Source organism: Saccopteryx leptura, chromosome 7 (genome assembly GCF_036850995.1).
Source record: "Saccopteryx leptura isolate mSacLep1 chromosome 7, mSacLep1_pri_phased_curated, whole genome shotgun sequence".
Classification (NCBI taxonomy): domain Eukaryota; kingdom Metazoa; phylum Chordata; class Mammalia; order Chiroptera; family Emballonuridae; genus Saccopteryx; species Saccopteryx leptura.
The window spans coordinates 59,025,393-59,313,750 of NC_089509.1; the positions used below are offsets into that span (position 1 = coordinate 59,025,393).

Below are 288,358 nucleotides of genomic sequence, written 5' to 3' on the forward strand. Positions count from 1 at the left end.
TGCAACTTCCTCTCACTTTTCCTCCACAGAATTATCCTTCCCATCAACAATTAATTACTTTTCCTTCCCAGTATCTCTTTCCACCGTTTGCTCACACCTGGCATGGATTCTAGTGTCTTTATCTGAACTCGGCTTTGTTGAAGTCACTAACCAGGGCAGCAGATTATGACCCCTCCTCAGAATTCAGAAGGAACCAGTACTGGTTCCACTGAGGCAGCCTTCAGTCCTGACTCCTTGGAAATATCTCTATAGGTCTGTCCCTTTCCTAAACTATGTAGATAATTAAGTCCTGCAGCGCACGCAGCAGCCTCTTGTCTTTGTATTGTTAGTTGATAAGTTCTAAGTTGACGGGTCAGGTGGCGGTCACTTGTGTAAAAAGATGTGAAGGTACAAAGGGGCGCTGAGGTACAGGCCCTCTCTCCCTGGGCCCCACGACAGGGCAGGCGTCCCCCGCGGAGCGCCCCCCGGGCGGCCACCGTTGGGTTCGAGGGCGCTGGGACGGATGGCGCCCCTCGGGGTACAGGCCCGGGCCCGCGCGCTGCCCCGCGCCCCGCTCGCCGGCGCGCCTGAGCTGCGGGGCGCGGGCAGGGAGGCCCAGCCGTTCCGCGCTCGGAGGTAGGTGGTGCTGTTGCCGTGCCTGTCTTCCTCATTGGCGCTGGGCGGAGAGGCGGAATGTTCAACTCCTGACTCCGGCGGAAGCGTGGGAGCCGCTGCGGCAGCAGTTCTCTCGACCCCCGGCCGCAGTCCCTGCCCTCGCCGCGCGCGGGGCCTCGGCGCCCCCGGCTGCTGCTCGCGTCCGGCCCGGGCGCCAGGTAAGGGCCAGGCCGGAGGCCGGGGAGGCCGGGGAGGGCGAGGGGGCGAGGGAGACATCCCCACGTCTCCGGGCTGCGGCCCAGCCGGGGTCGGGCCCGGGAGCCCGTCCGGCCTGCGGGGTTCCCACCGGGCCCCCTGCAGACCCAGCGCCCGCCCGCCCGGGCGGCGGCGGCGGGAGCGAGCGTTGCGGGCGCCCACGGATTGGGCGCCAGACCGCAGCCGCGGCGTGGCCACGAGCGGCTCGGGAAGTTTGGGCCGGTCCCACACAGAAGTTGGCGCCGGGCGCAGCCGGGCGCAGCCGGGAGCGGCTCCGGCTTTCTTGGCGCTGAGCGCGCGGCGCGGGTGTGGGCCGCCTCCCGGGCCGCCGCCTCCCCCACCCATCGGGCAGCGCCGGGGCGCCGGCCTCGCAGGGGCGATCCGGGCGCCTCTCGGGAAGCGAAACTCGAGTTTCCAAAGCAGGGCAGCGTGCAGGCCACTTCCCAGCGGAGGGTCGGGGCGTGCGAGGGGGACGGCGAACTTCTGCTTCTCTGCCGGCGGGGCGCGATGCCTCCCAAACGGCGCGGCCACTTCCTGCCCTACGGTGGGCAGCGTGGAGCTGGCGCCCACCCGCATGCGACAGCGTGCCCTTTCCTTGAGGTGTACCCCTGTAGTGTCCCGGGGTGCATGGGCGCTGAGACCAGCACCAGGCCCGGAAGGGAGTGCGGAGGCTGCCCGCCACGCCTCGCTGTCTCCTGACAGCTTGCAGAAAAACTTTAATACAACACTGGCGAGAAGACATCAAATCGAAAAAAAAAATTTTTTTTAATGGGCAAACATTGTTACAGTGCTGAAAATGAATGTTTCTGATGCGCCCCTAAATCTTGCATAAGCACTGTTTAAGGAGACGTTGATTACTCTTTTTGTTAGTTTCTTTAATAATGAAAACAATACCATTTAGTGGCACATTCCAAATGATATTACAATAAGCAGCTCTCTTCAATAATGGTGTTATTAGAATCAACTTAAAAATTAATTTGAGGATATTCGAGCTAAAGTGATTGTTAAAATGCTATATATTCATATTTTAGCCCTATTTCTGTTTTAGGAGAGCCTTCTTGCTTTTCTGAATTCAATTGAACAGCCAGGATTCAGTGGATTCCAACTTACCAACACATATAAAGACAAAAATAAACAACTTATTCAAGACAGTTAACGCCTTCTTTGTCGTAGGCCCATCTCCACAGTGAAATTTCATGGTTTTGATTTTCAAAAAAATGTGACGGCTGCATTTAGATTATGGGTTTGGTCATTTGTAGAGTCTTTGTTTTAAATTCCTGCTACAATAGCGAGAGATTTGGGAGATTGTAAGTGAAGATGAATTTAGTTTGTTTGGAAAGAGAGAATTAGGATAAAGAATGATAGTCTTTTAGAGCAATGTGTACTGTTTATTTTAATGTTAAACAATTTAATTCCTATGGTAACTTTTTGGGGGAGTTTTTCTTTTTTTTTTTTAAGAAAAACTAGAAAATATTGTTTAAATCAAACATTTTAGTGTAATAATTCCAGAGTAAATGACCATAATGTGACTTTTTTTTTTTTTTTTTTTGTCCAGGGAAACAAATAGGTGATTGACCTCTATTCTTTTACCCTTCTGGGGAAAGTATAAGGATACATTGAAGAGAGGGAGAGAGAAAAGGAGAGAGGGAGGGATGGAGAGGAGAGAGGGAAGGAGAAAGGGAGAGGGGGACAGAGAGAGAGAAATAACCAAATATTAAGCACAAGGACTTGGATCTAAAAATGGATGGTCAAAGATCTTGGGAACTAAGGGGCCTTCTTACCAAATAAGGAAACTTGGCAAGCTGCACTGTGTATTTTAAGTTAGCACACGAGTGAGCGTTATTGGCAATATATTGGCTGAATGCCTATCTGGAATGAGCAGTGAAACTGACTTTGATAGGCCTACAAAATATATAATAAACAGAGTTATGAGATGCATGGAAGAATAATCTGGCCCTCAGAGAAAACACTGGCAAAATTGTAACGATGTTACGTGAAAAGAGATAAGACAGAGAGTGAAGCTGTTAGTGTGGAGTGAAAGAGAAAATGGACAGTTGATTTTAGAAATTGATAGATTTGGAGAAAAGAGAGGAGAGAATCAATGATTTTTATTTAAACCGGAAAAAAGGTATTTGTAGTGATATAGTACTTCTTGGAATAAGATAGCCTTATGTCTATATCCAGAGATGTTGGAAATAAAAATCAATTTGTATCATTTGTTTTCCACTTTATTTTAGCCTAGGATAGATTGATAGGGATGATGTCGTGTACTTCTGCGGGGAAGATTTAGACTATATCTTTTGCGGCTATTAACCTTGCTCTGCTACACACAAATAAGCAGAGTTCCAGCTGTGAACAGAAAACTGCACCTGTTAAGGAAAGAGAGCTATAGAGCTTAGATTGTTTTGACTGATACATGGGTGCTTTTGCGTCAGACCCTCCTACGGACAGCTGAAGCATCGATTATGCCCAAATAGCAGTTAAATAATCCCAGTACAGTAGAAGATTCTGTGAGAACAAAGCTGCCAGCCACACAATTGACACCCTAACCCCAGCATCACAATTGCCAATGGGAAATGAAAGCCTCAGATTGGATTTTAGGTGGATGATGGTAAGCAATCCAGTAATTACTGTAATAAGAAAAGGGTCTGTTTAAAGATTTTTAAAAAAAGGCAAATGAGAAGGAGGAAGAAGAATGATGGAGTGGGGAAAAGATATATGGTATGTTGGGGGAAATGTTGTGACTTTGGAGTCAATGTGAGTTTGAATCCCAGTTGTGCTACTTCTAAATTAAGTGGTCGGCTTGGACAACTTTCATACCCTGGCTACTCAGTTTCCTCACCTGTAAATTGAGCACAATAATACCTACTTTATAAGCATATGAGATAGCACATGGAAATGCTTGAACCAGTGCCTGAAACTTCAGCTGCCATAACTGAATAATAGAGAGGGATGTTTTTCCACACTCTCCAATTAAACACAGAGGAAGAAGCCTGTCTCACCTATCCCCAGGTAAGGCTTGCCTTGGTAGCCTGCCCTGTTCCCAAATCATGCTTACATGTGTGTGGGGGGTAGGAGTTTTCATAGCTACTCTCCTGCTTTTAGTATAAGGACTTCTAAAGCTGTTTTGTGTATCTCTGCCTTTATATAGAGCTTTGTAAATTCTCAGGGAAGAATCTGAAAATATCTATATGAGAAGTTTGAAGAATTTGGGAGTTGTATGAATAGGGGAAGGTTATAACCCAGAGGCCAAAACCAAAACCATTTTTAGAGCTGATTTTGAGCACAGCTTATCTCCTTCTTTCTGGACTTATCTCTGAACCTCCATATAGGAAAACCAAAGAGAGAAGGCAAGAAAGGTCATGGAGTAAATCTTTGCTTATTAAACTTTTCTACCCAAGTGTCCTGTTGTAGGGAAGAATTTATTCCTTCAGGGATTTGTAAATATGTCTACAAATGCCCCCAATGTAAGCAAGCACTTTCTTTAAAATCTTGTATTTGATCATAAACATTTATATGAATTTTACATTCTCTTTGTACTCTTTGACTTTATTGAACAAACCAACACGAACAGATTGCTAAGCATGTTTATTCCCGCAGATCTTAAAGTAAAAGTAAAATCGATGCTGTCGGACATGTGTTGATTCGCGCACCTTCTGCACAGTGCTGGGTACTCCACCTACGAGAATACCCACGTTTGAGGAATATGGGCCTGGTTCTGATCAGTGGTGCTGCACCACTAAGCTTCACAGCCCAGCACAATGAATCGGGTAACGCAGTTCCATTTTGCTGAGAAAAGAATAGGGGTAGATCATCCATCAAAAGAGTTTTCATTTTCTGTGGTTTTCTTGTGGCTTTCAAGGTGAAAAGAGCTTTTTGTCTTGGAATTGGAGGGGAGAGGAGGAGAAAACAGTTGTAGGATAGAAATATGGCATGTGGCTTTCAAGGTGAAAAGAGCTTTTTGTCTTGGAATTGGAGGGGAGAGGAGGAGAAAACAGTTGTAGGATAGAAATCTGGCATGTGGCTTTTACCTTCCCAGCCCATTTGGGAGAAGATACTTAGGAGAATAACACAATCATCTCCATTATTTCTATCACTGATGTTAATTACTGTGCTTTTCTGCCATGTCAGGGGGCTCTTCGTGTCCGGTTCATGACTAGTCCTGAGAAGAGAAGGGAGACCATGCATATATAGTAGGTTAATGAGCCATTGCTTGTCATGACTCATTACAATGAGACTCATTGTAGTGAGTCTTAAAAAACCATTCATTCTGCTCTCTAGGTGATGTGGGAGTCTTCAACTGTACATGTCCACCTTCCCATTAAACACTCTCAGTGCTGGGGAACTCGCTACTAAACAAGGTGGCATGTGTTCTTGTTAGGCAACTCTAATAACCAGAAATTCTTTCTGTAACTTTTGTCTATAGATAGCTTTCCCTCTGGACCAGTGATGCATAATTTAGAGTCTTTTTTTTTTTGGTCTTCTCTAGTTTTAACACCCCCATTTTCTTTCATTTTACATCAAGGTCACTAGGTGTTAACCCTTATATTGACCCTTCTCAGGGAACATTCATTCTAGATAATCAGTCCAAAAATGGTGCCTGTTTGTTAGTAGTAGCCAGGATGGTCAGATGCTTTATGTTTGACGAAAAACTGGGCTCAAGGGTAGAAGCAGAGCTGATTTGGAAATTGTGAGCCTTCTGACTGAAGTAAGTCTTTTCTCAGGAGTAACTGCTTTCTCCCCATCCCCAACCCAGACACCTGTGAATCCCTCCTCTTACCAACCCATAGAAATGTGCCCGGCTAGTACTCCTGTGCTTTATTCAAATTCTGAATTTCTTTTCCGCCTGCCTTTAGTCATTCAACGTAAGAAGGCCCTGCAATAACCCATGTTGTGGACTGAGCCTGTTTCTCGTGTCCTAGTTAGACTTCTGTTTGAGCATAGGCACATTTCCACATGACATTTATGTGACTGAAGTGCACCTGCCCCTTACGTCCCTATTACTCCTATATTTTGCCTTTGAGAACAACATTCCTGACAAAGAAATGTGTCACAGAAGTCGTTTTCATTCATTGAAATAATACAGTACAATTAAGACTGTTTCATTTAACTAGCTCATTTTTAGTTTAACCTTTGCTGTAATTAGTTATGTTACTTATATAGTAAAACAGAGAGGGAAAATTTAAAAAAAAGAAACAATAGCTCTCTTATTTTTAAGATTCTTTTTTTTTAAGATTTTATTTATTCATTATAGAGAGGGGAGAGAGAGAGAGAGAGAAGGGGGGAGGAGCAGAAAGCATCAACTCCCATATGTGCCTTGACCAGGCAAGCCCAGGGTTTTGAACCGGCAACCTCAGCATTTCCAAGTTGACACTTTATCCACTGCGCCACCACAGGTCAGGCTTATTTTTAAGATTCTTAAAGTCAAATTCTCTCAGATATCTGTGATTGAAGACCCTATTCACTGGACCCGACCTGTTCTATACAAGATATGCTGCTTTTCTCCCACGGCAGCCTGGGTAGAAGGAAGGGTTAGCTGTGGTAGACACAATACTGGTTAGTACTAGCCACATACCTAGTCTCCTCTGACTAGTGTAGATTCATCGTTTTTGAGTGATTGAAAAACAGAGACAAAGTAGAACAGAGGTCCTGTTTAGGAATAGAATCTTTACATCTTGGACCTTGGTGTTATGAACTCCAAATCATACCTTTCCTCATGTTTTGAAGATAAGACCTGGAGGGGGAAAAACAACTGCAGAACCACAGTCCAAGTGGTGGTGTTTTATTTTATTTTTTTCTTTTCTTTTTTTTTTTTGTATTTTTCTGAAGTTGGAAATGGGGAGGCAGTCAGACAGACTCCCGCATGAGCCTGACCAGGATCCACCCGGCACGCCCACCAGGGTGTGATGCTCTGCCCATCTGGGGCATCGCTGTGTTGCAACCAGAGCCATTCTAGCACCTGAGGCAGAGGCCAAGGAGCCATCCTCAGAGCCCGGGCCAGCTTTGCTCCAATGGAGCTTTGGCTGTGGGAGGGGAAGAGAGAGACAGAGAGGAAGGAGAGGGGGAGGGGTGGAGAAGCAGATGGGCGCTTCTCCTGTGTGCCCTGGCCGGGAATCGAACCCAGGACTCCTGCATGCCAGGCCGACGCTCTACCACTGAGCTAACTGGCCAGGGCCTTTATTTTATTTTTTAATGTTTATTTTATTGATTTTAGAGAGAAAGAGAGACAGAAACATCAATTTGTTCCTATATGTTGCCCTGACCGGGGATCAAACTCGCAACCTCTGCGCTTTGGGAAGATGCTACCCTGTCAGGGCCAAGTGGTTTTAATACACATGATGATAAAGCACGCTTTAATTAGTTTGCTCACTAATCTATGTTAAGAAGGCTGAAATACTACTAAGTGTTAGGGTGGAGTCTCAAAAAAAAGTATTAGGGCAGCAACCTTGGCAAAAGAATTTGTTGAGGACTAACTATTTTCTAAAGCCTTTTTTTTTTTTTGTCATATTCAGGTCATGATAAAGTTAGTTTTTCTATATTGCATTAAAAATAAACTTGTAACTTTTGTGAAGAAGGAGAAAAAGTGTAAATTAGGGATAGAACAAGACGAAGGATCTAAATACAGAACTATATAAACCTAAAGGATAGAAAAAACCAGAAAAAGTTCATAGACCTATTTTCTAGTAAAGTTAATCCTTTTATAAAGTAGATCTAATTTAAAAAATTCTGATTTGTGGGTGCTTGCATTTTATGTGCAGTAGGTAAGATCTGAAGGAAGACAGTGGCCACCACTGAAAGGAGGTGTAGCTTAGGTCCCTACCAAAACCAGCGCTATAATTGAATAAATATATTCAATTATGTATTATGGTTATGGGAACTTTAGTTTATCTAAAAAAAAAAGTATTATCTTTTAATTACTTAAATATTCTCCTTGCAAAAGAAATGCTTAAAAGAAAATAATTACTAAGAAGGTAGATCAGGCAAAAATGACCAAAAGTTAAAAGGAGCAACAGAGGAGAGAGAAGAACACACACACACACACACACACACACACACACACACACACACACACACACCAGCTAAAAAGGATTTAGGGGTCAGTAGTACATTTATCTATCAATAATTGCTCAGGAAAGCTAATGGAGATATAACACACAACAATTCTGAAAACAAGAGAGGAAAACTGTTGAGGAAAGCATACGTGATTATGAGGCTAAAGAAGCAGATGGCTACATGTGGCAGCAAGACTTATTAAAATAATGTCATTGGCCCTGGCCGGTTGGCTCAGCGGTAGAACGTCGGCCTGGCGTGTGGGGGACTCGGGTTCAATTCCCGGCCAGGGCACATAGGAGAAGCGCCCATTTGCTTCTCCACCCCCCCTCCTTCCTCTCTGTCTCTCTCTTCCCCTCCCGCAGCCAAGGCTCCATTGGAGCAAAGATGGCCTGGGCACTGGGGGTGGCTCCTTGGCCTCTGCCCCAGGCGCTAGAGTGGCTCTGGTCGGGGCAGAGCATCGCCCCCTGGTGGGCAGAGCATCGCCCCTGGTGGGCGTGCCGGGTGGATCCCGGTCGGGCGCATGCGGGAGTCTGTCTGACTGTCTCTCCCCGTTTCCAGCTTCAGAAAAATACAAAAAATAAAAAATAAAATAATGTCACAATTTCCATGTATAGAGTATGTGGCGGACACTGTGCAAGGCTTTTTCACAGCATCTCCCGCTTCCCAGCAGCTCTGCAGAGTGGCTGGTGTCACTGCCAGGGAGAAACCGAGGTCGGAAAGGTGCAGTGCTCGGTTTCAGGTCTCCCGGCTGCTAAGTTCAGATTTGCTACAGATCTCTCCATCTGGAAGATTTAGCAAAGAAGTCGCATCAGACTGTGCACACTTGATACCTTTCAGACTATCAGTTTTGAGACGTTTGATAACAGGATGAAAAAGATTTATAATTTTTTTATTTATTGTTTCTGGAAATATCAGGATCTGAGAAAAAGTGATTGGTTCAAAGTTACTGAGCTATTAGAGTTGAAACTCACATTATTAGCTATTAGAGTTGAAGCTCACATCTAATTCTAAACTTTCTGTTATTTTGGTTGTTGTTATATATTATTTGCTTTTTTATTTAATTTAGGGCAAAAGTCCATTTTTTTTTTCTGGACTAGGAGCCTGAAAACTTTAAAAAATAAAATAATACTTCCTTTAAGGTATTATTTATATGGTTCTACATTCATATGGTTTCACTTTTGATAATTAGCCAGTGATGTTGTATATGTGTGTATGTGTATATATATATGTGTGTGTGTGTGCTATCAATAATTTAGTTAATAGTTAAAATTTTAAATTTTAATTAATTAAATAAAAATATTTTAATTGTCTTACTATGGTACTCAAATGATTGGATTCAACCACCAAGTAAGTGAATTTCAACATTTTCAGAGTTGTGACACCCTTTTAAGCTTTAATTTTGGGTGATATACCTCTAACTTACCTTCAGTGCTGTGTGGTTGGTACTTACTAATATTTAAAACAGCTTTGAGAGTTTATGAAACAAAAGTGAGAATGCTACAGAATCAGGGCTGGGAATTGTTGCATTGAGAATAAATGCTTTTCTTGTGTAAAAGCAATTATTTTAACATGGTAGGATGAAAACATCATATATGGATATACTATGTAAATACAATTATATAAATGACATTTAAATTCTGGTATATTCACTGGAGAATACATTGGAAAAAGAACATAATTTGATCAGGTAGCAGCCTTTTCCAAGATGCTGTAAATATGAATAATAAGCAACTCAGATTTTTCATTCTTCTGGACATAAGTTGATCCTCTTAGAATAATGACTTTAAAATCAAAGGAGAGACAGCTCAAGGGGAAAAATAAATATATGTGGTCTGACACACTCATAGGGATGGCAGTGGGAATCTCAATGAGGCTTTATAGCTGAATCCATGATGCTCACTGTAAACAAAACCTGTACTCATGGCCCTGGCCGGTTGGCTCAGTGGTAGAGCATTGGCCTGGCATGCAGGAGTCCTGGGTTCGATTCCCAGCCAGGGCACACAGGAGAAGCGCCCATCTGCTTCTCCACCCCTCCCCCTCTCCTTCCTCTCTGTCTCTCTCTTCCCCTCCTGCAGCCAAGGCTCCACTGGAACAAAGTTGGCCCAGGCATTGAGAATGGCTCTATGGCCTCTGCCTCAGGCGCTAGAATGGCTCTGGTTGCAACAGAGCAACGCCCCAGATGGGCAGAGCATCGCCCCCTGGTGGGCATGCCGGTGGATCCTGGTCGGGTGCATGCAGGAGTCTGTCTGACTGCCTCCGCGTTTCCAACTTCAGAAAAATACAAAAAATAAAAAATAAAGTGTAAAACAAACAAACAAACAAACAAACAAACAAACAAACCTGTACTCAGCCCTGGCCAGTGACTCAGTGGATAGAGCATCGACTTGGTGTATGGATATCCAGGTTCAATTTGCTGGTCAGGGCACACAGGAGAAGCGACCATCTGCGTCTCCACCCCTACCCCCCATCTCTCCCCCTTTACTCCCTCTTTCCCTCCTGGAGCCAGTGGCTTAATTGGTTCGAGCCTTGCCCTGGGTGCTGAGGATAGCTTGGTTGGTCCAAGTACATCAGCTTCAGGTGCTAAAAAGTACCTCAGTACTCAAGCACTGGCCCCAGACAGGGTTGCCGGGTGAATCCCAGCTGGGGTGTGTGTGGGAGTCTGCCTCACCATCTCTCCTCCTCTCACTTAAAAAGAATAACCTACACCCTAGAATTATTAGTCTGTTTGGTAATCAGATGAGACTTAATTTTGTATGGTCTTAATAAAACATTCCCATAATTACATAGTTCCATTAATACTTAGCCAGTTTCCAAATGACAGGATGTATCACAAAGTGAGTAATAGTGATTCTGGGAAGAACATGACTGGTTGCCTCATCTGAAGAGGTAATGACCATGGAGATCTGTGCTTCTCAAGGGCCAGCCTTCCTCTGGCACCCTTAGGCCAGTTTCAGATGTGACTGATCCTGCCTTCGTGCAAGCATAGTCCCTGGACCTGCTCTGCAGAGGGTTTAGATTTATTCATAGTGACCTAGTCTTGGTTCAGATATCTATGTTTATTTTTAAAAAGGATTTCCCTTCTTCTCCTCTTCTTTTTCCTCTTTCTCCTTTGGACTCAAAGACACCCAATTCTGGAGGTCGCAAACATAGGCTCTCCAGTCTCCCAAGAATCCAAGGCAGCCCTTTCTAAATCAGGATTTCCTTCAGAATCCTCTGGGGAGGCTGGGGGCAGGGGGAGCTTGTAAAAACTATAAGTCTCAGATCGTACTTTTTTTTTTTTTTTGTACTTTTCTGAAGCTGGAAACGGGGAAAGACAGTCAGACAGACTCCCGCATGCGCCCGACCGGGATCCACCCGGCACGCCCACCAGGGGCGACGCTCTGCCCCTCCGGGGCGTCGCTCTGCCGCGACCAGAGACACTCTAGTGCCTGAGGCAGAGGCCAAGGAGCCATCCCCAGCGCCCGGGCCATCTTTGCTCCAATGGAGCCTTGGCTGCGGGAGGGGAAGAGAGAGACAGAGAGGAAGGAGGGGGTGAGGGTGGAGAAGCAAATGGGCGCTTCTCCTATGTGCCCTGGCCGGGAATTGAACCCTGGTCCCCCACACACCAGGCCGACGCTTTACCGCTGAGCCAACCGGCCAGGGCCAGATCGTACTTAATTTGGTTGAAATCCTTACAGTTGCAAAATGTATAATGGAAGAATAGCTAGAAACCATTCATTCATTCATTCAACAAATATTTTTGAATGGAAAAGGTGCAGTGTGCCTGGCTGTGTGTGTACTGGGTACTGAATATCTAGATATGAATAGAAATGATTTTTTGCCTTTAGGGAACTTAACAGTCTGGTGGGGACTCAGTGGGAAAGATGAACGGGTAAAGAAAGGTGTTATGGCACCGAAGAAGGAAAATTTAAGTCTGTTCCTGAGGCTCAAAGGAGCTGGTTGCAGATAGGAGTTTGTTTTAGAAAAACGGGAGTTTTTCTAAGTAAAGATGCAAGCCTGTGCAAAGGTATGGAGTATGAGAGAGATCAGTGTATACTGGGAACTACAAGTGGTTCTTTGTGTGTATGGGGACTGAGAAGACAAGAGGTAAGAGTGGCTGTCAGCCCTAAAGGAGGAGCACAAGGAAATGTCCCAGAGTTAAAGGATGTGAGTTACAGACAGGCCATTGAATGCCTTACCTATGAATGCAGAAGGTTTGCCCCTAAGCATGTGCTATTAATCTCAGGATTCCAAGGGGGAATACAGATCCCAACAGCTTTTAGAAGGAAAGAAAAACTTGTCAGAAAGGCAAAGATATAGAAAAAGGATTAGTAACCAGAATAACATCAGACGACTCAACAGCCACATTGGAAACTAGACTATGGAGTTATACTTCCGAAATTATAAGGAAAATTATTTCCTACCTAGAATTATTTTCTACCCAGCCAGACTACCAATCAAGACATTTTAAGACACATATATTCTCAAAAAAAAAATTACATTCAGTGCACTTTATTTAGGTAGCTAATGGGAGATGTGCACTGTCAAAATACAGAAAGTAAACAGAAAGAGAAGCCTGGACATCCGAGGACAGGGGTGCTCACAGAGGAAAATTTGAAGGAAAGTTTTAGGATTATCGTGAAGGGAAGGAAGTTCCGGTCCAAGTTAGACTTCGAGAGCAACCATGTCAGCCAGACTGAATCAAGATGACGGATATGGGAGGAGTCTCTAAGAAAAAACTAGAATAAAAAAACTACCCGATGTTCTTACTTTATTGGGAGTAGTTTTACAGTTAGTTCTTGGGAGTTGGATGAGGTTAATAAATGGTTGGTATATAAAAAGCTAAGCAGACAACAAAAACAAAAATAGAGCAACTAATACCCTTAGGAGAAACAAAGTTATCCAAGAAAGGAAAAGTTATTGAATCCTACACAGCACTCCTGGGAATGATATTTACTTTGTCAGGCTAGTGTAAACCCTGAATATTGACTTATCTAAAGATTACAATGTAGTTGGTAGCTGGGAGGATTAGGCAAGTCTGACATATTGTATGCAGAGAGGTAAAGGGTGGTATATGAGAACTACCTCCTTATCTTCCACAGGGAGAAGTAACTAATATCGAAAATGGAACAACCAAGAATAGCAATATAAACAAATTTTTTTTAGAAATATGAAGATAAATACCAGAAGAAAATGCTAAAAGAGTTGAATTTGTTCCCTCTGAAGAGAAAATTGGGGAGAGGGTTGAGGCAGGGGAGTTCTAATTTTATTATAAGCTTTGTAGTTCTATTTTATTTTTTGTACTTATTTTTTATACTGAGGGAATCTTACAAATGGTGTTTTGCATTTTGCTGAACAGACGTTTTAGCTTGCCTATTCCGTGTATCTACCTTTGGCACATTCCTACATTTTATCCACATTTTTTTTTCTTTTCTATGATGAACTAAATATTAAGTTGAAGCAAAGTTAGTCAATTTTTGACACAGATATGTGCGCGGACTGTGTGTACCTGGACACTACGGTTTTTCTGCCTGTATTTTTTATTTAGACTCTAACCGATCTTTTCAACTTGCAAAGATAAACAGTCTTCTCTCTTGCCTTCTTCCCAAAGTAGAGCAGAGCTTGACTTCACATAAAAACCGGTGACCTGATGTTCCTAAAATGGGATTGCTGGTCAGTCAGCTGCACGCTAAGATTTCCAAGCCGACTGTTTATATCACTCAGCAAAGCTGTGAGTTGTTTACAAAGGAATTTTGTCCATTTGTATGGATACAACTCCCCCCATTTTTAAACAATCAAATCTCAGAGAAAAATGATAAGAATAGTAAAATGAATGCCCATGAATTATCACCTAGATTTGCCAGTTCTTTACATTTTGCTACATTTGCTTCCTCTCTCTATACCCAGACATTTCCTCTGAGGGTTGGGGAGAGTTGAGTCATTTTAAATTAAGTTGTGGATATTATACTTGAATATATCTGCCAGTATGTATCCTAACAATAAGCCAGGGGTCCCCAAACTTTTTACACAGGGGGCCAGTTCACTGTCCCTCAGACCACTGGAGGGCCGGACTATAAAAAAACTATGAACAAATCCCTGTGCGCACTGCACATATTTTATTTTAAAGTAAAAAAACAAAACGGGAACAATACAATATTTAAAATAAAGAACAAGTAAATTTAAATCAACAAACTGACCAGTATTTCAATGGGAACCATGTTCCTCTCACCGACCACCAATGAAAGAGGTGCCCCTTCCGGAAGTGCGGCGGGGGCCGGATAAATGACCTCAAGGGGCCGCATGCGGCCCGCGGGCCATAGTTTGGGGACCCCTGCAATAAGCACATCCTCATACAAAACCAAAATACTGTTATTTGTCATAGATAATTTAATATTATCTAATATATAGTTGACACTCACATTGCCCTAAAATCCCAAAAAATCCTGTCTGTAGATTTTTTAAAAAATCCGGCTCCAGTGATTATGCAGTGGATTTAGTCATTATAGTTCTTTAAGTCCTCCTCATGTTAGAAGTTTCCCTGCCCCAAACAACCACACACACACCTTTCCTGACGCTGGTAGTTACGAGGAGCCCCGACAGCTGTATTGTAGAAGGTCGTACACATGTGAATTTGTCCTTTTGCTTCCTCACTGTCGGATTCTGGTTTATGATTGTTGACAAGCATATGTATACAAACTTTTTTATCCAACTGCTTTTGTGCAGGTTCAAAATTTTAGTGTTTCTTTTTCTTACGTGTATGTTTTTGTTTTGTGTGTCCTGCTCACGGACGGTTTGGCATGGGGTGTGAAGGATGAACACTCGCCTGGTGAATAGTAAAACACCTTAGCCTGCAGATAATGTCACGAATAATCTCTGGAAGGGGAGCTCTGTTCCCCTGGAAACAAGCATAATATTTTTTTAAAAACATTCTTGGCTGAGGTCTTTGGATGACTTAATATACTGTAATCAAAGGCAAGTTTTCTACTCTTTAATTAAGTTTCTGCTCAGTCTACAGTCCAGTGAGCCTCTTTGGACAACACTTGGCCAGCTTTTCTACCATCCCCAAGCTGTTGAACGTCTTTGTTTTTGGAATCCAAGCACTGGATGTGCGTTCAGGTTGCAGCATTTTGGCCCTCCCCAGGCCAGAATGCTCAGTTGCTTAGGTTATGTGTATTTTGCGTGAAGTGAGCACAATGCGGAGAGATGGCATGCCTCACATGCCAGGAGAGCTGTGCAAGCTCGCTGCTGAAGGCATGCTTCCCCTGTGTCAGGGCTTCGTGATAGGAGACCTGGTGACACAGTAGCCTTTAGGCAGAGCGCTGAGGGATGTGCAGGAAGTGCGGCCACAGGTTTTGTCAGAGGGGAAATCTGAGCTATTATTGCTCTATGGACAGCTGTGTTTCAGAGTCTGGGCAAGTTGCTGTTGGATTTTGTACGGGCTGCCAGGGTAAGTGTTTTCATTTTGATTTGTTTATAGTCCTGGTTTTCCTTCTCCTGAGTCATCAAGGTTCTCTCTGGAAGTTTCACAGGACTTATTATACATGATCTAAAGTGGGATTCAGAGGATTCATCCTGATATATTTGTAATCCAACTTTTCTTTTTTCCTTCTCTCTGCAGAGTCTGTGGAAGTATAATACTTTGTCATTATGCGATGTCGTCTCTCGGAGCCTCCTTTGTGCAGATTAAATTTGATGACTTGCAGTTTTTTGAAAACTGCGGTGGAGGAAGTTTTGGGAGTGTTTATCGAGCCAAATGGATATCACAGGACAAGGAGGTGGCTGTGAAGAAGCTACTCAAAATAGAGAAAGAGGTAAGGTCTTCCTGCTCTCAGAAGGGGTCACAGTGGCACTTATGTAAGTTTTTCAAGCTAGAGTCAGAGGTCACAGGCTGCCAGGGACCTAGCCAGGCCTTTGAGGCTGAGCCACAAGGCCTTTTCCCAATTACTGTCCTAGGAGCCCCATGAATAGAAATTATTGCTGCCTGTGCTTTAGGGCTAAGTTCTACTAGGGGGTCATCCGAACCGAGAAGATTTCTTTCTACTGCACAAAAAGGCTGAATGTTCTCCGAACTGCCCTGGAGGGGAGGTAAGATTTCAGACCCTTTCTCTTCCCTTTCTCAGCCAAGAGGAGTCAGTAAAGAGTAAGGTGTCAAGTTTTCATCTCCTTTCTGTTTTCTGTTTGTGAAATTGTGGTCATCAGGGGATGTCTCTTTAAAAATGAAAAGCATTTTCTACTGAAATATAAGCAATACCAGTTTTGGGGATTTCATCTTTGCTTGAAGCCAGGAGTGATGGACTTTGTTTAAAAAGAATTAACAGGTACCACAGAGCTGCCCAACTTACCCAACCAAGGTCTGGCGTAGTTGCCGGTCCTCATCAAACCCTTTGTCTTCCTCAGGAATGGGCTACAGCATCACCGCAAACTCTGTTTGGTAACTTGGGAGGAAAGCTGGCTGTTGAGCTGATCTGTCTGCTTGGGCTCAGTGGCGTGGCATCGATAACTTTTAATTGCCACCCGCAGGAGCTTATTATTCTGGTGATTTCTATTCTATTTCTGTTAGTCCTGTTTTGAGTAATGGTTATTCTTTCAGTATTTTTTAAAGTGAACTTTTCCATAAATATTTTTTTCATCTCCCTGACTGATTTTATTTTTCACTGCCTGCTGCCAGAGCAGTGCTGCGCGGTTGTGTGGCCGCCAGGAGCGTTTTTAGCTGCGGCAGCCAGGCCAGAGGCCTCGGGTCGGCTGCTGGAGGGCATCTGGGTTGTGGGACGTTGAGGAAGCTCCAGCTTAGGAGGCTGGTGTGTGCACACAAGGGTAGGGCACTGTGGAGAGCTGGTTTCCCTCTTTGCATTTCTTGATCAACACATTTTTAAATAGAAGCCAAATAATAAAACCGTTTCTTACTCTGGACTGAACCCAGTTCTTTTATCTAGTGAAGTCTGAAAGCCTTTATAGGAAGCCTTATTATACCCTTTTTATAGAGTGGGAAATGGAGCTTTGAGAAATGTCTTGAGCCTCCGCCAGGAGGAGCAAGTGAAACCCAGGACATTAGATCCCCTGTTCATTTGTTTAACTCTGAAACCTCTAGTAGACCAGATTAAGAATAGAAAATAAACAAATTGTATCAAATTTTAGTCAAGGAAGTATATAAGTGTTTTAATATTTTTATGCTTTGGGTTATGCAACTTCAGTACAACAGACGTCTCTATATGACTATTGGGTATGAGACTTTATGAAACATGAGGCACATTGTGATAGAAAAACAATAATTGCAACCCGTCCCCTCCACCCCTCACTCATACTTAATACCGTTTTTACTCTCTTTGAGAGAACCAGGAAAATGACCTTGGAGAGCACAGTGGGAAGGCAGGAGTTGGGAACTGCGGGGTCCTGCTCTGGTGTAGGCTTTTCACCTGGGGGAGTATCGTTCTGAAACTGAGCTGATTATAGTAAAATGCAGGAGCGTAACTCATAAACTTTTAAGTAGGGAAAACAAACTCTTTCAACTCTGGGGCTTGGTTTAGTCAGTGATTATCAATGATAAAGAGACTTGAACATTATTGCAGAGCAATATTGCATCCCTACACTTATTGAATCAATCTGAGTTTAAGATGTAGAAAATTTTTGCTAGGGGTTGGCAGTTATTGGAAGGGAAATATGCATTTCTTATGTAAATTTTTGTTATACTTAATGAACTGGGTTTTTGGCTTGCTGGTTAGGTGTTTTCTAAGTGGTAAGATAATTAGCTCTGATTTTTTTTTTTTAATTTATAAATTCAGTCTTGTGTCACTTGGTCATTTTTCCAATGAGTTTTAGTAGCAATGAAATATTTAATAATATGTTCTTCATAGCTCACTCATGTAATTCTTTAAGAATGACCTGATATCTGATTAAATATGTTTTATGAACTTAGTAAAAGACGGAAAAAATATATACCACACTCTCTAACTTTGCTTATGTGAGTGGATAGAGGAAGATTTTATTTTCACTTTATTTGTGGACTTCTAGTTTCATGAACATGTACTACTTTCTTCTTTTTTAGTGAGTATATATTACTTTTCTAATTGAGAAAAAATAAAGAATGACATTGAGTTTAAATCTCAGTAGTTCTTTAAAACTATTTATAAAAAGCTCTTGGCCCTGGCCAGGGGTGCACTGAAAGAGGTAGGGTGGTTAACCCAGTGAAAAACACTGGGTTGATGTGCTGTCCCAATATGCAAAGGTTGATGGTTTGATCCCTGGTCAGGGCACATACAAAAACAGGTGGATGTTTCTAGTTCTCTCTTCTTTCCTCTCTCTAAAATCAATGAATAATTTAATAATTGTATTAAAAAAATTTTTTTTTAAAAGAGCTTTTATACCTAGGGAAAAACAATAAGAATAATACCATGAACTCTAACATATCCTTCCCCCCAAATCACCAGTTATTAACATTATGCAATATTTGCTCTCTCTATATATATTTTTGATTTATATGTATTCATACATATTTTTTTACTGAATCATGAGAGTAAATTGGCAGGTGCTGTGTTCATTTTTACTAAACATTTTAGCATCTTCCTAGAACACAATCATAATCAAATTCAGAAAATTTGACTTTGGTTCAATAATAATACCTATTATACAGTCTATATTCAAATTTTGCCAATAGTCCCAATAACAGCTTCTTCTTTTAAAATTTTTAAAAATTAAATTTAATGGGGTGATATTGATCAATAAGAGCACATAGGTTTCAGGTAAACATTTCTATAGCATTTGAAATAACAGCTTCTTACGGCAATTATTCCCCAACCCAGGGTCCGGCCTAGGGTCACACATTGCATTTAGTTAATGTATTTGTTTAGTTTGCTTTAATCTGTAACAGTTCTTCTGCCTTTCTTTATCTTTTAAACTTTGACATTTTAAAGAGTGCAGAACGGTTTTATAGAATGTTCCTCATTTTAAATTTATCTGATGTTCTCTCGCTCTTGCCTGACTTAAGGTTATGTATCATAGTTTCAGTAGGAATGCTACAGAGGTCACATGTCCTTGGTGTCTCTTAATGAGAGACCATTGATGTCCGTTTGTACCGTTAGTGGTGCTATTAATTTTGAACCCTTGATTCAGGGGGGGCTCACCCAATTTGTCCACAGTAAAAATACCTCTTTTCCCTGAGTGGTTAATAGTAAGCTGTTGGTAAGTTCTTGGGGGCTATGTAAAATATCATCCCTCAACAAACAGTACCCCATGTTATTAGCATCCATTGGGGATTCATGTTTGAATCAAGTATTATTATGACAGTTACTGTGTAGAAAGCAAACATTTCTAGCATAAATGAGTCTTCCTTTCTTCTTTCCATACTGCCTTCACTCACTTGTTTATCCACTCATTCATTTATTTATTGTTCCTTTTCAAACTTAAAATATTACAGTCCATTATACTTTATTTTATTTTTTCAGTTTAATGATTAAATTGTTCTAGATTTAGAAAGTAAGAATCAGGTCAGCTTGGCTCCTGTGTCCTTTTGATGTGTCTTTATCATCACCATCTATTTTTTTTTTTTTTTAGCATTTCCTAACTTTTTGGCACAGAAAGATGTGCCAGGGTCATCTATATAGTTCCTACGCCTTTCCTGGAGTCAGCTATTTCTTTAAGAAGCCCTGATTCAGGGTATATGATTTGGAAGGAGGATATTGAGAAGCCAAGATTTGAATATTAGGTTTGCTTTAAAAAGTTTTCAATGGGAAAACAGTATGATCCGGAAAATATATAGCAAAAGTCAGAGAAAAAGAGAAACAGCCATCGTGTCTTTTGGTAAATTTCAGCTGAGCTGAGATCAAGCTAGACTGCTGAGGCAGAAACTGAAGCAGAGAGTGGAGAGGGCAGAGAAGGTCGTGGCGGATCACGTGTCCTTTTCCCGGCGCCTGCTGACTGAGAGGCCACGCCCCACAGCACACAGCCCGTGTGCTCACCCCTCTCACCCGCGGGCTTTAGAGAGGCTCATCAGGACAGCTTCCTTTAGTCCTGCAGGATATTGATGATATGTAGAACCAGACATGTCTGTACCTGGTATTTTTTTCTGCCTTGAGAGACGGAAACCTGCAAGCATTTGGGTTAACTTGAGATTTCTTGATATTCAACTGATAGGAGGGACCCATACTTAAGTATGAGATGTGAAAGAAATACGATTGCTTTTTATTTCCCCAAAAAGAATGGAAAGGAAGCAGAATCCCAAGAGGTAAAATAGGAGGCTTTCTCACGTGCCTTGCTTTTAGCAAAGCTCCATTCCCTTTATTTAAAAAGGTTTTCCCTTCCAAGTTGGACTGTTGTGGAAATGCTGAAAGCCATTTGATTTAAGTTTCCAAACTATCCCACATTGTAAATATTTATAGATAATAAGAGAAGACCAAAAATGTCAAAACTGTTCATATCAACAGGAGCTATCAATAATGTTTTATATAAAGGGGAAAATATCCATGGGAAAGAGTAAAAGAGCCTTAATGTTGACACAAAACTAGTAAGGAACTAAAAATAAAAGCTTTTATGATACAAACATATGAACATGGCAGCATGCAGTGCCTCATAGAAGCCTAATTGGTGTTGTTATTACTTTATTAGGTTATAGGAAACCCTCTTTTCTCTTCTTTGTAGCTCTGTCGCTGACTTCTTATTGATAAATTACTTGCATTTACTTTAATTGTATGAATGCTGTTTTAATGTTTTCCCCTGTCCCTGAACACAATAAAGAAGATTGATAGTACATTTACTTTCTTTGTAACTCTCCTCAGCATTTAACTGTGTTGATGGGACCTGTACAAACAATAATGACATATCTTAAATTCTGGCATAGTAACTGTGATAATTTGTCCAGAATGGTACTCAAGAATGACCACCTAGTGTGTTTGCGCATCAAGAGAGTGGGCTTAACCCTCCTGGTCCTGACATTTGAAGTTGCTATTTGCAAGTGCCTGTGCTCTCAGTGGCGAACTTGTCTGTTTTAGCATCTCCACATACCCAGTCTCATCCTCTTCGCTCAAGAGTCCCTTCATGAGTTATTTGGGACAACCCCATGTAAAATTTTTCTTGCCCCAGTTAGATTTGACTCATTCTGGATTCTGTTCACTTAGGTCAGTGGTTCTCCAAGTGCGGTTTCTAGACCAGTATCATCAAGTGTCACCTAGGAACTTGTTAGGAATGCAGATTCTTAGGTCAGACCTCATCTGCTAAGTCAGAAACTCTGGTGTGTGGGGCTGGGTAGTCTGTGCTGTAACAAGCTTTCCAGATGTTTCTGATGCCCCCTAGAGTTTGAGAACCACTGCTTGAGGTTGTACGTAGCTAATGATATATTCAGTACAGGTGGTCAGTATGTTAACCTCAGTTTGGAATTTCAGGTACCTTGTCAAACTGGTGGTAGACTTCTGCTGTTAGAAGTTTTATTTATTTATTTATTTATTTATTTACTTATTATTTTTTATTCAGTGAGAGGAGGGAAGGCAGAGAGACAGACTCCTGTACGTGCCCCAACTGGTATCCACCCAGTAAACCCACTAGGAGGCAGTGCTCCGCCCATCTGGGGTGTTGCTCGGTTGCTCAGCAACTGAACTCTTCTTAGCACCTGAGGCAGAAGCCATGAAGCCATCCTCAGTACCCAGGGCCAACGTGCTCCAATTGAGTCATGGCTGCAGGAAGCGGAGAGAGAGCAAGAGCGAGAGGGGGAGGGGTGAAGCAGATGGGCGCTTCTCCTGTGTGCCCTGACTGGGAATAATCGAACCCAAAGCATCCACACACCAGGTCAATGCTCTACCACTGAGCCAACTGGCCAGGCTAGAAGTTTTTTTAGACCTTGAAATTCACCATGTTCCAATGACTACCTGTGCACAGGCCCTGCTTGACAATGTCATTGAGCACGATGAACTAAAGGCTTTCTTAAGAATGGCAAAACATACTTGAAATCTCAGGCAGATGCCTTCAGATTCCAAACCTTCCCCACGCTGGTCCTCACCTGACTTTCCAGCTCTGTCGGTCATTTTCTAACCTGAATTCCCCACTCCTGTTCAGCCACTCTGTCCTGCTTTCCCGTTTTTGTAACCTCATTCACATTCTTTCCTTTATCTCCTCTGCCTGGGCACACCCTGCTCACGCTTCAGCTTTGACTTCTTCTTGCTGAAACACTCGCAGGTCCCACAAGCATAATTTTTCTCCTTTCTTTTTGAAGTCATATGAGTTACCACGCAGACCACTAATCTGACATGTGATTAAATTGTCTTGTGATTCTAGTATTACTCTAAGCTAGTGCCACTTAACTGTCATGTGAATGTGGCATGTCTTCTCATCTGAAAAGTAGGGTTAATCACAGTACCTATGTCATAGGGTTGTTGAGGGGTTTAAGTGAGATAACACATAAAATATCTAGAAAAGTGCTTGACACATAGGGAAACTTGAATAGCTATTAACTAACTGTTGTCTTCACAAAAGTTGTCTCTCTCAAGTCAGGATAGCAGGTTGGTGTCATGATTGTGAAAACTTCAATTTGTTGGTCCCTAGAACCTTATGTTGAGAAGGGGTCAGAAGCCATATTTAGAGTCTGCAGGAAAGAGGCAGGACGAAGTTCAGCGTGAAGGACAAGTGGTGAGCTCTTTGAGAGTGAGGACTGCTGTTGCCTTCGTCACGGATGCTGTCACTTCCCTAGTCACCCTCACTGTACCAAGTACGGCTGCCCCTGTGTGCTGAGCACTTCATTAGAGACTCCATACTGCCCTCCTTTTCCTCACAGTCATGTCACAGATGATTATCTTTGTTTGACAGATCAGAAATGAAGGCTCAGAGAAGTTAAGCAGCCTGGCTAGCAAAAACAGCACTCCCTCACCCTCCTTGCAGCACCCCGTGCTGTCCCTTGCTCCCAATGAATTATCTGCTCCTCTATGCTTGATACCATGTCACATTGGACTTTCCTTTCATTCTCATTCAGGAAAGATATCCTGTATTTCAGTACCTACATTTTCTTCAGTTGCTCTGTTGAGCTGTGAACAGTATAAAACACGCCTGTCCTTACTATATCACTGATTGTGACTTGCATTCAGCTGCTTAGTAACAGAACTCTTGGTTATTACCTTTGTTTTACCTGATGTTTGATTTCTATAAATGCCTTTGCTTTTATACTGCTTAGACTGATGCCATTTCTGTTTATGGAATTTTAACCATTTCCCTGTGCCACGCTTTGACTCTGTGCTACATATATAAATCATCACTTGAACTAGAGAATAAGCAATTTAAAATAATGAATTATTTTATTTGATAATTAATGTCATCCTCCAGTAGTCTGTATTGCACAGCTGTCTATCATTCAGCTCTTTTTTATGAGGTATTTCTGTTACTGGGAGTTTATAATCTAAGATACCCTAATGTGAATTGCTATAAAGAGATATAGCAAATTGGTAGTTACAGAATAGCACTAAGTTGTAAAGTACAGCATAGGGAACATAATCAATAATATTGTAATAACTGTGTGTGGTGCCAGGTGGGTACTAGAATTGTCAGGGGAATCACTTTGTAAATTATATAATTGTTGAACAGTTGTGCTGTACACCTGAAACTAATATAAAATAACATTGAATGTCAACTGTAATTGAAAAACAAAATGTGAAAACTAATAAAAATTTTAAAAATGTAGAGACAATATTGGAAACGTGTTGAACAAATATGTAAATTAAATGAGTAAGCAGGTATGTGTTGCTGATAGTTCTGAAAGGAACACAAACCTCATAGGGGAGGTAACTTTACAGTGAGGAAAAGCCACAGGAATGGTTTCTTCTGGGACCAAGGAGAGGTCAGAAAATTACCTGCATTTTAAATAAAGATCTCATGTATGTGAAGTGCAGTTACATTAAGACAGAATCACACTATATTTTTTAGATCATTGACATGACCATGAAAATGTTCTATTTGCAAGAGAAAGCTTCTATCCTTCTTATTTTTGCTACTTAGTCATTTAAATTTTTAAAAATCCTTTCAAAACTTTGTTAGATTTCTTGTTTACTTGTGTGTGAAAGTTATTTTTGGTTTGTCATATGAGGACTTTTATTGCAACTGTTATTTCAGCTTTTCATTAAAGTAGTATTGATCTCGGTTTATTAAAAAATAAACATTTCAGTTAGCTAATATTTGTTTTCCAGCCATGATCTACATATTGTGCTGAAATCAAATCAATGAATGTATTTCAATAAAAATATTATATCCTGACTCACTGGTGTTATACAAAACCAGGCGCTTGCTGCTAGAAGAAAAATAGTATGAAGCAGGAATTGAATTTCTGAGAACCTCAAAGCCTAATAGGTGATAAATTGGAGGAGAGAAAGAACCACCCATGAATACTTCTGATAGTTTCAAAATAGATATGATTTTCTCTCAGTCTTCAGAATAGAATGACCTCACTTGTATATTAAAAAGGTGCCAAGCATTTTCTTCTCTACTTTTCTAGTGTAGACAGGAAGTCACTGACATGAAATTACCCAAGATAGAGACCATCTTACCAATTTTTTTTTTCATTCATGCTTGACTCCTACTCCTCCTAAGGACACCAAGTTTCTGTTTGAACAGTGCCATTGATTACTTGTGGGATGAAGGCTGTTCAATTTTGTAGCAGTTTCATTCTTAGAAACTTCTTTACAATGTAACTTTTAGCCAGTAACATTGGTCTCTTTCTTCAGGGCCACACAGAATAAATCTTACCCTCTTCCATACCTCAGCATTTTGAGCACAGATCTGTATCCTAATGATCTTTGTCTATACCAGGGGTCCCCAAACTTTTTACACAGGGGTCCAGTTCACCGTCCCTCAGACCGTTGGAGGGCCGGACTATAAAAAAAACTATGAACAAATCCCTATGCACACTGCACATATCTTATTTTAAAGTAAAAAAACAAAACAGGAAGAAATACAATATTTAAAATAACAAACAAGTAAATTTAAATCAACAAACTGACCAGTATTTCAATGGGAACTATGCTCCTCTCACTGACCACCTATGAAAGAGGTGCCCCTTCCGGAAGTGCAGCAGGGGCTGGATAAATGGCCTCAGGGGGCCGCATGTGGCCCTTGGGCTGTAGTTAGGGGACCCCTGGTCTATACTGAACTCTACATAGTACCTGATCCGCCATAAGCAATCAGTAAATGCATAGCGCATAAATAAACAAAATAATTACAGTGGTCACCTTAACCTTCTCTTCCTTTGTAAGATTTGCCTAAGTTTTCTCTTTGGTATCTACAGAAAAGAAAACATCTTGCCATTCCTAGTCCACCTCAGAGCCTTTTCTTCTCTATGTTTGACTGATTATTATTATTATTATTATTATTTAGCTCTTAATAAATTAGTTTGTCTTTGAATGAAAGGTTCTGTTCCATAGCAGCTGGGAAGGATTTTCCTGGACATGTTTCTTAATCTGGTTTGTTTTTTAAACGTGTTTCCAAAAAAGGAATCTAAGATACTTTTTTTCTTAGCTCTGTTAATATCAGATGTTCACTGATTCACGACCTGAGAAAAATTAAGGTGTCCTAAATGAAGGAGACTGCCAGAATTTTAATGACTTGAAAATATGACACTTCTCCCTGGTACTGTTCTTCAGGAAAACAGTGCTTGGTAAAATGAGCTACATTAGAGCAGCTATGCTGACAAGGATGGAAATGTCTGGGCAGTGTGTATGCAGGCCCTGTGAGGGGGAGGGAACTGTGCGGCTGCTCTGCTTTTGGAGAGAGATTGTATTAAGCAATTAATGCACAGAATCAGTTTAACTCACTAAATTTTTAAAGCATGCAGAGCAGTGCTTTAGGGAAAACTGAATTTCTGCTGTTGGAGTGATGGTTGTCACAGTCTGCCTTTAAGAAATATCTATACACTTTTATTTTAATCATTGGATGGATATTTTCATAACTGGATGGGTATTTTAGAAGTTAGTATCTAAACTACCCCAAAACTACATATTTAACTGCTGAGCAAATTTTTTAAGAGCTATGAAAGTAGAGAACATTTTCCCCTTAAAATTTCAGGATAATTTCGCCTGACCAGGCAGTGGCGCAGTGGATAGAGTGTTGGACTGGGATGTAGAGGACCCAGGTTCGAGACCCCGAGGTCGCCAGCTTGAGTGCGGGCTCATCTGGTTTGAGCAAAAAAAGCCCATCAGCTTGAACCCAAGGTCGCTGGCTCCAGCAAGGGGTTACTCGGTCTGCTGAAGGCCCGCGGTCAAGGCACATATGAGAAAGCAATCAATGAACAACTAAGGTGTTGCAACACGCAATGAAAAACTAATGATTGATGCTTCTCATCTCTCTCCGTTCTTGTCTGTCTGTCCCTGTCTATCCCTCTCTCTGACTCACTCTCTGTCTCTGTAAAAAAGAGAAAAAAAAATTTTTCAGGATAATTTCTTAACCACAAAATAAGGCCCCTAAGTGTAACCTACATTTTTTCCTTGGCACAAACTTTATACTCAAAGAAATGAAGAGATTTTTGTAAGAGGTCAAGAAATTAATATTTAACTAGATTTGGGGGTATGGAGTATTGAAATTTTATATTCTGCCTCGTTAAGAAAACAATTTAAGATTTTTAGTAAGTAGAATAAGTATATTTTTGAGGTTCCAAGTAAGACCCTCTGTACTCCCCCCAAATCTCCTGTCACCTGAATGTAGGTAAGGAAATAAAATTAATATTTCTTGTGTTCCAGTTATTTATAGCCACCATTCTAAGCAGTTTACATATATTCTCTATTTAATCATATTGCTGATGCCTAGATTTGAGCATTGTAATTTTATTCTTTAAGATAGTTTCCCCTGAGAAAACTGCAGATATGAAGAAGACACATGCTATGCATCTCTCAGAGTAAATGACACACCTGATTGTTTCCTGAGCACACCCTTTTCTAGGTGGGCCAAAGCATGACCGGCACTATAGGACACATGACCTGAACAGATTACCAGGAAACGTACTTCTCTGTATCCTGTCATCCAACAAATGCTGAGTATCGCATGCTAGCCACTATTCTGGACACTGGAACCACATCGGTAAATAAAATAGACAAAATCCGTGTCCTTGTAGAGCTTACCCACAAATGTGGGAAATAAAAAAAATGGTATGTAAACACATTATAAAGACCTTTACTCCTCTTAAATATGGGCTGAACTCAGTTACTAACTTCCAAAGATTAGAGCAGGGGTCCCCAAACTTTTTACACAGGGGGCCAGTTCACTGTCCCTCAGACCGTTGGAGGGCCGGACTATAAAAAAAACTATGAACAAATCCCTATGCACACTGCACATATCTTATTTTAAAGTAAAAAAAACAAAACAGGAACAAATACAATATTTAAAATAAAGAACAAGTAAATTTAAATCCACAAGCTGACCAGCATTTCAATGGGAACTATGCTCCTCTCACTGACCACCAATGAAAGAGGTGCCCCTTCCGGAAGTGCAGCGGGGGTTGGATAAATGGCCTCAGGGGGCCGCATGCGGCGTGCAGGCTGTAGTTTGGGGACCCCTGGATTAGAGTATAGAAAAGGAAGAATTAGTAACTTTATAATAGATAAACCCGGCAGACACTTGCCTTAACCAAGTGAGCAGGGTTCATATTACTAGTGTTAAGTCATGCTGATGGCATACATCCCCGATACAGTGTGATGAGAAAAGCACTTCCTTTGTAGTCTCTTGCCCCACACCCATAACCCCAGTCTAATCATGATGTCAGAAATCCCAAAGTGATGGACAGTCCTCAAGTCCTGGCCAGTCCTTCTCATGGCTGTTAAGGTTTTGAGAGACACAGAAAGACTGAGAAAGTGACGTAGATCAGAATTGATGAAGGAGGCATGACGACAAAACACAACGTGGTATCCTGAATTAGATTCTAGAACAGGAAAAAGGACATTGTGGAAAAACAGTGAATCCAAATGAAGTCTGAAATTTAGTTAATAGTAAAGTACCAATGATGTTTTCTTAGTTTGTGACCAAACTACCCTAGCGATGCAGCAGGTTAACGTTGGGGGAAACAGGGTAAGAGGAACCATCTGCATGATCTTTTCAACTTTTCTTGAAATCTAAAATTATTGCCAAATAAAAAGTTTGTATAAAAAGTAAGGAAAATCATAGAGCAGAGTAAGGGAGACCAGGTATGCCAGAATGGGGATAGGGTTGCAGATTTAAACAGTTACTGAGAAGACAATATTTGGGGAAAAATGTGAAGTAAGAGAGGGAGTCACATGCATATATGAGGGCTAACGAGATTTGCTCACTGATTGGACTTGCTCTGCGAGGGTAAATAGGGTATGATATTACCTAATGAGGTACCTAGATAGACAAATTCAGACACAGAAAATAGAATGGTGGTTACCAGGAATGTTATTGCAAACAGGGCAAAACATTCCGGGCAGAGAGGACAGGCAGATGCCAGGTGGGAGGGAGCATGTCTGGTGTGTTAGAGGAACAGCAAGGAAGCCATTGTGTCTCAAGTGGAGTGCACGATGGGAAGAGAAGCAGAAAATGGGACCAGAGATGTAACAAGACCAAATGGTGTGGGTCTTGTAGGCAATTAATTGTAAGAGCATCTGATTTAAATTGGGGGGAAGTGGCGAGCAATTGGATGCTTCGGAGGAGAGAAGTGAAATTATTTGACTTATGTTTTAATATGACCATGCTGGATACTCTGTTGAGAAGAGACTCTGTGGGGCAGAGGCAGGGGCAGAAAGGCCAGTTAGGAATATAATCTGAGTGAGAGATATCTGTAACTTGGGGCAGGAAGGTTGCAGTAGAGGCAGAAGGAGTTGGTTGACTTTGGGGTGTATTTTGAAGGTAGAGCTAATGAGATTTGCTCACTGATTGGACTTGCTCTGTGAAAGTAGTCAAGGAACACTCACAAGTTTTGCACCAAGGAGACGGAAGGGCATATTTGCCATCATGGTGATGGGGAAGAACATGGGTGAAACAGGTTTGTGAGAACAATCAAGGATTCATTTTTTATATAAACAATAAACAATTGGAATTAACCATCTGAAGACAATACCGTTTACATTGCAACAAAATATGAAATGGTTGGAAAAAACTCAAATGTCTATCAACAGATGAATGAATAGGCAAAACATGGTATATGCTTATAATGCAGTAACATTCATTTCTCTAAAAGGAATAGATTTCTGGAACATGCTACAACGTGGACAGATCTTGAAAACAGTGTGCTCAGTGACAGAAGCCAAACACAAAGGGTAAATAGGGTATGATATTACCTAATGAGGTACCTAGATAGACAAATTCAGACACAGAAAGTAGAATGGTGGTTACCAGGGACTGAGGGTAGTAGGGAGTTATTAATTAATAGGTACAGAGTTCCTGTTTGCAATGACAAATTCTGGTAATAGTAGTGATGGTTGCACAATTATCTGAGTGTGTTAATGTGTTGTACACTTAAAATGGTTAAAATGATAAGTTTTAGCCTGACTGGTGGTAGCACAATGGATAGAGTGTCGACCTGGGACACTGAGATCCCAGGTTTGAAACCCTGAGGTCACCAGCTTGAGCACAGGATCACCAGTGCAGGGTCACTGGCTTGAGCATGGGATCATCAACATGATCCCATGGTCACTGGCTTTAAGCCCAAGGTCGCTGGCTTGGGCAAGGGGTCACTGGCTCATCTGAAGCCTCCCAGTCAAGGCACGTATGAGAAGCAATCAGTGGACAACTAAAGTGCTGCAACTACAAGTTGATGCTTCTCCTCTCTCTTTCACTGAAAAGAAAAAAAGTTTTATATGTACCATAAGTAAAAATACAAAGTTTTTCTTGTTTAAAAAAGAAATACTAAGGGTTAAATTTAACAGCTTAACTGTGCAAACCCCTTACACTGACATTGCTGAGAGAAATTAAAGAAAGCATTAATAACTGGAGAGATATACTATGTTCATGGATCAGAATATATGCTATTAAAATGTCAGTTCTCCTGAAATTGATTTGTAGATTTAATATAATCCCAATCATTACACCAGCCAATTTTTTGGTAGAAATTGATAAGCAAATTATAAAACAGTTATAGAGATACAAAAAACCCAGAATACCTAAAATAATTTTGAAAAAGAAGAGCAATGTTGGAGGACTTATACTACTGTATTTCATTACTTATTATAAAGCTGCAGTTTTCCAGAGCATGTGGTGTTCAGGTATAGATGTGGTGTTCCTGAGGACAGTGAAGTAAAAGCAGAACCAACGAGCTGAGGATGGATGCAAGGGAAGGATTCTGTGATTTGCCATGGAATTTAAGCTAGGTGAAGAGGAAAGACCTCCGGGAAGAGAAAAGCACTGAGAGGTACAGGACCCGGTGATTGTAGGGTGAGGAATGCCTGTACCAGAAGAAAGGAGCTGCAAACACAGGAGATGGTGGTCAGCAAGGGGGCTGGATGGATTTTGCATTATGGAAGGTGCAGCTGTCGGTAATGCAGGGTCTAGGGCAATGGTTCTCAAAGTGTGCGCCAGGGTGCACTGGTGCACCCTAGAAGATTTCCAGGTGTGCCCTATAGTATTCTAGAGAAATATGTGCCTGTTGGGAACCAAAAAACCAACAAAGTTTTGGGAGTTTAGATTTTTGGGGGACAGGTGTGGGGAATTGGCTATAAGCTGACAGTCTGCCCATCCCCCCACCTCACTTGCCTGATTAGGTTGCAAAAGGCTGTTAAGCTGTGGTGCTGGATTGTTTACACTTCCCCCCATGTTCCCCAGAAGGACTGGAGGCAAGTTTCTTCTATCCTTTGTTTGGTGTAAAGTTAAGATGATAGGAATGGTGGGGGTTTTCTGCACTCAACACAAGAGTAAAAAGAGAGTTTTTCTTTCATATATATGCCCAAACATTGAAGAAATTGCTAGGACACATCAGGCTCATGTTTCTCATGAACACAAGAATGAAAAAATTTAACACACTTGCACGGGGACCTGCTGAATTTACTAAATCTTATTAAGAATGTATCTATATATATATATATAAAGAGATAACTTTTTTGTTGTTTTTTTTACTTTTTAACCCCTCTTTTTTACAAATTCTAAAAAGTATAACTCAAAATGTAACATAAAAATGTTTTTTAATGTCAGAATAAATTTAATTTTGTATTTATTTTGTTAAAAGCACCCTTGGACTTTATATTTTTTTCTTTAATATTTGACTTAATTATTATAACATATTTCTCAGAAATTTGTATATAGTGTGCCTACAATTATTTGTAGGATTTTAAATGCACCCCGACTTCAAAACGTTTGAGAACCACTGGTCTAGGGCGACCAAAGGAATGTGCGACTGAGGTGTGGTGAAGGATTAGACCCTTGCGGGAGAGTTCAGGGACTTGAGAGGGCAGATGTCAGAGGCTCACTGATGTGCATGTAAGCATTTCCACACTCCGATACAGGAGGAGTCACTGACGAAAAGGACGGCTAGGTGCTAATACGACCAAGGAATGAAAGGGGAGGGTGTGGAATCTGTGTGTGTTGGCAGTAATGAAGGTTAATGGGTGAGGCAATCCAATGATATAAGCTTCAGCTTTTTGGGAGGAGGTGGGCAGGGAGCTGTCTGGAGGTGGCAGTGAGGCCACCTCGCTCTCCTCGCCCCCGCCCAAAGGGGCAGGAGCTTAGAGAGAGGCTGGCCGCGTGGGGAGGCCTGCAGAGGAGAGCGCGGCTTCCGTTAGAGATGAGGGGAGATTTCTCGGAGAGGCTAGGGTGATGGGGTTCCGGCTGACGATGGAGTGAGAGGGCATTAGGAGGGTGTCAGGAGTCGGGAGAGTGGGGAGTTGAGTCTAGCTCAGCGGTTCTCAACCTGTGGGTTGTGACCCCGGCGGGGTCACCTAAAGCCAGCGGAAAATACATAATGCATATCAGGTATTTACATTCAGAATCATAACTGTAGCAAAATTACAGTTATGAAGTAGCCATCAAAGTTATTTTTTGGTTTGGGGTCACCACAACATGAGGAACTGTATTGCGGGGTCACGGCATTAGAAAGGTTGAGAACCACTGGTCTAGCTGGATATGTGCAGTCATACAAGGTCAGCATGTGGGGGCTGCGGGAAGGACAGCTGGGGCCCGGGCTCTCTTGGGCTGATAACGTAAATGGGGCTGACGGGCACAGTGAGACGGGTTCTGGAGTTCTTAAGGCAGAAAGTCGCAGCCGTGCTGTGGGGCTAGGAAGGGGGTAGGTGCTGGGTGGGACCCCTCTAGCCTCAGAAGCTGAACAGGAGACACGGGAGGAGCATACTGACTAAAGATCTGTTTAACAACGGAAGAGATTTTCCTTAACTTCAGGTTGTGTGATCTCTGTGATCTGGAATTTGTCAGTGACTCTTAGAGCAGATAACTGACTGAGAACAAGGCCACTCTAGGGAAACTAGGAAACCTAAAACGAGGAAAACTGTCATGTCCTTAAGGAAAACTGCCAGCATGTCCTTAAAGGGGAATCAATCTGCTGGCAAAGATAGCGGTCAAAACATTTCTGATGAATTTTCATTAGCAGGTTTTAAACAAAGTCTTCTGTTGGAAAGGGAGGCATTAATTCCTAGGAAGCAGTATAGCCTAGTGTTTAAGAGCCAGCTCTGTGGAGTCAGAGAGTATAGATTAAAATCCTGGCTCCACAACGCATTAGTTGTATGGGCAAGTTACTTAACCAGGTCTCATTCAGTTTTCTTTTCTATAAAATGTAGGTAATTATAGGGCCTGCTGTATAAGGATGCTGTGAGGTCCAAGTGAGGTAATCCAGGTAAGTGCACTTAACACAATTCCTGGCACCCGGTCAGCTTTCAGGATTCGTTACTGTTGTTATTACGGTTATTTCAGCTGTGGTCAGAACACACCCAATATTTATGCTCTTCTCTGAGGCTGGTTAGCACAGATGTCAGCATAGCTTTCTTTCTTTTTTTTTTTTTTTTTTTTTTTTTCATTTTTCCGAAGCTGGAAACAGGGAGGCAGTCAAACAGACTCCCGCATGCGCCCGACCGGGATCCACCCGGCATGCCCACCAGGGGGCGATGCTCTGCCCCTCTGGGGCGTCGCTCTGTTGCATCCAGAGCCACTCTAGCGCCTGGGGCAGAGGCCACAGAGCCATCCCCAGCACCCAGACCATCTTTGCTCCAGTGGAGCCTTGGCTGCAGGAGGGGAAGAGAGAGACAGAGAGGAAGGAGGGGGAAGGGGTGGAGAAGCAGATGGGCGCTTCTCCTGTGTGCCCTGGCCGGGAATCGAACCTGGGACTCCTGCACATCAGGCCGACGCTCTACCACTGAGCCAACCGGCCAGGGCCAGCTTTCTTTTTTTAAGACTTGCAGAGTTTGCCTGGGGCAATGGGCTCATGATGCATTGTGCAGATGTTGTTGAGTTGTATTCTTGAAATGTGTATGGTTTACATAGGTGGGACACAAAATTGAGACTCATGGACATAGATAAGAGTGCAGTGGTTACCAGGGGGAGAGGTTGGGGGAGGGGAGGGGCATAAAGAAAACCAAATGAAGGGTGACAGAGGACGATTTGACTTTGGGTGATGGGTATACAACATAATCGAATGTCAAAATGACCTGGAGATGTTTTCTCTGAATCTGTGTGCTCTAGTTGACCAATGTCAACTTATTAAAATTAATTGTCTAAATAAAACTATTTTAAAAAAAAAGAAAGAAACGTGTATGGTTTTGTGAACCAATGTCACCCCAATAAATTCAATGAAAAAAGAAAAAATTTAATTTTAAAAAAAGGCATGTAGATAACCAGCTACTTAAATCATTCATATAGGCTATTGTTTCCCAGTCTTTTAAAATCCATGTTTTCTGTGATGTCTTCTCATCTTATTTTTAATTTTTTTTTTCACCAGCCAACAGTCTTTGGTCACAAATTCACTGTATTTTGTGTTACTAAGTAGGATATTTTAACCTTTTTTAACTATACATGGACCTTCCCCTTTCCCTGTCCTCTGGAAATTGGTATCTTCTCCCGACTTGAAACCAGAGGCCTGTGGGACCCTTGTGCTTACATAACAGGACAGTATGGAAACTTTTTCCCACAGGAGAGGTTGGTGGGGGTGAACGGAATGACATTCTGAGTGCTGAGGAGGGGACGGAATAATGGGCACGCAGTCTTCCGGTATCTGGTGGTGACAGTGAAGGGTAATGAACAGTGCGATCTAATGACCGTCACTCAGTACTTACGGAGGGACGGAGAGCTGGGTGCAAGTGGTAATGAGAAACAGGGAGGATGGCTGGTTCTTAACCTCCAGGCCCCGTGGGGCAAGAGTTGAAAAAGACACACCTGCTGCCCCTGAGACGCCTGCAGAGGAGAACCCGGTTTCTGTCAGAGAAGGGGAGGGAAAGTTTAGGGGCGGGGAGATTTTCATTGGAAGTCTACAATGGCATAGACTTCTGGAAGGAGACTGACAAAATTCAAAAGATATGCCGTTTGACCTATCACCCTCACTTTTCTAGAATATTTTCTAAGAAAATAAGTGGAAAAATGAACATTCATGTGTATTAAGAGTTGTGTGTAGCCATGAAAAATTGGAAACAGCGAGCACATGCTACCTTTATAATCAGAAAAAAACAGCAAAGCAAACCAAATGCGTGGAATGCTACTTGGAACGTCTAGATGGGAAAAACCATCTTTATAATTTTTCTGTTTTGTATACAAAAGCAGTTTACCCTCTGTTTAGTTTTGAATCATGCAGAGAAATTTGAAAGTATATTCATATGCTTTTGATATTTTCTGCTTCAGCTCTCCTAGAATATCATTGATGGCCTAGAATTTTAATCTTCATATTTATCTTATTTTTCCCCTTAATTTCTTTGCGATCATGAAGCTCTGCATCATATATGTGGTGTGGAGTTAAACATGAATTCTACTTAACAGTTTCTCCAGGTCTTAGTTGTTAGCTGAAGAAACATTGCCAATGTTTTAAGTTAAATGTAATTTGCATTTATCTGGGCACTGGGCACCTCCTTTTAGTGTTCTTTAGGAATACAAATAGAACATTTGGTTACTAGCCAGTGAGGCCTTAGAGTTTACCTTTATCGCTAGCTTGCTCTAGATTTGGTCATTTAAGGGGAGAAATCTGTACTTGCTCTGTAGGTGAAAACCAATGAAGAGCACCTAACCCAGAACTTGCATGGTAATGGAAATAATGTCTTGTCTTTTGTTTGGTTGGATCCTTTGTTTCTTTTTGTTTTAGCAAACTCATAAAGGTTCTGGAATGTTTACCCACAGCCATTTGTCAGAATGAGTTAGGTAGAAATTTTCCTGTTTAAGGTCTGTATATAAACAGAGAAAAACATTTCACACCTGTTTATCTTAGCAGGGTCTGCAGAGAGGGGGAGGTAGAGCCTCCATCAACTCCCCCATTTAGAGGAGTTTAGATCCGAGAGTATCCTGTAGTCTTGTCAGCTTTGGATAAGGGCACTCAGAGCCAGACGGAAGGGCCCACCATTTGTGTCTGCAGACAAAAACCTTTCCTGAATTTCTCGTTTCTCTTTTTGAGCCTGCCTGCGCAGTTCTTTCAGCGCACTTAGCTGAATTGTCTGTGTTTACAAGCTACTTCTAGGATACATTTTCAGAAACACACTGAAGGGTTTAGAATTTTTTTTTTTTAAAGGAAAAGCACCTTTCAATTTTGGTCCCCATTTGATACAGTAAATGTCTTTCGCATCCTCCTATGTTAGGACATCTAGTTGGAGGGTGGGGTGTTATGTATTTGTCTCCTCCAAAGGAAAGTTCGATGACCTTCCTTTTACGATATTATTAATTCAAAGCACTAAGTTAGATGACTTTAATAAAATTAATACATTTTTTTTACTTTAAAAAGGAAGTCCTTTTTAAAACAACTTCTAATCTAAGTCAAAATAAATGATGTCCTCTGACTGCATCAGTTCATAAGCCATATAAGAAAATTAGTCAGTGTTCTCGTTTTCTACCCCCCCCCCCATCACTGACTTTCTTCCCACACAGCTACTAAACCGTTGGCTGCAGCCTCATTTCTTCATCTTGCAAACATTCCCACCTTCCTTGATTTCAGTGCATGCCTCAGTGGTGGCTCCATCCTGTCTTGACCCATCATCCTGAGGGAATGCAGTGTCTACTTTAAGGACCTCTGAGCTGACTGCCGACTGGTGTCACCGTCACTTCTTTGACTTTCAGCTCTACTTTTCATCAGCCACATCCGGGTAACACCTTCAGTGTCTCATAGCTTAGAACTGTTCTCCCTTCACAATAGCAAGCCTGAGTATCCCTCCTCTGCCCATAATTTACCTCACCCAGTCCTCCGATGGCTCTGCCTTTTTTCATCCTTAGCCTGGTGGCTAGCTTTTATTCTCCAAACTCAGCACTTGCTTTTGCATTGACTTGTCTCCAAGCCTAGGGCTTTTCCAGCATACACTTATTTCAGTGCTCGCTTCTTAGTCCTGTTAAGTCCCTTTGTTGTCTCTGTGATCTCCTGCTAGTCCTTGAAGATAAACATGGTGGCTTTGTGCATCTGTGCACCTCTTGGCATAGTGTTCATTATTTTCTTAATGGGCGAGTGAATGTTAGCATATCTATTCATAGGTTTAGTTTTAGTAATTTTGGCTGTGTCAAAAATTAAACTTACCCTCAGAGGACAAGTGTTTACAACAGTGAGGAACCCAACTAATGGGATTACAGGGCCTGAGGAGAGAAGTCCGCCAGGTATTGCACAAGGGGCAGTGGTGAGAGCTGTGCGGAGGTGGAGCAGGCAGCGTCCACTGGGGGGTGCCAGGGGCTAGGCTGGCACGGTTGTCATTGTTCCAAACATGGGCCAGACTGGTGGCTCGTGCATGTATCTGTCCTGCAGCTATGTTCTCTTTCGTCTACACAGTATTTTAATTTTAAAAAACTTATTATCAACATTTAAACCCTAAATGATTTTGCATAAAAATCCAGATTTCTGGCTTCGTTGAAACAGAAGCACATTGGATCCCTGTCGTTGAGTGGTAACATTGGCAACGTCATTGATGAGGGCAAGACTCATCTGGAAGTAACAGTTTTAAAAGGTTTAGTAAGGATCAGTATTGCAACTTTATAATTAGGTCTCCTCATAATATGCGGTTTTCATTAGTATTTAACAGTGCAATCAATAAAAATCAATTTAAAAATGGGTGTTTTAAAAAATGATCTGTGCCGTAAATCTGAAAGACGAAGGAATATTAAGCTGAATCTCTTAAGAATGCCGAAAGGGTTTCTTTTTATGAAGTAAGGTTATGTTCCTGTAAACTTTTTAAATTCTTCATTCATTTGATAATTTTCCCCCTTTTTATTGAATGTATTGGGGTGACACTGGTTAATAAAATTGTCCAGGTTTCGGGTGCACAGTTCTACAACACATCACCTGTACACTGGATTGTGTGTTCACCACCCCAAGTCAAGTCTCCCTTCCTCACCGTTGATCCCCCTGTACCTTCCCCCACCTTTCCTGTCATTGCCCTCCTCCCAGCGGTCACCGCATTGTTGTCTGTGTTCGTGAGCTTTTTTCTCAATCTTTCCCATCTCCCCTCCCCCCAGACAGCTGTCAGCCTATTCTCTATGAGTCTGTCTCTATTTTGCTTATCAGTTCATTGTGTTCGTTAGATTCTACATGAGTGAAATCATAGGGTACTTGTCTTTCTCTGACTGGCTTGTTTCACTTAGCATAATGCTCTTCAGGTTCATACACACTGATGCAAAGGGTAAGATTTCCTTCTTTTTTACAGCCAAGCAGTATTCCATTCTCTAAAATGTACACATTTTCTTTATCCACTCATCTACTGATGGGCATTTGGGCTGCTTCCAAATTTTAGCTATTGCAAATAGCACTGCAGTGAACATAGGGGTGCATATTTTCTTTCAAATTAATGTTTCAAGTTTCTTTGGATAAATTCCCAGAAGTGGAATTACTGGGTCATAAGACAGTTCTATTTTTAACTTTTTGAAGTAAATCCATACTGTTTTCCACAGTGGCTGCACTGGTCTGCATTCCCACTCGCAGTGCAGGAGGGTTCCCTTTTCTCCACATCCTCACCAGCACTTGTTTGTGGATTTATTGGTGATAGTCATTCTGACAGGTGTAATGTGATATCTCATTGTGGTTTTAAATCGCATTTCTCTGATGATTAGTGACATTGAGCATCTTTTCATATGTCTATTGGCCATCTGTATGTCCTCTTTTGGAGACACGTTTTATCAGGTTTTTTGTTGATTTTTTAATTGGATTGTTTTTTTAGTGTTGAGTTTTACAAGTTTTCTTTATAAATTTTGAAAACCATAAACAAAATGAAAGGACAATCCACTGAATGGGAAAACATATACCATATTTCCCCATGTATGAGACGCACCTTTTTCCTCCGAAAAATTTGGGGTCTAAAAACTGAGTACATCTTATACAGTGATTGTAGAAGTGTGGCATTTCAGATGCCATAGATGGAACTGAGGACGAGGCAATATATGAAGACAGTAATTTGTCATCAGACACAGATGAAGACAAGCTAATGGATGGGAGTTTTGACAGTGATAAGGACTTGTACGAATTTTATGATGAATAAAACAAGTTCAATAATTTTATGTAATACATTTAGTTTCAAATTTCAGGCCTCAAAATTATTATTATTATTATTATTTTTGTATTTTTCTGAGGTTGGAAACGGGGAGGTAGTCAGACAGACTCCTGCATGCGCCCGACCGGGATCCACCCGGCACGCCCACCAGGGGGCGATGCTCTGCCCTTCTGGGGCATCGCTCTGTTGCAACCAGAGTCAGGCCCCAAAATTAAAGTGAATCTTATACATGGGTGCATCTTACATATGGAGAAATACGGTAATATTGTTTAATGAAACATACTGCAGTTTATTCTTGAAATGGACTTTTGGCACAAAAATTTTAAGTAGCAATATAAAAATACAAAACATAAGAATTATGAGCTGTAATATATGTTTACATTAAGCAAGAAGCAAATTTCCAAACTATAAACATCATGTCCATATTTCCTGAATTCTTTCTGACTTGATAGCAGAAATAATTGAGGAAATTATTCTGTACCTCTCTTCATTTTCCCAAACCGCAGACCTGAAGGATTATTTTTATGTGGTACAGTGGTAATGCCATGATGTTTTTGTTTCAGTCTTACCGGGGCACAAAAGGAATGAGACAGAAACCAAGAACAGTGATAATGGAAAGATTATTATCTCTTTTCCATTTTTTTCTTTTTCCACGAGAAGCTCTCTCTTCCGTTCTAAGTTTTCTCTGTGAGGAGCGCTACTCTAAAATAAATCTTGTTCTGAAAATTCTGGAATGATCAGGCTGTGCATATTCCTCTTGCTTTTACTTTTTTAAATTCTCTGATAGCAGAAGAAATAAAACATGTAACATTTAATATATAGTGGAATATTTTATTAGCACACATTTCCATTCCATTTAAAGGTTTCTCCCACCTCTTTGGGGGTTTTTCCAAAAATATAAGCAGTGTTACTTAACATGGGTATATTTAATGTTTATTGTAAATGGAGGTTGGGGTGTTTTTTTGTATTTTTCTTAAGAAGCTAGGACGCAGAGAGATGGACTCCTGCATGCGCCCAACTGGGATCCACCTGGCAAGCCCACTAGGGGGTGATGCTCTGCCTTTCTGCGGCTGTTGTTCTGTTGTAACCAGAGCCCTTTTAGTGTCTGAGGTGAGGCCATGGTACCATCCTCAGCGCCCAGGCCAACTTGCTCCAGTGGAATCTTGGCTGCGGGAGGGGAAGAGAGAAATAGTGAGAAGGGAGAGGGGGAAGGGTGGAGAAGCAGATGGTCGCTTCTCCTGTGTGCCCTGACAGGGAATCAAACCCAGAACATCCAGACAGAGGTTTTTTTGTTTTTTTAAATGATGAAGTTTGTAATAATAAGAAGATAACATTTTATGTGAATTGATTTCCTTGATGATTTACCTATAAATAAAAATAATACTAAGGCTTTTACATACCTCCTCTAGTTTGCTATTTATTTTCTTAACAAAATTTTACTTTTTAGATTGTAGCCTAAATATCCTTAATTGCACAAGAAGAATTGGTTAGTAATTTCCAAGATTACAAAACACAGAATCGAGCAGATGTTCGGGTACTGTAGAGGAGTGCTCATCTAGGAAATGCATCTGAATGAGTCAAAGACACAGAAATAATTTTTGGTTGCAGGAATCTTTGTTAATCTGTTCTGGTACCTAATACCAGAGACACTCTCCTCTTTGCTCCTAAGGTATATGAGAAAAATATATACTTAAGTTATATCAAGGCCTTTCTGCTTGGTTAGAGTGTTGTACCTCCCATTTGTCGAGCTAGGGAGGGTGGGAAGAGAGTCGTGGGTGCTTGGGGGAGTGGTAAGTAGAGAGATGTGACGAGAGTACAGTATCTGAATCTCTGGGATAGCAAGAGACTTAGTCCATGGGGTTTTCTGTTGTTGTTTTTTTGTGTTTTTTTTTTTATAGTTACAACCAGGACAATTTGGACCTGAAAACATTTCATCTGAGGCCAGCTATTTTTTCTCTCATTGTTTTGCAAATGGAGAAATCTAGCCCTTTAGAAGACATTAAAATTATGTTTCATCTCTTTTCTATTTGTAATTTAATTTTCCTCCAATCAGAATAGTTCATAGTTCATCGTGGTATTTACATTTAAGGAAATAAATTAATTCTTTGAATAGATATGCCTGAAAGAATGAGACCTGAAGTCGGTAACATTAACGAGTCTAGTTGGGGGAACAGGAGCTAACACAGTTTTATGGACCTATTAATTTTAAAAAATGTTTCCAGACTCTTTCTTTGTGTTATGGGTTTGTGATGGAGGAACAATATAGAAAGGCAAAAGGTAAAAAAAAATGTAGCATTTTATGTGTCGGTTACTTGGACTGACTGTCTAATTTTGGTCCCTGTGGACATGAATTCCCAGGAACCAGAAGCATATATGCACGTGTATACCACACACTCATATACTTTCCCCCTAAGGTTTTGACAAGACTTTGTCCTGGATGCAGTACTTTCATAGTGTAAAGCAGTGATGGGCAATCTTTTGAGCTTAATGTGTCAAAATTCGCCAAAAAACCGAGTATAACCCGGGTGGTATGTCACTTCAAGAAAAAAAACCATAATTTTGCGATATTTATAGTTTAACAAAAATGTATAATTGTAACATATAACTGTATTTAATAACCCAAAAACTAATTATTTAATTTACCTGCTTAGTGACTTCTTTGCTCATCTGTCAGTTGGTTTCTTTTGTTGGTCTTGATATTATTTAACTTGTGTGGGGTGCCATAAACTAAGATAAGTGAGGGGGAGGGGGAATTTTTTAACTAACCTGCCTATTAGTGACTTTTTTGTTGCTAAATTGCATTGGCTAAATCTTCAGTTGAAGGTTGGTATTTTGTACACTTCAAGCCTAAGCAAGTGCTACTAACTTCATCTGTCAATCTGTTTCTTTTGTTGATTTTGATATTATTTAACGCTGAGAATAAGGTCTCACAAAAGTACGTAGAGGGAAAAATTGCGAGTAAAGCCATTGCTATATTTTTCAGGGTGCTAAAAGTGTCTGGTAATCGGTTCCAGGCACTCCAAATTTCCTGTTCGTAGTGGCACTCCTCTTGATTCTCCAAGTGGCACCTTTCCAGATTCTCAAGCTTTGACCTCAAGTCGACAAACACCTGAGCCCAGATGCTGTCTTGAAATTCTGCAAGTTGCATCTTATGTAAATTAAGATGGCTGCCGCTATTTCTAATGGCGGCAAACAGCACCCATAGCACAGGCCCTCGCCTCTCCCAGCCTCCCTCTCACTTATCTCAGTAATGATGGTCAATTAGAAATCCACGACACCCAGAACAGTAGATCGGATGATGGTTGCTGTGGTTATGTGGTTGCTGGTAATGGCGATCACAGGGCCCCCAGAGATGCGTCCGCCACAGCATTCCACTGCTCCCTGCTCTGCCGGCCAGAAGTGAGGTCAAAGATCCCCTAACAGCCTAACCGGAAGTCCCAGAACTAGACGCTCTGTGCTGGAGGTCTGTTGTTCTGACTTACAGACCTCCGGCACAGAGTGTCTACACTACAGCAAATGTTTTATCCTCAGCTACTGCACCTGGCCATGCAGGAGCCAAGGATGAAACGTCCTTCTCGACATGCGGCCCCATACTTCTCTGGTAGGTGGCTGCGTGTCATCGAAAATGGCTATGCATGTCAGTCCTGACACATGTGTCATAGGTTCGCCATCATGGGTGTAAAGCATGGGACGGAGAATGTATTGGACAAAGAGTCTTACTGGGATCCTGGAAGGTGAGAGTACTTATGGCAAGTTTGACTTAGAAGTTAGTAGTAATTATGTCAGTTCACCATCATTTTTTACATCTATATCATCATGGTTTATATTACTTGATGTCAAACTCTCTTCTTTCATTCAAGAAATTGCAACTTCTTCCTGTAATTTACTTAAAATATTACCAAAATAATGATTTTAGAAGTATCTGTCATTAAGTTTGAAAGGTATACAGTTTGTACAGTTAGTAAGTCCTGTATAGTGGGTAATACCATGGTACATACCAGTGGTTTTCAATTTTTTTACATCTGGGGACTTGCGAAAATAGGAGAATTATTTCAGGGACTGCTGAGGCAGAAATCACCCTGAACATAAGCGAATTTGATTAAGGTCATTAGGTCTGTAACCTTCATATAACATCAGGGTGGTTAACTCTTTTGTGGACCGGAATAAAATTTCTGGCAGACCGGTCCGCAGACCGGTGCTTGAAAAACACTAATAGAAGAGATGCTTCAGTACGAAACAGGTTCTATCAGTAAGGGTCCGTTCAGGAGACAGAAACCATACCAGTAATTTAAACAATGGAAAAAATTTGATATAAAAATTACTAACTAGTCAGAGATCAAATACCATTAACTAGTTAAGAGCCTTTGAAGAGTCTAGGAATAGCAAATGTAGAGGGTATCTCCTATCTCAGGAGTGCAGAGAGAATACCAAAGGAAGGAACAGACTTGGAAGAGCTCCCCACTCTAGCCCCCACGCTGAAATTTAGATCTCCCTGGAGAGCGTGTGACTGCAGCCTGGTAGACGGTGGGTTTGCTGTGGGGTCACAGACTGGAACTGGTCCACAAGAAGTCGTCTTCTGGGGTTCCAGTGACGTTCTCAGGGGTGCCATGGGCTGGTGCTGGTCTGCAGGAAGCCGCGCGCTGAGGTGCTGGCAGACTGACGCTGTGCCACAAGCATCTTCCCACCGAGGTGCCATGAAAACCCTTGAGGGTGAGGGACACTGGGTCTGAAACATGCTGCTGGCAACCGCAGCCATTGGGGGGAAAACCACCCAGGAGACCGAGAGAAGTCTCCCCTTTGCTCTGCTTTGCAGTGTCCCTCTGGTGCCCTTTGTTGTGCCAACTGGCAAAGGAAAAATATTAGTGTCTCGCTCTGGTTCACAAGGGAGGGCAAAACAATAGGCGTGGTGCTAGAAGGCAACAACATGTTGACTGGCACAGTTCACCCTCCCTGTGACTGCTCAGCGTCCGTATACACCTTCTACGTGCATTGGAACTGTCATATCATAATGAAACATCTCTGCGCTTTGACCAGGCAGCACCAGCTGACCCTTGTGCACACAATCTCAACAGTCATTGTGTCTGTTGCTGGCTTTATTAATTTCTCTTCAAATTCTTTCACAGCCCCACTATATTCTGTTACCTACAGACTAAATTATAAAGTTAACATCTAACAACTTGTGTATAAAACATGGGGGAAATAGCCCATTTTTTCTAAAACTAGCCTCATGTATTTTATGGAAGATGTGTGTTGTGTGCTCAATCCACCTTTAAATATGTCTCTTGTCGAATCTCATGTATATTCCCTCCAAAAAGAAAGCACTTTCTCAGTGCAATAAATTCTTGCCCATGTATTTCAGTCTTCAGATCATAAACATATCCGTGCGTCCTGGGACAATAGCTTTTGGGCATGGTGAGAGCAAAGCAGGGATCTCAGATTACCTTTTCAGCAACCTCACTTACTGGTGTTTCTCTGCTTAGAGCCTCTGCCTCATAGTTTGAAAATAGAAAATGAAATTATATTTCAGATTTGGGCTTTGATACCAGAAACTTCCATTATTGGATATAGTACTGCTAGTATTTCTGGTCTAACACTAAAAATGGCAGTCAGCTGGGAAGTGGAAGAGAAGATGCATTTCATTGCCAGAGAGTTCTCAAAGGCTCTTTTTTCTTTGTTCCCTTTTAATTTCCTAAATTGAGGGTTGTATACTTTGTATACTTTCCAATTCTATTTTCCAGTAATCTTTACATTGTAAATGAACAGAAAATGATCCCACTAGAATGATTAAAAACAAATGCTTTGCAGCAATATAATTAAAATTTTTAATGGAACTATAATAAGTTTAATTCAAAGAATGAGACATTGTCTCTCTCTCTCTCTCTTTCTCTGTATGTATAGATACAGATAGAATAGAATGGGTATAGAATTTTGGCTTCTACTATATATTATAGTTGAGGCAGAGAAAAGAATGACTTGCATAGGGCAAGACAGAGATACTGCTACAGTATTCCAGTGCTCAGATGTGGCGAGGGTGGTGTCTCAAGTAACAAAGCATGCTTCTTTACAAAGGGAATATTCATTTCCCAACTTTATTATCAGGCCAGAAAGAAGGGGAGTGAGAACTGCTCAAAATGCAGAAAGCACTTACTGACCATTCTGGGCAGTGAGGTTTGCTTAGAAAAGCAGGCTCAGCATTCAGCGAGGCAGCATCCGCACATTTAACTCTGATGTTGGCCACTGCAGCAAGTAAGGGGTTTGTGTTTGCTGGATCTCAGAAAATGAAAGAGAGCCTGCAAGAATTGTTAACTTGTATGAGAGCCATGTGGTTTTAGAGTGGGCACTTATTTTCTTGCCAAACCATATCCTGTTTGGGTTGGTTTTCTTTGAACATGCAGCAAAGTAGGAACTAGCATTATGACTACTCAGTACACATCAGGATTTTTATCGCAAAATGAGTAGAACGAGGAAGGAGCAAACCAGTTTCCATTGCGGAGGATAGCCCAGTGGTCAGTTCCTTATCATTACCTCAGCGAGTTTGAGAAAGAACGAAAAGATGAATGGATGGCTATACACTGATTATAAAAATCTCTTAAGGTTAGGTTCCCATTGCCACATTCTGTTTCCTGCCTCATTTAAACATTGGTTAATAGTTAAATAGTTTAAATAAGCATTTGCTACTCTCTCACCCCCTTTCCTTAAGGCTTGTTCTGCTATTCACAATGGAGAAAGAGATGAAAAATATTTTAATAAATTATTTATTTAGAAACAGCAATTTTGCTTTTCTGACGATTCTGATTAAAAAGTTAACTGTTAGAAATAGGAGTATCCTTCAAATTTAGGTTCCCAGCTAAACACAAACATGTTTACATTTTGAAGAGTTTCTTGATGGAGAAGAAAGACAATAGGAACTGGCATGAGATATTGGGACAAGGCCAAAATGAACTACACTTTTAGTAAACGAAGCAGATCTTATTTCTTGGAGAAGTGTCTTTAAAAATTGCCTAATTCCTAAATGAGATGGGCATGGGGATGGGAAGGAAGGTGCTAACCTCTGACATGTATGTGTTGGTTTGGAAAATTATGTTAGTAAAACTTATCTTAAATCAGGGCAAAAGGAGATAAAGTCAAAATCCCTATAATTTACACACATCAACTAATAAAAATACCTGCAATCCCTTATGGAACTTCTCCCACATGCTAGTGTTTTGTTTGCATAGGTAACACCAGCGAGTTAGGTATTGTTACCAACACCCAGGTGAAAACCATGGAGAGAAGTTAACTTCCGGTATAAGCCTGAGGACACATAGTAAGTGGTAGACCTGGAGTTTGAGTGCAGACCTTCCTGGCTCCCAGGTACACATTCTTTCTATTGCACCTCTGTTACCTGCAGTATACCCAGTTGAACAACGACTTCCCAATGCCTAGTCATAAATTCCTTTCTGACGCTAACAAGAGAAGTAAAATGAATTAACTCGGAGACCAAACATTTATGAAAATTATTCAAATAAGAAGAGGAAGTATTTTTCCTCCAGTACTGGATTTGTCTCTCACTCCTCCTTGATGCCTCTCTCCAGCATTTCTCAGTGTTGTTTCTAATTACAGTCCCCAGGAAGCTGCGTTGGTTTGGATTTATGTGTCTGCCAAAGGTCCTGTGACACAGCAACTGATGGAAAACGTTATGGTTACACTGACTTTAATTAAAAGTTTCCATGCTGCTCTTTGCATTGTGTCTCCCGTGGCTACATGGAGACTTCGCTTCAGATCATGATTTTAGGATGTCATTGAACTGATTCTTTCCTGCAAGTACAAAATAAGAAATCACTTCCTGTTCCAATAGAATTTGCTTTAAATTCCATTAAATAAGAACCTGTTGTTTCCCCATTGCCAAAATATTTTTATTCCCTTTATTATAGTTATTGTATCATTACTTGCAGTGTGTGTGTCCAAAATGTATACAATAAAACAAAACAAAAGGGAAATTGCCATTTAGTTTTTTAGCTAGTCAGAATTTGATACAGTTCACCTAAAAACTTCCTGTTTTGGTTTGTGTGTGGGGAAGGGGCTCTTTCTTCTTTTCCATACATCTATATCTATCCATCCATCTATCTATCTATCTATCTACCATCTATCTATCATCATCTATCTATTTTTCCATACCTCTCTTATTGGTTCTTAGAACTGTTTCAGAACACAGCAAAGCATTTTCACTGGACACTGTGCATGGGCTTTTCTAGAACTTTGCTGGAGAGAGGGTCTTTCTATATCTCTTTCTTACCTGTTTCATTTCTTTTACCTGTTTTACCTGGGAGCCCATGGGCTTTGCATTTCTTTCTGTTCCTGGCAAACTATCTGGTAAGTAAAATGAGGTTGTTAGTGAGAGAGAGGGAAAGTCAGGCTGAAGGTCGTTACTGCTGCTGGAATATCATCATGTCAGTGCAAAACCACAATTCTAACTGCATCAGGATTTGGAATTGGACAGGTTTTAGAATCTACCAAAATTCTACTGAAACATACGGCTAAGGACTAAAACAAGATGCTTTCAGAAACAGCCTTTGACTTGTTTCTTAGAACCTTTGAAAATAATGTCCATGTGCATTCTTAGGTGTTAAAATTACTTCACACAGTAGTGGCATTTGAGCAGAGGTTTTGTCTGCTTAGGTAAAACTCTTGGCTGTGTCCTCTAATTTGGTGATAATAGCAAACCAGTGGCAACCGGAAGATCTAAATCATTCTAGGCGTGCCCTCATTTTGTTTTTCTATCCTGGTTTTTACCCACTAGAGGGGATAATGCATTATCTTCAGGGGATTCAGAGACTATCCTATGGGCCTGATAGAATATCAAGTAGATTAGTAATACACACACGTCTAAAGTTACACGTATAGTAATTGACATTAGGTGCTCCATTAAACAATGCAATGCCACAGTGTACAAGTTCTTCAAGACATGTTGCCATGGATACCCAGTGTGATGGAGACGGGGAAAGAGTTGCTTAGGAATTCAGCAATTTCATTTTGAGGTGCAGTAGAAAATAAATTGTCCAGAAATAGAAACCATTAAACCAGTCACATATACAAATAGTTGTTTTCAAAATTGTCAATTAAAAGGAAAACATGTTTCAAAGTGAGTGTAATTAGTGGAAGTTATTTTATATCATCTGTTGTTTTGTAAGCCAAAAGGCTGGGCAGAATTCTCCATTTTAGCTAGGAAATTATGTGGCATAAAGATACTAAGAGAAAAATATTTTAATCAAAGGTGAGTGAAAGTCAGAACATCAAGTGTAGAATAGAATGCAGGATGGCAGTAGGATAGAAGGCAAACTCTCTGAGGGTTTGCTCACGTGCCCTGAGAACTGTGAACTCTAAGGTAGCCTTTGGATTAATTACAAAGCAAAGGTTTGGGAAAGGAACAAGTTTTAAGAACTATATGCGGTAGAAGAAGTAGTAAGGACAGAGCTAGTTTGATTTGATTCCTCCTCTGTGTCTAGGAGTAGTTTGCAAGCAGGACTAATTCTAATTCTTCGATTTCCTGGAGATATTCCTGACCTCACCTCCAACCCTCCTCTGTGAAATTCTCACCTCTAATGAAGTGGATTCCAAAACAAGGTCCCTGGAATGGAAGGTTAGGACTCCTAAGGAAATGGGTGTTTGTCTAGCTGGATTCTCAACCATATAAATTTGGTTGGCAATAGAAAGATGTTTCAGAATTGGTACTCTTTATCTCTGTCTCTGCTTCCCCGTAATTCAAGCCATTATTATCTTTCCTTCCAGCCCTTGGCTGTTTCCCCTTTCTGATTCATCTGCCCTGTGAACACCAAGTTGAATAAGAAAAGGGGAAACAGATCAGATCATGTCACTTCTACACCAGAAACTTTTGATGGTTTTTCATTACCTAGAAAGTAACCCCTAACCTCAATCAATATGTTATAGTAGACACTTTAAACAAGTTTACCCCCAACAAAGCTTTCAACGTCTTCCCCTGCTACCTTTTCCTCATAAGAGGACAGAACATTCTCCAAATGGGCAGAACGCCTCCTGCCTCCAGCCAGAATGCATTTCGGCCAGCTCCCACTGGGTTAGAGGCTGTCGTCCTTAAAAATTCTTCTCCTTAAAAGCGCTTCTAAGCCCTCTGTCCTCTCCTGCCTGTCAGAGTTAAATTTCCCCGCTGTGTTTTCCTAGAATTCTGTTTACACCTCTACCCAGTATGTACCCTGAGTAGTTTTTGTGTAGCGTAGTGGCTAGCAGTATACATCTCTGCATAGTGTAGGAAGCATTTAACACAGTGCCCAGCACATCATAAGCCTTAAACAAATGTTAGAAATACGTACTGAGTGTATCCTTTTACCTCTTCCACTCCCTAGTTCCTAGTAGTGAAGGAGTCCCCAAACTTTTTACACAGGGGGCCAGTTCACTGTCCCTCAGACCATTGGAGGGCCGGACTATAAAAAAAACTATGAACAAATCTCTATGCACACTGCACATATCTTATTTTAAAGTAAAAAAACAAAATGGGAACAAATATAACATTTAAAATAAAGAACAAGTAAATTTAAATCAACAAACTGACCAGTATTTCAATGGGAACTATACTCCTCTCACTGACCACCAATGAAAGAGGTGCCCCTTCTGGAAGTGCGGTGGGGGCCGGATAAATGGCCTCAGGGGTCCGCATGTGGCCCACAGGCCGGTAGTTTGGGGACCCCTGTAGTAGTGCTTTCCACATAGTAGGTGCTGAAAAATATTTGCTGATTAAAAACTGGCTCATTTCTATAGTGTCCTCATTAAGTGTTTCTCAACTAAAGTAGCTAATGCAGATATATAAAATTTAGGGAGCGATATTTTTAAGTGCTTTGCCTAAATTTTTGTGTATTTTTAAGAGGGGAAGTATGGTGAAGAAGACATTTTATATGGAACTCCTGAATTTTAGAAGACAGTATAGTAGCAAAGCAACATAAACTTCTAAGAGTTCTTTACCCATAGAGCTGATGTCATTGTTTTTATCCACGGCAATAAAAATGGAGATGATCTGAAAACAGATTGGGTAACACAGAGGGAGATGACGCACAGTTTGGACACTAGCTTCCTGGAAGACGCTCTTTCACAATAACCAGGAGAGGACACAGTGAGAGGGGAGGTGAGGGCAGAGTTCGATGTGGAGAGTGAGAGCCACTCTGGCTATAGCAGCTATAATGTGGGAGAATTTTAAATGTGGCCATGAAATGAAGAGAAAATTCAGAGCATACCTTCATAAAACTATAGAAATTTAAGGTTGAAAAGGACCGACCTCACACGTCCAGTTTGTCCAATTTTGGCTGCTCATCAGAGTAACCTGGTTTGTTAAAATATTATATTTGTTAGCCCTACTTCCAGGGATTCTGATTTAGTAGTTCCAGGATAGGGTCTGGCATGTGTGTGTGCATGCACATATGCACGTGTATTTTTTTTTAATTAAATGAGAGGTGGGAGGCAGGGAGGCAGAGAGACAGACTCCCACATACATCCCACCCAGGATCCACCCAGCAAGCCCACCAGGGGGCGATGTTCTGTCCATGGATCGGAGCTATTTCAGCGCCTGAGGAGAGGCCATGGAGCCATCCTGAGCTCCTTGGGCCAAATTGCTCAAACTATTCAAGCCATGGCTGCAGGAGGGGTCAGAGAGAGAGACAGAGAGAGAAAGAGACAGACAGACAGACAAGGGGGAGAGGTAGGCATGGAGAAGCAGATGGTCATTTCTCCTGTGTGCCCTGACTGGGAATCAAACCCAGGACTTCCACATGCCGGGAGGACGCTCTAGCATGAAGCCAATCAGCCAGGGCCTCATGTATTTTTTTTAACAGTTACCCCTGATGTAGCAGGTCAGCGGACTGGCATTTAGGAACCACTGAGCTACCCTCAGGGATTCTCATATGGGATTCTTTTTTTACATCATCGGGTTATCTGGACACTTTAAATACCTCTGATAATAGAAACCTCATACTAAAGACACTTTTTTTTTTTTTTTGCATTGCTCTCTTTTAAAGGCTTTACTTGGTTTTAGTTAGATTTTGCTGTGCTTTAACTCTGCCATTGATTCTAGTACTGTCCACTGGAGCCACGTACATTAGGCCTGAGACCTCCTCCATCTGGCAGACTTCAGATATTTGGAGACAGCGATGGCACCCTTTAAACTTTCCGTTATTTAGGCTGTAGAGGCTTTTCCACCTTATTGTGCTGTGGTTCCAATTTAATTCAGAAATTATTTATTGAGTAATGTATGCCAGAACTGTACTGGAACTTGGAGGACCCACAAGGATTGTACAGTTCAACTGGGAGAAACAAACTTGTAACAAATACCGTCGGTACAGAGGCAGTGGTTTAAAGTGTGGCTTCTGGAGTTGGACCTGTGTTGGAAGGCCTGGCTCTGCCACCTGACAGGCTTAGGCCTTCGTCAAGCCCTTGGTGCCACAATGTAATCATTTCTAAGATGACGAGACTAATAGGACCTACCTCAGAGTACCTTTGGGGGAATTAAAAGGGTTTGCAGTATAATGCTTGGCATATAGTCAGTGCTCAATACATTTTGGCTAAAAAATATGCCAAGGGTTATAATAGTATTAAGATCAAAGAGGATGGATTACTATTTGAAGTTTATCTGGTACTGATATAAAAATACTAAAATTAAGTTTCCATGTATATTAGGTGAATTTGTGCACACTTTTACAAGTACATAAAGAGCACATAATCTTTGTGGAATTAAATAATTTTATTCATGTCCTATTCAATGTTTCCATTAATAATTTAGGTAACATCTGATTCAGTTGGTATGATAGTGGGAAAAGTAGTTGACATATTAAAAGATGCAGTAAGAATAAGAACCTGAGAAGATTTCAGCAGATTAGAGCGGTGAGCCAATAGATGGAAATGAAAACTCTTAAACTCTGGAAAGCTAAGAGTAAACAGAAGATGAGGAAGACACGGTTTAGCAAAAGGGCAGTTTATGTTTGGCTTATTATGAGTTAATATGTGATATACTTGCCTAGAAAAGCTAATGTGACTTTCAGGCTGTGATAAGAAAAACATAGGATCCTGAACGAGGGGGACCATGTCCTGTTCTCTGTTTCAAGTCCTCCATCTGCTCCTGCTCTGCTCTTTGTTAACGGAGATGTTGGACTAGTCTGCTAATCTCACTGGGACTTGGTTTCTTCTATAAAGTGGGAGTAATTCCTGCCTACTTATATTTCTCTTTTGAAATGTAAAGAGCAAATATAATGAATACAAGTGGTATTATTGTCACTTAAGAGAATTTTGTCATAGCCCTGGCTGTATAGCCGGGTTGGTTAGAGCATTGTCCAGAAGCACAGAGGTTGTTGGTTCAATTCCTGGTCAGGGCATTCCTTTCTCTCTCTCTCTCTCTCTCTCTCTCTCTCTCTCTCTCTCTCTCTCTCTCTCCCTTCCTTTCTCATTGAAATCAATAAATAAACATTAAAAAAGAGATTTTTGTCAAATATTATTCATGTGGTCCAAAACCCTTTTTCCTTGATATGACTGACATCACTAGTTTTTAACCATCCAGAATTTTAATTAACTGAAATTTAAATTAACTAAAATCTGAGAGATTGTAGCATATATATTATTTTTCTTCTTGCCTTATATTCAGTTAAATATGGCCATTAAAGTGGTTGATAATGGTGAATTACTTTGGTTGTATATTCATTTTTAGTTTGCATATTCACTGACAAATCTATGTGCTAAACTGAGCAAGGTGTTTTAGAATAAGTTATAGTGAATACCTCAACAGCATCAGTGCTAGATTAGCTATAGCAAAAGCAGCGTGAACCACCTCATTGAATAAGCCTGCATTCCACTTTTAGGGAAAGAGCATACTCCAGGAATATAGCAAAAGACCAGAGTGGTAGCTTCTTTGACTCTATCCGTTATCAGTGGTTTGTGCTTTTTTGGGAGGGGGGAGAAATCTCCTTTTCCCAGTCCTATTTGTCTGTCTGTCTGTCCATCTGTCTCTTGCTTATTCAACTGCTATAACAACAAAAATGCATAATATAGAGATCAAGAGCCTGCAGATTACAGTTCTTTCTAAATATGTTTTAAACCCAAACATGAAAATTAGAATCATTTTACACACAATATGACAGTTTTCCATCATCCTTAAATTGGCATTCGGATTGTGTTCTCTGTGACTACTGAGGAGCTGCGGTCGAGAAGGAAGGAGACAGGGTGAGAAAGAAAGGAAGATTCTAAATGACAGTCTTTTATATAGCGTAAGTTCAATCCCTAAAACAAAGAGTGAAATCCTTTCTCCCCTAAATAATGTGCTCTCCAGCTTCACCTCTCATCCTGAGAAACATGAAAGGGAAAGTAAAAGAGGTGACCCAAATCACAGAGCGCCTTTGATAGGAGAAATTCAGCTGTTTTGAACACTTACAATCAAAGGAAGTGGTTTCCCTAATTACATGAACTATGTGAAATCTCTCAGAATAGCTCTTCCACCCCAGGATTCCTTGCACTTTAGAAGTTTGCATAAAAGCTCACATGGAGAATCAGATGCAGAGTGTTTGATTCAGATTTTATTAGGCAGAAGAGTGCCCACATCCATCCTGCAGTTTGCCAGTTGCTCAGGTTAGGACCACTATACCTGGTTTTGATGTGGATGTCTTTCAGACCTGCAACATTAAGATCTTTTGTTCTGTCCCTTTCTTGCAAGAAGCACCACTTTTCAGGAGCAGTAGCTGTGAAAATATTCAAATTGGTCTTCCCAGTTTCTCTCGCACCCTAAAAAGGGTCTGTGGCTGTGTTTGTGAACTTTGCATGGGAAAACGTAATTTCCTGTGCTTGTCCATGAGGGTGTTAAAGTGTTAGTTTTTATTAAGCTTCTTCATTATATATTTTTTATATTTTAAGTAAGCTCTTCATTATATTTTTTTAATATTTTAAATATCAATATAATAATGGTTTGCCATAAAATTTATATGCAGATTTCTCCATTTCCTATCAGAATCTAGATTAAGAATCAGCTGAAACAGCTGCCCTAAAGAATAATAGGGACTGTGGCTGTATTAAATCGTTCGTACTCTGATAGTCATCGTGTTATTGAGGCATATAGTGTAGTGCAGGTGTGTGTGGAGAAGAGAATTATAAATATCCTAAGTGCTCTGGGAAGGCAGGCATCAGTGTGAAGGCACAAAAGAAGACAGAAGCATCCATTTTAATTACAATGTCATCTTGAGAAGATTTATTTCAGGACAGGTAATTTTATTTATAAGGCTGGTTGTCTAGTAATCATATACAACAGTAAAAAATAAGTGTGTGTGTTTTCTTTTCTCTTTTTCCCCCCCTTTCAGTAAATACGTATCTTGTTATTATTGTATTTTATATTCCATGGAAAATTTGGGGTCCTTAGAAAGAAATGGGAGTCCATGAGCAGAAGCAGAAGAAGATTTTATTCTGTCTACTGTTTAAAGTACTGACTTAAATTGTAACCCATATAAAATTTCCTAATATCAGGACTGATGGCTCTTGGGCAGCAAGACTTAAATAAAAGAAAATAAAAGTGCTCTTCAACCAAACCAACCTACAAAAATCTATTTAAACAATTACTTAGCAGTTTTTTTCTACTTTAACAATCCTCATTTATTCCTGATAGATTATTTGAAAAGATACATAGATTAATAAATACACTGCTCACAAAAATTAGGGGATCAGGGAATGTGCAGATACTCCAGGACTTTCAGCCTTTTGTACAGTGCATTTTCACCAATGAAATAAAAGTTGGTTTTGCATCTCATTTGCATAATCAAAAAACTTTCTTTGATTTGTTTGCTTTTCTGATGTTCTTGTTTAATAAAAAAATAATCAAATGCTTCTTTTTTATCACTTCATATTCATTTTGAAATATCCCCTAATTTTTGTGAGCAGTATATATGTTCTTTTAGAGAAAATATTTAAAATATGGAAGTGTTTATGATTATGAACTATTCAACTTTTTCTTTTTTGTGTGCTGTGAACTCCTAATTATGGAGGGTCCCAATTTGGCTATTTTGTACATAGTCATATTATAAGAAAAATACCCTGGCTGGGTGTTTCAGTTGGTTGGAGTGTCGTTCCAATGAGCCAGGGTTGCAGGTTTGGTCCCTGGTCGGAGCATGTGCAGAAAGCAACCAATAAGTGCATGAATAAGTGTGGAACAGCAGATTGATGTTTCTCTCTCTCTGTCTCTCATATCAATCAATACATTTTTTAAATCCTAGTTAATTTTTAAAAATATACAGTTAGAAAAGGGTAGGTGATTTGTTTAATGGATAGCTTTGCACATAATTATAAGAAGGTCTGTTATCTTAGAAATCTCATATATATAATACTCAAACTAAAATTTTAATAGCTATTTTAGTCCAAGAATTCCAAACCCCCATTTAAACACTTAGCAATTTGACGTTCAGAAGAGTTACGTCGGTAGCAGTGAGTTCAGCTGTGGGGCCCAGGTCTTTGGCTCTGTCAGTCTGGAGCTCTTAGCAGCACACTGTCAAGTTCCTATTGCATCTGTTATTTTTAAAATGACATTCACTGCCTACCCTATGCTTATTAGAAGAGGGAATGTTAAATATGCTTGAATGATAGGCATTTGATAACATTTTAACATTAATAAAAGATCATTTTGCTTTTCTTCTTCATAGTATTTCTAGCAACTAGGGATAAAATGTCACATAAACCACAATTCAGTTTCTTGATCTTGATCCAGATTATATCTAAATTATCCCCAGGTACTGAGAGTTATATATCTGTTGTTAAAATTCCACAAGCTGTCTGGAAAAACGGTCTCTATAATCCTTACCATTCAGAAGTCTGCTTAATGGCTGGCTTAAATAAATTCTGTTTAGGTTTTAACCCAGTATCCTTTGCATTATTGTCAAATTATGATAAACAATATTCAGATAGTGTTTCCACCATTTAAGAGGTACTGTTACTTATATTATTTTCTTTACAAGGGATGAAACAGACTCAGTATAATTCCTAAAATCATACTAGAGAACCAGAGCTTAGTCTTAGGTTCTCTGGCTCTGAACTCAGTGCTCTTTACCCTTGATAGAATCTCAGTCTGGAAAAGACCTTAGACCAGGGGTAGTCAACCTTTTTATACCTACCGCCCACTTCTGTATCTCTGTTAGCAGTAAAATTTTCTAACCGCAATGGTTCCATAGTAATGGTGATTTATAAAGTAGGGAAGTAACTTTACTTTATAAAATTTATTAAGCAGAGTTACAGCAAGTTAAAGCATATAATAATAATTACTTACCAAGTACTTTATGTCGGATTTTCGCTGTTTGGCAGAATAAATCTTTATAAAACAGCTCACTATGGTTAAATCTATCTTTTTATTTATACGTTGGTTGCTCTGCTACCGCCCACCATGAAAGCTGGAATGCCCACTAGTGGGCGGTAGGGACCAGGTTGACTACCACTGCCCTAGACCGTGTTTCTGTTGCCTGAATTTCCTCTGAAGCATTCCTGCCACACACGGACCATTAGCTTCTGTTTGAATTCTGATTACTAATGATGGAGAACTCACTAACTTCCTGCAGTAGTCCATTTCATCTTTGAAAGACTGATGATATGAAAGGTCTTCTTTAATTACTCTTGAGTCTATACCAAATGCCAAAAGCATATCTTTGGCCAAGCATAAAAGAATGTAATACTATAATGTGACTTTTTTTTTTTTTTTGCAACAGAGTGGGGGGGTGGAGAGAGACAGGCAGATAGGGACAGACAGACAGACAGACAGGAAGGGAGAGATATGAGAAGCATTAGCTGGCAACCTTAGCTGAAGCCAGAGATCTTGAGCTTCAAGCCAGCGACCATGGGGTCATGTCTATGATCCCATGCTCAAGCTGGCAACCTGGTGCTCAAGCTGGATGAGCCTGCGCTCAAACTGGCAACCTTGGGCTGTCAAACCTGGGTCCTCAGTGTCCTAGGCCAACGCTCTATTCACTGCGCCACTGCCTGGTCAGGCTATAATGCAATTTTTAAAAATAACATTAAAATTACATTCCTCAGAAAACTTTTACCAAATGACATTTATTAATGTCTAATTATCCCCTCACTCTTATTTATAAGTAATATGAATCCATTATTATAGCTTTTTGGTTTCTGTGATTTTTTTTTTTTTTTGTATTTTTCTGAAGCTGGAAACCGGGAGGCAGTCAGACAGACTCCCGCATGCACCCAGCCAGGATCCACCCGGCATGCCCACCAGGGGGCGATGCTCTGCCCATGGGGGGGGGCTGCTCTGTCGCGACCAGAGCCACTCTAGCACCTGGGGCAGAGGCTAAGGAGCCATCCCCAACGCCCGGGCCATCTTTTGCTCCAATGGAGCCTTGGCTGCGGGAGAGGAAGAGAGAGACAGAGAGGAAGGAGAGGGGGAGGGGTGGAGAAGCAGATGGGCGCCTCTCCTGTGTGCCCTGGCCGGGAATCGAACCCAGGACTTCTGCACGCTAGGCCAATGCTCTACCATTGAGCCAACCGGCCCGGGCCTCTGTGAATTTTTAAGGTTATTTTTTTTTTGCATTTGGAATATCTTCCTAGTATTAAAAGTAACCCATTCTTGCTGAAGTAAAGGAACCCATCTTACATATAGTATACTAGTAATAGAAAATTAGATGCCTAAATATTCTACTTTATTTTATATACTTAAGTATCATGCTTCTTTTCAAGTTTCTGCTTTTATCCACTTGTTCTCTGTGACCCTGCTATACCTAAAACCAGGTATTTTCATGTTATATTTATTTTCTATTTTTTATTTTTTTATATTATAAAAGTGATACATGTTCATTGTAAAAAACAAACATTATAGCAGTACATAAAGTAAAAAAAGGCAAAAATGTACTCCTCCCTGCAATCCTGTATTCTAAAACTTAACAGTTTCTGAATAACTTTTAAGACTGATCTTTTTTTCTCTGCATTTATAATTTCCCCTGCCCTTGAAAATGAATTATATAAAAAGGATAGCATGAGGGAAATTTATGATAGAATTGTCTGTATCTTGACTGTGGTGGTGATCACTTGAATACACATATGATAAAATTGTGTTGAACTAAATACACACACGGTATGCATGAAACTGGTGAAATCTGAATAAGGTCTGTGAATTGTATCATTGTCCATTTTCTGATTATGATATTACTAGAAAGCCCGGCGGTCATACGAAATGACTGCTGTTCTAGATATTATAAATTGTAATTAAAATGATTTGTGCAAAGGTGTCTGCTAATTCAAACTGAATTACTCAGGGCAGGTGGCGAGGACGCCCCTTTGCTTACTGCCCCACGGGGTTTCCCCCTTCTACTTGCTTAATTGCTTAAAGTAGAGGCAATGAAGGAAACCACTGGCTGTACATTTCTTAAGAGCCACCGCTAGCTCAATAAATAAAGGTGATTTAAATAATAAAATGTTAATTCACATGTCAAAGATCTCTTTGTACACAACATTTCTTGTGTAGATCTTTCCATCATTCAATTATTTTTAATTTTACGTCCGTTCTTTCACGAACTCTTAAACAGGCAACATAAAGTTGAACGTGTCCAAATGCAGGCTCAGGTAAAAAAATGCCAACACGCTTAAGCGTTTGGCCCTGAGACTTATTGATGGTCATAGCAAAGGCAAGTTTTACAGGAAATTGTCTACATCTCAATTGAAATGGCAACCCTGTTTGAGATGGAGCCAAATCAATTCTTGGAATGACATGTATTTCACCTTTAGAGGAGCCAGTCAAAGACTTAGCTATTATGACATTATTTTTCAATTGGAGAACCTCTAGTCTTGTACCATTGCAAAGACCCCCTTCTGGTGTTAAGATTTCTTAACAGCATAATAATTGCTCCAATCTTTAACCTCAATTTGTGAGGTGGCATGCCAGAAGGTGAGACTATTTGAATGCCGTGGCAACTTCACCCCATTGGCTAGTACAGTTACACAAGCAACCAATAAGCTATCGGCGACAAACAGACACTTAAGCCGCATATAATAAAGATACTATAGTTATGCAAGGTGGTAACATTAGTTATTTTTTTTAATGACTTTTATATCTTGTGTTTAAATAGTGTTTATTTGTTTACCCTTACTTTATTATACTAAATTATATTCTGGCCCCATGTATGATAAAAAATTACTAGACATACGAAGAAACAATATGTTTCAGTTGAAACAGTAAGGTGACTAAGATATAATTAGCAGACATAGACTTTAAAGCAGCCTTTTATAAACATGTTAAACAACTTAAATGAAAACATGGCCACAATGAGAGAACAGAATGGGAAATTCAGTCGAGACATGGAAACTAAAAATTCTGAACTTGCAAAATTGCTGTTTCTGAAATGTAAATTATTTTAGATATAGCTTAACAGAAGATTGGGGAAAGCAAAGAGGAAGAGTCAGTATATATGAAGACAGATTAATAAAATATATCAAATTTGAAGAACACAAGGAAAAAAGGCTGAAAAAAGTTGAACACTGAGTAATATGAGGTAAAACCAGTCCATCTAATATACAATTATATGTATAATTGGAGTTCTAGAAAGAAAAAAGAGAGACGGTGTGATGTACAAAATAATCAAAACAAAATTCAAGGTAATGACTTAAAATTCCCCAACTTTGGTAGGAAACATATATTAATGGCTCCAAAAAGCTCAACAAACCCCAAGCAGGATAATTTAAAAACAAAAACACCCAGTCATATCATAGCTACACTGATCAAATTCAGAAGTAAAGGGAAAAATATCAAAAACAGCAAGAAAAAATAACACATTATATAAAGGGGAATAACAATATAATTTTCTAATAACTTATCAGAAAAAATGGAGGCCAGAAGTATATTTAAAGTGCTTGAAGAGAAAAAGAATTCTCAATTTAGAATTCTATATTCAGTAAAAATATTCATTAAAACTAAAAGTGTCTAAATAAAATTTAAAAATTAAAAAAAATTCAAACACTGTAACCAGCAATAAAAATAAAATATAAATACTTAAAAAAACTAAAAGTAAAGTAGAGACATTTTTACATAAATGAAATTTAAGGTGATTGCCAGTAGATCTGAACTATTAAAAGTGATGAAGTAATGGTATGAGGGCAAATATAAAAGACTATCTTTTTATTCTATGATTTGCTTCAAAAGACAATTGTTTTTTTAAAAATTGTAAGTTGTAATGTTATATTATGGATTTTATAATGTATGTACATTAAAATATATAACATAATGGTACAAAGGATGCTTATAAGCAGACATCTTACATTTTATGTATGGCACAAAATTAAGCCTAAGTAGATTGTAATTAAAGGTACATATTGAATTTCTAGACCAACACTGGGAAAGAAAAAAGTGGTATAGCTAAAAAAACAATGGAGAAATGAAACACACACACAACGAGACAGGGAAGGAAAAAAAAGAGAGAACCAAAACACAAATGAACCAAATGGGATAAAATGTTAGTAAATGCAAATCCAATAATATACATAATAAGATTAAGTATGAAAGAATTAAGCACCCAATTAAATAAGACTGACTGTCAGACTAGATAAAAAAGAAAAACCTAACTATTTTCTTTCTGCAAGAGAGATTTATTTTATTTATTTTTTAAAGATTTTATTTACTGATTTTAGAGAGAAGGGAGAGAGAAGTGGGGGAGGAGCAGGAAGCATCAACTCATAGTAGTTGCTCCTCCTATGTGCCATGATTAGGCAAGCCCAGGGTTTCAAACTGACAACCTCAGCATTCCAGGTCAACATTTTATCCACTGTGCCACCATAGATCAGGCAAGAGAGGTATTTTTAAATAGACACTAATCTCTTGAAAGGAAAAAAGAAAAAAATATGGAACTTGAAAGCATAAAGGTGGTGTGATTATGTTAATATTAAAGTATAGACTCTAAAAACCAATAGTATTACCAGAGATAAATGTATTCCTTTAATAATGATTAAAGGATCAAATCCTTAGATGGCTATACCAATCATAAATTAGTCTGTAACAAATAATGGAGCTTCAGATATGTGGGCAAGGATGTCTGACTTTACCCATTCTATTCAGTGTCGTACTGGAGGTTCTAGTCAAAGCAGTAAGACAAGAAAAAGAAACAAAAGGTAAGACCCAACTATTTGTGATCTACACAAGTGGTATTTTAAATATAGACAGGAAACAAGTTGATTATATTTTTATATACTAGTAGCAAACATTTAAAACACAGAATTTAGAAAATAATTTTATTTATAGTAGCACCAAACACAAAAAATATTTAGATATAAGTTTAACAAAAATGAAAATACCTATATGCTGAAAAGTACAAAACATTGCTGAAAGAAATTAAAGATCTAAATAATGAAAAGATATATCATGTCCATGGATTGTAAGACACACTATTGCTGAAGTGTCACACAACCTCATTTATAGGAGAACACAGTTGGAGGATTCATACTATTTGGTGTCAAGATTTATTAAATGGTCCAGTAATTTTGGACAGTATGGTTTTGGCATAAAGATAGAAATACTGATCAATGCCACAGAATTTAAGATTTAGATCCATATATATTACATTCAACTGAATTTAACAAATGTACCAAGGCAATTAAATGCAGAAAGTAGAATGTTTTTAATAAATAGTTTGTAATGGTAAGATATGTGTATAAAAAATTAACCTTGAGCCTGACCTGTGGTGACACAGTAGTAGATGGAATGCTGAGGTCACCAAGTTTGAAACCCAAGGTTTGCCCAGTCAAGGCACATAAGAGAAGCAATCAATGAACAACTAAAATGAAGCAACAACGAGTTGACACTTCTTGCTCCCTCTTCCTCTCCAAACTCCATAAATAAAACCTTTAAAAAAATTAACCTTGACATCTTTTTTACATTATACACAAAAGTTTCTTCAAGCCTGACCAGGCGGTGGTGCAGTGATAGAGCGTCTGACTGGGATGCCGAGGACCCAGGTTTGAGACCCCGAAGTCACCAGCTTGGACCCAAGGTCGCTGGCTCGAGCAAGGGGTCACTCAGTCTGCTGTAGCCCCCCCGTCAAGGCAATATGAGAAAGCAATGAGTGAACAACTAAGGTGCTGCAACGAAGAATTGATGTTTCTCATCTCTCTCCCTTCCTGTCTGTCTGTCCCTATCTGTCCCTCTCTCTGTCTCTCCCACAAGAAAAAAAAAATTTCTTCAAGATTCTTATAAACTTAAATATAGAAGTTAAAACTGTATATAAAGCTTCTATAATAAAACAAAGGGACTATTCTATAACCTTTTGGTTGCCAAGTATTTCTTAGGCACATCACAAAAAGTGCTAATAATAAAAGTTAAAATTATAACTTGAGCATCATCAAATTTAAAATTTCTGCTCATGAAAAGAAATAGTTTAAAAGATAAAGCAGCAGTCCATAGACTGGGAAAAAATATTTATAATATATAGATCTGCCAAGCACTTGTATCCAGAATATTTAAAGAACTCCTATAAATCACTATTAAAAAGATAAAATTTTTAAATACAAAATTTGAACAGTTGTAGCACAAAAGAAGACATAAGCAGATAATCAGTAAGCGTGTGTAAAAGTGCCCAACAGCATTAGTCATTAGGGAAATGCAAATTAAAACCACAGTGAGCAATTAAAAAATTAAATTCTATTAGTAAAATTAAAAAAAAAACCATAGTGAAGTCCATTTTGCACCCACTAGAATGGCTAAAATTTAAAACTCCAACAAATGTTAGTGAGAATGTGGATGAGCACATTCTTACACGTTATTTAGGGAAGTGTGAAATGGCCACTTTGGGATGTTTTTGACTGTTTCTTCAAAAATTAAATACCTACCATGTGATCTAGCAATTCAACTTGTAGGTATTTACCCCAAGTGGAATGAAAACGTATGTTCAAAAAACACTGGTATAAGAATATTTCTAGCAGTTTTATTCATAATAGCCAAAAACTGGGAACAACCCAATGTTTATTAAAAGAAAAATGAGTAAACAATATTATAGTGACAAAATAGAATTCTAGTTAGCAATAAAAAGAAGAAACTACTGATAAGTACAGCAAGATCTATGAATCTCAGAAAAACATAATGTTGATTAAAACAATCACACATATATTCCATCTTTGTGAAGCTGAGGAAAGGGCAGGAACTCAGGAACAGCCAGATGGAAGAGAAGCGCAGGCGCGGCCTGTGGGAGGCGCCTCCGAGCTTCCCTGCCCTGTCAGGACGGCTGCCCTCCCAGCACCTCCATGTGCTCTCCACCCACAACCTTTCTGGACCCTGTCTCTTTGAGTTGTTATGGAATCATCATTACATAGGCACAATTGATTAAATCATTGGTAATTGATTCAACCATCAGCTCGTCTCCCCTCCCTGAAGATCAAGAGGGTGGAGACTGCAAGTTCCAATCTTATAACCAGTCAGGGTTCTGGGTGCTTTCTAAAAGCCATGTTGTTAACATAACAAATAGGTCTTTATTGTTCCCATCACTTAAGAAATTCCAAGGGTTTTAGGAGCCCTGTGACAAAAATAAGGACCAAGACCAACTATGTATTTCTTAGAAATCACTGTATTTCATACTTGATTCCTTTTGATTACCAAATAATATTCCATTGTTTGTATATAGCATTATTTACCCATTCATCAGTTGATAAACATTTGAATTGTTTCTAGTTTTTCTGCTCTTATGAATAATGCTGTTATGAACATTTGTGTACAGACTTTTTTTTTTTTTTACTGATTTTAAAGAGAAAGAACATCCATTTGTTGTTCCACTTATTTATACATTCATTGGTTGATTCTTGTATGTGCCCTGACTGGGGATTGGACCCGCAATCTTAGCATATCAGGATGATGCTCTAATTGAGCTACCTGGCCAGGGCTACAGACATATGTTTTAAATTTTCTTGGGTATATAACTAAGAGTAGAATTGCTGAATCACATAAAAACTATGTTTATTGTTTGAGTAACTGTCAGATTATTTTCCAACTGACTGTACCATCTTGTATTCCCACCAGAGGGTATGGTATGAGAGTCCTAATTTCTCTACATCCTCACCAGTATTTGTTATTCTCTGTCCCGTTTTTATTTTATTTTATATATTTTTTTAGTATTATTATTATAGTCATCCTAGCAGGCATAAACTGGCATCTCATTATGGTTTTGATTTGCATTTTCCTAATGAATAACGATGTTGAGCATCTATTCTTGTTCTTATTGGCCATTTGTATATCTTCTCTGCAGAATTATTCAGCGATTTTGCTTATTTTTAACTTATTTATTTATCATTGATTTGTAAGAGTTTTAATGTATTCTAGAGGCAAGTCCCTTATCAGATATATGATTTAGAAATACATTTCCCCATTCTGTGATTTGTCTTTTCATTTTCCTTATGGTGTCTGTTGAAGCACAAGCATTTTTAATTTTGATAAAGTCTAATTTATCTATTTTCTTCTGTTGATTGTACTTTTGGTGTCATAGCTAAGAAGGTTTGCCTATCCTATGGTCAATAAGATTTGCTTCTATATTTTCTCCTAAGTGTTTTATAGTTTCAGCTCATTTATGTTAATGACCCATAAGCTGACAATGTTGGGATTTTGAACCTGGACCTCAGCATTTCAGATCAACGCTCTATCCACTGCGCCGCCACCAGTCAGGCTGGATTTTATTTGTTAATGTGACTTTCCTGAAGATAATGCTGAAAGCTAAAAGGGTTTGCTGTTTATTACAATTAAATAATTTATTTCACTCTTTCTTATGCCTCCACTAAGCTATTGCTCACCATCACTCACCACACATACACACCCACACACACATACTCTCTCTCTCTCTCTCTCTCTGTACTTTTTATCAGCTAATGTTACATTGTATTTAATGGGTTTGAAAAACATACCCTTAAGTGGACATGTTGGCCTCTCTATGAAAAAAACAGCCCTTATTATTCTCCCTGGTTCTTGGATCATAAAAACTTCTGAACACTTCTTAGTAAAATGTCATGCGTCGAGAAGCAGGATGTTTAAAGACTTTTTCAGCACAGGTTCAGAACCAGAGCTTTTCTTCATTTTATTTTCACCAATCACTGTCTTGATTATGCAGCTTTACAGAAAGTCTTCGAAAGAAGGAGGGTAAATAGTCCAACTTTATTCTTCTTTTTTAGAGGTGTCTTGGCTATTCTAAGTTCTTTGACTTCCCATATGAACTGAACTAAATGCTATGAGGCAATACAGTGCTTTCACTTAGAGCATCTAACCAGAACACTGATCGACTATATGAGAACACATTTTGTTGAGAAAGTGAGCAGATGATGAGTAGAGGGAAACTCCTCTCAGAAGAAAAAGCATTCCTTTAACAGGGAGAGGAGTGAAGCATTGGGGCCTAGAGAAAGTGTGAGGCATGATGGGGCCAGGGAGGTGACAAGGCTCTGATCATGCTGCTTGAAGACCTGAGGAAATTATTTCAATGTTTATTCAGAGAGCAATCAGAAACCACTAAATGACATTTTTTAAAAAATCCTAAATGATTTTTAGCAGAAAACAACACAAAACTTTAAGTGATTTTTAGCAGAAAACAACACAATGTTTTGAAAAGACTAGTTTTGTTTTTGTTTTTTCTGTTTTTGTTTGGTTGTTTGGTTGGTTAGTTTTGTTTCCTTCCAGAAAATCAAAAGGAAAGGAAGGAAACCTAGTTGTTCTTGACCTAATTAGTCTGTTGGAAGTTGTCTCAAACAAATATGGAAAGGTAGAAGAAAATGCATCACCCATTAGTCCACAGAACACATTGGGTTGGGTGGGATACCCTTCATGAACGGGTATGGGAAGAAACCGACATTAGACAATGTTGTATGTGATTGAAAGTGCCTTAACTTGCGGAGTACAACAGATCTGGATTCAATGCCTGGATTTGCAACGTAGGAGTTGTGAAATTTTAGACAATTATCCCTATTTTACACATGAAAACACTGAAGCTCAAAGAGGTTAATCATACCTATCTCACACAGTTTTGTAGTGTGATATGTAAACCTCCCAGTATAATGCTAGGCTCATCATAAGTATACAAAAAAGCCTGACAAGGTGGTAGCACAGTGGATAGAGCATCAGCCTTGGATGTTGAGGACCCAGGTTCAAAACCCCAAGGTCGCCAGCTTGAGCACAGGCTCACCAGATTGAGCGTGAGATCACTGGCTTGAGCGTGGGATCGTAAACATGATCTCATGGTCGCTTGCATGAGCCCAAAGGTCGCTGGCTTGAGCCCAAGGTTGCTGACTTGAGCAAGGGGTATGTACTATTTTCTGATCTTGTTAGGATGAGTTGCATGAATATCATCGATCCTGGTTGAGCTTCCTTCCAAGCAAATTAATAGCTCAGTGAACTGAGGAATAAAGAAAAGCATCACTTTCCTGCCTTCCCGTCACCAAAGGTCATCATTTTTAATTTCCTAATGGTGCTTGGAAGCTGTGTGCAGATTGTTTAATAGGAAATATGTAGATATTTGTTACTTTGCTGATTTCTATAGAGCAGGAGTCGGGAACCTTTTTGGCTGAGAGAGCCATGAACACCACATATTTTCAAATGTAATTCCATGAGAGCCATACAATACGTTTAACACTAAATACAAGTAAATGTGTGCATTTTATGTAAGACCAACACTTTTAAAGTACAATAAGTCTCTGAATTCTTTTTAATAATGTTGTTATGCTAATTGGTTGCTAACCAATGATGAATAAAGTACTTCTTACCATTAATGCGACTTCTGGTGCTGCATGGTTTTGCTGATGGCTTTGTAGTCTGGTTGATACACAGTGAGGTTAAGCTTCATGCAGGCGTTGAGACTTCCATCTGTTAAACTTGATCGTAGGTTGGTCTTAGCATTCTTTAGATGTGAGAAAGACTGCTCACATGCATACATAGAGCCAAACATTGTCAGTACAGCAATATTCACATGCTGCAGTGTGTGGTATGTGACGGGAAGTGTGCTCCAAGTTTTGACAATTGGCTGGTCTGCGTGTTGAAGTTTTTTTATTTCTCCCCTCTTGTGTTTGCTCGCCAACTCTGCTTGCTGTCATGCAAGTCTTTCCAAATCTTCATTCAGTGACTTGAACTTATTCACCCACATATCTGAGGCCTTCAGGTCAGCAGCTTGTAGCTCAAAATCTCTGACGGAGACACCGGGGATGTAACTCAGGTTGGTGCTGTCCACTGCACACTTGTGTGGATGGGTGATGAACTTAAAAAGATGAGTGCACTCACGAAATTCTCCAAAGCATGATTTGAATGACTGCAGGAGATTAGATGTGAAGCCTGCTAGCTGCTGGAGATCAAGATGTTGAGCAGGGTCACTTGCTGTGCATGCATCTTTAAACTTTCCCAGTTTTTCAAAGAGTAGTAAACGACCTGTTTCAATGTTGATGATGAAGAGTTCCAGATTGTTTTCAAATGCAAACTCTGCTTGTTGAAGGAATAAGACTGTATTTCCAACGCCTTGCATTTTCACATAGAGCTGGTTCAGATGTTCAGTCATGTCCACGAGATAGTAGAACTTCAGGAGCCACTCACTGTTAGCTAACTCAGGATGCTTGACGTTTTTCATTTCAAGAAAAGTCCGGATTTCACTCAGACAAGCCGTGAAATGGCTGAGTACCTTCCCTCTTGACAACCAACACACATTGCTATGCAGAAGCAGATCAGGATAATTGTTCCCAACTTCATCCAGCAGTGTTTTAAACTGGTGATCATTTAAAGCTCAGGCAACAATAAAGTTGACCACCTGAATTACCAGCAACATCACCTCACCAAACTGCTCGTCACACATCTGAGCACAAAGCGCCTCCTGATGTAGGATGCAGTGAAAACTTAGGATGAGTCTCTTTTCATGTTCACGAGGAAGCGTTACGAATCCTGTTTTTCCCCACCATGCACGGAGCACCATCAGTACACACGGAAATAAGTTTTCCATTGGTAGATTTTTTTTCTTTACCGAACTCAGTGAAAGACTTGAATAAATCCTCCCTCTTGTTGTCTCTTTCATAGACAAAACAGCAAGACTTTCCTCATGTAGTGTGTCACCGATAGCATACCTTGCAATCACGCTGAACTGGGATAAATGGCTTACGTCTATTGACTCATCCAAAGCGAGAGAAAAGAATGGTGCTGCATTTATGTCCTTCACTTGTGTTGCCTCAGTTTGATTTGCCATCATGATGGTATGATTGTGAATAGTTCTTGCCGACAGAGGCATGTCTTTTATTCATTTGATTATCTTGTCTTTATCCGAAAAGTTGTCAATAAGTTCATTGCAAACATCAAGCATGAATGTTTTGGCATACGCCCCATCTGTGAATGGCTTTCCATTTCTCACAATTGCTAAAGCACCAGCAAAGCTAGCTGAATTCCAGTCACCTTGTTGGGTCCAAACGCGGAGTTGCTGGTGAATAGCTTGCACTCTGCACGGTAGCTCTTGACATGCTTTCTTTCTGCTGTCCCCCGCTGGATATTTCTATGCAAATATAGTATGGCGTGTGTTGAAGTGCCGCTTTATATTTGACCATTTCATCGATGCAATTTTATCATTGCATATTAGACACACTGCAGAACCTGCTCTCTCCACAAAGGTGAATTCCTCTGTCCATTCCCGCTAAAAAGTACAATACTCCTTATCTTTTTTCTTTTAGCCATCTTCTTCATCAAAAGGGTTTCTGCAATTAGCTAGCTGACTACTTGATTAAAAGGAGGGAAGTTTACTTCCTGACCTCACAACCACCCGAGTATGTTACGCATTATCCAATAAAAATTTGCTGTTGTCCCAGAGGACAGCTGTGATTGGCTCCAGCCACCATGAACATGAGCGGTACGAATTGAATGGATTGTAAAACATGAGAATGTTTTATATTTTTAACATTATTATTTTCTTTATTAAAGGTTTGTCTGAGAGCCAGATGCAGCCATCAGAAGAGCCATATCTGGCTCATGAGCCATAGGTTCCCGACCACTGCTATAGAGTGTTCCCTCTTGAATTTCTTGGCATTGGTGGCTATGTAAATCTGAGACACAAGATTGATATTTGATGGTGACATGAAACCTGGGTGGCTTCTGAGGCTCCATTAATGCCTCTGCCTAAGCTCTGTGTCTTGTCTGTCTTGCTCTGCTATACTGAGCTGCTTTTGCTAACTCGGTTGTTTTTCAAGATTTGGTCAAGGGCTAACTCTATAAAGCTGACTACAGAGAAAATATAGTTAGAGTCATAGGGGAAGTCTGAAGCCAAACAACTGTTGAAGAAGTAGAATTGGTCATAATTTATGATCGGTATAAATATTTATAATGACCAATATTTTGAGCTTAATGCATTCCAGACAGTTTTCTTGGTGCTTTACATACATGAACTCATTTTGTGCATAACAGTAGTAAATTATATTCTAATGCTCTTTTCTATTTTGAAACTGTTTTCACATTTACTTGATTCTTATAAAAATCCTTCTGATATGAAGCCAGAGGAGACTTGGGAGACATGACAACTAAATGTGAAGTGGTACACTGGAGTGGATCCTAGAACACAAAGAGGACATTATGGAGAAAAGGATGAAATCCAAATCGGACTGCAATTTAGTTAATAGTAATGTCCTATAGTAACCTAAGATGTTAATTGGGTGAGGGCTTTACAGGGACTCTATTATCTTTTTCTCTGAATCTAAAAATTATTCCAAAATGAACAGTTTATTCTTTTGAGTTTATTTAATAGTTTTTATTATCCCCCATTCCACCAGTTTCTAATATTTGAAGGGCTGAGTACCTTGCGGCACAGCATGGAGAAGGGTGCTGAGAAACCGCAGCTGGAGCCCTCGTCTGTGCGTCCCCACTGCGGCCTCAGTGCCAGTGCATCGCTCTCCTCCTGTGGCCTTTGGAGGTTTGGGAGAAAATGTCCTCATTTTACAGATAACAGGTCATGGAAGTCCATGTCCACTACTGGAAAAATAACTCAGAAATGTTTTCCTCCTTGTCTTCGGGTTTGTAGTCCTTTCATATTTGAATGGGCTCATAGTTGGGGGCTCATTTGATGGGACAGGAGCCTCATGATGATGAAAGATCCCCGGGGGCCAAAGAGAGTTATTTTGAAAATGAATGACAGTATAGTTTGGTCTTCTGTGACCTTTGACACGGAATTCTAAGAATGGGTAGGAAATAGAAACACAGCAACTGCCCCCGTGAAACTCAGACTCCCCACCAAACGTGAATGTTGTGAGGCTGATGACGGTCAGCCGATTCGTTGCCCTGTGAGGCCGATGACAGTCAGCCGATTCGTTGCCCTGTGAGGCCGATGACGGTCAGCCGATTCGTTGCCCTGTGAGGCTGATGACGGTCAGCCGATTCGTTGCCCAGTGAGGCCGATGACGGTCAGCCGATTCGTTGCCCTGTGAGGCCGATGACGGTCAGCCGATTCGTTGCCCTGTGAGGCTGATGACGGTCAGCCGATTCGTTGCCCTGTAAGCGGGAAGGAGAAGATTCACTTTCTTGCAGCTTGTCACTTGATTTTAAAAATACGAATAGTAGGGCACTTGAAAAGATTTGTTTAGAAGTTTGAAGAACCAGGCTTAACAACTTGTGGTCATCTTGGTATATTTTGGTCTTTGAATTTAGAGGTTTCTCTGAGCAGCGGTGCCCCGAGTGTGCACGGTGACATGCGCCTCAGCTCTTCTGCAGGGCTGCATCCCCAGCCTCTCTCTGCTCTGTGCTCAGTGTCCTGTCCAGACCTGGGTTTCTGGCCTCTCTCATCTTGATGAGCTTCACTGTCAGACTCTGGATGTGGTGTCCAGCAATTCATAGTTCTAGCCAATGTTCTTTATATCTGAGTTCAGTTCTATGCATCTTTTTAGAAATGTTTTCATTGCTCACTGTAGGTATGACTGCCAGCAGCCAACCTTTACTGAGGAAAGCCATGTTTCTAGCATGTACTTTCCATGTAAATGTAGTCCTTACAGCTGTTTTAGGTAGATACTGGTTCTCTTATTTATTATAGATGAAGAGTGAGTGAGCTCAGTGATGCTGAGACTTGCAAGGACCACACAGTTCATGCGTCATGAGCCCCAGGGTATTCTGCTTCCAGAGACACGAGGCTGCAGGTTAGCTTGCCACAGAACCACTCCGGGGCCGCAGGTCTGAGTCCCAGTTGCACATTTTGTTCACCTGGGAAGCTTCTAAGAAACACCCATGGCTGGGCCCCACCCCAGACCAATTAAATCAGATTTAAGTCAGAATGTTAGAGTTGAAGAGACAGTTTTAGATCATTCTTTCCTTTTTACCTCCACATCTGACATTTTATCAGGTGAGCTGAGGCCCCCAAATCACATAGCCAGAACCAAGACTAGACTGTAAGTGTCAGAACCAAGACTAGACTGTAAGTTTCTTGGTTATTAGAGTTATTTCCATGCTGAGATCATATTAGACTATTTACAGTGTGCAAAGCCCTAGGCAAAAGGATAGTCACAGGTGAGTTTATCTTGTATGCGATATATAGAAATATGTGTGCGTGTACATCTGTGTACATGTATAGACACGTATGCCTGTGATTTTTAAGACCGATACTCATTTGTGAGAGAGGCAATATTGTGTCATGGTTGAAATCAGGCTTTTTACCCAGAGTGCAGGATTTGAATCTTGGCTTCCCTGCTTCTTAGCTATCTGATTGTGGGCAAATTACCTCACCTTTCTGTTCTTTAGTTTCTTAGAGATAAACTGGGAATGCGAATAATAGTACCTCATAGATTGAATGAGTTAGTATGTGTAAAGTGATGAGACAGTGTTGATACACAGGAAGCTCTCATTAAGTATTAGGTAATGTATGAGTGAGGGTATACTCAGCTTACAACTCATGAAACTCAATAGTTATTACATTCATTGACTGCAAAAGTGATAATAATGATAATATTTATGTGATCTGGTTCATCTTTCTCAAATCTCTTTCTCCCAGCCTTAAAGAAATTTGTATGCCTTTCTGGAGGCCCTTAACAGGGTCTGTAGGCTCGTGCTTCATAGCCCATAATTTGTCTCCTAGAGAACATGCTGATGTTCTAATGTATTTTCTTCTTAATCTCTGAGCTCACTACTGGACCTCATTATTTAGTGGGACCCTTTATCTCTGGACTCACTGTTACCTTTCAGCTATGTTCAGCAATGACTTTCTGTGTGTTTTGTTAATAAGTTTGTGGGCTGCTGCTAGAACTGTTGCTGTGATGCAGTTGCTATATGGCACATTTCCAGGTTTATATTTTTTTACATGCAAAATGATTCTTGTCTTCTCAGGGTCATAGTCGGTTGTTAAACTGTATTATAGGCAAAATCTTGAATTATTTCCTCTGGGAATTTTAGTAATCATGGCAGTCTGTTGTGTGAGAGGAGTTTCATCTAGAGAACCTAAAATCAGCTGAGCCTGTTTCTGATCTCTCCAGGGTTATAAGCGCTGCCCCGTGAAGTAAAAGGAATCTGTTACACAAACACTGATCTAGTTAACAGGCATGGACGGATGGATCCAGTTACAGTCTCATTTAAGTACCATCTATCAAATGCCTTTATAGGGACTTTTTTTCTTTCTGCTTACAAGCATTAAGGTATTAAGTAAAGTCACAGTCAGATTGAGGACACCCACTGACTCTTTAAGCAAAGAGAAAAATCAGAATTGGTGTGAGGCAGTATTTGGAAGTGAGATAAAACTTTGAGGTCAAATGGATCTAGTAAGCAAGATCGAGTCAGGAATACAGGAAGTTACATAGGTCAACTCTAGTAATTTGAGACAATTGAAGAGGCTGTCTTGAAAAGCTGTTTCTTACTATTGGAGATCTATGGCTCCCAAGCACCTCCTAGAGAAAGCTGCTAGCTGCCCAAATAGGTCCCTAGTATGGTAGGTTCTGCTTTCTGTGTTCAGAAATTTTATCTATGGAGTTCAGAGTTGAGTGAACCCAGGATGCTAAGTCATACTAACATATTTGACTTAAGGCTGAAGAATACATTTGACTTGCTAATTTTTAAATTTTCCATTTGTAAGAGAGTTACATGGAAAACAAACATAAAGAAATTGCTTCATGAGTGTGAATTCAGAACAAAGGGAGTTAGTGATGAGATTTGAATATATTCTGATAATACATTCTGCTAATAATCCAATTCACTTACCCTTCCCCAGGGGGACCTCGCTGGGAGGTTATTATGCCTTACAACACCCCATCCCACCTCTTCTCCCTCCCACCCGGCCGTCCTCATTATGTCTGTCTTCAACTTTTACTGTAAGCCATTTGGCTGACCACCCCTAACCACCACTAAACCACCACTAAACATGTAAGTGTGTGTGCACACTCCCACACAGACTTTATAAATATGGTAATGCTTTTGATCAAGTTATCTCCCATCCTCCAGATTACTTTTACTATATATTTGTTAGGGTTGGCTACTTTTTTTTTTTTAATTGATAATCTGGCAGATGTTACACACACATACATGCCTTTGCCATTTAGTTATTGTTCGAGTATGCTGACTGAACCCAGAAATAGTAAAATCATTCATTTAGCTAAAGAATCCAGTAACTGTTTAATTGTAGTCTACAAGATACTAAAGGACTTTTCAGACTTATTTTAAAATTAAATTTGCCTGAATTCTTCTAAATGATTTTGCAGATTTCCATAATAAATGTGGCAAACATTTCTCTTGTGGGATGTAAATAATTAAACTCTGTATCACTGTAGAGTAGTATTATAAAGCACTTAGCTAATCAGATTGTGAGAGTCGCTCAAAATTATTAACCATGTAATTTTGCATAAGAGAGAAGGTGCCTCATGCTGTGCAATTACCTGGTTTTATTAGCTATAAATTTGGTTGTTGCTAGTTGGCCTGATGGCCTAGTGCCTATAGGGAATTAGATCTTGGTTCTTGACTTGATCCTGTGCAGTTGAGTGAGAGGAAGGCATGGTCATCTTATAGTGAGCAGCACTGAGGCCCTAGGAGGATTGTTTCTGATGCTTCTATAACTAAAGAGGGCTTTGGAATTTTCTGGATATGTGGAGATTTGGGGATGTTCTATAAACTAACATTTCATTCTGTATTCAAATTAGGTTTATAAAGGAAAGTGGGATAGTTTAGGAAAGTGGGATAATTTAGTGATTAGGGGTTTTTAGATATCACCTACCTGTGTTAAAAAACCTGACTTGGCTCTTTGCTCTTTGCTCTTGGGCAAGTTTTTAAATTTCTGTATGCATAGGTGTTTTTCCTCTGTGAAAGGGAGATAATAGTAGGCTCAAGCTCATGCTTTGCAGTGGGGATTTAAAGGTTTAATATCCATGAAGTTCTTAGCCTACCCCAGAGTAGGTACTCAATAAATATTAGCTTGTTATCATAGAGGAGTCTGTAAATTGGAATCTCTTTGAGCAAGGGCAGCTTTTAATAAAAAAAGGTATGGATGAAAGGACTCATATTTTTATTGGACTTCTTTTAAAGAGAAGGGGAAATATATAAAAAGAGGCAGAGGTAGGAGACCTAGATTCAAATTTTATTGCTGACGTTTACTAAGCTCCTAGAAAGTGAGCCTGAACAAATCAAATCAAAGACCTAGTTTTTTTGTTTGTTTGTTTTTTGTTTTTATTGTATTTATTTTTAATGGGGTGACATCAGTAAATCAAGATACATATATTCAAAGATAACATGTCCAGGTTATCTTAAAGTTCAATTATGTTGCATACCCATCACCCAAAGTCAGATTGTCCTGTTACCCTCTATCTAGTTCTCTTTGTGCCCCTCCCCCTCCCCCTCTCCCTTCCCTCTCCCTCTCCTCCCTCCCCCCGTAACCACCACACTCTTATCAATGTCTCTTGGTCTCACTTTTATGTCCCATCTATGTATGGAAAAATGCAGTTCCTGGTTTTTTCTGATTTACTTATTTCACTCCGTATAATGTTGTCAAGGTCCCACCATTTTGCTATAAATGATCCGATGTCATCATTTCTTATGGCTGAGTAGTATTCCATGGTGTATATGTGCCACATCTTCTTTATCCAGTCATCTATTGATGGGCTTTTTGGTTGTTTCCATGTCCTGGCCACTGTGAACAATGCTGCAATGAACATGGGGCTGCATGTGTCTTTACATATCAATGTTTCTGAGTTTTTTGGGTATATACCCAGTAGAGGGATTGCTGGGTCATAAGGTAGTTCTATTTTCAGTTTTTTGAGGAACCACCATACTTTCTTCCATAATGGTTGTACTACTTTACATTCCCACCAACAGTGGATGGGGGTTCCTTTTTCTCCACAACCTCTCCAACATTTGCTATTACCTGACTTGCTAATAACAGCTAATCGAACAGGTGTGAGGTGGTATCTCATTGCAGTTTTGATTTGCATTTCTCTAATAACTAAAGAAGATGAGCATCTTTTCATATATCTGTTGGCCATCTGTATTTCTTCCTGGGAGAAGTGTCTGTTCATATCCTCTTCCCATTTTTTTATTGGATTGTTTGTTTGTTTGTCGTTGAGTTTTATGAGTTCTTTGTATATTTTGGATATTAGGCCCTTATCTGAGCAGGTGCTTAAAAATATCATTTCCCAATTAGTTGGCTGTCTGTTTATCTTGTTATCAATTTCTCTTGCTGAACAAAAACTTCTTAGTCTGATGTAGTCCCATTCATTAATTTTTGCTTTCACTTCTCTTGCCTGTGGAGTCAAATTCATAAAATGCTCTTTAAAGCCCAGGTCCATGAGTTTGGTACCTATGTCTTCTTCTATGTACTTTATTGTTTCAGGTCTTATGTTTAGATCTTTGATCCATTTTGAGTTAATTTTAGTACAAGGGGGACAAACTGTAGTCCAGCTTCATTCTTTTGCATGTGGCTTTCCAGTTTTCCCAGCACCATTTGTTGAAGAGGCTTTCTTTTCTCCATTGTGTGTTGTTGGCCCCTTTATCAAAAATTATTTGACTATATATATGTGATTTTATTTCTGGGTTTTCTATTCTGTTCCATTGGTCTGAGTGTCTATTTTTCTGCCAATACCATGTTGTTTTGATTGTCGTGGCCCTATAATAGAGTTTGAAGTCAGGTATTGTAATGCCCCCAGCTTCATTCCTTTTCTTTAGGATTGCTTTGGCTATTCGGGGCTTTTTATAGTTCCATATAAATCTGATGATTTTTTGCTCCATTTCTTTAAAAAATGTCATTGGAATTTTGATGGGAATTGCATTAAATTTGTATATTGCTTTGGGTAATATGGCCATCTTGATTATATTTATTCTACCTAACCAAGAACAAGGAATATTCTTCCATCTCATAATGTCTTTTTCGATTTCCCTTAACAATGGTTTATAGTTTTCATTGTATAAGTCCTTTACATTCTTTGTTATGTTTATTCCTAGGTATTTTATTTTTTTTTGTTGCAATCGTGAAGGGGATTATTCTTTTGAGTTCATTCTCAAATGTTTCATTGTTGGCATATAGAAAGGCTATTGACTCAAAGACCTAGTTTTAAAAAATCTTAAATATAATTAAAAAATCTAACTTATTTGTGAGAGTCAACTAAGATAAGTGCTTTAGAATATTGAAGTGCTATATTTAGGTAAAAACATAGATGAATGTGGAAGGAAGGTTGAATGTAATAAACATATGAAGTTAATTAAAAGAAGCATAATATTACACAACTATAATAAATGGAACAACTAAGTAGAATGGCAAGTTGATGTTTCTCTCCCTTCCCTTCTTTCCCTCTCCCTCTCCCTCTCTCTCCCCCTCCCTTCCTCTGTCTCTCTCTCTCTCAAATCAATGAAAAAAAAAATGAATAAACAAGCGTCATAGGAAGTTGGAATCCACTGCTAGAGAGATCTGAATTTGCCCAATCAGCTTGACTTGACTCTGAATGATAAATTGATTTTGAAGGAAGGGGTAAGCTGTAAGAGAAAGGAGTGAGCATTGGTTGAGCACCTGGCATTTGCTGGACACTAGGGTAGGATTACTGTCCTCATTTTACAAATGAGGAGACTGAGGCCCAGGGAGGTTAAATAACTTCTTCAAAGTGACTGAGCTTATATAAATGGCAGAGCTAAGACTCATGCTCAAGCCTGTTTGACTCCAGAGAATATCCTAATACGCCATGGCCAATTACCTCAGTACAGTTAAGCAAATATTTATTGAGTATCCACTCTGTGCAAAGGTCTGTTACTAATACATTAATTTATTTAATTTTTTTACAGAGATGAATAGAAATGTAAAGCATGAAGGAATCTAGGAGATAATTTTGTCCAACCAAGTCATTTTATAGGAAAATAAGGTCCAGGGTGACCAGATAGCTTTAGGGCCATCCATTTTGGAACTAGAATTTTTGGTTCAGTATTTGATTAAGTTACATATATTGCTATTCGGGTTTTTAAAAGCTTGATGCTTCATTAGCTCATACTTTAGGACTAATTATGAAACTTACAAGCTCTCTTTGGAGATGTTTTCCATGTAATTTTAGCACCAAATTAATCTCTTTGCCCAAATCACCTAAGTTGTTTAGTGGAAAGCTGGGTTTTTGTTTATGCTTTTGCCACCCAAACTGAATACAGCTTGTCTACAATGTGTATCTGACTGTTTCATGTCATCATAGTGACATTCTGTTGTGAGCAACGGAGAATGTAAAATCCCTCAGTCTTTTTTATGATTTGGGGCTATCTCTCAACCCCCTGTTCATAAAGCCTTGCTATTTGTTTCATTCCGTTCTAGCCACCCTTCCCACCTACCAGGTTCAGCTGCCTTGGTTGGGTTTTACTTAACTGTAGAGCAGCCCGACTCCTGGAGGGGAACGCAGGCTGCGTGCTGAGCGGCCACATGTGGTATGTCTGCGGCAGCCCGCCAGGAAAACCACGGAGCAATAGAGACTTCCCAGCAGTGGGGTGTTTGCAATAAATCCCACATGGCTCCATCTCATTGTTCATCAGGAGTGAACAGGAGCCATGTGGGATTTTAGGAAAATGCCCCTATCGTGATACTTTTGGGATAAAAATGCAGTGAATGAAATAGCTTTTTCTTGCTTTTGATTCTGGTTTTTGTGATCTGATGTATATAAATCTTTTGATTACTGAGATTGATTCTACCTCAGTTACCTTTATACTCAGAGTGTGAAACAGAAAGCAAGTTTTACTGACATCCTGCCTGAAAGAGCTGGGTGTTTTGACCTTATAGACTTGTGAGCACTGTTTTAGGGAGTTCTTAAATCCAGAATTTTCCCCTGTCCCTTACATCCCACTGCTAAGTACAGTGGTTCTGGGCTCTGTGGTGGCAAAGAGCTGTGCTGACGCAGGTCCCCACCAGCAGCGTCTTACTGTTCTCGCTGTACGTAAGCACTTGCTAACATGGACACTCAAGCAATTATCTAAACACACTAAGTATCATTATCATCACATACTACTTGTTCATTCATCCTTCAAATAGTATGGAGTGCTTCCTGTGTATAAAGCTTTAGACTTCGCTCCCTCATGTGGTGTTATACTAGACATTCTGCAAGATGAGCAAAGTGGGAAAGGCTTCCTTAAAGGACAGCTGGCCACAGCAGCAGATGTAAGAAGGGAAGTGGATATCGTTTAATAAAACACTGGTCCAGACGCTGAGTAGGCTGAAATCAACCCAGAGTGCACTCAGTTTATAGCACCCACAGCTTGAGTCTCATGGCCCCTGGGAACCTGTGGCCTCCCTGAGAATAACCCACGTGAGCACTGGTTTGTTCCGGAGCCATGTCGGGAGAAACTCATAGCTCAGAGATGAACTAAACTCGGTTTCCTATGCCTAGGGTAGTCCTGGGAAGGTACAGAAAGAGTTTTACTTCTTCCTGGTTTAGTCCTAGGAAAAGTCAGGATTTCTGTGCAAATATTTTTAATTTTATGTTTATATGCCCTAGTCATATATATTACATATAACTATCATGTGTTACTTCTTCTGATATTAAAATTACATTGTCTTACTTCTCCAAAGAGGACATACAGATGACCAATAGGCATATGAAAATATGCTCAACATCACTAATCATTAGAGAAATGCAAATTAAAACCACAGTGAGATATCACCTCACACCAGTCAGAATGGCGCTCATCAACAAAACAACACAGAATAAGTGCTGGCGAGGATGTGGAGAAAAGGGAACCCTCCTGCACTGCTGGTGGGAATGCAGACTGGTGCAGCCACTGTGGAAAACAGTATGGAGATTCCTCAAAAAACTGAAAATCGAACTGCCTTTTGACCCAGCTATCCCACTTTTAGGAATATACCCCAAGGACACCATAGAACTGCTCCAAAAGGAGAAATGCACCCCCATGTTTGTGGCAGCATTGTTCACAATAGCAAAGATCTGGAAACAGCCCAAGTGTCCGTCAGAGGATGAGTGGATTAAAAAGCTTTGGTACATATATACTATGGAATACTACTCAGGAAATGATGATATCGGATCATTTACAATAACATGGATGGACCTTGATAACATTATATGGAGTGAAATAAGTAAATCAGAAAAAACTAAGAACTATATGAATCCATACATAGATGGGACATAAAAATGAGACTCAGAGACATGAACAAGAATGTGATGGTAACGGGGGTGTGGGGGTGGGGGGGAGGGGGGAGGGGGCGAGGAAGGAGAGAGGGGGTGGGGGAGGGGAGGGGCACAAAGAAAACCAGATAGAAGGTGACTGAAGACAATTTGACTTTGGGTGAGGGGTATACAGCATAATCGAATGTCAAAATAATCTGGAGATGTTTTCTCTCAACATATGTACCCTGATTTATCAATGTCACTGCATTAAATTTAATTTTTTAAAAATTACATTGTCTTATTATAAAGAATTTGGGAATATATAAGCATTTAAATTCACTTATGTTCCTTATGCTACCTAGAGATAATCACAATTAATATTCTGTTTATTTCTTCCCAGTCTCTCTTCTATATATATAATTTTTATTTTTAACAAATGTGGGATTATCTCATTCTTCTAGAACTTTTGGATGGAGAATAGACTGACCTTGGATCATATTGATATTCTAGAGACAGAACTGTCTTTTTTTTTTTTTTTTTCTTTTTCATTTTTCTGATGTTGGAAACAGGGAGAGACAGTTAGACAGACTCCCGCATGCGCCCAACCGGGATCCACCCGGCACGCCCACCAGGGGCGACGCTCTGCCCACCAGGGGGCGATGCTCTGCCCATCCTGGGCGTCGCCATGTTGCGACCAGAGCCACTCTAGCACCTGAGGCAGAGGCCACAGAGCCATCCCCAGCGCCCGGGCCATCTTTGCTCCAATGGAGCCTTGGCTGCGGGAGGGGAAGAGAGAGACAGAGAGGAAAGCGCGGGGGAGGGGTGGAGAAGCAAATGGGCGCTTCTCCTGTGTGCCCTGGCCGGGAATCGAACCCGGGTCCTCCGCACGCTAGGCCGACGCTCTACCGCTGAGCCAACCGGCCAGGGCCAGAACTGTCTTTGTAGAGAGCCTTAACTTGAATGCACAGTGTAGTGAGCAGGCCACTTCCTCTAATGATGGGATGAACTACTTTGCTTTCTTTTGCTATCATATTCTCATGGAATCATAGAATCTTGGAATTGATGAGGACCTCAGAGATCAGGGTCCACGGAGCAGTGTTTTAATTACCGCACACAGCACGGGGAGGAGGAACATTTGATACTTGTGGACAGTACAAGCATACCATGGGTTTTTATACCTACTGTCTTGGTTGTCAGTACCATATCACAGGCAGAAGGACGGACCCTGTGAGACACAGTCCTGCTGCTGTGTGGAGGCTGATGGCTGTTGGCGACCAGTGAGAAAAACATGCTCCTAATACAGATAAATGGAGCCTGCCAGCCTAGTGATATGGCTCCTCATAAGCTATCGCTTTCACTCTGTAGTGATCAGTAGAGTGCTCTTGTTATCTTTCACAAAAGGAAGTGAACTCAATTTCATTTTTAATATATTTATCACAGAAATAATGCAGACTCTTTCAATGGAACATTTTTAAAATTGTAAAAAAAGTTTTAGAAACACAGAATCTTTAAAGATTCTAGAGCAGCTCTTCAAAATTAAAGAGACAGATTTAAATGGGATTAGGTTGAAAAGCATTTTGAATTGAGGGAAAGGGGTTGGTCTGAGGATGAAAATGCCAATTAAATTAAAATTTTATTATAAAACTGGTGAAAGTGTTAATCCAAATTTGGAGGGACCCGAAACATGGAAGACAGGAACAAGGTCCATTGTTTACACATCAAAGCTTTATTGTCTAGCTTGGCCAAGTGGCGGGAACTCTGACAGAAATCTGACGGAGAGTGCACCGGCCCTTTGTTCTACTTAGTTTTTATAGTTTTGTAAGTGGGAAGTACAGAAGCAAAAATTGCAGTTAGGAGCCCCTTACCGCTATTGGTTATAGTCATATGTCCTTTAACATGATAGGACCACGGTCAATTTGCAAACCATACATTATTTTGGAGAAAACAAAATTTACAAGTCAACACAATGGTAGAAAGATGTCTCTTTACATATTAAAGGCTTTCCTATATTATCTAGTGTTTATCTGCTATCTCTCTGTCCAGAGTCACACGTGTTAACCACACGCATTTACATAGGAGAGGTAGTTTCTGTGGGGACAAATACCCGCAAATGGCTCATTGCTATGAGAAAAGGTTTATTTTGGCTTTTCTCTTCCTGCACCTGGCTAGCCATTCACCCCTTTCCTCACAGATGTGGTGGAATGTCTGGGAATCTATGTTTTCTCCCCCTTGCATTTACAATACAATGCCAAGGGCCATCCTGGTTATGCCAATCACACAGTACAGAGACTATTCTCACAATTTCTCTGCACACCTTAACCCAAATTAATAAAATGTTCTCTGAGCCTCCTAAAATATTAATATTAATTCTGTAGCCTTTGGTACTTTATAACACCTGCGGGTGAAATGGCTCAGTGGCTCCTCAAAAGTACTTTAAAGAAAGGGAATTAAAACTTTATTTCCCTTAAACTTAAATTTAGTTGCAAATATCATTTATTTAGTCTGTCTCTGTTTCTTATTAGCCCACATAAAACTATACAAGAGTACTCTAAAATAGTATGTTGTTTTTATTATATTAAATCAAACTCCTAGTTTATTCAACTAGAACCTTAAGTCTTATTTTGTAAAAATGTCTTTTTCTTTGCAAATTATACTGCAAGAGGATAGTTTTTCATAACTGTAAAAAATTAAAATGTGGATACATGATAATGGTCATTATTTTGATAAATGCGTATTCCCACTCAAGAGCTGTTAGACTTGCTTACCAATATTTGAAAAGATAAATTCTGTGTCTCCAAGGTATCACTTGGTAATCTTAACTATATACATAAAAAACTAGCTGGAACACTGAAATCCTGTGTCATGGTGACTTTTCAGATTGTCATCCAGGCTGACCAGGCAGTGGCATGGTGGATGATGGATGCGTTGGCCTGGGAAACTGAGGACCCAGGTTCAAAACCCTGAGGTCACCGGCTTGAGCACAGACTCACTAGCTTGAGTGCGGGGTTGTCGGCTTGAGCATGGGATTGCTAGCTGAGCGTGGCATCACAGCTCCATGGTTGCTGGCTTGAGCCCAAAGGTTGCTGTCTTGAAGCCCAAGATTGTTGGCTTGAACCCAAAGTCGTTGGCTTAAGGAAGGGATCACTAACTATGCTGGGGCCCACCAGTCAAGGCACGTATAATAAGGCAATCAATGAACAACTAAGGTGCCCCAACTATGAGTTGATGCTTGTTATTTTTCTTCCTTCCTGTCTGTCTCTCTCTCACTTTAAAAAAATCATCATCCAGGATTCAGAATATTTTTTTATTTACTCTTTATTGATAAAAATATTTTTAATAGTTCCAGACTTTAGATACCCCAAAGAATATACCAAAACATACCAAAGGATAAACATTCCCCTATTTTGACAAATACAGGTTCAAAATTCTAATGCTTTACTCACAAAGAGTTGATCCGCCACTTAAAAATGGAGGCAGGGCAGATTATGATTTCCAGACTTTACATGAACTCTGTGTTTTACAATAAACTTCATTTACTATTTCTTAATGAGAAATATAATTGCCACAAGGATGTATAATTATATTGTCCAATTAATGCATTTTCTTCCTACTTCGAAAACTAGACTATGAGAAGATAGTTGCTTAATGAACTCAGAACTTCTACACACAGTAGGCACTCAGTAAGTGTTAAGGGATCATTTTGATAGCCCCCTTCAACATCTATATTACTAAAAGAAAAACATTGTCAAATCAGCCTTGATAAATGTTTCATCCAATCGATGATAATTTTCCTTTCTCTCAGTTTCAATTGAACCTACGTCAACCCTTATACTTCTGTTTTGTACCTAGTTATACCACCTTCAAAACAAGTCTCCAGTGTTTTTTAGTGAAATCTCAACTCTTAACCTATTAAGAAAAGTATAACAAATAACACTAGTTCAATGTACAGATTTCTGATCAAGTCTTTTCTGTTTTCGTTAATTGCTGACATTCTTCACAATCCCATTTCTGGGGTGGGGTTGTATATATAAATCTCTATTTACTTACTGCCAATATCATTCCTTTAATTTTAAATATATTAGACATTTTACTGTCTTTAACTTACATGACTTTGTTCCTAATTGCTTATTGTTCTTGTTTGGCATATTTTATCTCCAAAAAGAAATAAAATGTTAATTACTAAATGTGACTTAGTTAATCTAAAGAATGACCCTCTATAGTCATTAGTCTGTTTTTCACTTCAAAAATTAAGTTTACTAAATATGATTTTTTTTTTTGCCATGTCACTTTGCAGTACAGTGTTCTAGTATTTAATACATTTCAAAGTGTAAAGTGAGGGTTCCCTATCAAGTCACTACTTTAAGTCATAATCCACCTTTATATCCTTAACAGGATCTTTTGCATATAGTAGGAGAGAAATAACATTTTTAATGAATGCTTAGACAAATAATATAAATGGATATTATCTGAATCTATTCCATTAATAGTTAAAAACCTTGCCCTTAATTTTAGCCAACTTAATTTTCACGACTATTTAGCCAACTGATAGAAGTTCAGTTTGTTGCAGCCTCCCGGAAGAGACATTATGCAGAAATGACTATTATGCAGAATTTGACTATTAGGAAGAGTACTTTTACTGTAAATAAATATAGTATCTCCCCCTTTAGTCATCCTCCTCCGCTAGCAGTTAAGCTGGCTTGTTAGAAGGTGCTGCTTTTGCTGCCACTTCAACTCCATTTCAGGTTTAAGTTTTCAGAAAGCTTCAGTAGAAATTCTTAAACTCTCAATAGTGCTGCTAAAATCAGAGTATATTAGCATCGCATACTTGTTGAGCACATACATGTTTATAAATGTATATAAAAGAAAACCAAATAGGAAACCTATTTTATTAGACTTTTATCAATGTGAAATTTTAGTAATCTTTTATTTTTATACAGGCAGAAATCCTCAGTGTCCTCAGTCACAGAAACATCATCCAGTTTTATGGAGTAATTCTTGAACCTCCCAACTATGGTATCGTTACAGGTAGGAACTCGTTATTTGACTTTTTTCCCCCCAATTACCAGGCTTTAGATTTCTTAATATGCAAAAATGTTTAATACTAGGTTCAGTCATGAATTGTATGCTACTGTCAGATGTCACTTTTGTTGCTGTAAAGCGTTAATAAAACTGATTATATCAATATAATTAAGAATGGTGTTTCCACTTCTACCCATGTTTAATTGTGCTAATTATATCTGTGTAAATGCTATTTAAATGCACTTGCAGCTGCAATACCAATATTTAAAGGTACCGTTTAACTAAAATTTCATTTAATTAGTTGAAATGAGCGATGTTTTTTGTAACTCCATGACCTTTTACAAATTAAGATTTCTTGAGCTATTCATGTTGTAATTCTTTGCAAAGCGTTTTAATCCCATTAGAGCATTCTTTCTTCAAGGTCTCTGACATGAGAACAGTATTTTTTAGGTTTGGTCATCTGGGTTGGTAATGACCTTGATCTAAATTATCACGTAATTTGCAACAGCAGTTTTTAACTGATGGAAATGTCCTTTTCAAAAAGGAGCACACAGAAGATTTTGCCATTTAAAAACACAGACGTATTATTTTAATACTTCACACTTATATTTGCACGATCCAAGCAGCAGCTTTAGGTCTATAATAAGTATAATGTTTAGTTTTACAGTAGATAACTTTGATCAGGTTCTTTATCGTAGCAGTTCTTTGATTAAAACAAACAAGAAAAACCTTAAAAAATTAGCCCTATCTTCTTCTACTGTAGATGTAAGAATTTGGGTTATCTTTATGGAACATAATAACTAAACACCCTTAAAAAGGATTGGATTAGGTCCTTTCTTATAAATGATCTCATCTAATATTTACAATACAATATTTATTTTACCAAAAAATAGGTAACATAATTTCTATTTTACATATAAGAACCTAAAACTCTAAGTTACTTTCCCGGGTCACCCAGCTAGTGGGAGAACCGGAGTGGCAAAAATGTTTCTGATGTTGTACAGAAGTGCCTCTTCTTGCCTGCGAGCTGTGATTACACTGGTTCCTAAGCGCAGAGACATGTTTGCTATTATTTCCATCTTCTGGTAACAGACATTTTAACATGCTTTTACTCTGATAAGTAGTTTTTTCACTTAAGTGAAAAGCAGTTCTTAAGCAGTGAGTATTTTATTCCCAATTAGCTATCTTTAGATCTGTGCCTAAAATGAGGTATGTGGCAGTTTTTGTCTTGGGCTGATATATTTTCTATTAACTTGAATACTTAAGAATAGGTTACATTGTTAAGGTCTAAGCCATGCTTACCCTTTTAGGTCAGATTTCTGATATAAGTTAAACCCTGTCTCTGACCCAGTTCCCATATTGCTCCTTGTTTCCTAGTTCATTGTATTTACTTTTTACTGGTTGTGTTCACCTTATAAATCTGAGTGCAGTTTTCTGATCCTCATCTGTAGCTTAATTTATTCTTATCTCGCAGATGAAAGTATGATGCTCCAAAGAGATTAGAAACTCTGCTTCTTGTCTTATACTCTTTATGTTTAATGCTTCTGAGGATAAGATTTGAACTTTAACTCACTAAGTGAACTATTCATGAAGTTTACAGTTTCTTTTGAGGTGATAATGAAGAGTAGAAGAGACTTGAGTCATGGTGTGAATCCTTTTTCCGAGAGTTTCCTCTCAGTCCCTAGGAGGATGTGAAACACAGTCCTGTTTAACCAGCATGTTCAAACTGGGTCTTCGCATCCAAAAGAGGGAGGAAGAATACAAGCAGTTGAAGTAGTATGTTTGATTTTATTGTTTTTAAAATATATATACATATAGATTAACTAGTCACATTTATTTCATGCACCCTTCTAATATTCTCTGCTCATACTTATACTGTACCTTCCCAAAATCTTTGGGTGTCAGTGACTAGTTCTTTTTAGATCTCTGTTTCTCTGTAAGGCCATTAAGTAACATTGAATGTTTACATGAAACATATCTTTAAAACAACACATGTTTCAAAATTGTAAGGTAACGTAAATTGTGTATTTATAGCTCTTTTATTGATCTGTGAAATTGATTATTAAAGATACCTCTTACTTAGCGAAGTTTTGATGTTTTAAAATGTATTAATTTGATAAGATTGTCTTTGTTCCTGAAGATGCTAGTTTTCATTGTTTGTTTACAAGTATCTACAAAAGAAATATATGAACTTTTCAACCAATCATCTGCAGCATTAGGATCAAGCCATACTCTGTGCAAGGGTAATGGTACATAACTGAGCCAAGTTCGGGAAATTAGATGAGGTGGAGACGATAGCACTTACCCTGCCTCTTTAAAAGAACACAATGGATTGAACATACATAAATACCAAAGCATCAGAGAACTAAAAGAGGCTGTTTAAAGAATTAAAGTTAGACTTTCAGGCAAGATGGCATGTAAGTAAACTCAGTGCTCACCTCCTTCCATAGCCACATCAAAATTACAACTAAACTACAGAACAGTCATCATTCAGAACCACCTGAAATATGGCTGAATTAAAGTCCTACAACTAGGGAATCAAAGAAAAACCAACACTGAAACTGGTAGGTAAGGCAGAGATGTGGAACAGGGTGGTCCCACACTTATGTGTGATGGATAAAAGTTGGGAGGGATACCTTGGCTATGGAGGTCCCCCCTGAGGAGTGAGGGGTCCCAGCCCCACACCAGGCCCAGGATTCTAGTGCCAGGAGGAGAAATCCCCGTAACTTCTGGCTGTAAAAACCAGCAGGGGATTGAGGCTGAGGGAAATGGAGGGCTGCAGGAGTCCCAGATGATTCCTCTTAAAGGGACCATGCAAGGACTTACCTGGATTCACTCCCTCTGAACTCTGCTGCTGGGGCAGCAGCTTGAAAGGCGCCAGAGACATAGGGGCAGGAACTGAATTATCCAGCGTTAGAGCAAAAGCTAGGGGGACCGCTTCCTCCCAGATAGAAGTGCTGGCTGGCAGAGGCCATTGTTCCTTTGATGAGTCCTTCCCCCACAGAGCGTGCAGGCAGGTGCCATATCTGAGACTCCCTCAAGCTGGCTACCACATTTCATCCTGCCCTGGTCAAGAAACAGAACAAAACTCCAGAAAAATATCTAAACAAAATGGAGACAAGCAATCTAGTAAATGCAGAGTTCAAAACACTGTTATAAGGGTGCTCAGTGAACTTAGGGGAAGAGTAGGTGAACTTAGTGAGAACTTCAACGTGTAAAAAATGACGTGGAAACTATAAAAAAGAGCTCAGTCAGAAATGAAAAATATACTTACTAAAATGAAGAGTAATTTACAGGGAATCAATAGTAGAGTAGATGAAGCAGAGAATCAAATCAGTGAGTTGGAATTTAAGGAAGCAAAAAACACCCCCAATCAAAACAGCAAAAAGAAAAATCCAAAAAAATGAGGATAGTGTAAGGAGCCTCTGGGACCATTTCAGGCATACCAACATTTGTTTGCATCATGGGGTTACTGGCAGGAGAAGCCACAGAACAAGAAATTGAAAACCTGTTTGAAAATATAATGACAGAAAAATTCTGTAACTTGGTGAAGGAAATAGACATACAAGTCCAGGAAGCACAGAGAGTCCCTAAGAGGCCTACACCAAGACACATCATAATTAAAATACAAAAGGTTGAAGACATAGAGAGAGCAAAGAAAGAATCTTAAAAGTAGCAAGAGATAAGCAGTCTGTTACCCACAAGAAAGCTCCTGTCAGACTGTCAGCTGACTTCTCAGCAGAAACTTTACAGGCCAGAAGGGATTGGCAAGAAATATTCAAAGTGATAAAAAGCAAGAACCTACAACCAAAATTACTATACCCTGTAAAACTACTATTTAGAATTGAAGGACATACGAAGAACTTCCCAGACAAGAAAAAGCTGGAGGAATTTATCACCACCAAATCAGTAGTATCATATGAAATGTTAAAGGATCTTCTTGAAGAAGAAGGAGAAGGAGGGGGAAGGAGGAAAAAGAATAAAAAATATGAATAATAAAATGGCAACAAATACTTATCTATCAACAATTTAATCTAAAACCAAAATAAATGAACAAAGCAAAGAGAAACAGACCTATGGATACAGAGAACATTTTGATGTTTGCCAGATGGGAGGGGAGCCTGGGAGATGGGTGAGAAGGTGGAGGGATTAAGAAGTACAGATTCAAACAATGGTGGAGATGACGTCAGAGTAATGGCGGGGTAGGAAGCGATACCGATAAATCTCCCCCAAAACTCAACAAGATCTTCAACCAGAAACAGAAAAACCTATACTTGGAGCTTCCAGATGCTTCGCAATACACCCAAAGGTATGATTGAGTGAAAAATTGGCTAAAAATATAACCAAATCCCGAAGGAAATAGGGAGTAAGAAATGCTCCGCCTTCCTCACTAACCTAAACAGGGCGGCTTTCTCTGGTAACTGTGAATATAGAAACTGAGGCGGGCAAAGGGGGTGAATACATCCAGGCCGCGACACAAACGGCCGAACCAGGCTGTGGCACGGAGATCCAAGCCGAGGAAAATCTGATCCTGTGGCAACCCGGGCAATACAAGCTAACACTTGCGCCAAACCCAAACAAAGAAAGACAAGCGGCGCGGCCATTTTACCCGGTCTCCTGGTTGGTGCACAGTTAGTGGGCGAGAGATTTCTTCCTAAGCCCCGGCAGTGGGTGCCCGTGTTGCCCCACGGAGAGGCAGGGTCGGAGGCCTTTCTGTGGGCCGAGGGCAGAGTCTCTGGGCAGCCCCAGCACCCTGGGAAAGCCACGCACGGGAGGGAGTGAGAACTAATTCCAACGGTGGAGATTTTCCGTGCTGCTGGGTGTTTCACTCAGAGGGAAACGCAGCCGGCCTCATATCCTGGTTTGCGTGCGCAGATAGTGAATGAGAGATTCCTCCGAGTGCCTCGGCAGTGCGCGCCCGTGTTATCGCACAGAGGGGCAGAGTCAGGGGCCTTTGTGTGGGCCAAAGCAGAATCTCGGGCCGCCCCAGCGCCTTGCAAAAGCCGCGCACGGGGACGGAGCGAGACTCAATTCCAACGCTGCAACTTTTCCCTGCGGTTGGGGGTTTCACTCAGAGCGTGAGACTGCTGGCCGGATATCCTGGTCGCAGACAGTGAGTGAGAGTTTCCTCCAAGCGCCCCGGAAGTGGGCGCCCGCTTGTGTTACCGGACAGAGTGGCAGAGCCAGAGGTCTTTGAGTGGGCGGAAAGCCCGCCTGATTATGCTAGCAGCTCTGACTGACTGAGCCTTACCCAGAGCCCTGTGCTGAGTGGAAATAGAGTGGGGAGTTGCCAGCTCTTTGAGCCTCTTACTATCCAGGCAGAGGCAGCAGCAACCCCATAGCTGGATTATCAGGCTACTAATTGAGGAAGGAAAGACTAGGAGAAAGACTCCAGGAACACAGACTCTCTCACTGTCGGAGCCTATAAATGCTAATGAGCTTCGACTGCCAACGAGACTAAAGCACAATACATGACATTGCCATAGAGACTTATCAACTGCAAACCTCCACCTGAGCGTGCCAAAGGGGCAAAACCCGGGGTACAGAGTCACCGACCAGGAAGAGGGAGAGAAAAGAAAAAGCAAGAAGATAACCTCTCAAAATCAAGAATAATCTGCAGACTTTATAACCTATCCCATTTTATTATATTTGTTCGTTTGTTTCTCTTATCTTCATTCTTGATACTTTTTTTTTCCTCCTCCAATTTGGCCGATTAACTCTCTACCGGTCTTACTCTCTCCTCTCCTTGAACTACACTACCCATAAGTGTTACATCTCCCATTATCTTTTCTCTTCTCTTCCTTTCTCTCTATGAGGGTTGCACTCCAAAACCCTTAACTCTCTCTCTCTCTCTCTCTCTCCTTTCTTTTTTCTTCTTTTAGTGGTTCCCTCTTTTTTTTCTCTCTCTCTCTTTCTTTTCTCCCTCTATATTAGTTTCTTCCTTTCTCCTTTACATCTCCTCTCATTCAAACCTCAATAACAAACAAATTATCTTATCTGGGACTCAAACTTATGTTTGTGGCATTTTGGGGGGTTTTTACTTCACCTTTTTAACTCACTAGCAGTGCTCCCATCCCTGGCTCTCCATATTATCTAGTTCTTGTTCCACTAAATACAATAGTAATTTTTTAATTTGTCCCCCCATTATTCTGTTTTCCTCTTAATCCTCTCATCATAACTCTTAGACAACCAACACCTAAAAGCAAATCATTTTATTCTTGACCCAAATTTTTTCCTTATTTGCTTTTTGTGGATCCATACGCTCTTTTTTTTTTCTTTTTTTTTTTTTTTTTTCTTTTTTTTTTTTTTTGCCCCTTTATTACTTTTCCCCAATTCAGGCCCTCCATCACAGGCATTGTTTGTTATAATTCACAGTCCACCACAAGATTTTCTCAAGAAAGAGGGGAGAGGAGAGGAGAGGAAAAAAGGAGAGGGGGAATAATTTCCTTTTTTTTTTAATTTTTATTTTATTTTATTTTTCTTTATTTCATTATTAATTTTTTTAAAAAAAACTTTTCGATTTTTTATTTTTTTTATTATTTTTTTTAAACTTTTTATTTTTTATTAAATCTCATTAATACTATCAAAAAAACCACCCTCAGATGCCATTAAGGAAGAGAAAATCGAATATCATGGATACAAAAGAAAGAGAGGTAACACAGCTAGATGAGGAAAAATCTATGGAGAAAAAATTTAATATATTGGAAACCTTGGAGCTAAATGACAGAGAATTCAAGATAGAAATCCTAAAAATCCTCCGAGATATACAAGAAAACACAGAAAGGCAATTTAGGGAGCTCAGAAAACAACTCAATGAACACAAAGAATATATGTCCAAGGAAATTGAAACTATAAAAACAAATCAAACAGAGATGAAAAACTCAATTCACGAGCTGAAAAACGAAGTAACAAGCTTAGCTAATAGAACAGGTCAGATAGAAGAGAGGATTAGTGAAATAGAAGACAAGCAACTTGAGGCACAACAGAGAGAAGAAGAAAGAGACTCAAATATTAAAAAAAATGAGATAGCCCTACAAGAATTATCTGACTCCATCAAAAAGAATAACATAAGAATAATAGGTATATCAGAGGGAGAAGAGAGAGAAAATGGAATGGAGAACATACTCAAACAAATAATAGATGAGAACTTCCCAAGCCTGTGGAAAGAACTAAAGCCTCAAGTTCAAGAAGCAAACAGAACTCCAAGTTTTCTTAACCCCAACAAACCTACTCCAAGGCATATCATAATGAAATTGACACAAACCAACAGCAAAGAAAAAATTCTCAAGGCAGCCAGGGAAAAGAAGAATACAACATATAAAGGAAGGCCCATTAGATTATCATCAGATTTCTCAGCAGAAACTCTACAAGCTAGAAGAGAGTGGACCCCAATATTTAAAGTCCTGAAAGAGAGGAACTTTCAGCCACGAATACTATACCCATCAAAGCTATCCTTCAAATATGAAGGAGAAATAAAAACATTCACAGATACAGAAAAGATGAGGGAATTTATCATCAGAAAACCCCCACTCCAGGAATTACTAAAGGGGGTTCTCCAATCAGATACAAAGAACAAAAAAAAACAGAGCCACAAGTAAAAGCTCCAAGAAGAACACAATAAAACCAAATTTAAACTGTGACAACAACAAAAAGAAAGAGGGGGAGAAGATGGAGATTAACAGTAGCAAAGGACGATGGAGTGCAAAAGTACTCACAAAATAGTTTGCTACAATGAACAGGGTAGGGACCCTTTTCATTACTCAAAGGTAACCACCATTGAAAAAACCACCACAGAAGCACATGAGATAAAAAAGATACCAACAGAGGAAAGATGTATGGAATACAACCAAATAAAAACAAAAGATAGAAAAACAAAAGAGAAGGATCAAACAAGACACAAAACTAACAGAAAGCAAGATATAAAATGGCAATAGGGAACTCACAAGTATCAATAATTACACTAAATGTAAACGGATTAAACTCACCAATAAAAAGGCACAGAGTAGCAGAATGGATTAAAAAAGAAAATCCAACTGTATGCTGCCTACAGGAAACTCATCTAAGTAACAAGGATAAAAACAAATTCAAAGTGAAAGGCTGGAAAACAATACTCCAAGCAAATAACATCCAAAAAAAAGCAGGTGTAGCAATACTCATATCGGATAATGCTGACTACAAGACAGGAAAAGTACTCAGAGACAAAAATGGCCATTTCATAATGGCTAAGGGGACACTGAATCAAGAAGACATAACAATTCTTAATATATATGCACCAAACCAAGGAGCACCAAAATATATAAGACAGCTACTTATTGATCTTAAAACAAAAACTGACAAAAATGCAATCATACTTGGAGACCTCAATACACCGCTGACGGCTCTAGATCGGTCATCCAAACAGAGAATCAACAAAGACATAGTGGCCTTAAACAAAACACTAGAGCACCTGGATATGATAGACATCTACAGGACATTTCATCCCAAAGTGACTGAGTATATATTTTTCTCCAGTGTACATGGATCATTCTCAAGAATTGACCATATGTTGGGCCACAAAAACAACATCAGCAAATTCAGAAAAATTGAAGTTGTACCAAGCATATTTTCTGATCATAAAGCCTTGAAACTAGAATTCAACTGCAAAAAAGAGGAAAAAAATCCCACAAAAATGTGGAAACTAAACAACATACTTTTAAAAAATGAATGGGTCAAAGAAGAAATAAGTGCAGAGATCAAAAGATATATACAGACTAATGAAAATGACAATACGACATATCAGAATCTATGGGATGCAGCAAAAGCAGTGATAAGAGGGAAGTTCATATCACTTCAGGCATATATGAACAAACAAGAGAGAGCCCAAGTGAACCACTTAACTTCCCACCTTAAGGAACTAGAAAAAGAAGAACAAAGACAACCCAAAACCAGCCGAAGAAAGGAGATAATAAAAATCAGAGCAGAAATAAATGAATTAGAGAACAGAAAAACTATAGAAAAAATTAATAGAACAAGGAGCTGGTTCTTTGAAAAGATCAACAAAATTGACAAACCCTTGGCAAGACTTACCAAGGAAAAAAGAGAAAGAACTCATATAAACAAAATCCAAAATGAAAGAGGAGAAATCACCACAGACACCGTAGATATACAAAGAATTATTGTAGAATACTATGAAAAACTTTATGCCACTAAATTCAACAACCTAGAAGAAATGGATAAATTCCTAGAAAAATACAACCTTCCTAGACTGAGTCAAGAAGAAGCAGAAAGCCTAAACAGACCTATCAGTAGAGAAGAAATAGAAAAAACCATTAAAAACCTCCCCAAAAATAAAAGTCCAGGCCCTGACGGCTATACCAGCGAATTTTATCAAACATTCAAAGAAGACTTGGTTCCTATTCTACTGAAAGTCTTCCAAAAAATTGAAGAAGAAGCAATACTTCCAAACACATTTTATGAGGCCAACATAACCCTCATACCAAAACCAGGCAAGGATGGCACAAAAAAAGAAAACTACAGACCAATATCTCTAATGAATACAGATGCTAAAATACTAAACAAAATACTAGCAAATCGAATACAACAACATATTAAAAAAATAATACATCATGATCAAGTGGGATTCATCCCAGAATCTCAAGGATGGTTCAACATACGTAAAACGGTTAATGTAATACACTATATCAACAAAACAAAGAACAAAAACCACATGATCTTATCAATAGACGCAGAAAAGGCTTTCGATAAAATACAACGCAATTTTATGTTTAAGACTCTCAACAAAATGGGTATAGAAGGAAAATATCTCAACATGATAAAGGCCATATATGATAAACCATCAGCTAACATCATATTAAATGGCACTAAACTGAAGGCTTTCCCCCTTAAATCAGGAACAAGACAGGGTTGTCCACTCTCTCCACTCTTATTTAATGTGGTACTAGAGGTTCTAGCCAGAGCAATCAGACAAGACAAAGAAATAAAAGGCATCCATATCGGAAAAGAAGAAGTAAAGGTATCACTTTTTGCAGATGATATGATCCTATACATCGAAAACCCCAAAGAATCCACAAAAAGACTACTAGAAACAATAAGCCAATACAGTAAGGTCGCAGGATACAAAATTAACATACAGAAGTCAATAGCCTTTCTATATGCCAACAATGAAACAACTGAGAACGAACTCAAAAGAATAATCCCCTTCACGATTGCAACAAAAAAAATAAAATACTTAGGAATAAACATAACAAAGAATGTAAAGGACTTATATAATGAAAACTATAAACCATTGTTAAGGGAAATCGAAAAAGATATAATGAGATGGAAGAATATACCTTGTTCTTGGCTAGGAAGAATAAATATAATCAAGATGGCTATATTACCCAAAGCAATATACAAATTTAATGCAATTCCCATCAAACTTCCAATGACGTTTTTTAAAGAAATAGAGCAAAAAATCATCAGATTTATATGGAACTATAAAAAACCCCGAATAGCCAAAGCAATCCTAAAGAAAAAGAATGAAGCTGGGGGCATTTCAATACCTGACTTCAAACTCTATTATAGGGCCACGACAATCAAAACAGCATGGTATTGGCAGAAAAATAGACACTCAGACCAATGGAACAGAATAGAAAGTCCAGAAATAAAACCACATATATATAGTCAAATAATTTTTGATAAAGGGGCCAACAACACACAATGGAGAAAAGAAAGCCTCTTCAATAAATGGTGCTGGGAAAACTGGAAAGCCACATGCAAAAGAATGAAACTGGACTACAGTCTCTCCCCCTGTACAAAAATTAACTCAAAATGGATCAAAGATCTAAACATAAGACCTGAAACAATTAAGTACATAGAAGAAGACATAGGTACTCAACTCAGGGACCTGGGTTTTAAAGAGCATTTTATGAATTTGACTCCAATGGCAAGAGAAGTGAAGGCAAAAATTAATGAATGGGACTACATCAGACTAAGAAGTTTTTGCTCAGCAAGAGAAACTGATAACAAAATAAACAGAAAGCCAACTGAATGGGAAATGATTTTTTCAAACAACAGCTCAGATAAGGGCCTAATATCCAAAATATACAAAGAACTCATAAAACTCAACAACAAACAAACAAACAATCCAATAAAAAAATGGGAAGAGGATATGAATAGACACTTCTCCCAGGAAGAAATACAAATGGCCAATAGATATATGAAAAGATGCTCATCTTCTTTAGCTATTAGAGAAATGCAAATCAAAACAGCAATGAGATACCACCTCACACCTGTTCGATTAGCTGTTATTAGCAAGTCAGGTAATAGCAAATGTTGGAGAGGCTGTGGAGAAAAAGGAACCGTCATCCACTGTTGGTGGGAATGTAAAGTAGTACAACCATTATGGAAGAAAGTATGGTGGTTCCTCAAAAAACTGAAAATAGAACTACCTTATGACCCAGCAATCCCTCTACTGGGTATATATCCCAAAAACTCAGAAACATTGATACGTAAAGACACATGCAGCCCCATGTTTATTGCAGCATTGTTCACAGTGGCCAGGACATGGAACCAACCAAAAAGCCCATCAATAGATGACTGGATAAAGAAGATGTGGCACATATACACTATGGAATACTACTCAGCCATAAGAAATGATGACATCGGAACATTTACAGCAAAATGGTGGGATCTTGATAACATGATACGAAGCGAAATAAGTAAATCAGAAAAAACCAGGAACTATATTATTCCATACGTAGGTGGGACATAATAGTGAAACTAAGAGACATTGATAAGAGTGTGGTGGTTACGGGGGGGAGGGGGGAATGGGAGAGGGATAGGGGGTGGGGAGGGGCACAAAGAAAACAAGATAGAAGGTGACAGAGGACAATCTGACTTTGGGTGATGGAAATGCAACATAATTGAACGACAAGATAACCTGGACTTGTTATCTTTGAATATATGTATCCTGATTTATTGATGTCACCCCATTAAAAAAATAAAATTATTAAAAAAAAAAAAAAAAAAAAAAGAAGTACAGATTGGTCTATGGCCATACCACCCTGAACGTGCCCAATCTCGTCTGACCTCAGGAAGTACAAATTGGTTGTTACAGAATAGTCATGGGGATGTAAAGTACAGGATAGGGAATATAGTCAATAATATTCTAATAACTACAGTATATATGGTATATGAGGGGTGCTTGATTTATTGGGATAATCACTTAGTGAGTTATGTAATGTCTTAGTTGCTGTGATATATAACTGAAATTATATAATAATATATGACAGCTGTATAGCACGTCCCCTAGTTACAAATATCCGACTTATATACAACTCATTCTTAAGAATGGAGCACCATAAGGGTTATTGGTAATCAATTGCAGTTGGACATCAGTGAAAATGATATCATAGAGCTACTCAACTCCCATGGCAAAGAACTAACCAAAGAAAACCTTATGGAACTAGAGCAGCAGATAATAGCATTTAGGGAAGAAAACAGGTGCCTAGCAACTCCAGCTGAAAAAGTTTTTTACAAAAGAATTAGCTGATGCTCTTCATCTCATTGAAGCCAGAATGACAAAGTTAGAGGAGCAAGGTCTTGATACAGAGAGGTTTACTATACAGTTACCAAAGACCTGAGATCACTACAACACTGTTTATGATGTGAAAAAGAAAAGCTCTATACAAATCTCCCTTGGTATCTATCTATTTTTTTTTAAATGAATTTTTATTAATGGTAATGGGATGACATTAATAAATCAGGGTACATATATTCAAAGAAAACATGTCTAGGTTATTTTGTCATTAGATTATGTTGCATACCCCTCGCCCAAAGTCAGATTGTCCTTCGCCACCCTCTATCTAGTTCTCTGTGCCCCTCCCCCTCCCCCTAACTCTTCCCCTGTCCTCCCTCCCCCCACCCCTGGTAACCACCACACTCTTGTCCATGTCTCTTAGTCTCATTTTTATGTTCCACCAATGTATGGAATCATGTAGTTCTTGTTTTTTTCTGATTTACTTATTTCACTCCTTATAATGTTATCAAGATCCCACCATTTTGCTGTAAATGATCTGATGTCATCATTTCTTATGGCTGAGTAGTATTCCATAGTGTATATGTGCCACATCTTCTTTATCCAGTCTTCTATTGAAGGGCTTTTTGGTTGTTTCCATGTCTTGGCCACTGTGAACAATGCTGCAATGAACATGGGGCTACATGTGTCTTCACGTATCAATGTTTCTGAGGTTTTGGGGTATATACCCAGTAGAGGGATTGCTGGGTCATAAGGTAGTTCTATTTGCAGTTTTTTGAGGAACCACCATACTTTCCTCCATAATGGTTGTACTACTTTACAGTCCCACCAACAGTGAATGAGGGTTCCTTTTTCTCCACAGCCTCTCCAACATTTGCTATTACCCGTCTTGTTGATAATAGCTAATCTAACAGGGGTGAGGTGGTATCTCATTGTAGTTTTGATTTGCATTTCCCTAATAACTAATGAAGCTGAGCATCTTTTCATATATCTGTTGGCCATTTGTATCTCTTCCTGGGAGAAGTGTCTATTCATGTCCTCTTCCCATTTTTTTATTGGATTGTTTGTTTGTTTGTTGTTGAGTTTTATGAGTTCTTTGTAAATTTTGGATATTAGGCCCTTATCTGAGCTGTTGTTTGAAAATATCATTTCCCATTTAGTTGGCTGTCTGTTTATTTTTATATCAGTTTCTCTTGCTGAGCAAAAACTTCTTAGTCTGATGTAGTCCCATTCATTAATTTTTGCCTTCACTTCTCTTGCCATTGGAGTCAAGTTCATAAAATGTTCTTTAAAACCCAGGTCCATGAGTTTAGTACCTATGTCTTCTTCTATGTACTTTATTGTTTCAGGTCTTATATTTAGGTCTTTGATCCATTTTGAATTAATTTTAGTACACAGGGACAGGCTGTAGTCAAGTTTCATTCTTTTGCATGTGGCTTTCCAGTTTTCCCAACACCATTTGTTGAAGAGGCTTTCTTTTCTCCATTGTGTGTTGTTGGCCCCGGTATCTATCTATTTTAAGAAACCAACTCCAGCAGCAGAATCAATCCCCCTGACTCTCTAACACCAGTCCCATCCTCTCCAACAAGTCCATTATCTTCTGCATCATCCAAGATTGTTTAAGGTTATATTTAAAAATGTTTAAGTATTTATATACACAGGAAGGTAAAAATAAATACTGTGTTAAGATAAACATCTAAGTTGCATTTAATAGGTAAATGTACCTGTTCCAACTTACATACAAATTCAACTTAAGGACAAACCTATAGAATCTATTTTGTTCGTAACCTGGGGACTGCCTGTAAATGAAAAGTATAGATGATTTTTAAATGGGGGAAAAAGAAGTAAAGGAAACTATGAAAACAATGAATCACCTGATAGGGAAATTCATCAAATAGATAGAAATTAGTATTATGTTTTAAAAAGTACCCAGTGGAAGAAGCTTTGGAATTGAAAAAGACAATAATTGAAATTTAAAATTCTCTAGAATTTGCTTAACAGCATATTTTAAATAGTAGAAGAAAAAAATCAGTGAACTTAAAACTAGGTCAATAGAAATTATTTAATCTGAAAAAGAAACACTTTGAAGAAAAATGAACAGAACTTGAGACCTATGGGACAACATCAAGTACCAGTTAATGTATGATAGGAAAGAAAGAAAATAAGAAGGGTATAAAAATAGAAAATAGAAATAAATAAGGCTCTGGCTGGTTGGTTCAGTGCTAGAGTGTCAGCCCAGCATGTGGAAGTCTCAGGTTCAATTCCTGGTCAGGGCACACAGGAGAAGCAACCATTTGCTTCTCCACTCCTCCCTCCCTCCCCCTCCCCCTTGCCCTTCTCTCTCTCTCCTTTTCCCACAGCCATGGCTCAAATGGTTTGAGCAAGTTGGCTCCAGGCTCTGAAGATGGCTCCATACCCCCCCCCTTGGTGCTGAAATAGCTCGGTTGCTGAACAACAGAGCAGTGGTGCTGGAAGGGCAGAGCATTGCCCCATAGGGGGCTTGCTGGGTGGATCCTGGTCGGAGCAGAATCTCTCTGCCTCCCAGCCTCTCCACCTCTCACTTAAAAAGAAAAGAAAAAAGAGAAAACTATTTAAAGAAACAATGGCCAAAAAATCTTTCTGAATTTGATAAAATGCATTCATCTACATACTTGAGAAGCTTAATGAACTCCAAGTAGGATAAAGGCAAAAGAACACACCCCTAGACACATCATAGTCAAACTGTTGATCAAGTCAAAGTGAAAAAATTTTAAGGTAGCAAGAAAAATACTTCTCATGTTGTATTATAAAGTACCACATCCCAGATTCTGAAAGACACTGTACCTCACTCTATTGGGTTTACATAGAGACACCCAGTCCAGATGAATTTTGAAGAGTTTTATTAAAGGAGGAGATTTATTAAATATGCCGGCCTCATATGGCTGACACGGGGCAGCAGACCCAAATTGTGCAGTCCCAAAAATAGTTCAGGGGCTTCTTATATACCCTTAATCACACATGGGCGGGGGAGGGGAGCATGACATCATAGCACAAGCTGACTATATTTGTTCAGAAACATTAAGACTTTCAAGGTAACACAATCAAAGATGTTTACAGATCTTTTAGGGTTCATCTTCCCTCACTAGCCTAGAGATATTTTACTCTCAAGATTCCAGGAAGGGGGAGGAACTTACAATCAATGCAAGGTGGTATGTAAATTCTGTCTCCCATTGAAAGAGAAGAAGTTTCTCGGTTAACCTTTATTTTAGATTTAAAACTAAATGGCCCATTGTTCTTGCAAGCCAGAAACTTCTACATTCTTCTCTTTCCCCTCCCCACAGGAAGGACGGGACAGGAAAGCCTAACCTTTTCCTTCTAGAATATCAATATTAATTTTCACCTTTTTGGTACCTTACAACAGTACAAGAATGACAATATAATTAATGACTGACTTCTCGTCTACAACAATAGAGGCCAAAAGACAGTAGATATTTAAAGTGCTAGAAACAAACAAGAAACAAAAAAAAGCAGTATCCAGCAAAACTATCTTTTAATGAAGTGGTTAGGTGTGTGTGTGGGGGGGAGCTGGAGATTAAAGAGGGACAAATATATGGTGATGGACAATTATTTGACTTTGAGTGATGGGTACACAACACAATCAACAGTTCAAATGCTATAGAGATGTTTACCTGAAACCTACATACTCTTATCGATTGATGTCACCCTATTAAATTTAATTTTAAAAACCTGAACTCAAAATAAAGACATTTTTGGATAAAGGATGGAAGAATCTGTTGCTAGCAGTCTTGCCTTACAAGAAATAGTAAAGCAAGTCTTTCAGGGTGCAAAAAATGACAACAGATAATAATTCAAGTCCATGGGAAGAAATAAAAGGTACTGGAAATGACTAATATATGGGTTAATATAAAAGGCTCCATAATATATTTGTTCTCATTTCTTCTCTCAACATCATTAAAATCATAAGCTTATATAAAGCAATAATTATAACACTATTTGTTGACTTTGAAACATATATAGATATATACTATAGTAATTAGTATGAGGCATGAGGGAAGGAATGGAGCTAAGTTGGAGAGAAGTTTCTCTATTTTACTGTAATTAAGAGTATTAATTTGAAGTAGATTGTGCTAAATCGAGATGCATTTTATATTTTCTTGAGCTACTACTGAGAGAATCTACTCAAGAAATATAGTAAAAAAAATCAACTGAGGAATTGAAATGACAAATTAAAAATATTAACACAAAAGAAGGAATAGAGGACTGAGAACAGGAGACATGTAGAGAACAGGAGACATGGCAAATGTTAATTCAACAGTATCAATAGTCACATTAAATGTGAATGGTCTAAATACCCCAATCAAGAGACAGAGATTAAAAAAGCAAGATTCAATTATATGCTATCTACAAGAGATGCATCTTAGATTCAAAGACACCAATAATTCAAAAGTAATAGGATGGAAAAATCTATATCATACAAACAATAGCCATGAGAAAAGTGGAATGATTATATGAATTTCAGACATAATAGACTTAAATATTTTTAGAGACAAGAGTCATTTCATAATGATAAAAAGGTCAATATACCAGGAAGATATAGCCATTGTAAATGTATGCACTTAACAAGTCCTCAAAGTACAGGAAGCAAAAACTGACAGAATTTAATGGAGAAATAAGCAATTTAACTGATTTCAGTAACCCATTGTCAATAATTGGTAGAACAACAAGACAAAAAAAAATCAGCAAGGATATAGAAGACTTAACACTCAACTTACTTTACCTAACTTACATATAGAGAGCATACCACCCAACAAAGAATACCTAATCTTTTCAAGTGCACATGGAACAATCTCCAGGATACATCATTAGTTAGGCCACAGAAAAAATATCATTATATCTAAAAGGATTGAAAGAATGCAGTGCATGTTCTCCAACTGCAATGGAGTTAAGTTAGAAATGAATACCAAAAAGAAATCTGAAAAACCCCAAATATTTGGGAATTAAATAACACATTTCAAAATACCTAGTGAGTCAAAGAAGAAATCAAAATGGATTTAAAAGTATTTGGACAGAAAGAAAATGAAAATGCAACATGTTAAAATTATATAGTGCAGATGGAGGGAAATTTATTTCTTTATACATCTATGTCAAAAAAGGTCTGAAATTGATCACCTTAAGAAACTACCAGAAGAACAAAATAAACTCAGAGCAAGCCAATGAAAGGAACTAAAGATTAGAGCAAAACAGTAAGATAGAAAAGAGAAAAATAACAGAGAAAATCAATCAAACTAAAAATTTGGCCTTTGAAAAGATCAGTAAAAGCCTGACCTGTTGTGGCGCCGTTGGGTAAAGCATCGACCTGGAACACTGAGGTCGCCGGTTTGAAACCCTGGGCTTGCCGGGTCAAGGCACATATGGGAGTTGATGCTTCTTGCTCCTCCCACCCTTCTCTTTCTTTCTCTTTCCCTTTCCTCTCTAAAAATGAATGCATAAAGGCTTTAAAAAGATGAGCAATGTAGAGCAAGAATATAATTTAAAAAAAAAAGATCAGTAAAACTGGCAAATCTTTATTTATATTGACCAAGAAAAAAGAGAGAAGATATAAATTACCAAATTCAGGAATGAAAGTGAGGACAGCACTATGGCCCTACAGAAATTTAAAAGGCTTGTAAAGAAATGTTATGACCAACTTTATACAATTTAGATGCAATAAATGAATTTTTAAGTGATTCAAATTACCAAAACTAATTAAAAAGAAACAAAATCTGAATAAACCTATAACAATTAAGAAATTTGAAGTAGTAATTTAAAACTGCTTCCAAAAGAAAAGCCCAGACCCAGATGATTTCACTGGTGAGTTCTATCAAATGATTATAGTGAATAGAAGAAATAATAGCAGTATTTTCCACATTTTTTCAGAAAATAGAGGAGAAAGGAACACTTACTAACTCATTCTAAAAGGCCAGTATTATCCTGATACCAAGGCACACTAAAACATAACAGGAAAACTATAGTCCAAATTACTGCATGAATTGATGCAAAATTCTTAACTACAATATTTATTATCATCAGTAAACTGAATCCAGCCACCCATAAAAAGGATTATACAACATGACCAAATGGAATTTATCCCAGAAATACAAGGTTGGTTAACATCTGAAATCAATTAGTGTCAGGTACCATAATAGATAATAATAGAATAAAAGAAAAAACCTTTTGGCATTTTACAATGTCTATTTATAATAAGAAATCTGAATAGACTAGGGATAGAAGGTAATTTTCTTAACCTGATTAATAGCACCTACAAAAACCCACAACTAATATCATACTTACTGGTGAAAATGTGAATGTTTTCCCCCTAAGATTAGGAACAAGGAAATAAGGTTCTGCTCTTGTCATATCTGTTCAACACTTCAACCAGGCAAGAAGGAGAAGAAAAAGAAAAAAGCATTCAGCGGCCAGGGCACACAGGAGAAGCGCCCATTTGCTTCTCCACCCATCCGCCGCGCTTTCCTCTCTGTCTCTCTCTTCCCCTCCCGCAGCCAAGGCTCCATTGGAGCAAAGATGGCCCGGGCGCTGGGGATGGCTCTGTGGCCTCTGCCTCAGGCGCTAGAGTGGCTCTGGTCGCAACATGGCGACGCCCAGGATGGGCAGAGCATCGCCCCCTGGTGGGCAGAGCGTCGCCCCTGGTGGGCATGCCAGGTGGATCCCGGTTGGGCGCATGCGGGAGTCTGTCTGACTGTCTCTCCCTGTTTCCAGCTTCAGAAAAATGAAGAAAAAAAAAGAAAAAAGCATTCAGATTGGTAAGGAAGAAATAAAACTTTCTTAGATGACATGATTCTGTATAGAGAAAATCCTAAAGAATACACCAAAAAAACTTGTAAACATATTTAGCAAGATCAATATATGAAAATCTGTTGTCTTTCTGCATACTAGAATGACAATCTAAAAATTAAGAAACAGTTCCCTTCACAGTAGTTATCAAGAGAATAAATACAGTTGGGCATGAATTTAACAAAAGAAGTGTAAGATTTGTATAATGAAATGTACAAAGCATTGCTGATAGAAAATAAATATCTAAATAAATGGAGAGAGATATCTTATATTCATGATTTGAAAGACTCAATTTTGTCAAGATGATACTTCTGCCCAAAGTAATCTATAAATTCAAAACAATTCCTATAGAAATCCCAGCAGACTTTTTGTCACAAATTGACAAGTTGAGCTTAAAATTCATATGGAAATTAGAAAGACTTAGAATAACCAAATCAGTTTTAAAACAAAAAAACTAAGTTTGAGTACTTAAACTGCCTCTTTTCAAAACTTTTTATAAATCTGCAGTAACCACATAGTGCATTATTAGAACAAGGATTGATGTATATAGATCAATTGAACAAAATTAAGCATTTAGGGAGAAAACCATACAGTGATGATCAGTTGATTTTCAACAAAGTTGCCAAGGCATGTAAGGGATAGTCATTCAACAAATTGTGCTGGAACAATTAGAAATCTACATGCAAAAATTATCTTAGACCCTTTCCTTACACTATACACAAAAATACACTCAAAGTGAGTCATAGACTTCAAATGCAAGAGCTAAAACTAAAAATCTCTTAGAAGAAAAAAATAAAATCTTTATAGAAGCAGAGTTCTTGGATATGACATCAAAAGCACAATCCAGAAGAGAAAAGTTGATAATATTTTTTAGGTGAGAGGAGGGAAGATAGGCAGACTCCTGCATGCACCCCGACTGGGATCCATCTGGCAACCCCATTTGAGGCCAGTGCTTGAGTACCAAACTATTTTTAGTGCCTGAGGCTGACGAGCTCCAATGGAGCTATCCTTAGCGCCCAGGGCCACACTTGAACCAATTGAGCCACTGGCTGTGGGAGGAAAAGATGGAGAGAAGAGGATGGTCCCTTCTTCTGTGTGCCCTGACCAGGAATGAAACCTGGGATATCCACATGCTGGGAGGACGCACTACGACAGAGCCAACCGGCCAGGGCTTAATTATTTAGTTAATTAATTTATTTGTTTGTTTATTTATTTATTTTAGAGACAGAGAAGGGAGAGAGAGGGGAAGGGCATAAAGACATTTATCTATACAAATGTTCGTAACAGCATTATTCATAATAGCCAAAAACTGGGCAGAGTCCAAATGTCTATCAAGTAGTAATGAATAAACCAAATGTGGTAAATCAATACAATGGAATATTATTCAGCAATAAAAAGGAATGAAGTGCTGATACATGCTACAATATGAATGAAACTTATAAATATTATATCAAGACACTAAAGCCACATATTGTATGATTTCATTTATATGAACTATCTAGAAAAGGCACCGTGAAAGCTAATAGTGAGAGTAGTGATTAACTGTAAATGGGCATAGGGTACATCCACTCGGGATGATGGAAAGGTTCTAAAATTGGATTGTGGTTGTGATGGCTCAGCTCTATACAGTAGGTGCGTTTTATTGTAGGTAATTTATTCCTCAAAACATTTTCTCACTTTCTGGGCCATTTATGCTAAATTTGAAAGCCTGTTCTAAATTCTGATGCAACACGGTTGGTTTGTTTACATTGTCATAAACTCTCTGAGTTGTGTTTAATCTTATCTTATAAGAATAACAATTTTTAAAGAAATACCTATTTACATGTCTGCCTTTGTTTCAAATACATTCTTTCAACATGTCTTTGTGTTTCAGAATTCCAACTAAATGGCCTTTGAATTTATCCTTGGCTGAAGTTTTACTATTTGTTCTGTTAGTGCTTGTTGTTGACAGTTTTCTTTCCAGGATAATATTAACTCTTAGAAACCATAGCATGGAGCAGCTTTGTTAAGTTCTTTAATTCATCTCCCCAATGAAAATATAAAGCCTTGTTTATGTAATGTATATTAGTTTTAATTGTATGCTTATTTTTCCATTAAAAATAGAATATGCTTCTCTGGGATCACTATATGATTACATTAACAGTAACAGAAGTGAAGAGATGGACATGGATCATATTATGACCTGGGCCACTGATGTAGCCAAAGGTACTAATGCTTCATGTATTCTTGCAGAATTGGTGGGGAGCATTTTCCCATCCTGACATGGTGACTTAAGGCAGAAGTTTTGTTACTCTGTGTCTTTTAGATGTTCTTTTTTTCAGATCAAAAGTAGCAAGGCCTGGCCACATGGTGCCACTGGTGCCACGGTGGATAGAGCATCGGACTGGGACACAGAGGACCCAGGTTTGAAACCCCAAGGTTGCTGGCTTGAGCGTGGGCTCATCCAGCTTGAGCCCAGGGTCACTAGTTTGAGAGTGGGATCATAGATATGACCCCACGGTCACAGGCTTGCGCCCAAAGGTCACTGGCTTGAAGCCCAAGGTCACTGGCTTGAGCCCAAGGTCATAGGCTCTCCCCCCATCAAGGCACATATGAGAAAGCAGTTAGTGAACAACTAAGGTCCTAAAACAAATAATTGATGCTTCTCATCTCTCCTTCTTCCTGTCTGTTTGTTCCTATCTGTCCCTGTCTCTCTCTCTCTCTCTCTCTCTCTCTCTCACACACACACACACACACACACACACACTCACAAGTAGCAAGAATTCTGCAACTTACTGTACAGATAGTATTTTAGGTCATTATTTTTCCACTTGTCACTTTTCTTTACCTTATTTCCTTCCCTAAAACCAAGGTATAGCAAAATCAGTGGCTCCAGGACAGCCATTTTTACCACATTTTCTGCCATGGTAATTGACCAGCTTGCTTGACAATTAAATGGAAAGATTGTAATTCTGTTATTATTCTGCAAGTCTCTACTTAGACTCAGTGTCCAGAAAACGTGATTTATTGTAGGATTAGTTCTACTCTTTCTGTATACATAACAATATACCAAAAATAGTAATCACTTACAAAAAAAAATTTATTTGTCCTGTCATATATAAGCAATTCAGATTTTATTTTATATTTAGTGTAAACTTGGAAATCACTCGTGGAAATGAAATATTTTTAATATACAAAATCCCTAAACAAGGTGCCCAGTTCTTTTTTCCTCATAAATTCCTACATAGACTAATGCTTTCTAAAGCAATTTAAATTCCATTTATTTTTATCTTTTTTTTCCATTTTCCTAACTGAACATTTCTGAGTTTTATTTATAACTGTCAAAGTTGCTTTAGAAACAACGTAATCTAAATAACAAACACTGATAGTTCCATTTGTATTCTAGCAACCTCTAGAAAGTATGTCCAAATTGTACCGGGGCAATTAACTCCTTTGCTTTTTGCTACTCTAGACTCTAAACATCTCTTTAAAAAGCAATAAAAGGATATTTAGCACTCAATAAGGAGGGTAACTCCCATTTTGCATACGGTTACTTCCAAAAATAATTGTCTTTTCTTTGGGGAATTATCTTGTTTGTTTTAAATTTCATCAACACCTGCAAAATTCTTCAAATAGAGAAAGTGAAAAAAAGAATTTAAGTTTTATGCTAAATGCTGCTGCTGAATGATACTTCATTACCTTATAAGAATAATAAGCCCTCTGTTTAGGATGGTATACTTAAGGCTTTGGCTGTGTTAATTAACTTAATTGTGTATTCATGCATCAGGCATCTAAAATCAATCTTAAAATTTCACATTCTTCAAGACATTTTCATGTAACATCATAGTCAGTTCTCTGTCAGTAGTACACAGGGACCACCTGTTTGTAAGCAGAGTAATGCTATTATTGAGAGCTGCCTGAAGGTTGTGGAAATACACTGACATCAGTGTAAATACATATACAAGCAGTGCTTGCCTTAAAGCACTTCACCTTACAGACATTTGCATTTAGGGTGCTCAGCCAGTAACAACTCTGCTATTACTACCTAATGGCACTTAGGATGGATAGATAGTAAATAAATCAGCTGACATCAGTCACTCTGGTTCCTGCTGTGCACATTTTACTTAAGGTTGCCTGGCCCCCAGCCTGCAAACCTCAACCCTCTTGGCCCCTTCCCCCCCGTATAGTCCCTCTTGGTGGGCTAGTTCCTTGGCTCCATATCAACTCAGTCATTCGTGGTGTTTCTCAAGACCACTGACACTCTATATCAGGAGGACAAAGAAAAGAAGAAACAGGACTAAGTAGCCAACTGGCAACAGAGGTAAAGATTAGAGATGGGACTGACCAGGTGGTGGTGCAGTGCGTAGAGCGTCAGCCTTGGGATACTGAGGACCCTGGTTTGAAACCCCGAGGTCACCAGCTTAAGCGTGGGCTCACCAGCTTGAGCACTGGGTCACTGGCTTGAGAGTGGGATCATAGACATGACCCCATGGTCGCTGGCTTGAGCCCAAGGTTGCTGGCTTGAGCAAGGGGTCACTGGCTGAGCTGGAGCCCCCCAGTCAAGGCACATATGAGAAAGCAATCAATGAACAACTAAGATGCCGCATGAAGAATTGATGCATCTCATTTCTCTCCCCCTGTCTGTCTGTCTCTCTCTCTCTCTCTCACTTAAAAAACAAAACAAACAAACAAACAAAAAACCAGTAGGGACAAAGAGAACACAGGACAGTGTCCAAACTACAGAGTAATAAGATCACATTTTTGTGGCTGGTGAATTGATCTGAAAGGCAAGTTCTAATGTGTTTGGCCAAGGGTGAGTAGAATGAGGCAGAGAAGAGACTTGTTTATTTATAGTTAAAAGTAATACTTCATATTTAGAATGGCCTACAGAAGGAAGAAGAAATCAGTGCTATTGGAATGACTTCAGCCCTCTGATAAAGCTATGAGTAGAACCTGGAGATTAAACAAGGAGATTTGATTTTCATTGATTCTTTTATGAATTCAGCTGTATACCTTTTAGTTTTGACCAGGATTGAAGCCACTGTAGCAACAAGATGGTGAGAAATCAAAGAATGAATAATTCATTTCAAGTAAGAGTTGGTTCATAAATTTTGACATAGGCGCTGCTTAACATCACTGCACAGGGAATATCTCCTCCAAACCAAAAAGATTCTCTTCTTTCTGGGTGGAGAGAGGAGCGGAGGAGGGCAACCCAGCAAGTATAACTGAAATTTTTGCAAGTCAGTCAGTGGTGTGTAAGAGATACAATTAACAGCAGATAAACCTGCACCCAGTCTCAAAATGGTCCTCACTGATACCCAATCTCTCCCCAGTGACACCAGTCAAGTGTTTTTTTAAGAAACTCTGAATCTTAAACACGGATGAAGGTATACATCAGCCTTCTGAATTGTTTGAAAATAAATAAGGCAGAATTACAAATGGCTCTATAAAACATTATATAGAATTTATGTGACTGTGATTACTACTCTGTTTATGAACACTAAGTATTCTGTAACTGTATGCTATGCCTTTACTTCTGTTTCTCATCATATCTGCCATAAGGAGAAAAGTGCTAATATTTACAGTTTTTGTACTTGAGTTTTGTTTTTTTGAAATCCTTCCTTGTCACAAGTGTAGAAATAATCTAGCTGTTTCTCTAATAATTAAACCGGTTCTATCTGAAAAAAATAGCTCAGGAATTTGATTTTTTAAACTAATTTTTAGGGAGAGGGGGGTGGTGAGAGAGAAGAAACATTGATTTGTTGTTCTACTTATTTATGCATTTATTGGTTGATTCTTGAATGTGCCTTGGCTGGGGATCAAACCCACAACCTTGGTATATCAGAATGATGCTCTAACTGAGCTATTCCTGGGCCAGGGCCTAGGAATTGATCCTTTTTTTTTTTTTTTTTTTTTTAGAGAGAGAGAGAGAGAGAAAGGGAGGAGATAGTGAGAAGCATCAACTCGTAATTGCTCTCACTTTAGTTGTACATTCATTGCTTCCTTACATACCTAGACTGGGCTTGAACCTCAGGCTCAAGCCAGTAATCTTAGGCTTTTCATGCCAGTGACCACTGGGCTCAAATTGGGCCTTTGGGATTGTGAGGACAATTCCGCGTAAGAGCGACTCCATGCTCAAACTGACGAGCCCAAGCTCAGAACCGGCCACCTGGGGTTTCCAACTGGTGACTGCATCCCAGGTCAAGGCTTTATCCACTGCACCACCACCAGTCAGGTGGAATTGATGTGTTTTTTTTAAGAGAGAGACAGGTAAGGTGAAGAGGGGAAGGGGAGAGATGAGAAGCATCAACTTGTAGTTGCTCCATTTAAGTTGTTTATCAGTTTCTTCTCATACATGCCTTTACTGGGGGGCTCAAACCGAGCCAAAGACCCCTTGCTCAAGCCAGTGACCTTAAGCTCAAGCCAGTGATCTTGGGCTTTAAGCCAGTGACTTTGAGATCATGTTGATGATCCAGCACTCAAGCTGGTGACCCTGCACTCAAGCTGACCAGCCCACTCTAGCTGTTGACCTTGGGGTTTTGAACCACGGTTCTCAATGTCCAAGGTTGATGTTCTGTCCACTGCTCCACCACTGGTCAAACCAGAATTGATTCTTAAATCAAGAGAGAAAACTATGAAATTTACTCATGAAAATTATTAGAAGTTACCCAAGTTGTAGCTATTGAATTTTCACCATTTGTAGTATGTAGAACTCCATGTTAGAAGATCTCTTTTATTCTAGTTATATCTTGTTGAAATAATTTGAATTACTAATACTTTTGTTAATGTGACCCTTTTCAGGAATATCTTTATAGGCAGGAGTTTAAAATATTTTATATTCTTTGTTCTTTCATGATTCTTCAATATGTAATCATCAGAATAGTAGAAAAATAATAGATTATTTTTACAATTAACCTTTATAAAATTGAAATCTTCTATATGCTTAAAAAAGAAAGCCTAGTTATTAAATTACGTTTAACGGATAATTTATTTAAAAAAGAGTCTGTCTGATTTGGAAGAGGGGTGCTATTTCTTCTATTATTTAGACAGTGAAGAAAATAAAGGGAGAGGAAATTTTCAGTAGAAAATGTTATTTTCCTTTATTCTAAGAAGGTAGTCATTACATAAGTACAAAAAACGAGATAAACACTGTTAAAGGGGTAAGTGTGAAATATATGCCCTTCAAAGTGTAACTTTTTATTTGACTTTGGGTGATGGGCACACAACACAATCAACAATTCAAAGGCTATAGAAATATTTACCTGAAATCTATGTACTCTTATTGATCAATGCCACCACATTAAATTTAATCTGCTAAATAACATTTAAAAGAAATCTTATGTTATAGAACAAAGTTAAAATAACAAAACTCTACTTAGTTTATATGCATTTAATTTACTGAAGAAACTTGATTTATATTCTAAACATGTTGGGGTAAATGAGTGCCTATAAATATAGATTATCTTAGACTTATTCTTAGTCTTGTAAAAAAGAATAAAATATTTGTAACTATTATATATGTATTTTTTTTCTATCTGAGGATCATAAAATCATTTTGCAACCGCAGCTAATGAATCCAGCCAGTTCTCTGGCCCTAACCCCACCTCCACTCCCAGGGTCTTACTGAAATAAGCACTGAGAAAATAAGCCAGGCTGCAACTAACTGGGTGACTGCAGACATCCCAATGAAAATGGAACACCTCGGTCAGAACTTACCAATTTAGAAAGCAGTTGGTAGTGGAATACCTTAGTCATTGGAGCAGTTCTTCCAGTTGTAACTGTGCTATTTTTGTGCAGACTCCAAAAAATTAAGGTGTCCTTATTAGGTATTGTAAGAAGCTAGCTTTACCAAATTCCAACTTCTAAAAGATTAAAGCACATACAAATTTTTGGCCATATAAATTTTCCTTATGTGGACATATCTTGTCTCTATTATATCAGTCCAAATGTAGACACAGCATTTCTCTATTTTATTGAATTCTTTGCAGAGTATGAATGATACTGCTGATGTTTAAAATAGAAAGGTAGTATTGATACAGTGTTGAAAAACAATATTAATAGGCCTTTCTTCCTTCTTGTATAAAAAGGAATGCACTATTTACATATGGAAGCTCCGGTCAAGGTGATTCACAGAGATCTCAAATCAAGAAATGGTAATGTAGTCATATGTTTTTATTTTACTACAGAATATATGCACTTGTGTATAAAAATAAGCACCATGCTTTCCATAGCTTTTGTAACCTGCCGTTTTGATTAACCTGATACCTTGAAAATCTTTCCACTGTTAATATCAAACATATGTATACTATTTCAAGAGGCTACATAGTATTTTCACTGTTTGAATAGTGCAGAGTGTAGCCATTAGAGTTGTTTACATTTTTTCTGTGATAAAAAATGTTGAGCTTGATACTGTTCAGCAAAATTTTTCAACACATCCTTAATTATTTTTTATAATCATTTTCTAAAAGAGGTATTTCTGATTCAAAGCATATAGTCATATATTTCTAGTCTCCTATTTTTAGATAGTTCTCCGTGCGGGCAGTTTTGAATTTTGTTCTTGTTATTTCTGAATTATTTGGTGTAAATTTTTTATATCGGTCATGTTACCTGGAGTAGTGCCCCAAAGTGATCAGCACATTTAGGAGTTTGGAAATTAAAGTCTTTCTTCTCTCCTTCAGAACTTCTAAAGTTTATTTATGGTCCTGTATAATTTTGGAGAGAGCATTTTTAAATGACTTGCAGAATTAACTGTTACCTTCAAGTAGGAATGGTAACGGAATGCTTCTCCCATCACGTCACTTGGAAGTTAACGGGAAGGCAGCGGGATTATTTTGCTAGCCAGCACTAGCTGAAGTAAACATCAGAGTTTGCTACTTAAAGAATCTTGCTAGCAATTCAATTACATGTTTCTAAGTAAGGAGGAAGAGAACTATTTATTTTTAGGAAATCTTTAAATCACTGCAGTTAAAATGGGTATGTATACTAATACAGCGATCCTTAGAACGGCTAGTGATGGTAAATGGAGGGAGAAGAGGAGGGCATGGACCAGCTGCCCTTGTTCACACTCCGGGACAGGGAGCTTTGTTGGGGGTGGGGAGAGGAAAGTTGCTGGCAGCTGCCACTTATCAGTAGCCCAGGCTGTATCACCAGCCTGACTCAACCAGTCCGCTCTGGCTCATTGTTCTGTCCTTTTTCTAGTTCGTCACTTATCCTTTGGCTCTTCTTAGACATAAACCTCAGGAGCTAAGCACTTTTGACATATAGTTGGCTAACAGGAAGTCATTAAAAAATAATCTAGAATCTTGTAGAAAGTATTAGGGTTTTATGACTTTGTAAATTTTCAGGTAATGCCCAGAATTTCTATCTAAACAACTTACTTGATTTCTGTGCTTTACCTCTATATTTTAAATATCACATGAGAGGAGAATGATTAAATTGTGCGGTCTATTTTTTTCATGCTGTCACTGTGAAACCTAAATAACTGGAAATTGTCCCCATTTTTTAAAACTAAAATTTGTGTAGTTATTTAATGAGAAAACATACACATTAAAGCAATTTACAACCTATTTTAACAACTTTTTTTATTTTTCTGGGAAAGGGAATAAAAGGACTCTTATTTTTTGTGTTACATATTTTTATAATCTTAGATATTTTTAAATGAGCATTTTTAATCTTGTAATGAAAAAGGCAGTAAAGGGATTTTTTTAAAAAACAATAAGTATTGACAATATTTAGTTTTATTTAAAATAGTTTATAGCTTGTATATAGTATCACATTTATGCTTAGTCTATTTCTATATATTAGATCATGCAAAAATGACTTGCCCTCCACTTATCAAGGTTATTAGTAACAGCGAGTAAGTACAGATCCTATACCATGTTCAAGGCACTCTGTAAGTTACAGAAATGCTGAAAACAGTTAGTTCTTCAGAGTTCTTGTACTCTCTCCCTGTATGTTTTTATTCCCTTTCTCCCATAAAAGCCCCATATACATATTAACACTCCCAAACAGATCCCAACTTCAAAACTGCCTATCTATCTGCTATTGGACATGGCCATATAGGTATTTTGTATGACCCTGAAACACATATTGAGTCCAAGTTGATCTTCTCATCTTCTCTCTACTCACCCCCCACCCCCCACAAATTATTCTGCACTCCCTTTCTCAGGGAGTGGCAATACCAGTTGCCTAAGCCAAGAATTAAATAAAAAGGAATTAGAGTTTGATGCCAGGGCTCCTGTCCTAACCATTATGCATATTATCTCCTTATTTGATTTCATCCTTGAGTCCTTCTCCCCCCCCCCCCCCCCAATTATGCAGGCCCTGTTGCTTCTTCCTCCCACATGTTTCTTGACTTTGATCCACTTCTCTCCGGTCCTTTGCCACAGCCTTCCCACGGGCATCCTCGTTTCTCTCTTGGACTACAACCACTGGCACATACAACCATCTCCTTGCCTCTAGTTCTGTTCTCTTGTGTATTCTCCTTTCCACACATTTGATCATTCATTCCTTGGCTAAAAATCTTTCATTATCTTGCCTTTCACAAAGGTTCTTCTGGAGCTGGCTCCTGTCTTCCAAAATTGCATTCCTGTTTCTCTGCTGACCTTTTGCAAGGCCCTTTCTTCTGCTTAGAAAACTACTTTTTCTCCCCTGGCTCTCCAATTTCTGGTTAATACCTATTTATTCTCCAGGTCTTAGCATAAGCATCATTTCTTCCAGGAATCTTCCTCTGACCTCTTTACACTTATGTATCCCTGCTTGTTAGTTCCATGGGACTATCTCTGTCCCCGTCATGGAGTCTCTCCCACCACTTTATAGATACGGGTTTGATCGCCTCACTCATCCGTAAGCTCCTTGAGAGCAGAGACCATGCCAGTGCTGCTCACTTTTTTCTCCCAGAACGTAGGACATGGCCTTGATCAGTGAATTTGTTAAAAGGATGAATATATAAATAATTCAATGAATGAATATCGTCCCTGCCTTCAAGAAAATTACCCTTTGGTTGTGAGGAAAAAATATGTATAGGCCCTGGCCGGTTGGCTCAGCAGTAGAGCGTCGGCCTGGCATGCGGGGGACCCGGGATCGATTCCCGGCCAGAGCACACAGGAGAAGCGCCCATTTGCTTCTCCACTCCTCCCCCTCTCCTTCCTCTCTGTCTCTCTCTTCCCCTCCCGCAGCCAAGGCTCCATTGGAGCAAAAATGGCCCAGGCGCTGGGGATGGCTCCTTGGCCTCTGCCCCAGGCGCTAGAGTGGCTCTGGTTGCAGCAGAGCGATGCCCCGGAGGGGCAGAGCATCGCCCCCTGGTGGGCAGAGCATCGCCCCTGTGGGCGTGCCGGGTGGATCCCGGTCGGGCGCATGCGGGAGTCTGTCTGACTGTCTCTCCCCGTTTCCAGCTTCAGAAAAATACAAAAAAAAAAAAAATGTATACCGTGAAGTAATGACGCTAATAACTGCCTCAGTATCACGCTGGCAGTTCAGTGGCAGAACCCAAGTGAAAATTTGGTCCTCCTGACTACTGCTAATCTATGACGTTTTGCTAGACAGTACTACATTTAATTAAAATAAATGTCTTGGAAGCCTTTTTAAGCACCTCATGGAATTAGTTTTTTGGTTTGTTGTAATGTTGACTCCCTCTTACAAAATCTTGAGTGCAGTAACTACTTTGATTTTACCTGTCATGATGCCATATGGAAGATGGAAGAAATAGGACTTTGTGATTTTTTTCAATATAACTCAAACAAAATTGATGATTGTCATAATTTATCTTTTTCCTTTTTTTTTTTAGTTGTTATAGCTGCTGATGGAGTACTGAAGGTAGGATGACTAGTTCTCTTAATTAAAAATTTTTTTTAATTTCTGATGTAAGTTTTTATGACTGTGTTTTATATTAGTCATTAAGTAGAAAATTGATACTTATTTCCGTTTTCTCAGATCTGCGATTTTGGTGCCTCTAGATTTCATAACCATACAACACACATGTCCTTGGTTGGAACTTTCCCATGGATGGCTCCAGAAGTTATCCAAAGTCTTCCTGTGTCTGAAACTTGTGACACATATTCATATGGTGTGGTGAGTTCATTTCTCATTTTTTGTTGCTAAAAGAAATACAGAAAGCAACCTACAAATGCAGATAGAACAATTTAACACAGTTATAAGACAATGATGTTGTTTCTGGAGGAATGCCTGGAGCCATGGCAACAGAGAAAACATTTTGCAAGTACTGGAGTGTTTACTTTGATCACTTTTATGCATCTGAGCTAGTCTGTCCTATGTTGAGAAGAAACCAATGCCACTTCTAAGAGGCAATTGAGATGGAATCCTAAACTGGTGTTGGGCCTGATGTACAGAAGCATGCTTTCCTTGGTGGACGTATGACTGTAGACTATCTCTCTAAGTCAGTGGTAATGTGGATATTTGCAACAGGACTTCACTATCATGAGCTGCTCAAAAACAACCAATAGATCTGCCAAATAGATCCTGTTGATTAACAGGAAATTTTTGAGTGCCAACTCTGATTAGGGCACTGGCTATCTGAAACATGAACCTAAGGTATCAAGAACAACAACAGCCTGACCAGGCAGTGGCACAGTGGATGAAGCGTCAGGCTAGGACACAGAGGACCCAGGTTCAAAACCCCGAGGTCACCAGCTTGAGTGCAGCCTTACCAGCTTGAGTATGGGGTTGCTGGCTTGAGCATGGGATCATAGACATGACCCCATGGTCACTGGCTTGAACCCAAGGTCGCTGGCTTGAGCAAGGGGTCACTTGCTCTGCTGTAGCCCCCCCATCAAGGCACATATGAGAAAGGAATCATTGAACAACTAAGGTGCTACAACGAAGAACTGATGCTTCTCATCTCTCTCCCTTCCTGTCTGTCTGTCCCTATCTGTCCCTTTCTGTCTCTCTCTTTCTCTGTTACACACACAAAAAAGAGTAACAACAGAGCAATATAGTTACAAGAAAATAATGTGGGGTAAGAGGTATGCTCAATGAATCGAGAGCGTAGAAATGAATCAGGTAAGGAGCAAGAACTTCTGGAGGGATTTCAGGTGGCTCATTCTTGAGGAAGAAGTTATATCTGAATGAGCAGAGAAAGAAGTGGGGAAATAATAGTAGTAGTGGGGTGCAAGGGGACAATGGGCACAGTGGTTCTTTAGTGGTGGAAGAATTCATTTGTTGCTCTTTCTTTTTTTTTTTCTTAAGTTGGAAACAGGGAGGCAGTCAGACAGACTCCCGCATGCGCCCGATTAGGCTCCACCCAGCATGCCCACCAGGGGGCGATGCTCTGCCCATCTGGGGCGTCGCTCTGCTGCAATCAGAGCCATTCTAGCACCTGAGGCAGAGGCCACAGAGCCATCCTCAGTGCCCAGGCCAACTTTGCTCCAGTGGAGTCTCGGCTGCGGGAGGGGAAGAGAGAGACAGAGAGGAAGGAGAGGAGGAGGTGTGGAGAAGCAGATGGGAGCTTCTCCTGTGTGCCCTGGCTGGGAATCGAACCCGGGACTCCCGCACACCAGGTCGACGCTCTACCACTGAGCCAACCAGCCAGGGCCAGTTGCCCTTTCTTGAGGATAAGTTTGTTATCCCTGAAACTGCTGTATATTATCTTTTAAAAAATCCAAAATAGTATTTGGAACTTCCTGTCTTCGCATCTCACCTCCCAATTATACTGCCTTCTCTATTTATTTTATTACTTCTTGAAAAGATGTTTGAATAATAAAGGGGGAAAACACAGACTTATTTGGGCCCAAATCCACATATCTCTTCTTCCTGAACTTCTGCTGGCACAAGGGGAGACCAACATAGTCAAACCCATTTCTTTTACTTTAGAGTTCATCGATCTGTAGGTATTTATGGCTGGCTTCATTACTTACATTTTAGGCTTGTTTTGTTGGCTAGCTTGTTCTAAATCACAATACATCTGGTATATACCAAATTAATTTAATATGGTAGAGATGAATTGTGTTGGCATTTGAAAAAATATCATTTCAAGAATGAAATATACATTTTGGGCAAAAGGATAGAATTGTAATGGTTGGAAGACAATAGTAGTATTAACTAAATATCTCATTTCCCTTAATTCTGTGTTTCTAAAAATGAAGGCTGTAAACTATTATAGACAGTGATCAAATAATTCTTATCGAAGGAAAAAACTATATGTTCCTGAAGAGAATAGATTCTAAAACTGGTCCTCAAGTCAAAAGTTAGTACATTCTGACCATCCTACCAGCCACTTGCTAGGGAGTTTGAAAATGGGGATATTTGTTGCCGTTTAAGACTTTGTGAGATTCTTTCCTTCATTTTTAAGCAAAAATCTATTGTGTTAGGCACTGTGCTAGACATCAACAAAGGATAATTTAAATTTGACTTTGCCTGTGCTTCTTGGAGCCAGTGTTTCATTTTAAAGGACCAGAGAGCAAATATTTTAGACTTTGAGGGCTACTTATAGTCTTTATTGCATTTTTTTACAACCCTGTAAAAATGTGAGAAGCAATCTGCATTCTGCAGCAGGCCACATTGTGCAGACCCCTGTGTGTAACAGCAGGGGTTGGAAGATGAACAACTTGGTTAAAGAACAGTTCAGTGATTCAACAAAAAAAACACAGATCTCACTGCTGTCATTGGCTTGTGTATATAAATATATATCAACATAGTTGGGCTGTTATAGTTTTAACACTATTTTGCACATTTATGTGAATTAAGTTTTTTGAAGCTCATTTTAGCACTGCACAAGTTCTCATAAGATGCTTTTTTTTCAAATGCCCCCGAGTTGAAAGTTATCAATCTCAGAAGTTTTTGACTTGAAAGACACAAGTACGAGTTATATAGAGAGAGTGAATTTTTGGTTTTATTTTATTTTATTTTATTTTATTTTTTAGAGAGAGAAAGAGAGGAGGAAGGGAGATAGAGAGAGCAGGCCAGACAGGGATGGACAGACAGGAAGGGAGAGAGATGAGAAGCATCAACTCATAGTTGTGGCACTTTAGTTGTTCATTGATAGCTTTCTCATACTTGCCCTGATGGGGGTGAGGTGGGGGGGGGGCACTCCAGCTGAGCCAGTGACCTTTTGCTCTAGCCAGGAACCTTGGGCTCAAGCCAGCAACCATGGGGTCAGGTCTATGATCCCACATTCAAGCCATTGACCCTGCACTCAAGCTGGTGAGATAGCGCTCAAGCCTGATGAGCCAGCATTGCGCCAGTGACCTTGGGGTTTCGAACCTGGGTCCTCAGCATCTCAGGTCAGTGCTCTATTCACTGTGCCACCACCTGGTTAGGCTGACCTTTTGGTTTTAATATTATTTAATTTATATAAACAAATGTCAACCTGCCTTCTTCTAAACCCTTACAGTAAGTTGCCAAAGACTTGGGTGTGAAGTGCACCCACCTGCTTTTCCTTAGCTGCAGTAGAATGTCAGTTGCAGTTACCAACCAAAACAAATCCCGTATAAACCATAAAAGATGTTGAGAAGTGACTTCTATTTGCAGAGCTCAGGATTTTTTCCTATATCATTTTAAAATCCCTTTCACTCATTCCCAATGACCCCTCATTTTAAACATAGTTTGGATCACCTTTCTGAAGCTGCAGATGTTTTGTTTATTTTATTTAAAAGCTTTCCTTCAAGTAACTGTGCACTGCTTTTCAGTAGCCTGGCCAGAACATTTCTCTTTGTGAATTAGATTTTCTACTTGTTTACTAACCCTACCTTTTTTTTTTTTTTTTTTTTTTTTTGAGGGATTTAACAAATGCTTAATCCCTCTATCAAGTAATTGAACTTACTCCAGCAAATTTTATGGCCAGTCACTGTGCATTCCCACTGTCGCCCTAGATTTACACACCAGATGCTCTCTGGAAAGTGTTTGCCCGAGTCACATGCTTTTGAATATCAGTTTTACATTCAGTGACATAAGCCAGTCAGAGAAAGTAAAGTACCATGTGATTTCACTTTTATAGTACCTAGCAAGGAAAGCAATGTGTTTTTTTAAGAATTTCTTATATCCTTTCAAAAATAGGTGAGAAGCCAGGACTCATTTCTCAGCAGGAACATCTCTGCATAAATCATCCCATAATTTATTAAAACTCTATTCTGTTCATTGAGTCCCCACACACATAGCAGTCACAAATAGATGAATAAGACCATTTAAAAAAGTTGTTCTTTTTAGAAACCCACCCCCAAAACCCCAATATATTTTTGCTTTTTATTTTTATATTTTCAGACTTGCTGTAGGAATTTGGCTCTAATATTATCAAAGTCCCCAGCCCTCCCCAGCTTGCTAATCCTGTTGCTTCTCAACACGTGGCAAAACTAACCAGTCTGTGCAGCCCTAAAATAAATGGGCTGCAAATGCCAGCAGTGGATCTTGTGATCCTTCCTTCTACGCCGGTACATTTTGCTAGGTAGGCAATTGCTTCTCTTTCCATTTTATGAGACAAGAGATTTTCCTACCCTCTCCTGATGACTTCTCTTAAAGGACCAACAGGAGTGTTTAGCATGTTACCTCTCCCCACCACACACACACACACACACACAAAAGACTTAAGGAAAGAAAAAAAAAATCATTGAAAGAATACGTCTGAGAACACAAGGCCTAGCCACACTTTGAAAACAAAGCTCTCTGGATGACATGCAGAAAGCATTACCTTTTTAGAAACTTCTCAGCCAAAACTAGGTTTGAAAATAGAGTAGCTTGAGCCTGACCAGGCGGTAGCACAGTGGATAGAACGTCAGACTGGGATGCAGAGGACCCAGGTTCAAGACCCCGAGCTTGCCAGCTTGAGTGCGGGCTCATCTGGTTTAAGCAAAAAGCTCACCAGCTTGAACCCAAGGTCACTGGTTCCAGCAAGGGGTTGCTCAGTCTGCTGAAGGCCCGCCGTCAAGGCACATATGAGAAAGCAATCAATGAACAACTAAGGTGTTGCAACGCGCAACGAAAAACTAATGATTGATGCTTCTCATCTCTCTCTGTTCCTGTCTTTCTGTCCCTGTCTATCCCTCTCTCTGACTCACTGTCTCTGTAAAAAATAAATAAATAAATAAAATTAAAAAAAAAAAAAAGAAAATAGAGTAGCTTGAGAGAGATCATCACTGCCTCGCTTGTCTGGGAGCCCTGTTCCGGAAAAGGCCGGCTCAGGTAATAATGACTTTCCATTGTTGTGAAAGAAAAGGCGCAAGTACACAGCCTTGCCCAAGTTTCTCTTCTGTAAACTGAAAACAGAAGATTTCCTTACGAGCAGTTTATAATGAGGATGTCTCAGTATAAAACAAGTTGGAAAATAGTTTTGGGGTAAAAGATCACAGTGCTGGCCTGCGTCCCCATCACTGATACTTTCAGGCATAGTTTAATATATTTTTAGACCTCCAAATCACTTCCTCAACAAGGTTACTTTTTTTTGTGCCAAATGCCATTCTATTTAGTGTAGAAAAGGCAGTTGTCCTATCTTATACCACCTACTTTCTGATACATCCCTGAGCCTGGTGACTGAAGAGGAAATCAGGAGATGTGCTGGTGCTGGAACTGAACCAAAGACCTCGTTTGGGCTTCAAAGCCGAGCAGTAAATGACGCCCTCTGGACCCTTTGCCCTCCATCAAGCGGCTCCCTCAGCCATAGTAGCTCTTTAGAGACTCCAAGAGGGAGTACAATGAAACTGTCTTATTTTTCCAGAGTTAGAACCTTTAGAGAAATATAACTAGGATCTTATTCGATTTTGGACATTTTCCAAGTTCCTATTTTGGAGTGAAGAATGACATAAATCTTTTTCTGGTGTTATTCCCCGAGCTCTTGGTTGTGCATTGTACCTCACAAAGCCCGGAGGGTCTCCATGTAGAGCCTGTGCCGTGTGGGCCGGGTACCAAGGGGGCGCGACGAGCTTGTCAAGTGGCCTGCGTCTGGTGCGTGTGATTTATTTGAGATTGGTTCACTATTCCCATTCTCCTTAGGAATGTCAAGTCCATTAATTTACTTGCCCTTCGTATCCCTTTCCTTCCCCAACCCCAACACCAAGGGAGTGGTAACTGTAACAAATTGAGCGGCTTGGTTTCCGGCTCCGCCCGGTCAGCGCCCCTCCCCCTGCGGCCCTGCACCCGCGCCTGTGTCAGGTGTGATTGCATACCTGTCTAGTCCTGCCTTTACTTACAGCGCGCGCGAGAGTCCGCTCCTCTGGGAAGCCCTTCACCTTTTCCAATTCACTTCTGCTCCTGAAACAGAATAATGCAGGTAGCTCCTCGAAAGAAGTACCTTACGCACTTGATTAAAAACCCAAAGAAGCTCCAGTAAATTTTTTTTCTCCTGCTTGAGGAGCATCTAACAATTTCCCTGATCTTCCTGACAATTATCTTCGTATTAGCCAGAACTCATTTAACAGGTTGTGGCTCAAATAACATGTATGGCTCAAGTGGCACTTAGCGAATAGTGGAGATACAGTTCAAGGTTTTATAGGATTTACTTGAGTACAGTATGTGTCTTTAGTCTACTTTCTTCCTTAGAAATGTTTGTTTGTTTGCTTTTAGAACCAGAGAAATCTAAATCTAAATGGTTACATTTGTTTTTATGTATGGGGTTATGGCCCCACACCTAAAATATAACCCGTCCCATTCTCCCGTATGTCAGCTTTTCCTTCTCCAGAAGGACATGGGGTTAAGAGTTTGACTCTCAGGGTGATGCAGCAAGGTCCTGTTCTAGCTCTGTCACTTGATAACTGAGTGTCTCTGGGCAAGTTTATTTAACTTTCTTAAGCTTTAGTTTTCTCATCTGTAAAATAAGGATCATATCTCTCCAGTGGATTGATACTAATCTTCATAATATATATAAAGGGTTTAACAGTACCTGGCACATAATCAAGGAATGATAGTGATAAAATTATAATTGTTTTTGCACTTCACAAAGTATTGTTAGACTCTCAAAGTTTGATGTTCATTTGTATAATTTAAGTAACTGGTTGTAAAAGTCTCCATTTCTCCGTGTTTAAAGTGAAGCCAGAGCCGCTGACTGTTTTCAGCCTTCCCAGGATCAGTTTGCTCCCTTTGGGCCTGTCGGTCCACATTTATTAACCACGCTGGTCTCCAGGCTTGTGGAGAGAGGCACACACACGTCAGTTCGTACAAAGACCCAGCATGTATATGTACACAGACTATTTATTACATTTTAAATATAGTATTAACAGATTATATTATAGGTGGGTGAAAATGAATCCCTTAGACTAACTCATTTTGAGAGATTCCTCCAACACAGAAAATCTAAATGTTACAATTTTGCAAGTATCTACCATTGTGGGATAAGTGGCTTAGCTAGTGATTTGGATTTGAGGCTTGATTATTTTTTTATGATGAGACCATATTGAACCTTTAAAAATGTGCTTGAATTCCCAGTTTGTATTTACTTTGTAGAGAAATTTATCAGAGATTGAAAGTAGAGTTTTGACTAACAAAATATAAAGTCTAATTTATGGGAATATGTGAGAATTCTAGTAACTTATAAGACAAAATTAAATAACTTAGGCCCATTAGTTTCATAAAATTTTAAGAGTGGCTCTAGATGTTCTAATTTCTAAACCAGAATTTTTTTTTATTTAAAAAATGTATATCATATATCTAAGAGGTCCTATGCATGAATATCTACCTTTTGCCCAAGTTTCTACAGATGCAATTGGTTGTGTCTGGTAATTGGATACAGTTAAATGTTAAAGTTTCAGTAATATGCCAAAAATATAAAGTACAAGAATAAAAATTCCATTTTCTTTTTGTTCCAGGTTCTCTGGGAGATGCTAACAAGGGAGGTCCCCTTTAAAGGTTTGGAAGGATTACAAGTAGCTTGGCTTGTAGTGGAAAAAAACGAGGTAAGACTACGATTCTCCATTCAGGTACATAGATCAGAAAACAGTATTGGGGTTTTGCAAAAGACTTTTTCATCTTCTTCAAATTGAAAGTAAGTTCACGCTTATGGAAAGATTAGCAGTAGGAGCTAACACAAAGGGTCAAAGTGATGTTATTCCTCATGAATGGACCCTTTACATCTAATTGTTGCAGCTTCACGTCGTGATGCTGTAGATCAAAAATTGTACAAGTACTGTACTAGTTTCTCAGTCTCAATTGTAAAACCTCAGGGTTTGTTCTTAGTGATGAAAGAAGCCATTGCGTCCAAGGTAGGGGAACAGTTTAACTCCATCTCCTGCGTTTAGGACATCTTTTTTACTGGCTGGGAGTTGATATATCTGTAAGAGACCTTCAGCTACTTCAACTTACCTCTCCCAGCAGGAGTCACTATAGTACAAGAAACTGTCGCTTAGATGAGAATTTCAAAAATAAAAGAAGAAAAAAATAGTTTCAAAAAAGGGGAAAATTACAGTTTTGCCACCTACGTTGAACGCTACATTGAAGATGAGCTCCTCGCTGGAATTGGCGAGGCAGTGGCATAACTGTTCGCTTCTTCATGCAGAGCCTTTCCATTTCAAAAGGACTTCAGTGGCGTAAACACCGTTTGTGCTGTGTCCCCAGCCTCGCTTTTCTTCTTCCCACAAATTGAGGCTTTCAGTTAGTTGGACCTATGAGTCTACATCAGAGAACATGGTACATTCATATCAAAGAGAGCAACTACATTTTGAAAGGTTTAAAATTGTGACTGAAACGCACAGCCATGGAAATTTTCAGCATAAGGATGAAGCATCTAATATCAAGGTATTAGGAGAACTTAGATCATGTCATGGAAACTTGCAGTTGTCTTTGCAATGCAAAACAACTTTATTTCATAAAACTTCTTCATTTCCAAACCTTATCTGTGCCCTCCACAAAGGGTAAGAGTGTAACCTGGGGATAAAATAATTTGCAAAAGGTGAATGTATATATAGAGAGAGTCCCTTTTTAATGCTTTAAAAGAATTACATGCATTTCCCCATCAGAGTGCAGGAGCAAACTAGATTAATTAAACAGCTGCTATTGACTAATGAAAAGGAGTTATATTCAAGAATGTGTCTTACTCATTGTTTCACGGGAGCTGCTCTGTTTTAATTAAATGTGGGAGTAATTCCCGGTGTGCTAGGAAGTCAGACCTCACATACAGGATGAGTGATCTTTTCATGATATGAGAACCCACTTGTTTCTGTTCTGTTGCTTTTGCCAGTGAGATGATTAGATATTTGGTTCTGGGTTGACAAATGAGAGTGAAGAAAATTATTGACCTTCTATTGACTTTGGAGCAGAGCACTTACTGTCCTTTTTTCCCTCTACCTTGTTTCAAGATAAAAAAAAATTTTTTAAGCTAACTGGACCCTCCAAATATGTATAAGACAAAATAATTAATATTTTTAAGTAATAGTTCATTGAAAGGATGGCAGAACAGGTATAAATCTAAAGTGCTTTCAAAACATTAGAGTGACCATCAAGGAATTTTAAAGCTGAAGAGAAAAATGAATTTAGAAGGTGCCTTTGGATAGTTGGCTTGAGGGTTGGGAAACACCCACAAACAGCCCTCAGTGCCCCCTCAGCATGCATACAAGGAGGCCATCGCCCCGTCCCCCGGGATCCTCGCAAGCAGAGAGGGCTGTGTTATGCATGGTGTGATCTCGTGATCAGCTAATAATTGATGGAGATACTCAAATACCTCCCAGACTGTATTTAATAAATATACTAGTAAGTTGAAAAAAAACCTACATGGTGAAATATTTTCTTGAATTTCTGATAGACTTCAGGAAAAATGGGTATTATCAAGAATATTTATCTGTCTTATTCTGCACGGTATTTATTTGAAAAAATATGAAAATTAACTGTAAATGTAGTTTCTGTTGTCATTCAAGAAGGTGTCTTAGGTTATTGAGTTGAAAAGACGAAGCTGTATTACTTTTTAACAGGCCTCATTGAAACAAAGAATGGTGTGTTTAAACTTTCAGGGAGATATTTAAAATGTGAACTAATCACCCTGGAATATCCCTATATCCAAATATTAGAGTTACCTTTTCTTGTTAACATTTTATTCTAAAAAATTGTAGACTCACAGGAAATGGCGAAAATATTATAAAGCATTCTGTGTACTCTTGTGACATGTAGGTGTAGTGTAATAGCAAAATCCTGGAAATTGACATTGATACATTACTCTTAACTAGACTATAGACCTTACTTGATGTCACCGTTTAGGATTGTTTTTTGCATACAAGGACCAATACTTTTTAAAGTTACATCTGAAGGGCCTGACCAGGCGGTGGCGCTGCAGATAGAGCATCGGACTGGGACGCAGAAGACCCAGATTTGAAACCCCAAGGTCACCAGCTTGAGCATGGGCTCATCCGCCTTGAATGCGGGCTCACCAGCTTGAGCTGTGGGGTCACTGGCTTGAGCATGGGATCATAGACATGACCCCATGGTTGCTGGCTTAAGCCCAAGGTCTCTGGCTTGAAGCCTGAGGTTATTGGCTTGAGCAAGGGGTCACTTGCTCTGCTGGAGCCCCCCCAGGTAAAAAAAAAAGTTATATCTGAAGGTCTTTGTTTCTAAACCCTAAATAACAAAATATGATCTTTAAACAATAATTTTCCTAATAGTAAATTCTATTAAAACTAGATACAGAAAGTACTATAAAACTTTACAAATCAAACAATGAATCCTTATAGAAGGCATAAAATTAAGACAGCATTACTAATAAACTTTTAAAATGTAACAAATATGCCTGACCTGTGGTGACACAGTGGATAAAGTGTCAACCTGGAATGCTGAGGTTGCTGGTTCGAAACCCTGGGCTTGTCAGGTCAAGACACATATGAGAGACCCCCTTGCCCACCACTACCTTTCTCTCTCTCTCATCTCTAAAATCAATAAACTAAAGTATTTTAATAAATAAAATGTAACAGATGTGTATATTTGCCTTTGTAATTAACATAAAACTCAATTAATGGTCATTCAGAATGTCCTAGTAGCATTATGTTTATCTTTATAAATTCTTAGATTCTCATATAAAATGTGTTTTGTTCCAACTAGCAAAACTACTATTCTTGATGAACATAGAAATCCTCAAAATATTTAATTAATTGTTCTTGAATATACTTTAGAAAAGATAAACTTAACTTTAAAAATAATATTTGCATCTTACATAAAAAATGATGCAAAAGAGAATATGATCTCTTTTAAAATTGTCAACCTAGTTTAGTAAGTTGAGAAATATTTTAAATTTGAAACTTTTTGTTTTTTAATATTTAAGTTTAAAGTAGTATTAAAAACCTGGTGCTAATATATGATTATTTCAGAATGTTTTAATGCATTAAGAATGCTCACAGTTATGTAATCAGGATTTAAATATTTTGGATTTTATTTTAAAGTGCTTTCTCATACACCAAAATAATCCCTTACATAAAGTGTCTGAGTCTAGAACTAACGGATATTTGATCATGTCAGACCATTTAAAATGTCTTCTTGTACAATATCTCAGATATGGTACCTAAAAAGTTTATCAGTAAGGAAAGATTATGGGAATGTTCAGTATTCATATTCATCTGTTCACATTTTCATTCTTAGGAAAAAGTGTTGAGATAAAATTGTGCTATAAATGTTATCCTTTATGAAAAATTATTTTTCATTACACATGAGGCATGTTCGGTTGCATAATTTCAATTACTGTCCTATTAGTTGCCACCTCCAACCATCTTATATTTTTTTTAAAAAGTAAACATCTGATTTTTCTTTTGACCTCCATTAAAATGTTCCCATTCACATTTCAGTAAAGTAATAATACAGTTTATTACTTCATACACTAGTCTATGAAATCACAAGGCTGGAAGTTAAAAAAATGCTTAGCATAGCCACTAACTTAGAAAGGGTCTTTTAATTTTATTTTTCAATTTTGTTTTATTTTGATTTTAAGGCATGTGAAATTCCAAACAAAGATTTTCTTCCTGTCAAGGCAACTATTTTTCTAGTTTTACACATAGCCTCCCCCAAATCCAACTCAGTTCAGTTTTAAGTTTCTTATTTGCAAAACTTCTTTTGGCAAACAATACTGTAGAATAAATGTTCTCAGTATTTGTCAGTGTAGCAGTTCTTATCACACACAGTGCTCTTTTTATAACAGCTGTGTTAACATCCCCTTTACTTCCCTGAAATGAAGTTTAAAGGTAATACAACCTACCTCCACACATTACATGTTAAGTCAGTACAGTGCTCTAACTGTAACATAAAGAAGAAATTAATAAAATGTGTTTTGCACTATGTAAATGCTCAGGCATGACCTAGTAGATCATGGAGCAGTTTTTGGTGCTTGCACCTCGGGAGAAGTAGACATCAACAGCTGCAAAGGCAGAGTAGAATCAGGTCATTGACTCTAGTACTGTGCATGAACAACACTGTTGTTGGTGACATTTTACAAAAATTTTAGTTAGATTATGAATAATGTAAAAACTTAATCAGCCCTTGATTTATTTTATTTGGTAGTTGCATACTTAGAAAGTTAAGTGCGTTTAAAAACTGTCCAAGACATACTTGTATTTATTTTTCAGTCAGAGTTAGACTCTGGGCTCAGAAAATTATAAACCTCATTGTTTGCTAATTTTACTTACATGAATGCGCATAGGGCATTTGAAGTTTGATGGCATGTAGGCAAGTTCTTAATCATGTAGGACTTTACCATATATTGAAGGATAGCTAGCATTCTTGACCTGTTCCAGGTGTAACCCACCTGTTTTTCAAACAAACAAAAATGCCTCCATAGATTTTTAAACAAATCTATGAGTGTTACATGTTCTATAAGTGGTTCTTATAGTATTATACTGTAGAATGTTAGAACAGAACTGATCTTCACATTATAACTACTCTGGTGTATCAGATCTACAGTTTATGAGTGACTAAGATTAAGCCACAATGACTCATATATTCAAATATCCTATTTACCAATGGCAGAACGCACACTTCATTAAAATGATCTCTGTGACTGTCTATAATGAAGGTGTTTTCACAGTTACACATTGACTGCCCAAGCTGGACTAGTTTCCAAGTTGCCTAGCCTGTTTGCATTTCATAGTTGTCTATAAAAGTGCAGTGATAGATTTGTGGTTTTAGGTTTTGAATTGAAGTTCAAACTTGCACCACCCCTCGTGAAGTTTCTTTTAGATTTAATTCTGTATTGACGCATTTGTGGTGCTGAACCTGATTCTCCATCCACATGTTTCTTCTGTAGAAGAAAACTATGTCTTTAGAGATTAGATGTTAGGAATCAACACAGACTCTCACCTGTCGTATATTAATCAATGAAAGATTTAAATTTAATGTCTTATTCATGCTCTTAAATTCTTTTATGACCCTTTAACTAGTATATGCTTTCCTTAATGAGCAACTCCTTATGTTTGATTTTGTTTCGTTTTTACTTTCTCTACTGCAGAGATTAACCATTCCAAGCAGCTGCCCCAGGAGTTTTGCTGAACTCTTACATCAGTGTTGGGAAGCAGATGCCAAGGTATATATATATATATTTGTTGCTGCTGCTGTTGTTCAGAACTCTGAAATTTCACTTGTTTGTTTGGCTTTGAATATTTAAAATGGGATAATAAAATTTATTACAAAGCCAAGCTGGACTGCTATTCCTGTTCCCCAGATTGATTGTTAAGGCTTTTTGTTGACATCTGCTGATCTTGATCCCTAGAAACTTGATAATATTGGCTCTTTCTTACAGCACTCTGACATGCTTGACTCAATAAAAATAAATTTGTTTCTTTCTTTTTAATCTTTAATAATAACTATTGCACCTTCATGTTATAAAGATGGCTAGCACACAGTGCTTATTACATGTCAGGCATTGTTCCAAATACTTCTTGTGTATTTACCCATTTATTCCTCACATAGCTCTATGAAGTAGGTCCTGTCATTATCCTCATTTTATAGCAGAAGAATCAAGGCACACAGAGGCTAAGTAATGAGCTCCAGGCCACACTGCTAATAAATGGAGGAGCTGGACATGAACCCAAACAGTCTGACACAAGTCCCTGCTCTTAACCACTATACTCTATTGCCTTTCTAACCAAAGACCAGAAGTGGCACTTGTGGAGAATCTTGATACCTACTTCCTGTCCAGTTTCAGTGATGTTTCTTAGGCTCTCCCAACAGAGTTGGAGAAATGCCAGAACTTCGGCTTTCATGTGGTTATCACATTTGAGCCGGAATGGCCCATTTCCTTTCCTTGCAAAGATCATTTTAGAAGACTCTCACATACATACGGAAATACTTATAGATAAAATGATAGGCTAGTCTTGGATTTGCTTCAAAATAAAGTGAAGGGAAATAGATGATGGTATAAATGAAATAAGGTTAGCCATAACAATTTTTGAAGCTGAGTGATAGCTTCAAAAATTGTTCTTTCTACCATGGTGTATGTTTGGAATTGTCCATCAGAAGAACTTACAAAGTAAAGATTCTTACAGATTAAACATTACAGTAAGAGAAAATTATACTCAAGAAAGGAACTAAAATTTTATAGTTTCAATTTGTCCGGTTTTTCATGGAAATAGATATATTGCAACCTGACCTTTTAATAGAGGTCTAAAAACAAAAACTTAATAATGGAATTTCTTCCTTAATTTAAACCCAGTTCAAGTCTGACCCTCAAGAAGAATGAATAATAACATATAGTCTGTTCTACATGTTTCTCTAGTAAGAATAACTCATGAACAATTGGTGAGTGTGGGGATTGTGTTAGCATACCATTGGAATCCCGATGAATCACAGGTAGAGTCCCCCACACCTTGTTCTGCACCACAAGTGAGAAGAGCGGAGCACCAGGTACAAGGGCACAGCGGGCCCTGCGTGCTCCCTGGCGGCCGGCTCCCCAGTGCTCTGTCTCAGAGGGTTTGTTGCTGGTCCTCCCCGCCTGGAGCATTTCGCCTTTCCCCTCAGAGCCAGCAGCCTCAGTCTTTGCTTTTCCTCCTGTTCATCAGACTGCCTCCACCCTTTTTACAAGTAGAATCCTATATCTGCTTAGTATTGTTTTTATTAAAGAATTAAACACTTTAAACTGCATTAGTATGTTTTTTTTTAGGATAGCTGTTGTTTTGATTAGTGTTCTGTGACAAAGCTACATAGGTTTGGAGTGGTCAGCCTATCCTCATTTTGCCTCTGTTCTTTCAGAGTGTGATTTTGCAGAATATGGGGATTCTTAAGCATTAAGAGAAATGCCTGTACTTTGCAGCTAATCCAGTAGAAACGATAAGTGGCTCTTTGCAAGCTTGCTCCAGAACATGTATTTTATGCTGTTAAAATGGTATCATGCTACCCTACCCTTTTCATACTCTTTTTTACCAGTTATATGTCCATTGTGCAATATATAGTAATTTTGTCACTATTTTCCTCTCTGACATTTAAACAGAAATTTTGCCTGAAATTACTTGCATTGAATTAGATTAGTACAACTAGATCTTTATAACAGTAATTATATTTCAGTATGCAAAGCAGGTTTTGAATTTCTTAATTGGAAATTCTATACTACCTTAATTAAAATTCTAAGAATATACATTTCTGGTGATTAATTAAATGGTAGTGTAAACATCTAACTCCATAAGGAAATTGGGCACAGTGTTGGTGCTGTGAAGTTGGTGTGTGTTTAACATGTACTAAGGACCAAAGGAGTCTTGTGTTCTAGTCCTGTGAAGTATAAAGTTTGATTTTTATTTTCTAAATTCATGCCATTTTATTCTGATAAAACTAATACACAGCCCTGTACTTGATGCTGCTACACACCTGGCACAGCCACGGCCCAGCTCTCAGTGTCGAGCTCGTCATATGGACCCAGGTTCGAAACCCCAAGGTCACCAGCTTGAGTGCAGGCTCATAGAAATGACTGCATAGTCACTAGCTTAAATCCAGGTCGCTGGCTTGAAGCCCAAGGTTGCTGGCTTGAACAAGGGGTTACTCGGTCTGCTGTAGCCCCCCAGTCAAGGCACATATGAGAAAGCAATCAATGAACAACTAAGGAGCCGCAACAAAGAATTGATGCTTCTCATCTCTCTCCCTTCCTGTCTGTCCAAGCATGTACTCTCTTCTTCTATTTCTCCCCTATTACTTTATCATCAAGTGTCCCTGGTTATTCTGTTTACCTCAGCCCATAATGTTCCTTTCCTTAGTCCACAATCCGGGCTCATGCCTAACCTTGCAGTGTTGTAGTTTTAAAACCATCTTTTCTTCCTAAAATGATTGCAGGCTCTGTAAGGGACCAGGGCTGGTTTTGGTGTTTCCCTATAGCACCTTGCGTAAACTGAGGAAGTGGTTCCCAGTCTGGTTCACTGGAGTAGCCAGCTACCGTTTGTTTCCTGAGACGCACATTTTAGTTCTCGGGCTGGTAATGTACATAGCATTTCAGTTAGAAGTTGGTGCCAGACCTGTGCATATATAATGTTGGCTAAAATATTTCTTTCGGTCCTCAGGCTTTAGAATAATAACACATAAATTAAACTATTCAGATATAAAGATATAAACTTATACAACAAGGAGGAGGAAATGTACACCAGCAAAAGCTGGTATTAGGCAATGTCAGGTCATTCGGTGGCTCACCCCAGGTGCTCAAAACATTTTATTGAAGAAAAGAAGGAAGTAAAGGTCGGTATTGGTTCACGTTCTAAAGTGACATTTCTAAATCAGAAAAAATATAATAGTTAAAGCCCTGAATTACAAAGGAAATAATCTTTTACCCTCATAGGATAAAACATTTTGAAGGGTTTAAGTACGTAGTCTTCCTGTGTGATACTGAGCATTTTATACTTTTCTGAGACTGCTTTTCCATTAGAAAATGAAGATAACTATAGAAACCTGTGTTCAGATGCTTACTAAGGGGTAATTTTTTAAGTAAGCAAAGCCATGATACCTGAAAGGAAACAGTTTTTTTCAGAGGAGCTTACATAAGATACCAGACTGAATCTTGTATTCTATAATCAGAAGCTCATAAAATATTATTACCACAGAATCCTGCTTTTTTTTTTTTAATGTTCGTGTTGATAATTTCTACCGGAGGGCATATTCTAATGGTAAAATTAAGATATTTTTCTAGGGGTACTTGTCATTCAATTACAAAAGAATTCCACCTTATTTCAAGAATGATTATGTAAGAAAAATATTATTTTTAAAAAATTCATTTGTTTTTCCTGCTGTTTTTTAATGCAAAATGAAAATTCTATATTTAGTGTATAATTAATTTCTGTGCAAAGAATTAAAATTTTTTTTTTTGCAACCTGACACATAGTGGTAGAAATCAAAATGGGAACAAAGTCAAAAGAAGACACAATATTTCTCAAGTTTCATACTTAAAGCACTTTCCTTTTTGCTTATTAGAAGGCTTGGTGTATATTGGCCTCTTAAAGAGCACACACACAAACACACACACAATAAATAACTTTGTTTTATACTTCTGAGAAATGGAAGAATTGCCTTTTATAGTGTAGGAAGCACTCAAGTTCTGAGAGCAAGCCACCTCAACATTGTTCCTTCTTGTTTTCATGCTCCTAAATTAAAATGCATGTTTTAATTGCCGTAATTTATTCAGAAATGCTATAATTATGAGGCTTGATGAAGAGAGAATGTGCATCATCCTTTTATTATCTTTCTCCATTTTTCTTTTAACCTTTCCTCTCAACCGTGGTTCACTCTAAAGAGAGAGACGAATGTAGTTTCTGCTCGCTGAAGAAATGCAGCGATACCACTGCTTTCTCCATCTCCAGTCAACAGAACCTTAGCGTCTCCCGGCACCAAAGTTAGTTACAAAGTGGAACAGACATTGAAAACAATGAGGTTACAATGGCTTTAAAATGAAGAAATTTTTCTGAGCAATTGGCTTAGGAAATTTTGTTAGTTCTGATAAATTGATAAGTAGATATTTTCCCCCAACGTTTTATTATAAAGATACTCAAACATCTGGAAGAGTTGAAAGAATTTTACAGTGAACACTGGTATACCTACCACCTAGACTCTAATGTTAACTTGCACATGCTTGCTTTATTACAGAGATAGGTTTTTAAAGAACTTAACTTTTGCCTTGTAGGAGTCCTTAATCATACCCCAAAGAGATCATTAGAATTTTCCTTACCTGGAGAAAAACTGTAATTATTCCAACCTTAGGCCATGCGATAGAAAAATGATATGAGTATATTCTTATGATTAACTGAAAATAAAGAATACAGTTCCCTAAACCTGAGTGGTGTGACGGTTGTAAAATAACTAAATCAGGACATTACATCATGTTTTATTTTGTTATGGTGAGTTGAGCTTATTACTTTGCTTGCAGATTTTTATTTTGAAGATCTACTGCCATAATTTCTAACGTGATTATTTCTTTTCTTCAGAAGCGGCCATCTTTCAAGCAAATAATTTCAATTCTGGAGTCCATGTCAAATGACACTAACCTTCCTGACCAGTGTAACTCATTCCTGCACAACAAGGCAGAGTGGAGGTAGGTAGGCCTTGTTCGGCAGTCAAATCCTGTAGCTTTAAGGGACCATGACTGCCTGACCAGGTGGTGGTGCAGAGGGTAGAGCCTCGGCCTGGGACGCAGAGGACCCAGGTTTAAAACCCCAAGGTCACCAGCTTGAGTGCAGGTTCATCTGGCTTGAACGCGGGTTCACCAGCTTAAGTGCGAGGTCACAGGTTTGAGTGTAGGATCATAGAGATGATTGCATGGTCGCTGGCTTGAGCCCAGAGGTCACTGGCTTGAAGTCCAAGGTCGCTGGCTTGAGCCCAAGGTCACTGGCTCAGCTGTAACCTGCTGGTCAGGGCACATATGAAAATGCAATCAGTGAAGAACTAAGGTGTCGCAACAAAGAATTGATGCTTTTCATCTCTCTCCCTTTCTGTCTGTCCTTATCTGTCCCTCTTTCTGTCTCTCGCTAAAAAAAAAAAAAAAAAAAAGAACATGGCTAAATGGCTAACTTAAGTGAAGAAGAGCACCAGAAAACTTGATGACAGTCCTGATTTCTAAGTGTAGCTTAAAAGTTGGGACATTTTGTTTTATTTTGTTTTTCTGTTAAAAATTTTTGGAGATCTAATAAGTCCTCCATTTAATATGTAAGCAGAAAAGAGTATTCCTCTAAGCTTGTTGCCTTTTCATATTGTATGTGGAAAGAATATTGAAATCATATCTTAGACAAAAGACAGTTACCAGAGATTTCTCTCTGTACACTCTGTGTTAGAAGCTTTGGCCTCTGTCCAGCGAGAAGAAAAATATATACCGTTTGCCTGGAAATTTCAGAGAGGACTGTATGTTTATGGAGAAGGGAGGGAGACTATAAAAACACTTTTAAAAGAAAACTTTTGATGTTATAAATTCTATTAAATTGAGTCAAGTGTAAAACAAGTTTAGTAATGAGAAAATTGTATTGTGTGAGTGGAAGAGGTAAGCCTGGCATGAGATATTTGAGCCAGATCACATAATGCACGAATATAAATAGCATTCTTGGGAGCTGACATTATTCCTCCCTGACTCAGCAGAGATTTAAGTAACCGCATCTCTGCTCCTGAGAGCCCTGGTGGTATTGTGACGCCTTACGCCACCTGCTGATGCCAAATGAATACTGCAGGCACTTTGAATATGGTTTTCTCCTGTTATTAGACATGTCTTTGGGCTGTTTGGTTGGTGTTTTACAATAACTTTATTTATTTTTATTCTTCTGAAATCTCTATCAAAGGCCATAGAGTTAAATGACTTTTGTCTAGGAATACTGTCTGCTCTAATTAGGTATGAAGGACTTTGTTCTGGGCTGAAATAACAAAGCAAAACAATTTTTCCTACAAGAAGAATTCAGCACGAATCTAAACAGAGCACTCCCCCTTTAAATTCATATAAGGGGTTCCCATTACTCCAGGACAGAGGCCAAACTACTTAACAGGACTCACGAGACCCGCATCATGCTGGCCTCAGCCTCCTCATCTTAACAGTATCAGTCTAGCCTTCCTTCCTAGCTGTCGGTCCCTCAGCAGACGCACATTGCTTCCTCACTCCATTTTTGCAGAATGTAGTTTGTTCTGTTTAAAACTCGTCCCTGTTTAGAACTTGCAAAGTGTATCAAGTAGATAATATTATTTTACCTATCAAACCGTTGAAGTCCTTTTTTAAAAGCACTTGACATTCCTTAAAGTACATGGACAGTGAGGCTGGCAGAATTGTAAATTGACACAGCCTTCCCGAAAAGCAATTAGAATTAAGAGCCTTTAAAAGTTTTATACCATTTTTCCCAGAAATTCTACCTCTAGGAATCTATTTTAAGAAGGTAGAGATGTGGACAAAGATATATGCCCAGTGGGTTTCACAGTTAAAAATAAAAAGGATCTTCAAGGTCCAACATTAGAAAAATGAGGAATGGCTATATGAACTATGGTCTATCCACAGACTTTTTGCAAAGCCACTAAAATTATATTCATGATATGGCATTAGAAGTCAGGTTGTCATTACCTTCAGGGTGTGGGGGTTGGCCAGTAGGGGCATTTGGGAACTTCTGAGAGCTAATAATCTTCTATTTCTTCTTCTGGGTGCTGGTTATACAGGTGTGTTCACTTTTTGAAAATTTATTGAATTGTACTCTTTGGATCTTTACACTTATCTATACATATGTTACACTTCAATAGAAATTTAACTTGAAAAAATAAAATAAGACGCATCCCTGTTTAAAACACCACTGCTGATGCCAGAGAGCAGCTGAGACAACATGCCTTTTAGGAAGTATTTCCTGGCCCCAGACCAGATGAGGGTCCACTTTATGTGCTGGGCGAGTGTCTCCTTCATAGCCCATTCCTGCTGTTGGAATTAGTAAGTAAGTGTTCTGTTTGTGTGCCTCACTGGCTAAAATGTAACAGGGTCAGGGAATCTCTTGTGTTCACTGTACCTACAGCATCTAGAATGTGCTTGACCACAGCTGTTGCTCAATGAGTGTTTCTGGAAGGGAATTCCATCGTGCTAAGAACACAAAAAAGGCAACGTGGTATTACACAAGAAAATAGAAATACCTATGTTAATTTGTTTGCCGTGACAACTGTGTTCTTACATGCATTCATTCGGTTATTCATTGAACTTCTGTTGGGGCAAGGTGCCCTTTCTGGCACTGCGGTTTGGTGATGACCGGGACAGTTCGGCACACATGGAGTGCCCAGTGTTAAACTGCTAAATATAAGTACACAAATAATTATTTCATTACTATTTTGAGAAGTATTATGTCAGTGAAGAACTGGACATCTGAAAGTATATAACCATGAAATCTAATCTAGTGAGGATATAATGAAAGGGTTCCCTGAGGAAATGCTGTTTGATCTGTTATCCAAAGGATTCACAGCGTTTTAATGCTACTATTAATACCTTTGTGATAGGGAGTCTTTTAAAGTATGTCAACAATTAGAAAACAAGGGGGAAGTTGGTAAGTTTTCTGTATAAAAATGAAAAGCCTCCAAATGGCCAAAAGCAATATAATTCTTCATTAATAAAATTCCAAAACGAATGCCATAACGTACATCTTTTTTTTTCCATGTATGATCAACAGTTCTAAAAGTTGTGGTCTCAGGCCTCCATTACACTCTGAAAAATTATTGAGGATGTCAGAGAGCTTTGTTTAAATGTTACAGCTATCAATAGTTATCACATTCAAAATTAGAACCAAGAGAAATGTAAATATGTATTTACTGGTTTGTTTAAAAAATAATTAAGTCCTGCCCTGGCTGGTTGGCTCAGCAGTAGAGCATCGGCCCGGTGTGTGGAAGTCCAGGGTTTGATTCCCAGCCAGGGCACACAGAAGCGCCCATCTGCTTCTCCACCTTTTCCACTCTCCTTTCTCTCTATCTCTCTCTTCCCGTCCCACAGCCAAAGCTCCATTGGAGCAAAGTTAGCCCGGGCACTGGGGATGGCTCCATGGCCTCCGCCTCAGGCACTAGAATGGCTCCAGTTGCAACAGAGCAACTCCCCAGAGGGGCCAAGCATCGCCCCCTGGTGGGCATGCCGGGTGGATCCCGGTCGGGCGCATGCGGGAGTCTGTCTGACTGCCTCCCTGCTTCTCACTTCAGAAAAATGCAAAATAATAATAATAGTCCTGCTTCTGCCCTCAGCCTATGGCCCTCTCACAAGTCATGAAGTCTCTAGAAAAGTCTGTACTCCTCTGAGAGAATGATAGTAGAAAAAGTAAATTATATCTTAATTTTATTCTGAAAACCAATTTGTCCCCTCAAATTTTTTGAAAAGTTCTCACCGGTTCACAGACTGTACTTTGAAAACCAGTGTGATGGAGTTACTGTCATTAAAATAACATTTTAATTAAAATATCATGCTAAAGGGCATGAAAAAGCCATTTCGCAAAAGTAGAAACCCAATGGCCAAGAAACATGAAATATATTCAGCCTCACTAGCAATCAAATAAATAAAGGGGACATAATCCATTTATCAGACTGCTGAAAGTTTACACGTATTATAAAAGTATCCAGTATTGGCCCTGGCCAGTTGGCTCAGCGGTAGAGCGTCGGCCTGGCATGCGGGGGACCCGGGTTCGATTCCTGACCAGGGCACATAGGAGACACGCCCATTTGCTTCTCCACCCCCACCCCCCTCCTTCCTCTCTGTCTCTCTCTTCCCCTCCTGCAGCAAAGGCTCCATTGGAGCAAAGATGGCCCGGGCGCTGGGGATGGCTTCTTGGCCTCTGCCCCAGGCGCTAGAGTGGCTCTGGTCGCGGCAGAGCGACACCCCGGAGGGGCAGAGCATCGCCCCCTGGTGGGCGTGCCGGGCAGATCCCGGTTGGGCGCATGCAGGAGTCTGTCTGACTGTCTCGCCCCATTTCCAGCTTCAGAAAAATACAAAAAAAAAAAAAAAGGTATCCAGTGATCCAGTGTTATAAATTTTCTCATACATTGCTGCTGAGAAAATAATACCTTTCTAAAAAGGTATTTCTAAAAAAATGAGTAAGATTGTGTAAAAATGTATGACAAGTCAATTGTTAGAATTGCAAAACTAGAAATGGCATAAAGTACAATAAAAAGATTGATTTTTATTTTTATTGTTTTTTCTGGTTTTTAAATTTTATGATATCTCCATTCACTGAATAGTATGGAGAAATTCATGTTATTTTAAAGTAGAGGCTGCAGTTCAGTATATTTAAGAATGATTCCAGCCTGACCAGGTGGTGGTGCAGTGGATGAGCATCAAACTAGGATGCAGGCGACCCAGGTTCGAGGCCCCAAGGTTGCCAGCTTGAGCGCAGGCTCATCTGGTTTGATCAAGGCTCACCAGCTTGAGCCCAAGGTCACTGGCTTGAGCAAGGGGTTACCCTGACTGTTGTAGCCCCCCCCCCCCCTCAAGGCCCATATGAGAAAGCAATCAATGAACAATTAAGGTGCCGCTGTGAAGAATTGATGCTTCTCATCTCTCCCTTCCTGTCTGTCTGTCCCTATCTGTCCCTCTTTCTATCTCTCTCTGTCTCGGTCACAAAAAAGAAAAAGAATCATTCCATTTTTGTAAAATAAACACACTTATGTGCATAGGTGTATATACATAGAGAAAAGTATAAAAATGTCAGTATTATCATTGGGTAATGAGATGATGGAAGAATGTTTTCTATTTGTATATGTTTTCTACAGTAAACCTGGATTAGTTGAATAATAAAGGTAATGTTTTAAACACTTCAAGATGAAAAGACGAGGGGAATAAAACTGATGAAACATTAATGTATTTTAGTAGGAAGTGAAGAGTTGCTTGGAGGCTGCCTCACTGGCTGTCTTTCAGGAACTGGTTATTCCTGAGAGCTGAGAGTATAGATCTTCACCTGAACACAAAGCTGCTGTTTGAGAAGCAGCAGAGCTGTTTTATCTGAACTTGGGCATTGGTTAAACACCTGGGGAGAGTAACAGTAGTGAACACAGCTGTCATGTATTACATTCTTATCAGATACTTTATACTTTATTTGGCGTATCACTTTTAATCTATGTGGCAACCCTAACACCACAGATACAGAAACCAGGGCCTGGACAGGTTGGGTAACCTGCCCTAGGTCATGTTGAATGAGACAGAGCCCGTGGCAGGGCCCAGGTGGTCTGGCCCCACGGGCCCACAGCAGCACACACCGGTGCAGTGCTGGCCCAGGACTGGTGGCTAACGTCATGCCATAGACTTATTACCATGCAGTGTTCACTTGACTAGATTCCTTTTTAGTAAAGAGAAATATACTGCTCACAAAAACTAGAGGATACTTCAAAGTGAATATAAAGCTATAAAATATCCCCTAATTTTTGTGAGCAGTATAATACAGGGCATGATTGTTCTAGGTTATGATTAGAACAAAACAACTATCTCACTCAATATAACAAAGCACGGAAAAGAAATGTTTTGTCAGATCATCTGGGTATTTAAAACAACACAACCGGACCATTCCTCTCTTTCCCCTGACTTTGTCTGGTGTCTGAAACCATGTGACTGCTGTCCAAAGCGTGTGTCGTAAGTTAAAGTCACAGCAAAGTCGGGTTCTAGTCCTGCTTGTTTTCTGGTTTAGCTTCTTCTACACAAAGACCTGATGGAGCATCTCGTTTTAGAAAATTAAATGAGTATTCTGGAAATTCTTTTTTAACTAGGCTATTTAAAACCACCTGAACTATGTTCTTTCCTTTGACCTACTAAATATTAGGAAAGAAATCTAGTGTCAGACATTTGCTTGTCCGTCACATCTTCAGCCTGTTTCTCCTCCCATTGACTGACCCGCAACAACAGCAAAGAGCATGAAGAACAGAAACTGTGTCGTCCTGTCGCTGTTTTCGCTCCCCGCACAGGATCACCCATAGGCCTGTGGTGTGGGTACTCAGTGAGCTGTGTGGTGCCGTGATGGAGCTCCTGGATGGATGTCTCCAGGCAAAACGCTGTTGGCTCTGGTCTTCCCTGCTGATCAGAATATTCTCACTGTGACATGGCTTCTTAAAAATAAGCAAAGATAAAAAAAAAATGTAGCCTTTGCCATTTGGATATTAGCACAACCATTTAATACATGAGACTAAATATAATATACACATTATATACTTATTATGTAATATATATAATAAAGCTGTTTTTTATTAATTAACCTGTTATTTCAAAGTAAGCTTCTGTCCGAGATAAGAAGATAATTATAGTTCATTGCCTATTGTTAGTATATGGAAAATTGATACTAGTCGAAGTCAACCTTGGTTAGATTTTGTTTGAGTAAAACTGTAATTTTCATCAATTAAAACATTTAAATCATATTTTTTTTACAACAGGAAAGTTATATAAATGCATTAACAGATGCATTTGAATGCAAAACAACACATCAACCAAAACAGGGGACAGCCAGAGGAGCAGCTGTCTTTGTGCTGTCCCGGTGTTGTGGTCACCTATTATGACAGATGGAACACCATGTCAGACCCCGGGGTGTCTGGAAGAGCAGTGTTTGGAAGCCAGGCCTAAGGAAGCAGATTGAGGAGCAAAATACTGACTCAGTCAGTGCTTGTTTTTCTGTGTCACTGTGTCCAGCTTCCCTGCCTGTTGATCTGTTGTCCAGATGGGGGCAAATCACAGTCGGCTCCCAGAGCTAGAACTTGAGATGAATCCTTGGCTTAAATTACAAGTGAACTTGAATATGTTTGGCCATTTACTCTGATCAAAATGAACAGCAGTGAGCCCTGGCAGGAGTTGGGACTGGCTTGGCAGAAGCCACTGCCATCACCACCAAGTGGTACCCTCTTACCCTCTCATTGACTGACAATGGCTCTTTCTTTACTATGAAAGTTGAACCTAAGGTTTTCCACATTGATTTTTTCCCCTCTCATTCTCCAGTTGAAAAATAAAAACAAACTTACTTATGAATAGGTATAATATTTATGTCTGAAATATCAAAGATCAAATTTGGATTTAATGATACAGTTATAATTTTGGAAGACAGCTGATTTGGTGCCTTTCTTTAGAGACTTTAGTGTGACTTCACTATTATATATATAAATTTTTCAAACGGTGCCAGGGAAGTGAAGTGTCAGACCCAAATCCAGACCCACCTCAGTAGCTGTTCCCTGAGTTGGGATTTGCCAATGAATACCCAGAATCGTTGGCTTTTATCCATTTAGTTCCCATCTGCAAGGGCATTAGAGTAAGCTGTCTACTTACCCTAATTTTCCCTGGAAATAAATAAAGGCAGATATTGGTGACATATTTTCATTAACTTAGATCTGGGGGCTTATACTTTCCAAAGACAAGGTCTCAGCTGGAATTACCCAGGCTGCCATGCAGGCTTGCCGTAGTGGTTCCTGGAAGCAGCTGTTGGCTGCACTCAACAGCTAATCTACAGATCACCTATTTTCTGCCCTTCCTTCTCTTTCTGTGCCTTTGCCAGCTCTTCTTCCCTTGGGTTGTCTCTCTCTCTCTCTCTCTCTCTCCTCCCCCCCCCCTCTCCTTTCTCTCATGGCTTCATTACTGTTGCTTTTCCCATGGACTCTTCAGAAACTCAAGAGAAAGAACTTCTAGCTCTCAGAGCATAAATTTAGACTTAACCATTTATGGTAACCCTAAAGGAGAAAAAAAATTGCACTTAGCCATCTTACCAATTTCAATTTCTGTAAAGGACAGATTTCCATTACTGGAGATATTGTTCCAAATGGTGAAGTGGGTCAGCCTGTAGAGGCTAAAGAGGGAACTTTCTTTAAAAATTATTAGTTAAAAACCACCTTAGAGTACATCTGGCCCAGAATTTGCCACACTTGCCTGGTTTTAAAAATTATCTGGATCTTTTATTAAGTAATGGAAATTCTACCAAAGTGCCGAAGTGTTGCTTGATAGAGGATTGGATAAAGAGGATTGGTACATATATACAATAGAATACTACTCAGCCAGAAGAAATGATGACATATTGCCATTTACAACAACATGGATGGACCTTGAGAACATTATACTGAGTGAAATAAGTGAATCAGAAAAAGCTAAGAACTATTTGATTTCACACATAGGTGGGATATAAAACTGAGACTCATGGACATAGATAAAAGTGAAGTGGTCACTAGAGGGAGAGGGGTGGGAAAAGGGAGTAAAAGGGGACAAATACACAGTGATGGAAAATGATTTGGCTTTGGGTGATTGGCATGCCATACAATCAACAGTTCAAACGCTATAGAAACATTTACCTGAAACCTATGTACTCTTATTAATACGGCACCCTGCTAAATTTAATTTCTAAATTTAAAAAAATGTAAAAAAATAAATAAATAATGGAAACTCCTGGGCTCCCATTTAACCCTACTGAATCATGAATTCTAAGGAAGGGTCCTAGGAATCCGAGGTTTATTGTCTGTTTTCTTAACAAGCTGAGCAGGTAATTATTAGGATCAGGCAAGTTGGGAATCCCTAATGTAAAATAATCACCACCCCATACCACTGACAAAACAGAAGCATCTTAATTGATTGCTTGAGTTACTCAGCCAGTGAGTAGACTAACGTGAAGTTACTGTTACTGATGGTGTGATATTGATCACCTCACTTGAGTATGGTTTTTCCATCTCTTTCTGTATGAGATAAGCACTTGATTTTGGGGGACTGTTATGAGAATAAGATGAGATAGTATATAATAGTTCTTTGTAAACTGTAAAGAGCTAGGTGAATGTAAGCATTTATTAAATGGCTAAACCAAAGCGCCAGCTTGACACCTTTGGCTCCCTCCCAGTGGTTCCTCAATGCTTTGTTAAAATATGTTGTGCTTATTTTTCCAAACTAAAAAATTACTCAATGATTTTGAAAGCTATGAGGGATTTGTTATTCTCTGATAGTTTGCTGTTTGGTTTAAAAGCACAACTTTTAACCTTTTACTTTGATTAAGCATTCTGATGTAAACATGTAATACCTCTCGAGCAAAGTTGAGACTTACACCAGTTATCCCTGTGCAGGTGCGAAATTGAAGCAACTCTTGAGCGACTGAAGAAACTAGAACGTGATCTCAGCTTTAAAGAGCAGGAGCTCAAAGAACGAGAAAGACGTCTGAAGATGTGGGAACAAAAACTAACCGAGCAGTCCAACACCCCGGTGAGTGTTCCTGACAGGGCTAGCCCACCCCCCACTTAGAAGTGGCTGAGCATGGCAGCATGGCAACTGTCCCTTCCCCCACTGCCACCTTCTCTCTTCCCGCCTAACATCTGTACACTCAGGTAGAGCTCATAACTCATTTCGTTTATCAGAATGCCAGAAATTTAAAAGAAAAGCTTATCCTATTTCTGGCTCTTTCTCTAAGAACTGTTAACTCTGTCATTGTGTTCATATATTAGAATTACAGAAATAAAATCCGGTATATTTTCACACCATCTGCAGAACATGTGCCGTAATGCTGCTGAACTCTTTAAAGTTCATCAATAACTAATAAATGTAACACCAAAGTAGCTAGTTGTCTAAGAAAGTCTTTGGTGTGTCAGAACTTAACCAAGTTTTCCTTCTATAAGAGAGCTAATTTAATGACATATGATGACAAGCATTAATGTTCCTTACGCAGTTGAGCGTTATGCTCATGGGCAATAGAAGAATGGAAAAAGACTTCTCTCAGGACAAACTTCCAATGTTTATTATACCTAGGGAGAATCTCAGTTTATTTCAATCCTTAAAATCCAAGGAAGATAAAAATAATTTTAAAGGATTTTGCTATATATATATATATATACACTTAACCTTGACTTTATATGTTAACCTGCTATATTAAAGTCTAATCAAATTTCAGCATTCTTTCATATTTTAAATGATTATTGTTTGGGAAATGAAGTATAAATTTATCATTGGTTTTTCCAGGGTTTTTAATGAGTTGTATTTGTCCACTTTAAAAATCATAAGAAAGGTTAAGGTTAAAAGTACATGTGTTATGTATTTTAAATTTATTCTTGATAGTTGCTATGGCAGTTATACCAAAAAAATACCTAAATGCCCTTCATGTAGTGATCTTTGCAAAGCTTTCCTATTTTTAAAAGTCTTAATCTCCATTAATCAGCCAGTGCCCAATTGCAAAGTATTTTCCAGTGTCTAAAGAATAAAATAGTTTGACTTCCTTTCCAATATACATGGAGAAACAACTGGATATCCAAAAAGGGAAATTACAATGAAGATAAATATTTATTATTAGATTGAACTTTTTCAGAAATGACTTTGGTTATTCAGGAAATCCCAAAGTAAGAACTGAATTGCTATACCTAACTAAGGCTATCATGGCTATTAAAGAGGGATCACATTTTATAAGTTCAGTGAATTTAACTGGGCTCCCAAGAAAGAAGTCCTGGTTGAACTGATGCCAGCAGGCAGACTTGGAAAGATTACCCTGACAGTCTGTAAGGGAGCATTGCTTTTCCCGGTGCCAATGAGAGGCAAAAATATGGCCATCTTCTTGAGAGTTTTTTTTTTTTAAGTACATTGAAATCTTAAGCTATAAAGCATTGCATGGCTTGACTCTAAATGTAGCATTGTAAGAAAAAACTTTAAACCACCTATTAGAGTATGCTTTAGAACCTTTCTTTGGTTTATTGGCATTAGTTTTGCTAAGAAATTATGGGCTGCCTTGCACACATTCTTGCTATTATTAGTAACATAGTTGTGTAATAAAGAACAAAACACTGTGGGTGCTCAGTACGTTGTATGCTGCATTTTAACTCCAGAAAATTTTCTGTAAAGGAACTGCTCTGAGGGCTACCATCTAATAATGGACTGCATGAAGCACCTTCTCAGTGAGATTTTCTTAGCCCTTTTTTCACTTATGAGGCCTAAGTTTTCTTTCTTTACATACTTGCTTTTAATGTCTCTTCTACTTAAAGCTGGTTATTTCTGAAGGAAAAGAAAGTTTGTGCTCAGGTATTTTATAAGTAGATATTTTTCTTTTTATCTTCACATCAGTTTCTAGATGATGGTAAATGAGGTTTCTGAAAGAAAGATAAAATAAACCTTTTAAAAAGGAAGTGGCTGGAGATTTTAAGTTTCCTGTAGGTAACCTCATCTTAATTATTGAACTTTAACATTGGCATACATGATTTTAAATTGTATTATTGGATTTATTTCAAGGAAGGACACTGTTTTCTTCCCTGAAATTAAAACATTAGTTAAGATATTTGGAAAGATGAATTCTCCATACATAAATAGGAACATTTATTTTTTATATTGTAGGTTAATATAAAAAATATTTCTTTTAAGAATAAAACCTTATTAGAGAGACATTTACTGAGATCCTAACATAATGTGAGGAAAGACCAGGAAATAATAAAATAAAAAGTAACAAAGAGTTTCCTGAGAGCATCTAACAACTGAAACCAAATGTGAGAAGCTGGGAATTTTGACTACAAGTAGAAACAGTATTCTATTTCCAGTGTTAAAGGCTCTAAAGCAATTTTTTTTTTTTTGTCCACATAACTGGTACTCTTTAGCCGAATTAGATGAAATTCTTATTGAACTAAGAACCTCAGAAATTTTTTTCCTTATAATATCAGGTATTAAAAAAAACAAAAAACTCAGCTCTAACTTTAATTTAAAAATTAGGAAATTAGCCCTTAAAAAGGATCTTTACACCCAAAATGTAAAGGCCCCCCCACAGTTATATATTTGTACGTTGTGATAAATTTACTCATATTTAAACACCAAAAATATCAGCCTTAATTTGCTTATTTCTCAAAAAAAGAGGTAGTAACACTTTTCAGAGGCAGTTTTACTCCCAAAATGAATCTGACCAACATTTATGGAAATAGGTTGGCTCTTCAAAATAATTACATTAAGGTAGAAAATAAATGTCTATATCCACTGTGAGAAGGAGAATTCCTAGGGGGAAAAAAAGTTCTGCTAAAAGAAGAAAACATATAAGGGAGAATAGAGAAAAAGATCATTTAAATTAACAGTCATTTCCTTTCCTCCCAATTTTCACTTGTATTTCTATACTTGTTTACAATGTAAATGTTAGAGATAGAATCTAGAATTTGTATACAAGTAAATTATTTCATAAATTGAGTAACTAGTGTTATATCTGGCTGTGATAAACAATAAGTGGAAACAAGTGAATCTAGGCTGTTTTAAGTTTAGAGTCAGACCCTAATCTAGCTAAAAAGGTTATTAATGACCCACAATTCCCATTGACTGCTGAACTGTTCTCACGAATCCTCTAAGCTTTTCTTCTTTGGTTTTTAACTTGAGATTTCATCTCTGCTTAATTTCTTTTTTAATATAATAGTTAACTAATGTTTTTCTGTGAAAGGGAAATTGGGAAAAATTAAGAAAAGTCCTAAAATCTATTTTGTTTTAAGCAAAAGGGTGGGCCTTAAAACTTGCAACTTCCTTCACATTTGAAATTCGGCTTGCTACAGTGCTTTGCAAACTTTTGGTTGTGATTTGTCCTGTCATTTTTAAATGGTGGCGGCAAATATCCTGGACCCAAACCTGCCAATAAATAAATTCTCACTTAATTTTCTGCATTCACTTATCTCCCTAATCATTTACCTTCTGTGCGGTGCCTGCTAATTTTGTGGTATCTGTTTCCTTTATTTAAATTGGTCCTAATTGCTCTTTTTACTTCTGTCCTTTCTTCCCTTGTGATAGCTTCTCTTGCCTCTTGCTGCAAGAATGTCTGAGGAGTCTTACTTTGAATCTAAGACAGAGGAGTCAAACAGTGCAGAGATGTCATGTCAGATCACAGCAACAAGTAACGGGGAGGGCCATGGCATGAACCAAAGTCTGCAGGCCATGATGCTGATGGGCTTTGGGGATATCTTCTCAATGAACAAAGCGGGAGCTGTGCTGCATTCTGGGATGCAGATAAACATGCAAGCCAAGCAGAATTCCTCCAAAACCACATCTAAGAGAAAGGGGAAGAAGGTCAACATGGCCCTGGGGTTCAGTGATTTTGACTTGTCAGAAGGTGACAATGATGATGATGACGGTGATGAGGAGGATAATGACATGGATAATAATAGTGAGTGAAAGCAGAAAGCAAAGTAATAAAATTGAAAATGTTTGAGAAACGCAAGAAACTTGTTATCTCAGTCTGTACAAAAACCAGTTAAGGAGGTAGAAAACCAAGCATTGCATTTATAGGTCGATTACATTTATATGATAGTCATTTCCTTATTGATTTTACTTTTGATTGGTTTTTGATCACAGAAAAATTGAGGGGGTGGGGAGAATCGAGCCAGAAAAGGTATATGAATCAGCAAATGTAGTGCCTGATTATAGAAATTTGTGATTCCATATAATATAGTATTTTTAACTAATGATGTTCTGGCTTTTTCTTTAATGACTACTTTATAGTTTGTATTTGATTTGCTTTGATTTCGTTTATTCAGTTGCTTAAGAAAACATATTTTGAACAAGCACTCTTAATTCTTCTTTGACACTTGATTTTCTTGTAACATACTATTTTTTTCTTCTTGTGGCAATACACTCTATTGTCAGAAATAATTGATAGTGACTACAAAATCCAACGATAAAAAAGTCGAGATGAAAGAAGGTTATACAAATACTTCTTCAGAAACATAGATGCCAAGAATTTTCAATACCTAATGGCACAACTATTCAAAGTAAGACCTGAGAGGTGTTCTCAATAGCACATTTGAAGAAGAAATACTCTAATTTGACAACAGCAGTGGATGTCATAGGCTTTCATACCAGCGCTATCCCTGGAAGCTTCTTAACAACAACACACTGTCATCTAAGGCTTACCTTTTCCTTTATGTGGAGAGAAAGATATGGTCTTAAAGGGATACTTCAGGAGGTGTGAATGTCGATATAGGCCTACTCTGCACTTCGGCTGAGAGTGTGTGCACGTTTGTTTTCCAGAGGGGCTAATCATCTTGGGTTCTAAGTATATGTATAGGTTTTTTAAAGAAGGAAAGAAATATTATAAAAGGAATAGCAAAAATAACTTTTCATTACTTAGGCAGGATGAAGGGTTCTTTTTATATCAAATGTAGCCTTTCAGAGCTATCTTTTTTGTACCCAGACTAAGCGATGCTGATATTACAGAGAGAAGTGGATGGAGCTGCTACTTTAAATCCTGGGTACCAGACAGACATTCTCCGAACATTATCACATATTTGTTAAATAAAGTTTGTTTAAACTATAAAACACTTTTAAAAACCTACAGAAGATTTGTAGTTACATAAAAATAAAAAGGCAAAAGAACAAAGACTTTTTTTCAGCCTAAATTAGAGAGCAGTGCCGTTCATTTGACTATTAAATCAAAGTACTTTTGGTGATTCTTTTTATGGAAGACGTAAGAAAGGATGTCATCATAGACATCTAATACTGTTTCCAAGTATACTTGATCATAAAAAGCCTCTTGGAATTTGAAGCCTGGCATGCTTCTTCTAATACCCATTAAGAGCTGAAAAATACCACAGAATGATCAATACCCTGTTCCAGCTTTATTTGGAGAAAAATAACAAAATATTCTGGGTGCAAGATGTGGAACAGCCTACATAAGTAGAACGATAAAGAGAGGGCTCTGAAGTCGGATCATGATCCAGAGCTCTGGGTCTGTTTGCTCTACAATCTTGGACGAATTATTTAACTTCTGTATGTCTGTTTGCTCATCTTTAACGTGGTACTATATAATGATAATAGTACCTCCTTCAAAGGATTGTTAGGATTATTATTATTATTATTATTATTGTGAAATAATACATGTGAAACACTTAAGGACCAGACCCATGGTAATGTTAACTACTGTAATTATGCCACTGAAAAGACACTGAAAAATAAGTGGTTTCAGTAACTTTCTGGAAAACTATCAACTTCAAGTGGTATCCGTTTAGTATGAGATGAAATTAAAAGTGCTCCAGGAAAGAGTATGCGCTCTGGATTTATTCTGTTGCTCTTTGAAACTACCATCCACAGATTAAGTAAACACAGCAAGGGTAGGCAAGCCTTTCATCCAGTCTGACACATGGGTACAGATCCATGCATACCACAACATTGTACTGGTGACAAACAGGCACTCACTTAAATAAGCATCCTGTCCATGCTCCCTGACTCAAACCAAGCCACTCAAGCAGAAAATACAGGAATGGAGCAGAAGGGACAGGTTTCAACTCTTGACATCCCAGCATGCTCTGGGGCACTATGACTCAGCAGCTTGAAGGAGAGAACCAAAGAGGGTAGTTTAAAAGCCTCTGGCACATTTTACCAGGCAAAGATAAAGTCATTCATTCCACAGATATTCATCGAGCCCCTTCTCTGTGCCAGGTACTATTCTAGGGAACAGCTAGACAAAAATCTTTGTACTTGTGGAACGTAAGTGCTAGAGAATGGAGGTCAACAGTAGACAAGCTAACGTGCCGTGTGGGATGAAACTGTGTGATAAGGGCATGCCGAAAAGTGAAGCAGGGAAGGGGGATAAGGCACATGGGGCGTGTGGAGGTGCTTTAACGTGTGGCCAGGAAAGGCCTCGCTGACAAGGGAAACTCTGTGGGCTCGTTACGGAATCTGTGCACTTTATGCAAAAATGTAAAACTTGCCTCTCATTTATGAATAATCAGCAGTAAATTTAGAATATATGAACTGAATGAAACTGACATTTTTTTCCTTTACATATAAATCTAGTATGATTAAAATTTTGCTTTATTAATAGAAAAACCAATTAAGGCTAAAAGAGAAAGGTAATCTAGAATTCTGTACCCAGGCCCAGATTTACCGTTAATTAGGTAATATTTCTTTAATCTTTCAATAGCTACCATTTCCCACCAGTGTTCCAGAAATGGTCATAACTCAGTACTCCCGTCAAGAAACTGTAAGGATTTAGGGTGCCACAGATGGGTCACCTCAGTGATCAGCTTACGGCTGTTCTCCAGCAAGACACAGGTTGTGGATAGTTACCGTATGGCACTGGCTATTTTACTCTCTGTTCCAAGTCAGTATCTTTCTAGGGTTTTGGACATCCCTGAAACCTGACTCAGAGCGACGGAATTTTAAAGTGGTCTTAAAGATTATGTAGAATTTGATGGCACCCTACGAGTGGTTCTCATCGAGGTGGTGCTGTGCTATTATTACCTAAAAGGATTTGGGAGTGCTGGGGCATATTTGTGCTTGTCTTGGTGACTGGGGGTATATTTGGTGCCCAGTGCCAAAAATGGTAACATCCCGAATGCCCGGGACAGTCGCACCCAATAAAGAATTCCATCCGATATTCCCCACTTGTGGACATGGTCTCTTTCCCCATAAGAATGCTGGTAGAAACTTTATGAAACATCTAAATTTACTCTCCTGTTTCACTGATGTAACTATTAAGAAAAACATCGCTGAGGTAGCTACAATTCTGCAAAGTAGCCAGGTTAATTTAAAGGGGCCCTTTCTTAACGATCTTTCTTTTTTTTTTTTTTTTTTTTTAGCAAAATCACAATTTAATATTTTTCTTAAATAACTAATGGGAATAGGTTACAGCCACATAGCTGTCTTGTTTTCAATATTGTGGAACTGTTGACAGTTTTTAGCCAGTGATTTTTAACATTCAGCAGATTTGTTAGACTTTACCACCAGCTAAAGAATTCAAATTTGATCCCCATTTAAATCAAGAAATTTGGGGTGGGAGTGTTTGGGAGAGATCCGAAATGACTTCTGTAGTACTATGATGTACTTTATTTTTAGAGTTTTCATTGGAATGATAAGAATTCTGTGAAAGATCATTATTTTGAATTAAATGTTGATACCTTAGAACTTTCTTTTGATATACTCGATTTGTTGCAGCCTTTTGAAATTAGCGATCTCACCAAACCACATATATAATAGAGCATAATTTTTCTATAATCAGGTACCTCTTGCTGCTTTTGAATAAGACTGTTTTCCTGCTTAGATTTTAAGCATTGCCAGAGAAAAGAATATGTTCTGTTCTTTTGACTGTAGCATAGGCTGACAGCTCTAAATGCAGCATTTCTGTGATGAAAAGGGAGTGTCTACCAGGAAATCTGGGGGACTAGTTAGTGTCCTCTGATTCTAACTTCGTTTGCACTTCATTGCCTGTGACAAGTTTTCTGGCATGTGATCATTTACTTCCAAGTAGAGTTTCAAGCACCTACATTAACTATTTTACATTGTGTGCAGAATAATATATCTTTTAATATCACGTAGAATACACTGCACATACTACTTTTCCACTGTTTTAAAATTTTTGTACTAAATAATAGAAAATATTTATATTCTTTGAGTGTGAGCTTTGAATAGATGGCATTATCACTTTATTGTTTTTTTAACAAAATTTTTTCTCAATTATTCTATTGCAATGTTATTCTGAGCAAGTCCTATGCCAAAATCTTGTATAATGTTTGTATGGAAGAATAAATTTTATTCTTGTGTGATAAGACTACTCAGTTATTGACTTCATGGTTGGAATTTGATATTCCCGCACAAAGTCCACAATGTATTCAGAAATCTGAGTTGGTGCCCTAAATTTCATCTTGATGTGAACTTTGCTTGCTTTCTTTTGTTTTAAGACTCCATTTTACAATAAACGTTTTGACAGTAAATCCCTTTGTTATGTGTTACTGTGTGTATCACATCTTTGTTGGATTTGATTCCCAACATCCTTTGAAGGAATCATGGTCACACGCATGCACATGAGTGTGAAATTTTCTCGCCTGAAATCAGTTGGAGTGTAAATAATGAATTTGTAAAATAATGGGTCAGTCACAAGGTGGATTTTTTTTTTAATCCCCAAAGAGAGACAGAAAGGCTTAGAACTCACCTTACAACAGATTCACTGATGTGTTAACAAGTTACAGAAAACACAAAAGAAACGGTAAGCCACTGAGTGGCTGGAGGTCATTAACTCTTATCTCCTGTCCTGCCAAATCCAAACCATCCTGAAGCAGTGCCTTCCCCTCACGGTCTTGGCAAGCCTCCTGCAAGAACCCAGCCAGAGCGAGTGTCACACTGAGCCCAGTGCCTTTCCCTGGCCTCAGAGTGCGGGAAAATACTTCTCTCCTTTTGACATTAAACCAGAGGTGTTGGTTTTGATTAGTTGTTTGATTTGCAACCTTGATTCTTATCAAGAAATAACTTACCAATTTTGTTTACCACATTTCAGAATGGTATAAAAAATCAAAACACTGCACATCCCTCCACTCCTTATAAGAGCCAGCTCTGATGCAGGGAAGTCTTTCCATAACTTAGTCGGTTGTTGCTTGAACTAATCAAAAATCGCTCCTTACTTCACATTTGCTTCCATGACGGGAAAAGGAAACAACGCGTTTCTGCAGCTACATTCAGGTGCCCTAGGAAGAAATAAAACTTGTCATGTATTTTCTCCGATCAATATCAGTTTTAGATCCTATTACTCACGTCGTTCTCCTTTCCGCATTATTAAGCAGGTGATTCCCATGTATACCAGGTAGCTCAGAGGAGGGAGAGGCAGTCCTGAGGAAATCAGTCCATGAACCTAACAGACTATAGGGAGGAGTAGCGAGTTATGCCATTGCAACTTATCTATAATGCTCAGACTCTACACATTCATAGTCATTGTGACTAGTGAGTTTTAAAGGAAATTCTGCCTGGCCCCCGAGTTGGCCGCATTTCCCTTTATCCTGGTACATACATACGCACTGGGTCTGGTGCTCTGGGTAGGCGAACGTGCCACGCCTGTCCTCCTCCCCCCACCCCCACCCCCCCACTGCCAGGGTCTTGTCCTGTGGCTTCTCCTCATCTGCAGTCACTGCTCTTCATCCACTGCAGGAGCCAGCTCGAGCCGCTGTGCCTTCCATTCCTCCAACTTGTCTATGAAACTCTCCCTTTTCCCTGTCACACTCACACACAGTAAACTCTGTACTGAAGAACTTAGCATTTTAGTGAAAGCACCTTTCAATTTCATTCATCCCAACAAATTGTTCAACAAAAATTTACCAGATATTGTATACCAGGCACTCCGTTGGGCACTGAGTGAACCAGGATGCAGGTGGCTTTGATCCTCCATGTGCAGTTCATACCTGTTTTACCACCATTTCAATAAAAAACTCCTTGGAGGCAGCGACAGGCCTTTCCTAGCAGGGTTTGAACGTGTGAGTTCAAAATACCTGCAGATTAAAAGGATCAACTCACCCATCCTCTGATTTTTATACTAATATTAAAAATAACTAGATTCAGCTTTTTCCAGCTCACCCACAAGAAAATATTATTTGTAATGGAGGTTAAATCGTACTTTGCCACATGATCTCATGAGCAGTTCAACCATTTTGACAAAGTTAAGTTAGTTAAAGCTAATAATGGCTGTAACAAGCTGATTCAAGTCACAGGAGACCTAGATATTTTTCACATTATGTAGGCATTTATTATTTAGTCTATGGCCATGGGGCACACACTGAAGTGGCTCTGAAAATGGTGCCCACTGCAGTCCTGTTGCACAGTCATCTTTCATGTTCGTGTACCTGACAGGGAGGGAGTTTCATTCAGTTAGAGCAGCTCTGCAGCCTGGGCTTCTTAGAACAGCTCCGGTTTCACTCGTGCCTCTTCATTCATGGGTCCTAATCATTGGTTTTAAAAATATGATGGAAGCAAGCAAGCTCTGGTCAGATAGCTCAGTTGGTTAGAGCATCATCCCGGTATGCCATGGTTGCGGGTTTGATCCCCAGTCAGGGCACATACAAGAATCAATCAATAAATGCATAAATATACAAGAATCAATCAATAAATGCATAAATAAGTGGAACAACAAATCAATGTTTCTCTCTCCCCCCTCCCTTCCCCTCTCTCTTTCTAAAATCAGTAAATGTTTCCTTAAAATCTCAAAATCAAGATATAATGCAAGCAAGACATTTAGTTCAACACTTACAAACTCTCCTATAAGAATAAGCATGAGTCATCTGGTTACCAAATGGTCGCTTTGGAATTTTCATTAATAATCAAACAATCTTCATGTTGACTGAGAATTCCAAGGGAGACTCTGGCATCTGAGAAACGTAAGAAATTCCTTGGCTGCCCTGTGGTGGGATATAAAAGGACTGTTGGTATGCCAAGTACCAAGAGAAAAATCTCAAGATGTACAGAGTCCGGCTGCAGCAGCTCCCAAAGTGCAGTGAATTGTGACTGAGAGGTTGATGCACATGATTGGCTTCTGTGGGCAAAATCCTGGGAGCACTGAAAAATTCCTCTTAAGGTCAGGAAACCTATTTTCCATTCAACCAAGCCAGAGCAGCAGCTGAGAGCTAAAACAGACAACGGGATAAACCAAAGAAAAACACAATGATGATACTACTTTTTAAAAATTTCATTCATATTTCCCATGCAGCTGCTGCCTTCCTTTGAGATTGGCTCATGGACTGAAGAAGACGTGGTAAGCAGCTTCTGCTAATGCCTCATTTGACCTGGGCAGGTACTTCCTGAACTCGTCCACAAGTTCAAAGGACAGCTAGAAGGGCTCGGGCCTTAGGAACTAGAAGTTGACAAATTCCATGTTTTTCTATTTTAATGCAGTAGTGTTTAAAACCAGGCCTCCAGAGCACAGCAAGTATCTCTTCTAACCTTACGAGAGGATTGCACCTCCCTATTTGCTCTGAGAGGTATTCCAGAATACAATAGTGAATACCAGTGACAAAGCTAACTGGCTGAGCCAGGGTACCAAATGAGCACATTTTAAACAAACTGATCTTAAATGTTCCTAAAACGACCAGGGATGGACTTGAGTCTGGTGTTGAGATCTGCTAAAGGCAGTGCTTGACTGCAGTTCCCCAGACGGGGTTTCCTTCCTGCCTTAGGCCGGTTACAAAGTGGCAGGTTGCACTTTGCCATCTTTACGCTGACCTTCCTGAGGAGGAACGGACACGAGTTCTCAGACAGTCTCCGCAGCTGGAGCCCGAGAAGCCCCTGTTTCTGAGAGACTGTGGACAGACTAAGTCACGAGAAGACCTGTGCCCTATACTTGGGGAGAAACCCTGAGGGAAAAGCCTTCTTCCGCTGCTCCATCTCTGTATCTGTTTCCTTTCTGAAAAGGGCCTGAGAGATGGTGATTGCCAGGGGGCAGGGAGTGTGGGGAAAAGTCGAGGAGGGTGGAGGGGGCATAGATGGTGATGGGCAGATACTTGACTCAGCCTGGGACACGCAATACAGGGTACAGACGGTGTGTGTAGAATTGTGCACCTGAAACCTGTATCATTTTGTTAACCAGTGTCACCCCAAACAATTCAACAAAAAGGAATATATATATATATATATATATATATATATATATATATATATAGAGAGAGAGAGAGAGAGAGAGAGAGAGAGAGAGAGAGAGAGAGAAAGAAAAGCAGGTCTGAGAATTCTCGATCAGAGACCTCAGGGGCTGATGCTGAAGGTATCATTACATAAAAATAAAGAGAGAAGCTATAATGCCAGCCCCAGCAGGCCCCGCCCAGGAAGTGGCCAGGTGCCACGAGGTACAAACTCACTGCTCGAAACTCTCAGGAAGGGCTGTTGACCTGACTCGGCGTGCTTTCTGGGCCCAGGTGTTTTCCTCCCTGCCCTCTGCATTGGGTGACATACGACTGCTTCCACCACGAGCTGATCTCAGGCTCTGATGGGGAAGGGAAACTTGGCACCTCTCTGTTTTTTCTGCTGCGTCCTGTTGTCAGAGCTCGGTGACTCTAATGTTCCTGCAAAGTTGGTGCATCTAATTTGAGAAGAAATTTTTTAAAAGGCTATTTTTAGTCTGCCCCGGGTTCCATGATTTTCAAACCATTTAAATAAAATTCTAGGATCAAGGGCTCCCCAGAGAATTGGTGGCACTGGGCCTGGCCTCCCTTGACCAGGGTAATGTGAGAAGGTTCCAGTAAACATGCACCAAGTGAAATTCAAGGACTGAAGGTCACTGGGTCCAACCTCATTCTATGTGGGAAGCTGCACGCTTTAACTTGTCTTGGGCTACATGACTACTTCATGACCAGCCCTGGACCAAAGGACACATCCTACCCGTTTCTGTCGAATGCTGTGTGGTCCCTGTTACTATTACAGTTGCCAGGTAAACCAGTGCCCCTGAAAAGCCCCAGGGACACAAATGGAAAATCATTATTATGAGAACCTTCTTGAAAGGGTTTTTCAATATCTCCCAAAGAAGAAGGAAAACAAACGTCCCCCAACTGTCCAAGACCCCCAAAGAGAGAGAGAGGTAGCTCCAATTTGAAAGCTTGAAGTTTTAAAATCATAGAAAATTTTCTATTTTACCTTTGTGGTTAAGCCAAGAATTGAAGATATTTGCATCACCTGAGAACTGCAGGTTTCACTGTTAAGTCCGGCCACCAACTATGTATGAATCTTCAAAACTATATATATATGTGTGTCCTCTCTTTCACAGTACCTTTGGGTTCAAGAGCTCGTCACAAAAGGCAAGTGAAATAATTTCTCTTCTTAATTTGTGGAGTTAACTTTGCTTTGGGCATAATTTAGTTTAATTTTTTTTTTATGCCTCCTAATCCCTTCCTCCAGGTGACTCCTCGGCAGAGATGAGTGTATATGCGAGCTTGTTTAAGGAGAACAACATTACAGGAAAGCGACTGCTTCTTCTGGAGGAAGAAGACTTGAAAGACATGGGCATCATCTCCAAGGGGCATATCATTCATTTAAAGGTACCTCGGAAAGGGAGGGCGGTCAGCAGATCCGCCCCGAGCTCCTCCTCTGCCGCGAGCAGATCCGCCCCAGCTCCTCCTCCGCCAGGAGCGTGTGGTGTGCTGGTGGCTGGGGACACACAGGGCTGGCTGGGGGGGAGGCAGGTCAGCTGTCAGCTGCTGCCCCCGGGGCCCCTCCTTCCTCTTCATAACCCAGTGAGAAAAGGGTTAATACCTGACGCAGCAGAAGCCATCCCCAGGTCCTCAGGAAGTCTCTAGTCTAGTGGAAAAGAGAGGTATTAATCATGCCCTCCCGGGGAAGTGACAGATGTAGGCAATGCCGCAGGGAAGAACGGAGGAAGGGCTCCCCTGAAGAAGTTAGAAGGAGGTGAGAGCAGAGGAACTCGTCGGTGTGGAGCAGGTGAAGGGGATGGAGAAGGAGGTGTTCCGGGGGGGGGGGGGAAGATGCCCGTGGAGAAGCTCGCGTGCCGGAGGACCCGGCCTAGGTCCGTGCGGGCCTGCAGAGCGGGCGTCCCACCTGGGAACAGCAGGGTGCAACTTCGTTTAAGGCCAGAGAGGGGAGACCTTCACCAGGTATCCCTCCGGGTGGCAGAACCTGTCCGTGGAGTAGGAGAAACCTCAGCCATGCTGTCCCTGTAACAAGGGCACTCTGTTCGGTTTGCGACCATCATAACTCGGCCCTGCGGTAGACGCCACCATGTGTAATTTGAATCCCTCGTTTTTTCAGGAAATTCTAACATTGCCCCTAAAATTTCCGTCTTGAACAATTTCAAAGCTAAACCTTGTTGTTCTTGCTTTTATTTTTTGTAGTTTAGCAACCAGATGTGTTTGTTTGTTTGTTTGTTTGTCTTGTTTCTTAGTTACTCAAAGAAGTTCACCAAATAAGAATTGCTGGCACCTGTGCGGATGTTGTTATTAATCAGAGGTCTGCTTCAAGAGAGATCTTAGGATAAAATCAAGTTTGCTCCCCAAGCCTCCTCAACCCCAGGGCGGGTGGATGGAGGGGTGGGCCCAGGTTAGAAAGAAGAGCAATAGACTAGAGAAGGAAAAGTAGAAAAGCAGCTTCCCATTCAAATTCACACCTTCACAAAACCTCAAGCAACATGCCGGCTACTCTCCTCTTGGCCTCAGGTAGAGCTCCCGACACTGGCCGTTCTAGGGAACCCCCTCTGTGGTCCGAAAAGAAACCCTCTGCTTGTATCCTGTGAACCCCTGTAAAGGATGCTCTGACAACCCTCAGCACCCCTTGGGTGGTGGCATGGCCTTAACTTCCATGTCTTTTCCCTCTCAGAAGACGGGCAGGAAATATCATGCATATACATGCACCTCAAAGGTTGACAAATAACTGAACCTCAGCCGCTGGGTGAGGGCAAGTCCATCCCCAAAAGCTATGCTGGCTTAGATGGGCTACGGTAGGAGAAATTAATTTCTCTAGCACAGAGAAGTTGCAGGGATCCAAGAGATGAATTCGGTAGATCTTCTACTGTTCGCCAGCTGCCCGATGAGATGCCCCCACTGCCCCTTCTCTGCGGCTTTGAAAAGGACCAATGTTCCTTCAGGAGCAGTCAGGGTGAAGGGGGTGGCAGGCAGGCTGTGATGCCTCACCAAACCCCAGAGTGATTTAAATATTCCCCGATGCGGCCTTGGGCAGCCTAGCTGCCCCCTCATGCCAGCTGGTGGCTTTAAGGCAAGCCGTGTCCAAACTTATTATTGTTCACCGAAGTCGGCAAATGCCTACTAATTGCAAGACTGGGCCTGAGCACACACAAAGAGGAATTCTCCCCGAAGGAGTTTATGTCCCAGAGAAGAGATAAAACATGTGCGTACAGCTTCTCATAATTTAAGGTCTTGGCAGTCGGAGGACAAGAACTATAGTATTAGTTATCTCCACTTGGAAGGGGCGCGGGGGGTGGGGGGGGTGGGAGGAGACACAGAGGAAAAATGTCAGGGAGTGGGTGGCCCCTGAGCTGGATCTTGAAGGAAGCCCAGAATTTGGAAAGTAGACAGGAGTGGGAAAAGAAAGACAGAGAAAATAAGGAGTTGAGAGAGAGAGAGAGAGAGAGAGAGAGAGAGCGCAGAGGGGGATGTGAAAGAGCAGGGTCTGTCCGACAGAGGCCTAGGTGTAGAGGAGGTGAACTCGGTACATAAAGCAGGAAGGAGGTGGACACTCCATGGCTTCAGGCCTGGGTCTAGGAACTGGGCGTACTGTTGGAAGTTTTGAGAATTGACGTGTTTAAAACTTTGCTCCTGGAAGTTGTACAGTAGGTTAGAAAGGAAAGGCTGGGATTTGAAAGACTAGTTCAGAGGCTGTAATGCAAACACCGAGGCCTCACTAATGTAGTGAAAGCGTGAGTGGAGAGAAGGAGGGACACCGTAGTGAGAGAGTTGTCTGCAGGCAGGAAGTAGCACAGGGAGAGAGAATAGTGTCACACAAGCCGAAGGCTGAAAAAGCTCTACAGAATCAGGGTTCGTGCTGCCAAGGAGCCAGGAAACACATGCAAAAAGAAAAAGCCATTGTTGGGAGCTGCCAGAGGGGGGCGGGGGTCAGCTCAGTGTCCTCTGCTCCCGAGCTCCAGAATACGGTGTGACTGGCATTGCTGGGGGAACTTGAGACGCCCCTCAAGCTCCCACATGAGTCTGCATGTGCACGAAAGACAGCTGGTCCTCAGAGGGCTGAGTCACAGAAGTCGGGCGTGTGGACCCTCCGCCTAACTAGCAGAGCCTGGCTGTACTAGAGCAGCCGCGTAATGGGGTACAGCCAGCAGCCAACACTCCATTGAATGCCGCCGGATGGCGGGTGAATCTGACAAATAAGCTTACATGAGAGGGAAAGATTGAGGGGGAAAAGTCATGGAAATTTGCTCTGCGAGGGCCCTGCCTACACTCTTGGGGTACTGAGGATAAACAATGCTCAGGCTGGGCCTTTGGGGATAGGATTCTGGGTGAGTACCTCCAGAATAGAGGAGGCTTCGCAGTACTTGTCAGAAGTGTTACACACACACACTTGTGGGGAGAATGGGCCCTTCATTCTCTGCTCTCTCACTGAGGCAGGCACAGGAATTGTTGTATGCCTTCTCAAAGAGCCCTTAAATGGTAGGTCATAAAACTAACCACTGGCGCGGTCTCTCCATCTACCCCTCTGTGACCCAGCTGTCCCCAAGAGCCTGCCTTGGCTCCCTTCTGCCCGTGCCCGGCAGCTTTCGGGAGGAGGGGCCCCGTACAAGGAACAGGGCCGAGCATCCCATAAGTGTTCATCACATCGTCAGGTGTCAGCAGCTTTCATTCCACATGATAAAATGCATCTAATTTTTCTCACATTGGCTCTTTTTTACTCTCTACATCATATGTTCAGTTCATTGAAAAGCTGGATTATACCTGATGAGTATAAAACAGGATTGTAATAATTTAAACTGTCCTCCTTTCCTCTATGAGTTCTTTGTGCTTTGTTGGGGGAGGGAGTGTTGGACACAGAAACTAAGCCCTTACAATGCAACAAACCCTTTAGTGAGATTTCAGCCTTAATGAAAGTCTCTGGTGATATATTCATGTTCTTTGTTGTTTTTCCCAGATACTCAGGGTAACAACCACATTCTATGCACTAAAACATTAGCTTATCATGACTATACTGGTGTTTGAAGAATGATTTTATTTATTGTTTCGTCTGAGATTTAAACTTTTAAATATCTTCCTGTTCCATTAAATAATTACAAGCTGCATATAGTACTGTGAACAATCAGGTTTATTCTCAATAGATGTTGGCTATTAACACCCCCAAGATAGTTTATGAACTATATAAATTAAGAATGCCTTTATATGTGCACAATAATTTTAATCCTCTTGGCATTATCAGATCATTAATAAAGTCATGTGATTTTATTTTCAGTCAGCCATTGAGAAATTAACCCACGATTATCTAAACTTGTTTCACTTTCCACCACTAATTAAGGTAAGTAAGGTGTTTTTTTTACTGAGAATATGCTACTTTTATTGACTTATGCACCTGTGCCACCTCCACACCTAAATTTGCCAATGTTGGGAACTGTTGTTTGAAGTGAAACTGAACTATGTATGTCCAAAAAAAGACACTTTGAATGATGTTTAGGATGTGCCTAAATTGAACACCCCTATTCCATGAGAGTTGAAATATTAATAATACATTCATGATAAGAAGCACACATGTCACCTTAGGGCAGCGGTTCTCAACCTGTGGGTCGCGACCCCGGTGGGGGTCGAACGACCAAAACACAGGGGTCGCCTAAAGCCATCGGAAAATACATATTTATCATACAATACATTTTTAAATAAAATATGTATTTCCAATGGCTTTAGGCGACCCCTGTGTTTTGGTCGTTAGACCCCCGCCGGGGTCACGACCCACAGGTTGAGAACCGCTGCCTTGGGGGCTAGAGGATAGAAGTGCTGACCTCAGGCCTGCTCCCTGGCTCTGGAGAAACCTTGTCTACTCATAAGTCACTGAAGGAATCACACTCTAGAGCTCTGGGTGTTCACTTGCATTTTGGGGTGGTAGGCTGCCTGTTTGAACCACATATTAGTATGTGTGACATATCCTCTTGAACAGGGGTCCCCAAACTACGGCCCGCAGGCCACATGAGGTCCCCTGAGGCCATTTATCCAGCCCCCACCGCACTTCCGGAAGGGGCACCTCTTTCATTGGTGGTCAGTGAGAGGAGCATAGTTCCCATTGAAATACTGGTCAGTTTGTTGATTTAAATATACTTGTTCTTTATTTTAAATGTTATATTTGTTCCCGTTTTGTTTTTTTACTTTAAAATAAGATATGTGCAGTGTGCATAGGGATTTGTTCATAGTTTTTTTTTATAGTCCGGCCCTCTAATGGTCTGAGGGACAGTAAACTGGCCCCCTGTGTAAAAAGTTTGGGGACCCCTGCTCTTGAATATAGTCAAAAAGTGTATGGTTCACTTTGTTATACAATGAGTAGATACTTGCACTTAACATACAGAATTCCTGCCATTCACTAACAATTATGGTTTTCCATCTCTAAGCCTTAGGAAGTTCACTTGTTCCTCTGCTTGGTCCTCCCTGTCCACATATGATCTCAGAACTGCATAATTCCTCTTTGAGAATAGCTTGTAAATGTTCTGAGTATGTGAAACTGTCAGGGTGAAGTCTCTCAGTACATCTCCAGGCACTAGGTATGTTTCTAGGGTACAATTGCACAACATGCACTTTTTAAATGTAAGGTGGTGAAGTTCAATCTGTAATACATGAGATAAATCATTTGGGAAAGTTCTCAAAAGCATAAGATGTCATTTCTCTTGCTTTAAGTAATCGAAATTTGAAGCCTAATCCAAAAAATAACTGAAAGTTAAAACAATAGATTAGAATGGAAAATCAAGTGCTGGGGCATCATCTCTTTTACATAAGAAGTGAAAGTAACAACCGTACATAGAAAAAAAATGGTGTTCGGTTTTCTGTTTTAGGACTCAGTAGGTGAACCTGAAGAAAATGAGGAAAAAATAGTGAACCTTGAACTTGTTTTTGGTTTTCACTTGAAATCAGGAACTGGCCCACAGGTAAATCACATTTTAAATCTTTTGGATAAACTGCAACCTAATTTATTCTTTTTCTTTCCTGGAACTCCATGGTTTTAGATACACCCCCTCTGGTCACTTGATGCTGAGTAAATTCATAGACTTTACAAAATAGACTTTAGTTGAAACACTACCATCTGCGCCTGAAATATCACTTTCTCACCACCCAAACCCTCACGGAAACTCACAGCAAAGCTGGACAGGACAGGGAAGGCGGCCGTGAGTACCAGAGTGTCTATGCTGCTTGGCGTCACCGCTTCCTGGTTCCTGTTTACTAAGAGGAAACCGTTTTTAATATCAAGAGTAAAGCAACACTGAGAATGGAACAGTAGACTATATGGAAACATTATCAGCTCTCAATAAGGCAGCAGGACATTGACTAAGATTCATTCAGCCAGGCTTTCAGTTTGTGTTCTATTTAGAGTCAGGAAGACTGACTTGGCCTAGGTGGCATGTGAATGGAATCATAATAGGATTGTGTTACTTCAGGTTACCATAAATAACTAGTAATAATGATAACTTCTACTCATTGAACACTTATGGCATTCTAGGCATAGCCTGGGGTGCTGATGTTATTCTCCCCCACTTACAGATGAGGAAACTAAGGCTCAGAAAGGTTAAATAATGTACCCAAGATTCACATGGCTTGCAAGTAGCAGAATAAGGATTTAAATGCAGGCCTCTTTGACCCTAGAACCAAGCTCTTAGCTACGGCATGATTTGTACCTTTCCTTGGAGGCAGCTCCTCCCAACCTGTGGCCAGTTGCTCTGGTGGGGCTGGTGTCAGCTTGAGAATGAATGGAAATTAGGTATTGCAAGGGGGTGAATTGTTTTTTGTTTTTATTTATTTATTTTAATTGAGAGGCCGGGAGGCAGAGACAGACTCATGCATGCACCCTGACCGCGATCCACCTGGGAAACCTGCTACTAGGCGATGCTCTGCCTGTCTGGGGCCACTGCTCCATTGTTTGGCAACTGAGCTATTTTAGGGCCTAAAGTGAGGCCATGGAGCCATCCTCAGTGCCCGGTGCCAACTTTGCTCAAACTATTCAAGCCATGGCTATGAGAAGGAAGAGAGGGAGATGGGAAGGAAGGATGGAGAAGCAGATGGTTGTTTCTCCTGTGTGCCCTGACTAGGAATTGAACCCGGGACTTACATATGCTGGGCCAACGCTGTACCACTAAGCCAGTCGGCCAGGGCCAAGGGGTTGAATTTTCACCCGGAGCTTCCAAAGATGCTCTTTCTAGACACCTGACAGAATGTCTTGCATACAGTGCTGCACGTATATTGATGCTTTTGCTGAATGGAATTCTTTATCTCCCTTATTTTAGCCATCTAACTTGGTTGAATGAGAGCTGCTCTCACTCCAGGTTTCCTGTCTATGAATACTTTTCTTTTCCCTTTGTAAATGGGTCATTATCTATTCATGCCTGTGGCTACAAGCAGCCACAGAAAGGGGGCAGGACAGGAAGTTTCTCTCTCTCCTGCAGCAAACACGGGCCCTTCTAATCCTGTGATCCTGTAGCTGTGGGCACCTCCAAGTCTATCTCATGGTAAACAAGCTGCACATTTAAATTTGCCTTCTTTAGTACCCTCAACTCTATGGCACTTAATATATGAGTACTCTGTGTTTAAACATTTTTATGGCTTGTAGGTGATAAAAGAAGAGGAAAGAATTATCTTAAAAGAGACTTGATTAAGAGTAGCCTCAACCAAGAAAATTTTCAACTAACAAAGAAATGATTTATTATTTTGGAAAACTAAAAAATAATTTTTAGTAAATATTAGAAGCTATGAATGATATTTGATGCCAAATACAGTGATCTGGGTTTTTGCCATAATCATGTAGTTATCCACAAGGCCTAAAGCTACCACAATGTTTTATATTCTGCTGATTCTTGGTCACCCGTGCAGAGTCATAATTTCACCCAGCCTTCAGCACACATTTACTGAGGATGTCCTGTATGCCGGGCCTAACGCTCAGAATACGAAGTAAAAAAGTGCAGAACTCATAGCTTCTCAGGCTGTCACAGTGCCATGGAAATGCCATGGGTTCAAGGACACTCTCAGATGGGCCTGTTCAGACTCTGTCACTAGCTGGAGATGGGTGAGTGAGAGGGAGAAGGCAGGATGGTGCCGAGGTTTCTAGTGTGGCAGCAGGACAGATGATGTTATAATGTAATGGGTCAAAAAGTGAAATATACCATGTGGATGTCATTCCAATTCCCCACATAAAAACTGTTTACTTTGACCCTTAAAGGTAGATCTCAAGGAAAAAAAGACATCCTCAAAATCCCAATTAACTGAGTTCTCACACACCCATCTTCCTGGAAAAGGTAAAGCCTTTAGCCCTGTCTCCGTGACCAGAATAAGTTACAAGAGGACCCTGCAGCTCTGGAAATTCTCTCCAAACCGGAGTTTGTATATCAGGAGATTTGCTTGTTTGTTTTACCTTTTCTTTTACAAATAAAATAAAAGATGTGTTCTAATGACAACCATTGGGAATAATGTATGACAGTGAATGTATCAGGGAAATAGTAGCTGCCTTTTCCCGTTGCATCTGAGAAGGACCACCAGCTAAATAACGCTTAAAATTGGTATGTCAGCTAAGTAACTGGCCTACTAAGAGGAAACAATGAAAGTATGACCTTATACACAAATATACAAATATATGTAGAAAAAAAGCCTTTCCTTGAAAGACCTGTCAATCTTTTGGTCTAAGAATTCAGACTAAATTATTTTATTACCTTCATTTTTCAGCCATATACATTATGGCACCAAGGTGAGGTTGGTTTGCCCAGCGGAGCAAAGCCGTTCATGTTTCAGAGTCTGTGCCTGCTACTGTGGTCAGGAGCCACTGTGCTTGCCCATGATCTTAGTCCTTACTGACCCACCCCTCTGGAGAACCAGGCCCTCACCGGACCCTAGCATGGTATATACCTCAAGAATTCTTGCACAAATGAAATGGCCTTTATTTTTCCTTCCCTTCCCTTCCCTTCCCTTCCTTTCCCTTCTCTTTCTTTTCCAACCTGACAGAGAAAATTATTGGCCCAGTGGCTTCCCTCACTGAAATTTTAAATTAATGAGTTTTACCCATTCACTTGACCCATTTCTAATGAGTACAGTTAATTATTAATTTAAATAGCATTGTGTGCTGAAGCAGCCTTGAAGTTATGACAATGGAATTGGCAGCAAATGGATCTTTCTCAGCTCAAGTTTCCTGTGGAAAGGGCTTAAATACTTATGATGTTTATTATTATTTTATACCTCGGCCAGACACTGTGGCAACCACTTTGCAAACATTTTTCTCATGTACTTGTTACAGCCCACCATCATTATCCTTGTATCATTCCTAGGACAAAACCGAGGAAGGGGAGAGGTCAAGTTCCCTAGCCAGAGTATCCACCTAGGAAGGGTCAGACCCAGTGCAGGGCGACCACACTGCCACACGGCCTCTTTTTGAACAGTATCATCTCCCAAAATAAGTATGTCGGTAATAGAAAAGTAAACAATTTTGGTCAGTTAATACTAAATTACCACTTTGTTTTGTCTGGAAAGTACCTCACATCTTGTAACCTAAGGCCTTTGACTTGGCACAAAAGAAAGGGGCTGGCTTCCAGAATCCCGGGCAGTTTCTTGTGGCAACCACGCTTTTTCATTGAAATACTCAGCTGCATAGAGTGTACTATAACATCTGTAATAAATTCACCAGTCAGGAATATGGATTCTCAAATTCCTAAGCGATAAACTGTCAAAACACCCAACAGTTTTTTGAGACTTTGTGTCATAAAAAAAATCAGAAGCAGAGTTAGGAAGGGCTATTTGGGAGGCTGTCTGTTCCTTGTGACTGCTGGACAGTCAAGCACTTTTCCCCTCGTGTCCTTATTTCCTCCTCTTCCCAGGGAGGCAAGGACACCTACCTGAGGCTGGGCTCCCGTGGGTCCAAGTTGGTCACCAGCCCTAGAGAAGAGACGGGGTTGGGGGAGAAGCTTCGGAAACACCGCCATTTCTCCCGACACCCTGGCTTCAGTGGGCCCTTATATATAGATCTAGGTTTCCCGACTCCAGTACCTCCTTCCTGGTGATCGTCACTTCTGGTTTCCCTCAGAGCGGTATTTTGAAGGAGCAAGTGAACCAAAAAGAGAACATGAGAGGAACGTTTTGAAGAGGAAGCAGAACTAACTGCCCCATCAGAGAGGCGGCTTCTCCCTCCTCCTCTGTCCACCCCGTCGCTGTTCCCCTCCTCCCACTCTTCATGCCGAGAAATTCAGTCAACTGGTCTGCTGCTCGGGTTGTTTCCTCTATAGGTTAAAAAAGGCTGCTTTTTACAAACGCTTTCCACTTATTATTGTGCTTTGCGGTTTTTATTAGCTTGCTTATAAATTGTTGCATTTAATAAACTTAATTGAAACTCCAGGCCCCTTCTCAGAGCATTATAAATATCAAAAAATGGCCAAATAGCCTGACTTGTGGTGGCACAGTGGGATAAAGCGTCAACCTGGAACACTGAGGTTGCCGGTTCAAAACCCTGGGCTTGCCTGGTCAAGGCACATATGGGAGTTGATGCTTCCTGCTCCTCCCCTTCTCTCTCTCTCTCTCTCTCTCTCTCTCTCCTCTCTCTCTAAAAATAAATAAATAAAATATATAAAAAAAAATGGCCAAATAGGGCTCCCCCCACCCCATTATATAATTTTTATAAATGGATAAACATGAAAAAAATAACAGCACAAAGAAGAGAATTTTGTAGGAAGTAAAAAGCCAACATCTTCTGTAAATTGCAGAACAGCTAAAACTAGCGCTTTTCTTTACTCTGATATAGCTTGCGTTTATTAAAAATTCACTGTAGGGAAATTTGTTTCCCATGGTTCAGCTATTTGGAGAGAAAAATATATGTGCACACGGGTTTGTGTGACCAGGTACACACGCTTGCAGTGGTAGGGCTCTTTACGAAATCAAGTTTTAATTGACAGTGAGGGGGCAAGTGCCGTCCGGAATCTGACTATGGACTTGCTTCTGGTTGCTAATTGGAGTACAGAGATAGACTTCAACCTGTCAGACAGCAGTCTGTGCAACTTGAGCTGACCTGGGAGAGGTGCTCAGCACGGACTTGCTGATGGACTCACAGCGATATGTGGAAATGGTGTGCCGGGAAAGGTCTAACAATGGGAAAAAGCAGCCCTGACTTGTAGTGTTTGCAGACTTTCGTGGTATTAACACTCCCGCCATGGCCAATTTCAAGTCACCAATCTGACTCACAGAACTAGAAGTTGGGAAGAGATGTGAGCACTCGTATCAGGAGAGCTCTGGCTCTAGCACGCTGTTGGATCACTCTTAGTCTTCTTAATCAAGATGATGACTTCCTTTTAAAATAGCTAACAGCAAGGAAGTGTACATACATGATAAGCCTAGGTTTGAACAAATGACGAACATATCATTGCTGGTTTCTAGCTACTGTAATATGCGTAGTTAGTTCAAAGAGAGCGCGAGTCTCCCAATGAATCCATTGTTGGCTTAGGCCTCCTTGAGTCGCCATCGGCTCATACAGATGCACTAGACATATTGTATGAATCAAAGATTAGGATTTGAGTTTATCAAGAGTAAGGATATACTTATGGAAACAGAGAAACAAAATTTTAATTTGTGATTGTTTTTTTTAAATGCTGGAACAGTCAGAATTGTTGACTCCGTGATGTTGATAATAGCAGAGGAGACTTCTGCTTTTACAAGCAGGTTTTTGGAAGGTCGCTCTAGTGCTCACTGTTAAGATCTGCAGACAGAAAACCTCATAACTCACAGTGACCTGTGTTTTCTGAACCAACAGTTAGGTCTTGAAAATAATCATCTATAAAAGGAAGAGATTATTTGATATGAAATTAAAAACTATATTGGAAAAGCAAAGATGTATGATGACCATATCAATCGTATGCATTAGGATTTGGACTGGGAATAACTCAACTGGTAAACAATGCCTACTAACTACGCCAGTGTTTTTTCAAAAAATTGTATTTCCTGGAGTCATTTCCGGAGTCATGGGAGGTAAGAGGAGAATTTAGTGTGTAGATGAACTCTTTTTATATTTTGAGGATCCTGGGTAAAAGTTTATTTGCAGCCCATTTCTCAGTATTAAAAAACAAATCTAAGCAATAATTAGGCAAGCCAGACTACCTTCTATAATAGTTAAGAAACTCAGTCTGAGATAGAATAGATTTTTAATTATTCAAAAATCAGTAGCAGGACTTACTATTCTTTTTCTCCAAGATGGATACCTAGTACCTTCCAATTTCAAATACAGTTTTTTAAAAATAAAAAAGCCCTTTTCAAACATGTCAACTAACATCCAAGCCATTTCAGGTAGTCAAGTATCTAACACATCATATGAAAGTATGTCTCACTTGATTTCACTTGATTTTAACATCATCCCTAAAGCCCCTTTTTCATGCATAAATCAAATAACAAACCCAAAAATGCAATATAAAATATAACAACCTTATTTCCACTGGTGTCTAGTTGGCACCAATCTGCCCTGACCTTAGACACAAGCCATTGTTAAGGGTATAACGCATTTACATATTTTGCAATAAAACATCAGTTATTTGCATTACTGTGTCAAGTTTTATTTGATTCTTTCACCTAAAAATGACTCATTTTCCTTTCTTGTATTTTAAAAACCAACTACTCTAAGCTTGTTTGAGAATAATCAAAAATTGCCCATTTAGCTAGAAGTCATTTTCTTTTCAAAAGGCAAATGTTATTTAATCTTTCAGCTGTTCATTGTGCCATCATAAATACTTTCTTTTCAGCACAGTTGTGGGGACTGAAATGAGCCCACTAATTGCCTCCCATTTCGACTGACATGTGGTGGTTTAGTGGAAAGAGAACACAGCAGGGAGAAGGAAATAGGAGGCTGAGAAAATGAGAGCTAATTATTTTCACTGCCTCATGTCAGGCTCTGTGTCAGCCTTGTTTTTACAAACTGGAAGGTTTAGCACTAAATAAAACAAACTGGCGTCATGTTTTTATATACTGGCAGTGTCATGGAAGCAGCTGCACATCTCAAAGACAATATAATGCCTGCGTTCGCATGGACACCATCTGACAGACACTGTGAGCCACAGCTAATGAGGACATCACAGTGGTGCCAAGTGAAAGGTGCTGAATTATGTATGATTCTTCATCAGTACAGCAATAGTCCTGTACATCATTATGAGACATTGTTTTGCTGAAGAGATTAAAACATTCTTAGTGCCAGACCCTGAAACCTATACGCGCTGAAAGAGGTTATTAATGGAATTTTTAGGGAGAGTTTCTTGCAGATTTCTTTTTGGTTGAAAAACAAGTCCCATGGGACAAAGCCATGATGGGTCACGACACTGGATGGATAAAGAAGAGAAGCAAATTAACCATACTTGCATTATCTTCCTTTTAAAGGCAGCATAATAAAATCGAGTGTAGCGGGGTGATACATAATGATAAATAACCCAGGTGCTATCACGGGATGTTCCCCTCTCCTGCCTTTAAAACAGCAGGTTTCAGCAGCTGAGCTAGATAATAGCAACAACTGTAAAGGCGCCTTCGGAGGCCTACCTAAATCATCAACATCTTACTACTTTTAATACCAGCATGACCAACATTTCTATCATATTTTTATTTCATCTTGCATTACTTCTTACATTTCCGCAACGGTCTGTGACTGCCCGCTAGAAGACTGTTTCCCTGTCCCGTCCCACCCCACTCCACCCCACCCCCTTGAATCTTAAAAAGTTTATTTCCACCTCTGTGTTTTATATATTTTTAAATGTTTCCTCAGTACAGGCCTTTGTAAGGAGGAAGGGACCTCTTTGCTAGAATTCTGAGTGTTCTCTGATGATGTTACTCTTCCTGTGTTTGTGGGGGAGGGGCACGGTGATGGTGGAGACTTGAAACACCAGTGTCTCTGCCATTAGACTGGGCACACCCAGGGCTTATATTCTAGTTCCAGCGCTGCTAAGTGAACTTACTGCAGATCTCTACATTTTCTGAGCTTCAGTCTGCTCACCTGTAGAATGATATCGATAGTATAATCTGTGAGGATTAAATAACATGGCTTTCTCTCCAAAACCTTATGTTGTGTGGCAATAGCTGCATATATACACTGCATGCTGTCGATTCCAGTTTCGTGAGGTTCTAGAGCAGGCAGAACGGAGCTAGGCGGATGGAAAGGGGAGCAGTGGCTGCCTCCAGCTGTGCAGCGGAGATCTGCTGGCAGAGAGCGTGAGGAAGCTTTCTAGGGCAGTGAGAATAACTCGCTTGTGTGGGCAGTTACATTGATATACACATGTCAAAACTGGTTACTCTACTCACTTTAAAATAAATGCATTTTATTGTGCGCAAATTATACTTCTGTAAACCAAAATAAATAAATAAGCTATTTTGTTTGTAACCTTCAGGTAAAAGTGATTTGTAGGAGCCAGAAAGCCTGATTTTGAGTCTGTTTCCTTCCAAAATATCCTGAATAATCTTGGCCATAGATTTTTAAAGATTTTCTATAGTGTTCATCTTTGCAGTAAAATTTTGATGAGATAAAAAGGAGAGAGAGAGCTAGAGAGAGAGAGAGGTAGTTGTTTCAGAGTTGCCTGGAGTTTAAAACAATATTTGAAGTTAAATTTTTATGCTACCTTCAATTTCTTTTCCTATTTGGAAAATTTACCTCTATCTTGATTATTTCTTTCTCTCTCTCTCTCTTTTTTCTTTTGTGGGAGGGAGCAGGGATATCTATGTTTGGCATCACTTGTACTAGCTTGGAGTTCCAAAGAATTTTAAACAGCTTACAAAGAATGTAATAGCGATTTCTTAGTAAGAAATACTTTTTTTTTTTAACAGTGACAGAGAGAGGGATAGATAGGGACAGATAGACAGGACGAAGAGAGATGAGAAGCATCAATCATTAGTTTTTTGTTGTGACACCTTAGTTGTTCATTGATTGCTTTCTCATATGTGCCTTGACCGTAGGGCTGCAGCAGACCGAGCAACCCCAGCGACCTTGGGTCCAAGCTGGTGAGCCTTGCTCAAACCAGATGAGCCCGCGCTCAAGCTGGCGACCCTGGGTCCTCCGCATCCCAGTCCGACGCTCTATCCACTGCGCCACCACCCAGTCAGGCAGTAAGAAATACTTGAGCATTAACTGAATGTTGTTTAAGATTTTATCTTTACAGTGTTAAGAGTTTCTGTTTACTTGGCCAGTATTTTTTTTAATTTTCATTTATTGATTTTAGCAGAAGAGGAAGGGGGTCAGGGAGAGAGGAACATAAATCTGTTCCTGTAATTTAGAAAATTTTTTCACTTAATTGGCAACACTGAAGCAGTTCAGAAGAAATAAATGCTTTCTCATCCACCATGAACCAGACACTTGTTCCTGATATTATTCAGGTATTTCAGGAGCTGCCCAAATAAATGATACATATCCTGGGCACTCAACAGAATTGTCACTTTTTCATCAGTTTCAAATGTAAGAAATCCTCTCTCCTCAATGACAGTTTCATGTTTCTTGTAGATTCACTTTGGGAGGCAGATCATCCAGGTAGTAGAAAGGTTAAGATAAATGTTTTTTGCTATTCAACCCCCTAACAAAGAACTTTCCAGTGCCCACCTCTGCTCCTGTCCTCAACATCTTTTCCCTGTTGATTAGTAATTAGCATTCCCTTGGAATGTGCATCAAGATGCAAATATGAACAATGGGTATGTCACTTGGGTGAGACTCTAGTTATGAAATAAAAATCCATAGTGGTCAGGACCTGTCCCACGATCTGCTTGTGCAACTAGACAGGACTGGATTGTTTCTGGTCTGGAAGGCAGAAGACAGGCCTAACCACAAAGCCCTTTAAGCCAGGGCTCAAGGGAAGTGTTTGTGATTCCAGATACTGGCCTGACCAATTGAGAAGGAACATACAGACAGTGGAAGGTACCAAATGCACTTTTAACAATAATCTTTTTCAACAATGGAGGGGGAAATTGGCTCTGTGGACTTATTAGAGACTCAATATTTTAATCTCTGCCATGGAGCCCTATAAAGGCACTCACCAATATAATTTGTGGATTATTTGTTGACTTTGGAAGATAAAAGTCCTCTGTAGTGTGATTTTTACTTTTGTTAACCCATAACAGTGACAGTTCAGGACTCAGAAAGGACTGAGGGGGAACCTACTCTCATAGCACCAATAGGCCACCTAGGTTCAATTCTGAATTACTTGCTGTAGTGGTCAAATCCCTCATCTTTTCATGCTTTAGTTTCCTCATCCAAGGTAAGTCTCTCTGGCTGTCAGTCACATTTTATAGCCATTGATCCTCCGGATATCTGACGTTCCTATTGGTAGGGCCACATCAGGATCCACTGATGCAGGAGAGTGCAGAACTGGTGTTGTTATATAATCCATCTGTGTAAAAAGATACCGGTTTCCTCCTTTGATTTACTTCATGAAACCAGTTAGTGATGTTACTGCCTGGCTGTAGTGTCTTCTTTTTTCCAACCTTGATCATTCCCTGGCACCACAGTGAATCGGTGCCTTCTGGATCCTCCAACTCTTGCCCAAGTAAGATGTTCTGACTCAGCCTGCCTGCTCTGGCCAGATCCCTAATTTAGACATTCTTTGTACCTTCCTGCTTGTGAAAGCTCACCACTTCTTGTCCATTACCTTAGATTGCTGCTAGATGAAGGACAGCTAGTCCAATAATAAATTGGAGCCCTGTTGGTGACCAGTATTGGAAACAATAATAATTATTCCTTTCTGAGCTCCTTTCTTGGCTCTGGCCAGTGCTGGGAGCTTTATTTACATCATCTCTTTAATCCTTACACAGCACAAGTCATGTGTGAATTAAAAAAAATAAGGCTCAGACAGGTTGTCTAAATTGGCTAAGGCTGAAAGGGAAGAAAGATGAGGTGATTCAAACTCATGTCACTGGACTTTAGACTCGTGATCTCTCTCCTCCTCTGCTGCTCCCCTAGTAATGACTTAGTGTGAAATCTTTTACTAATTTTTCCCTTTATAATAGGAATGGTAAAAACCTTAAACCAAATGAGTGAATAACAAGGCTGTTTTAGCCACCAGGGGTCAAATAGCTTTGGAGCAGGAGTCCTTGAAGGCCCCGTGGGCTCTCTCAAACTACAGATTTATCTGCTTTTGACTTTGATTTCTGCCTGTCAGTACTGAGAGTCATTCCCATACATCCCAAATGACTCTTGAATGTTTCCGATTCAAAAATCTATACCCCCATTTCTATCAGTCATATCAAGAGTTCACTCTGGTAAAAATTATTGTTTTTTTAAAACAGAGACCTCGTTCCCATGACCTGGTCCCTATCTCTACCGAGGAACTGAAAAGGTAGCAATTGTGCGTGTAACATTCCATCTTTGGCTCACAACTATGTGTAATGGTTACTTTTAGTGATATTGCTGATGATTTAATTTATCTTATTTGTATGAGGACCTTTTCAGTGATCAGTTGGTTAGAAACTTGTTTCATGGCATTCCATCTGGAGTTGATCTTGTGGCATTCAATAACTTGTTTAAATCCTGGTAGTTGTGGAGAATGCCCATTGATACCTTATGACTCACTGGGTAACAAAAATACCAGGAATACCATAGGATAGTTTGAAGTTGAGCAAAAGTTAAAGAATTTCATTACTTTGTGGATTCCTTTTAATTTGACAGCAATTTAATCATAGATGTCCTGAAAATACCTTACAAATTCTGACAGATTAAGTTAATAATTCAAGTGAGCACTGTGTATTCTCTTTTTCTCACCCAGCTTTGTAACAAGTAGTACCTACTTCTTAATAAATGGGGAATGCCACCCTTGTCTTATAACTGCCTTGATTATACTTTTATTGCTTCTGCAGCTATCTTCCTTTGTGATTCATTTGAAAGGCTTTCTTTCAGGGAAGAGAAAAGGGGTTTTTAGAAGTAAAAGTTCTGTAACCCTATTATGTAGATCTTTGTTTCTCTCAGGTGGACTTTGGGAAGCGAAGAAGCAGTTGCCACAGGGGAGAATCGAGGGCCACTCGATATTTTTAATTGTGCTAGCAAAATTTTCTCTGGTCCTTTTCCCTCCTGCCTTTTGTCAATAGCTGGACCTATGATGGAGCCCTGAAAACCATTCAGTGAGTCCATCCTGCCATGCCTCCCAACTGCCCTTCCCCACTGACGTCTCCTCCAACTCGGAGCCAGTCGCCTTGTGCCATGGCAATCCCACCACCATCGCTTATTGCCTTGGAAACTCTGAAAAAATTCCTTAATCTGTCTGAGTCCCATTTTTCTCACTCACCGATTATTATGGGTATCAAATAAAAGGCCTCAAGCACAGAAGGCACCGCACAGCTGTGAGTCTACTCCTCTCGCCCCTTCTCACCACAGAGCTCCTCCAAGCGAGGACATTATGGGGACGGAGGTCATCGAGGCGTATCGGGTTGAGAGATGGGCGAGCCGGGCAAGGGGAATCAGGCATTTGTACACATTTCAAAGTCTTTTAACTGTGCTTTTGACTAACTTAATTTCAAAACTCGACCCTCAAATAAACAGAACTTAATAAACTCAGCTTGTCAAAGGCATTTTGTTCCAGCCACCGCCTTGAGGGTGTTTCGAAGAGCAATCATGGCTCCAAAGAGGCATTTTCCTACCCAGTTATCTTGGGCCTGTATTGCCAGGCTAGCAGTGGCTCCAAAATAAAGAAATACAGAGAGATTTGTCAACTCTGAGCAACTAATTTGAGTTAGGTTAGCCAAGAGCTAGGTTTTCACATTATTGAATAGACTTTTTCCTTCACTAATTGTCTCTACGTCTTGTGCCTGTAGCCAGGAAAAGAGGGTTACTTCTCTCAGGCCTGGGCCCCTCTTGGTTCTGCAATTCTTCTAGAAGCTTTCCAAAAACATCAGCCCCTTCTCTGCCCCCCTGCCCCAGCTTCCTGTCGCAGCCAACAGGATTCCAACGGCATTTTTGTTAGTGCTCTTTCATAATAATTTTGTCTGGGCTTGCTCAGGAAGCATTCCAGGGCTAGTGCTGCAAGAGCATTTTCTAGTTTCTGCACGAAAGGTGCTCAGTGCGTTTCCTTAATCTCTCAGGATCCTTCATTCCTCAGAGAATATAAGAGAGAAGGTGAATTTATAGTCCAAGGGTCAAATCTGATGTAAAGACATGAGTGTATTTTTCCTTTTAATTGCACACACAGTGTTTATCCCCCAATGTATTTACTACATTTTTCATATAGCAAAGTTGAAAAAAATTTACAGTGAACCCTCATATGCCCACCTCCATGATTCAACTAATCACACTTTACTCTGCTTGCCTCATCACATAACTGTCCATCCTTCTCTCCCTTTATATCAGTCAATCCTTATTTCTCTGCACTTCAGAGTAATTTACAGCTCTCAGTACACTTCCTTCTAAAATTTCAGTATGCTAGAGTTCAATAAGAAATGTATACATCTTAATTATGCATTTGCTTACTTAATGCGTACAACTACATGACCCAAACCCCTATCGGCAGAGCGTTAGCACCCTCACAATGTTTCATGATGTCCCTTCCCGTTCAATCCCCGTCTGTAGAAGCAACCACTCTTCTGAATTTTTTTCACCATAGATTGGTTTTGTCTGTCCTAGGAAGTCTAGAAATAAATGGAATTTTCAGTATGTTCTTTTTATATAAGACTTTCTCTCACTGTAATGTTTTTGTGATGTACCCGTGTCATTGCACGCATAGGTAATGGTTCCTCTGTATTGCTGAGTAATATTCTGTTTTATGAATGTATCCCAATGTATCCCTTCTCCTGTTGATGAACGCTTACCCTTTGTTGGTAAGCGTTCCAGTTTGTTGGTTATCATGAGAAAGCTGCTCAGAACAATACTGTAGAAGTCATTTTTCATTTCTCTTGTGTAAATAAATTCCTAGGAGTAAATTTTATGGGTTATAGAATATGTGTATATTTAGTTTTATAATAAATGGCCAAAATTTTTCCAGAGTGATTGTACTATTTATACTCCTACCACTAATCTAGTAGCTCCAAATCCCGGCCAATATTTAATGTTACCGGTCTTAGCCATCTGGTAGCTATATAGTGGTATCTAATTGTGGTTTTAATTTCAATTCCCCTCATAACTAAAAGTGTAGAGAACTTCATTATTCCATGGTATTTTTACTGAAAATTTTTAAAAATCAGGAAGTTTCACATAATCCCAATAGCTAGCTTTTCATGAAACATTAAAGGACCTAGCAAGACTGGCTTTGTATTCCCAAAAGGGGACAATCAAGAGAAGCTGAGTGGTGGCTGTCCCTTTAGGGCAGTTACTCTTTAGTGCCCAGAGTCCCTTACCCTCCCCATGACTTCCCAATACTTAGTTAGGCCAGTTATCAATTGACATATATCATTACATTTGCAATATTCCTTCCCTTCCTGTTAAGAGGAAAGTGAGCTCTTTCTTGAACCCATGCCATTATCAAAACTAGAAAAATTAAAGGTATATCAAGCAGGCCTTATATTTAAAAAAAGAAAAAAAAAAGTGGGAAGACCACATCTCTTTGTATCAATGAAAAATATTCCTACTATGTTTAATATGTAAATTAAATAGATTGGTTTTGAAAGATTACCATTTAAGGCTCTATAATAGAACTGCCTGGCTTTACTCATTTTTATTATCTACCTGAACCCTTTAAGGTTTTGAGTTTGCAACTACTATAATATAACATATAAACTGATAAATTACCATATTTCCCCATGTATAAGACGCTCCTATATATAAAATGCTCCCATGTATAAGGGCCCAAAATTTGGGAAAAAAAATATTACATGAAGTTATTGAACTCAAATTTTATCTATCATAAAATTTATACAACTCCTCATTGCTGTCAAAACTCCCATCTATTAGCTTGTCCTCATCTGTGTCTGGTGACGAATCTCTATCTTCAACAATGAGCGTGAAAAAGTGGAGAAAGCAAGTAAAAAAAAATCTATAACCACTGTACACGACACACCCAGATTTTTAGACCTGAAATTTTTCAGAAGAAAGTGAGTCTTATACATGGGGAAATACAGTATATCTCAAGATTGCCCCAACGGGGGGTTATTTGGCTATAGGAAGAGATCAAATTTCATGTCCTTTTACTGAGAAAGGAAAAAACAACAACACTCCAATAATGCTTCATTTAGAATACGTCATGTGTTAATAAACATTGAGACTTAAAAAATTTGTTTCACTTTCTCAAATTCTATAATTTTGCTTTTAATTCCAGGACTGTAAGTGGAAAATGTATATGGAGATGGATGGGGATGAAATCGCAATAACCTACATCAAAGACGTGACTTTCAACACGAACCTGCCTGATGCAGAGATTTTAAAAATGACAAAGGTAGGGTTCTATTTACAACTTAAAAGCTTTTTTGAATTCGCACATATCAAACAAAGGCATTAAAATACCCCAGCAGTGTGCTTTTGTGCTGTCCATGCTCACATCAGCTCAGCCTCACGCTGGCTGTTGAAAGGCACTTTTTATTTAGCAGATTGAGATCATAATAGTTTTTTGTTAAAATTCCACTTATGCTGTGTGAACTAAAAAGTACTACAGAAAGTGCTGTTTGATTTTTTTATTTTTTCTATATTTCTTTATGCTTATTCTGTCATTTACTAAAGGAAAGAAAATGCTAAAGATGAAAATATTTACCTTGAATTTTGGGTCATTTTAAACTCTGAAAACTTGTAAGGAGGAAGGCTCTCTTGGTTGTGTTCTGTTCTCTGGAGGACAGTGATGAGGTTAGTCCTAAGGCACGTGTTGAAGTCTTCACGGCTTCCTGGAGTTCACTCACACTGTCAGTTCCTGGAGGGGCCAGAGAGATTGTTCCTACTTTAGGGTCAAGTGGTAGAAGTCTGCCCATTAAGGCACTGAAGAAAGACTTGGAGAAATGCTTAGCTTCTCCTCAAAATAAAAAACAAAATTCAATTCTGTTCCAATCACACTGAAAAAATACATATGACACTTCAATTGTTGAAGGTCAACAACTTCAGGAAAATAACCATGATACCAAAAGGACAATCACCATGAACTTCACATGAGCCATTAACTTTTTTTAAATAATTTTATTTTTTTAATGGGGCGACATCAATAAATCAGGATACATATATTCAAAGATAACAAGTCCAGGTTATCTTGTCGTTCAATTATGTTGCATACCCATCACCCTAAATCAGATTGTCCTCTGTCACCTTCTATCTAGTTTTCTTTGTGCCCCTCCCCCTCCCCCTTTTCCTCTCCCTTTCCCCCCTCCCCCCGTAACCACCACACTCTTATCAATGTCTCTTAGTTTCACTTTTATGTCCCACCTACGTATGGAATAATGCAGTTCCTGGTTTTTTCTGATTTACTTATTTCACTTCGTATCATGTTATCAAGATTCCACCATTTTGCTGTAAATGATCCAATGTCATTATTTCTTATGGCTGAGTAGTATTCCATAGTGTATATGTGCCACATCTTCTTTATCCAGTCATCTATTGACGAGCTTTTTGGTTGTTTCCATGTCCTGGCCACTGTGAACAATGCTGCAATGAACATGGGGCTGCATGTCTTTACGTATCAATGTTTCTGAGTTTTTGGGGTATATACCCAGTAGAGGGATTGCTGGGTCATAAGGTAGTTCTATTTGCAGTTTTTTGAGGAACCATCATACTTTCTTCCATAATGGTTGTACTACTACTTTACATTCCCACCAACAGTGTATGAGGGTTCCTTTTTCTCCACAGCCTCTCCAACATTTGCTATTACCTGTCTTGTTAATAATAGCTAATCTAACAGGTGTGAGGTGGTATCTCATTGCAGTTTAGATTTGCATTTCTCTAATAGCTAACTTTTATACCCTACTAAGTGTGTGTTTGGTTTCAGTGAAGAAAATGGGGTTGGTAGCAATGAAGGACCAGGGTGCACACACGTGGGGAAGGGAAAGTCTTCAAAGCCGCAGCATTAGACTTGCAAATGTGTTCCCTCCCAGTCATATCATTGCTAAACACCCAAGATCTTTTCATTTGTAAAGGTGTTCATCAAGTAGATTGATTTGATATTTATTGTTGGATTTCCCTGAGTAATGGAGTTGTCTCTATGGTGTTATTTATCTGTAAAGGTTATGGTCTGGTTGGAACTTTATTTTGTTGGGACATATTGTTGTGATGTCTTGAAGACCGGACAGGTCCTTCTCCCTCCCCAGCTGTGCCGCCTCTAGCTGCAGCATTGTTTCAGTGCCAGTCAGAAGCAAGATCCAAGCTATTGCTCCCTAGCAGAAGGTGTTCCTGGCAGAATAACAGGGAGGTACAAAACAGAATACAGGTGGTTTTGCTATAATGCCATCTCTGCATTCCTGGGGAACCACATCATCTGCAAAATCACACGCCAACATTAACAGGGTTTATAGGGAAAATAGGATTGGGTAGACCACTCAAAATCTGTAGAACATTTTAACACCAACAGAAGGAAAAAAAAAAAACCCCACTAGCCCAGTTATATCTCAGCCATATCTGCTTTTTGCAGGCTTTAACCTGGAATGAAGTGGACTTCGGAGGAGGAGAGGAGAGATTTATTTGTAATAATGACCATTTTCATCAAAATTAACATAGGATCCAAGGCATATACTTCCTTATTAACCCTTTGTTTTAATACAGTGGGGCAATGTCTCCACGGTGTCGTTTGCACGCCCAGCTTGGCCGGGTGGCCTGATACAGGGGGAGCAGAGTGGTTGTTGGAGCCACTGAGCCGGCCATTGCTTGCGTTCAAGGAGGGCACTGCAGAGTCTTCTCACACTATTAAGGCTTTCTCCTCTTAATGAGAAAGCTGTCTGCTGATACTTCAAAATGTTAGCGTGAATTAATGACCTGATGATAGAGAGTATGGAGTGGTAGAGCAGAAAGAGAAGATTGTTGGAGACCAGGATTAGATGTTCATATCTATATGAAAGGATGCCTTATGAAAAACAAAACCTTAAGCATTAGTGCGTTATGAGTAATCAAATGTGAACCAGCATGACAGTAATCTGACATATAATGTCCCTACTTGCCCATCGTGTATGGTACAGCTGGCCTTAAAAGAAGTGCCGTAGCAGGGCAGGCTGTGTCACTGCTATACCATCCTGACGTTTTGCTTTTCAGCCCCCATTTGTAATGGAGAAGTGGATTGTGGGAATCATGGAAAATCAGACGGTAGAGTGCACTGTCACATATGAGGTAAGCTTGGGGCCGAGTGGGGTGGGGGCTGGTGGCTTTATCATCAATTTCTCAATAGGAATTTATTTGCTCCCTCAGAGAGCTTCAAATTTATTGGAAGAGAAACTATTTAACCAACATGAATATGGGAAGATTAATATAATTACTCTAAGAAAGTGTTGGGAAGTAAAGAGAATGAGATACGCTTACCTACATAGAAATTGAGGTAGTAATTCATTCACTTTTTTCTACAGAGACCGAGAGAGAGTCAGAGAGAAGGATAGACAGGGACAGGCAGGAACGGAGAGAGATGAGAAGCATCGATCATTAGTTTTTCGTTGTGGCACTTTAGTTGTTCATTGATTGCTTTCTCATATGTGCCTTGACCATGGGGCTACAGCAGACTGAGTAACCCCTTGCTCGAGCCAGCAACCTTGGGGTCCAAGCTGGTGAGCTTTGCTCAAACCAGATGAGCCCACACTCAAGCTGGCGACCTTGGGGTCTCAAACCTGGGTCCTCCGCATCCCAGTTCGATGCTGTATCCACTGCGCCATCACCTGGTCAGGCATCATTTATTCTTCAGTTAATGACTAAGCACCTCTTACATGTCACATAATGTGTTAGGTATTGGGGATCCCAGTGACCAAAACAGGGTGCTCAGAGTTTAGAGCTCAGGGAAGATCACTGATTCTTCACAAGGACAGACTCAACTTACACTATGACCTGGGGATGAGGAGAGTCTATTATCAAAAACATATTCCATAGATTTTATATATGGAAAATTATAAAAATAGGCTATTAAATTACTATATTTAAGCAAACTGTACAAATATTTCATCTTAATGCATTTATGATAGTATTCTGAGGAGTTGAATTGAAGTGCTATGGTAATATGATTTTCTTCCTCCCTATTTTATAAACATGTGTATGTTTGGTCGTGTGCTTCTCTATTTTTTTTTTTTTTTTACAGAGCGATGTTAGAGCTCCCAAAAGCACGAAACATGTTCATTCCATTCAGTGGACTAAAACAAAACCTCAGGATGAAGTGAAAGCCATCCAACTTGCCATTCAGACATTATTCCCCAACTCAGAGGGCAACACTGGAAGCAGGTCCGACTCAAGTAAGTGAGATGTGGACTAGACTAGATCCCAAACACTTATCTACCAAATTCTCATCTCAGCGACAGTGCCAGTCTGTGAATGCTTATCACTGTCTAATATAACACATCCTTCTTTTATTTATTTATTTATTTATTTATTTATTTATTTATTTATTTATTTTGCATTTTTCCGAAGCTGGAAACGGGGAGGCAGTCAGACAGACTCCCGCATGTGCCTGACCAGGATCCACCCGGCATGCCCACCAGGGGGCGATGCTCTGCCCCTCTGGGGCGTTGCTCTGTTGCATCCAGAGCCATTCTAGTGCCTGAGGCAGAGGCCACAGAGCCATCTCCAGCGCCCAGGCCAACTTTGCTCCAATGGAGCCTCGGCTGCGGGAGGGGAAGAGAGAGAGAGAGAGAGGAAGGAGAGGGGGAGGGGTGGAGAAGCAGATGGGTGCTTCTCCTGTGTGCCCTGGCTGGGAATCGAACCTGGGACTCCTGCACGCCAGGCCGACACTCTACCACTGAGCCAACCGGCCAGGGCCTTATTTTTTGAATAATGGTTTTAAATAGTACTTATGAATTTATAGAGATGAGCATATTAAAATAAATTTCACTATTTGGATAACTATGATAAAAGATGAAAATTAATGATTATTGGTAAATAAAATAGGTATGTTTATTTATACACATATATATTTCTTTTTCAAAATTGTAGATAAAAATATGAATCTTCTTTTATGTCCAGCAAACATTTCAATGAAGGCGCTGCTATCACTGGGGCAACTTACTAAATCCTGAACATCATGGATACTTCAAAGCATAGGAGAGACACGGGGAGGGGGATGGAGGGAAGGGAGAAATAAAGTGAGGGAGGACAGAGAAAGAGAAAGCATGAAATGCAGATGATATAAAGAAACAATTTAGAAATAACGTGGAGGAAGGCCAGCTGACTTGATGGTACATTGGTCATCATTTGGTAGATTCAAGGAAGAGATTCTGACCTTCACCTTTGTAGGGCTAGAAATCTGAGTACAACTCAGACTTAGGCTCTGCAGGACTGTGACAATAAAAAAAAAACCATTAGAGATGGATGCAGAAACCCCCTGTAGTTCAGTTTTTACCATGAGAAACATACCTACAAACAAACCAAAAATACATGTTTTCTGATCAGTGCATTTTTTCCCAATAAGAAAATGTACCAGAGAAGCCATATCAGAAGGTTTTTGCTGCATAAAGACAAAGTATCCTGTTGACTAGTGTCACTGAGTTATGAGAGCCTAGCTCCATGTCCTCTATTGTAAGGACTGCTTTTCCAACCAGACCAGATCTTTTTTTTTTTTAATTTTTTATTTATTGATTCCAACCAGAAAGGAAGGGAGAGAAAGAAAGACAGAAACATCAATCTGTTCCTGTATGTGCCCTGACCGGGAATTGAACCAGCAACCTCTGTACTTTAGGAAGAAGCTCTAACCAACCACACTTTCCCGCCAGGGCCAGACCAGATATTTTTACATATCTACCAGCCAGGAGGTCCGGAATCCTAGATAGTACTCCAAACCCACCAGCAACTTCTTTGACAGCATGCTGGACCTGCCTTCCAATGTCAACACAGTTAATTTGGTTATCTTTCACAATTAGTCACAAGAAGATATTCTGACGACCATGATTGCGCTTGAGTTTTTACCAGACTTCCCAGCCACAAATATATCTTCAAACGTCTGTAAGGTTGTGCTGTCTCTACACATAACTAACCCATGTAGTAGGTGCTGATCCTCACTAGCTTCTCTACAGAAGGTGCTCTGTTTCTAAATACTTTCATTTGCCAATTCAACAATCTTGTGTTGCACACCTACTATCATGCATTTAAGGACTTCTTACTATAACTATTTTCCCCATCCCAAATAATTAATATTTTAAGGCACATTTTCTTCTGTAGGACTTCCATAGCTATGATCCTATTTGAGTTGTACAAAACCTTTGATCCATACAACACCCACCCTTGAAATCTGTGGAGGTCTTCTCTCTCCACTTCTGCTGTATTTTTCTCTTTTACTAAAAGCTCCTATTCTGTTTCCCAACCCACATGACACAAAATAGCTGCCAACTGCTTCCAAGTTTCACATTGTTCAAATCTCACCACTTGAGAATCAAAGATACTTTATTAGCCCTAATTCCAGATTCCCTGGGGCAAGACTTATTGGTGCTATTTTTTTCCAGCTTTCCCCTCTAGACCAATTAACTGTATCAACACGGGAAGGTGGTGGTGGATGGTGAGGACATGCTGTGCAGGATACTGTAACCATGTGGGTGGAGACATACTGTGCAGGATACTGTAACCATGTGGGCAGGGGCAGACATTGAAATGGTGTTTTCTACTTTTCTTAAATTTAAATCTTTTGGGAGAAAGTAAATTCCTTCTCTAAGAGTGTACACAGGAATAGTCAGTACCCTTCGAGCACCTGGTGGAAAGGCTTTAAGTAAACCTTTTCCTCTGATTAACTGGAGAGGGTTGACCTCCCTTTGACTTATTCCAATTTTAGCTGGTTTGCTTCCCTTCCTTCCTCCTTGTATTTCTTTTTCCCTTTTGATGTGAAAGCTCAAAAGACACCACCTGGATCAGTTAGAACATATATTTCAGCTACAAGTAACAGGAAATCCAACTTCAACTGGCTCCTTCCCAACATAGCAAAGTGTAGTTCCAGGGCCAGCAGCCTCAGGATGAAGGGAACTTGCTAGACATGCAGATTCTCAAGCCTACCCCAGACCTGCTGAACTAGAACCTGGGGGTACAGACCAGCACTCTGCATTTTAATAAACCCTCCAAGCGATTCAGAGGCATTCTGAAGTTCTTAAAGCATGAGTTTTCACTGTAATAAAATGTATTATCTCTCATAACAAGAAGTCCAAAGGTAGGCTGGGCTCCAGGTGCAGTGAGATAAGCCAGCTCAACCCCACTGAGGACGAGGAACAAACCTTTCCTTCTTTCCACTCTGCCATCCTCAGTGTTGCCTTTGCCCTCGGCCTCGCTCCTCTCCTGCTCACAGCCACCACATAAAGATATGACCATGTGCAGAGGAAATAGGAGGTCAATTCCTTCCTTACTCTCACGTTTAGGAGTGAGAAAGACTTGCCTAGAAACTCCCAGCAGACTACCCCTCACATTACCTTGGCCAGAACTGAGCATCCTGCCCATTCCTAAACGTGAGATTATGATGTGTGGCTTGGGTTAACCAGTCTGCCACTAGAGCCAGAATGTGGTCAGCTTTCCCCGACACACGTGGCTCCATCCAGGGGGCTGGACACCAAAGCAAAATCAGGGGAAGCAAACAGTCAGAAAGGTCAAGGTAAAATAAAGAAAGCACTGAGGTTGGATGCAGGCTGTGAGGAGTGTGTGGGCACAAGAGGTCACCTGTGTCGGGAGAGTCACTGCAGAGGTGTGAGTAACCTGTGCAGAGCAGTGAGGGAGGCAACTTGCTGGGAGAGAGAGTGAGCATCCCCTCCCAGAAGCTCCAGCTCACCCGCGGGCCAGAGGAGCTCTGGGAGGAGCACCAGGGAACGCAGCAATGTGGGCAACATAGTTCCAGCCCTGGAGAAGACAGAAGAGATCCTGAGTGGGAGGAACTTGCTTATTCACTGAAAGAGAGCTCACTAAATGGTTCCTGTTACTTAACTGTTTTCTTTTACTGTAACTTCCCATTTGCCGTGAAGCTTCATTTAAAATGTAAAATATTTTTTTTTCTTATTTCTGAACCTCAAGATTTTCTCCTTGAGATATGAACTGTCTTTCTTCCAAGCAGTCTGTAGCTAACTCAGCTGTTGGAATCTAACTTTTTTTTTTCTGAAGTGAGAAGCAGGGAGGTAGAGAGACAGACTCCTGCATGCGCCCAACCAGGATCCACCCAGCGTGCCCACCAGGGGGCGATGCTCTGCCCATCTGGGGCATTACTCCATTGCAACCAGAGCCATTCTAGCGCCTGAGGCGGAGGCCAAGGAGCCGTCCTCAAGTGCCCAGGCCAACTTTGCTCCAGTGGAGCCTTGGCTGTGGGAGGGGAAGAGAGAGATAAAGAGAAGGGAGAGGGGGAAAAGTGGAGAAGCAGATGGGCTTTTCTCCTGTGTGCCCTGACAGGGAATCGAACCCGGGACTTCCACACATCAAGCCGACACTCTACCACTGAGCCGGCTGGCCAGAGCTGGAATCTAACTTCTTTTATCTGCATTTAGAGTTCTAGATGATTTCAAAGTGCTGCTGGCAAAAAAACTTTTGTTTACTCAATGTGCCCCTGCCATTCAAACACACTTAAAGAGCAATTTCAGAAGTGACAAAGTGGCTAAATGGGAAGAAGACAGGATTTAGCTGCAAAAGGATCTGGAATTATTAGCTAAGTGACCTTAGGCCAGTTACTTGTTTCCCAAACTTCCTCCTTCTTTATATAGGATAAGTTTGTTAGTATTTACCTGAGAAAGTTATTGAAAGGATTAAGTGAGATAATACAGTAGTACCTTGAGATACAAATTTAATTCATTCTGTAATCAAGCTCGTAAGTCAGTCAACTCATATATCAAACTGCCAGTTACTGGACCCATGCACCAACATGCCAACTAGCAGCAGCTTCCCGAATCACAACTCGTATCTCGGAATTTCACTCAGATCTCGAATAAAAATACGGACCGAGTCGCAGCTCATATCTTTAAAAATTCGTATGTTGGTCTGTTCATATCTTCAAGGTACCACTGTATAAGTAAAGAATTTGGAACAATACCAAGCATATAGCATATATTTGTAAATATATAGTAAAGATGCCTTTATTATTTTTTTAAAGTATGTATAAAAATAAAGGAAATGTTTTTCTCCCTAACCTGGAATTTATATGAATGGTAATAGAGTATCCCACATAGACGTGAATTATCCAGAGGTAGGCTTATGCATACATGATAGGCACGCAGCTTTGCTGTGGCTTAAGAGACGCTCATTTCCATTCCCTCTGCAGGTGCTGACTGCCAGTGGTTAGACACTCTGAGGCTACGGCAGATTGCGTCCAACACCGCTCTGCAGCGTTCCCAGAGCAACCCCATCCTGGGCTCACAGTTCTTCCCCTACTTCAGCGACCAGGACTCCTACGCTGCTGCTGTGAGGCGCACCCAGCTGCCCGTGAAGTATCAGCAGATTACACCTATAAACCAGTCCAGAAGCGCCTCCCCTACTCAGTATGGACTGACCAAAAACTTCTCCGCGTTACAGCTCAACTCCAGGGACAGTGGCTTTTCCAGTCTCCCTGACAACTCTTCAGACAGGGCTCAGTACTCAGGTAGAAGTCGGAACAAGTACGGTCGCGGCAGTGTGTCACTCGGTTCGTCTCCCAGAGGAAGGTACAGTGGAAAGGGTCAGCATTCCATTCCTTCAAGAGAGAGATACTCTGGGAAATTCTACAGAGCTCATCAGTCAGCACTCAATACGCATCAGTCTCCTGACTTCAAGCGAAGCCCCAATGACCACCGTCAGCCCCGGACCATCCCAGGGATGCCTTTGAACCCTGAGACTGACTCGGGAGCCAGCGAAGAGGAGAGTAAAGTGAGCGAAGGCGGGTGGACGAAAGTGGAATACCGGAAGAAACCCCACCGGGCCTCTCCGGCCAAGACCAACAGAGACAGAGCCCGAGGGAGCTACCGCGGAAGGAGAACCTTTTGATGAATGGAATTAGACGAGTTTCCCTAAGCAAACTTTGTTTTTAATGTAATGGGTTTTGATCATATGATGCCTTCAGATAAAATTGACAAAAAGACAACCTTTCCATGTTTGGATTTTGGGAAAAACTTTCTTTTTTAATTTATTTGGATGACATTGGTTCGCTACACCACACAGGTTTCAAGTGTACAACTCAATATAACACCATCTGCACCCCGCATCACGACCCCTGGGAAAAACTTTCTAATTGAAACTATTGCCAGACCAGGGCTAAAATCTAAAATTATGGATGTTGGTTGAGCAATGATAGATTGACAACTGGACTTAATCATAACTATATGTGTCTGTCCCCTGCACTAGCATTTTTAGAGGAGGGCTGTGCGGTCCTGTCATCCTAACCATTCATTGCTGGGAGGCTTAGCAGGGCCTGGACACGGGTGAGGGGCAGAGGGGCACTTGACTTGGGTGCAAAATTTAAGGGAGCACCCAAAAGTTCAATAATCAAGATAAATAATATACTAATGTAATACTTAAATAAATAAAAATTAATGCAAAATTATGTGATTAAAAAAAATCAAAATCCTAGATAAAGACAAGACTGATATAAATGATTTTTCTTTTTGTCTAAGGCTCCAATATGGCTTGGCTAGGTACTGTTACCCATCCTGTCTTATTGAATTTTTGATATTTTGTTCATCATGAATTTTTTTGCATTAATTTTCTTTTTTTTTAAATATTGCATTAAGCCTGACCTGTGGTTGTGCAATGGATAGACTGTCAACCTGGAACGCTGAGTTTGAAACCCCATGCTTGCCTGACCTGTAATGGTGCAGGAGATAAAGCATTGACCTGAAACACTGAGGTTGCCGGTTGGAGACCCCGGGCTTGCCTGGTCAAGGCACATATGGGAGTTCATGCTTTGTGCTCCTCCCCCTTCTCTCTCTCTCTCTCTCTCTTCTCTCTAAAAATCAATAAAGTTTTTTAAAAATTAAAAAATATATATAATGGATAAAAATAAAATCTTAAAGAAAAGAAACCCCAGGCTTGCCCAGTTGAGGCGCATATGAGTGCTTCTTGCTCCATTCTCTCTCTTCCTCTCTAAAATCAATAAATAAAAGTTTTTAAAAATATATTGCATTAATATAACATTTATCTTGATTACTGACGTGTTCAGTTTTGAGGAGGTTATTTTATGACCCCTTAAATTTTGTGCCCAAGGCAAGTGCCTCACTTGCCTCACCTTCCTCTGAACACTGCTCGTTAGTATTTATTTTAGTAAGATATTTGGGTTTTTATTATGGTCAGAGCTGAACTGATTTGGCTTCTCATTTTTAGGCAATAAAAAATGTTATTGAACTTAATGTGGATTATGATGCATATCTCACTCATTAAGACTCATCAGAAACCCAAAATCTAAGTTGCCTAGGAGATGTGTGGTTACTTCTGTATCTGAGCCATCAGGGGATTTTGAATGTTATTTTCTATATTTCACCAAAGGAGGAGCAAAGAGGGGGAAAAGACAATTCATAAAGACCTCTTGGCATGCCCGATCTCTAACATCTGTAAGAAAACCAGCACAAGAAAAACAGGATAATAATGTCACAAGCTAAAAGTCAGAGCAATTTAAAATCACCAATATCCTTGTTCTGGCAAAACAGTAGATACTATCCTCGCAGCAAGAAAGCTCGCAGAAGCTGTGTGAAGTGCAGAAAGCTGCACTTCACACAGTGCAGGTGTGAAGAAACAGCCTGCCATTTAGGGCGGGAATTGTGGGATTCAACTTGTGAAATTTCTCATATTTTACAAATCAAAAAGGCAGGGAGCAACAAACTTATTACATGTCAAATAAATAAAAGTCACTTTCATATATTCTGAGATTCTGTTCAACATTCACTCACCCTGAATGTCAAATATCCTTTGTCCTGCATACTTCTCAGTGCCCTGGGTTAATCCTGATGACACACTGGTAATTTCATGTGGGGTTGGGTTCCCTTTTAATAGAAACCAGTCATCAAGGATAGTACATGTGTATATTATTCCCAGACTGGCTACCCGGCTCTAATACAGTGCATGCGCCTGGTGGGGAAAACTGTTTGGGTAGCTTTAAAGTCAAGGTTGTAGGGAATGACCTTTATTTACAAGGGAAGGTGGGACCTAAACATTGCTTCAACAACTCGATTTTGTAAGTCTTATGGTTTGTCATCTGCGCTTACAAGCAAAACAATGGGAAGTAGTAAAATCAAACCAGGAGACACTCTTTTCTATCTCTAAGGTTTTAAGCTCCACTGTGATCCTTTCTCACTAAGCTTATATCAACCACAGTCTGTTTTTAATTATTTTTCCCCTTGTTTTTTGTTCATATTTAAATTTGAAGAAAAGTGGACTAATACAAAGTATGCTACCTTAATGGCATACTACTTCCAAGTGCAGTACAGTGTTTCCTTTTATAACAGGATTGGAATTTTGAGGTAAGTAGCTGAACAGAGCATCTTTCAGTATATGTGCTGCCGAAGTGAGCCTGAACACAGCGTCTTACCTGAGAGTCACTCTGAGAGGAACACAAACTGCTAAACAAAATGTGAATTCTGGGAAATTATTTAAGACTAGCTTAAAAGGGTTTAGGGTCCTGGCTGGTTGGCTCAGTGGTAGAGCATTGGCCCGGCATGTGGAAGTCCTGGGTTCGATTCCCAACCAGGACACACAGTGAAGCACCCATCTGCTTCTCCACCCTTCCCCCTCTCCTTTATCTCTTTCTTCCCTTCCTGCAGCCAAGTCTCCATTGGAGCAAAGTTGGCCCGGAAACTGAGGATGGCTCCATGGCCTCCGCCTCAGGTGCTAGAATGTCTCCGGTTGCAGTGGAGCAATGTCCAGATGGGCTGAGCATCGCCCCCTGGTGGGCATGCCAGGTGGATCCTGGTCGGGCACATGCAAGAGTCTGTCTGTCTGCCTCTCCTCCACCCCCCCCCTTCTCACTTCAGAAAAATACAAAAACATAAATAAATAAAAGGGTTTAAAAGGTGCTATGTAAATGATTGCTTCTTTCACGCTGTGTTTCCCTTCTTGCTTTCTTGGGCCAGGGGTTAGAGAATCCAAGCTGGTAGTAAATGAAGTTAAAGACCTCAGCCCTATGTAGTGTAGTACTGATCACAAAGAGGTTATTACAACAGTCCACAAAACCGACCGCATTGTAATATCTCATGGGAAAGTACTTGTCAGCATCAATGCTCTCAGTCAAAACCAAAGTAAGAACATCAAGAGTCTGCTTCTTGGTTTTAAAAAACAATAATAAAGAGTTAGATGTGCTATCTTGTTTTTTTCTAATGATGCTTGTTTACCAAAACTTGCTTCCAGGTTGAAAGGTGAATGTAAATCAAGAATAAAACAACAATTAGGCCCTGGCCGGTTGGCTCAGTGGTAGAGCGTCAGCCTGGTGTGCAGGAGTCCCGGGTTCGATTCCCGGCCAGGGCACACAGGAGAAGCGCCCATCTGCTTCTCCATCGCCCCCCTCCTTCCTCTCTGTTTCTCTCTTCCCCTCCCACAGCCGAGGCTCCATTGGAGCAGAGTTTCCCCGGGCGCTGAGGATGGCTCTGTGGCCTCTGCCTCAGGCGCTAGAGTGGCTCTGGTCACAACAGAGGGACGCCCCGGATGGGCAGAGCATCACCCCCTGGTGGGCGTGCCGGGTGGATCCCGGTCAGGCGCATGCGGGAGTCTGTCTGACTGCCTCCTCGTTTCTGGCTTCGGGAAAATACAAAAAAAACCAAAAAAACAAACAAACAAACAAAAAAAACAATTAACAGGATTTTCCCCTGTCAAACTAAATCAGTTGCCATCAAGAGAAATGATATAACCTGCAGGAGACTAAGGTTAATTACCCCCCTTTCAAAATGGATACAGTATTTTAGGAGGAAAGAAAAGTATAGTAGGAACAAATTAAGAAAGCATATCTTGGCCTGACAAGGCAGTTGCACAGTGGTTAGAGCATCGGACTGGGATGCGGAAGACCCAGGTTCGAGACCCCGAGGTCGCCAGCTTGAGCATGAGCTCATCTGACTTCAGCAAAAAAAGCTCACCAGCTTGGACCCAAGGTCGCTGGCTTGAGCAAGGGGTCGCTCGGTTTGCTGAAGGCCTGCGGTCAAGGCACATATGAGAAAGCAATCAGTGAACAACTAAGGTGTCGCAACAAAAAACTGATAATTGATGCTTCTCATCTCTCTCCATTCCTGTCTGTCTGTCCCTATCCCTCTCTATCTCTCTCTGTCCCTGTAAAAAAAAAAAAAAGCATATCTTTGGTTTGGCATCTCTAAATGTGGGGATTTGGTGAACCCTAAGAGTATGCTTTTTTTTTTTTTTTTTTTGTATTTTTCTGAAGCTGGAAACGGGGAGAGACAGTCAGACAGACTCCCGCATGCGCCGACCGGGATCCACCCGGCACGCCCACCAGGGGCGACGCTCTGCCCACCAGGGGCGATGCTCTGCCCCTCCAGGGCGTCGCTCTGCCGAGACCAGAGCCACTCTAGCGCCTGGGGCAGAGGCCAAGGAGCCATCCCCAGTGCCCGGGCCATCTTTGCTCCAATGGAGCCTTGGCTGCAGGAGGGGAAGAGAGAGACAGAGAGGAAAGGGGGGGGGGGGGTGGAGAAGCAAATGGGCGCTTCTCCTATGTGCCCTGGCCGGGAATCGAACCCGGGTCCCCCGCACGCCAGGCCGACACTCTACCGCTGAGCCAACAGGCCAGGGCCAAGAGTATGCTTTTGATCAAGTGGGCAACTGCTAGATCTATGTCAGTTGCTACTATAGAGGCAGGTGTGGCCTGGACAAAGCAGGATGTATTATCTGGATTTGCAATACAATAGACCTAACCTGAATATTTGCATAATCCCAAATATGTAAAGGATAAGGGTAGACTGTTTATCAAGGATTGCTTCACATATAAATATAAACTGCAATTGTTTTCAAACAATTCATGAGTTTATTTCATAAAAAATAATTTAAAAATTAAAGTGCAATGTTTAAAACTATTCATAGTAAAATTTAGAAGAGAAAAACCTAACCTGGGAAAAGTTAGATTAAAAAAATAATGGCCAGCATGACCAGATGGTGGCGCAGTGGATAGAGCGTCAGCCTGCAATGCTGAGGACCCAGGTTTAAAACCTCAATGTTGCCAGCTTGCTTGAGCGCAGACTCATCCGGCTAGAGTGCCGGGTCACTGGCTTGAGCGTGGAATCACAGACATGACCCCATGGTCACTTGCTTGAGCCCAAAAGTTGCTGCTGGCTTGAGCCCAAGGTCACTGGCTTGAGCAAGGGGTCATTGGCTCAGCTGGAGCCTCCTGGTCAAGGCACATATGAAAAGCAATCAATGAACAACTAAGGTGCTGCAACTACCAGTTGATGCTTCTCATCTCTCTCCCTTCTTGTCTGTCCCTCTTTTCCTCTCTCTCTTATTAGAAAAAACAAAAAACAACGAAGAAGAAAAACAGTGGCCAGCCCTGGCAGGGTGGCTCAGCTGGTTAGAGCACCAGCCGAAAATGCAGAGGTTGCCGGTTCAATCGTGGTCAGGGCACACACATGAATGGATTAATGTTCCTGTCTCTCTCTCTCTTTCTCCCTTCCTCTCCCTCTAAAATCAATAAAGTAAACATTTAACAAAATACTTTAAAAAATAAATAGAAATTGAAAACAATTGTCACACACACACACACACAAACTCTCAGTGGCAAAGTGACAATTGCTAAAATTTGGTATGAATGAAAGAAAATTTATTATGTAAACATATTCATTGTAAAATTTAAATTGAAGAAAACGGATCTGCCCTAGCTGGATAGCCTGGTTCATTAGAGCATTGTCCTGAGTGCAGAGGTTGCCTGCTTGATCTCCTCGGGGCACACACAGGAACAGATTCTGTTCCTGTCTTTCTGGCTCTCTCCCTCTCTCTCTCACACACATACTCTCTCTCACTCTCCCTCCCTTTCTTCCTCCCTCCCTCCCTCCTTCCCTTCTTCCCTTCCTCCCTCCCTCCCTTCTTCCCTTCCTCCCTCCCTTCCTTCTTCCCTTCCTCCCTCCCTCCCTTCTTCCATTCCTCACTCCCTCCTTACTTCCCTTCCTCCCTCCCTCCCTTCTTCCCTTCCTCCCTCCCTCCCTTCTTCCCTTCCTCCCTCCCTCCCTTCTTCCCTTCCTCCCTCCCTCCCTACTTCCCTTCCTCCCTTCCTCCCTTCTTCCCTTCCTCACTCCCTCCTTACTTCCCTTCCTCCCTCCCTCCCTTCCTCCCTTCCTCCCTCCCTCCCTTCCTCCCTTCCTCCCTTCTTCCCTTCCTCCCTTCCTCCCTTCTTCCCTTCCTCCCTCCTTCCCTCTCTCTCAAATCAATAAATTTAAAATTTTTTAAAGAAAAGAACTGATCTCATGGGAAGAAAATCAGTGCAATAAAAAAGTTAATGTGAAAATGGAAAACAACTTTATTATGTTGGATAGAAAATCAGGAAATGAAATCAACATAATGGCATTCACTCCATGAACTTCTTTCCTGACAAAAACATTTCTCAGTAGTTATATAGTTTTGAGTAAAATATTTTACCCACAGATACAGAGTCAGAATGTCCTGAAGTCAAAACAGCAAGATCAGAATATCCACTAGTTCAAAGGGTCAAAACATTCTACAGCTCAGGGCATTCTGACTTAACTGCAACTCTTTCAGTTTAGAAGTACCAAATATTTTATAAGCCTTGCAAGAACCTTCTTTATAATTTACCATTTCACCCCAACAAGTTGGCACAGCTACGGCATGCCTCTGAAACTCTGGCTTTCAGAAACTCCTCAGCTATAATATGCCATGATTTAGGTTGTGCCAACTTGTTCAGGGTATAGCATCAATGAAATGTTAAATTACAGACACTGTATTCAGAAGGCTTATAAAAAATCTCTTGCCATCTGGATTTGAAAAGCTACCGTGAAGCCAAGATGCTTTGGGGAAGTCAGAGCATAAGACCTGGACCCAGCTCTATCTGCTGTTACTGGAACTGGTCTATGGGATTGCAGCGGTAGCAAAAGTGCCAAGTTCACGATCAAAATTGTCAAGGCCTTAGTGTTGCAGGTACCAGTGACTTCTTACCCAATTGCCCTTTCCATTTGAATAATCAGCCGGCCAAATACTACATGACCAAATCAAGAGAGTTAAAAAAATGAAAGTGACTTATGACCTCATCGTTCATTTAAAACTAAAATCAAGATGTACTCTTCGACATGGACAAGAGTGTGGTGGTTACCAGGGGTGGGGGGAGGGAGGACAGGGGGAGAGTTAGGGGGAGGGGGAGGGGCACAGAGAACTAGATAGAGGGTGGCGAAGGACAATCTGACTTTGGGCGAGGAGTATGCAACATAATTTAATGACAAAATAACCTAGACATGTTTTCTTTGAATATATGTACCCTGATTTATTAATGTCATCCCATTACCATTAATAAAAATTTATTTAAAAAAAAAATAAAATAAAATAAAATAAAATAAAAAAAAAGATGTACTCTTCATAACCAATGTTTCCATTTACTCAACTGTCCCCACAGAATTTCTTTCCCGACATCCTAGATGAATCTTACTCATCCTGAAGCTCCAGCTGACACCCTGCTTCCTCAAAGGACTCACCACATAGCTTTAGCCACTCCTCTTGGGGAACTTTTTGTCACATACTTTCTTGCACCATTAATTAATCCTTGCAATCTCCCTCCCCGAAAGTGCTCAGTGAGAACAACACAGTGAGGCCCATAAAACTGAGAATAAGGAAATTAAAACTAAGTCCCAAGAATTAATTGACAGAATGTCCAGAATGCTGCAATACCTGCCCCCCACCCCCAGGTCTGAAACACACGCTTGTAAATCAGGTGGCAAGGATGAAGCAATCTAAAGAGAGCCTGAGTCTTTTAGAGGCAGTGACAGAGTGACGGTTAGGTTTGGGACAGGCAGGAGTGTTCAGCCTCGGAAGCCCAGAAGAAGGTGATCTGCAAAGAACAAGGTGAGCTGTACTATCCACGCCAGGTCCTTGTGCACCGCCCAGAGGCCCGGAAGCAGGATGGTATTGTCTTCATAGCTTCTCCCAAACTGACCTGAGAATCTACTCAGTCAGAGAGATAGAAACCTGTTGTGGAGATGCTTATATGACCCAGCTCCTGTTACCTTCTTCGCTTCTCCTGCAGCCTCTCCCCATAGCAACCAAACACCACGTACAGCCCCAGTGAACTGGCTGCCATGCTTTCTCTTGTCTTCAAAACTTTGACTCCCTCCATGCAGTGTCTCCCGCCCTGTCCGGCTTAGTCATCCTTCAGCTCTCTGCTGAGACATCACCTCCCTAGCAAACCCTCCCTGATTCTCACCCAGGTCCGGGTCAGGCCCTTCCTTAGGTATTCACGTAGAACCTTTTGGTTTCAATCATATGTATCCTCCTTTGTTATAATTGTTGGTTCTCTGTATTCTTCACTTGACTGCCAGTTCTAAGAAGGCAGGGACTATGCCTGTCTTTATCACCAGTGTATCTCAAACACCAGTTGATACTAAGTGTTGGTACTCAGTCTATTAACTGAGTGAATGTCTTAATTTATTAATTTATAAATCAGGCTATCAAATCATCTAAATTCTTGTTCTAATCTCATGCTCATTAAGTAATCTTAACAGCCATCTTTAATCCAGAGTTATATTTCTAGTGTTAAAATAATGTCTATTTTTATTTCACACATCAGTCTCTTGTGAGCTTTGCCAATGTGAGTTGGCCAGTTAGCACAACTCTGAGACATAGGTTAAGTTTTTGGATTTATCACTGAGAGCAGATTCTGGGTATACTAAGGTTCCCAATGGGAAGGTCAGCCTGTTTTTTCCATGAAGCAGCCCCTTGCAATAGTGAACTCATTTTCCATTTTGAATTTCTACACAAATGCAGCTTCTTCTTTTTTTTTTTTTTTTTTTTTTTTTTTTTTTACAGAGGCAGAGATAGACAGGGACAGACAGACAGGAACGGAGAGAGATGAGAAGCATCAATCATTAGTTTTTCGTTGCGCATTGCGACTTCTTAGTTGTTCATTGATTGCTTTCTCATATGTGCCTTGACCGCGGGCCTTCAGCAGACCGAGCAACCCCTCGCTGGAGCCAGCAACCTTAGGTCCAAGCTAGTGAGCTTTTTGCTCAAGTCAGATGAGCCTGCGCTCAAGCTGGCAACCTTGGGTCTCAAACCTGGGTCCTTCCGCATCCCAGTCCGACGCTGTATCCACTGTGCCACCACCTAGTCAGGCAAATGCAGGTTCTTGATTAACACTTGTGGCAGGACTAAAAGAGAATAGAAATACTATGTTATGTTCAAGAAATTCATGCACAGGCATTGGATGAATATTTGGGGAAGGAAAAACAGTGTTCCCTCTATCCTCCTAGGATCTTGGCTGAGATCCTTCCCAACCCTCATAATAAAAGACAGATGAACAGGAGAAAAACAAACAGAAGTTTGATAACATGTATACCTCTGTATACAGAGGCGATACCCAGCAAAAAAGAGTAACTCCCCCAAATGACCCAAAGTCGTCACCTTAAATACCATCTCAAACTAAAGACAAAAGCAGGTGCTGGTGAGTGGGGGTGGAGAGCCCACTAAGGGAGGTGAGCAGGAAGAGCACAGTAAACACGGGTAAGGTTGTTGTGCAGACTTAGTCATTGCCTTGTCCATTGATGCGAGCTTCCAAGAGGTTGGGTCTTCCGTCTTCTCTTCCTTGGCAAACTAGTATTACCCTTTTAGCTCTTACAAACAGGTAACTTTACTTGGTTCAGAGCCTCTGGTGTCTTCATTTTCTTAAAAATAATAGCCTAAAATAATTCGTATGATAAAGAGGCATATTTGGGGCTAACAAATGCTTCTGCCCTTCAGATATCAATTGTTTCTAATCCTAGTGCCCTCTGCAGTGCTGCTGTGACTGCTTCTAAGTTTAACAGAACGTCTGACCTGGCTGTTCTCCCTTTTTGTAGCCAGACCAGATACACTCCTGATGCCAGATGATGCCTGTTCTGCTTGAGACTGGGAGAGGCTTAGTGCTGGTCCAGGAAGGACTCAAGATTTGTCAGCTGGCTGTGACTGGTTAACAAGATGTCCAAACTGGTTCCTTTGCAATCTGTAAGCAATTTACTTTTGTGCCTAATTTTAATCTGCAGCGTACTGTAGGTTTGCATCTGCTGTGCTAACACATTCATTAGCATTTAAAGGGGGAGCTGATGGTATTGATTACTCTTATTAAAACCGAAAACAATCATGTGGCATTCTCTTCCACCACTGAAGTCACAGCCAAAGTTTATGTACTCAAAACACCGGCAGAAAGAAAATGCCACATGAAAGCAGGGACACTGAAGTGGCAACTGCCATAAGCATTTATGGTTTGGCCCCACTCATCCACCCCAGCTTCCCAGATTATGAGCTTCCTTCTTTCTTTCCTTCTTTCTTTCTTTCTTTCTTTCTTTCTTTCTTTCTTTCTTTCTTTCTTTCTTTCTTCCTTTCTCTCTCTCTTTCTCTCTCTCTCCCCTTCCTTCCTTCCTTCCTTCCTTCCTTCCTTCCTTCCTTCCTTCCTTCTTTCTTTCTTTCTCTTTTTTTTTCAGAGACAGGGACAGATAGGGACAGACAGACAGGAAGGGAGAGAGATGAGAAGCATCAATTTTTCGTTGAGGCACCTTAGTTGTTCACTGATTGCTTTCTCTTATGCACCTTGACTGGGGGGGGGGGGGCACTACAGCAGACCGAGTGACCCCTTGCTCAAGCCAGAGATCTTGAGCTCAAGCTGGTGAGCCTTGCTCAAATCAGATGAACCTGCGCTGAAACCCGGGATCTCGACATCCCAGTCCGACACTCTATCCACTGCACCACTGCCTGGTCAGGCCAGAAGGCATCTTAAAAACCACCTCTAGAAATTTAATGTCTTCATTTTACAGTTGACAAAACTAAGGTCTTTAGTGTGTGTAGGGGGGGTACCTGCCTAGTCACTCAGTGGGTTACAAGCTAAGGCAGAGCTCAAGGCCCCCCGGCTCTTCCTTACACTGTTCTGGAAGCCCAATGCTTTGTGAAATGTGTAATCACATGTGAAATTGGTGTTCATGATGTCTGACAGCTGTAAGCTAAAACCCATTTTATGCTGGTACAGTTGAGCCTTCTTAAACCTTCGTAGAGATTGGGAGAACCTTTGTAGATTAGTAGATGCGAGGCCTGACAGCTATGGGGTGGGGCTGGATGAGGGGGATGGACGGCTTGAGCAAAAAAGGAAAAAAAAATTATGGACATTGGACAACAGTGTGATGATTGCTGGAGGAAGAGGGGGAGGAGGGTACTTGGAGCATTAATGGAAAGAGACTTAAGTTGGAGGGACGAACACACAATACAGTGTACAGATGATGTGTGTAGAATTGTGCACCTGAAACCTATGTAATTTTGTTAACCAGTGTCACCTCCAATAAATTCAAAAAGGGGAAACATAAAAATAAAACTCTTTTTCACCCTATCAGGATGAAACTAATAAATCATACCTGTGACAATGTTTGTACATTTTTTAAAAAAAGCTTATTTTATGTTGGTACAGTTGATGCTTCTTGGATCTCTGGAGATTGGGAGAATCTTTGTGGATTAGCAACAGTGTGACTAAATGCTTCTAAAAACAAAAAATGAAGGCAATTATATCTTTTCTCTTTCATCAGGCCTGTGTTGGTTTCCTCTGGATTTTGTGGTGCTTTCAAGAGAGCATTTGCTTTATGGAATAAGTATTTCTAAAAAAGTTGTCTGTAAAGTACATTTTAAGGCTCAATTCAGGAAGCAAACATTTGCTGAGCCTCTACTGTGTGTTAGGTATTAGCCCTACATTCCCTATGATTTCCATTGTGAATTCAGAAACAAGTGTCAGAGGTAGGGAAAATTATTTTCTTATAGACTAAATTAGAAACTTGGGAAGAAAGAAATAGAAACATAAGATGGAAAGAAATCATTTGTTTTATGGGACAGAAATCATTCTTTGCCTGTGCCTTTGCCAGTTCTTTGGTTTCTCCTGCATACCATTCCACTCCATTCCTTTCCTCTGATGTATGCATTTCATTCTTGCTGGGGGACCTGTGGCTCTGAACTTGAAGTTCTCAGCACTTAACTTACACAATTATTTTGTGTCTTTCTCTAAAAAATGTCAAAATAATCATTAGTTCTTGTGTTTTATGTAACACACTTAATAATGATCTTTTCTTAAATTTGAATCAATTAGAGCAAATCACTGTCTTAATTTATCAGAGAATCCAAATGAGTTTACTAGAAATAAGTGATCTAATGCTACAGGATCAATTTTCAGAAATCCCATACTTCTTACCAGCACAGGTGAAGTTTCAAGTAGACTTATAAGGAAAACTACAACACCTGCTTGTTTTACCAAAGCTTCACTGTATTGAAAAAGAGTTCCATTCTAGCTAGTTCAAACACAGTTAAATTTATTGTCATGTAATATAAAACGTATCATGGAAGAAATATGGTTAGAGTTAACATTTATTCAGTGATCATTGTATGCCAAGCCTGGTTCTAAACCCTCCCCTCAATCTCTACAATCAACCCTCTGAAATAGATTCTGTTACTATCTCCATTTTACAGTTAAGGAAACTGAAGCATAGAGAGGTTGGCTAGTTGCCCAAGATAATTCAAGAAGCGGCACTGTAAACGGGTAAGACCTCACAAAGACTGGTGCTGGCGGGCGGCTCAGAACTCAGGATGGGTCTAAAGGCCTGGGTAGGGTTGCTGGATGCCTGCCCCGAGCTCTCCCGTTAATGTGATTGAGCCACGCCCACATGGCTGCTGCTTCCCATGCCATTAACGTCTGATGTTGGCTGCTCTTCCATATTTCAACCCGCACCAACAACGCTTCCCAGCCCTGATGCTACCTCATGGACTTTCATATGCAACTCCCACCTTTAACTGGTGAAATCCTTCCATGTTTCTTGTTTCAAAGTCCCAAAGAGAGAACATTTACTTAGCTCAGCTCATATTTTTGAGCGAGACCAGAGAGGTCACAGGTTGCCCAGCAGACCCAAGGTTGGGTAGGCGTGCTCCCTGTCCCGTGACCAATAAAGAGAGGACGGTGAGAATGGCATATGATAAAGAACACGGCCATCCCGGCTGCGAGGGCTTGAAGCGGCAATCATTTCTCTTAGAACGGGGTACATAATTTCCCAGCACGTTTTCATCCTCTAATGTCTCATCTACACTGTTTGCTAAAAGGGCATAATTGAACAAATTTGCTGAATTTAATAAATATTTTTATATGGCATTTTAAAGAACTGTGCCAAGAAAATTATGCAGATAAAAATATCTGCTTTTTAAAAAGATTGGTTGTGAGTAGGAAAGCTACACTCCTCCCATGTTTCTTCTTCACTACCACACTCATAACAACGTCGGATGTGTGGGCTTTTTTTCGCCATACCAAGGAATTCTGTGACACTAGCTTGGTGCCCCACAATTTTTATTTTTATTTTTTATTTTTTTGTATTTTTCTGAAGTGAGAAGCAGGGAGGCAGAGAGACAGACTACCGCATGCACCCGACCAGGATCCACCTGGCAAGTCCCCCAGGGGGCGATGCTCTGCCCATCTGGGCCACTTTTCCTTTGCAACCAGAGCCATTCTAGTGCCTGAGGCAGAGGCCATGGAGCCATCCCCAGAGTGTAAGTCAACTTTGCTACAATGGATGTGGGAGGGGAAGAGAGAGATAGAGAGAAAAGAGGGGGGAAAGGTGGAGAAGCAGATGGGCGCTTCTGTGTGCTCTGGCCAGGAATCAAACCCGGGACTTCCACACGCCGGGCCGATGCTCTACTGCTGAGCCAGCTGGCCAGGGCCTGTGCCCCACAATTCAATTCAATTCTGACACTATCTACTTGGAAGCAGAGTCAGATCCCACAGGCTAAGGGCTCAGTCCCACAAGACTGCCCCACCCCCGCCCCATACCACATACATAGCAGATGCCATTGCGAGTTCAGGTTGTCACCTGTGCTTCTGACTAATCAGCTATAAAGTGGATGTTCCCATGACCCCCTCCTCAGGTTCTGTTTATTTGCTGGAATAGCTCACAGAACTCAGGAAGCAGTTTACTTATTGTTTACCGGTTTATTATACAATGATATGATAAAGAATACAGATAAACATCCAGATGTAAGAGGTGCATGGGGTAAAGTAAGTGCAGAGCTTCCAAGCCTTCTCTGGGCACATCACCTTCCCAGCTCCTGCATGTGTTCACCAACTGGGAAGTTCTCAAACCCCATACTATAGGGATTCTTTTTTTTTTTAGCAAGAGACAGGAAGGGAGAGAGATGAGAAGCATGAAATCATAGTTGCAGCACCTTAGTTGTTCATTGATTGCTTTCTCATACATGCCTTGACCGGGGGTGGGGGTGGATGGGGGGGGCTCCAGCTGAGCCAGTGAACCCTTGCTCAAGCCAGTGACTTTTGGGCTCAAGCCAGAGACCATGGGGTCATTTCTATGATCCCATGCTCAAGCTGGCAACCCTGTGCTCAAGCCTGACGAGCCAATACTGCAGCCGGTGAACTCGGGGTTTCAAATCCGAGTCCTCAGTGTCCCAGGCTGATGCTCTATCCGCTGCACCACCTCCTGGTCAGGCTAAAAGTCACACATTCTTTAAGAAATTTTTAAATATTGTGTTTGTATTCCAATAGTAATCTAAAAATATATATACATGAGCATATCTGGATTATCTATATGGGCACCTCAAACTATGCATTTTCAGTGTGTGAGTCTGTGTTTTTGTTGATGTTAAATAGCATCAATATTGGTGGGCTAATGGTAAAAGGGGAAACCTTTCATAGGGCTCAGAACAAGTGTCCCCACAATATCCCTCTCTGGATGTGGATTATTTTGACTTAAAGAAAATTGAGGCCCAAAATTGCAGGAAGAGCTTTTTACCTTCCCCTTAACTGCCTAAAAAAAATATAGATAAAGAGCCTGTTCCAGGAAGAAAATCTATCAGCAGAGATAACTATTAATACAAAAAAGCTGGGCTAGGTGTGAGGGAGAACTCAGCAGGGCTCTGCAGGGCCCAGCAAACTTGTGTTTACCAAGCCCATGTTTTTCCAGCTTCGTGTGGCTTGTCTTCCTCCCCTATGAAGTCCCACAGTCGTACCCCTTCGCCTTAGTTCAGGATGATGTATAAGCCCAAATTGCCTGACTGCTTGTGGGCTCCCATATTCTTATGGAGTGCCCACATATATGAAATTAAATTTGCCTTTCTTGCTGTTAATCTGTCTCATGTCAATTTACTTCTTAGGCCGGCTAGCAGAACCTAGAAGGTTTGAAGAGAAAATTTTCCTCCCCAACATTTGCAGTGGGCAGTATCAACTCTAATGGCTGGACCCCCACTCCCCACAAGGCTGTGATAGCCGTGAGTCCTGAGACCTCCGGCCACATCAGCGCCCTGGATCTCCTTTTCCTCTCTTTCTAAATTTAGAACAGCAGGAGAAATATTATGGAACTATCTCCTTGGGATTAGTGAATTTTAATTTTCTCCTGTTAATCTGTCTTGAAGCTATTTGTTTATTTATTTATTTAATTTTAGCAAGCAAGAGAGAAACAGGAAAGAAGAGAGATGGAGAAGCATCAACTCTTAGTTGTGGAACGTTAGTTGTTCAGTAGTTGCTTTCTCATACATGCCTTGACCTGGGTGGGAGGGCTCCAGTGGAACCAGTGACCCCTTGCTGAAGCCAGTGACCTTGGGCTTTAAGCCAGTGACCATGCACTTAAGCTGCTGAGCTCGTGCTTAAGCCGGACCAGCTGCACTCAAGCCAGAAACCTTGGGGTTTTGAACCTGGGACCTCAGTGTCCCAGGTCAATGCTCCATCCACTGCTCCACCACTGGTTGGGCTGTCTTGAAACTACTTAATTCTTAGACCAGCTGGAAGAACTTACAAAGATAGAGAAAAATTTTTTTCCTCCCTAACAACATAAACTGCATTTATGCCAAAGTTTACCATATGCAGTAGTTTGGTTCCCAGAACTTTGATCATAGAAAACTAGGACAGAATTGAGTAAGTGAGGGCACTGTATTTAAGAAGGGAACAGAAAACTTGACTCACCCTGGCTGGATAGTTCAATTGGTTAGACCATTGAACAGAAATTGCTGGTTCAATCCCCATTCAGGGCACATACAGGAACAGATTGACGTTCCTGTCTCACTCTCCCTTTTTCTCTTTCTAAAATCAATAAAATAAACATAAAAAATATTGCCTGACCTGTGGTGGCACAGTGAATAAAGCATCAACCTAGAATGCTGAGGTTGCTGGTTTGAGACCCCAGACTTGCCTGCTCAAGACACATATGAGAGCTGATGCCTCCTGCTCCTCCTCCCTTCTCTCTTCTCTCTAAAATGAATAAATAAAATCTTTTTTCTTTAATTCTTTATATCCAATTAATGTTCTCAAGTTTGATTTTTAAAATATTTAACTTATAAATTTGTTTCAGTTGTATAGTTGAATGACAACTATAAAGTAAGGGTTTTATGCTTCCTTAGTTGGTGGTATTTATTTTAAAGTAACATTATAAACAGAATAATTTAGTAATACTAACAGATCTTATCATTGTTTTCTTTTCGAAGAATACCATACATTACTCAAGTTTGAGGAATACTGATTTAAGTCAGCCCTGCTAATATTCAGATGGTAGACACAAGACCCTGAAGTATAAAAAAACCTGTGAGCTACTTAAGACAAAAATGTGTCTTACTCACTCTGAGTTCCTGGAATTTAGATCATCAGTTTACTAAACTCAAGTGCCCAGGACCACAGCTAGGTGGTGACACAGATCCAAGACTAGCTTTTTATACCTGTCTTCTTTCCTGAACCCCACTCTGAGAGGCTTCTTAGTCATTACCTATCTGACTCACTTAACTGACTTTCTGATTTCTTTTTTTTTAGTTGAAATATATTTGACATATAGCATTATAAATTTCAGATATACAACATGTTGGTTTGATACATTTATGTATTATAATTCTTATGGTAATGATAATTAGCACCTTTATCATGTCACAGAGATTTCATTTTTTAATGGTTAAAATAATTAAAATCTAGCCTCTTAGTGTTGGGCAAACCAGTGTGTTTCAAATGTGAAACAAGGTTGTTTAGGTTTGCTCACATGTATTTTGCACATGAATGGGGCAGTGCCGTGTGTGTGTGTTTGTGTGTGTGTGTGTCTGTGTGTGTGTGTAGTCCAGTGGTTCTTAAAGTGTGCGCCAGGGCACACTGGTGCACCCTAGAAGACTTCCAGGTATGCCCTATGGTATTCTAGAGAAATATGTGCCTGTTGGGGACCAAAACACCAAAAGGGGTTTTGGAGTTTAGATTTTTGGGGGACAGAGGAGGTGTGGGGAATTGGCTGTAAGCTGAAAATCTGCCCAACCCCCCACCTCACCTGCCTGATTAGGTTGCAAAAGGCTGTTAAGCTGTGGTGCTGGATTGTTTACACTACCCCCCATGTTCCCCAGAAAGACTGGAGGCAAGTTTCTTCTATCCTTTGTTTGGTGTAAAGTTAAGATGTTATGTATGGTGGGGGTTTTGAATTGATGATTAAACATAAGGAATTGTCTCTTGAAGCCTTTTGGATTTCTATAAAAGAAGAATATGTGGCAATATCTAAAAAAGCTTTGAACATTTTACTACAATTTTCAACATGTTATTTATGTGAATTAGGATTTTCTATCCATTAGCAAATTAATAGCCCTTTCCAAGTAGAAAGGTAATTTGCAATTTCACTGACCACTTTTAGCTGGTGTTGCCTGGCCCTCATTGTAAATCTCAGCAAGCATAAAAATCATATTTTACAAACTTATTTAGCCTGCTTCGGGAGGGCTTCCTTCCTTCCTACTTCCGGAAAGCTTATACCCTTAAACAACATCTCTCCTTTCTCCCCACCCCCTAGCCCCTGATAACCACTAATTTACTCTTTGTTTTTAAGTAGCAATTTTTAAATTTATTTATTTATTAAATTATTTTTATTTATTTATTCATTATTTTAGAGAAGAGAGACAGAAAGAGAGAGACAGAGAGAGAAGGGGGGAGGAGCAGGAAGCATCAACTTCCATATGTGCCTTGACCAGGCAAGCCCAGGGTTTTGAACCGGCGACCTCAGCATTCCAGGTCCACGCTTGATCCACTGTGCCACCACAGGTCAGGCCTACTCTTTGTTTTTATAAGTTTGGTTTATTAGGTTCCACACATGTCTTATTCCACATATGGCATCAAGATCCATCCATGTTGTCTCAAATGGCAGTATTCCCTTCTTTCTTGTGGCTGAATTCCATTGTATCTACATACATCTGCTCTATCCATTCATCCATTGGCAGACACTTGGGCTGTTTCTGTATCTTAGCTATCGCGAATAATGCTGTAATAAACATCGACGTGCATATATCCTTCAATAGCCTGTCTTCATTTCTTTTGGGTATATACCCAGAATTGGAATTGATACATCTATTTTTCATTCTTTTAGAAAACTCCATATTGTTTTCTATAGTTTTCCAACTTTTTCCCACCTTTTTTTGTCTCCCAAACTTAGTAGCAGCTATAAATATAACTACAATTTAACTATAGATTACTATGTGCCCAGTGCTTTATCTACATTATCTCGTTTAATGTTGAATTAAATTCCTCAGATCTCGAATTGTCTTTAGTTTTGTTTTGTTTACCGTTTTGCTTCCCCTGCCCTTGTCTTGTTGAAGAAGTTTCTTTAGCTAGGCAGCTTTTCAAGATGAATGGCTCCTAAGTGTCCCTGAAGGGTATCACTTTCAACCCAATTCAGGCTATTATGTCTATTTACTGGAATCATGAATTAATGATACTTGTTCAGTCATTATCTTGAGAGCTTTTTGTTGTCCTCAAAGAAAGGCAAACCATTTTGCTTCAAATATGACTGTGGTTTGGTTCTCAATAAAAGACAGTTTACTAGTGGAAACCTTTGTATGTTTGAATGTTCTACTGTGAGCTATTTTCCTTAGCCAGGTTCTCTGAAAGAAAACACCCTTCCTCTTCTCCTCTTAATAAATCACTTTTATGTCTACCGGTTTCTCAAACATAGACAGGAAAAGTGTCAAATGTCACAATGCTTTCCCTTGGTTGGTATTTAACAAAGCCCCAAATACTGGGGCCCCATAACCAGGTGTCGCCACGGCGTTGCACACCCTTATCTTTGTTTTACAGAGCTGTAAAGAGTTTCTTGGAGGTATAAGAAACGTTTTGGGCTCAAGCCAGTGAGTGACCTTGGGCTTCAAGCCAGCAACCATAGGGACATGTCTATGATCCCATGCTCAACCCTGTGACTCCACACTCAAGCTGGTGAACCTTCGCTCAAGCCGGCGACCTCGAGATTTTGAACCTGGATCCTCAGTGTCCCAGGCCGATACTCTATCCACTGCGCCACAGCCTGGTCAGGCAACTGGAGCACTTTCTTAATCCATTGAGACTTTCCTTTCTAGCAACTGTCGACAGTTTGGCTCAAGTAAACTCATTAAAATTCTTACAGGTTTAGAAGTTTTTTTACATTGACATCTGGGACTTGGTTGTACAAGATTGAATTTTCCTAAACACTGAAAACCATGGTGGCTTGGTAAATTGCATAAAATTCTGTAAAATTTTAATGGACCCCCAAGATTTCAATCTGATATTATTAAATGAAAAAGTCCAGTTTAAAAAAACCCACTGTGAGCGTGTGTGTGTGTGTGTGTGTGTGTGTGTGTGTGTGTGTGTGTGTGTGTTGAAAACAAAGTCTGGAAAGATATGCAGTAAAGTATTAACTTTGTTTATCTCTGGGTGATGGGATAGCAGTTTGTATTTTCTCTTTGTTTTGCTTATTTGTTTAATGCTTCAAAAATGAAGATGAATTACTTAGATCTCTTTTAGTTAGTTGAAAATGTATTTACGCAAACATTATAATTTAATATCTTTAAATAAACCTGCTAGGGAAAGCTTTCTATCTCCTCAGCCCAGTGGGTTCTGAAGAAATCACACCAGTCAATCAGACCAGTTTGCTAACTCCCCTAACTCCCACCAGGCATTTTCCAGGGGTGACCAACAAACCTTAGCACAAATAGATACCACTGCCACTGAGGAAGTTCTCTAAGTGCTTGTTCTATCGGATGTGAGCAGACAATTTCATCTTTGGCATTGAGACAGCCCCAAATTTTAATCCGCTGCTTAGAAGCTGTATTATATTAGACACATATTCCCCGTCTATAAAATTTGTACAAGAATCCTGACTTCATAGAGAAGTTGTGAGTACTATGGATGGGCATACAGCTCCAAACAAAGTGCCTGGTAAGAGCCAACATTTAACACATGGTATCCATTCTTATAATTCCTCTCTGAAGGCAAAACAGCCCTTTCCACCACCTTCTAAGTGTGAACATCTTGGAAAGGAAGGGCCTCCTTTCACAGCCTTGCCAGTGAACAGGAACCAGCTGCACTCCTTTTGGTGTTGAAATGATGAAGATGTATGTACCTCTTCAGACAGTACTATTTTGTATATCTATATCTCTCTATATAGCTAAATATATAGATATCTAAATCTGTACTTAGTTTAGCTGCTTGGAGAGATTTAGCGGCTGATAAAATGACTACCAAATCATAAATGTTACTGCTGATCCCTGAACAATTTAGTGTTTGCCCTGCTAATGCTCCTAATTTATTAACCACTTGTATTCTTTTTTTTCTTTTTTAATAAATAAGTTTTTATTAATTTTAATGGGGTGACATCAATAAATCAGGGTACATATATTCAAAGAAAACATGTCCAGGTTATCTTGTCATTCAGTTATGTTGCATACCCATCACCCAAAGTCAGATTGTCCTCCGTCACCTTCTATCTAGTTTTCTTTGTGCCCCTCCCCCTCCCCCTCTCCCTCCTTCCCTCCCCCCGCCCCCCGTAACCACCACACTCTTGTCCATGTCTCTTAGTCTCGTTTTTATGTCCCACCAATGTATGGAATCCTGCAGTTCTTGTTTTTTTCTGATTTACTTATTTCACTTCGTATAATGTTATCAAGATCCCACCATTTTGTTGTAAGTGATCCGATGTCATCATTTCTTATGGCTGAATAATATACCATGGTGTATATGTGCCACATCTTCTTTATCCAGTCTTCTAATTTTTTTTTACAGTGATTAAAGCCTTTAAGCAAACTCTTGGCCAATACAGCAAGAATCCATAAAAGAGTAGTGTCCTTAACATGTTCACCAAGTCCAAGTTGGCCCCAACACCATGCCAAATCCCTGAAAAATGCAACCTAACCTCAGTTCAGTCTGTTAGGAGCTGTCACAAGGAGCAGGAGTCCAGGAAAAGTCCACATCCAGGAAAAGTCCGCATGGCACTGGAATTGTTGTCACAATTCTATACTTTGCAGCTCACGTCCAAGTCCCAATGACCGCTGCTTCTAGCTGGTAATGATTCAGGTAGACTGGAAAAGCTATCTGCAGCATGTGTGGAGATGGAGCTTCTGTTCTCCTCTGCCTGGAGAGATGAGACCAGGTTGCTTTTCCCCGGAGCTCTGCGACTACCACCTGTATTCTTAAAGGGCTTCTCCTTCTCTAAATAATTAATAAAATACATCTTGACAGTGGTAAGATTCAAATAATTTAACAACCAGTTCTCTGCCCTAATGAGTGTACTAAGTATAAAAACTGATATACTGAAAGGTAGTTTATTATTTCAGGCATTTAATACTTAAATAAGAAGAATAAAAGAGGTACACAAAACTAATTATGTCATAAGAGTTTTAAGACATTAATAAAAAAATATTAAGTAATACTTGACAAAAACTAATAAAACTGTTATTTAAGATATTTCCATATTACTTCTTAATTGGCATCCTCACTTGCAATTTTTTTCACCTATGGATGGAATGAATATTACTATAGGTGCTTAGAATATGCTGTTGCACAGGTGAACGTTAAAAAAGAGGAATGTAAATTTGTGATTTTCACACTGGGCGGCTGCCCAGGCACCCACCTTAGAGAGAAGCCTGATTACAAGTGTCATTTTAACAACCGATTCGCCGAGCTCAACAAAAAATTATGTATTGGTTCTGCCCAAACCGGTGTGTACCGGCTGAATGCCACTGCTGCTTCTTGAGCAGTGTTCACGTCCAAATTTCTCAAGACCTCTGAATCTCTCTTTATTTAAATTTTCTCCAAAGTCTGTATCTTAGAACTTTTAAGGGTCTCTCAAATCAGAACACCTCAGCTCAGATTCTGGCTCACCATCTCAAACTATGTGACAAGTTATTTAACCCCCCTGTTTCAGTTTCCTCAACAGTATAGCATCTATCCTATCCAATAAGGTAAAGTGCTTCAAGTGAGAGCCCAGCATATAGTAAGTAGCAGTTATTATATGTGAAGCAGACTTCATGAACGTTTGCATAAGTCCATCAGAATGGCAAACTGCCTATGTGCACGATTTTGTTTCAAATGATAACCATCGTCAGAAAAGCATTAAATGTGCATACAGTGGTCATAACAAAGAGAACACAGCACACATAGACAGTCTCAAGTAATTTCTGCATGACAGATGTTACTGAAAGTTGAGTGACAGAACATTATTCTCTCCCGTGGAGAAACCTGGTTTGGAGGTTTCCAAGAAACTAGAGTAATAACTAGTTGGCTCGGCCACCAGTCCAGTTCAGTCATCTCAGATGTGTTTGAATGCTGAGTCCCTTATTTGTCTAATCCCTGGTTTTATTCTCTTTTATTCTGACCTCTCCCAGTAAATGTCCACACACCTGTGGAAGCACTTGAGGAAGGCCAGCAGAAGCATACCCCACAAGCTGTCACATCAAAACTATTCCCTGCCCATGAGCTGGAAACTTGTTGAGCTGATTGAAGGGCACGGAGTTTCTCAGACAGTCTTTGCTCTTCCCTCCCCTCTGTGCGCAGTCATTCACAGGGATCTCTGTGCCCCAGCACCAGTAGTAATTCTGCTACAGGTGTGAGAGGTATGGCTGAGGATCAGCCCTTTACCTTTTAAGCCCATTTTCTGCGAATGCAACTCTCAAGCATACAGACAATGTGCTCCAAAGATAATCATTTGAATTTTTATTTCCATAGTGAAATACCCCAAGCTCAAAAAAAGACAAGTTGCTTTACTTGGTACTTGACAGGAAAAAATCCTGAATCAGAAAGACCTCTTGACATTTTATATTCAAGAAGAAGGAGGAGAAGGAGAAGGAGAAGGAGAAGGAGGAGGAGGAGGAGGAGGAGGAGGAGGAAGAGGAGGAGGAGGAGGAGGAGGAGAAGGAGGAGAAGAAGAAGGAGGAGAAGAGGAAGAAGAAGAAGAAGAAGAAGAAGAAGAAGAAGAAGAAGAAGAAGAAGAAGAAGAAAGAGAAGGAGAAGGAGAAGGAGAAGGAGAAGAGGAGGAGGAGGAGGAGGAGGAGGAGGAGAAAAATATTCCCATACTCCCTTGGGAGAAAAAATGGAGAGCAGCAGAAGTATTTGGAGATGGCCTATGTGTGATGTGTCCACATTTTTGTCTAAGTTTTTTATTCTAGTAAACTTTAAGAGCTCCAAGAACCACATTGTTGGTTGTGACAGGATGGAGGTTATGTAGGAGGAATTTTATATACCTAAAGTTAATAACAGTCTGTGGAGATTATATTTAAGCATGTGTAGACATCTGGTGTGGAAAAACAGAACAAGCCCAATGTTAGACCCAGACGGAAAGTACCAGAAGAGTTCAGCTGAAGACTGCAGGGGCAGCCCATGTCCAACTGCCTCTTCTGTAGATTACCAGGGGAGATGATTTCTCTCAAGTGACTTCTTGGCCTTCCTTGAGTATCCAGACCCACAGAGAGTTTGATTTTCCCTTCCCAAAATTGCTACACTGCTTATGGTTTGATGTTTACATTCTAACACTTGATTTTAAATACATAATATGTAATAAAGTGTTGAAATGGTCTAATTGTTTCTATAGGTTAATCTTTTCTCACTGCATATTAATGCTCTCCTCATCACGATCATTGATACTATCCTTTGAATATCCAATAATTCTGCAAAAGTAACAGGCACATAGAAGCTGGCACTATCAACTTGACTGCATGACTATAAATTCAGATAAAAACACCAGTGTTCAGATGTCAGACCAGGCAGCCTGTTTTTTCTTACCATATGTCAAAAGGCAAACAAAACATTTCCTTCTATAAAATATATATACATTTAAATATGCAGATATTTAATTTAGGCCCTGGCTGGTTGGCTCAGCAGTAGAGCATCGGCTCAGCATGTGGAAGTTTTGGGTTCGATTCCCAGTCAGGGCACACAAGGGAAGCAACCATCTGCTTCTCCACCCCCCCTTCCCCTTCTCTCTCTCTCTCTCTCCCTCCCTCTCTTTCTTCTCCTCCCACAGCCATAGCTCCAATGGTTTAAGCAAGTTGGCCCTGGGTGCTGAGGATGGCTTCATGGCCTCTCCTCAAGCATTAAAATAGCTCAGTTGCTGAGCAACAGAGCAGTGGTCCTAGATGGGCAGATCATCGGCCCCAGAAAGAGGTTGCTGGGTGAATGTGGGAGCCTGTATTTCTACCTCCCTGCTAAGGAAGGAAACCCCCTTGAGATAAGAGGCTTCAAGGCCTGACCAGGCGGTGGTGCAGTGGATGGAGCATCGAACTGAGATGCAGAAGACCCAAGTTCGAGACCCCGAGGTCTCCAACTTGAGCGCGGGTTCATCTGGTTGGAGCAAAAGCTCACTGGCTTGAGCCCAAGGTTGCTGGCTCGAGCAAGGGGTTACTCCGTCTGCTGAAGGCTCGGGGTCAAGGCATATATATGAGAAAGCAATCAATGAACAGCTAAGGGGTTGCAACACGCAACAAAAAACCAATGATTAATGCTTCTCATCTCTTCATTCCAGTCTGTCTGTCCCTGTCTATCCTTCTCTCTGACTCTGTAAAAAAAAAAAAAGAGGCTTCAAGGATATTTTATAATTTAGGACAAGCATTTAGAGAGATTTTGTAAATATGATCTTTATACTTGTGTGTGATTTACACCAGATCAAGATGGCTGATCCATTCCTGCTTAGAAAGGGCTATTATATTGTAAGTAAAGAGGTTTTCGTACTAAGAAGGTTTTGAATGGAAGGAGGAAGAAGACTCAGAACCCCTCCTTTCCCCACACCCGTGAGGAAGAAGGTAAACAGCCAGGAATGCAGGAGGGGGAAGGGAGATGTGAGCAGCCTGTTCCTCTCCCCTTTCTTTCTCCTTAATGGACGATTCACAAATGTCTATCCTCTGACATCCTGTAAGCCCCCTCCCATCCTGAAATCCTGCGATTGATGTATGTACCTCAAGACAAAGAATCACGAGACCCAAGTGCCGCAGACCAGCGCAGCTCCAAAGCAGCTCCAAATAACGGTGCGGAATTAAGGAAACACACTTTGTCAGAACAAAACCGATGGGACCGGGAGGACTCCTCAAACTGCCTGGCAGCATCTGAGTGCCTCACAGCCCCAGTTCGCTTTATTATATAGACCTATGCAAATCAAGGACCCTGATACAAAGTTGCACATCAAAGGCTAAGACAGGAACTCTCCCAAGGCAAAAACAGAATACATTAGTGAAATTTACAAACATCTGAAACAAACAAAGAGTCAGAGGAAGGGCATGTATATTGCTTCCTGCAACCCAAGGAAGGAAGTGGAGTGGGTGCAAACACTCAGCATCAAAGCCAAATATGGAGATGGAGGGGGTAGAACTTAGCCCCCTGCCAAGCCTCAAATCTATAATGGCTTTTTTGCCATTAACGGTCCACAACACCCAAGTATGTGAACTTGTGTTCTGTAAAGGGTATATAAGATTTAAGAAATCTAATTTTGGGGAGCATGTGTCTTTGGAGCTATAGTCTGTGTGCTTTGCTGGATTTTATTAATAAATTCTCTTTTTCCTCTTATAGTTATCTGAGTGTCAATCCTCCAAGGTTTCACCCTCTTGCAACACTGCTTCTCACTTAATTGAATAAATAAATAAATAAATAAATAAATAAATAAATAAATAAAATATTTAATTTATATATTATTCAGATATAATAACCTGGTTTACAATAACAGCTTACAAATTCTCTGTGTGACCTTGAGCAAATTACTTAACCTCTCTGTATTACAGGCATTAATTTGAGTCAGTCACTTAACAAATCTTTTATTTTTAAAATTGATTTTAAAGAGAGAAATGAAGGAAAAGAGAGAGGGAGGAGAGAGATGAGAAGCATCATCTTGTAATTGCTTCACTTTAGTTGTTTTTCATCTATGTGTGTACCTTTGTGATTGTTGAAATTGTATGATTTGCCATGCGGTTGTAATTTGTGTAATGTTCTAATTCCCTTGCACAGGGATGCCGGTGGTGTCGATTGTGGGTAGTAAAGTGAGCATAGGGGTGGATTGTTGGGCAGATAAAATATATTATGCTCACTTTGTTAAAGATGGTGCTGCCCACATAGAGGCCCGTCACCCAGGTGATATAATGTGTGTTGGGGGCAGGCTGTGGGCAGGCAGGATCCTTGTAGCCTGGGGCTTGGTTTTAGGACTAAGCCTCTCCCACTCTTTTTGATGTGGGGTGGTGCAATCCCATCATGCCTCAGATAAGTGACTTTGTATTAGAGACTTCCCTATTTTGTATATTGGATTAAAGGTTTTGAATCTACACTATAAAATGGGGGCAGAACGGAAGCTTGCTCTCTTGGTTCCTAAGATTAATATTAGAGTAGAGAGCAGAGGAGAGCAGAGAAAGGTCATGTGGAGGAGGCCAGGAGAAGCAGCCAAGATGGTGGAGTGTTGAGTGAGAAGCCAGTTTGGGCAGAGTTTGTGCAGGGAGAAGGAAGGAGATGGGGAACAGAGGTGAATAAGTCTGGTGAGCTAGAAACCTTTGATTCTAGGAAACTCGGATAAGTCAGTAGCTTTGTGAGCACTGAATGTGAGTGTGTTTTGGAGCCCAGTGTGTGTTTTTACTTGCCTGCCGGGTGCAAGCTAGGATTAAAGATGATGGCCCACCAGTTTTTGGCTCCGTTGTTTCTTTACCGACTGTCCGAATCCAATGTGAACCTGCATGGGCCGGGCTGATGTCATGGTGGCCATGGCTTCTGGCTTTACAATGTGCCTTGACAGTGTGTATGTGGGGGGGTGCTCAAGTCAAGCCAGTGACCCCTTGCTCAAGCCAGCAACCTCGGAATCATGCCAATGATCCCGCATTCAAGCCAGGAACCCCACGCTTTGGATGGCAAGCCGGTGCTCAAGCTGGATGAGCCTGTGCTCCAGCCAGTGCCCTTGGGGTTTCAAACCAATACCTCAGCATCCTGGGTCAATACTCAATCCACTGTACCACTGTGGTAAGGTACCAAAGAATTGCAAATTTTAATATTAATATTTTAGGAGAAAGAGTTAGGTTTCTTCCCCGTCCTTTCTGTAGAGAATGAAGGGAGAGGAATGTGGAAGTTTCCTGGCTTACAGGGACATACTATATAAGAAACCTCCTTTTACCAAGAAGCTTAAAGGGCATTTTATAATTTAGGCTAAGCATACAGAGAGATTTTGTAAATATGATCTTTATACTTGTGTGTGATTTACACCAGCTCAAGATGGACGACAGCATTGTATTGTAAATGAAAAGGTTTTGTACTAGGTTTTGAATGGAAGAAGGAAGAAGACTTAGAGCCCCTCCCTTCCCCACACCTGTGAGGAAGAAGGTAAACAGCTAGCCAGGTGCAGAGGAATGGAAGAAAGATTAAGTGGCCTTTTCCTTTCCCCTTTCTTTCTTCTTAATGGGCGATTCACAAACGCTTATCCTCTGACTTCATGTAAGCGCCCCCCATCCTGAAATCGTGTGATTTATGTATGTACCTCACAAAGGGATGGCAGATGGACACTAAAATATTTGGGAATGTCTTTTAATATGTAAAACAACATCCTTCATATTATGTTACCTTATAAGTTTTAATATGTAGGAATATTTTTTATAGATCCTATAGACCAGTGGTCCCCAACCTCTTTTGGGCCACGGACCGGTTTAATGTCAGAAAATATTTCCACGGACCACCCTTTAGGGTGGGATGGATAAATGTATCACGTGACCGAGACAAGCTTCAAGAGTGAGTCTTAGACAGATGTAATAGAGGGAATCTGGTCATTTTTAAAAAATAAAACATCATTCAGACTTAAATATAAATAAAACAGAAATAACATAAACATCATTCAGACTTAAATATAAATAAAACAGAAATAACATAAGTTATTTATTCCTTCTCTGCGGACCGGTACCAAATGGCCCACAGACCGGTACAGGTCCGCGGCCTGGGGGTTGAGGACCACTGCTATAGATGAATGTTATAAGCTTGTGTCATGCCCCTGCCTTTTCCCCCCAACCTGTGTGTGATCAAGGGTATATAACCTGCCTTAGAGCTACATTCTGGACAGCACAATTTGGGTCAGCTATACCCCGTGTTTGTCATATGCAGCCGGCTTATTATTCAGTCTCCTTCTATTAATAAAACTCCTAAAAATTCATTAGGACTTGGTGTCTCTATGTAAACCCTGCAGAACAGTACTTTATAACACCACCAATCAGGCTTTATTATTATTTGATTTGTACACATATGGTGGTAGAAAGGGATACAAAGGTAAATAAGCTTTCCTCAAATCTATCTTCTAATATACATAATTGTGGTTTTAATTTCTGTAATTAATTTTTTATTTTGAAAACTTTACTTTTGTTGTTATCTGAATATTCACTCATTCTTTACAGCACTCTGTTTTTTAATATTTCCCCATCTCTCTGAGGATATTGTCATTTTTTAATATTTTTTTCCTGCAGAGTCTCTGTTTCCACCAAGTTGCTTTTTCTGTTGTTTGTTTTCTGCCTTTTCATGTTACATGCTTTCCTCCAATGTCATCTTTTACAGTGAAGAAGAAAGCTAAGAGGAAGCTCAGAACACGAATGCAGCTTGTCAACTATCTATGATCTCACCATAGAGCAGTGGCTTTCAAAATGTTTTGACCAAGTAAACAATAAGAAATACATTTCACATAATAACCCTTTGCATGTGAATGTGTGTGTATAAATAAGTTTCACAATACATCAGCAATACTTTATTATATGGCAAACATTCTCATATTTTCTTTATTTTATCAATACAACTTACTAAATAATTTCATGACACAGTCATATGTTGTCACCATAGCATGAAAAGCATTGGTTGTGATTTGCTGAGTGGTTTTGGGGAATCCCTGGTCAGACCTTCTCTCTTGGACTTAATACACAAATGACCAGAAGACGGTTTTCCTTTTTCCTGCATGGAGAATTTATGCCTGGTGGCCAGAGGCCTGGGGTCCAATCAGAGTGAAGGCTGGGGGCCTCTTGGACATTCCACAAGTGAAATTTGTTAATCACCTGTCCTCAGGTATGGAGTTCCTCACTTCAGAGGTCCTTTGTGTTACCCTCTGCAGACTAAATCTCCAGTTTCCGGGGAGGGGCAGCCACTCAGTGACCTCCGTGGGGGAGAGGCTTGGGCTGCAACTGCTCCTTACACCGAATTTCAATCATTCTTCCTGTTTGTAGCTTGCCTGTACCCCTATTCAGAAAGAAATACAGTGTGGCTACTTTCTGAGTCTTTGGGGTATTCTGCCTTGTGTAGGGGTTTAGCACATGTCACCCCAAGATGTGCTTTTGTTGTATGTGGATTGTTTTGAACTAAAGGCAACCGAGACCCTGTGTGCTCAAGAGAAATTTCTTCGCCTTCTCCCCCCTTTAACTACATGGAAGAATTTCAATTAAGGGCTTTGCCCTTAAGAGGTGATCAGAGATAACCTAACTATGTGGCAGGGCAAACTACTGATGACTGAGCGTGCTCTCCCGGCAATTGCTCCCTAGCTCAGAAGGGCATATAGAACTCATTTCCTTTTCTGTCTCAGAACCTCTTACAGATGGAGGCTCTCTGACTCTCTTAAGTATGCAGGGTTTCCATACATATGCATGTACTGTAATTATCTTTGGTCATTCACCTTTACTAGTCTGACTCATGTCTATCTGATTATTAGGCCAGCTGAAAAAACCCTGGGAGTCAAGGAAAGTTTCTTTCTCCTCCAGACCCATAAAAGGCTCTGTTTCTTTGTGTTTCTCACTGATCGTTAAGGAATCCATTTTCTCTGTTTGATTAACCATTCTACTCTCTTTTTCAGCTTCTAAACTGTTGCTGCATTTGTTTCCTCTCCTAATCTCTTTGATCTTGTTTCTTGTGGCAACCAAAACAAAGACAAAGGAAACAGTATAGCTAATTACTAGTATTAAAAACAACCTTTAAAAACTAATTATGCCTGACCTATGGTGGCGCAGTGGATAAAGCCTCAACCTGGAACACTGAGGTCGCCGGTTCAATACCCTGCACTTGTCTAGTCAAGGCACATATAGGAGTTTATGCTTCCTGCTCCTCCCTCCTTTCTTTCTCTCTCCCTCCCTCTTTCTCTCTCTCTCTCTCTCTCCTCTCTGAAATGAATAATAAAAAAAGATAAAAACCTTTAAAAAATAATGAAAAAATAATAAAACCAATCTTTTCAACTAGCCTTTATATATAATTTCATTTATCCTTTAACATATTTAATATTATGGCATAATTTACCTGTTTAAATAAAAACTTGATGAACATCATTTTGAATTGCTGCTTATATGCCACTGTCCTCCTGTTTTAGTAATTTCTCCCCATCATGGACATTGGGCTTATGTTGGGCAGATAAAATGTATTATGCTCACTTTGTTAAAAATGGCGCTGCCCATGTGAGGCCATCGCCCAGGTGATATTAATGTGTGTTGGGGGCAGGCAGGATCGTTGTAGCCTGGGGCTTGGTTTTGGGATTAAACCTTTCCCACCCTTTTTGATGTGGGGCAGTACAATCCAATCATGCCTCAGAGAAGTGACTTTGTAGTAGAGACTTCCCTATTTTGTATATTGGATTAAAGGTTATGAATCTACACTATAAAATGGGGGCAGAACAGGAGCTTACTCTCTTGGTTCCTGGGATGATTAGCATGAGAGAGCAGAGGGAGCAGAGCAGAGAGCAGCAGAAAGAGGCCATGTGGCCAGGAGAAGCAGCCAAGATGGCGGAGTGCTGAGTGAGATGCCAGTTTGGGCAGAGTTTGTGCAGTTTATGCAGGGAGAAGGAAGGAGATGGGGAACTGAGGAGAATAAGGCTGGTGAGCTAGAAACCTTTGATTCTAGGAAACTCGGATAAGTCAGTGGCTTTGTGAGCACTGAATGTGAGTGGGTTTTGGAGCCCAGTGTGTATTTTTACTTGCCCGCTGGGTGCAAGCTAGAATTAAAGAAAATGGCCTATCAGTTTTGGGCTCCATTGTTTCTTTACCGACTGTCCGAATCTGATGCGAACCTGCATGGGCCAGGAGGCTGCTGTGATAGTTGCCCTGGCCTTAGATACTGGTGTTACAGCTTATTTCTAATTTTCCCAGTTTTAAACAATACTGTAAAGAATATCTTTGTGTATGAAACCATGTCTTCATTTTAGATTATTTCTTTAGGTTAGAAGTCCAGAAGGAGAAATAATTATGTTGTTAAGCCTAATCCGGAAGGACCGGAAACATTGAAGACACGAACAAAATCTGTCAATTACACACCAAAGCTTTATTGTCTAGCTTGGCCAAGCGGCGGCAACTCCGACAGAAATCTGAGGGAGAGCGTGCTGGCCCTTTGTTCTACTTAGTTTTTAATAGTTTTGCAAGTGGGAAGTACAGAAGCAAAAATTGCAATTAGGTGCCCTTTACCACTATTGGTTATAGTCATATGCCCTTTAACATGATAGGACCATGTTTAATTTGCAAGCCATACATCATTTTGGAGAAAACAAAATTTACAAGTCAACACAATGATAGAAAGATGTCTCTTTACATATTAAGAGACATTTCTATATTTTCTAATGTTCATCTGCCATCTCTTTGTCCAGAGTCACACACATTAACTATATGCATTTATATGGGAGAGGTAGTTTCCATGGGGACAAATGCCCGCAAATGGCTCATTACTATAAGAAAAGGTTTATTTTGGCTTTTCTCTTCCTGCACTTGGCTAGCCATTCACCCCTTTCCCCACAGGTGTGGTGGAATGTCAGGGAATCCATGTTTTCCTTCCCTTTGTATTTACAATACAATGCCAAGGGCCATCCTGGTTTTATGCCAATCACACAGCACAGAGATTATTCACAAAATTTCTCTGCACACCTTAACCCAAATTAATAAAATGTTCTTTAAGCCTCTTAAAATATTACTATTGATACTGTAGCTTTTGGTACTTTACAACACCTGCGGGTGAGGTGGCGCAGTGGCTCCTCAGGGCTCCTCAATGTGAAGAGAGGAGTGTTGGTCAAATAAGTTTGTAAATATGATGTATATGTTTGCTCACTTATAGTTTGCATTGGGGGCTGGGCAATGCCAGGTATAGTGGTCTGTGAGGTTGTGAGTTGCCTTCCTGATTGGGAGGAGCCATTGTCTTGCAAATGTTTACTGGAAAAAAGATTCTGCCCCACCACTGAGAGGTGCAGGAGGATTTCTTTTTTCTCTCCTCCCTGATCCTTTGCCCTCCATGGGAAAAGTAGGTTTTCTGCTTTTCCCTTGGCTTTTCTTGTGGCTTGCCTGTCTTGATGAGACACCAGTAAACAGAATGGCACACCATCCTCCGACTCTGCTGTTTCTTTACCGTCTGCCCAAATTTAATGAAAACCTGCATGTGAATGGCCACAATGGTGGCGGTGGCCCCTGGCTTTACAATTGGTGTAGTTTGCAGCAGGATTCAGATCAGATTGGTATGGAGCCACCACCCTTGAGTGGTGGGGTAGATGACTACTTGCTGTTCTGGTTCCACATGGCTGTCCTTTTAGAGGCTGTGGGCTGGGTGTTTTTTACTCAAGAGGAAACCAGGAGTTCTGTAAGAGAAGCTGCCCTATGTCTAAAGCTCCAGGATGAATTGCAAATAGAACTGCAGAAAAGGCTGGAATTAAAGCAAGCACTGGAAAAGGAATTATGGGTTTGTGAGTTGCAGTTTGCCCTGGAAGCTGAACGTTTGCACTGGCAGTTGTTGGAGAAACAACCGTGGATTTAAGAGCTTGAGTCTCAGCTTCTGACCAGAGGCCAGTGGCCACAGGAGCCTGAATGGTCACCAAAGGAGCAGCAGTATCCGAGCCGGTGGATTGGCTTTGAGTCAGTGGGAGCAGGCGCTTCTAACTCCTCTTCTGAGGATGAGAAGGCTCAGGCTGAAGCTGTCATATGCACACTGAGACCCCAACCAGTGGGTGCCAAGAAGGTAAAAACCCAGCAACGAAGAGTCCCTCAGGGGCAGCCACAGCCTCCTGCCCAGGTAATGGAACACTCTGTGGTCCGGCCCTATACCCAGACAGAGCTGGGTACACAATTTAGGCAGAAACCTACTGAATCCCTGGTAGCCTGGTTACTACGATTATGGGACATAAGGGTGGATGGCATCATGCTCTCCAGGACAGAGATGGAGAAATTGGGTGCCATTACCACATACCCCTCCTTGAGGCAGCTTCTTCAGAACTGTCGTGACAACCCAGGAGACCATACCCTATTAGAATAGGTGATGGCCACCATTTGTATGGTCTGGGAGAATGCTGGAGAATTGCCAGGGGCAGTGAGTGAGTGGCAGTGCTACAGTGAGTTAGTAATGGTCCTCCAGGAACTAGGTATGAGGAATGCTGCTTTCAACCCTGGGTCCTGTGGGCCAGACGAGGAAGTGTTTATGGCAAAAATGAGGTACTTTATCCTTGCTAGCGCCCCGTCAGCCCTTTTTGAGTCACTGTGGCTATCTTGGGCCCTTATGTGGGGCAGCCCATCAATGTGGTTACACAGATGGTAGCAGATTTGGGAGAGCTGGAGGCCTCTCGGGATCATAAAGCAGTGAGGACTGCTGCCTATGTTGCCCCCACGACTAACAAGGGAAACGGGCCTGTAAAGGTTACCCGAACACAGATGTGAATAGATTTGATTGCGGCTGGAGCAGATAAGGGGAAATTAGATGGCCAGTCTAATAAAATTCTTTTGGAGCTTTGGCAGCAGCTTAAACCAGAACAGAAGTTCCAGCCACTGAGACGAAAGGCCCCAGCAGCTACCAATAAAACGTTTGGTGGGCGGGCAGTTCCGTTACAAGATTATATGACGAGACAGCTGAGGGAGAGGAGAACTCCCAAGACCCATTGTACCAGTTCGAATAGGAAAACAGCCAAGGGACCCGTCTAACAGGGTTGGGCAAGGACTGGAGGCCACACGTGGAACTGGCTATCCACTGGTCCCCTTCTAATGTACAACGGGTGTTGGCCTTGGTGGATACAGGTGCAGAATGTTCCCTCCTCTGTGGGAACCCAGAGCGGTTTGCTGGGACCCCAGTGGCCATTGATGGTTATGGGGGCTAAACTGTTCTAGTGAAGCCAATAACTATTCCATTGGGGATAGGAAAACTGCCTCCTAAGCCATATAAGTGTATGTATCTCCTATTCCTGAGTATATTTTGGGGGTAGATGTCTTGCAAGGACTGGTTGGAAACTATAGCCAGGGAGTTCTGGCTGTGGATCAAGGTTGTGAAGGCAGTGTTGTGGACCATGCAATTACCCATTTTCTCGGTGTGTGACTAACACCAAGAAGTACCACCTGCCAGGTGGTTATGAAGAAATCACAAGCACAGTCCTTGAACTAGAAAAAGTGGGGATCATCTGGCCAGCATACAGTCCTTTCAATTCCCTGGTATGGCCTGTGCACAAACCAGATGGAACCTGGAGAATGACAGTAGATTACAGAGAACTTAATAAAGTTGCCCCCCTGCCTGACCAGGCGGTGGCACAGTGGATAGAGCGTTGGACTGGGATGTGGAAGGACCCAGGTTCAAGACCCTGAAGTCGCCAGCTTGAGTGCGGGCTCATCTGGCTTAAGCAAAAGCTCACCAGCTTGGACCCAGGGTCGCTGGCTCCAGCAAGGGGTTATTCAGTCTGCTGAAGGCCCACGGTCAAGGCACATATGAGAAAGTAATCAATGAACAACTAAGAAGTCGCAATGCGCAACGAAAAACTAATGATTGATGCTTCTCATCTCTCCGTTTCTGTCTGTCTGTCCCTGTCTATCCCTCTGACTCTCTCTCTGTCTCTGTAAAATAAAAAAAATAAAAAAAAAAAAAGTTGCCCCCCTTTGCACGCTGCTGTACCCTCGATAGCTAACATGATGGATCGGCTAAGCCATGAGTTGGGGACATACCAGTTTGTAGCAGACTTGGCCAATGCCTTTTTCTCTATTGATATAGCTGCAGAGAGTTAAGACCAATTTGCCTTCAGTTGGGAAGGGAGACAATGGACCTTTACAGTGTTACCCCAGGGCTATTTGCATAGCCCCACCTTGTGTCATAGGCTGGTGGCTGCTGACCTGGCTAAATGGAAACAGCCAGAGGCAATTGTCATGTACCATTATATTGATGATATTATGCTAACTAGTGATTCTCTTCCAGAATTGGAGCAAGCAGTCCTTACCCTGCTATCCCATATGAAAGCACTAGAAAGCCCGGTGGTCATATGAAATGACCGCTATTCTAGATATTATAAATTGTAATTAAAATGATTTGTGCAAAGGTGTCTGCTAATTCAAACTGAATTACCCAGGGCAGGCAGCGAGGACGCCCCTTTGCTTAGTGCCCCATGGGGTTTCCCCCTTCTACTTGCTTAATTGCTTAAAGTAGAGTGCAATGAAGGAAACCACGAAGTCGAAAGCAATAAAGTCCTGGTCCAGGCAAGTCAATTGGTTTGTTTCCCATGGACGCAAAAGCAAATGAACTATTAATGGATCGAATGCTATCCATGTACTGTTTGCTATTTGGATGCTGATTAGTCAATAATTTATTCAAGAGTGGTGGATAATTCTCAATTAGTGGAACTACAATGTTTTCGTACTTGCAACATTGAGAAAATCCTTTCTTGACATGGTCAAATCGATTAGTTTCTAACTTGAAGTTTAAGGACTGACAGTGTTCACATTTAATATTCATATCACCAGAGAAATACTCAAAAATTAAAGTTTCTCTGTTTGAAACTGTTTTAATCCTTTTTGCGTTTCAGTCAGCATTACTCTGTCGTTTTTTTTGCATTTCTCTCTGCCTTTGTTCAAGGGACTCATTTTGTCGAGACAGGCTTTTTTGCCTTGCATCTGAGGCAAGCCTTGTTTCTCTATGCTCATCAGTCTCATTTTGCCGAGAAAGACACATTTGCTCTGCGACTGAAGCAAGCCTTGTCTTTCTCTGCTCAGTGGTTTCTTTTTGTCAAGAAAGCCATTTTAGTGCAGCTTTAGCTCCTTTTCTCTCCTCTTCAGTGCTGTATTTTCTAGGAGGCATTCTTAAAAGAAATTATGTTAAGACATAGCTTTTATGTAAAACAGATGATTGCCAATGCAAACAAATGTTCACCTTCCCCCTGACCCGCTCAATTTGCGTTCAGCCGTGGCAACTTCACCCCATTGGCTAGTACAGTTACGCAAGCAACCAATAAGCTATCGGCGACAAACAGACACTTAAGCCGCATATATGAAAGCATGTGCTGGGTAGGCAATGAGAACAAATTACAAGGACCTGGGTTATCTGTTAAATTCTTGGGAGTTGTCTGGTCAAGTAAGACAAAAGTTATCCCTGACTCAGTTATAGATAAGATCCAAGCATACTCCGTGCCCACAATAGTAAAACAGTTACAGGAATGTTTAGGTTTGTTGGGGTATTGGCGAGCATTTATACCCCATTTGGCTCAGTTACCACACCCCTTGGACAACCTTATTCAAAAGGGGGTTCGTTGGGATTGGACTGAGCAGGTGCAAGGTTCATTTGCAGCAGCTAAGAGAGTTATCAAGGTGGCACAGGTCTTGAATGTGTTTGATCCAGCCAGACCCTGTGAGCTGGATGTTCATGTAACCCCACGGATTGGATGGGGCTTGTGACAATGGACAGAGCTTACAGCAACCTATTGGGTTTTGGTCCCAATTATGGAAAGGTTTTGAAGTCTATTACTCATTAGTGGAGAAGCAATTGGCAGCTGTGTATACTGCCCTCCTGGCCACTGAGAGTATTTTGACCACAACACCAGTTATAGTCAAGACAACATACCCTATTGCAGGATGGGTGAGAGATTGGACAACCAAACCACGTAGTGGTATGACCCAAATGTCCACCCTGGCCAAGTGGGGTGCCTACCTGCAACAATGCTGTGCTCTTAGCACCAGCCCATTGAGGGCAGAACTGCAGGAAGTCTTGGGTCCAGTCACCTATGCGACCTTAGAGTCAGGTGGAGCTGGGGCCCAGGAGGCAGAACCTGAAGTCAGTCTCTACCAGGACACCCATCCCCGAGGATGCCTGGTATACTGATGGTTCCAGCAGGGGCCAACCTGCCAAGTGGATGGCATTAGCCTTCCATCCGGCCACTGAGACTATTTGGATGGACACAGGTACAGGCCAGAGCAGCCAATGGGCAGAATTAAGAGATGTTTGGCTAGTTGCTCGTAATGAACCTTCACCTCTGGTGACTTGTACTGAGAGCTGGGATGTCTATTGTGGACTGACCCTTTGGACTGCTACTTGGCACACTAACGAGTGGATGGTAATGCACCGTCCACTATGGGGTCAGGCCATGTGGCAGGACTTATGGGAAATAGGACACCAGAAGCAGGTGACAGTATATCATGTCACAGGGCATGCCCCTCTAGCCCATCCTGGGAATGATGAGGCAGATACGTTGGCAAGGGTGCGATGGTTGGAGACTGCACCTGCAGGTGATGTGGCTCAGTGGCTCCACTGGCGCCTGCTCAGTGCAGGACAGAAAACTATGTGGGCTACGGTTAAGGTGTGGAACTTGCCTGTGTCCTATGTGGAGGTACTTGCAGCCTGTGAGCAATGTGCAGTATGTTCCAAGGAGCACCCTCAGAGATCACTGGTGTCACCTGGACAGATCCAAAGGGGTCATGTTCCACTGACACGATGGCAGATAGACATCATTGAACCCTTACCAAAGTCAGAAGGGTACCAGTGATCTAGCTAATAACACTGTTCTGTCTTTTTTCCAAATAGCTCCAGATATATGGAAAAGATTTATATAGGCAGATGGGGATCCTCAAACCCCTCAGCGAGATCTTCTGAGAATGGCTTTTAAGATACCTAGAGGCAGAAAAAGCCCAATAGAGATCAGGGGAACTACCAGCTTTTAGGATACACCCTTAAAGGCTGCAACACCCCAAAGGGGTCTCAAAGGATGCCATCTGGGTCCTGCTTCAATAGTGGAAAGGAAGGTCATTGAGCTAAAGCCTGCCAGGCTTACACGCCTCTGCCGTGAGGAAACAGGGACACTGGAAGGTGGGCTTCCCCCTCGCTCCTCTAAGGGAGGGTTCAGTCTCTTCCAGCCCTGCTCCAGCCACCTATGACCTAACCTTGCCCAGAAAGCTGGGGTTTGCCACTGAAGGTTGAAGGTGCCCAGGGCCGTGGGCCCCATCTACGATACTGTGGACGAGCCTAGGGTATTTCTTCCAAGAAGCAGGTAAACTGATCTCATTCGCACAAGGGCCACTTAACTATATTTTGCCTGAATACTCAGGTTTTTTATTCTTCCCTCAAAGATCTCTGTTGTGGGTGTTGATAGTCCTATTTTCTGCTGCTTTGCTTAATATATAGTGTTTCCTTTATCCCTCCTACCTCAATGCCCCACTCATATTTCAGGCTGGGACCTACTCCTAATTTAGAGCTCTCTTTCCTCCTTTTGCCAACTTGTATTATGAATTTACCTTTGCCACTCAGCTTAGTGTATCCCAAGGTTCTCTTTACCAGGCCACAGTCACAGAGCTCCAGGGAAAAGCAACCTGGTCTCATCTCTCCAGGCAGAGGAGAACAGAAGCTCCATATCCACGCATGCTGCAAATGGCTTTTTCCAGTCTACCTGAATCATTACCAGCTAGAAGCAGCGGTCATTGGGACTTGGACATGAGCTGCAAAGTATAGAATGGTGACAACAATTCCAGTGCCATGCGGACTTTTCCTGTGGGGAACTTTCCTGGACTCCTGCTCCCTGTGACAGCTCCTAACAGACTGAACTGTGGTTGGGTTGCATTTTTCAGGGATTTGGCATGGTGATGGGGCCATCTTGGACTTGGGGAACATGTTAAGGACACTACTCTTTTAGGGATTCTTGCTGTATGGGCCAAGAGTTTGCTTAAAGGCTTTTAATCACTGTAAAAAAAATAGAGGACTGGATGAAGAAGATGGGGCACATATACACCATGGTATATTATTCAGCTAGGAGAAATGGTGACATCGGATCACTTATAGCGGAATGGTGGACTCTTGGTAGCATTGTGCGGAGTGAAATAAGCGAATCAGAAAAAAACAGGAACTGCAGGATTCCATACATTGGGGGGACATAAAAGCGAGACTAGGAGGCATGGACAGGAGTGTGGTGACTATGGGGGGTGGGGGGAGGGAAGGAGGGAGAGGGGGAGGGGGAGGGGTACAGAGAGAACTGGATGGAGGGTGGTGGAGGATGATCTCTTATCGGGTGATGGGTATGCAACAGAACTAAATGACAAGATAACCTGGAAATGTTTTCTTTGAATGTATGTACCCTGATTTATTGATGTCACCCCATTAAAATAAAAATTTATTAAAAAAAAAAAAAAAAGAAGGGTACCAGTATGCAGTCACCTGTGTAGCTACTGCCACCAGTATGCTTGCTGCTTACCCTGCCCGTAACCCTGAGCAGAGGACAGTCATATAGGCTTTGGACCACCTGAGTACTGCATATAGGCGACCGCTGGTCCTTGAAAGTGACAATGGTACCCGTTTCACAAGTTCTATAGTGAAGCAATGGGCTCAGGACCTAGGGGTGGACTGGAAGTACCATGTTCCCTACCACCCCCAGGCTGCTGGTATCATTGAGCGGTATAACGGATTCTTAAAGCAGGGACTGCGACAGGAGGGGGGCACCAGCTCCCTTACTGGATGGACACACCACTTACAGACAGTACTCCGGATTTGGAATGAGAGACCTCAACAGGGTAGCTCAGCTCCAGTGGAAGCCCTCCTGCATCAGGCAGCTGCCCCCATTCAGTTGCAGATACGCACTGCAAAGCCAGTGGCCAAGGCCACCATCACAGCCGCCTGGCCCATGCAGGTTTGCATTAGATTCGGACAGATGGTAATGAAACAATGAAGCCAAGGACTGGTGGGCCATCATCTTTAATCCTAGCTTGCACCTGGCGGGCAAGTAAAAACACACACTGGGCTCCAAAACCCATTCATTCAGTGCTCACAAAGCTACTGACTTTATCCGACTTTCCTAGAATCAAAGGTTTCTAGCTCACCAGACTTATACACCTCCATTCCCCATCTCCTTCCTTCTCCCTGCACAAACTCTGTACAAACTGACTTTTCCCTCAGCACTCCACCATCTTGGCTGCTTCTCCAGGCCTCCTCCATGTGGCCTTTCTCTGCTCTCCTCTCTAATGCTCTCCTTTCTCTGCTCTCCTCTCAGGAACTGAGAGAGCAAGCTCCCGATCTGCCCCACTTTATAGTGCAGAAATCAAAACCTGTAATCCAATATACAAAATAGGAAGTCTGTAATACGAAGTTACTTATCTGACACATGATGGAATTGCAGATCAAATTCCATCACACCAGATCAAAAAGGGTGGGAAAATCTTAGTCCTAAAACCAAGCCCCAGGCTACAAGGATCCTGCCTGCCCACAGCCCACCCCCAACACACATTAATATAATCACGCCCATCCCAAGCAATCACCTGAGCAACGGGCTTCCACATGGGTAGTGCTATCTTTAACAAAGTGAGCATAATATATTTTATCTGCCCAACACGCACCAAGGACATTTTACTCAAGCCAGGTTTTGGACAGCAGGGCAACGTGCTCTTGCCTGCCCCAACAGCCCTTCTTAAAGTCCAACAGTTTCAATGGACTTGGCCCTGGACTGTACAGGCCACCCATCTGAGATGCCTTGTTGGCACCATGGGGAAAGGGGCTAGAGGTGGACCTCCAATTAACAGCTTGGGCAACCAGCACCTGGCCACCTAAGGTAGAAATGTATTATCCCTTGAGTGCTCAGGGGGACAGCATTATCAAGGGCACCTTTGTAATTTTTTTATGGCCAATAATGAGTTCTCCTATTTTACTACACATAGAACCAGCAGATCCTGGTGTATTGGCCAATAAGCTTTGGTATGCCCGCTCAGGGCGGCTTCTGGTACCAGCTACGGTGCTGTCTGCAGACAGAACTCTGGCCTGTATTCAGCCAGAGGGAAAAGATTTGCCTCTCTTGGTGCCACTGTCATCTCTCTTGTTTTGCCCATAGCTTATGATTTGGTAATTCTATTGCTGTACTTTGTACTGTTTCCATTTATGCAACTGTTGGGCAGATAAAATATATTATGCTCACTTTGTTAAAGACGGCGCTGTCCACGAGGAGGCTGTTGCCCAGGTGATATTAATGTGTGTTGAGAATCCTTGTAGCCTGGGGCTTGGTTTTGGGATTAAGCCTTTCCCACCCTTTTTTGATGTGGGGTGGTACAATCCAATCATGCCTCAGAGAAGTGACATTGTATTAGAGACTTCCCTACTTTGTATATTGGATTAGAGGTTGTGAAGCTACACTATAAAATAGGGGTAGAACGGGAGCTTGCTCTCTTGGTTCCTGAGATTATCATTAGAAGAGAGAGCAGAGGAGAGCAGAGAAAGGCCACGTGGAGGAGGCCAGGAGAAGCAGCCAAGATGGTGGAGTGCTGAGTGAGATGCCAGTTTGTGTAGACTTTGTATTTGGGATAAGGAAGGAGATGGGGAACAGAGGTGAATAAGTCTGGTGAACTAGAAACCTTTGATTCTAGGAAACTCAGATAAGTCAGTGGTTTTGTGAGCACTGAATGTGAGTGGGTTTTGGAGCCCAGTGTGTATTTTTACTTGCCCGCCGGGTGCAAGCTAGGATTAAAGACTATGGCCCATCAGTTTTTGGCTCCACTGTTTCTTTACCGACTGTCCGAATCCAATGCGAACCTGCATAGGCCAGAAGGCGGCTGTGATAGTGGCCCTGGCCGTGGCTACTGGCTTTACAGCAACGATCTCACTCCTCGCACAGTGACCATCATGGAAGATACCTGTGGTGTAGATTGTAAAGCAAGCAAAGGGGTGTGTTGGGCAGATAAAATATATTATGCTCACTTTGTTAAAGATGGCGCTGCCCACGTGGAGGCCGTCACCCAGGTGATATTAATGTATGTTGGGGGCAGGCTGTGAGCAGGCAGAATCCTTGTAGCCTGGGGCTTGGTTTTGGGACTAAGCCTTTCCCACCCTTTTTGATGTGGGGTGGTACAATCCCATCATGCCCCAGATAAGTAACTTTGTATTAGAGACTTCCCTATTTTGTATATTGGATTAAAGGTTTTGATTTCTGCACTATAAAATGGGGACAGAATGGGAGCTTGCTCTCTTGGTTCCTGAGATTAATATTAGAGGAGAGAGCAGAAAGAGGCCATGTGGAGGAGGCCAGGAGAAGCAGCCAAGATGGCGGAGTGTTGAGTGAGAAGCCAGTTTGTGCAGAGTTTGTGCAGGGAGAAGGAAGGAGATGGGGAACAGAGGTGAATAAGTCTGGTGAGCTAGAGACCTTTGATTCTAGGAAACTCAGATAAGTCAGTAGCTTTGTGAGCACTGAATGTGAGTGTGTTTTGGAGCCCAGTGTGTGTTTTTACTTGCCTGCTGGGTGCAAGCTAGGATTAAAGATGATGGCCCATCAGTTTTTATCTCCATTGTTTCTTTACCGACTGTCCGAATCCAATGCGAACCTGCATGGGCCAGGCGGCTGTGATGGTGGCCCTGGCTACTGGCTTTACAGGGTGGAATGTTGGTTAAATAAGTTTGTAAATATGGTGTATATGTGTAAGGTTGGTGGATAATGGGGGATGGTCACTTGGAAAACTCAGACCTGCAAACTTTGGCTAGGACCGCCCACAACCAAGCATACCAAAAGAGGCTAAACAGGAACCATTTGGAAAAAAAGCAACAGTCTACCAGCCAGTGGGATTTCACCACGTCATGTTAGCTCGACTTCCCTAGAGGGACTCCTTTAAATATCTCCCTCGAGGTTTAATCCTTTCAACTTCCCTGGCCTCCATCTTACCTCGGGGCCAGGTAACTTTGCCGGGCGGGATGCGCTGTACTCAATAAAGCCATTTATTATTCCACACTTTGTGGCTCTGAGCCCTCTTCCTTCCTTCTCAGCAGGGAAAAATACCTTACAATATGTTTGCGTGCTTATATAAATAGTTTGCATTGAAGGCTGGGCTACGCCAGGTATAGTGGTCTGTGAGGTTGCAGGTTCCCTTCCTGACTGGGAGGGGCCATTGTCTTGCTAATGTTTACTGGAAGGGAGATTCTGCCCCCACCACTGGGAGGTGCAGGAGGATTTCTTTTTTCTCCCCTCCCTGATCCCTTGCCCTCCTTGGGAAAAGCAGGTTTTCTGCTTTTCCCTTGGCTTTTCTTGTGGCTTGCCTGTCTTGGTGAGACACCAGTAAACAGAATGGCTCACCATCCTCCGACTCTGCCATTTCTTTACCATCTGCCCGAATCAATGAGAACCTGCATGTGAATGGCCATGAGGGCAGCGGCAGCCCCTGGCCTTACAAGGAGAATGAAGGAAGAACTGGCAAATCCTCAGAGGAGGAGGTCCGAACAGACAGCCTCCAACTCTAGTTGCCTCAGCACAGCCTAGAGGGCTTGTTACCTACAACTGCCTGCTGGGCCTATCCCGAGAGTAAGAGTGAGAAAGATTCAGCAGGTCTGGGGTGGAAACCCAGGAGAATTTGCATTTTAAACTAGTTCCAAGACCCCACCCATCTAAAGCTATGGTCCAGGAACCACACTCTGACGACGCTGATCTAAACTATAGACAGAAAAATTGTCCTGAGAAGCAGAAGATGAGGAGGTAAATTCAGAATAGATGGAACCGCAGAGGCATTGGTTAGATGGACCCGAGGTGAGAAATTGCATCTTTATTTCTGATTGAAGTTGGAAGAAGAACCCTCAGCAAAAACTAAGGTAAGAGTAGAGGGAGGGCGAATGGTTTTGGTAAGTCTCAGTGAGATTCAAAGGAACTGACCTGGAGCCCTGTATTCAGTAGCGGCTTGGCGAATCCAGCTTAGTGCTCGCTTTGGCAGCACATATACTAAAACTGGACTGATACAGAGAAGAGTAGCACGGCACCTGCGCGAGGATGATGCCAAATTCGTGAAATGTTACATATGTTTGAAACTCTTTTTTTTTTTTTTTTTTTTTTATTTATTCATTTTAGAAAGGAGAGAGAGAGAGAGAGAGAGAAGGGGGGGAGGAGCAGGAAGCATCAACTCCCATATGTGCCTTGACCAGGCAAGCCCAGGTTTTTGAACCAGCGATGTAATCACAGCAGCCCAGTCCATGCAGGTTCGCATTGGATTCGGACAGTCGGTAAAGAAACAACGGAGCCACAAACTGGTGGGCCATAGTCTTTAATTCTAGCTTGCACCCGGCGGGCAAGTAAAAACACACACTGGGCTCCAAAACCCACTCACATTCAGTGCTCACAAAGCCACTGACTTATCCGAGTTTCCTAGAATCAAAGGTTTCTAGCTCACCAGCCTTATTCTCCTCAATTCCCCATCTCCTTCCTTATCCCAGATACAAACTCTACACAAACTGGCATCTCACTCAGCACTCCGCCATCTTGGCTGCTTCTCCTGGCCACATGGCCTCTTTCTGCTCTCTGCTCTGCTCCCTCTGCTCTCTCATGCTAATCATCCCAGGAACCAAGAGAGCAAACTCTCTCGTTCTGCCCCCATTTTATAGTGTAGATTCCAAACCTTTAATCCAATATACAAAATAGGGAAGTCTCTAATACAAAGACACTTCTCTGAGGCATGATTGGATTGTACCGCCCCACACCAAAACGGGTGGGAAAGGCTTAATCCCAAAAACAAGCACCAGGCTACAAGGATTCTACCTGCCCACAGAGACACACATTAATATCACCTGGGCGACGGCCTCCTCGTGGGCAGTGCCGTCTTTAACAAAGTGAGCATAATATATTTTATCTGCCCAACAGGTGACCTCAGCATTTCCAGGTCGACGCTTTATCCACTGCACCACCACAGGTCAGGCTGTTTGAAACTCTTATTGATCAATGTTGCCCTGTTTGTTGGGCAGATAAAATATATTATGCTCACTTTGTTAAAGATAGCGCCGCCCACATGGAAGCTGTTGCCCAGGTGATATTAATGTGTTGGGGGCGGGCTGTGGGCAGGCAGGATCCTTGTAGCCTGGGGCTTGGTTTTGGGATTAAGCCTTTCCCACCCTTTTTGATGTGGGGTGGTGCAATCCCATCATGCCTCAGAGAAGTGACTTTGTATTAGAGACTTCCCTATTTTGTATATTGGATTAAAGATTTTGAATCTACACTATAAAATGGGGGCAGAATGAGAGCTTGCTCTCTTGGTTCCTGAGATTATCATTAGAGTTTGTGCAGGGAGAGCAGAGAGCAGAGAAAGGCCATGTGGAGGAGGCCAGGAGAAGCAGCCAAGATGGCGGAGTGTTGAGTGAGAGACCAGTTTGTGCAGAGTTTGTGCAGAGTGAAGGAAGGATGTGGGGAACAGAGGTGAATAAGTCTGGTGAGCTAGAAACCTTTGATTCTAGGAAATTCGGATAAATCAGTAGCTTTGTGAGCACTGAATGAGTTGGTTTTGGAGCCCAGTGTGTATTTTTACTTGCCCGCCGGGTGCAAGCTAGAATTAAAGATGGTGGTCCACCAGTTTTTGGCTCCGTTGTTTCTTTACCAACTGTTTGAATCCAATGAGAACCTGCATGGGCCAGGCTGCTGTGATGGTAGCCTTGGCTACTGGCTTTACACTGTTAAATTTAATTTTCTAAATAATAATAAAAAAAGAATCCAACTTAAATTAGAAATCATACATTTAGAATGATACTAGCCTGACCTGTGGTGGCGCAGTGGGATAAAGCGTTGACCTGGAACACTGAGGTCGCCGGTTCGAAACCTTGGGCTTGCCTGGTCAAGGCACATATGGGAGTTGATGCTTCCTGCTCCTCCCCCTTCTCTCTCTCTCTGTCTCTCTCACTCCTCTCTCTCTAAAAAATCAATAAATAAAAAATATTTAAAAAAACACATTAAAAAAAAAGAATGATACTAGTTTTCTTTCTTTTTTCTCTCTCTCTTTTTTTTTTACAGGGACAGAGAGAGAATCAGAGAGGGATAGATAGGGACAGACAGACAGGAAGGGAGAGAGATGAGAAGCATCAATCATTAGTTTTTTTTGTTGTGACACCTTAGTTGTTCATTGATTGCTTTCTCATATGTGCCTTGACCGTGGGGCTACAGCAGACCGAGTAACCCCTTGCTCAAGCCAGCGACCTTGGGTCCAAGCTGGTGAGCTTTGCTCAAACCAGATGAACCTATGCTCAAGCTGGCGACCTCGGGGTCTCGAATCTGGGTTCTCCGCATCCCAGTCCAACACTCTATCTATCCACTGTGCCACTGCCTAGTCAGGCTCTTTTTTTTTAGAGACAGACAGACAGGAAGGGAGAGAGATAAGAAGCATCAATTCTTTATTGCAGCACCTTAGTTGTTCATTGATTGCTTTCTCATATATGCCTTGATGGAGGTCTTCAGCTGAGCCACTGACCCCTTGCTTGAGCCAGCGACCTTTGGGCTCAAGCCAGAGACCATGGGCTCATGTCTATGATCCCACGCTCAAGCTGGCAACTCCAGGCTCAAGTCGGATGAGCCAGCGCTCAAGCCTGATAAGCCAGCACTGCAGCTGGTGACCTTGGGATTTTGAACCTGGGTCTTCTGGGTTGCAGGTTGATGCTCTATCACTGCACCACAGCCTGTCCAGGTGATACTAATCCTCTTCATCATGAGTGTTACACCAGTGCTCAGCTTCCAGAGAAGGCCCGAGGGGTGAGTAAGGCAGCAGCACAGTGGGTAAAGGAGCTAAGGCTTTTGCATCAAAGTTAGAGACTAATGAACTGAAATTAGCCATAGAGAGCTGGGAAAATTGGTACATCATTTTCTTTATTGCAGGTGTGATGTGGGTGGCATCTGAAAACTCTGGAGTTGGCCAGGCGGTGGTGCTGAGGAGCCCAGCCTGAGAGGAGTTACAAGTGCTGAGAGCTGCAATAAGAGTCATTCTGTAGGGGTTGGAGAGTTGTAAGGCCAGTAGTTGCGGCCATCACGGGCCAAGCATGTGCAGGTTCACATTAGATTCGGGCAGATGGTAGAGAAACTGCAGAGCCAAAATCTGGTGGGCCATTCCTTTTATTCTAGCCTCGCACCCGGCGGCGAATAAACACAAACACACAGGGCTCCAAAACCTACTCATTCAGCGTTCACAAAGCTACTGACACATCTGGGTTTTCCTAGAATCAAAGGCCCCCACCAGTCTCAGTCGCCTCTGGTTCCCCATCTCATTCTCTCTGCACAGACTCTGCGCAAACCGGCTTCTCCTTCAGTACTCCGCCATCTCGGCTGCCTTTCTCTCCAGCACTCTTCCTCCCTGCTCTCACTCTGCAAAAACATGGCCTTCTTCTTCCTCCTTTTTCTTAAAACTTTTTGGTGCGAAAACCCCTTCTCCAGCAACATTAGCATAACTATGGCTCTTCCCAAGCAGGAAGGTAATTAGCAGTTTCATAGATCACATATTTGGGCAGCCATTTTTAACAATAAAAGCGAACAACTCAGAAAATACAAATTTTACAAACTTATCTGCCCAACAAGGGTCCTAAGAGTTCTCATAGAAAAGCCCAAGGTCTACAGGGTTGTTTTTTTAAAATTAAATTTAATGTAGTGACATTGATAAATCAGGGTACATATGTTGAGAGAAAACATCTCCAGATTATTTTGACATTTGATTATGCTGTGTACCCCTCACCCAAAGTCAAATTGTCTTCCATCACCTTCTATCTGGTTTTCTTTGTGCCCCTCCCCCACCCCCTCTCTCCTTCCTCACCCCCTCCCCCCCTCTCCCCCACCTCCGTTACCATCACATTTTTGTTCATGTCTCTGAGTCTAAAAATATGGAATGCTTCATGAATTTGTGTGTTATCCTTGTGCAGGGGCCATGCTAATCTTCTCTGTATCGTTTTAATTTTAGTATATGTGCTGCCGAATCAAGCACGGGTTTTGTTTTTGGTACACACAAAACCTATATGTCTCTCAGTCAGGATGAAGACTCACAAGAGAATGTACTGTTGTGACCATTAATTAATTCATGACCATTTATAGAAAGTGAAAGGCGGTTGGCTTAAGTTCTCTTTTATTTCCCCAGGATCACCAGCATTATCAGTACTCCAGACAACTACTACCAAACCAGCAAGAGTTTGTACTCAAAAATGAAACTCCCTTGCCATTCTTGTGCTAAGCATCAAGAATACTGTCCCTATTCTCAAGGAACTTTAAAAAAAATTTTGATCTTAGAAAGAGAGAAAGGAGAAAAAAAGAGACAGAGAGAGAGAGAGAGAGAGAGAGAGAGAGAGAGAGAAACATCATTTTGTTGTTCCACCCATTTATACATCTGTAGGTTGATTCTTGTATTTGCCCTGACTAGGGATTGAACCCTCAACCTGAGCATATTGGGCCAATGCTCTAACCAACTGAATTGGCCAGAGCCTTAAGGATCTTAATGACCTGAGTGAGATCAGTTTAGGGAATGAAGTAGTCTTCTTGATGGGACTCAGAAAAGGAACACTAAATGTGTCTGAAATAAACATCCAAGCCTATAGAGAATTTTTAGAAGTTTACTTGCTAAGGAGAAGATCTCAAATCCCTGGAGAATAACATTTTTCTGTTGTTGTTTTACTGATTTCAGCTTGAGAGAAAGGGGGAGAGAGAGAGAGAGAGAGAGAGAGAGAAAGAGACTAAGAGACAGAAGCATCAAGCTGTTCCTGTATGTGCCCTGACCGGGGATTGAACTGGCAACCTCTGTAATTCCAGACAATGCTCTAACCAACCAAGCTACCCAGGTAGTGCTGGAGAATAGCAGTTTTGCAGTTTCTCTTTTTAAAAAAAAGTTTATTTATTGATTGATTTTTAGCCAGAGAGAAAGGGTATGAGAGAGAGAGAGAGAGAGAGAGAGAGAGAGAGAGAGAGAGAGATGGGAACATAAATCCGTTCCTGTATATGCCCTGACCAGGGATTGAACCAGCAACCTCTGCACGTCAGGCTAATGCTCTAACCAACAGAGCTATCCAATCAGGGCTGCAGTTTCTTTTGTGCACTTGAAATTAGGAGGGAACATAAGGAAGATCATGTGGAGGTAGGAACAAACAAGGTGAGGATTGTATCACAGGATAGTTAACAAGATCATGAGCTCCATTGAGGGTAGTCAGTTTATTTCAAAGGTGTGTTAACCTAGATGCACAGAAACAACTGACAGAGCTTGCTTAAGGCAAAGATATACCTTTTACTAAAATGTTATATGCCTTGGGTATGAATACCCAACAGGGCCTGCCCAGTTAAGAATTTCTCATCAGATCACCCTGTGAAGTTACTTTCCAAATAACCCCTTTTAGTCCACACTAGTGGACTGAAAGGGGTCCATTTTACTTGCCTGCGTGCATCAAAGCCCAGTAAGACATGAACAGGAGTTTGCAGCCAAGAAAGTAAGGATTTATTATGGAGACGGCACCATACCTGGAGTCACAGGTGAGCTAATGCTCAAAGACCTGGCTCCCTGATGACTTCCAGAAGATGGATCATATAGGGGAAAAAAATCATTCATCCTGTGCCTAAAAAAGTTAGTGTTGTGGTCTCTACTGTGTAAGGTCGGTGGATAATGGGGGATGGTCACGTGGGGAACCCAGACCCGTGAACTTTGGCTAGGACCGCCTACAACCTAGCGCGCCAAAAGAAACTTCCCAGGAACCCGTTGGAAAAGAGCAACTGTCCATCAGCCAGTGAGATTTCACCACGTCATATTAACTCGACCACCCTAGGAACACTTTAAATATCTCCCACGTGGGTCACTTCTTGTGACTTCCTTGGCCTCCATCTTTCCTCGGGACCAGGGAACCTCGTCGGGCGGGATGCGCGCTCTGTACTCAATAAAGCCTTTTACTATTCCACACTTCGTGGCTCCGGCCTCTTCCTTCCTTCTTGGCGGAGAAAAATACCTTACATACTGATTGGTTGATGCTGGGGTAGGGGGTAATACATTTTTTTTTTTGCATCTGGTTCTGGTGTCAGCGACGGAGTTGTTTTTTCTGATTTGGCAAGGATTTGTTCAGTGGGATCAATCCACTTTCCTGAGTCTGGAGCTAAAATACAACTTAGGCCAAGATGTTCTCTCTAGTTTGATTGAAAACTCTGTCTCTAGTCAGCAGACCCAGGCCCTTGTTTCTAAGGCCTCTGGATGCTGACCAGAGCCTCAGTGTCCTGACGGCTTAATGATTAAACAAGGGAGAGGCAAATGGGTGAGTCAGGACTCTGGGTGAGGCCAGTTTGAGTCAAAAGGAAAAGAAATCAAAAGGCCAGATTAAAGAAAATAAAGTTTCTGAGCTGCTACCAAATCTAGAAAGTAAGATAGAAAATGCCCTTTCAGAGGTCATTCTTTTGTGAGGCAAAACCTCTTTGAAACCGTTATTTCCTAGGAAGGATATCCTCAAAATGCAAATAAATCACCTAAGACAAAGGGTATATATAAATATATTGTTTCTCATTGGCTGTTATTTCTGGTCTACTTTCTGAGAAGAGTTAGCTTAAGCCAGTGAAGGGATTCAAATAGTTTAACAACCGGTTCTCTGCCCTAATGAACGTTTTAAGTATAAAACAATATACCAAAAGGTAGTTTATTATTTCATTTATTCAATACCTAAATAAGAACAATAAAATAAAAGAAGTACACGAAACTAGATGATGTTATAAGAGTTTTAAAATATTAATGAAAAAATATTAAATAATACCTGACAAAAAACAATAAAACTGTTATTTAAGATATTTCTGGCCCTGGCTGGTTAGCTCAGTGGTAGAGCGTCGGCCTGGCGTGCGGGAGTCCTGGGTTCGATTCCCGGCCAGGGCACACAGGAGAAGCGCCCATCTGCTTCTCCACCCCTCCCCCACTCCTTCCTCTCTGTCTCTCTCTTCCCCTCCTGCAGCCAAGGCTCCATTGGAGCAAAGTTGGCCTGGGCGCTGAGGATGGCTCTGTGGCCTCTGCCTCAGGCACTAGAATGGCTCTGATTGCGGCAGAGCAACGCCCCAGATGGGCAGAGCATCGCCCCCTGGTGGGCGTGCTGGGTGGATCCCGGTCGGGCGCATGCGGGAGTCTGTCTGACTGCCTCCGCGTTTCCAACTTAAGAAAAATACCAAAAAAAAAGATATTTCTATATTGCTTCTTGATTGGCATCCTCACTTGCAATTTTTTTCAACTATGGATGGAATGAATATTATTACTATGGGCACTTAGAATACACTGTTGCGTAGATGAATGTTAAAAAAGATTAAGGAATGTAACTTTGTGATTTGCACATTGGATGGCTGCCCAAGCACCCACCTTAGAGAGAACCCTCATTACAAATGCCATTTTAACAACTGGTTCGCCGAACTCAACAAAAAAATAAGTATTGATTCTGCCAAACCAGTGCGAACCAGCTGAATTCCACCACTGGCCTAGGCTAAAGACTGTCCAAGCAGAGGAGCCGAATGAGAGATTTGTTGCTGGGCCCTGTAGTCTATGGGGCTCACTGGAGGACTTTCGCTTGAAAGGAGAGAGATATAACAAACACACTACTCTTGGTTGTCATTTATCCTTATTCTGCCTCTGAAATTATCTGCCTTTTAAAAAAAAAAACTTTATTTTTTAATTATAGTTGACATACGATATCATTTTAGTTTCAGGGGTACATCATAGTGATTAGACATATATATAATTTGCAAAATGATCACCCCAATAAATCTAGTACCAATCTGACACATTATTATTGACTATATGTCCTACTTTATATCCCTGTGACGGTTTTTATACTTTTTAACCCCTTTCATTTTTTTTCAATATAATTTAAGAAGCCACTGGAGTGTCCAGAGAGATGAGGGTGATTTGGACTAGAATGCAGCATAGATGGAGAGAAGTAGATAGATTGGTGATATACTTTTGGAACTAGAACTAGCAGTATTTGCTAACAGATTGGAGGGCAGAAATAGGGACAGAGAGGAATAAAAAATAACATGAGTTTTCAGCTTGAGAAACTGAGTAAATAAAAATAGTATTTAGGCCCTGGCCGGTTGGCTCAGTGGTAGAACGTCGGCCTGGCGTGCAGAAGTCCCGGGTTCGATTCCCGGCCAGGGCACACAGGAGAAGCACCCATCTGCTTCTCCACCCCTCCCCCTCTCCTTCCTCTCTGTCTCTCTCTTCCCCTCCCGCAGCTGAGGCTCCATTGGAGCAAAGATTGCCCGGGCGCTGGGGATGGCTCCTCGGCGTCTGCCGCAGGCGCTAGAGTGTCTCTGGTCGCAACAGAGCGATGCCCGGGAGGGGCAGAGCATCGCCCCCTGGTAGGCAGATTGTCGCCCCCTGGTGGGCGTGCCGGGTGGATCCCGGCCGAGCGCATGCGGGAGTCTGTCTGTCTCTCCCCGTTTCCGGCTTCAGAAAAACACAGAAAAAAAAAAAAAATAGTATTTACTGAAAGGTTTGGAGGTGAATGGATTTTGAAAGGGAAATCAAGAGATTCATTATTGATATGGTCAAAATGAGATTAAGTAGCTAGTTGAGCATATGTTTGAAGTTCAGAGAGAAAGTTTTAGTTAAAGATACAATATTGGGAACAATAGGAAATAATAGCATCACTGCCCATGGGTTCATACTATCTGTTTCTCAAAAACAGTCTGATGAAGTCACATCTGTGCTAATTTAAAAGCATGTCATCCCTCGTTAATCCTTACATTCCACAGGCAATCACTGTTCTGGTTTCTATTTTCATCGTTTAATTGGCCTGTTCTAATATTGTACTTTCATCATCACTTACTTCAAAATATCTCTTCCCTTGTGATTTTTTTTCTTTGACACATGAGTTATTTAGATGTGTGCTGTTTAATTTCTAAATATTTGAGGCTTTTTTAGATTTCTTAATGTTATTGAGTTCTAATTTAATTCTCTTGTGGTCAGGGAACATACTATGTACAATTACAACTTGCTTTTGAAATTTATTAAGACATTTCATGACCTAGAATAAAGTATATCTTGATGAATGTTCCATTTGCTCTTTTTTAAGATTTTATTTATTGATTTTTAGAGAGAGGAAAGAAAGAGAAAAAGAAAAAGAAAGAGAAAGAGAAAAAGAGGGGAGGAGGAATGGGAAACATTAATTTGTTTTGCTTCTCATATGTGCCTTGACTAGGCAAGCCCTGGTCTCAAACCAACGACCTCAGCATTCTAGGTTGGCACTCTATCCACTGTGCCACCACAGGTCAGGTTCCATCTGCTCTTGAAAATAATGTGTATTCTGCCACTGTACAATTATTGAATGAAATGTTTAATAAATGTCAATTGAGTAATTAAGTAAAGTTGTTTAACTCTAGTTTTTGTTTAAAGAGTGTTTTTTCTCCTCCCTTTGGTCTAATTTTATCAATTTTTGAGATGGGGTGTTAAAATCTCCAACTATGGTTATAATCTTATTTATTTATTTATTTATTTACTTTTTACAGAAACAGAGAGTGAGTCAGAGAGAGGGATAGACAGGGACAGACAGACAGGAACAGAGAGAGATAAGAAGCATCAATCAGCCTGACCTGTGGTGGCGCAGTGGATAAAGCGTCGACCTGGAAATGCTGAGGTCGCCAGTTCGAAACCCTGGGCTTGCCTGGTCAAGGCACATATGGGAGTTGATGCTTCCTGCTCCTCCCCCCTTCTCTCTCTTCCTCTCTCTCTCCTTTCTAAAATGAATAAAATAAATAAATAAATAAATAAATAAACCAAGGGAAAAACTAAAAAAGTTTATTAAAATAAAAAAATTAAAAAAAAGAAGCATCAATCATTAGTTTTTCATTGCGCGTTGCAACACCTTAGTTGTTCATTGATTGCTTTCTCATATGTGCCTTGACTGCGGGCCTTCAGCAGACGGAATAACCCCTTGCTCGAGCCAGTGACCTTGGGTCCAAGCTGGTGAGCTTTCCTCAAACCAGATCAGTCCGTGCTCAAGCTGGCGACCTCGGGGTCTCGAACCTGGGTCCTCTGCATCCCAGTCCAACGCTCTACCCACTGTGCCACCGCCTGGTCAGGCATCCAACTATGGTTATAAATTTCTATCTCTCCCTTTAGTTTTATCTTTTTTCTTTTTCTTTTCTTTCTTTCTTTCTTTCTTTCTTTCTTTCTTTCTTTCTTTCTTTCTTTCTTTCTTTCTTTCTTTCTCTCTTTTTTTTTTAAGAAAGAGAGACACAGGGACAGAGAGACAGGAAGCAGAGAGATGAGAAGCATCAACGCATAGTTGCAGTACCTTAGTTGTTCATTGACTGCTTCTCATATGTGCCTTGACAGGGTGGGGGATCCAGCTGAATCAGTGATGCTTTTCTCAAGCCAGCGGCCTTGGGCTTAACCTCAGCCAGCAACCTTTGGGTTTAAGCCAGTGACCATGGGATTATGTCTATGACTTGACACTCAAATTGGCGACCTGCACGCAAGCTGGTGAGCCTGTGCTCAAGTCAGCAACCTCAGGATTTCAAACCTGCATCCTCAATGTCCCAGGCCAATGCTCTATCCACTGAGCCACTGCCTGGTCAGGCCCTCCCTTTAGTTTTGTCAGATTTTTCTCAGTGTTTTTAGGTTCATATATATTTAGGATTGATATGTCTTCCTGGTAAAACAATCCCTTTATCATTCATTATAAAGTATTCCTCTTTATCTCTGGCAGTTCACCCTGTTTTGAAGTCTAATTTGTCTCATATTAATATAGCCATTTCTAAAGTTCTTTTTTAGATAGCACATTGTTAAATCTTATTTTTATTCAGCCTGACAATCCCATTTTTTTTAAATGGTGTGTTGCTATTTTACTGATATGTTGAATTAAATTCTACTTTTAGCTGCTTGTTTTCTACCTCAACTGCTTTTTGTTCCTCTATTTCTCCTTTCCATCCCTTATTTGGTAAATCAAATACGTTTTATCCAGTCTTTGTTACTCTGTTAGCTTTTCACCTCTGGCACCTCAAGCCAATAAGACTGCAGATTTCGGCTTAAGTTTTGCTGCTCCATGCTGCAGACATGGGGATAGTTGTATAAATTTGGATCTCATCCAGTAAGTGTGTTTCCCTTCTTTTATTTTATTTTAGTTTTTAGAAGGAGAAGGAAAGGAAGGAAGGAAGGAAAGAAGGAAAGAAAGAAAGAAAGAAAGAAAGAAAGAAAGAAAGAAAGAAAGAAAGAAAGAAAGAAAGAAAGAAAGAAAGAAAGAGAAAAAGAAAGAAAGAAAGATGAGAAGTGGGAAACATCAACTCATAGTAGTTGCTTCCTGTATGTGCCTTGACTGGGCAAGCCCAGGGTTTCCAACTGGCGACCTCAGTGTTCCAGGTTGATGCTTTACCCACTGTGCCATCACAGGTCAGGTCATTTCCCTTCTTTTAAGGCTTGAAATCCCCTCCAGTTTCTGCCTAGTTTTGGCCCCTCTTCAGTGTCTTCAAGTAGTTGTTTGGTTACATTTTGCCTTGAGTTTATACTTTTTATCTGTTGGAGAGTTATTGTGGTACTGGCTATTCTGCCATTAGCCACACCATAACTCTGTTACTGGTTTTTTTAAAATTGATTTTAGAGAGGGAAAGACAGATATACATCGATTTGTTGTTCCACTTGTTTTTTTAAAATTATTTTTATTTATTGATTTTAGAGAGAGAGAGGAAAGAGAGAGAGACAGGAACATCAATCTGTTCCTGTATGTGCCTTGATGGGGATCAAACCAGCAACCTCTGTGCTTTGGGATGAAGCTCTAACCAACCAAAATTATCTGGCCAGGGCACATTTTTTTCAGTGTAAAGAAAAATAATAAGAACTAATAGTACAGAGATTATGCAGTATGGCAAAACATAAGACAACAGTGCTGGGATGACTGAAATTAGAAAAAAAAATGTTTAGTAACATATTTCCTCTGACTCTGAGACAATGGGGAATGGCAGTCTAGAGTTGTGAGGAGAAGTCAAGACGTGAAATAGAATTCAAAGGCTGAAGACCTTCAGGCCACTGCCATTGTTAGAGTCAGATTTTATAACTTTAATGTAAAAATTGTTGAGAATACAGCATTCTAAGAGGTTCTGTCTTTGGTTCCTTGAGATGTTTTTATCTTTGTAGATTGTCAAATTTTGTAAGAATCAATATAACATGTTCAATTCTATTTCTGATTTATGTTTTTTATTTGATTTTTGCTTTCTATTTCCAACCATTGTGAAGATAGCTTTAAAACACCTCTGCAAGTTCATTTGTTTGAATGTCTCTGATGAAACTTCAATTTCAGGAATATCTATATAAAAGAATACCTTTCTTTCTTTCTACATTGATCTTGATCCTGAGGAGAGTTATAAATTTTTCTTTTAAGCCATCTGACTCTAGTCCTGGATCAGGTCAATATCACCTTAACAGTAACACTTTTGTTATCCAAAGAATATAAAGAAAATACACCCCGAGGGAGACAGCCTTGCCTAGAGATTAGAAGAAGGGGCTGTCAGGATGATAATCCAATTAATCAGCTATCCTTTTTCTAAACTCTGCTACCAGTCCTTTCTACTCTGGCTTTTCAAGAGTTGGTATGACAATATGCTGCAAATACTTATTTATATAATGAAGCCAAAATTTTATTTTCTTAAGTTTAGTCAGTCTACTGTTGGAGTAACTGGTTCTTTGATCTATTTTGAAGGATGGGACTGAAGAAAAAATAATTCTGGTAAGGGCCTGGTTTCATGAACATGTGTCCTTATTTATTCTCTTTTTTGCCTGGTGGTATGCCAAAATTGAATTACACTGAAGCACAGATTTTAGAATACTTTGGTCATTTGTATTATATTCTTTTATATATCATGTATTTTTAAAAATTTGTTTTGAAAGTTTTTTCTTCTTTGGTTATCAGAAAATTTACCAAGGATATCACAAATGTGATTTTCTTTGTATTTATTTTGCATGGGATTTGCTGAGCTTCTTGAATCTATTAATTTGGGGAAATTTCAGCTGTTATTCCTTCCAATATTTTTTTTCTGCCCCATTCTCTCCCTGCTTTCCTTCTCGAACTCTAATTACTCAAAGGTTAGAGTTTTTTATATTGCCCCATGGGTCACTACCCTGTTCTTTTTCTTTCTTCTCCCCAATCTTTTTTCTTCTCTGTTCTTCAACCTGGATAATTTCTAATCCTCTTTATGTTCACTTATTTTTACATCATTTCCAGTCTGCTGTTCAGCCCATTCATTAGATATTTTATTTAGGTCATTTTATTTTTCAGCTCTAGAATTTTCACTTTTGTTTTGTTTTTTCTTCTTTTCCCAGTGAGAGGAGGGGAGATAGAAAGACTCGTACATGTGCCCTGGCCGGGACCCACCCAGCAACCCCCTCTGAGACCAATGTTCTCATCTGGGGCCATGCTTGCAACCAGGCCATTTTTAGTGCCTGAGGTGGAGGCTCCATAGAATCATCCTCAGCACCCAGGGCAATGCATTTTAACCAACTGAGCCCTGGCTGTGGGAGGGGAAAAGAGAGAAAAAGAGAAGAGGGTAAGGGGTGGAGAAGCAGATGGTCACTTTCCCTGTGTGCCCTGACCAGGAATTGAACCTGGGACATCCACATGCAAGGCCAATGCTCTACCACTGAGCCAACTGGCCAAGGCCTCTAGAATTTTTCACTTTTTAAATACTTTTGCTTCCTTTGCAATTTCTTATTTGGTTGTTAATTGAAAGATATTATCCTTTATGTCCTTGAGCATAGTTATAATAGCTGTTTTACAATCTTTGATAACTTCAACATCTGGGGAATCTTGAGGTCAGTCTGTATTGATTGCCTATGAGTTATGTTTTCTTTTGTTTTCCTGTGTCTGGTGATTTTGGATTTAATTCAAGACAGTATAAATAATCATTGTAGAGACTCTGGATTCTGTTCTATTCTTCCAAAGAGTCTTGATTGTTTGTTTTAACAGGAAGTTAACTAAGCCTGCTTGAGACTTCCAATTCAGACTCCCCTGCGGTTGGCAGCAGCTGAAATCTCTGCTTAGTTCTTTTAGCCATGGATGGACTTCTTGACTCTGTCCCACACATGTGTAGTTTAGCAGTCAGGCAAAGATTGCAGCAGATTTTTTTATATGGGGTAGACTTTGAGGCTACTCCTCTGCCTTTTGAAAAATTTCCCTCAGTTTCTAGCTGCTATAATCACTTCAAACTCTGGTTCTTCAAACCAGTAAGACTACAGTCTTCTGTAGGTTTAGCCAACCTGTTCTGATGCCAACTATGAACTATCCTCAGGTGAAAAGTCATAAAAATGGAAAATTCACACAGAGCTATTTCCTTCTCTTAACTCTGCAGTCCTTGCTTTTGGTTACTCTCTAGTGTCTTTAGGCAACTGGTTTTTATATTTTGTCCTAGTGATGGCCTTATAGGAGCTTCTACACTGTTATTGGAGCAGAACCTCACACACACTTTTTTTCTTCTGATACTTGATTTAATTTGTCTCTGTCTTTGCAAAAAAAAAATTTTTTTTTTAATTTGTCTCTTAGGGACAATATCTTTATATTAAGCCTTTACTTTATAGATAACTTCAATATTTTCATGCTTAGCATGAAATTAAACTTCAATTTTTGAGATAAATGTTGATTTACATGCAGTTGTAAAAAATTGAGACCCCAGGTACTTTTTACTGAAGTTCTCCCAAGCGTAACTTCTTGCAAAACTATAGTAGAATATTTCAACCAGTATACTGACGTTGATATAGTCAAGGAACAGAGTATTTTTATCACCACAGTGATTGCTCTTGTTGCCTTAAAAAAAATTTTTTTTTAACTTATTGGTTTTAGAGAGAGAAAGGGAGAGAAAAAGAGACAAAGAGAGAGAGAGGAACATGGATTTGTTGTTCTACCCATTTATGTATTCATAGACCGATTTTTGTATGTGTCCTGACCGTGGATTGAACCTGTAACCTTGACCCATCAGGGTCAAGGTTAAATTAAATTTTTTAATTTAATTTTTTAAAATTTATTTAATCATTTAGTTAGGTTGACACTCTAACTAACTGAGCAACCTGGCCTGGGCTCTCATGTTGCCTTTTTTATAGCCACATGTACTTCTGCCCTCACCCCCTCCTTAACTCCTGGCCACCACTAATCTGTTCTCCATTTCTATAATTTTGTCATTTCAAAAATAAATGGAGTCATATAGCATGTAACCTTTTGGGATTGGCTTTTTTTCACTTGGCATAATTCTCTTCATTCATCCATGCTGTTGTATGTATCCGTAGTTTGTTCCTTTTATTGCTGAGTAATATTCCAAGGTATGGCTATACCATAGTTTATTTAACCATTCAGCCATTAAAGGACATCTGATGTCACCTATACTTTAATAAAAAATAAAAATAATACAAACAAACAAATAAGTAAGTAAATAAATAAAAGACACCTGGATTTTTTTCTGTTTTTCACTATTACCAATAAAGTTTCTATGAAAAGTCATGTAGCAGTTTTTGTGTAAACATAAGTTTTTATTTCTTTGGAATAAATGCCCAAGGAGTACAACTGCTGGCAATATGGTATTTGCCTGTTTTGTTTTTATACAGTGGCTATATCATTTTATATTTTTACTAGCAATATATGAGTGATACAGTTTCTCTCCATCTTCACCATCATTTGGTGGTATCATTCTTTTTTATTTTAACCATTCCCAGAGCTGTATAATGATAATGTCTTTGTAATTTTAATTTGCATTTCCTTAATAGCTGATGATATCAAACATCTTTTTTATGTGCTTCTGTATCACATGTATATCTTTCTCTGTACAATATCTCTTGATGTATTTTGTACATGTTCAAATTGAATTATTTGATTTTTAAAATTTTTTTAATTTAATTTTTTAAAATTTATTTAATCATTTCAATAAGAGAGGAAGGGAGAAAGAGAGACAGGAACATTGAACTGTTCTTATATGTGCCTTGACTGGGGATCAAACTGGCAACTTTTGTGCTTTAAGAATGATGCTCTTGGCCTGACCAGGTGGTGGCGCAGTGGATAGAGCGTCGGACTGGGATGCGGACGGACCCAGGTTCGAGACCCCGAGGTCGCCAGCTTGAGCGCGGGCTCATCTGGCTTGAGCAAAAAAGCTCACCAGCTTGGACCCAAGGTTGCTTGCTCCAGCGAGGGGTTACTCAGTCTGCTGAAGGCCCGCGGTCAAGGCACATATGAGAAAGCAATCAATGAACAACTAAGAAGTCGCAACGCGCAACGAAAAACTAATGATTGATGCTTCTCATCTCTCTCCATTCCTGTCTGTCTGTCCCTGTCTATCTCTGCCTCTGTAAAAAAAAATTAAAAAAATTAAAAAAAAAAGAATTACATTAAAAAAAAAAAAAAAAGAATGATGCTCTTGGACAGACACTTCTCCCAGGAAGAAATACAAATGGCCAACAGATATATGAAAAGATGCTCATCTTCGTTAGTTATTAGAGAAATGCAAATCAAAACTGCAATGAGATACCACCTCACACCTGTTAGATTAGCTATTATTAACAAGACAGGTAATAACAAATGTTGGAGAGGCTGTGGAAAAAAAGGAACCCCCATCCACTGTTGGTGGGAATGTAAAGTAGTACAACCATTATGGAAGAAAGTATGGTGGTTCCTCAAAAAACTGAAAATAGAACTACCTTATGACCCAGCAATCCCTCTACTAGGTATATACCCCCAAAACTCAGAAACATTGATATGTAAAGACACATGCAGCCCCATGTTTATTGCAGCATTGTTCACAGTGGCCGGGACATGGAAACAACCAAAAAGCCCGTCAATAGATGACTGGATAAAGAAGATGTGGCACATATACACTATGGAATACTACTCAGCCATAAGAAATGATGACATCGGATCATTTACAGCAAAATGGTGGGATCTTGATAACATTATACGAAGTGAAATAAGTAAATCAGAAAAAACCAGGAACTGCATTATTCCATATGTAGGTGGGACATAAAAGTGAAACTAAGAGACATTGATAAGAGTGTGGTGGTTACACGGGGAGGGGGGGAGAGGGAGAGGGAAAGGGGGAGGGGGAGGGGCACAAAGAAAACTAGATAGAAGGTGACAGAGGACAATTTGACTTTGGGTGATGGGTATGCAACATAAGTGAACAAGATAACCTGGAGTTGTTATCTTTGAATATATGTATCCTGATTTATTGATGTCGCCCCATTAAAAATAAAATTATTAAAAAAAAAAAAAAAAGAATGATGCTCTAACCAACCGAGCTATGACTGGGAAAGATTATTTGCTTTTTTTATTGTTGAGAATTTTTGTTTCTGTTTTTTTCTGAAGTGAAGAGCAGAGAGGCAGAGAGACAGACTCCCTCATGTGCCTGACCAGGATCCACCTGGCATGCCCACCAGGGGGCGATGCTCTGCCCATCTGGGCCGTTGCTCTGTTGCAACGGGAGCCATTCCAGTGCCTGAGGCAGACAGAGGCCATGGAACCATGCTCAGTGCCCGGGACAACTTTGCTCCAATGGAACCTTGGCTGCGGGAGGGGAAGAGAGAGGTAGAGAGAAAGGAGAGGGAGAAGGGTGGAGAAGCAGATGGTTGCTTCTCCTGTGTTCCCTGGCCGGGAATCAAACCCAGAATTTCCACACCCTGGGCCAACAGTCTACTGCTGAGCCAACTGGCCAGGGCCCTTATTGTTGAGTTTTGAGATTTATTTAGATACTTTAGATACCTTTTTTTTTTCTTTCTCAGATGCAGTTTGTAAATATTTTATCCCAAAATGTCTTAAGTTTAATTGTTTACCTTAATTCTTTAAATGTTTGGTAGAATCTGCAGTGAAATTATGTGGGCTTGGACATGTCTTTTGTGGGTAGTTTTAAAATTACACCTTCAGTTTCATTAATAGAGGTTACCAGGGCCGGGAGGTTGGAGAGCAGAGGCAGGGGAGAAGCAGTGAGGAATTACTGTATTATATAATAGATACAGAGTTTCTATTTTAGATGATGAAAGGTTCTGGAAATAGATAGTGGTTATAGTTGTACACATTGTGAATGTATTTAATGACAGTGAATTGTACACTTAAAAATGGTTAAAAGGGCCCTGACTGGATAGCTCCATTAGTTATGGCATTGTCCCTATACACCCAGGTTGTGGGTTTGATCCCCATTCAGGGCTCATACAACAATCAACCAATGAATGGGTGGATAAGCAGAACAAGCCAATCTTTCTCTGTCTCTCTCCCCTTTCCTCTATCTCTAAAATCAAGAAATAAAGGTTAAAAATAAAATAAATGAACATTTAAAAAACAAATAGCATTCCCAGTATCATTTTAAAAACAGTAAATTACATATATATTTTACCACAATAACAACAACAAAACCCCCTAGCCAGCCACCAGAAATTTGAGTTCTATAACGGCTCATGAGGTCAAGTGAAAAGTGGTGGAAGTGAGAAGGAGACCACGTTCCCACCCCACCCTCTCACAGATTTCCAGAGAGAAGAAATTACTGTTGGAAATGTAATAAGATTATTAATAGTCCATAAAGTCATCATAACTTACAGTTCCTTTCTGCTATAACAGTGTTTAATAATTACAACTTAATAAAAGAAAATAACAACACTTTTTACTATCATGGCACATGATCTTTACAGTCACAAACATGTTCTCACTTTGTGGGGACATGTGAGGCGTTTCCTGCCTCAGCAAGACCAGCATCTGAAGCTAGAAGTGTCTCCCAACACTCACGTCAGTGACTGAGGGATGACGAGAAGCTGTGCGTAGAAATGGCAAGGTGCTTTGCTGATTAGGACCATAAGCTGAGGAGCAGAAAAAGGCATTGGCAGGGGCTACAGGGATGATTTTATGGAAAACAAGGATATCACAGGAGCCTCAGGCAAGAATTTGAAAGGCTTAAGAAATTGGTGTTGTATTCTGAAGGCAACAAGGTTTTGTGAATTTATATTTTCGAAAATTTATATTTTCGAAAAATCACTGGCAGCAGATGAGGAGTGTGCAGGAAAGCAGAAAGAAAGCTGGGTCTGGGCAAATACTCTAGTTTGGAAGCTGTTCCAGTCAAGAAATGATGAGGGCCTACTGTTAAGGTAGGGTTAGAGGGGGACTGAGCATAAAACTGGATGAAAGGAAAAAAAAAACTGGATGAAAGAGACATTTTTTAGGAGGTTAAAGGGAGCAAGAACATAACCAGTGTGAGAGGAGTATAATATCATAGGATTAAAAACAAGATTTAGAGTGCTGTCATTAAAAGGAAGAGAATCTTATTGGTATCCTCAAAAACAAGCCAAAAGACTACATTTATGATGCTATAAAAGTTTGGATATATACAGTGTGTCCGTAAAGTCATGATGCACTTTTGACAGGTCACAGGAAAGCAACAAAAGACGATAGAAATGTGAAATCTGCACCAAATAAAAGGAAAACTCTCCCAGTTTCATACCTATTCAGTGCAGTTCGATGTGGGCTCACGCACAGATTTTTTAGGGCTCCTTAGGTAGCTATCCCGTATAGCCTCTACAGACTCGTCACTGACTGATGGCCTACCAGAACGGGGTTTCTCCACCAAACTGCCGGTTTCCTTCAACTGCTTATCCCACTGAGTAATGTTATTCCTACGTGATGGCGCTTCGTTATAAACACGCCGATATTCACGTTGCACTTTGGTCACAGATTCTAATTTAATGAGCCACAGAACACACTGAACTTTCCTCTGTACCGTCCACATCTCGAATGGCATGGCCGTGGGCTGCTCCGCTGTATACATGGTGTTACGTCATCATCTGCACATGCTGCCACATCATCTTACAGAAACTGGGAGGGTTTTCCTTTTATTTGGTGCAGATTTCCCATTTCTATCGTCTTTTATTGCTTTCCTGGGACCAGTCAAAAGTGCACCATGACTTTATGGACACACTGTACTGTATATTGTGAAAACTATGAAGAAAACTAAAAAACAATACTCCAATAACACTGGGGAACAAAATTTTTGTTGCATCCACAAAAACACTGTTCTTACCTAATTTGAGTGTGCTGATCTCAAATCTGACATTAGTTTTTCTCTGTAAGCTACAGGTTTTTTTGCAATTCAAGATTTTAGGTTTTCATCTTATTGTAAAATTTTCAACATTTAGTTTAACATAATGAAGTAGCATGTCTTCTTGGGCATCATCTTTGTGAAAATATAATAATTTATATAATGCAGTAAATACACGAAAAGATATGATTGCATCAGAATTTGTCTACAGTTTCAAAATAGAATATATTAAAACACTTATTTTAATTATACAATTTGTGCAAAACTTATTTAAGTTCTATTCAGGCAAAAATTTGTGTTTGTAGCTCTTGTGTTTGTGTACTTGTTGAGGACAATCTTTTTTATGGTCCAACAGTACTCTGCTCATCACTAACAGCTCCAAGATTTTCGGGAAACTTATCAAGGTGACTGTTCAGGAAGTGAATCTTAACGCTCATGTTACATCCAATGTCGCAGAAAGCCAACAGCATCCTTTGAACCAGAAGTTCATAGTTTTCTGCTTTTTTGTTGCCAAGGAAGTTCTTTGTAACTGCCACAAAAGACTGCCATGCTGCTTTCTCCTCCTTATTCATCTTCCTGGCACACTCTTCGTCACGTATGAGGGTTCGCATTTGAGGTCCATCTAATACACCTGCTTTTATCTTCTCGAAAGACAAGGCAGGAAAAGCAGAAATAATATGTTGAAAGCATTCACTTTCTCTATTTAAAGCCTGAACAAACTGTTTCATTAAGCCAAGTTTGATGTGAGGTGAGGGAAAAATGATCCTGTCTCAGTTAACTACAGGTTCATTCACAATATTTTGCATCCCTACTTCCAGAGCTTCACGTTTTGGCCACTCCTGTGTCCAGTGTTTCTCCCGAGCTGGGCTGTCCCACAAACACAGAAAGCAAGGATACTTCGCAAAACCTCTCTGTTGTCCTAGCAGGAAATTTACCATTTTAAGATCCACACAAATGATCCAGGTATGCTGCTCATACTTCAGAAAGTCGAGGACATTTTTATGTCATTATAATCTTCTCAGCCTGACCTGTGGTGGTGTAGTGGCTAAAACATCGCCCTGGAATGCTGAGTTCGCCGGTTCGAATCCCTGGGCTTGCCCAGTCAAGGCACATATGGGAGTTGATGATTCCTGCTCCTCCCCCTTCTCTTTTCCCTCCTTTCTCCCCCCTTCTCTAAATTGAATAAATAAATCTTTTTTAAAAAAATCTTCTCACAGATGAGTTGAATAACCAACTGGAACTGCTGCATAAACATTACCGTTGTGTAGGAGAACACATTTCAGACTCCACTTAGAGCTGTCAAGAAATAGCCGCCATTCTGTTGGACTGTAAGTGGTAACACCTAGCTGGCTGAGAAGACTGCTGATATCATGACAGTAAACAAAGTGTTTGTCTTTGGGAAAAAAGTCCACAAAAATTTGTTCATGCTTCCTGAAATGGGATACTTTAGCTGACCGGTGAAGTACATTCTTTTCTTCAAGCTTGGAAGCTAATAACTCAGCTGCTTTCTTTGATAGGCCCATATCTCTTACTAAGTCATTGGGTTGGCTAAACTGCTGAGGGGTTAATGACTGCTCGGCATCAGAAAAAGACTCTTCAGATTCTACAACCATTTCCTCGCGCATCTTATCAAAATACACTTGATCACCATGTTCACTTTCTTCATCCTTAGAAGAAATAAAACCATTAAAAACTGGAACCAGGAGTGTCTCAGAGTGTGGGATAGGTCGTATTGCTGAAGGAATATTAGAATATGCGATCATATGCCGTTTTTTCTTGCCGATGCCGTTTGTATGGATCAGACAGAAATAACAGTCACTGTTCATGCCAAACCATGGGAATACCAAAAGGCATTCCTTTGCATTTTCCCTTTTGTCCAGTCATGAAGCATTTCCTCACAATTATGACACACAATATGAGGAGCCCAATTCTTATCTTGATCGCCAAGGGGAACTTGAAAATAGGCAATCTATGCATGTGTCACTAATGATAAAATATTGCGCCTTTGACGTTGAAGTGTGTAACAGCCACATATATAACAGAAGGTGTCAGGACTATTCTTACATTTACGCCTACTCGAAGAAGCCATGATTCAATCTTAAAACCAAGTAAGAGGGTGTTTTTATCAGATAATAATTTTTTTACATTTAAAAATAACTACAATTATGTAAAAATGATATTTGTGAAACATTAATTGCCTTGTGGTTATGTTCAATCCAAGAGTCATTGCCCTTTAACTCCAATTTAAAAACCAATGCATGCCATTAACCAGGGGTCCCCAAACTTTTTACACAGGGGGCCAGTTCACTGTCCCTCAGACCATTGGAGGGCCGGACTATAAAAAAAACTATGAACAAATCCCTATGCACACTGCACATATCTTATTTTAAAGTAAAAAAACAAAACAAAACGGGAACAAATACAATATTTAAAATAAAGAACAAGTAAATAAATAAATAAATAGATAAAATAAAAAACAAGTAAATTTAAATCAACAAACTGACCAGTATTTCAATGGGAACTATGGGCCTGCTTTTGGCTAATGAGATGGTCAATGTGCTCCTCTCACTGACCACCAATGAAAGAGGTGCCCCTTCCAGAAGTGTGGCAGGGGCCAGATAAATGGCCTCAGGGGGCCGCATGCAGCCTGCGGGCCATAGTTTGGGGACCCCTGCCATTAACTGTAACAAAAAAAAATTAAAATTGCATAAAAACTAGAGCATGCACCAAAAAACGAATTTCAGATTTGGAATCAGTGATGCAGAAATATATAGAAACAGTTTAAAACCTCATGCAACAGAAAATGAAAAAAAAATTGTTCCCCAGTGTAATCAAAGGAAGCTAGAAGTAAAAATACAACATTGGTGTCCAGCTGAAATTATACAAGTACGAGGCTGATTACAATGGATTACCAAGACCTCACGTTGGTGCACTTGCTCTGTCTGTAGACTTTCACTATGTGCCCAGTGTTGTACTAAGATATTAAAATGGGATCTGGTTTTCTTACAGCAAGTCTCATAGCAAACTGAGCTCATCCTAAAATTAATTTGACTCTCAGAAATTTAGTTTTTAAATTTCCTCATTCATTTAATAGATACTTATATACTTAATAATAAGCTTAAATGTTTTAATACTTTCATATATTTTAATATGTACATTGATAATAAATTTTTAATAAATACCATATCAACAAAGTTGATGGTAGTTAAAGGTACCACTTATTTCATAGGTTATGGAATGGCAAAAAAAGATTATAGCAGAACTAGAGATGTGATGGATAGGAGGTTGTGAACTATAAGACTGAGAAATATATTTAATCTTAACCCATGAATTCATCTCTAGATACAGTAGCTAGATATAATTTTAAGAGCTTTTTATAAAGATATAATTAGGAATGTAAGTTTATGGTTAGAAAAGTGATATTTCACCTGACCAGGTGGTGGTGCAGCCTGAGGTGCTGAGAACCCAGGTTTGAAACCCCAAGGTTGCCAGCTTGAGCATGGGATCATAGACATGACCCTATGGTCGCTGGCTTGAGCCCAAGGTTGCTGGCTTGAGCAAGGGGTCACTCACTCTACTGTAGCCCCCTAGTCAAGGCACATATGAGAAAGCAATCAATGAACAAATAAGGTGTCACAATGAAGAGTTGATGCTTATCATCTCTCTCCCTATCTGTCCCTGTCTGTCCCTGAATCTTTCTCTGTCTCTAAAAAAAAAGTGATATTTCAATCATATTAGTCTAGTACATCTTTGGAACAGCAGAATGGAAAAAATTATATGCTTATCAGTCTCAATAATAGCTTAAACTTCTGAAAACACCAGTTGATTTTGATAGGTTAAGTATGATAATATAATATTTAGAGCAAACACTAATAAAGATATACAAAGATACATTAAAAATATTATAAATAAATCAAAATTGAATTAAAAAATGTTTAAGTAACCCACAGGAGGCAGAAAAATAAAACAGAGAAACTAAAAACTAAGAGAAAAGAAAAACTTGGCACTGGCCAGTTGGTTCAGTGGTAGAGCATTGGCCCAGTGTGTGGAAGTCCTGGGTTCAATTCCTGGCCACGGCACACAGGAGAAGAAACCATCTGCTTCTCCACTCCTCCTCCCTCCCCTTCTGTCTCACTCTTTTCTCTCTCTTCTTCTCCTGCAGCTATGGCTCAACTGGTTTGAGCAAGTCGGCCCTGGGCACTGAAGATGGCTCCATGACCTCTTCTCAAGCATTAAAATAACTCAGTTGCCAAGCAATGAAGCAGTGACCCCAGATGGGCAAAGCATTGGCCCCAGACAAGGGTTGCTGATTGGATCCTGGTCGCAGTGCATGCAGGAGTCTGTCTCTGCCTTTCCACCTCTCACTTAATAATAATTTAAAAAAAAATTAAATGGGGCCTGACCTGTGGTGGCGCAGTGGATAAAGCGTTGACCTGGAAATGCTGAGATCGCTGGTTCAAAACCCTGGGCATGCCGCCTGACCTGTGGTGGCACAGTGGGTAAAGCGTCAACCTGGAAACGCTGAGGTTGCCGGTTCAAAACCCTGGGCTTGTCTGGTCAAGGCACATATGGGAGTTGATGCTTCCTGCTCCTCCCTCCTTCTCTCTCTCTCTCCCCTCTCTATAATGAATAAATAAAATCTTTAAAAAAATGTTTAAAAAAAAAAAAAAAAAAAAAAAAAAAAAACCCTGGGCATGCCTGGACAAGGCACATATGGGAGTTGATGCTTCCAGCTCCATTCCCCCCTTCCCTCTCTGTGTCTCTCCTCTCTCTCTCTCTCTCTCTCTCTCTCTGTCTCTCTCTGTCTCTCCCTCTCCTCTCTAAAATGAATAAATAAATAAATAAACTAAGCTTTAAGAAAAAAAAAATTAAATGGCAATGTTATTGTATTAATTTCCTGTGGCTGCCGTAAAAAATATTAGCACAAACTTGGCAGCTTAAAGCAATAGAAATGTATTCTCTCACAGTTCTGGAAACCAGAGTCTGAAATCAAGTGATTGGCAGGACTGTGCTCCCTCCAGAAGCTCAAGGACGGGTTCTCTTCGTTGCCTCTTGCAGCTGCTGGTGGCTGTCTTCATTCCTTGGCTTGTGGCTGTTCACTCCAGCTTTGCCTCCATCTTCACATCTGATTCTCTTTTCTTTATTGTTTTGTTTTCTTTCTTTCTTTCTTTCTTTCTTTCTTTCTTTCTTTCTTTTTTTCTTTCTTTCTTTCTTTCTTTCTTTTTTCTTATTTTGTTTCCTCTGTGTTTCTTAAAAGAACATTTGTCATTGAGTTTAGGGCCTACCTGAGTAACCCATGATGGCCTCATCTCAAGATCCTTAATTATACTTGCAAAGACCCTTTTTCCAAATAAGGTAACATTCACAGAGTTTGAGAATTAGGATAAGGACATGTGGTAAGGTGCCAGATGATAGAGATATAAAATTCCATCTGCCCTTCTGTTGTCCCACCTGGCCGCCTGACCTCACCCTTACTTACGGAAAACCGCCCCTGAGGCAGAGGAGTTCCAGGAAGCTGGTCAACCTGCCCCAAGAAGGAGCATTCCAGAAAGCTGAAATCCTAAAACCATAAAAGGGAACATACCAGAACTTTGACTCAGTACCCCCTCAGGCTCTCCCAAACGCTATAAAATTCGCCCCTAGTCTGTAACCGGTGCCCTTCTCCCCGGAGAAGTAAAGCCTGTTACTCTGGTCTTTTCAGATTCCCATGGATTTCAATGTCAGAGAACTGTAAAACTTTTTTATTTTTATTTTTTTAATTATTTTATTTTAATTTTTTTACAGAGACAGAGAGAGAGTCAGAGAGAAGGATAGACAGGGACAGACAGGAATGGAGAGATGAGAAGCACCAATCATTAGTTTTTCGTTGCGCCTGCGACACCTTAGTTGTTCATTGATTGCTTTCTCATATGTGCCTTGACCGCAGGCCTTCAGCAAACCGAGTAACCCCTTGCTTGAGCCAGCGACCTTGTGTCCAAGCTGGTGAGCTTTTGCTCAAACCAGATGAGCCTGCGCTCAAGCTGGTGACCTCTGTGTCTCGAACCAGGGCCCTTCAGCATCCCAGTTCGACGCTCTATCCACTGCACCACCGCCTGGTCAGGTGGCAATGCCATTTTAAAGAGGAAAAGTCAGGCTTTCTGTCCTGTCCTTTCTTTGGAAAGTGGAGGAAAAAGAATATAGAAGTCTCCTGACATACAAGGACAACTGGGTCATTTGGTTTTAAGTTCTCTGAAAGGATTAAGGTTATCTGAAGAACTCCCTTTCCCTTTCAATAAGAAAATTTACATACCACCCTACACTGATTTTGGCTCTCCCTCCCTTCCTGGAATCCTGAGATTAACGTGTACCTAGGCAAAGGAGGAGAGATAGATACTAAAAGGTTTATGAATGTCTTTGATTGTATTACCTTGAAAGTTTTAACGTTTTTTGTAAATCCCCTAGACAAATGTTATAATCTTGTTAGTGACTGTGTCATGCTGTCATGCCCCTCCAACCTGTATGTAGTCAAAGGTTATATAACCAACCTCTGAGATGTATTTGGTGCGCACAATTTGGGTCTGCAAATGCCCCGTGTCAGCCATATGTGGCCGGCACATTTAATAAATCTCCTCCTTTAATAAAACCTTTCAAAATTCATCTGGACTTGGTGTCTCTATGTAAACCTGCTGAAGTGAGGTACGGTACTTTGCAGAATCTGGGGTACTTTACAACAGACATATTTTGTGGGGGCCACAATTCAACCTGCTTTGGGTGTTCTCAGCATGGTATAACTATTTCAGAAAGCCTAAGGAAAAGTAGAGGGATAAGCTTTCTGGTTTCTGTCAGTGTAAGGCCAGGAGCCATGGCTGTCACTATCAAAGAAGCCGCCTGGCCCATGCAGGTTCCCACTGGATTCGGGCAGATGGTAAAGAAACGGCAGAGTCGGAGGATGGTGGGCCATCCTATTTATTGGTGTCTCACCAAGACAGGCAAACCACAAAAAAAGACAAGGGAAAAGTAGAAAACCAGCTTTTCGCATGAAGGGCCAGGGATCAGGGAAGCCCCTGCAATTGTGATAGCAGGAACTGCGTGAGCCAGCTCCTGGTCTGTCCCACTTTATAGTGTAGAAAACCAAAATCCCTTAATCCAATATACAAACAAGGAAGTCTCTGATACAAAGTCACTTATCCAAGGCATAATTGGATTCCTCATGAGAGTGTACCACCCAGATCATACAATCAGTCAAGGGTGTGGGGAAAAGTTTAGTCCTAAAACCAAACCTTAGGCTACAACGACCTGGCCTGCTTATAGCCTGTCCCCCGCACCCAATATAAGTCACAAGCGAGCAAACATATATATCATATTTACAAACTTATTTGACCAACAGTCAGTGTTTCTTTTGTTTAATGAATTCTGTGGGTTGGGATACATGGAATTCCCGAGTCACTGGTAGAGTGGTCTGTATGTTTTATATTTGAAGACTACAGAAAGTTGCTTTTGAAAATAATTAGATTAGGATGAACCACTGTGGGAGACGGGGCTGAAGGCTGGCGGGGTTGTTGTAGCCTAAGGCTTGGTTTGGGACTGAGCTTTCCCCACTCTTTTTTTTTTTTTTTTTTTACAGGGACAGAGAGAGAGAGAGTCAGAGAGAGGGATAGATAAGGACAGACAGACAGGAACGGAGAGAGATGAGAAGCATCAATCATCAGTTTTTTGTTGCGACACCTTAGTTCATTGATTGCTTTCTCATATGTGCCTTGACCGTGGGCCTTCAGCAGACTGAGTAACCCCTTGCTTGAGCCAGCAACCTTGGGTCCAAGCTGGTGAGCTTTTTGCTTAAGCCAGATGAGCCTGCGCTCAAGCTGGCGACCTTGGGGTCTCGAGCCTGAGTCCTCCACATCCCAGTCTGATGCTCTATCCACTGCGCCGCTGCCTGGTCAGGCCCTTCCCCACTCTTAATACTAAGATCTTTTAATACTAAGATCTTTTCAACACTAACCTTTTCTCCACACCCTTAACTGTTGCATGATGTAGGGTGGTGCACTCTTATGAGAAATCCAATCTATGCCTCAGATGAGTGGCTTTGTGTCAGAGACTTCCCTATTTGTATATTGGATTAAAGGCTTTAATTATCTATGCTATATAATAAAGCAAAGACCAGAGGCTTGCTCTCTCTGATATTGTCTTCAGCACTGAAGAGGCCTCCCGATCCCATTCTCTCTTCTCGGTGAGTCTATTTTCTTAATTCCACACCATTCTCCCTCAGGACCCAGAATTACTAGTCACACTGGTCTGCGGCAAACCACTGCTTTTTACTCTATATATAGGAGCTTGTTTTGGGGACTCCCAGACAGAGAAAATAAAGAAAAGAATGAAATTCAGCCATTTGACCAGTAGAATTGAGAGATCATAAGGCAATTCTATGTTTAACTTCTGAGGACTGCTGGGAAACTGGTTTTGAATACTATAGGTCAGTGTGCAGATTTTGCTCTTCCCTGGGCCTCCATAGTATCTTTTTAATCATTTTTAAATATTTTAATTACAGTTGACATACAATATTATATTAGTTTCAGGTGTACAACCCAGTGATTAGACATTGTATAACTTACTAAGTGATTATCCTAAGTCTTGAACCCATCTGATACCATACACAGTTATTAAAATATTACTGACTCTATTCCCTATGCTGTATTTTACATTCTCATGACTCTTCTGTAACAGCCAATTTGTATTTCTTCACCTTTTTTACCCAGTCTCCCAAACTTTAACTCTTCTGGCAACCGTCAAAATGTTTTCTGTACGAATGAGTCTGTTTCTGTTCTGCTTGTTGTTTATTTTGTTTTTTAGATTTAATTATTGATAAATATGTACTTACTGCCATCTCATTGTTCGTATTTTTTATCTTTTTATTTTGTGTGTGTATTTTTCTGAAGTTGGAAATGGGGAGGCAGTCAGACAGACTCCCACATGCGCCTGACCGGGATCCACCTGGCACACCCACCAGGGGGCGATGCTCTGCCCATCTGGGGCATCGCTCTGTTGCAACCAGAGCCATTCTAGCACCTGAAGCAGAGGCCACAGAGCCATCCTCAGCACCTGGGCCAACTTTGCTCCAATGGAGCCTTGGCTGCGGGAGGGGAAGAGAGAGACAGAGAGGAAAGAGAGGGGGAGGGGTGGAGAAGCAGATGGGCGCCTCTCCTGTGTGCCATGGCCGGGAATCGAACCCAGGACTCCTACACACCAGGCCGATGCTCTAGCATGGACCCAACCAGCCAGGGCCTTTTTTTTTTTCTTCTTAAAGAATATTCTTTAATGTTTTATGTAATACTAGTTTGGTGGTAATGAACTCCTTTAGCTTTTTCTTGTCTGGGAAGCTCTTTATATGTCCTTCAATTCTAAATGATAGCTTTGCTGGGTAGGGTAAACTTGGTTGTAGGTCTTTGCTTTCCATCATTTTGAATATTTATTTTCACTCCCTTTTGGCCTGCTAAGTTTTTGCTGAGAAATTAGCTGACAGTCTAATGGGAGCTCCCTTGGTAACTAACTGCTTTTCTCTTGCTGCTCTTAAGATTCTTTTTTTGCTCTCTCTGTGTCTTTTAAGCGTTTGCATTTTAGTTATGATGTGTCTTGGTGTGGGTCTCTTTGGGTTAATATTTTTTTAGACTCTCTGTGCCTCCTGAACTTGTATGTCTATATTCATCCCCAGGTTAATGAAGTTTTCTGTCATTATTTTTCCAAATAGTTTTTAATTTCTTGCTCTCTATCTCCTCCCTCTGGCACTGCCCCCACCCCCATGATGCAAATATTGCTACACTTGAAGTTGTCCCAGAGGCTCCTTGTAATATACTACCTTCATTTTTTTTGGATTTTTTCTTTTTGCTGTTATGATTGGGTGTTTTTGCTTATGAATCGCTGATCTGCTTCTTGGCTTCATCTACTCTACTGTTGATCCCCTATAAATTATTCTTCATTTTAGTGTATCCTTCATTTCCGACTGGTTCTATTTTATGGTTTCTAATCCTCACTGAGTTCCTTGAACACCCTTATAACCACTGTTTAGAACTCTGTGTCTGGCAGTTTGTTTGCATCAATTCTGTTTAGTTCTTTTTCTGGAGATTTCTTCTATTCTTTCATTTGGGATGTGTTTCTTTTTTATTTTAATTGTAAAAAGATTTTATTTATTCATTTTTTGATAGGGAGAGAGAGAGAGAGAGAGAGAGAGAGAGAGAGGAGAAGCAAGAAGCATCAACTCCCATATGTGCCTTGATCAGGCAAGCCCAGAGTTTTGAACTGGTGACCTCAGCATTGCAGGTCGACACTTTATTCACTGTGCCACCACAGGTCAAGCTCTGGGACATGTTTCTTTCTCTCCACATTTTTACTGCTTCCCTCTTTGTTTCCATGTATGCTTCCTCATGTATATATTAGGTAGAGCTGCTACATCTCTTTGACTTGGTAGAGTAGCCTTGTGTAGTAAGTGTTTTGTAGGGCACAGCCTCCCCAGTCACCCCTGCTGGTGCTCCTGGTGCACCACTGTGTGGGCTGTATGCACTGTTCCATTGTAGTTGAGCCTTGATGGCTATTGGTGTCACTAGGAGCCGATCAGCTGCAAAAACCATCTGCAACTACAGTGTGCAGGAGTCTGCTTTACTTGCTTCAGTGGGGCTTTGGTGCTCACTGAGTCTGCCTGTTGAGTATGTCGCTGGTGGAAATGGTAGGGATGTTATCTGGCATGGTTTGAAGTTGTCCACTGGGTGCACTGGCTCTGAGGCTTCCCAGGAGGTGGAAGGTCAGTCACCACCTTGCCTGGGGTCACCTAGTATGAGCTACAGAGTGCTGTGCAGATGTGCTACTTGTGCTGGGCTTGAAGGTGCCCAGGACAGGCCAAGGATTGTACTAAGGTTAGCTGCCTCTAATTCCAGGTCTGGGGCCACTTAGCAAGAGGTACAGGATACACAGAAGCTAGATGCTGCTTATTTGAGAAATTTTAGGGAAGTCCGAAGCATGAGGCAAGAGAGACCATTCATATGGAAAAGCCACTGGAAATGGCTTGGGTGGGCCAGCAAGTTGGGTGGGGTAGGGTTTCAAGGCATCACCAGGGTGGGTGGGGCAAGGAGTGTGAGTAAGGTGGATGAAGATCCACACATGGTACCCACCTGTCAGCTCTGTGGAGGGTCTCAGAAAAGGAACAATGGCTTCTGCCAGCACTTTTGTCTGGCAGAAAGCTGCCCCCCTAACTCTTGCCTTGATGCTAGACAATCCAGTTCCTCCCTGTATGTACTTGGTTCCTTTCAAGCTGCTGCCCCCATGCTGGAGCTCAGAGGGCATGAGTCCAAGTCAGTCTGTGCATGGGACTTGTAAGAGAAACTGCCTGGTCTCACTCAACCACAATCTCCGCAGGTCTTTATGGCCAGAAGTTATGGGGACTTCTCTTTCTGGCAGGAACCCTAGGCTGAGAGGCCTGGTGTGGGGCTGGAACTTCTTGCTTTTCAGAGGGGCCTTTGCAGCTGAGATACTTTCTGGTTTTAAACCACTACACATGGGTGTGGGACTAGCCCTTTCTGTGTCTCCATGCCTCCTACCCATCTTGGTGTGGCTTCTTTAAATCTCTAGTTGTAGGATTTCCTTTCATCAAGATTTCATGTGTTTCTGAATGATGGTTGTTCTGTAGTTTAGTTGTAATTTTGATGTGGTTGTGGGAGGATCGAAGCACTGTGTTTATCTACATTACCATCTTGACCTAAAGTCCAATATTTTAAATTTTGTTCACTCAAGAAATTAACCAACCTACAGACAATCCTTGTCTCCTTTCAGCTAATAGTTAAACTTCCTCTCTCTGCAACAATTCTCTCTCCAAAGAGCTGCTTTAGAGGAACAGTTCTGATGAAGAAATCAGTGACCCGGAAAATTCACAACAGAGACAGCTTAGAATAACCTATGCAATAACAGATTTTTTTTACACTTTTCTTTTTGGCATACCCCAGTTGTTTCCAAAGGGGAAGATGATCAAATTAAAAACAAACAAGAGCTCTCGCCTGACCAGGCGGTGGTGCAGTGGATACAGTGTCGGACTGGGATATGGAGGACCCAGGTTCGAGACCCCGAAGTCGCCAGCTTGAGCACGGGCTCATCTGGTTTGAGTGAAAAGCTCACCAGCTTGGATCCAAGGTCGCTGGCTCGAGCAAGGGGTTACATTACTCGGTCTGCTGTAGCCCCACGGTCGGGGCACATATGAAAAAGCAATCAATAAACAACAAAAAACTAATGATTGATGCTTCTCATCTCTCTCCTTTCTTTTCTGTCTGTCCCTGTCTATCCCTCTCTCTGACTCTCTCTGTCTGTAAAAACAACAACAAAAAAACCCCCAAACAAACAAGAGCTCTAGAGTAAAAAGAAAGAAATTTGCCAAATGCCTATGGGATGGCTATGCAGAGCCTGCTGGGGCAGCCCCCAGGGTAACTGGGAAACAGCCTCTCATAGGTGATGCCCCAGCAACGGGCCTTTCCTTTCCCTGGCCCCCTCTTCCCTCTTGTTCCCTCGCCCACCTGCTGTCCCTCACCCTTCATCATCTTCAAGTCACCCTAACTCACCTTAGCCTCTCTCCCTTTGTGTTATTTGTTTCTATTTTAAGGACAAGAAACCACTCTTGTATTTTCTTCCTGGCCCTCAAACTCATTTGCACTCATTCTAGATAATTTGGAAAAGAAACAAAAGATAAATCAGCTATAGCTCCACTGTCCCAGAAAAAGTCTGTGCTTGCACTTTGCCATGTACCTTTCTGTATTTTTCCCCCTCCTTACATTGTATTTTTAATTAATCAATTATTTATTTATTTAGTGACAGAGATAGAGAGATAGGGACAGACAGACTGGAAAGGTGAGAGATGAGAAGCATTAATACTTCTTTGCAGCTCCTTAGTTGTTCCTTGACTGCTTTCTCATATGTGCCTTGACCCTGTGACTTCAGCAGAGCAAGTGACCCCTTGCTCAAGCCAGTGATCTTTGGATTCAAGCCAGAGACTATGGGGTCGTGTCTATGATCCCACGCTCAAGCCAGTGACCCTGTTCTCAAGCTGGTGAGCCCACATTCAAGCCAGCTGAGCCCATGCTCAAGCCAGCGACCTTGGATTTTGAACCTGGGACCTCTGCGTCCCAGTTCGATGCTCTATCCACTGTGTCACTGCCTGGTCAGGCTACATTGTAATTTTTAAAAGTTATTGTTACATAGCTATCATCAAAAAGACAAAAGAGCCTGACCTATGGTTGCACATTGGATAAAGTACTGACCTGGAATGCTGAGGTTGTCGGTTTGAAACCTCGGGCTTGCCCAGTCTTGTAGTTGCACATACAGGAAGCAACTACTATGATTTGATGCTTCCTGCTCCCCCTGCCTCATTTCTCCCTCTCTCTCTCTCTCTCTCTCTCCCTCTCTCTCCTCTTTCTAAAGTTAATAAATAAAATCTTAAAAAGAAAAAATAAAGGACAAGAGATAACCAAGTTTTGTCAAGTGTGTGGAGAAAAGGGAATCCTTATACACTGTTGGTGGGAATATAAATCGGTGCAGCCACTATGAAAAACATGAAACTGTCTCAAAAAATTAAAAAGAGGCCCTGGCCTGGTAGCTTAGCTAGTCAGAGCATCGACCCAATATGCTAAAGTTGTGGGTTCAACCCCTTGTCAGGGCACATATGAGAAATAACCAATGAGTGCAAAAACAACAAATCATTGTTTCTCTTTCTCTTTCTCCCATCCTCTGTCTCTCTGTAAAAATCAATAAATAACATTTTAAAAAGATTAAATATTAAAAATAGAACTACTATATGGTCCAGCAACCCTACTTTTGGGTATATATCCAAAGGAAATGAAATCACTATTTCAGGGAGCTATCTGCACCCCAATAAAAAAAATCCTGCCGGGTGCAAATTAAAAAAAAAATGTTACAGAAGAAGTTAGAGGAAAATTTTGGATGGTAAAATGTAGAAAGAGTTAGGTGATAGGTATAATTCAGCTTCCACGGTGTTGGAACTGACTGATTCAATAATTAAAACTCAACTTTATCTCACCAAGTGTTAATGATGCTTTAATTACCATATTTGCATTCATATTTCCATACTTCTCTTTCTATTAAAGTACCAGATGTCAGCAAACTGACCTAACCAAAAGAGTGTTGACACAAGCAACACTCTTGTGTCAAAAGATATACCCATCAAAAGTGAACATACCGATCTAGTTTGGGGAGGTTAAATTTCTGCACTAGACTGAACCGAGGTGGTGAGGGACGGGGCCCTCCCACAGAGCGGCGGAGTAACTTTAAGCCTTTTAGGTTTTTGCCTTTGTGCATCCTGAAAGCAGGCATTGGGGAGGTAAATCTATAATTAGGGGGTGATTTAAAAGAGAGATTTGTGACCTGACAGACTGCAACCAACCTGTAACCTGTCTGTAACTCTAAGCAGTGAAAACTCTTTCCAGTCTTTTGTTTCTGGGTGTGTAGGGTCTATTGAAGGTTACAAAGCTGCTTGAGCTCATGTTACATTCTCTGAGAGAAGGAAGGGTATGTAGGACTTAGAGCAGCATTTCTGCTGGGCCATTAACTTGGTTGTGAAATTGCATCTAAAAATGATATGTCTTATTAGTTGTTTCATTATTCTAAAACCAATCATCTTGAGTTCAAGTTTGACTTCAGCTCCTCTCTTTCTACAAGTGCTAAGTGCTCAGAACCTCAGGGTCAAGTTTCAAACTTAATAACAGGAAATGGAATTCTTCCTGCAAGGTGAATAAAAGCTACAGAACAGCACACAACAATTCTTCAAGTTCTTAACAGTTTGAGGAATTCAAAGCTCTTGCATAGGAGACTGATATTTTACAATGCTTTAAAGATTTACAATTCCATCTCAATCATTCAAGTTCAGGGGTCGGGAACCTTTTTGGCTGAGAGAGCCATGAACGCCACATATTTTAAAATGTAATTCCGTGAGAGCCATACAACGACCTGTGTACGTTATGCATTATCCAATAAAAATTTGGTTTAGTTGGTAGTATTTATTTATTTATTTTTAAAAATTTTTTTATTTATTCATTTTAGAGAGGAGAGGGAGAGAGAGAGAGAGAGGAGAGACAGAGAGAGAGAAGGGGGGAGGAGCTGGAAGCATCAACTCCCATATGTGCCTTGACCAAGCAAGCCCAGGATTTCGAACCGGCGACCTCAGCATTTCCAGGTCGACGCTTTATCCACTGCGCCACCACAGGTCAGGCCAGACAAGTATATATATATGTTGATTGACAGTATGAATGTTTCAAATTTTAAAAAGGCTTTATTATAACATGTTACAGGTTAAAAAAAAAACAAAAAAACCATGGAGCCTGACCAGGTGGTGGTGCAGTGGATAGTTCGTTGGCCTGGGATGCAGAGGACCCAGGTTTGAGACTCCGAGTTCACTGGCTTGAGCACAGGCTCACCAGCTTAAGTGCAGGGTCACTGGCTTGAGCATAGGATCATAGACATGACCCCATGGTTGCTGGCTTGAGCCCAAAGGTCGCTGGTTTGAAGCCCAAGGTCGCTGGCTTGAGCAAGGGGTCACTGATTCAGCTGGAGCCCCCTTGTCAAGACACTTATGAGAAGCAATCAGTGAACAACTAAAGTAATGCAACTACTAGTTGATGCTCTCATCTATCTCCCTTCCTGTCTGTCTGTCTCTCTCTTCTCTCAATAAATAAATAGATAGTATGAAGCAATATGGTAAAGTGTTAACTGTGCTCACAATGTGAGTGGTGAGTACATGAGTGTCCTTTTTTATTTTTTTTTTAAAGATTTTATTTATTCATTTTAGAGAGGGGAAGAGGAGAGAGTGAAAGAGAGAAGGGGGAGGAGCAGGAAGCATCAACTCCCATATGTGCCTTGATCCAGCAAGCCCAGGGTTTCGAACTGGTGACCTCAGCGTTTCCAGGTCCACACCCTATCCACTGAGCCATCACAGGTCAGGCCATGAGTGTCTTTTATATTTTTACTCTCTGTGTTTTGTTTTGTTTTGACAGAAACAGAGAGTCAGAGAGAGGGATAGATAGGGACAGACAGACAGGAAGGGAGAGAGATGAGAAGCATCAAGTCTTCATTGCGGCACCTTAGTTCAATGGTCGCTTTCCTATATGTGCCCTGTTTGGGGGGGGGGGTGCTATAGCAAAGGGAGTGACCCCTTGCTCAAGCCAGCGACCTTGGGCTTCAAGCCAGTAACTGGGCTTCTGGTCACTGCCTTAGAGCCTTTGAAACAGTGGTTCACTCTGCCTGAAGCCAGCACATTCTTCACCTCTCTCACTTACTTTATTCAGGTTCCTGACCCACAACACTCCTCAGAGCAGCTTTTCCTGTTTCTCTTATCTGAATTGGTACTTCTTTTATTTCCTATCCCTTTATCCTGCTTTTATGTTTCTTCTCAGAAGTTTTCACACCTGAATTTATCTTGTTTGTTTACTTTTGCTTCTAACGCCTCTATGGCTTTTGTGTCCCCAGTACTCAGAATAGCGCCTGGTGTAATTACCTTTTGGCATCCTTTACTGAGTGAATCAATGAAAGAACCTAAGAACAAGACTCCTTATCCACATTCTCCAGGACAGTATTTTGAAAACTTTGTTGATGATGAAGTACAACATGAAATACACATTTTATACAGCATACACATATACACACAAAAATTACTCATTTCAGGAAACAATACTCATTTTTATTTTATGTTTTATTTCAAAAAGAAAGATAGAAGAAAATATGCTAGTTGCAATTAATATGTTGATTTCACAATTTGCCAATAGTCTGCTATATGAAAAACTTTGTTTTAGGGGAAAAATCTGGAAGTGGTTTTGTTCATTCTTGAATTACTCTTTACTAAATCATTACCAGAATTTCTTCATATCCTTAGCCAACACCTGGTCTTATCAGGCTTTTAAATTTTTGCCAGTTTGAATTAAACTCTATTTCCTTGTTTTAATTTGCATTTGCCTGATTACTAAAAAGACTGCTATACCGGAAATCTGATCCTTAAAAACGTATGTAAAACAAATCATTTTCTAGTGCTTCTGGTGGGCTAAGAATTCTGTCAGTACCTTTCATAGGCAAAGTGATTTAATCTTCTACTTTATGCATTTCACAATTTTAGATTCTCATATATTTCATTTTAGTGGCACAAGATTGTATTCCTAAGGACACAGCACTAACAATTTTAGTTCATTCACCATTCATATAGTTGCTTATTTGCTCAACAAATATTTATTGAGGGCCCCTGCTACTCCAGGAATTTCCCCAGACAGACCAACAGCCTCTCCTGCCGCCTACCTTCCACACTATGAGTTCTTTGTCCATTGCACTGTGGCACAGCGACCAGGGGCAGGCGTTTTTTAGGAAGACTGGAAGATCTGGCGACCAAGTTCGTTCCAATCCATTGTTCTTGTGAATTATTATTTGCTCACAAGTGTTTGTATTCATTGCATCAGAAGAAGAACTTAAGGTGTTTACACATGCTCCCTAACTGCAAAGGAATTACTCCAGAGAGAAAAGTTTTGAAGGTTGAAAATGAAGTGTATTCATTTCAAGCGTTTGTTTTAAATGTAAGTTTATAATTAGGGTCTTTTAAAAATAATCAGGTTATTTTACTTTTTTTCTAAAAGCAACTTTTCCCACCTGCTCTTTACAAAAATTTCAGTCTCATACTTTATTTCGTTGTAAGGTCAGATTTAAATAAAAGAGCAATGAAAAACAGCTCACGTTCATTCTGAATTAGGTAATTCTAAATTCTGAAGGAAGATCCCCAAACCACATGAATAGTCTTAGCTTCTATCCACAACAGATCATCTGAAAACGTTATTATCCCATAGATAACTCTTAGCCGTAGCGCCTTTTTTTAAATCTTAAAAACCTCAAGCCTCAGGTAAAACAACTCGGCTTCTTGTGCTTTCTTGTAAGAAATCGGGATTTAACACATTTTGTTGCTTTAGGTAAAGGCGTGGCTACCAGATAAGAAGTGTTACACCCAGAGGCAGTGACTGAGCTAATAGAGTGAAGTTCGAGCTTGGTTCTTTGATTTTTAATTTTAGTAACATAAACTGCAGGCCGCATTGAAAGCCCGAAGTGCAGAGACCCATAGGACTCTCGCGCTATTACTCTAATCTTTACATTTCTTCTCGTAGACCCAAATTCATGCAAAACAGCTTGCTAACCCCCGGGCAATACGAAACAGTTTCGCGCCGTTCGCTCAGGACCGTGCAGCAACGTAAAAAGAGAAGTCCTGGAGACCTAAAAAGAGCCACTTTTCAAAGCGGATTTTAGGGTATTCCCAGAGTTTCACTTGAGTTTACAAAATTTCGGGAGCTGCTTTTTTTTTTCTCGGGGCTGAGCTGGTGGCGTGCCCTATGGGCCGTTACCACAGCTTGCAGGACCTGCGACCCACCGCGGGAAAGCCGGCCCGAGCCCCGCCCTTTGGGGCCCGGGTCTGCGCGCCCCGCCCGCAGGCCGCCGCTGCTTCGTGAGACCGCGGCGCACGCGGCTACTCTGCTCTCAGCTCTAAGCGTCGGCCTGGGCCCCCCTGCCAGCATGGATGCTCGCTGCGTGCCGGTGAGGGCTTCGCGGGCAAACCCAAGGGGTGGGTGTGGGTGCGGGCCGACTCCCTCCAACTCGATGACTGAGTGCTGCTTATCAACTGGTGGCCGTCCTAGTGGCGTCCGCTTAGGCGAGCCCCACATCTTGTACCCTTGGAGGAATTCGAGGGCTGGGGCTGCCCCTGCCGGTCGTGCGCTGCCGGCTCGAGCGAGGTTTGGGGATGAGCGGTTGCAGGATGGTCGGCAGCGCTGGGGAGTCCTTGGCCACATGTGCTCGAGGAGCACGTGCGCGGGAGGGCGGCGGGGGCTGGCGGGTCTCCCCATTGTGTCCGCCGGCTCCCCGCTCCCTAGGAGTTTGCCTTGCAGCCCTCAGCCATTTCCAGCCTTTAGTTCTGGGCGAGTGGGCCCCTCCGCCCGCTTGCACTGGGGCGAACTTGGGCGAGCTCCCCGCCCGCTTCCAACTGCTGGACGTCGGCGGGTTTGAAGTTTAAAGGTCTTGCAAGCTGTTTCTTTAGAACTGAGGTTTGCACATATGGGTGAAGGTGTCTCAGTCCCGGGCGGTGATGAAATGCAATTTAAGGACTTGGTGGACCAAACTGTTTCTGGCCATTCGCTTTTTCTCCATTCCCTTCCCCACCCCCCAACCTTACTCAAGCTGCAGGGTGTTGCCTGAACGGGACGTTACTTTTTGCTTTGAACGGAAACCGGAAAGTAGGGTCTGCCCCAGGAGAGGCTAGAAGATGGGGGTTGGGTGAAAAGGAAGAGAGTGACAAGCTTAAAATTAGTATCAGGGGTAAGGCTCACTAGTTGGGAGGCTGGGGTGGGGGGGGAAGCATGTTGGGGGCGTGGTTACAGAGACACCTCTGGAACTAGAACTAGGCTTTGGCTTTCAGGATGAAGAAAGTGCTCCGGTTCAAATTTAGGCCATCGTGTGACTTGGGTAACCCGTTTCATCTCTCCGAGCCTCACTTTCCCCATTCGTTAAGTGGGAATTATGATAGCACCTTTGTTGCAAGGAATTAATCATAATGTGAAAACATACTTAGTACCTGGCACAAAAAACACCTCCTAAGCGCTATTAGTTGTTACTTGCCTGCCAAAAATTTCATCTCAACCATGACTGTTGACTTGTTTCCATGTCTTTTTCTCCAAACATATATTTGCTTGGTAACGTAATTCTTGGCATGTGCTGACTTGTTAAAAGCCCAGCATATATTTCCCTGACAGCTTCCAATAGAATGCCTCCCATGAAGCTGCCTTGGGTCTCAGACTGCATGCACATAGATTGATGAGTAAAGGGTGATTCCTGCAGTAATCCAGGAACACTGCTGTTTTAGGAGATTGTATCCTTGAGTTCTTTTTCCAGCCCAGTGATCTTGGACAACTTATTTTGTCTCCCTGGAGCCTTGAATTTCCTAACCTGGAAAATGGGAGGGGGGGGGGGTTCTGAGATCCTTTTTAATGCTAGTAGCTCTACTATCATCACATTTTCTTGCCTTTCTAAAAGGACAAAGACTTCCTAAGGTGATGGAATGGAGTCTACTTAGGTGGTTGGATACCATGATCATGAAAATTATTTTATTTGCAAGATAGATGTAGAAAGAAGCCTGACCAGGTGGTGGTGCAGTGGATAGAGCATCAGACTAGGATGTGGAGGACCCAGGTTCGAGACCCCCGAGGTCCCCAGCTTGAGCGTAGGCTCATCTGGCTTGAGCAAGGGATTACTTGGTCTGCTGAAGGCTGATTGATGCTTCTCATCTCTCTCCGTTCCTGTCTGTCTGTCCTTCTCTATCCCTCTCTCTGACTCTCCCTCTCTCTGTCCCTGTAAAAAAAAAAAGGTAGGTGTAGAAGGAAGGTCAAGAATCTTCTGTTTACCAGACCTCTCACATCTTAGCTGTATTCGGTGGGACCCATAGCAGAGGTTGCCCTTTCAAAATTTTCAGTGTAAGGAGTCATTTCTATTCCACGCCTATCCATATTTAATAAAATAAACATGCAGTAAGTAACAAAAAAAATTAAATCTCATTAAATTTTAAATGCCAGAAACTTACCTTTATTTACTTGAGATAAATGCCAATTGCATTCTTTGATGAGCAGTGACAGGCTGTTTCTGAATGAAAATGCATTTTCTTATATCTATAAGTAATTTGTGCCTTATGAAGGGAGTTCTAAAAACTTCAGCCTTGTATAGCACTAAGGGGACTGCAGTAAGCGCTGAAAGTCGGGCCAGGCGAAGAGTGCTGGCGTGGAATCGGGCCTTCCACCTGGGTTTGGAGTGCTGTTTGACCTTTAACTTGGCTCCTTTTACACTTGTTCCTTTGCATTGATATAGTTGATTGGGAAGGACTTGTTCTGAAATCACTCTGCCTCCTGATTGAAACAAGGCCTATTCGAAAGCCTGCCATCTTGAAGTGGAGGTGCTGTCCAGTTTTTGTAGTTTGGGAAATTAGCATCACAGTACACAGCCCAAAGCTTACATTAAAAAGACCTCATTAGCTTGATTTTGGCTGAGGGAGAGTAATCACTACCATTTTCATACTTTTGAAATGTCCTTTTGGAAGTACAGTAATTTTTTTTTTAAAGGGCAGATTTTAGGAATTACTTGGGAACTCAGTATAATGGTAAAAGCTTGGGGGTTCTTCAGGTGTGTAAAGGGGTATGATGTTTGAATAAATTGATAAATATACATATTACAGTTTTTTCTCCCTAGGGATCCCTTTGTAAGATTTTACCTAGTTTTGAAAATATTTTTTGTGGCAGTTGCAAATACCTCTCCTCCTATCTGGGGTATAAGAAATAGACCTGTCCAGTTTGACACTGCTAGACTCAGAAACGATGTCTTTAGTTAGATGCTGTAGTGAGCATCCTCTTTAATAGTATTGCCATTTCTATTTGCAGCAAAAGGATCACAGAGTAAAGAACTTCAAGAAATTCAGATACATGAAGTTGATTTCCATGGAAACCTTGTCATCCTCTGATGACAGTTGTGACAGCTTTGCCTCTGATAATTTTGCAAACACGGTAAGTGCTGCCTGAGAATAAACAGAATTGAGTCTGCAGTGCTCAAAATGCCCCAAATGCTTTGTGCGTGATTAAAACTGCTTGCTTTTTGCCTACATTTCTATACAGCCGTTATGAAAATACAGTATGCACTGTAATTTCATTTCACTTTTTGCTGTGGTTCTAGGTAGTAATTGTTGGAGGTAGATTAGCTACTTATTCTATCCTTTTGAAATGTCGCCTAACCTAACATGCTTGATGATTTGCCATAACAGCTCAGAAATCATTTGTAAACCTCTGAACCATTTTTCTTTGTAACAAAAGCTGTTCTCTTGTAGTGCACTTGTGAATATGATTTGCTCTCTGCACGGTTTATGGAAAATTGGTTCTTGAAAAAAAGAGGGGGAATGCACAACCACATTTATTTATTTATTTTACAGAAACCTAAATTCAGGTCAGATATCAGTGAAGAACTGGCAAATGTTTTTTATGAGGACTCTGATAATGAATCTTTCTGCGGCTTTTCAGAAAGTGAGGTGCAAGATGTGTTAGACCATTGTGGATTTTTACAGAAACCAAGGCCAGATGTCACTAACGAACTGGCCAGTATTTTTCACACCGACTCTGACGATGAATCATTTTGCGGTTTCTCAGAGAGTGAGATACAAGATGCAATGGTGAGTTTGAGAATTTCACCAATATTGAGAAGTAAGGTACATTTCCAGATGTGACGTACCATATTTTTTGCTCTATACGACGCACCTGACCATAAGACACACCTGGGATTTTAAGGAGGAAAATATTCTGAAACAAATGGTGTGTTAAAATATTTAATACAATACCGTTATTTTTCACTCCATGAGACGCACAGGCATTTTCCCCTCCACTTTTGGGGGGGAAAAAAAGTGTGTCTTATGGAGCAAAAAATACGGTACTTACTTTAGAAAAGCTTTTTTTATTTCCTTGTCATTTTTATTTTAGTCATGCCAGAAGCTTTTGTTTAATTTTTCAAAATTTAACACTATGTCTTAAAGCAGTTCTTACTGAAGTAGTCCTATTTGTAAAGCCTAAACATTTTATAGGCTCTGAAAATCGTAGAAACTGGTAAGCTAAGCTAAAATCAGGCAACCTCCAGACTTCCATTGCCACAGAAATCTAGCCGAATCAGAAGCACACGTGTGCTCAAGATTACACAGTCGCATTTAAGTTCCAGTTCCCAGTCCAGTTCCCATAATGAATCTATGAATTTTGAAGACCTGTGATAACTCATGTGCAGGGGCTTGAGTGCAAATAATGACAGTTAGGGCCCTTGCTGGTTTTGCTTTTGCTCTTGGTGCTGCTTTCCTTTGCACGCTGCCTTACTTACCTTTTTAACCTCTTCGCCTGCTCAGGCCGCTGCCGCTGCTGCTGCACCTCAGTCCCAGTCTCCCGAGCATACTGTTCAGTCCTGCAGATGTTTTCTTGTTAATACTTTCTTGACGAGGGAAGCAGTATGTTGATTTGCAGTCAGGTGCATGCTCTTCAGCGCGATGCGGTCTGACTGCCTGGGACCACAATTGAGTGATGCTAACATAAGTGAGTGCCTGGCCAGGGAATGTTTTTATCACTTCCTAACTTAATGGTAATGTAATACCTCCTGTAATCACATGATGTTGGTCCAAATCAGTGCATATTGGAGTTACTGCAAGGGCTGGTCCTAAAATCTGGATGTGACCCCAAATATTATCTATATCCTGAATCACTTCTGAGCATTATATTAATTCTTTGTAGATGCTGATTGTTGCAATCAATAAAATTCCAATCAATTAAAAGTCTACGGAATTCATTAAAGTTTTTTTGTCACTTTATAGTCTCAGTCTGTGCACCCGAAAAGTATGTGCAGAGTAGTAAAAGCTGTGGGGATTTTAGAAGCTTTTGAGTTGTAAAATGGGTCACTTTGCATCCTGTCCCCACACACTCAGTCTCTGGCAACCATCAGTCGTTTTTCTGTCGTGATGGATACCCCTGTTCTGGACATCCAGTATGTGGTCCTTTCTGACTGGCTTGCTTCACTTAGGTTCTTCCATGCAGTGGCATGTGCCAGTGCTTCTTATCTTTTTATTGCTGAATAATATTCCATTGTGTGAATAAGCCACATTTTATTTATCCATTCATACGTTGATGGGTGTTTGGGTTCTTTATACCTTTTGGCTATTATGGATAATGCTGCTATGAACATTCATGTACACATTTTTGTGTAAATACATACTTAGGGATGGAATTGTGGGGTCATGTAGTAACTGTTTAATATTTTGAGGATCTGACAGATTGTTTTCTAAAGTTGACTGCTCCATTTTACATTCCTACCAGCAATGTATGTGGGTATGAAGTGGTATTTTGTGATTTTGATTTGTATTTCCCCAGTGGCTAATCTTAATATATATTTAGTTGTTCATTGCTTACCTCTTGTATGTGCCTTGACCGAGCAAGCCCAGGGTTTTGAACCAGCGACCTCAGCGTTCCAGGTCAATGCTCTATCCACTGTGCCACCACAGGTCAGGCCCTTAATATATATTTAATGATGGAAAACTGTATTACTTTATTTTTTCTTATTTTTAATTATTTTTATTATTTATTTACTTAGAGAGAGAGAGAGGGACAGAGAGGAAGGGAGAGAGGTGAGAAGCACCAATTCTTTGTTGCAGCACCTTAGTTGTTCATTGATTGCTTTCTCATCTGCCTTGACTGGGGGGTGGAGCTACAGCAGAGCCAGTGACCCCTGGACCAAGCCAGCAACCCTGTGCTCAAGCTGGTGACTTCGGTGTTTTGAACCTGGATCCTCTGCGTCCCAGGCCGACACTCTATCCACTGTGCCACCGCCTGGTCAGGCCTGTATTTAAAATATGATTTTTAAAATTTTTAGTCTTTTTTAATTTATTTTTTATTATTAAATTTAATGCAGTGACATTGATAAATCAGGGTACATATGTTGAGAGAACATCTCCAGATTATTTTGACATTTGATTGTGCTGTATACCCCTCCCCCAAAGTCAAATTGTCTTGTGTCACCTTCTATCTGGTTTTCTTTGTGCCCCTCCCCTCCCCCACCCTCTCTCCTTCCTCGCCCCATCCCCCTCCCCCACCCCTCCACCCCTGTTGCCATCACATTCTAGTTCATGTCTCTGAGTCTCATAAAATTTTTAGTCTTATAAAAAGTAGATTAGAGAGGTATCTAGAGTAGTCAGATTTATAGGGACAGTAAGTGGAATGGTGGTTGCCAGGGGCTGCAAGGAGAGGGAGGAGGTTTAATGAGTGTAGAGTTTCAATTAGAGAAGATAAAAAAGTCTTAGAGATGATGATGGTGATAGTTGCCCAACTACACGGATATATTTGATTCCAGTGAACTATACACTTAAAAATAGTTAAGATGGTACATATTATGTATATTTTACCACAATTAAAAGAAGAGTAGATTGAAGCCTTGAGACATCTTTACTACAGTTTAGTATTGCCACAACATTAAAACCATGTGTATAGGGGAGCACACTTGTCCCTGGAGGAATTCCCTCTTTTTTTTTAAATTTTATTTATTGATTTTAGTGGGGAGAGAGACAGGAACATTGATCTGTTCCTGTATGTGCTCTGATCAGGGATTGAATCGGCAACCTCTGCTTTGGGACAATGCTGTAACCCAGGGGTCGGGAACCTATGGCTCGCGAGCCAGATGTGGCTTTTTGATGGCTGCATCTGGCTCGCAGACAAATCTTTAATAAAAAAAATAATAACGTTAAAAATATAAAACATTCTCATGTATTACAATCCATTCATTTCCTACTGCTCATGTTCATGGTTACGGGTGGCTGGAGCCAAACACAGCTGTCCTCCGGGACAACACCAAATTTTTATGGATAATGTGTAACATACATGGGTCGTTGTATGGCTCTCATGGAATTACATTTAAAAATATGTGGCGTTCTTGGCTCTCTCAGCCAAAAAGGTTCCTGACCCCTGCTTTAACCAAACGAGTCATTGGCCAGGGCATGTTCCTGTAGGAATTCTTTTGAAATATATAAAGATCTATTTTTAAACTAAAGAGAATTGGGATTTTCACGTTTAAAATAATTGGTTTAGAACCACTGGCCTAGGGTCTGTGCAGATAGTTTATAACAATGTGTCCCAGGTAGGCTACCTGAGTTAAATTACACTCAGATTGTTGTATTTATTTATAATTCCTGATTTTGTTACCCAGAGCTGTCAATTAAAAATGACAATTAAGGTGGCCAATTAAAATTTATTTGATGCAAGTCTTTTGTTCAAAAGGAATTTGTAGTCATGCTGGTGCAGCCTGTTCAACAGACAAGTTACTAATGATTTAATTGTTCTGGTTAACCAGAGATTGCAGTTAGACCGTGCAGGCTGTAAGACCCGCAATCAGTGTCGGCGTTCTGCACCTATCCGAGTGGCCATGAAGTTTCCAGCCCGAAGTACCAGGAGAGCAGCTAACAAAAGAGCAGCAGCCCCCAGACCCTCAGAGAATTCTGTGACTGTGTCCAATTCGGATTCAGAAGATGAAAATGGCATGAATTTTTTGGAGAAGAGGGCTTTAAATATAAAGCAGAACAAAGCAATGGTACGTATCAGGCTTGGAATATGTTAGCATGGGCTCTTCCCAGCTTTTCCCTAAGCCACTTGTTGCTTATCTGGGTAAAGAATTGTTTTTGGTGTAGCTGTGATGTCTTGTGCTTTAGTGTGTTTCTTTCCTTAAACCAACTTTTCTATTAGTCTTGGCAAATGTGTAGAGGGAATCAGGAACTTTGAGCTGTACTGCAATAATTTCCAGAAGTTGTTCATTTTCATCAATTATTCTAAACCAGTACCTTCTGTTTTTGTTTCCTTCCTTTTTAGCTTGCAAAGCTGATGTCAGAGTTAGGAAGCTTCCCCGGCTCGTTCCCTGGACGGCACTCCCTCCCGGGCCCCAGTTCCGTAAGTGCCAGCCCTTGTTTGTCAGTAGTATTTGGGGCAGGCCTAAGGTAGGAGTATTACGGTATTTAAAATCCAGTCTCCTTACCTTGAGTGGTGTTACAAGCAGAGGAAACCTGGTAGACCTCTGGGGGCTCCTCCTTTTGCCCTGGGGAAGCTGTGGCCTCCCTCTGCCGTGCCTGTGCGGGGCTCAAACCCCTTTTGGTTGGTTATTTTTCTTCTTTCCAACTAAACCTCAAGGGCAAGGAATAAAGATAGGAAATACATTTTCTGTATTCCAAGCATTAGCATATTTCTGTCTCATAGTAAATGCATAATGTTTTTAAAATCTGAGAAGGAAAAAAACAATTTCCTAACCAAATCATGGCCTAATATGTGTGATATTCTGAAGTAACTAAGCTGGTGCACCTCAGGGGAATTTGATGTCTGCTGTAGTACAAAAGAACAGACTCTTTCCCTTGAGGAGAAAGGGAAGAAGCAGCAAGGGCTGGAAGGGGGGAAACCACATGTGTTACTACTTTCGTGAAATGTAGAAACGGTGGGTATGTGTCAGGGCTCAAGAGGTGTCCTAAAAAAGGTTGTTTTGGAAAACAAGATTTGGTCTTACATCTTTATTATATAGATAAATAAATTCTCATTTTGAGAGAAATCGGGCTTGATGTTACAAAAGTAAATTACAATGGCTATATCCTTTTTGGGCTCATTTCCCGTGCATTATAGAAAGGACAAAGGAAATTAGAAAACAGCTCTCCTGTTACTTAAATGAAAATATACCAAGGAAGAGGTGCCATTTCTCTTCCATTTGGAATAAGTGGGTTCCGTCATATGTGTTTTGTTTAGCGATCAAAGACACCCCGAAGGCGTACATTCCCAGGAGTTACTACTAGGAGAAACCCCGATCGGAGAGCGCGTCCTCTCACCAGGTCAAGGTCCCGGATCCTAGGGTCTCTGAGCGCTCTACCCACCGAGGAGGAAGAGAGAGAGGAGGAAGATAAGTACATGTTGGTGAGAAAGAGGAAGACCGTGGACAGCTACATGACTGTGAGTCGTCCACATTTGTGCTTGTTCTTCTGTTTTCATTCTGTAGGCCAGTATCATATATACAACACAGGTACACAGCCCCCACACTAAGTGATTCCCATTGAGCATTCTTCTAAAACAATTCAGAGTTGTTCATGTCACACCAACTTATTTGATGGTAGGAATTCTTTGGTGTATCCAGGTCATTGCTAAAGGTCTTGACATATTTTGGTGTGGTTTCAGTCTTACATGAATTCTGTCATGGCCACAAAGTTGTACATTTTTGATAAAGATGATCACACTCTACCTTTGTAAGGTTTCTTCTTAGTAAGAGTTCTGTTATGTTCCATGAGGCTTAAACTTAGGATAAGCTTTGCTACACATTTGTGTGGTTTCTCTCAAAGATGTATATTCTTATATGAAATGAGGTGAGCCCTGGTTAAATAGGCTTTGCTACATAACCTGAGTTTTACATGGTTTCTCTCTATGATGGAGTCTTAACGTTGAGTAAGGCTTGAACACTTGAATATGTTTTATCTCAATTATATGTGTATGGTTTCTTTCTACTTGAATTCTTGATGATATCCAAAGCTTGAGCTTTGAATAAAAGCATTGCCACATAAATTAGGTTTATAATGTTTATATTTAGTACGTATTTGCGAATTGGGTAAAAGCTTTGACGCATCCACTACATTTGTAAAGTTTCTCTCTAGTTGGGGTTTTCTTATGTTGAATAAGATATGAACTGTCGAAAGGTTTTATCAGACCCACTAATTTTTTAAAAATATTTTTATTTATTGATTTTAGTGAGAGGGAGAGAGGTGGAGAGAGAGAGAAAGACAGGAACATCAATCTGTTCTTATATGTATCCTGACTGGGGATTGAACCAGCAACCTCCATGCTTCGAGGTGACACTCTAACCAACTGAACTGTTTGGCTAGGGCATACCTCTTCATTTTCTAAATTTTCTCTGCTATGTATGGATTCTCTTATGACTCCGAAGTTGTGACTTTCTGGGATATTTGACGATGTTTGTTAGCATGCGAGGGAGTCAGTGTTTTCCTCATCAGCTTTTCCTAGTTGTAGGAAGGAATCATTTCCATGGTGTCCTATAAACTCAGATTTTGCCTCTTCTTTACAAACCTTGAGAAAGATTGTCGGGTGAATTCTCTGTGAAGAAATTATAAATTAAGATTCAAAGCTGGGGAGCGCCAGTAAGAACACTGTTCCATGCCTGTTATGCAGGAAGATGACATGCCCAGAAGTCGTCGCCCCGGAGCTATGACCCTTCCTCATGTAATTCGCCCCGTGGAAGAAATTACAGAGGATGAATTGGAGAACATCTGCAATAATTCTCGAGAGAAGATATATAGCCGTTCATTGGTAAAAGCCTCTATGTTATGTCTGAAAATGTGAATGTCTGTGCGAGAGGAGGAAGAGCTTCTATCCTTAGAGTTTTGCTGATGTTCTGAATGTTTTAGCATATGGGGTGTGTTCCTGTGTTTTTTCCCTGTGAGAAGAGAGGGGTTGCCTGACCTGTGGTGGCACAGTGGATAAAGCATAGACCTGGAACACTGAGGTCATTGGTTCAAAACCCTGGGCTTGCCTGGTCAAGGCACATATGGGAGTTGATGCTTCCTGCTCCTCCCTCCCCTCTCCCCCCTCACTCCTTCCTTCCTAAGATGAACAAAGTCCCCCCCAAAAGAAAAAGAGAGGTTTGTAGCATCCTTGGGATCTAGCCCTCTTACAAGTCTTCAGTAGCATGAAACCTTTCCTCTTAATTTGGAAATGGATTCGTCCAGCATATATTTACTGTGTATCTATTATGTGTGTCCATGTCGATCGGTGCTGGGGATATGATGGTGTGTTAAGCATTTGGGGCAAGGTATTTTTGGGGTGCCTTTTTTGTGTGATCTTTACTTGAAAAAAAAAAGTAGGTTTGATAATATTGTTTGCCAGTTGAATGAAATCACCATGCTTGAGATGTTTTTTGTGCCCTAGCATATACAAGTGTATGTAAGATGCAAAATAAGATTCAAAATGTCAGACTACCCATAGGAAGGCTATTCTTTCATTTTACCACTTTTCTTTACAAAAAGCAGTGGTGTTTTTTTCCCCCTTGCTCTTTACTTGTAGGGATCCACCTGTCATCAGTGCCGCCAGAAGACCATCGATACCAAAACGAACTGCAGAAACCCGGAGTGCTGGGGCGTTCGAGGCCAGTTCTGTGGCCCCTGCCTTCGAAACCGTTACGGCGAGGAGGTCAAGGATGCTCTGCTGGATCCGGTAGGGGCCTGGACGGGGCGGTCCGGTGGTCTCGTAGGTCACATACCAGCTGATCGGACCAGGAAGGTGACATCAGTGAGACGGATGAGCCCTTAGTGTTATGGGACTTGGATTTCAGGAAAGGCAGTGAATTCACAGTGTTGGTGCTAGACAGGTGTGAGCCTCTTTCGGACCTCTTCAGTACATGACTGTTTAGAGGAATTCGACTCTCCATTCTCCCTGGGTAATTGCTGCTTGCCCTTCTGTGTTGGGATTTCCTAAGGGAACATTAGGCATGACTAATGGATATTAACCATGTTAAGATTTTATTTTTAAATTAAAAAATTTGAGATTTAAAAGCAATTGGTACTTAACCTTAAGATTAAATATAGAAGTAGCTAAGTAAGGGGAGAAGGAATAGGTTTGATTTCATTGTGCCGTTTCATAATTCTCCTTTTCAGAACTGGCATTGCCCACCTTGTCGAAGAATCTGCAATTGTAGTTTCTGTCGTCAGCGAGATGGGCGGTGTGCGACTGGGGTCCTTGTGTACTTGGCCAAATACCATGGCTTTGGGAATGTGCATGCTTACTTAAAAAGGTAATGGTTGGTTTTTTTCTTTTCCACACCCAATCTTATTTCCATTTCTGTGTCCTAATAAATGATGGTAGAAGTTACAGCAGTATTATTGTGGGTGGGGGGTAGTAGTTCAGGTGTTGACCAGAAAGGTCATTGAAAGTCTTTTGGAGTGTTGGAAACATTTTGCATCTTCATCTGGGTGATGGTGACCTGTGTGCGTGCATGTGTGTATGTAAAAATTCAAATTGTACATTTAACATGTTACGTTAAAACATGTATGTTATAACTCTATAAGACCATTTTTTAAAGAGTGAATTAGGCTTTCAAAAGAGAATTCTTAATTTGAAACTGATACCCTGACATGTTTCCTTTTCCCTTTTCAGTCTGAAGCAGGAGTTTGAGATGCAAGCATAACATTTGGAAGATCCACCAACCTGCCTTCCACTGCACAAAGCTTCCTTGTTAAAGTTTTTAATTTTGTTGTGTGGTTGAAACCCGAGTTAAGAATTCTGATAATCAGTCTCTTATAGGAAACTGAAATCAAGTTAATCTCATTAGCTGTGTTCCGAGCACCGTGGACACATCACTAGCTGTGCTTCACCCCCTTGCTGTTTCTTGCTTTTCCGTGTCCCTCACCCCCCCCCCCCCCCACAGTGGTTTGCTCTCACCATCTCGTTTCTGAATTCTTTTTAAGTGACAGTTTTACGAAAGCATGTTTGGTTTAATTGGTGTTAAAATAGCCCTGAGTCCACCTACAAAACCAAGCACTTAGAAACACAGTAATGGTGTTAACTAACTACATCTATTGAGACCAGCCCTCTAACTTGTTTACAAAAAAACAATGGGTGTGGTTATCATACTAGCTGACATTTTTAACAAAATCAAAATCTTAAAACCATGTGGAAGAATGAGGTCATTGTTGGAAAATGGGATATGTTACTTTGGATTTCTCATGAGAATATTTTGTGGATTGTGCTTATTATACTAATTATCACAGCTGAGATTTAGTTGCTGACTTTTTTCCACCATGAGGTTGGGTGGCACATTGGGCTTACACTCACAACCCAAAGGATTGTGGGTAGTGCTGTACTTGCAGTCATTGTAGAAAAGACATCCTAGGGAATTAGGATGGTGAGGCTTCAGAAATAGGCTGGTTTGAGTTCATGGTATAAAACTTCAGCATAATGGTAGTTTGCCAAGTTTATTTCAGTTCATAAATGGAACGTAGTTTAAAAAAATTCTTGATTGTTTTGCATGGAAAATTAATACTAATAGGGTGCAAATTGTAGTTTTGCTTTCTTAAAGAAATTTTAAGCTAGGCACAAGTTCGTGTTCAGCTTTTAAGCACTTTTAGAGCAATGAAGAAGTGCCTTTGGGGATCGGTGACTTTGCAGTTTGTTACTTTGACATCTCTGCCAATTTAGTTTCCGGGCAGATTTCATGTGTTTCCTCCCCCATTTTTGCATTAATCAAATCACTTGGTAGAGGTGGGATCTATGTGTTTGTCCATTTTACTTTGCATGTGCAGTCTGTCACTGTTCCCAGTGTTTGATGCATAATTGGACCTTAAATCAATAAATGTAAATAGATCTGTAATGCTTTTATATAAATTTTTTATTTTGATAATAAAACATTTTATTCTAACTTGTCTGCTTTTTAAAATCTAATGCTCAGTGTTAACTGCACTTAATGTTAATTGTTTTTCTCATATTTAGACAGCAGACCGTTTCTTCCTTTTCTAGAGTCCCTTTTGTGTTAAGTTTCTGAAGGTCAAAAGCCAGCTCCTTTGAACAGGGCCCAGCATGGTGATATGACTAATAGCTGTGATCAGAAAATCAACCGAGATAGATTGCCAGAGAGAAAATAATACATGGCCACGAAGCTTTGCAGTGCTTCCTTTTACTACCATTTGCCAACCCAAGAACTAGTGGCGATTTCATAATACCTGGCTTGCTTTTATCAACCATTCAAAAATTCATTAAAGGCACACCATGCTTTGAAGCCTGTTCCAGGACTGAGAGAATCAAGACAGGAAAGGTGTGGTCTGATAGCTCATTAATAACCCAATTCTTTAGACCAGGGTTGGCAACTGCAGCCTGTGCACCAGATCCTGCTGCAGCCTGCGTTCATATGGCACACGAACCTATATATAGTTTGGGGTTTTTTTTTACATTTTTGGAGAGTTGTAAAAAAATGTGACAGGCAGTATGGCCTGCGCTACACTTAGAAGAAACCTTGTTTACCCTGTACATACTCATTCGGAGAAAAGACCAAACTAAATGAAGCTTTTACAAAGATCCAAAAGAAATGGTATCTTCATAAGCTGGAATCTTAAGAACCAAAGTTATAATTCAAAGATTTTAGGTGTATGACCTGTATTACCATATTTTACTATGAACTGAAACTAATAGTGATTTCCATTAAAAATACTGTTTCCAAACTAATGGAGAAACTAAGACAAATTTATAAACCTGAGTTGGAATGAAGAGAAGTAGTTGGCATATTCTCATTATCAAGTGTTTTATAGCATTGATGTGCCCACAGATTTTGTAAGCTCCCATCTGACAAACTAGATCAGTTGCTCAGTCCCAGCTGTGGCTGTGGGAGCTCCATGCTTTCTTCCACACAGACCACTGCAAAGCACACACCATCCTCAGAGTTGAGAATTCAAGTTTTCACAATCAGCGGTGAGAAGTAGGATTATGGCTGTCATGCTCCAAATGATCAAAACTTGCCTTTATAATTGTCTCTCCAACCTGGAGTTTCCAAGGTTGAGATGGTATCTACTCTTATCACTGATACTACAGGGTTGAGAAATGAAATGGAAACTATATAATGGACTTAAGGGGTGAAGAGGGACAAAGGCAGCAGAGGGTGCTGGAGGAGGGGTTAATTTGTGGTTTATTTTTGTAAGAGGAAGCTCCTGATGGCACAAAGTCAAGTAGAAAGCTGGGTTATTTGCAGAGCAGAGGACAGCTGTGAGAACTTGGTGCTTTGGAGCTGGGCTAGCGAGTATTATATTCTAACAGGAGAGTGAGCAAATAGTGAGGGGAATAAAAGGTGAACAAATGTTACTCTGTTAATGTTAACCACACAATTATGGTGTAATCTCAAAGATGAAGTAAATCCAGAGGTTGGCAAAATTTATATAGCTTAAGTGGCAGAGCTAGACTGGTGTATTCTGGTTTTGTCATGTTTTTGTTTTTATAAACTTACCTGAGCTTGCCTGCCTGAGGAGTCAGAAAAGCAGAGGAGGGGGTTAATCAAGTTGTCATTCAGAAGGGTGATGTCGTGGGTGTGGGGCAAGCCTGGTTGAATAGCTTCTGCAAAAACCCTATTAAAAAAAAATTTTAATTTATTCATTTTTGAGAGGAGAGAAGGAGAAAGGAGGGAGGAGAAGGAAGCATCAATTTTCACATGTGCCTTGACCAGGCAAGCCCAGGGTTTTGAACCGGCGACCTTAGTGTTCCAGGTCAATGCTTTACCCACTGCACCAAAAAAAACAACAACCCTGTTGAGCAGGGTTGGAAGGGGGCTGTGTGGTCAGGAGGGCTGAGTGGGACAGTAGGAAACCAGGATAGTAGTAGATCATTCAGCACAGATGTTGGTAATCCCTCAGGCTTTTAACTGTGGGGCATTCAAGTTCTGTGGGTAGGAGATGATCTCCTTAGATTAACTACAAGTTTGGGGAAGGAGGAGGCTAAGGGCAAACCCTCAAAGGTGGTGTTGCTGTGAACCAGTGGAGGGAGGACTAAAGCGAGGGGTGGCGGTGGGCAGCTGGGGACCTTTGCTTGGGGATGAGTGAGGAATGGATTGGTTGTAGAGAAATTGACTTGTCCCAGGTAGAGAATTTTATCCATGATAATATCCAGATGATAGAAGACCTGTTTGAAAAAAAGCAAGAAACAAAAAATACCATTTAAGGCTGAAATCACATTTAAGGCTAACATTGCGTTTTGTCAATCTCCCCTGCATTTTGTTTTGTATGGTCGCATTTATCTATATGTGTATGTACAACTTCTTTAGCATGAAAAATGTTAGAACACTTTAAATGGCTATATAGTATCTGTTTATGTAGATCAGGGGTCCCCAAACTTTTTACACAGGGGGCCAGTTCACTGTCCCTCAGACCGTTGGAGGGCCGGACTATTAAAAAAACTGAACAAATCCCTATGCACACTGCACATATTTTAAAGTAAAAAAACAAAACAGAAACAAATACAATATTTAAAATAAAGAACAAGTAAATTTAAATCAACAAACTGACCAGTATTTCAATGGGAACTATGGATCTGCTTTTGGCTAATGAGATGGTCAGTGTCCGGTTCCATATTTGTCACTGCTAGCTGTAACAAGTGATATGATGCGCTTCCGGAGCCGTGGCGCCTGCAGCTCGTGTCACCGGAAGTAGTACTGTAGGTGAGCGACGCCGTGCTTTGCGGCGCTGCCACATACAGTACTTCAGGAGCACAGGATGCGGCATCCTGTGCTCCTCTCACTGACCACCAATGAAAGAGGTGTCCCTTCCGGATGTGCTGTGGGGGCTGGATAAATGGCCTCAGGGAGCTGCATGCAGCCTGCAGGCTGTAGTTTGGGGACCCCTGATGTAGATAGTCCGTTATCTCTTTAAACTAATTTCTAATCTATCTGAATTGTTGACAATCTTTTGCTATTATAACTCGTGCTGTAATTAGTATTGTGCCTAAATCTTGGGTCAAAATAGATTTCTAAAAAGTAATAATTTTTTTTTAAGTGAGAGGAGGGATGATAGTGAGACAGACTCCTGCATGCGCCTTGACCGGGATCCACCCAGCAACCCCTCCCCCCCCCCCCCCCCCCCCCCCCCCCCCCCGTTTGGGGCCAATGCTTGAATCAACAAAGCTATCCTCAGTGCCCAGGGCTGATGCTTGAACCATTGAGCCACTGGCTGTGGGAGGGGAAGAGAGAGGGAAGGGCTGAGGGAAGGGATGAGGGAGGGGAAGAGAAGCAGATGGTCACTTTTCATGTGTGCCCTGACCAGGGACCAAACCGGGATATCTACACGTCGAGCCAACGCTTTTTCCACTGAGCAGACCGGACAGGTCCAAGTCACATTTTTTTTTAAGATTTTATTTACCATATTTTTCACTCCATAAGACGCACCTAGGGTTTTGAGGAAAATAAGAAAAGAAATATTCTGAACCAAATTGTGTGTTAAAATATTGAATAGGCTTGACCTGTGGTGGTGCATTGGATAAAGCATCGACCTGGAACGCTGAGGTTGCAGGTTCAAAACCCTGGGCTTACCTGGTCAAGGCACCTAGGGGAGTTGATGCTTCCTTTTCCTCCCCCCTTTTTCTCTCTCCCTCTCTCCTCTCTAAAATGAATAAATAAATAAAAATAAATATTTAATAAAATACCGTATTTTTCGCTCCATAAGACTCACAGGCATTTCCCCCTCCACTTTTTTTGGGAAAAAAGTGTGTCATTTTAGAGAGCGGGAGAGAGAGAGAGAGAAAGAATGAGAGAGAAGGGAGTGGGGGAGCAGGAAACATCCATTTCTATATGTTTGTCTTAACCAGGCAAGCCCAGGGTTTTGAACTGGTGACTTCAGCATTTCAGGTCAACGCTTTATCCACTGTGCCACCACAGGTCAAGCCTAAGTAACTTTTAATTACAGGAATGAAGGAAGGAAGGAGATTGAGATTTTGCAGAGTGTGGGGCTGGTCTGTAGACCCAAACTGCCCAGAGTTCTAGTTGAACTTGTGTTCAGCCCAAGGATGGAGGGCAAGTAAGGTGAACTTTTTAAGTAGAAATAAAAAGGCGAGCCAGGGCTCACCCTGTAAGATTGCAAATGTGCCTAGCTGGCCAAGTACAAAACATTATTTTATGTAATCCTGTGACTTGAGTTTGTTGGAAATGTTCATTGTCAGATGAAAGTACCTGCTGATAATAATGCATGATTGCAGCTGTTCTCAATCCAACATTATAATGTTTGCCAAAGGAGAGAAACAATAGTTTGGCACCTCTTAGATGCAAGGCACAGTGCTCAGTACAGTATGTTAGCCCTTCATAGCTGGTATTTTAGAGATGAGGTGACTCAATGAGTTTAATTTCTGAAGACTCAAAAGAGCCCGTGCATGCTCTCCTTGCCTAAGAAGAGAGATATTAAAGCATTCTTCTGAGGACTTCTGATAGATCTGGCTACATACCTTGATCACAACACATAATACCTGCCACTCATAGCTTTTTTCCCTGATTAGACCATGAAGTCCTTTGGAACGACCATCTTTGATCTAAAGAACCTTATCATGTAGACACTCAAGAAATGTTTTAAAAATATTTTATCAAAAGGTAAGTTGAGTGTCCTGGG

General features: G+C 40.6%; 2 protein-coding genes, 4 non-coding genes and 1 pseudogene across 9 annotated transcripts; 3 read left to right on the forward strand and 4 right to left on the reverse strand.

Annotated features, from left to right (window-relative positions):
* The first annotated feature begins 236 nt into the window (after positions 1-236).
* Positions 237-188,673, forward strand: MAP3K20 (mitogen-activated protein kinase kinase kinase 20). Of its 3 annotated transcripts, none has more exons than XM_066345735.1 (20): positions 237-812; positions 15,500-15,692; positions 83,870-83,957; positions 105,403-105,504; positions 111,366-111,431; positions 115,064-115,092; positions 115,210-115,347; positions 123,021-123,107; positions 128,621-128,695; positions 133,560-133,666; positions 143,107-143,242; positions 154,434-154,478; positions 156,477-156,507; positions 156,608-156,747; positions 160,631-160,693; positions 162,210-162,302; positions 177,576-177,692; positions 180,473-180,547; positions 181,497-181,647; positions 186,618-188,673. In XM_066345735.1, exons 2-20 carry the CDS (start codon positions 15,534-15,536, stop codon positions 187,313-187,315), a joined length of 2,400 nt encoding a protein of 799 aa, XP_066201832.1. In that variant the 5' UTR covers positions 237-812; positions 15,500-15,533; the 3' UTR covers positions 187,316-188,673. The 3 variants fall into 3 exon arrangements, with proteins under 3 accessions (XP_066201832.1, XP_066201834.1, XP_066201833.1); XM_066345736.1 differs by lacking the exon at positions 237-812 and adding an exon at positions 14,975-15,328; XM_066345737.1 differs by lacking the exons at positions 154,434-154,478; positions 156,477-156,507; positions 156,608-156,747; ... (4 more) ...; positions 181,497-181,647; positions 186,618-188,673 and adding an exon at positions 146,765-151,680 and having other exon boundaries at positions 440-812.
* On the reverse strand, positions 33,078-33,153 carry TRNAI-GAU (transfer RNA isoleucine (anticodon GAU)). The gene has a single exon. It is a non-coding gene; the product is annotated as a tRNA-Ile (tRNA).
* A 42,891-nt stretch (positions 188,674-231,564) lies between the features above and the next one.
* On the forward strand, positions 231,565-231,670 carry LOC136379209 (U6 spliceosomal RNA). The gene has a single exon (XR_010746704.1). It is a non-coding gene; the product is annotated as a U6 spliceosomal RNA (small nuclear RNA).
* A 3,808-nt stretch (positions 231,671-235,478) lies between these two features.
* Positions 235,479-235,585, reverse strand: LOC136379190 (U6 spliceosomal RNA). The gene has a single exon (XR_010746687.1). It is a non-coding gene; the product is annotated as a U6 spliceosomal RNA (small nuclear RNA).
* A 9,579-nt stretch (positions 235,586-245,164) lies between these two features.
* Positions 245,165-245,240, reverse strand: TRNAA-UGC (transfer RNA alanine (anticodon UGC)). Its single transcript has one exon. It is a non-coding gene; the product is annotated as a tRNA-Ala (tRNA).
* Positions 245,241-270,001: 24,761 nt separating this feature from the next.
* On the forward strand, positions 270,002-283,229 carry CDCA7 (cell division cycle associated 7). 2 transcript variants are annotated; one of them, XM_066345997.1, is made up of 10 exons: positions 270,002-270,201; positions 273,084-273,206; positions 273,626-273,862; positions 277,558-277,794; positions 278,070-278,147; positions 278,985-279,185; positions 280,410-280,547; positions 281,301-281,450; positions 281,891-282,027; positions 282,390-283,229. In XM_066345997.1, exons 1-10 carry the CDS (start codon positions 270,181-270,183, stop codon positions 282,418-282,420), a joined length of 1,353 nt encoding a protein of 450 aa, XP_066202094.1. In that variant the 5' UTR covers positions 270,002-270,180; the 3' UTR covers positions 282,421-283,229. The 2 variants fall into 2 exon arrangements, with proteins under 2 accessions (XP_066202094.1, XP_066202093.1); XM_066345996.1 differs by lacking the exon at positions 273,626-273,862 and having other exon boundaries at positions 270,021-270,201.
* A 2,415-nt stretch (positions 283,230-285,644) lies between these two features.
* The window catches only part of LOC136378999 (deoxynucleotidyltransferase terminal-interacting protein 1-like), a 4,343-nt pseudogene continuing 1,629 nt past the window's right edge, over positions 285,645-288,358 (reverse strand).

What these genes read in the sequence shown, in the direction of transcription:
- MAP3K20 (XM_066345735.1), top strand. Translation starts at nt 15,534, where the DNA reads ATGTCGTCTCTCGGAGCCTCCTTTGTGCAGATTAAATTTGATGACTTG. An exon ending in CACAACAAGGCAGAGTGGAG is followed by an intron (nt 133,667 to 143,106) that starts GTAGGTAGGCCT and finishes ATCCCTGTGCAG; the next exon opens with GTGCGAAATTGAAGCAACTC. An exon ending in CCGAGCAGTCCAACACCCCG is followed by an intron (nt 143,243 to 154,433) that starts GTGAGTGTTCCT and finishes TTTCCCATGCAG; the next exon opens with CTGCTGCCTTCCTTTGAGAT.
- CDCA7 (XM_066345997.1), top strand. Translation starts at nt 270,181, where the DNA reads ATGGATGCTCGCTGCGTGCCG. An exon ending in TAAAGCAGAACAAAGCAATG is followed by an intron (nt 277,795 to 278,069) that starts GTACGTATCAGG and finishes CTTCCTTTTTAG; the next exon opens with CTTGCAAAGCTGATGTCAGA. An exon ending in AGATATATAGCCGTTCATTG is followed by an intron (nt 280,548 to 281,300) that starts GTAAAAGCCTCT and finishes CTTTACTTGTAG; the next exon opens with GGATCCACCTGTCATCAGTG.